At 49.5% G+C, this 288,358-nt stretch overlaps 1 protein-coding gene across 2 annotated transcripts; it reads left to right on the top strand.

The window, feature by feature from the left end:
- Positions 1-50,536: 50,536 nt before the first annotated feature.
- Positions 50,537-287,736, top strand: RXRB (retinoid X receptor beta). 2 transcript variants are annotated; one of them, XM_085619929.1, is made up of 10 exons: positions 50,537-50,767; positions 114,983-115,221; positions 115,525-115,678; positions 135,073-135,252; positions 139,497-139,660; positions 224,164-224,293; positions 224,909-225,041; positions 235,292-235,383; positions 237,134-237,239; positions 283,092-287,736. In XM_085619929.1, exons 1-10 carry the CDS (start codon positions 50,752-50,754, stop codon positions 283,237-283,239), a joined length of 1,362 nt encoding a protein of 453 aa, XP_085476055.1. In that variant the 5' UTR covers positions 50,537-50,751; the 3' UTR covers positions 283,240-287,736. The 2 variants fall into 2 exon arrangements, with proteins under 2 accessions (XP_085476055.1, XP_085475979.1); XM_085619853.1 differs by having other exon boundaries at positions 50,566-50,767; positions 114,983-115,206.
- Positions 287,737-288,358: the final 622 nt, after the last annotated feature.

The following is a 288,358-nucleotide window of genomic DNA, read 5'->3' as shown; positions in this document are numbered from 1 at the left end:
CCCAGCACCACTACCATCCCCACTCATAGGGGGCTGGATGCCAAGCGCTACCAGTACCCCCAGTTATAGGGGGCTGGATGCCCAGCACCACCAGCATTCACAGACATAGGGTGACTAAGCAAACCCCGCCCCTACCATCTTGCCAATATTGTATGTTTGTGTGTGCAAAATGCCCACAACATAAATTCTGACAGTGAACATACAATGTGACTCCCATCACATGTGTGCCCAAAAGGTGATTGTGGTGTCCTAAAATCCAGCATTTTAGGATCATTGTGGGAATGGGGTGTAAACCCCCCATCACTACAGTGACCAAAAGGTGAATGTGGACATAACAATAGCAGCACCACCAGACCAGCATTTGTGAGTACTGGTCCCAACACCACAAGCAATGTAGTGGCAATGTGGTGGTTGTGTCACATACAAACATAGTTTTGGGAGACTAAGATTGCTGTGTATCACAAGAACTCCCTCTGCCATGTGCAGACAAGCATTGGCCATGATCCCTGACAATGCCACCAGTGTACAATTAGACTATGTGAAAAGTGTGCATCATGATGCATACACACATATCTACGAACAGACACACAAACTGAGGAATCCTGTGGAGACTGTTGATGTTAGGTGACCAAGTGCCATATCATGGCAGCAATGGGACATACCAAACATGATCAATGTGCAGGAGGATGAGCAACAAGACGCATGGACACTAGGGAAAAAGCAACAAACAACATCCACCCAATGGAACGCAAAAGCCATACCAATGCAGAGGTGCAGATGCACAAACACAGACAGGCAGCCCCACACTGCATATCATGCACAACACGTGTGTGTGTCTCAGTGTCCTCAGGCTACTACACAAAACATGACGGTGGGCTGAACTCCAATCACACAGATGTGTACACAGTGCCATACAATAGTAACTCATGAACTGTGCACCCCTTTGTGGGCAAGCAGTCATTGCCAGATGAGTGGGATCCCAACGGATTCATGTGACACAAGCTGGGTGGAACAGCAACCAACTCAGCAAGAGACAGACCTAACACAGCACTACCCTCTGGGACCCTAATTTGGGGTGACAGTAGCCTGTACGCCAATCCCACTGTGATGACAAAGATCAGTTTTGACCATACTGTGGAGCACAGTCAGCTGTGCGTACTGGGTCATGTGTCCTCAACAACAAACTCCCATCACACCTCCATAAACACAAATCACTGGCCATGGCCTGAAATCAATGGGCAAAATGTAGGCAGGGGCCTAGACATGAAACAACCCCCATTTGGCCACCGTCAACACCACACACCTTGATCTGCATCAATTTGCATCAGCTAGGACTGGTGACATTGCCCATGCACCCATGACAATCCCAGGGGTGGTGGGGGGATCTAAGGTACCAATAAATCCTCACACATGGCCTGTAAACAACCCCTGTGAATGACTGCCACACTGCACAGTACGCGGTACTTGGGCATTACGTGAAAAATACCAGATCCATTGGGAAACCTGCCACACACCCACACCAATGAGGAATCAAAGGAGAGCCACAAGAAACACATCAACACCTTCCAACATAGCAGCAATGTCCCTGATGAGTGGGAGTAGTCACACACACATACAAATGGGCCACTCACTGACAGACCCCACATAGGGAAAACAACATGATGTTGCTAACATAAGTTCCAATGGGAATCCAGAATGTGTCCCACGTGCGTTTGACAACATCCCCGTAAGCCACAACTAAGACAGCCAGGGATGACACCCTAATGATCAGTAGTTTGCCATGCACCTACATTCCAAAAAACCCAGGGCAAAGATGTTTGATGAACACAGGACAAATCTGCAAACGCAACAAACAGGAACATCTGTATGGTACACAGGCTGTGTTGAAAAAATGGAAGGGAACACACACAGACATGCCCACACAACACACACCATGTGCCCAGGCAATGTCATGGAATGACAGAATGCCATGAGGGGTCTCCACTCTTGGGGAAGGTCAGCTGTGCCAAACTTTGTCTGTGCAGGCTTCTGTCATGCCAGCACGACACTTGCACAGTGAGCCAACAATTACAACACAATGAAAGCTCTGTTCACAGCAGCCTGTGTTTCGTGAGTGTCCCTTCATTTATCTGCACATACATAATACACATGTAGAGCTAGTTGCACTGATGCCACAGATGACTTGTGTGCCATAGATGCACAAACCTGCCTGTCCAATGGAGATGGGCCCAGTCAGGGAATCTTACTATGTGCCCAAATGTAAGCACAACATATGTGCAACAGTGTATGCCAAAGATGTGAAGTACCAAACCCAACGTGAAAATCACGGGCAGAACATTTTGCAATCATTACACCATGAAATTGCTGCAAAGGATGTCATGGATACATAGCAGAAAAGTACACATATCACATGGCCCACATGGAGTCCATCACATCAACAAATCATTCTGTTGTACCTTTAAAACACCAGTACAACAGCAGGTCCATGACACTCATCATCAACATCATGTACATTAGATGCAACAACACAGGATGACAACAAGTGGCTTTATTAAACACATACATCCAAGGAACTGGCAATTTAAGTCCACAATATCAAAAGGCCAATGGCCAGTCCTTTTTAACATTCAATCAGGGTGACATGTGGCAAGTGGTCACCCATTGTTTGCCTGCACTGCTACGGCCAGGGGACATCTCCCCTTGGAGGGGCATACATAGGGTCAGGCCAGGCACCACAGGGACAGGATCAAAACACAGCAGAATTGGGCAGGGGAGAGGTGGTGGGTGCAGGAGTGTCACTGGCAACTGCAGTGGAGGTGTCTGACACAGTGGGTGCCGTCACCACTGCAGGGCTCAAGTCAGACATGGTGGTTGAGGGCACCACTGCAGTGGGCAGGTCAGTAGGTGTGGACGGGGTCTCCACTGCAGTGCCCAAGTCAGACGGGGTGGATGTGCTCTCCACTGCAGTGCCAACCTCAAAAGGAGCGTCATGGGGTTCAGGTGAGGTGGGCAGGACGGGGGGGACACAGTCTCCACACCAGTGGCAGGAACAGGTTGAGTGTGTGAGGTGGGGGTGGATGTGCATGTGGCAGGGGGGGCCTAAGCATTTTGGGGATGCGGTATCGGTGTGTGGGGGAACCAGGTGCAGGGTGTGGTGGGGGAGCTGTGGACTGGTGGCCTGGGTGCTGCAGGACAGAGACTGTGTGGTGGAGCTGCAGGAATGTGGTGGGGTCTTGCTCTTCCTGGTCTAGGGTGACTTGCTGATGGGGGTCTCAGTGTCCGTGCGCCTGGGGGAGGGTGTCCGTGTGGCAGGGGAACTCCCCCCCCCTGTGTGTGGTGACTTCCTCTTCCCCTTGTGAGTTGGAGCAGATGGATCGGTGGGGAAGAGGCCAAGGTCACGGTGGAAGAGCTGCTGGGAAGAGGGGGTTGCAGGTGAGGCAACGGAAGGGGTTTTGGAGGGAGAGGCGTCTGAGGACTGCGGAGTGCTCGTAGATGTTTGTTTGTGCATCTGTGACTCATCCCCTGTGTGTGTGCCATCAGTCCCCGGAGTGTGCATGCCTGTGGCTCTGGATTTTGTCTTGCGTGGCTGTGTGCTGCTTGTGTCTGTTGTGGTGCGTGCCGGTGCCGGTGTGTGTGTGCGTTGGACAGGTAGGGTAGTGGGTATTGTCGATATGGCAGAGGTAGGAGGGGTGAGGGACTGTTGGAGGAGGGACACTGCTGATGTCTGTGTGGAGGCCATGAACTGAATGGTCCGATGTAGGGCAGAAATGTTAGATGAGATGCCCTCCATGAAGGACACCAGTTGTGTCAACAGAGTGGTGTGGAAATGGGGGACATTCAGCATCGCTGTCTGCCCTACATGGAGCTGCTTCAGTAAGTCCACAGACTCCACAGTCAGGGCAGCAGGGGAGACTAGGGGCAGGGGGTGTGGTGCCTGGACCAAAGGAGACATGCTCCCTTACACGAATGCTCCACGGACATCCGGGATGGGAGCTGATGGGAGGGTGGAGATGGTGGTGGTGGCGGGGACAGACTCGCTAGGTGTTGTCTGGGGTCTGCTGACACCTGCCTCCACAAGGGAGTCCTCACTCGAGATGCTGTGTTCCTCAGCCGAGGTGGTCGCAGCTGAGCCCCCCTCAGTGTGGCTCCCCTCACCCTATGTGCCACTGGGTCCCTCCAGCTCCTCTGCAGCGGACCCAGTCTGGCTCTGCGGCTTCTCTTGGTCCGTGGAGCTGTCTCCTCCAGTAGCCGTAGATGTATCTGCAAACAATCAGGATAAACAGATCCACATCAGTCACCTGTTTCGCCTGACGCATCACAGTCAGTACAGCGCATTACAGAGCACGCCTTTGCATCATTAGCAAAACATTGCAAAAAGTGCTGACACATTTTGAAAAAGACACTTGTCAGTCTGCCAGTCAACCATGCATCATACCCTTCCCCTCCATGGACTCATCTGTCTGGAGCATGTAGTATGCCACTACTTATATGTGCACACATGCACCACATAGACAAATCTCAGAACTGCAGGAATTGTGATTGAAATGTGTCAGTACACACATATCCCAGCTCCTGCCACTGACTCAGTACATGTGTCACGATAAGGGATGGCCAAACTCATTGTCAGTAAAATGAATATGCTTCCTTCACCAGACACCATGATGTGCCCATGTATTGATGGTCAATGCCACAATTGAGTGTATGCTGGGCAACTGACAATACTGCAGGAAACACATTAGCAAGTGGTATACCATGCAACAGGCCAGGATGGATAATTAATCATCACTGGCTTCAGTCACAGGGGCAGTGCATCCCAAAACAAACAGTGTGACCTATGTCACAATCATTTTCATTTTGTGTAATGTAAGCCCTGCAGCTGTCAAGTGCACATGTCCCCCCACTGCTACAGACATCTTAAGGCATCTGATGATGCCATGTAATACAAATGCGACAGTTGAGTGACTGCACGCACCAATCGGTAAACATGATCACATCACAGTGTTATGCGAACTGATTGAGGCTGCCTGCACTTTAATGTAGAATACACCATTAGGCACCGTCAAGTGATTACACACCTATGTTTTACCCCATTGTGATGATCCAACAGCACATCTCGGCTAGCTGCCCAACCCCAAATGCTCAACACCCCAGGAGTCTAAAAAGCTAGGCCACTACACAATGGCGCCGAGGCAGACACCATATTGCATATTTCACAATGCACTAAATGTAGGCTGACACACAGGCGTAGAAGAACAGAGTGTACTACATGTCCGGAGTAGGCATACCTGTCCAGGTCCATGTGCAACATGGGATTACCCTGAACACTAGGCATGTGTTCATGCATGTGTGACACACATGATGTACATTCTTCTGAGGCCCCAACATTGACACACCTGCTGCATGGCTGTGTGGTAAATACCCCATACACATATGGTGACACAAAGCATCAATTGGAACACATATCAATTGCCCACACAGAGTACATGTCTGATTTCTGGCAAGGTACAGCCACATGGCAATCAATTGCCACACTCATGTAGACAAAACAATGCACCAGTAGCAGATGCTGATTACAACCTTTAGCTTGGACAACAGCAGGGACACACAACCCAAGTGACACAAGTCACAGACTGAAAGGGCCACACCTGTGTTTCAGGTGAGGATGTGCCAGGACCAAATTTAGGAACATGACTCATGTTCAAGCAGACAGGAGATCTGTGGAAGTGTAACCAGGTTGAAGGAATGCAAAGAGCATGTGAGACACACTACACAGAAAAGGCATGCACTTACCCCCTCCTTGCTGCTGTCTGGCCTTTACTGCCCATCCAGGTCAGGGAAGACCACTGCCAGAATCCGGAGCATGTGGGGGGTCAGTGTTCATCGTCCGCCCCTTCTGCGAGGAGGCGACAGCTTCAGCTGGACTCCTGCGATCCTCCAGGTCTAGCCACGAAGGTCCTGCCACCTCTTCTGGCAGTTGCGGATGCGGCGCCTGTAGACCCCCACAGATCTAACAGCCCGGACAATGGTCAGCCCGATCTCCTGCTTCTGATGTGCATCAACCTGTGAAGATGACAAGGATAAAAGTCCAGTACCACGCATGCAACATGTTTGTGCATCACACAGTTGTATATACATGTCGTTAACACAAGGGCATATGATGTACACAGGTAGTGCAACTATGGTTATTGACAGTTGTCCTGCATGTACAATATGGTAACATTGCCTGAGTATCAAAACCGTGTTAAAATGCAGTTTTCCTGCACACTACCTGTCCTCTATAGGTACCTACACACCTTGGGGGTGACAACTACTCAGTGAGCATGTCAACCACTGGTGAACACAATGCCATTAGTGCCAGTCAGACAACATGCACAATGAAAAAGGATGTGGACTGCACACTCACCTGCTCCCCTGGTCTCCCATACAGTTTGCTGTACTGTGGAAGGAGGCTGTCCAGCAGGGCCTTGTTTTCCTCCTCTGTGAAGGCTGGTGCCCTCTCCACAGTACGTGCCATTCTTGGAGCCAGAGGATGCAGAGACAGCAGCAGTGGTAGCAGTGAATGCAATCTGGGGCATGTGGTGCAGGCAAGTGAGCCCTCAGGGGAACAGACATCCTTATATCTGTGCTGCAGAGGCAGATTCTGTCCCATGCGTCCAAAGCGATAGGTCTGACACGTTTGCATCCAATGAATCTAGCCAATCCATTGCATTGCACGCCTCATACACGCCTTCCGCATCGTTCGAAAAATTTAAAACCATGACAGCAACGAGTTTGATACATTGCTGTACTGAGCCAACAGATCTTTCAGCACACGAATCGTACAAGGGTCAAATCCGCGTCTGTCCCCATTGTAGTCAATGTGCAAGGCGTGTGTGCAAGGTGTGCGCTCGCCTCGTTCCCTAGGTGTACGATGTGTCTTTTGAATTGGTCAACTGCATCAGTCCCCATTGTAGTCAATGTGCAAGGCGTGTGTGCAAGGCGTGCGCTCGCCTCGTTCCCTATGTGTACGACGTGTCTTTTGAATTGGTCACCCGCGTGAGTCCCCATTGTAGTCAATGTCCAAGGCGTGTGTGCAAGGCGTGCGCTCGCCTCGTTCCCTAGGTGTACGACGCGTCTTTTGAATTGGTCACCCGCGTCAGTACCCATTGTAGTCAATGTGCAAGGAGTGTGTGCAAGGCGTGCGCTCGCCTCGTTCCCTAGGTGTACGACGCGTCTTTTGAATTGGTCACCTGCGTCAGTCCCCATTGTAGTCAATGTGCAAGGCGTGTGTTCGCCTCGTTCCCTAGGTATACGACACGTCTTTTGAATTGGTCACCCACGTCAGTCCCCATTGTAGTCAATGTGCAAGGCGTGTGTGCAAGGTGTGTGCTCGCCTCATTCCCTAGGTGTATGACGCGTCCTTTGAATTGGTCACCCGCGTCAGTCCCCATTGTATTCAATGTGTAAAGGATGCAGCCACGATAGCTTGCCAGGTAACCATGGGCCCACCAACAACAATACAGCCTGCGACACAGTATATCAAAGGGCATATCAGGCTGCATTATCTGTGTGTGTATGTGGGTCAACATGTGATTTGGTATGTGGCACTTAGTACTTAGTAGCACCCACTCCCAGGCAGGGCAAGGTGTCATGGGGACTGATGCATTTGTGTGTTGTACACATAACCACTGTGATTGACAATTGTACAGTTCAGAGCATGAGGCATATACACAGTTCCCGGCCTACATTGTGTATGACATGTGACATACACCCTGACTCTTAGGTGGAATGGTATGTGTGTCACAGGGTGTCCCAGTGCCACAAATGTGATGTTCATCCACAGTATGTGTGCATTTTGCTATGGAGATGACTCTGATTTCATGTGCTCAATGTCAAATGGTCACCACATCCATGTGTTTTGTCTATGTGAGTTGATGTTGCGTCTGTGTGTCACAGACATCCATGTATGAGCTGCAGAAAATTTAGGTGGCACTTCATGTGTGTGTCATGCGTGCATTGTGTTGTGCACATGAGACGCTGCCTCATGATGGTGTCCTTGTGGTGAGACAAGGTCCCTGTGTGTGTCTGTCAAAAACCTGTGATGTGGGGTAGACATCTGTACTCACTAGTCACTGTGGTGTGTGTCTGGTATGTGACACTCGTACTGATGTACTGTAACAGAGCCCATAGTTGGTCACAACACAACATGGACCTTGTTGTGTTGCCCTGTAGAGCTGAGATATCCGATGATGGGCATGTATCTGACATGTGTGCCCATACCCAACAGCACACACATCATGTCCTTGTGTCCTGTCATGTTGTTTAATGTGCTATTTGGCATGTACACTGGCTCATAGATAGGGGAACTGACAAACTGTCTTTGCTCATCTATGTGCTGCAGGAGACCAGCTGTCCACAGACCGTTCCCTGACCTTGCGACCATGGTTGAACGTAACTTCATGCGACGGTACCGCTTCACTAGGCCACTGATTGAAGAATTGGCGGAACAGTTGGCCCCACACTTGCAACCTGGCCGAACATACCCTAAAGCGCTGACCCCCAACGTGAAGGTGATGGCAACCCTACACTTTTTTGCCACCAGTACTTTCCAACACACTGTTGCTACTGCTGGTGGGATGTCACAGACCATGTTTAGCCGTGTGCTTCGAGATGTGTTGGAGGCGATGTTGCATTTCTTCAACCAGTACATCCATTTCCCAAAACCACAACGACTCGCTGACATCAAGGGTGACTTCTATGCCCTGGGAAGGAGGCCACATGTCATTGGCTCCATTGATGGGACACATGTGGCTTTGGTACCACCACAGGCACATGAGCAGACATACCGGAACAGGAAACATTTCCACTCAATAAATGCTCTGGTGGTATGTTTGGTGGACATGACCATTTCACATGTGTGTGCACGTTTCCCGGGTTCAGTTCACAACGCTTCATAATGAGGAGTAGTCTCATCCCAATGATGATGTCACAGATGCAGTACCAGCATTCCTGGCCTATCGGTGTGTACTGACTGTTTACCATTGTGTGTGTTTGCTAAAGTTGATTAGCACCCTCTTGTCAGACTCATCTAATGTGCAATTGTCTTTATGTAGGTGACTCCGGATACCCCAACATGACGTGGTTGCTGACACCCCTCAGGAACCCTGTGACACCGGCGGAGATGCGCTACAATGAGGCACATGGTCGGACCAGGAGAGTGATCGAGCGGACATTTGGACTCCTGAAAAGCAGATTCCGCTGCCTGGACAAGACAGGATGGGCCCTCCCATACGCACCTGTGAAGGTGTGCAGAATAATCATAGTGTGCTGCATGCTACACAACCTGGCAGTTAGGAAGAGTTGCCTCTCATCCAAGATGACGATGACCAACCTCCACCAGCCGTGGAGGATCCTGCCCTGGGGCATGAGGCCAGTGATAATGAGGGTGATGGTGATGTTCGGAGGCAGTTGATCCACAACTTCTTCACATGAATGTAAGTATACAGTGATGTGTTGTCAAAGTATTGTGTTTGCCTGATATATGTTGGTGGTGCACTGGTGCTGCTTGAGTGTGGCTGTGTGCTACTTGTCAGGATGCTGGCTGTGATGTGTCCTTCCAGGTAGTCTGTACTTCCAAACAGTGTTTACCTGATTGATAGGTTGTGTGCACTTAGTTTTTGTTTTGCTTTGGGCATGTATATTGGAGTTGTATGCTGTAAATCTGTGTTTTTGATTGTGTTTTCTGTCTGTCCTACACAGGGTACTTTGGCTGCTGTATGGTGAGATCGGAATGCCAACACCCAGATCCTTGTTCCAGAATGCAAGTAGTCGTTGTCCCAACCAATGGCGTTCCACACACCCCTGGACTTTCATTGATTCCCACTTAGTTAATTTTGGATCACTGTCTCGTGAGGTTACCTTGCATCAGTTGTTGGATTTTCACGTTGTGAATCTTTAATAAACCTGTGCTTCCCTTTGAGATGTACTCCGCCTGTATCCACACATCTGACAGTCATTAGCATCCTGTACTAGTGAGCTGCTTGCCCCTGACACAGGATGGGTGTGGTGTATGTACATTCCACTGTATTTCCTGTTAACATCAGTGTAGGTGATGATTTAGATGGACATGGTGAGTTTTGTGTTGTGTTGCACTAGTGGTGTGTCTCACTCACATGTGTAACATTACCATGACTCACATAACGGTGCTCACATTGCTGTAGTAGTTTGCATGCACAGTGTCCCTAGCAGATCATCATTGCCATGACACAAACCAAGTATGAATCACGACAGAGGCAAGTATTGTGTGATTGTGATTTTATTTACAGACATGTGTAAGGATGGTGAACGGACTTGGTGTACAGTGTGATGGTAATCCAAAGTTCACAGGTGAGTTGGTAGTCTTGGTAGTTGAAATGTCCAGAGTAGAATCCACAGTCATTTGATCCATTGTCATAACTTTGACCCTCCATGTCAAGTGGGTGTTTCGGATGTCAGTCGACAAGGTTAAATGGTTTGCACACAAAGGCCGATATCAAGAACAGGTGTGTAGTTCCTGGGGGATATGCATGGCCATCAGCGTCTCACTTGCCCTTCTTCGGACGACCCCTCTTCTTTCGGGGGGGACCTTTATAATGTGCAGGCTGCTGCGGTGCCGAGGACTCTCCGCCAGAGTCCTCCTCCCTCCCTGCGGCAGTTGCGGATGTTGTGGCAACAGATGTCATGGGCGCACAGGGAGGTGTGGTCAGGTTGGCGCTGATCTGGCAGAGTCATGTCAGTATGTCCCTATGCACCACTGTTAGATCATCCAATTTGTCCCATTTGGACTCCATGCAGGACATGTGTGTCTCCACCCGAGACATGTGGGAGTCCAAGCTCCCCTCCTACCGCCCCTACCCACATGGGTAGGACCAGCCGTGGCAGCCACAGGCAACATTGGGCCCCCTTGAGTGTTGGCGCTGGTGGTGTTGTCCGTTGCTTGCAGGGTGTGCCGTCGGTGGTCTGTGGCCTAGGTCTGTCCTAGTCGGCAGGGGTACTCTGTCTGTTGTCAGATGTGGCAGGAGTGGTTGCAGGGGGTGCTGATGTTCCTACTGCTGGGGCTGCACGATGACTTACACCGGAGGTGCCAGGTTGTTCGTTGTCGTCGTCCGAAGAGGACAGAGACTGATCCACACCGGGGAGCTCAGGGTCCGCCAGAGTCTGGGACTGGGACTCCTCTTCATGTCCTGCTGTGTCCCTAGCATCCCCTGTGGTTGTAGGAGACACACAATGTATGTTATGTTTCTACCGACATCACGTTTCACACACATGACAGTTGCCACTGTACATCATTATGAGAGTCTGTACATTGCATTATCCTAAGTTGTGACAGACAGAGGTTGATATTTTTGAAGCACTTTGTAATGGCAACGTGAATCACTTAGATGTGCACGTCAAGCTCTGTGCATGACCAGCTCGTGTATTGATCAATTGTCTGTACGTGGTCATTGCTACTCAAGTTCCATCACATGCCTGACACAGCTGTATCATCCCTGTCCACATTTGTGCTTTGACAATGACATACGTACAATTACACTTAGGGTATGTTGCAAGCTTGGGGCATGTGTGGTGGCAGTTTTTGGTTGACTTTGTGTGTCACATTGGTGTGTCTGGAAAACATGGTCATAGTCCGGTATGCCTGAGATCTAATGGGAGATGATATTTGGTTGTCTGTGTTCCTAGTTCACATCTCATTTCATACAAGTCATGGTGTAACGGTAGCTAATTATGTTGGTGCTGAGGTTTTGTCAGTGCTGACATAATTTATCTTGTCAATTTCCTCCATGGTGCGAGGGATTGAGCACAGCAGCTCTCTTGCTTTTCCATGCTCATGACAGTGATGGCCAGAGGTGTGTGTGTTGCAGTTCTGCTGCTGTGAGTTGCACGCCTCCTCAGATGCAGTCCAGGTTAGTCATTGTGTTTGGAGTGTCTGTGACAGTAAGTGATGTGTTATGTGAATGATGCATACAACGCAACGATGTGGTATTGAAATGCTGCTCGCAACTGCACCTTTTGGGAATTACACCATGCTACAGTGTCAGCTATATGGATGTGTCCATTCTAGTCACTGTCAGGTGTCCCCTGTCAATAATGTATAGGTGACATTGTGTGTGCTTAGTGCTATGTACTATGTCTATATCTACCCAATTGTCATCTACGAGACACACCTTCACAGCCAGGTCAGGGGACACCCCAGTGCCACTGCTTCCACAGACAGTGAGAGAATAGCTACAGTTCCAATGGCTGTGAGTGTAAATGTGTTTGAGTTGTCCAGTGCGTAGGTGTGACTTGCAGCCAATTCATACATCAGGACCATGTGTCAGCCATCTTGCCAAGGTATTTACTTTCGGAGTGACTGGTCCCAAGGGTGCTATCTTTTCTGGCTGAGAAGGTGTGTTTTGAGCCGGCCTTGATAGCATTTGGAGTCATTGCAGGACCTCCGTCACCCACAGAGGCCAGGTAATCCCCAATGTGGCATGATTCCATTGCAGGGAGTCACAGTTTACGTTCAGGCTGTCAGGCATTGGTGTCCTGATGTTTGTTTGAGCACAAGTCTTAGCAGGGCCTTGTGCTCACCACAGCAGGGCCTAGTGTCAGCCATCTTGTCAGTACTTTGGCACTCCCTGTGAGGCGAGAATGGTTCAGTGTGGGCTTGCTGGACCATGTGGGTGGGAGACTGAGGGCTGTGACTGCAACTCGTATTATGCTTTTGGCTACACCCCCTTCCCACAATACCTGACCTTCCTTCCTTTTGACTCTGCTTCCCTGTGAGTGAGTGAGACGGCAATGGCAAAATAACTGACAGTGGTGTCCTGTTGTTTGTTTGAGCACAATTGCCAGCAGGGCCTTATGCTCCCCACAGCAGAGCCCATTGTCAGAGATCTTGGAAGCGGCTTTTCACTTACTCTCTTGTGGAGCATGATAGCAGGTGTGTATTTTGGTGTTGGTGGGAGGGGTGTGTGTGACAGAGGCTGCTGGTAGATGTAGTCAGAGCTGACAGTACTCCTTCCCACTAGGCTAGATATCCCACCATGAGACATGCTTCCATTGCAGGGAGTGCAAGTTACCTTTCAGTCTGTCAGGCATTGGTGTCCAGTTGTTTGTTTGAGCACAGGTCCCAGCAGGGCTTTGTGTTCCCCACAGCAGGGCCTAGTGTCAGCCATCTTGTCAGTACTTTAGCACTCCCTGTGAGGTGCGCATGGTTCAGTGTGGGCTTGTGGGACCATGTGTGAGGGGGGCTGTTGGCTGTGACTGCAACTCCCATCATGTTTTCCACTACATGCACATTCCCAGCAGACCAACCTTCCTTCATGTTGACTCAGCTTTCCTGTGAGGTGGTGTAACAGTGGTGTTGGTGGCAAAATGTATGACAGCGTTTGTTGGTGATTTATGGTAATATCTTGCAGTATTTGTTGTTACGTTTGTTACGTTTGTACATGTTATGACGTAGTTACATATTACTGTGGGATGGCAGGGATTGTGTTTGTGTAACTGGCATACACGTCACAGGTTACTTGCCTTTCTGTTGCTATGGCTTTGCTGACAGTACTTGGTTTCACAGTCCCCTTGACAGTGATATATGTGTATTGCCGCACGATATTGAGTATATTGTGTAGGAAGGTGGAATCTGACTATATGGTTGCCCCCACTTTTTTCCTGGTGTTTGAGTGGTTTTTGACTAGTCTGGCTGGGATCCTGCTATTCAGGACCCCAGCCTATCTGCTTACTCCCTAAAATGATTGGTGTGCATATTAGATGCACTAGTGATTGGATACTGTGGTACCTTTTGAGCCCCTAGTATATGGTACCTTAGGTACCTAGGGCATTGGTACTTCACAGGCCTACCAGGGGCTGCAGCATGTATTATGCCACCCCTGGGAAGCATTCTCAATCTGACACCACAGGCCTGCTACAGCAGCCTGTGTGAGGTAGTGTTAGCACTCCTCACTGAGGTATAGGTTTCTATATCTCACCATACACACACATATGAACCTATCAGTCACCCCTATGGTAGGCCCTATCAATCCCAAGGGCAGGGTGCGTGGTTTATTATGTGAGGGGGTGCTTCTGCCTGAGCAGGACCCCTCTGCAGCTGGCAGAGTCTATTCTCTGCTGCTGTTTGTGGATGCGGTTAAACCATATACTCTTAAGTGCATTATAACCTCCCGGTTAATGCTAACTTTGGAATGACTGCATCAAAACATGTCGTGTTTGGTGTCAAACGTTTTGGAATCATACCCCCACACCAGTAACTGGTGTGGGAGTATGATCCCACCCTACTAGAGGGGACGACATGTACCCACTGTACCAAACGGTAGAAATCCTCTAGAGCCCTGGCATCACAAAATGGATGCCACCAGCACGGACACCGGGCTGCCCTCCTGCTGCTGACCGAAACTCGCAGTGGAGGGAGCTCAACAAAGGGTTTCCTGTCACAGGGAGGTGTCACCACCTTCCAGACAGGATTTAGTGTATTGGAGCTGGGTGGGTGCACTCTTAGAGTGCCTTTGAAGTCCTGCACTGGGGGAGCAGTAGGCTCCTCTGTGCATATGCCAGCTCAAACCGGTTCAGGGGCCTCTGCCCCTGTCCTGGCGCGAAACTGGACAAAGGGAAGTGGGTGTAACCACCCCCTACCCTGGCCCTCCTAGAGGAGTGGCCATAGAGCTAGTCCCTCCCATCTTTACAGTATAAGATACCAAATATTGCCAATGCAATTCAGATTACACCTGGACGACACTCTACGAAGAAGAATCCGGTCCCTTCAACGTTCTACTACCTTTAGAAGACCGAAGGATCTCCCTTGGAGCCAAGGAGTGGCTCCCCTGCTTTGCAGGCACCTTAAGGACTGAACAACGGTTGCAAACTTTACCGCTCCCGCCGGAGCCCGAAGTCCCTGCATCCCCTGAAGTCAATTTCCTGACCTCTCTACGGCCATTTTGAGTCCCCAGCGCAGCTGTGGCGTCTGGACCCCACGAGTGACGAGGAACGACAATACCAGGGAACCGTGCACTGATTTCGAGTGCAAGCCCTGAACGATGAACTACAAACCTGTGCTTTGGACCACTTAATCTCCAAGTCCCGAGCAAGTACTGAACCAAAGATCAGCGGCCTACCTCGTCCCGAGTAACCGTGGGCTGTTGCTGAAGTTTTCCTGCAAAGGCGTCTTCGCGGTTGCTTGCCCGTTGGCTAGTAGCCCTCCTGAAGACATCCTTGACTATTCCAAGGGCTGGCCTGGTTGCTCTGGGCCTACCCTCACTTACCCTCGCTGGGTAAGTCCCTCGGACCTTGCTGGTCTGAGCCATCCACCATCTTCATTCTACCCGAGACTTGCAGTTGCCAAGGGTTGTTGGCTCCAATCCGAGTGCCGGCACCGCCAACAGCTGCAGACGTCGTGGGACCCTCCAACTCCAGCTGCTGATCGTCATCGATCCCTCCTGGACGACGTGGGCGAAGAGACAAAACACCATCAGCGACGAAAGCGACGCGACAGTTGTGGTCATCTATCCTGAAGGCCACCGGTCACTGGCAAGTGACTCTGAACTCTGTCCCCTCAATTTCCAGGTCGCCTGCAACTCCAATCCATCGTTGGAACCGAACGGACACCTCTCTCGACGACACAAGCAGCAAGAACACCTCGATTCCCATTGAGATCAGCATCGCCACCCGACACCAAAGGACACCTGTGCACCCGGACTCCCTGGGTGAGGTAACTCTGGCATTACGGTGCCCAAGTGTGCATTGGCTATCGAAATACTTACCCTGTAAGTTGTGTGCTTGTTGTCCACTCAGAAGTGCCCTAGAACTTTAAAATACAAATCGCGACATTTTTGCATTGAAGTCTATGAGAAACTCGCGTGCGTGTTTAGACACTGCACGCGCCTCCTGTGGGCTGATTACTTACCTGAAAACACTACAGCAGTGAAGCCCCAGCGATTCCCAAGGCCCTAGGCCTCTTCATTTTGCTGGTCGAATTTGTTATACCATTTACTTAGTATATGGTCTGGTACGCCCCTAGGGCTACAGTGATTTATGTGCTTAATTTATTGAGAAATGTTGACCTTTTGAATGTTTACCTGGGACTAATCTCATAAAGAGATTAGTAGAGTATATTTAGTAATAAATACATATATATTTCATATATATACCTGTGTGGTGTCTTTTCATTTGGTAATTCAAGAGATTATAAGGTAAAACAAGCTGCTTTACATTCCTCAGAGACTTAGCCTGAAGGCTGCTCTCCACAGCTACCACTAGGATAGCTTTCTTTTAAAAGGTTGTCTTTAAACCTATCTGCCAAGAGTCGAATTGGACTGGTGCAAGGTGGCCACTAGAACTAGTGACCAGCATATGCCAGGCCAACTTCTCACATTGGTGGGCAGCGTGTGGGATTACAGCTTGCCATTGTTTTACCAGAAAATCTCAATTTGAATTACTAACTGAAAACCACTTAAGGTACTCAAGGTACATATAAAGTCAAGCTAGTATCAATAAGTTCTACTGAACTTAGAGCTGTGTGTAAAGGGATAAGCACACCCTTGCTACAGCTCAAGCTAGGTTTAGTAGGCCACAACTAGTGTAGGTAGTACAACACTGCACAACACTAGTATGCCTCACCAGGATGGAGCCAGTGGGTCCATCCCAGCTCAGTACAAAGACCTGGCCTACACTGACCTGAAGGCCTTATGCTTTGAAAGAGGACTGAGGGTGGGCAGGAGTCCCTCATCACAGCACCTGATAGATCTGCTAGTAGCAGATGACCTGAAACAAGCTCTAGGAGCAAGTGGGTCTGGATCAGGGGGTGGGTCAAACATAGTCTCTGGGTCTGATGATGAAAATCAAGATGACCTGGAGTCTGTGATTGAAGGGCCAGACTCAGAAGAGTCTGAAAGGAACAGAGGAATTCTCTCTAAGAGAACTGACAGAGTGGGAGAGAGGCCTAGGTCCCTCTCAAGGGAATCTGACCATTCATACCACTCTGGAAGAGAATCTGTCCCACAGAAGAACTCCAACTTTCCCAGGGAGACCTCTTCTGAGAGAAGGTACAAGTTGCTACAGTATGAGGAAGCTAGGCTTGCTCTCAGAGCCAAGCAACTGGCCTTAGATAGGGAAGCCTTCGAGCTCCAAAGAGCTTCAAAGAAGGAGGGGTTAGATGCCCCTGGTGGCAGCAACAGTGTCCCTAGAAACAGAGATTATACTCCTGACCATAGGAACCTGTCCAAGGTTGTTCCTCCCTACCAGAGTGGGGATGATATCCACAAATGGATAACTGCTATGGAGAGGGCCTGTAAAGTTCAACAGGTCCCCCAGAAACAGTGGGCAGCAATCTTGTGGCTCTCCTTTTCAGATAAAGGTAGAGACAAGCTCCTCACTGTTAGAGAAGAGGATGCTAATGACTATGAATCCCTGAAGAGTGCTTTGATAGATGGGTTTGGCTTAACCACTGAACAGTACAGGTTGAAGTTCAGGGATACCCAGAAAGCACAGACTCAGGATTGGGTGGACTTTGTAGATTGTGCTACCAAGGCTCTGGAGGGTTGGATTGTTGGCAGTAGAGTCACTGACTTTAAGGGATTGTATAATTTGATTATGAGAGAGCAGATCCTTAATAATTGTCAAAACCAACTCTTACACCAGTACCTGGTGGACTCTGATCTGACCTCTCCCCAAGAATTGGGAAAGAAGGCAGACAAATGGGTCCGAACCAGGGTTAGGCCCAAGAACCAAGGTGGTGACCAGAAGAAAGATTCCACTAAGCCCAAAGAGAAAGGTGGGGATGACAAAACAGAAAAGTCCTCTGAAGGGCCCCAAAAACCAAATTCTGGGGGTGGGTCCCAAAATCCTTCCTCTTCCAATAAGAAACCATATTGCCATGTGTGCAAGCAACCTGGACACTGGAAAACTGACTCCAGCTGTCCAAAGAATGGCAATAAAGAGAATGTTCCTCACAAAGCAGCTCCAACACCTCCTGTTACTACCAGTAGTAATCCCCGAGGTGGTGGGAGTGCACCCAAAAACTTAGTTGGGTTTTCTTGGAGAACACAGGTGGACTCTGGCCTAACCAGGTCCCCTACACAAGCAACTCTAGTCTGTGATGGTGGCATGGGGTTTGCCAACTTTACCATGAGTCCCAATATCTTGGGCAGGTACAGACAAGAGCCTATGATCAATGGTCAGAAGGCTGTGGCCTACAGGGACACAGGGGCTAGTGTCACCATGGTGACAAGGAGACTAGTGCCCCTGGAACAGCTTTTACCTGAGTTTAGCTACCAGGTGACCAACATTGATGGAATTAGGACAGACCATCCCACGGCAGTAGTAAATCTCAGCTGGGGAGGGGTCACTGGCCCCAAGAGAGTGGCAGTGTCCCCAACCTTGCCTGTAGATTGTTTACTGGGGAATGATCTAGAGATCTCAGCCTGGGCTGAGGTAGACCGCCTTGCCCATTTAAGAATGTTAGGCATCCCTGAGAGAGTGGATGAGACCCTGAGGGCCTCACCTCCACCCCAGGAGAAAGTAAGGGGAGTGAAGCCTGAAACTATGGATCACTCTACCCAAACAGAGAGCATAGGGGGAGAGGAACAGTCCTCCCCCCACCAGACCAAGGGTGAGGGTCAAGTTTCTAAGGGAACTGATCCTGCCCCTTGTGAAGTAACTGCCCCAGAAGGGGACAGGACAGGCCTGGCCTGGTCACCTCTCTGATGGCAGGGGATCCTTCCAAGGTGGTACCCAGTCTGGAGCAGGTATCCTGCCCCTCTCTACCCTGCCTCAGTCAGCCCAGGGCTGCAGAGGTCAGGGAGGTCAGTGGACCCTTAATGGGCCCCTGTCCAGAGGAACCCCCTCATCAGCAGATTAGGGACACCCAGCAGAGTAGTTCTAGCCAGGTGAAAATTCCTCTACAACCTGAGGGATCCCCCTTACCCCTAGGTATAGGCACCCCTCAAATGGATGTTGTTGAACACAGGGAAACCTGGGGCCTAGTTGCCCCAAACCTTCCAGTGCCCTCCACTATTCCAACCAAAGGGATCCAACCCCCAGCTGTAGGCAGCCAGAGGTTGACCCTTAGGGCCAGATATGACACAGTCATGGGCAGAAAGGCTTCCATAGTGGCCAGTGATCTGAGGAGGTTGAGGCCAACCCAAATAGGGCCTCACTTCCAGACTCAGACACCCCACCAGCCCACCTCTGACCCAAAAACCAATACAGGTAATTTTCCTAGACTTTGGAGAAACTCTAGAACCCCTTGGGGTAGAATTTCCCAAGTGGACCATGAGACAGGGAGCAACCATGCTAGTGCAGGTTCTTCCTTATATGGCCACTCAGGAAATAAAGGCTTATCTGGACAAGGTTAGCCTTATCTCCTTTCGTTTGGGGGGGGGGGGGGTTATGTAGGAAGGTGGAATCTGACTATATGGTTGCCCCCACTTTTTTCCTGGTGTTTGAGTGGTTTTTGACTAGTCTGGCTGGGATCCTGCTATTCAGGACCCCAGCCTATCTGCTTACTCCCTAAAATGATTGGTGTGCATATTAGATGCACTAGTGATTGGATACTGTGGTACCTTGTGAGCCCCTAGTATATGGTACCTTAGGTACCTAGGGCATTGGTACTTCACATGCCTACCAGGGGCAGCAGCATGTATTATGCCACCCCTGGGAAGCATTCTCAATCTGACACCACAGGCCTGCTACAGCAGCCTGTGTGAGGTAGTGTTAGCACTCCTCACTGAGGTATAGGTTTCTATATCTCACCATACACACACATATGTACCTATCAGTCACCCCTATGGTAGGCCCTATCAATCCCAAGGGCAGGGTGCGTGGTTTATTATGTGAGAGGGTGCTTCTGCCTGAGCAGGACCCCTCTGCAGCTGGCAGAGTCTATTCTCTGCTGCTGTTTGTGGATGCGGTTAAACCATATACTCTTAAGTGCATTATAACCTCCCGGTTAATGCTAACTTTGGAATGACTGCATCAAAACATGTCGTGTTTGGTGTCAAACGTTTTGGAATCATATCCCCACACCAGTAACTGGTGTGGGAGTATGATCCCACCCTACTAGAGGGGACGACATGTACCCACTGTACCAAACGGTAGAAATCTTCTAGAGCCCTGGCATCACAAAATGGATGCCACCAGCACAGACACCGGGCTGCCCTCCTGCTGCTGACCGAAATTCGCAGTGGAGGGAGCTCAACAAAGGGTTTCCTGTCACAGGGAGGTGTCACCACCTTCCAGACAGGATTTAGTGTATTGGAGCTGGGTGGGTGCACTCTTAGAGTGCATTTGAAGTCCTGCTCTGGGGGAGCAGTAGGCTCCTCTGTGCATATGCCAGCTCAAACCGGTTCAGGGGCCTCTGCCCCTGTCCTGGCGCGAAACTGGACAAAGGGAAGTGGGTGTAACCACCCCCTACCCTGGCCCTCCTAGAGGAGTGGCCATAGAGCTAGTCCCTCCCATCTTTACAGTATAAGATACCAAATATTGCCAATGCAATTCAGATTACACCTGGACGACGCTCTACGAAGAAGAATCTGGTCCCTTCAACGTTCTACTACCTTTAGAAGACCGAAGGATCTCCCTTGGAGCCAAGGAGTGGCTCCCCTGCTTTGCAGGCACCTTAAGGACTGAACAACGGTTGCAAACTTTACCGCTCCCGCCGGAGCCCGAAGTCCCTGCATCCCCTGAAGTCAATTTCCTGACTTCTCTACGGCCATTTTGAGTCCCCAGCGAAGCTGTGGCGTCTGGATCCCACGAGTGACGAGGAACGACAATACCAGGGAACCGTGCACTGATTTCGAGTGCAAGCCCTGAACGACGAACTACAAACCTGTGCTTTGGACCACTTAATGTCCAAGTCCCGAGCAGATACTGAACCAAAGATCAGCAGCCTACCTCATCCCGAGTGACCGTGGGCTGTTGCTGAAGTTTTCCTGCAAAGGCGTCTTCGCGATTGCTTGCCCGTTGGCTAGTAGCCCGGCTGAAGACATCCTTGACTATTCCAAGGGCTGGCCTGGTTGCTCTGGGCCTACCCTCACTTACCCTCGCTGGGTAAGTCCCTCGGACCTTGCTGGTCTGAGCCATCCACCATCTTCATTCTACCCGAGACTTGCAGTTGCCAAGGGTTGTTGGCTCCAATCCGAGTGCCGACACCGCCAACAGCTGCAGACGTAGTGGGACCCTCCAACTCCAGCTGCTGATTGTCATCGATCCCTCCTGGACGACGTGGGCGAAGAGACAAAACACCATCAGCGACGAAAGCGACGCGACAGTTGTGGTCATCTATCCTGAAGGCCACCGGTCACTGGCAAGTGACTCTGAACTCTGTCCCCTCAATTTCCAGGTCGCCTGCAACTCCAATCCATCGTTGGAACCGAACGGACACCTCTCTCGACGACACAAGCAGCAAGAACACCTCGATTCCCATTGAGATCAGCATCGCCACCCGACACCAAAGGACACCTGTGCACCCGGACTCCCTGGGTGAGGTAACTCTGGAATTACGGTGCCCAAGTGTGCATTGGCTATCGAAATACTTACCCTGTAAGTTGTGTGCTTGTTGTCCACTCAGAAGTGCCCTAGAACTTTAAAATACAAATCGCGACATTTTTGCATTGAAGTCTATGAGAAACTCGCGTGCGTGTTTAGACACTGCACGCCCCTCCTGTGGGCTGATTACTTACCTGAAAACACTACAGCAGTGAAGCCCCAGCGATTCCCAAGGCCCTAGGCCTCTTCATTTTGCTGGTCGAATTTGTTATACCATTTACTTAGTATATGGTCTGGTACGCCCCTAGGGCTACAGTGATTTATGTGCTTAATTTATTGAGAAATGTTGACCTTTTGAATGTTTACCTGGGACTAATCTCATAAAGAGGTTAGTAGAGTATATTTAGTAATAAATACATATATATTTCATATATACCTGTGTGGTGTCTTTTCATTTGGTAATTCAAGTGATTATAAGGTAAAACAAGCTGCTTTACATTCCTCAGAGACTTAGCCTGAAGGCTGCTCTCCACAGCTACCACTAGGATAGCTTTCTTTTAAAAGGTTGTCTTTAAACCTATCTGCAAGAGTCGAATTGGACTGGTGCAAGGTGGCCACTAGAACTAGTGACCAGCATATGCCAGGCCAACTTCTCACATATTGGTTGTGTACTCACCAGGCTCTGGTATTCCCGTTAGTCCATGGATGCTCTCTGGTGGTAGGGTGGCCCGCACCTTCTCCTCCCAGGACCTGAAGTTTGTTGGTTTTGCAGGAGGGCCGCCGCCAGTCTGCCTGCTCAAGGTATGCTCCTTGTCGATGAGCGTCTTGACCCTCCTGCGCACATCATAGTACATGTTCTGTATATTGTCCTTTGTGCGCAAAGAAGGTGCTTGTGCGTTAACCTTGTCGACCATCCTCTCCCACATTTTGGTTTTCTGTGACATGGGGGTCTGTTGGACCAATGTGCCAAACAACTTTGGCTCTACTCTGAGTATTTGTCAATCATGACTTCCAACTCACTATCTGTGAACTTTAGATTCTTCTTGGGGGGCATGGTGCTGGGTGGTTGTGGGGATTGATGTGTGTGTGAGGGTGTAAGTGAGTGTGGTGGGTGTGAGTTTGTCAGTGAATATTTGATTTAGCTTTTGGGTGGTGAAAATGGTGTAGTTGTTGTGTGGTGTGTGAGTTGTGGTGTGTCTCTGCAGTGTGGTGGTGTTGTATGCTGTCCTATGTCTGTAGTTTGCAAAGGATCATGGTAGGGATTTCAGGCCTTTATGTAGGTGGAGTTGTGGGTGTGTCTTTGTTCCTTTTTTTGTCTTTATTTATTGGCTTTGTCGTTGCATTTTTTGGTCCTTTTTTGTATTATTTCCTTTGGTTTTGTTTGGCATGATGGAGACGTTCGTTTGACCGGGTCAGAGGCAGCCAGTGGCTTGCGCGGGGTAACCCGAGTCTGTCACACTGACATTCTGCTGTGTTTCTACGTTGGCTTACGCGTCGGACGCTAAGGGGTCTATTGTTTGCTAGTCACAGGTTTCTGTACGTCTCGTGCTCCCTGATCGTGCTCTGTGCGAGTCGGTCTCGTTTTACACGTATTGCGTCATACTAAGCGGGTCGTGCATCGCAGGTACGTTTTGGTCGGGTCCATTCCTGATGCGTGTCGGTCAGTATGATTCCCGGTAAGTTTACGGGGGAATCAATGATTAACGTACAGTTCGGTCGTGCGGCTTGTGTTCCGTACGGGTGGGTGGTAATTCACACACGTTGCATAGTACTGCGCGGGTCGTACTGCGCCGGTCCGTGTCGGTCGGTCTCCATTCACGGACCTTGTCGGTCGGTACGTTTTGCGACCGGAATCGGAATCGGCCCCTCTATCTTATTTTATTTTGAATTCATCCAAGTATACCAAACAGCTCTGCCAAGTGCCAAGCATGGCGCGCTATACCAGCGCCTTTAAAATAAGGCCTCTGCATTGCCACAATGCTCACGAAGGTCATGCAATGAATGGCACTTGGCTTGGCTGTCACAGCATATGAATTAAAGCTGAGCGTCGAGCGCTGCCTCGAATAAGTAGGTGCTCTGCGGGGAACAGTTCGAGGGGTCTGCATGAATGATAAGTGCTCACTGACCAAGACTCACTCAGCTCATCCTCACAGCATGATGCCTTTGAGCTGACTGGCAGCTCCCATACTCCCTTCTAGGAAGGGTTCAGAGTAGCAGAACCGGCGTCATCCTACACTGCTCTCAGCACCAGCGTTGAAAGAGGAGTTCTTGCTCTTGTTCCGAGTTACTGAGGACTGGCCATCAGACAGCAGAGGAGTTACAGACAAGTCAATCCCTCTGGAGACTGAGCCACAGGGTCAGTTTGAGACCTCTCGGCTGTGGGCTTCCTAGCCAGACCTTTACCAGTGGTCTACTTGGCGTCCTGCACCTCTGCACTGAGCATGCCCTAGTTTCAGGACATGAAGGTTCCTATTTTTGTAAAACATTTCATTTCAGTTATACCCCTTCTCTCCCCAAACCAAGACCAGAAGGTTTATGACTCAAGGACAGAAGTCAACGGTTTAAATTTCAGGGCTTATATTGTGATGCACTTTCAATCCCCAAACACGCATTAGAGTTATGAGATTGTTGGACATGGAAAAGCCAGACGGATGTTTCTTTATCGAAACCTGGCTGCACTCATCAGCCCTCCCCGACATTTCACTGACCTCTCCCTCTGACTTTAAATTAATCAGCCAGGACAGAAAAAAAGGAGGAGGGGGTATTGCAATTGCCTTTCGCTATCGGATAAAAGTCACCTTATTGGAGTCGCTTATCACTGAATGGGCAGATACCTGTATTTTAGATTGGAAACACCAGGGAAAGGAACATGGATAGGGGCACTTATTTATAGGCCCCTGGGGATAAGTGACTTTAACAATAAATTGATGGAATGCCTAGCCCCCCACATTCTTACCTCGGATAACTTCTTACTGGTGGGGGGTTTTAACCACCACACTGAACTAACCACAGACCCTGACACCAGCTGTCTACTTATGGATCTAGAATCCTTAGGCTTGTATCAAAAGGTAATAGGACCTTACAAATATAGAAGGACACACTCCGGGCCTACTGTTCACTAACATACCAAACTTTTGGGTCGACTCTCCCTCCCCATTGGTCTGGTCGGATCACTAGGCTCCCAATTTCCACTTCCAAGTAGAATTGCCTCCCGAATCACGACCACGGCCCCTAAGTTAATCAGGCCATGGAAAAAAGTTGACCTAGCCACTTTCACCTCATATTTTCTCCCCCCCCACCTTTTTATGGACCACACCAATTTGGCCTTAGTAGCTTTAGAGAGTGCCATCTTTCGAACATTAGATAAGGTGGCTCCTGTTAGAATGAGAAAACCTATGAATAAGACCACGTTGGCGCCATGGTTCACAGGCTCCTTGAAGAATGAAAAGACTGCATGTAGGAAACTGGAACGCAAATGGAGGTCTTAAAAAAACCTGAAGACAGGTGCTATCTTGACAATTTTCAAAGCTGCCAAAAAAAGCACATATCTTAGATAGAATCGATAATGCAGCCAATTCACATAAAGAACTGTATACGGTTCTTAAAGAATTTACCAATCCCACTTCTTTTAAAGAACCTATTCCAGCCTCACAGGCCTTCGTAGAAAATCTTGCCAATTTTTTTACAACAAAAATAACCAAAATGTACAATACTTTTGCAAATGAGAACACACATAAAGTGAAAACGGAGTACATTGTGGAGGGACCAGTCTGCCCAGTGCTCCTGGAACAGTTTACCAGGGTGATGCAAGATGAAGTCAACGCCCTGATAAATCCAGCTACGTCTGGATCTCCAGAAGACTTTGCAGCTCCCTATATTATGTCCACTCTGGCCCCTGCTCTTCTTCATGGTCTTACTCACTTGTTGAATCTCTCGTTGAGCCTGGAATCAGTCCCAGCTAAGTGGAAGTGCAGGAAACTTCTGTACCGTCAGAAATGGGGCCAGATCTTTTTCGTATCGGAAGAACTGGGATACTTTAGACCCATTTCCTTACTTCCTTTTCTGGGGAAAGTTATGGAGACATTAGTGAACATGCAACTGATGGCATTCTTAGAAAGCTGGCAACTGCTCGACCATCCCAGTCAGGCTTCCATGCCTTGTATAGCACAGAGTCGGCACTGGTAGAGGTCTTAGAAAATATAATACTTTCCCTGGCTGACGGACATGCATTAATGCCTGTTTTATTGGACCTATCAGTAGCATTCACAACCATGTCTCATGCAGTCCTAATTAAAAGACTGGAAGAGATTGGTGTTGGCGGGAAAGCCTTGGGGAAAGCCTTGACCGCACTCACACGTTGCAGTTAGATTCCTTTGTTTCCTGAACCATATCCTTGGACAGGGGAGTGCAACATGGATCTGCATTAAGTCCCATTCTTTTTTAAATCTACATGGCACCACCGGCACAAGTGATAAAATCATATGGGTTTGAGGTCATCTCTTATGCCGAATACACTCAGCTTGTCACCCGGAGTCTCCAAAAGTAAGATTCAGAGACTGCATGGATAATATTGCCACGTGGATGCAGCATAATTGTCTGCAACTTAATGCAAGCAATACAGAGGTTCTACTGTTTAGCAAGGCGCACTCGATATGGTCAGATGACTGGTGGCCCCCTAGCTTAGGCATAGCCCCAACTTCTATGGTAGTGGTGAGAAACCTGGGAATCATGGTGGATGAGAACCTGTCCATGAAGGTACATGTGAACTACATTATGGGCTCGTGTTTTGGAATTATGCATTTTTTAAGAAAATTATTTCAGTGATTACCATGCCAATCAAGAAAATCCCCAGTCCAGGCCACTATAATTAGTCGCCTGGACTATGGGAATGTGCTAAGGGCATCTATGAATGAAGGACTGTTCTCAAAACTTCAGGTGGTCAAAAAAATTATAGCGGCACGTCCAGTTTGTCACCTTCCATCCCTGTTGCCCTCAGAACCCATTCTTAAAAACCTCAACTGGCTGCCTATAAATAAGCGATCACAGTTTAAACTTCTTTGTTTGGTCCACAAATCCCTCTATGAAAATGGAGTGTAGTATTTACAGAAAAAAACTCAATTGGTATGCCCTCACTAAGTGTCTTAGGTCCTGCTGGAAACTTGTGTTACACCCTCGCCACATCTGTACCGCCAGAAATAGGGGCAGATCGTTTTTCATTCCTAGTCCCTCAATACTGGAACGAGCTTCCAATACATTTTCGTGTCAACACTAACCACAGACAGTTTAAAAAAGCTCTTAAAACATGGATGTTTTAGGCACGCTATCAGTTCATAACTTAGAATACCCTAGTCTGTAGCTCAAACCCTTGGATATGTAGCAGCGCCTAGAGACCCTGTCAGGGTGATTTATTGCACTTAATAAGTAACAATACCATAACATGCCCCTGCAGTGTTATTCCACCCCTAGGTAAACTGGCTCGTGCCCATGGTCACCTGAGTAAATAAGTATTGTACTTGTGCTTGCTGTGTGGGGGTTAAAAAAGGATGTGATTTGGTTTCCTAAAAGCTTTCATAATATATTTTAAAATATGAAGCTGTCAAGCCCATGGTTTTCAGAAAGTTCCCTTCACCTTGCTATCTCTGGGCACATTACAGAAGCAGTGTGTAAGTGAGAAACCAAACCGGAGTTCTGGACTGTACACCTAAAATGAGGAAAGAGGTCAGGTACAAACATGAAGACCCCTGCTCACTCGCAAATGCTTGCACAAGTCAAAGCACCTGTATTTCAGCCAACACCTGGAAGTACACAGATGTACCCTGTCAATGAGCACAGCGTTCAGACTTCCAGTCTTCAAGCCGCCTGCCATCCATCTCACTTTTTTGTACTGTGGAATCGAGGGTCACAGTAATCCAGGCCACCCCCATGCCCACAGTGCCTTTCCTCTCCAAACTTAGTGCTCCCCCGGCTCAGATGGCTCTCAACACTTTCAGGGTTTCAAACTCTCTTAGCTGCTCTTGGACTCTGTGTCGATCCCTCGTGTCTAACTACTATTCCAACTCCAGCCTACGTAACAGTAGGGAAGGTGTTGGAATAGAAAATCACAGTATTCCTTAGTCTAAAGCGCCATCCAGCGCAAGTCATTGTAACGACTTGCGTTGTAAAAAGAGCGATGTAAGTGTATTGCGGTGTTTTGACCGCGTTGTAAAGGTCGTTTTCCATCGAATGGCCGTGCTTAAGGAGGCCCCCCGGGACGTGCTAAAGCGCTTCTGTGCCTCCTTACTGGGGAAATGTGTAGAATGCTTGTCTCCCACTCAGCATGCCTCTGCAACCCTCACCCCACATCCCAGCCTGTGCGTCCGGAATCATCAGCACCACCTGTCCTGCTGATAACCTCCAAATGGGCAGTACATCAACACAGAGGAGATGATGTGTCAGCAAATCAGAAGGTGATCCTGGCTGGTTGCAGAAGCACCATGGTTCCAGCTTACCATTAGGAGCTCTAAAAATAGAATGTGGACTACTTTGATTGTCACAGCTGACAGGCGGCTTGGTCATGTTCCACACCTTAGCATTGCTTATTATCCAGCATTGTTTTATTGATAGGGGATTTCATCTCAACCTGAAAAAGTGAAACTACGAGTCTTAGAACACATAATACAGGTCAAAAAGCGAGGGGGCACTAGTAAAGGGACACCTTGCTTTTTTCTGATAGGAATTGTTAGCAACTGAACCTTATATAATAAAGAGCTGTTCACACTGCAAGTGGCAGGGGCACTAAATATGAATATGATTTACAGGAGTAGGGAAAATGTAGGAGAGAGACAGAGGCAAAGAAGGTAAGTCGTGCAAGTAACAGAGATAAGAGTAGAAGTAATGTAAAAGGCGAAAGAGAGAGGGTGAGACAAGGACGGGAAGCAGAGAAAGAGAAAGGCAAAGGGTGGTGGAAGAGGGCTGAGAGGGGAAGAGAGAGAAAGAAAAGTTGGTAGCGGTAGAATAGAAAGGGAAGAACTAGAGGGAAGGAAGAGGGACAAACATAGCTAAAAAAGCAGAGAAAGAGGAAGGTGGGAAGACTGAAAAAGAAATCCCAGAGAAGAGTGAAGAGTGCAGAGGGGAAAGATGTAGAAGAGGAAGGTTAGTAAGTGGGGAGGAAGCGGAAGTAAGTGAGCAGCTGAAAGATGGAAAAAGGAAGAAAGACTTAGGATGCTAGAAGTTTCCTGGTGTATAACAAGGGAAGCACTGATTCTGCCTCCCACAGACTACCTCATTTTCTCTGTGGTCCAGCTTGATTTAGAAGGAGGCAGTAAGGCAGAATTCCCTCATTTTTGGAGGAAAATGCTAAATGTCAAGGAGAATCCACAAGTGGGTTTCCTTCACCATAGGGATAATGCCAATGATGTGTCCTCTCAGTGTCAAGCTGGAAATCTATTCGCTGACTCTCCTGTCAAGTCTATCTGCCCTAGGCTGGCTCTGTGTGGTTTGTCTTTGGCTGCTTTATAACAGTTCGATGCAGCCAGAGAGTCTTCTGCTTTCAGCTTATGCGTACCTTACGGATCAGAGGATCAGGCCTGATAGGCCAATGTATTCATAGACTGTGTTTAACTGTTGCACATCTTTTAAGGGCCATTTTAGACCATCACATTTTAGAAAAGCGTACAGTTTCTGGATCTAATATTTACAAGAGCACAACAGCCTTATTCCGCTCACAAAAAGTGTCACTCCAAGTGTCACACATAAGGCATTGAAAAGTCACGCATAAACACAATGCATATATGGGAATGTCACACATACACGAACCAACAAGCATTGAAAATGCAATAGGTCTCGCCTTTGTTCAAGCCATTTGCTTTGCTAATGGTATTGTATAGCTAATGGTCTTGTAACGTAGGCGGCACCACTTCCATATACACCAGCGCCAAGACGCCACGGCATTCGAGCGCTTTACAAACACATATCCTATCCTATAGCAAAGCAAATGGCTTTAACTTAGTGAAAGGCGAGACATATTGCATTTTAACAAACCTATAGCTTTTCTGGATCACCCATGGGTTTCACACTGGTTTCTACCTCAAACTGGAAGTAGGTTGACAGCAGGAAAAAAGTGCTGCTACTTTGACAGGTGCCAAAACTGTGGTAAAGAAATAGTTTTTGTTAAATTCAGCTCTGCGTGTTCCTGAAAGCTGTGAATGTGGTGACTTTAGCCCAGCAGTAAAGGGGTTAAACTTGAGCTTCATGTCTGATGCTGTTTCAGAATGTGATCTTTAGAGCAGTATTCTGACAGTGTTTGACATTCGTTTAAGTCCAGTGAAGGACACACTTGTACATGGGTTTTTTGTTGTGTGAGTGGCCCATGCGCCTGTGTGTGAGTTCACCCACAGCTCGGTGGTTACTGAACCTGTGGATTTCCGGGGCTTGATGGTGGCAATGCAGGTGGAAAGTTTCATCTGTGCCGAACACATAATGAACATAGCTATGCTCCTCTGAGGGTTTCTGTGAGAAGTTGGCCTGGTATATGATGTTCACTAGTTAAAGTGACCACCTTGTACCATGCCAAGCAACCCTTATGGTGTGGTTGTAAGTCAACCTTTTCGGACTAGCTGCCCTAGTGGTAGCGTAGGCTAAGCAGTCTTTGAGGCTAAACTCGTTAAAGCGTGTTAAGCAGGCTGTTTTACCAAATGTAACCCCCCTTTATACCAATAAAAGGACACCACACAGATATATATTCAAAATATATATGTATTTATTACTCAAAGTATCCCCTAGACTCTTTATGAGCACAGGAGTACAAATCGTTAAACAAGACAACGTTATAATATACAGAAGTTGCACTTTATATGGATGGGCCCTGGTGGCCACTCAAACCATATACTAAAATAGTGGTATAAGTACCACGAACATGAAAGGGAAAAGGCCTAGGGCCTCTAGAATCGCTGGGCCTACAAGGAGCTAACTTCAGTTAGTGACCAGGAGGTCCACGGGTCGCGTGTGCAGTGAGGAAAGTTACACGCGGGCTCCCATAGGTTTTCAATGGGTGCGTAAAAGTTTAAAAGTTACTGCAGAAAGGGTCTTCTGGATGGACTACGATCTTAAGATTCAAAACACAGACACTAGAGATGTTTCTCTACACTTGGGCACCGGAGTGCCAGCTTTACCTCACCCACAGGAAGCGGGTGCATAGGTCTTGAAGTGCGTCGGGTTTCTTCTATCGATTCAATGGAGCCTGATGACAAAGATGCTGCAGGCGGTCGCCAGAAGAGATGCGTTGGATCCAAGGGTGGATCGGAGTTGTAGAAGACCTGAAAGCAGAGGGGACAGTGTTCACAGTCACTAGCCAGTGACCGGCGTGGCACCAGGTAGGTACCAGGCGATGTCGGGTGCAAACAGGTGGTTAGGTGTAGATTGTCTCCGCAGCCACGTGGTCCCTGAAGGTCAACGACGTCCAGGAGTCGAGTCACGAGCTGTCCCACGCAGGCTCTCGCTGTCGGCGGTGTCGGCGACTCGAAAGAAGCAAACAAGCCTTGGCAAAGGCAGGAGTCATGGAAATGCAAGAAAGCTGATTGTTCTGACCAGCAAGGTCAGAGGGGCTGCTCTTTTGGGGAGCAGCCGGGGCCAGTCTGGAGCAACCAGACCAGCATCATTGATTTCAAAATAGGTCGCCAAAATGGCCACTAGCCAACGGGCCAGGGACCGGGCAGGCGCGTCGAGATGCAAAGTGCAGAGGGGCCCCACGCAGATCGTGGAGATGCTGGAGGGCTCACCCTTGGTGCAGATGCTGCTCGGGTGTTGGGCTTCTCAGGACCCAAAGCACAACTTGGAGGGAGCCTCTGTCGTTGCGCTTGCAGCTTGTCGTCGGTCTTCCAAGATGGCTGGCTCCACGTGTCTCGGTGCCTCCACGGGTTCCTTCTTTTCAGGGACTGTGGATCGGGCGGTGAGAGGTCTGGAGGTCCAGGTCTTGTCGGGCTCTGGGCTCGGGCTCCGGCGGGAGGCGGCGGCAAAGCAGACGTCAAATAGCTGGTTGGTGCTTGCGTTAGCAAGATGGTCACTCCCTGACCATAGGGGAGATTTCCTTCAGTCCTCTGTGCAGCAGAGCGTCGAAGTTCCCGTCTTCTTCTTTGTAGTAAGTTGATTCCAGGATGTCTGAAGTCTTAGGACACAGCTCCTACCTTTAAGCGGATTCTAGGGGCCGGACTACCTGCTAGGTCCCTCCTTAAGGGTGGGACCAGGAAGGGGGGTGGTTACACCCCCAATCCTTTGTCCAGCTCGCCCCAGGTCCGGGGCTGGTGTGCCCCAGGACCGGTTTGAACTGACATATGCACCGAGGCTCCTTGTGAGCCTCAGGCATGTCTGATTCCTTTCAAGCCCTACCTGACCAATACACAAAATCCTGTCTGGGGTGGTGCACGCACCTCCCCTGGCAGGAAACCCTTTGTCCACGTCTCCCAAGCTGGAAGGACTCCCAGCAGCAGGAGGGCAGACTTGTGTCTGTGGTGGCAGCATCCATTTTGTGGAGCTGAGGCTATGTCTGATTTTACCCGGGTTTCAGGTACTGTACATGTCGTGTCCCTCTAGAAGGGTGGAATGCTAACCCCGTCGCCAGAATTGGCGAGGGGTTAGTATTCCAATTCGTATGACACCTTACTCGACATGTTTTGATAAAGCCAAACCAAAGATAGCATTTAACCGCGAGGTTCATAATGCACTTAAGAGTATATGGTATGACGATATCTGGAAACGGTAGAAGGAAGTTGTTCCGACCACTGCAGACAGGCTCAGCTCATGCCAGAGCACCATCTCACATGGAACCAAGCACTCTGCCTTCAGGATTGTCAAGGCCTGCCCTAGGAGTGACTTATAGGTTAACATGTGTCCCATTTAAGGTTAGGTATAGGTATAATACACCTAAGTAAGAGGTGGTTACACCAACTTACCCCAGCTGAGTGATCAGCCAGTTGTGTCAAATTTGTTAGGCCAGGCCAGGGGTGTCATAATTCATGCTTCAGCCCCTGGTAGGCCTTAGATACACCAATGCCCTGGGTACCTAGTGTACACTGGTACAGGGGCTCACAGGGTGATCCAATTCCAATTGGTTATGCACCTAGGGTGCATAGTGTCAATTTAGTTAGAGAGAACAGCAGGCTGGGGGTCTGATAAGCAGGCCCACAGCCTCAATATGTCAAAAACCAGTGAAGCAAAAAGCAAAAATTTGGGGTGACCATAGGATAGCAGACCCTACTCTCCTACACAACCCCCCCCCCCCCAAACGCAGGGACATTAAACTAGCGTTGACCAGTCTCGTCTTCATGTCCTAAGTGGAAGTACCTGGAGAGACCATCTGCATTCCCATGGTCTGTACCTGGCCGGTGCTCCACTGTAAAGTCCATCCCCTGTAGGGAAATGGACCACCTAAGCAGTTTGGGGTTTTCACCCTTCATCTGATTTAGCCACAAGAGGGGCTTATGGTCGGTCTGAATCTTGAAGTGAGTGCCAAACAAGTATGGCCTCAGCTTCTTCAGGGCCCACACCACAGCAAAGGCCTCCCTCTCAATAGCTGACCAATTCTTCTCTCTGGGGGTCAACCTTCTGCTAATAAAAGCAATGGTTGGTCTTGACCATCTACATTAAGTTGTGACAGCACAGCTCCCACACCCAACTCAGAAGCATCTGTTTGGACAATAAACTCTTTGGAGTAGTCAGGACTTTTCAGGATAGGTGCAGAGCACATGGCCTTCTTCAGGTCATCAAATGCCTTTTGACAGCTTACTGTCCACTGAACCTTTTTGGGCATCTTCATGGATGTCAGATCATTAAGAGGAGTCACAATGGACCCATAGTTCTTAACAAACTTCCTGTAGTACCCAGTCAAGCCCAAGAAAGCTCGAACTTGAGTCTGGGTGGTTGGAGGAGACCAGTCCTTGATGGATTGTATCTTACTCTCCAGCGGTTGAACTTGGCCTCCACCTACAAGGTGGCCCAAATACACAACCTTACTCTGCCCTATCTGGCACTTAGTAGCCTTGATAGTGAGGCCTGCCTTTTGCAGAGCCTCAAGTACCTTCTTCAGGTGGATCAGGTGATCCTCCCAGGTGGAGCTAAAGACAGCAATGTCATCAAGATATGCTGCACAAAAGTCATCCAACCCAGTAAGGACTTGATTCACCAACCTTTGGAAGGTGGCAGGTGCATTCTTCAGACCAAAGGGCATCACCAAAAATTGATAATGCCCACCTGGGGTTGAGAATGCTGTTTTGGCCTTAGACTCCTCAGCTAATCTGATTTGCCAATAGCCAGCTGTCAAGTCAAATGTGCTCAAAAACTTAGCAGAAGCCAGTTTATCTATGAGCTCATCTGCCCTTGGAATAGGATGTGCATCTGCCCTAGTGACAGCATTGAGTCCTCTGTAATCCACATAGAACCTCATCTCTCTCTTGCCATCTTTGGTGTGAGGTTTGGGGACCAGAACCACTGGGCTAGCCCAGGGGCTCTCTGAGGGTTCAATGACACCCAATTCCAGCATTTTGTGTACCTCAGCCTTTATACAGTCCCTGACGTGGTCAGGTTGTCTGTAAAGTTTGTTCTTCACAGGCAGACTGTCACCAGTGTCCACCACATGGGTACACCAGTCAGTTTGACTAGGTATCAATGAAAACATATGCTGAAATGACTGTAGAACCTGTCTACATTCAATCTGCTGATGATCAGTGAGGTTGCCTCCAAGGGTCACTCCTTCAACTGAGCCATCCTCAGGGTTCTGAGACAACAGGTCTGGGAGAGGGTCACTCTCTTCCTCCTGTCCCCCATCTGTAGCCATGAGCAAGCCCATGTCTGCCCTGTCAACATATGCTTTTAACCTGTTAACATGGAGTACCCTGTGGGGACTCCTGGGAGTTCCTAGGTCCACCAAGTAGGTAACCTCTCCCTTCTTTTCCAGGATTGTATGGGGTCCAGACCATTTGTCTTGGAGTGCTGCTGGGGCCACTGGCTCCAACACCTATACCTTCTGTCCTGGCTGAAACTCAACCAAGACAGCCTTTTGGTCATGCCAAGCTTTCTGTAAGGCCTGGCTTGCCTCAAAGTATTTGGATGCCTTCTCCATATACTCAGCCATACTGGAGCAGAGACCAAGTACATAGTCCACTATGTCTTGTTTAGGCTTTTTGAGAGGTAACTCCCATCCTTCCTTCACTAAACACAGTGGGCCTCTTACAGGGTGCCCAAACAACAATTCAAAGGGGCTGTAGCCAACTCCTTTTTGTGGGACCTCTCTGTAAGCAAACAGAAGGCAGGGTAGAAGGATGTCCCATCTTCGCCTGAGCTTTTCAGGTAATCCTTTGATCATACCCTTTAGGGTCTTGTTGAATCTCTCAACAAGCCCATTGCATTGTGGGCGATAAGGAGTGGTGAACTTGTAGTTGACACCACATTCCTTCCACATAGCTGTCAAGTATCCTGACATGAAGTTGGTACCTCTGTCAGAAACCACCTCCTTAGGAAACCCCACTCTGGAGAATACTCCTAGCACGGCCCTGGCCACAACAGGAGCTGTAGTGGTCCTAAGGGGAATTGCCTCTGGATACCTGGTGGCATGCTCCACTACCACCAGTATAAATCTGTGCCCAGATGCAGTGGGAGGATCCATGGGACCCACTATATCTATTCCCACTCTTTCAAAGGGGACCCCCACCACAGGTAGTGGTATTAGGGGGGCCTTTGTTGTGCCACCTGATTTGCCACTGGCTTGGCAGGTCACACAGGAGCGACAAAACTCCTTGGTATCTTCATTCATGTGAGGCCAGTGAAAGTGAGGGACAAGCCTGTCCCAAGTCTTGTTCTGTCCTAAGTGTCCTGCTAGAGGAATATCATGGGCCAAGGTAAGAAGGAAGCCCCTAAATTGCAGAGGTATAACCAACCTCCTGGTTGCACCAGGTTTTGGGTCTCTAGCCTCTGAATAAAGGAGCCCATCATCCCAATACACATTATGGGTACCTTGAGCATTCCCAGCAGCCTCAGCAGCAGCCGGCTGTCTGAGGGGTTCAAGAGATGGACAGGATAACTGAGCCTGCCCCAAGTCAGCCCTGGAAGGTCCCCCTGTCCCCAGAAACTCAACCTGGTTAGGTTCAAGCTCTTCAGGGACAGTTCCTTCAGGGTTCTCTAGATCATCTTCCTGGGAAGGCTGATCATCACTTGGAGGCAGGGGGAAGGCACAGCCTTAACCCTCCTGTTCTTCTTCTTGGTAGGTGCTTGGTCCATTGTTCCAGGATCCAAGACCTGTGGTTCAGTAAGGCACTTTTTGGCCTGAGTCCTGGTCACAGCAAGGACATGTGGTGATATACCTAACATCTCTGCATGTGTCCTGTTCTCCACTTCTGACCATAGAGAACTCTCTAGGTCATTGCCCAACAAACATTCTACTGGGAGGTCTGCACTAACCACAACCCTTTTGAGGCCAGTTACCCCTCCCCATGAGAAGTTAACAACTGCCACACTATGTGAAGTAGTGGCATTGCTGGCATTGGTCACCAGGTAGTTCTCACCTGGTATATACTGTCCAGGGTCCACAAAGCCTGGTGTCACAATAGTGACACTGGCACATGTGTCCCTGTAGGCTTGAGCCACTTTTTCATTTATTACAGGAGTCTGTCTGTACTTGCCCAGGTTACTGGGGCTCACAGTCAGGGACAAATCCATGTCCCCATCACAGATCAAGACTGCCTGTGTCAGGGTTCTGTCTAAGTCAGAATCTCCTTCAGTTCCCATAGTGATTCCCACTACACCCTTTGTCTGGGGACCAACACTGCTAACAGTAGTACTGGGAGCAGGTGCCTTAGGGGCAACAGTGTTGGGGGCTCCACCCTTCTTACAATCACTAGTCCAGTGAGTTGTATTCTTGCAAGATTTGCACCAGGGTTTCTTTGGACCTTCTTTCTTCTTCCCTTTAGGCTGGGACCCACCCTCGTTAGTACTAGTTTGGGGCCCTGTTGAAGACTTCTGGTCTTTAGATTTCTGATCTCCACCCTTTTGGTCTGTTTTCTTCTGATCACCCCCTTGGCCCTGGTTCTGGTTCTTTTGCTTAACCCTGGTTCTGACCCATTTGTCTGCCTTCTTTCCCAATTCTTGGGGAGAGGTCAGATCTGAGTCAACCAAGTGTTGATGCAGTTGCTGGTTCTGACAGTTATTTAAAATCTGTTCTCTCATCATCAAATTGTACAATCCTGTATAATCAGATACCTTACTTCCCAGCAACCAACCCTCCAAAGCCTTAGTGGCACATTCAATGTATTCAGACCAGTCCTGAGTCTGTGTCTTCTGGGTGTCTCTGAACATTAACCTGTACTGTTCAGTGGTTAAGCCTAACCCATCAACTAGGACACTCTTCAGGGCTCTGTAGTTTCTGACATCCTCCTCCCTAACAGTGAGGAGTCTATCTCTGCCTCTTCCTTCAAAGGAGAGCCATAAGATTGCTGCCCACTGGTCTTCAGGAACCTGCTGCACTTTGCAGGCTCTCTCAAGAGCAGTCATCCATTTGTGGATGTCATCCCCACTTTTGTAGGGGGGCACAACCTTAGACAGGTTCCTATTGTCAAAGACCCTATCTTTGTCTTTAGGGACAATGCTGCCACCAGTGGGTATAGACCCACTCTCTCTAGGTTGCCTAGCCTTACTCAGTTTATCTTCCATCAGGGCTACCTCTAGCTCCTGCTTCCTGATCCTCAGCTGGGCTTCCTGCATTCTGGCCTCATGCTCCCTCCTCTGAGGGGTGGTCATCCTTCTCCTGGAGTGACCTTGAGAGCCTCTAGAGGCATGAGAAGCATTAGACTCACCTGAGTGATTCCTTTGCCTCCCAAGCCCCTGGTTAAGTCCACTAGGGAAATCCAATGGGATGATCCCATTGTCAGTCCCCAATAGCCTTAGGTTAGCTGGGCCACGTAGAACACTTGGCACTGGGCTAGTTCTCCCTTCATCCCCACTAACATCTGTATCCCTATCACTTTCATCCTCTGTAGTATGATTCTCATCTAAGGGGTGACTATCGGAAGGGGGTACCTCAGTAGCATCTTCAGAAGGGGGGCCTCCTGTTCCAGTCCCTAAGGGGCCTAACTGGGAGGCTTTCTTGAGAGCTTTCTGATCTTCATCAGCTTGTAAAAGCTCTCTGAGTTCAGCAGAGGTAGGGTTCTTGGGCTGTTTAAGGCCCCTGATATTTGCCAACTGCCTGAGCTCATTTTGATTTAGGGTAGCAAAGAAAGTTGATGCTCTCTGGGGGTCACTCTCGACAGAGATGGGTACCTTGGACCCCTCTGCCCCCTCCATTGCTCTTAAGTGTGGGTGGATGTGTTGCAATCTACCTACACTTGGGTTTTCCTACTAAACCTATCTAGTAGTTGTAGTCAGGGTGTGCTACTCCCTTTGCTCTACAACAACTAAGTTCGGTAGAACTTAAGTATATCTATCTTGTTTTATATGTACCTACAGGTACCTATGTGATCTTTCAATTGGTAACCAAGATATTACAATGGTAAAACACAGCAAGCTCAAATCCAACCGCTGCTCACCAATGTGAGAAGTTGGCCTGGTATATGATGTTCACTAGTTAAAGTGACCACCTTGTACCATGCCAAGCAACCCTTATGGTGTGGTTGTAAGTCAACCTTTTCGGACTAGTTGCCCTAGTGGTAGCGTAGGCTAAGCAGTCTTTGAGGCTAAACTCGTTAAAGCGTGTTAAGCAGGCTGTTTTACCAAATGTAACCCCCCTTTATACCAATGAAAGGACACCACACAGATATATATTCAAAATATATATGTATTTATTACTCATAGTATCCCCTAGACTCTTTATGAGCACAGGAGTACAAATCGTTAAACAAGACAACGTTATAATATACAGAAGTTGCACTTTATATGGATGGGCCCTGGTAGCCACTCAAACCATATACTAAAATAGTTGTATAAGTACCACGAACAGGAAAGGGAAAAGGCCTAGGGCCTCTAGAATCGCTGGGCCTACAAGGAGCTAACTTCAGTTAGTGACCAGGAGGTCCACGGGTCGCGTGTGCAGTGAGGAAAGTTACACGCGGGCTCCCATAGGTTTTCAATGGGTGCGTAAAAGTTTAAAAGTTACTGCAGAAAGGGTCTTCTGGATGGACTACGATCTTAAGATTCAAAACACAGACACTAGAGATGTTTCTCTACACTTGGGCACCGGAGTGCCAGCTTTACCCCACCCACAGGAAGCGGGTGCATAGGTCTCGAAGTGCGTCGGGTTTCTTCTATCGATTCAATGGAGCCTGATGACAAAGATGCTGCAGGCGGTCTGTCCAGAAGAGATGCGTTGGATCCAAGGGTGGATCGGAGTTGTAGAAGACCTGAAAGCAGAGGGGACAGTGTTCACAGTCACTAGCCAGTGACCGGCGTGGCACCAGGTATGTACCAGGCGATGTCGGGTGCAAACAGGTGGTTAGGTGTAGCTTGTCTCCACAGCCACGTGGTCCCTGAAGGTCAACGATGTCCAGGAGTCGAGTCACGAGCTGTCCCACGCAGGCTCTCGCTGTCGGCGGTGTCGGCGACTCGAAAGAAGCAAACAAGCCTTGGCAAAGGCAGGAGTCGTGGAAATGCAAGAAAGCTGATTGTTCTGACCAGCAAGGTCAGAGGGGCTGCTCTTTTGGGGAGCAGCCGGGGCCAGTCTGGAGCAACCAGACCAGCATCGTTGATTTCAAAATAGATCGCCAAAATGGCCACTAGCCAACGGGCCAGGGACCGGGCAGGCGCGTCGAGATGCAAAGTGCAGAGGGGCCCCACGCAGATCGTGGAGATGCTGGAGGGCTCACCTTTGGTGCAGATGCTGCTCGGGTGTTGGGCTTCTCAGGACCCAAAGCACAACTTGGAGGGAGCCTCTGTCGTTGCGCTTGCAGCTTGTCGTCGGTCTTCCAAGATGGCTGGCTCCACGTGTCTCGGTGCCTCCACGGGTTCCTTCTTTTCAGGGACTGTGGATCGGGCGGTGAGAGGTCTGGAGGTCCAGGTCTTGTCGGGCTCTGGGCTCGGGCTCCGGCGGAAGGCGGTGGCAAAGCAGACGTCAAATAGCTGGTTGGTGCTTGCGTTAGCAAGATGGTCACTCCCTGACCATAGGGGAGATTTCTTTCAGTCCTCTGTGCAGCAGAGCATCGAAGTTCCCGTCTTCTTCTTTGTAGTAAGTTGATTCCAGGATGTCTGAAGTCTTAGGACACAGCTCCTACCTTTAAGCGGATTCTAGGGGCCGGACTACCTGCTAGGTCCCTCCCTAAGGGTGGGACCAGGAAGGGGGGTGGTTACACCCCCAATCCTTTGTCCAGCTCGCCCCAGGTCCGGGGCTGGTGTGCCCCAGGACCGGTTTGAACTGGCATATGCACCGAGGCTCCTTGTGAGCCTCAGGCATGTCTGATTCCTTTCAAGCCCTACCTGACCAATACACAAAATCCTGTCTGGGGTGGTGCACGCACCTCCCCTGGCAGGAAACCCTTTGTCCACGTCTCCCAAGCTGGAAGGACTCCCAGCAGCAGGAGGGCAGACTTGTGTCTGTGGTGGCAGCATCCATTTTGTGGAGCTGAGGCTATGTCTGATTATACCCGGGTTTCAGGTACTGTACATGTCGTGTCCCTCTAGAAGGGTGGAATGCTAACCCCGTCGCCAGAATTGGCGAGGGGTTAGTATTCCAATTCGTATGACACCTTACTCGACATGTTTTGATAAAGCCAAACCAAAGATAGCATTTAACCGCGAGGTTCATAATGCACTTAAGAGTATATGGTATGACGATATCTGGAAACGGTAGAAGGAAGTTGTTCCGACCACTGCAGACAGGCTCAGCTCATGCCAGAGCACCATCTCACATGGAACCAAGCACTCTGCCTTCAGGATTGTCAAGGCCTGCCCTAGGAGTGACTTATAGGTTAACATGTGTCCCATTTAAGGTTAGGTATAGGTATACTACACCTAAGTAAGAGGTGGTTACACCAACTTACCCCAGCTGAGTGATCAGCCAGTTGTGTCAAATTTGTTAGGCCAGGCCAGGGGTGTCATAATACATGCTTCAGCCCCTGGTAGGCCTTAGATACACCAATGCCCTGGGTACCTAGTGTACACTGGTACAGGGGCTCACAGGGTGATCCAATTCCAATTGGTTATGCACCTAGGGTGCATAGTGTCAATTTAGTTAGAGAGAACAGCAGGCTGGGGGTCTGATTAGCAGGCCCACAGCCTCAATATATCAAAAACCAGTGAAGCAAAAAGCAAAAATTTGGGGTGACCATAGGATAGCAGACCCTACTCTCCTACAGTTTCTTAATATGTAAAAGTATAACACCACGTCAGAATAGTGCTCAAATGAAGTCGACAACCTGGGAACTAGATTAATGATAATGCACTAGTAATATGTTTGAAAGAACAGGCACTTGAAGGCACACAGCCCTGAATGTTACACACTGCTTTGTCTGAATGCGGGGCCACAGCTCAGTACGTGCGTTGAATCCACTTGTACCTGCACGGGTGTGCATTGAGAACGTTGTACAGAATGAAGAACGGAGCACGGAAGGCGGCTCGGGATGGGGAGGACTCCGACTCGCCACGGGATAACTGTTGAGTTGTTCCCCACAATCACCTATGGGTACTTAGAGTATCGAGAAAGGATTTTAATTGACGCTTGTACAGGACGCCACTGAGATGCTGGTGGTACTTCGAGACAAGCCCCCAACTCCCCGAGCCCTAGATCACTTACATTCTAGGGGACCGAACAGAATTCCATTACCGTGCAAACCAAGTTCTGGAAAGAACGAGAAAACAGATGAAAAAACATTCCCGTAAACTGCAACTGTATTTTGATTGTAGTATCTTACTTTGCAGGGCAATTACTGGCATCCCCGGATGTTGCTATGCCCTACTTGTTCGTGGCAAACCTACATTTGACTGCCCTGTTTTGGTGTTCCAGTCCAATTACTGAGTGTTGCTGAATGTAGGTCTTATACTTACTACCATCCCTAGCTAGCAGTAACCCTACCCTGGCTGGTGTACCAGAACCAGGGCCTCCCAGGCCCCACGTTGTGTAAAATAACGCTCATTCCCAGAGCCCCGCGATGCACCCTGCATAAAGTGTACTGTGGAAGGTGGTCCGAGAGCAGGGAAGGGGTGATGGTCGGGTGGGGCTAAGGTGAAGGAGGGCTGTGGACCCGTTCATCCTGGTCCCTTGTGTCTATTGGCGAAGGTGTTCTATTTTTAGGGATGTCACCCTCCTCTTTAAATAATCCTGAACTTATTTCACAACGTGTTGTCCACTATTTCTCTTGTTTCTGAGCCCTTTTCTGTATCCTCTCGACTTCCCGTTGAGCCTCAGACCCTCGCGGTCTCATCGAGACTGGTTTGTCGCGGTTCAGTTCCCATTTTGCACTTTACAAACAACGGATGGTAAATAAACATTCAGGCCTCCCTGTCAGGCCCGATTCTTCACACCCTTCAGTGCCTGAATCTGACTTCATGCGCCCCTCAATGCTACTAGAAACGGCTGTGTTTGTATTAGGCGCGTGGCCCTTACGCCGTCTCATAGGTCATGTGTTTCTGTTACTGGCATGATTGGTGGCGCTCTTCACATCTGAGATGTCTGTCTCGGATGGAGAGTGTTCTCGCTGACCTCAGCCTTGGTAACGTTTCAAAACCTCTGCTGCTTATCTCGGTTCAGAGTCCCCAATCTCCTTGGGATGCACAATAGCACCATGTGCTGCCGGCTGTCCTCATGCGACGTACACTGTTTGAGGGAAGCAGGTCCGGCCCGGCTAGCGATGTTCTTTACTGTTGGCTCTGTTATAAAAAAATATAGTGCTCGCGGTCCCGAAAATGAAAGCTTGAAGGAGGCCGTGTCCCTCTGCAAGTAAACGATCCAATCCTGGTGGGCGGGTCCAAAAGGGGACAGGGTGGCAACCCTCAGTGTAATGATTGCCTCCGGTGCAATCATTACACTGTGTTTTGCATAATCTATGATGCAAAACGTCGCGCATGAAACAAAATTGCAGGTGGAGCAGCGACACAACTTCTGGAACCGTATCAATTCCAAGAAGCCCTTGCATGGCGATGGCAGCGCATGCGCACAGCTAACGCCAGGTGAGACCTAAAAACTTGGCAGCTATGCATAAGCAAACTGACAACTTGGCAGCTATGTGCAGCCTGCCCTCTGTTGAGAATTGCAGTCACGCAGTCTGTCTCCAGTTAGTGATCTTCTATTTCAGGTACTTTGCAGCAGTGTAGAGATCTTCTTAGAGTTTCTCGCTGCTCAAATGGGTGTTTTCACTGAGATTTATGTTTTCCTCGTCTTCATTGCTTGATTCTATGGCAGGACTGGAGGCGAGGATTATGCATTTCTTTCTTTACTCTTTATTGACAGCAAATTTAAAGAAACATTAAAAAAAAAACACAAAACTACAACTCTCATGAACACCGGGAGTAACCATGGTCACCAACAGTCCAATCAAGGCACATTCCGACAGCCCATATATTGTAACCAGCAGCGTATCATTCCTCTTTCTTCACTGCTGCCTCATGGACAAGTTGCTTTCTCCGGCCATTGCGCAGGCTTTGGCCCCCTTGCAGGACAGCGTTGACAGGTTGTCTGCCCATGTCTTCAAGGGCACGGGGATACTGGGAGACGGGGGGTCTGGGACTAGTGGGGTGACTCCAGCACGCCCACGAAAGGCTTCTAAGCGTGACGCGGGGCACCTTGAGGGCTTCACCCGGCTGACTGAAGTCTTTCTCAAGGGTGCGCGAACGCTTGAAGAAGCACCCTACCGGGAGGAGGAGATACCCGCGATTGCCAGCGACGAGGTCGCCATGGTTTTTGACCCCAACGAGGGGTTCCCCGACATGGGGAGGGCGAGTTTGAGGATGATGGGGGCTCCTTGGAGGAGATGCAGGATTCGGGCCAGTTTTGGCGCCCACAATCCTCCTACTCCGAGGCCGGGGACGCAGAGGGTGCCCCTTCTGACATGTTTGACTCTACGGGGATCTTCAGGCGATGCTCCACAGAATGGGTCCTGGACAAGAAGGTGGCAAAATACGTTTGTAATAAGATCAGACAACCTCTTTCTCAAGAGGGGAGGGCCCGCCTCAGATCAGAATGCCCTCATCCTTCTCTGCCTGACAAAGTCACAGCTACGCCAGAGATAGACCCGAAGTTGTGCACCTTTTTTAGTAAGTATATAAGGGATCCCAAGAAGGGGATAGATAGGTCATGGAGGGCCTGTCAAGACAAGCTCCTTGATGTGGTCGGTCCGCTGACTATGATTATAGAGCTGGCAGAGCGGTCCAGGGAGTCAGGTCAGCCCCTTCCCACGGACGACGTGGCGGGATAGGCGCAGAGAGCGATGTGTCTTTTGGGCAACGCTAACTGCGCCCTCTCAGTGGAGCGTCGCCGCTCTCTTCTTCTGAAGATAGACCCTAAGTTAGGGGAGCTCTCTTCTTCGGAGGCTGGTCTGGTGGCCCAAGACACACTTTCGGCGATCCCTTTGTTAAGGAGCTGGGGAGGTTTGTGTCGACATTCTCAGCTCTCGACAAGGCGCAGGCGTCGATGAAGAACATTTTTCCTGGCAAGGTTTTTGGAGGGGCCGGAAGAGGCAGGGGTCACTCTTCCGGCCGCCTGTCCCACCAAGGCCCTAACAGAGCCCAGGCGAGAAGACTAACGGCTGGCAGGATGGCAGACAAGGAACATTCTACCCCTCCCATGGTGGCAAGGTCAAGAACAACCGGGGACGCGGAGGGGCCAACATCAACTCTGGTGGATATGGTGGTAAGTCCCAGTCTGTTATCTCCTCGTTGATTAGCGGGGAGATTAAGCATGTTTTCTCACAGATGGGCAGAGATTTCCTCAGACCCTTGGGTTCTGGAGACGGTAAAGGGGTTTCACATTGAATTTTACGGAACCCCGATCCAAACAGTCAGACCTCGTCCTCAATCAGTCATCAATCTCAGGTCTTTCAACAAGTGGCTAGTTTATCGCCACTTCAAGATGGAGGGGATTCACCCCCTGCGGGACATTCTACTGAAGAACGACTGGTTGGCGCATCTAGTTCTCAAGGACGCTTATCTTTCAGTCCCCATCTTTCCTCCTGACTGCAGGCTTCTCCAATTCGAGTGGAGGGGTCAGATCTTCGAGTTCCAGACCTTGTCGTTCGGCCTTTCGTCAGCACCTTGGTGCTTTACCAAGCTCCTCAAGCCGGTAGTGGAACACCTGTGCACCATGGGCATAAGATTGATCATCTACTTAGACAACATCTTACTGATGGATCAGTCTCGAGAACGATTGAACTCCCACCTGAATACCACCATCTCTCTGCTCCAGAGTTTGGGGTTCACCATCAATCAGAAGAAGTCAGAGTTGGTTCCCCAGCAAAGCATGGTTTTCCTGGGCTTCAGGATCGACACGAACACGGCGACCTTGAATTTTCCAGATCAGAAAATCGCCAAGATCAAGAAGAAGCTACGGAAGGTTCCCAGACGGGACAGGATCTCACTTCGGCAGCTGGCCAGGATTGTTGGATTGTTGTCATCTTCGATACAGGCCATCTTTCCAGGTCTGTTGCACTACAGAGCGCTGCAGAGGTTGAAAGCGTCCCATCTACGGAGAGGTCTCACTTACTCAGAACTGGTGATTCTGACACAGGAGGCCAGGACGGAGCTTCAGTCGATCTTTGGGTCTCAGCCAGACCTAGTGATCGAATCGGATGCCAGCCGCCTGGGCTGGGGTGCCAGGTGTGGGCCGATCATGATGGGAGGAAGATGGACAGAGGAGGAACTGTCTCTCCATATCAACTGTCTGGAGCTGCTTGTGGGCTCCTTTGCTATTCGGTCCCTGACAAGGGACAAGGTTTCATGCTGTGTGCTCCTTCGGATGGACAACACGATGGCGGTACAATACATCGACCGACTGGGGGGTACCCACTCCAGAGCTCTAGCGGAGCTGGCCAAAGACTTCTGGCACTATTGCCTCCACCGTCAGATATCTGTGACAGCGGAGTATCTTCCCGGGTCGCAGAATGCGGTGGCGGACTGGAACTCCAGACATTTCAAGGATGCCAGCAACTGGAGACTCGATCCGGCGGTTTTCCAAGCGCTGACAGCGCTTTGGGATTTGTGTCAAGTGGATTTGTTTGCATCCAGATGGAACCCCCAGTTGCCCCGCTATTTCAGCTGGAGACCGGATCCGGGGGTGGAAGCAGTCCATCTTCCATCAGGATTGGTCGATGATTCTGGCGTAGGCCTTTCCTCCCTTTCTCTTCATACAGAGGGTGGTGGCGCAGGCTCGGCGGCAGAAAGCTTTGATCGTCTTGATCACTCCAACCTGGCCGTCTCAACCATGGTTTCCCTCTCTCCTAGAGCTAGCTTGGGACGCCCCGGTACGTCTTCAATCCTATGATCGAATCCTTGTGGCCCACTCATCTACAGACCCCCCGGACTCAGTTCAGCGACTCCATCGCCGACCTCGCCAGCACCCACGCACTCGCCTCCATGGACTACATCCTCCTCGGGGACCTGAATTTCCACCTCGAGAACAACAGCGACGCCAACTCCGCCACTCTGATCGAAAACCTCACCAACCTCGGCCTCAGACAACTCGTCACCGCACACACCCATGCCGCAGGCCACACGCTGGACGCCGTCTTCTCCACAAGCACCCACGTCGCCTTCAACCACACCTCCGAACCCCACTGGACCGACCACCGCTGCATCCACTTCACCTTCAAAAAACCAACCACGTACCATCGCACCCAACAGCTGCCTCGCCGCTGCTGGAACAAAGTCATCGAAGACCAGCTGACCACCACCCTCGCCCAGAACCCACCTATCAACCCCACCTGCCCTGACGCCGCAGCCCGCAACCTCAGACAGTGGCTCGACGACTGCGCCAACACCCTCGCCCCACTCAAGAGACCCTCCAACAGCCACGCCAGCAAGAGAGCCACCTGGTACACCGACGAGCTCCTGACCTCCAAACGCGCTTGCCGTAAGCTGGAGAAGAAATGGCTCCACAAACGAATGCCAGAAAACCACGCAGCCCACAAGGACGCCACCCACAGACATCACCACCTCATCAGACTAGCCAAGAGATCCTCCTTCAAAGACCGCCTGGATAACAACTCACACGACAGCAAAGAGCTCTTCCGCATCGTAAAAGAACTCTCCAATCCCAACGCCAGCGCTAACGACATCCCGCCCTCACAAGAACTGTGCGACTCACTGGCCATCTTCTTCCACCGCAAGATCGCTGACATCCACGACAGCTTCAACACCACGACTGCACCGACGATGCACGACTCCACCCCCCCCCCCCGCGATCACCAACAGCGCCAACAGCCTGACCTCCTGGGCCAACACCAACGACGACGAGACACGCAAGATCATGAACTCCATCCACTCAGGATCTCTGTCAGACCCATGCCCACACCATGTACCACGTATTCAACAAAGCAGACGCGGCCATCGCACCCTAACTACGGAAGGTCATCAACATCTCCTTCGAAACAGCGACATTTTTGGAAACCTGGAAGCACGCCGATATCAACGCCCTCCTCAAAAAGCCCAAGGTGGACCCCAAGGACCTCAGGAACTTCCGACCCATCTCCCTGCTCCCGTTCCCGGCGAAGGTCATCGAGAAAATCGTCAACATTCAACTGGCCCGCCACCTCGAAGACAACAATATCCTGGACCCGTCCCAATCCGGATTCAGACGAAACCACAGCACCGAGACAGCCCTCATCGCTGCCACAGACGACATCAGACGCCAACTGGACAACGGCGAAACATCAGCCCTCATCCTCCTGGACATGTCAGCCGCATTCGACACGGTATGCCACCGCACCCTAAAGACACGCCTCCAAGAAGCCGGAATCCAAGAGAAGGCCCTTGACTGGACCACGTCCTTCCTCTCCGGCAGAACCCAGAGCGTCCGCCTCCCACCTTTCCGGTCAGAAGCCACCGACATCATCTGTGGCGTCCCCCAGGGCTCATCCCTCAGCCCGACGCTGTTCAACATCTACATGGCCCCCCTCGCACAAGTGGCCCACCACCACAACCTCAAAATCATCTCCTACGCTGACGACACCCAGCTCATCCTCTCCCTCACCAAGGACCCTCACACCGCCAAAACCAACATCCACGAGGGTATGAAGGCAATCGCCGACTGGATGAGGAGCAGCCGTCTGAAACTGAACTCGGACAAGACGGAGGTCCTCATCCTCGGACCCACCCCCTCAGCCTGGGACGACTCCTGGTGGCCGACCGCTCTGGGGACAGCACCGACACCCACCGACCACGCACACAACCTAGGATTCATCCTCGACTCCTCCCTCTTCATTTCCAAGCAGGTCAACGCCGTCTCCTCCTCCTGCTACAACACCCTACGCATGCTCCGCCGGATCTACAAGTGGATTCCGACCGAAACAAGAAGAACCGTGACTCAGGCCCTCGTCAGCAGCAGACTGGACTACGGCAACGCACTCTACGCAGGAATCTCAGCCAAACACCAACGGCGGCTACAACGCATCCAAAACGCCTCCGCCCGACTGATCGTCAACGCCCCCCGCCGCAGCCACATCACCCCCCTCCTGAGAGACCTGCACTGGCTCCCCATCGACAAGAGGATCACCTTCAAGCTCCTCACCCACGCACACAAAGCACTCCACAACGCCGGACCAGCCTACCTGAACAGCAGACTCAGCTTCTACACCCCCACCCGCCAGCCTCGCCCTCGCAGCTGTCCCCCGCATCCAACATACGACCGCCGGTGGCAGATCCTTCTCCTACCTCGCCGCCAAGACCTGGAACACCCACCCAACCCACCTACGACAGACCCAAGACCTACTCGCCTTCAGAAGACTCCGCAAGACCTGGCTCTTCGAGCAGTAGCGGCACCTCCACCCCCCCCCCCCCCCCCCCCCCCCTCAGCGCCTTGAGACCCTCACGGGTAAGTACCCTGATTGATTGATTGACCCTATAGGCCAACCTCACCCTTTGGTTCTTCAGGGTCATCTTCGTCTCATGGCGTGGAGAGTTTCAGGCAATGCTGGCAGGACGTCAGACTTTCGCAGGAGGCTGAATTCCTTATCCAGCAAGCCTGGGCCCCAGGGACCATTAAGAGGTACAGATCGGCTTGGAGGAGATGGGTGCGTTGATGTGTGGAGAGACACCTGGATCCCGTGGTTGCCGGAGTTACAGATATAGTGAACTTCCTGGCGGAACCTTTTCAAGAAGGTTTATCCTATTGTACTATCAATTCTTTTAGATCGGCTATTTCGGCAGGCCATGCGCCGGTGGATAACAGTCCTGTGGGGGAACACCCCTGGGTGTGTAAGTTACTCAAGGGCGTCAGGATTTCTCGCCCTCCAGAACCCCGTTACGCCAGCCTGTGGGACGTCAATCTGGTCCTACGCCTGCTGTTATCATGGCAAGACAACCAGTATTTGTCCAGGAAGGAGATTTCAGCAAAGCTTGCCATGCTTCTCTTCCTCATCTCCTGTAAGAGATTGTCGGACGTGAGGGCCTTGGACCTCTCGGCTAGGGTCTTTACCCCAGAAGAGGTTACATTCAACATCTCACGGAGGACAAAAACGAGTATCAGGTCGGTATCATATCCAGCTTTTCCTGAGTCCCCAAAATTGTGTGTGGTCAGATGCCTCAAGGCCTATGAGGACATGACTTTGGAGGTGCAGCCTCCGGGAGAACGGCAACTTCTGATTGCCCTTAAGAAGCCATTCAAAGCTGTGTCATCCCCTACCATTGCTAGATGGGTTAGATGGATTATGACAGAGGCCGGCATTGATACTAGCGAGTTTGGGGCTCACTCTGCCAGAGGGGCTATGGCCTCCAAGGCTGTCCAGGTGGGGGGCAGATTGGAAGATATCATGAATGCGGCGGATTGGTGTTCTCATTCCACTTTTAAAAAGTTTTATTTCAAGCCAATCCATGGGGCCGCTGCTCTGGTGGTAAGTAAGCTTTAAAAATGCAATAATCCTCACCTCCTGCCATAAAATGAAAAATTTCCTAGTTTACATGAAGGAAAGTTTCAATTCTATTAAGGACGCGGAGGCGAGGATTATCCCCCCCCGGGCATACTCTTCAGTTGCCTCCCGCCCTTGGGGGATTTTAGACTCTGAACATTGATAAAATTATAGAGGTCGTATCGAGTTTTTCTGCTTATCAGGGAGTAATGTACTTATTTTCTGCTACAGTTATTCTTCTGTGCTTTGCATTAATAATGTACTGATACTACTGATGACATCTGTTTCCGGTATGGTTTTCATATTCTTGAAATGTATTTCAGTATGCTGATATTTTTTTATATTCATTATAACCAGTGTTTAAGTGCATATACAATTCCTCAGGTATTGAATGTTTTGGCCTTTCGCTGAGATCCGTTTAGGGGAAAGGTAGTAACATTTTACACTTTCATCCTAGTTTCGGACTCCTAAGCAGATTAATTACCAACGGGCTTAACTGCCTTCAGCGCAGAAAGAGGAAGGAGTATGCTGCGGGTAATAATATATGGACTGTCAATGTGCCTTGATTGGACTGTTGGTGACCATGGTTATTCCCGGTGTTCATGGGAGTTGTAGCTTTGTGATGTTATTTTTTACGTTTCTTTAAATTTGCTGTCAATAAAGAGTGAAGAAAGAAATGCTTAATCCTCGCCTCTGCGTCTTCCTTCGTGTAAACTAGGAAATTTTTCATTTTGCTCGGGAGAAAGTGTTACTCATAATAGTTGAAATGTCACTCATAATTACACTGAAATTATGAAAATGTAACACTTAGGAACCTGAAATATTGGCCGCTATGGATACAGTATTAAACGTACGTGTAGGCCCTCGAATTGACCTCACTGTACAACATGTATCACGTGTCCCGTACAGAAACATTCTAACCAGCCTTTTCAAAGATGGCGCCTGCTTCCACAGGCCACGCAGAGCCCCGCTCCTTTTTCTATGTTTATGCCGGCTGCTACTATGATAATCATAGAGGCAAGCAGGAAGTGACAGGAGGTGTCCCCGCCGCGCGTTGGTCGATGGGATCGTTGGAGGTCCTCCCTCCGGCCGTGCGCGGTGCAGGCTGGGAACGCGGTGGCGGCTGCGGGGCCCGGCTGACGGAGCCCTGGGAGATAAGCGGCGGGAAAGGAGTGCGGACGACCCGGCGGCAGCCCGCAAGGAGCGGCTCACACCGGGGAGGGGGGCACCCGGCACCAGCGAGCGACCCCGCCCCCCCGGGATGGGAGACAGCCGGGGTGAGCTGGGGTCGCGCGCGGGGCACTGTGGGAGCTCGGGGGGAGGGGTGACAGAGCGCCAGAGTTAGCACCCACCCCCCTCACTCAACATAATAGTCTCATGCATTGCGCCCCCCCCAGCACCATTAGAGTATAGCAGGGTGTAAACTCCAGACAACCCCCCCACACCCAGCCAGGGAGCATGCCTCCCCCTTTGTAGGCACCCGGGGAGGGGGAAGGGGTCTTATGACACCCCTTGATTATTGTACCTTCCAGAGATTGCACCCTCCAGAAATTGTCACCACCGTAGGTTTGATTTTGTCCATCCAGTCATTCCACTGCCATTATGTGCCCCCGCCACCTCAGATATTTTCCCACGAAGTCTCCTCCGTGATCAAGTAGGACATATGATCTCCCGCACAGATACTGCGCCCTTCACCCAACAGTTGCTCCCAGTCAATGTTATTGCCGAGCAGTGCCCCATGCAGGGCCTTTCCACCCACCACAGGCTCTGCACTTTCCATCCAGAGCCTATTTTGGTTCTAAACATAGCCCTCTGACCCCGAGCCCCTCCGTTTGGGGGGTGGGGATTGTGCAGTTCTCTTATGATCAAAGTGACTCTGTGGGGCCTGTCCCAGGTACTCTAAATTAATTGCATCCCTCCCATCAGACAATTCTGCCCATGTTTATGTTCAGGGTTGGTTCTTTGGAAGAAAGAAGTTGCACCTACTCTAGTCACAGCACAGACATTGAACCTTTAAACCTACACTTGCTTGGGTGCCTCAACCGTTTTCTGCTGCTATTAAGTGTGCACATTACAAACTGCGGTATCTGAAGCAGTCTAGTGCTAGCACTTCCGCAGCATTGTAAGCGTTATTGAGCAATCTTAGACTTTCCACTTACTTTCTGGTTTCACAACTCTAAGGCCTTCGGTCATAGCATGGACAGTTACCTAAACCTTAATTGCACAAATATCTGTTTCACATTCTTTAAAATCCTGACTGCCGAACAGCTCATTTCTATCGTTGTTTAAAGTGCAAGACTGAGAATCTAAATGTTTTATTCTAAATGTTTTGAGTTAGGATCCTCTAATGTTCTACAGGCATAGTACAACTGACACCTGCACAGCTGCGTAGGGTTCGGAAGAGGGGGGCCGGAGGTTGACTTTAAAAGTGCATATTTAGATGTCTCCAGTGGTCTTGTCTTACTGTGGTGGTTTTAAGTGCAAACTCCAGACATCAAGGTTTTTCTTTCCTATTCATTGTTCTTTCACCGGTAGGTTGTCCGTGTGGCGGGTCTTGTTAATTTAACCCCATACAAACTCTTGTATAAGTGCCTTGATGTATGTTCTTTTAAGCAACACTTTAGGTCCTGTCTATTACTCTTCTATCCATGCCCATCTAGAATAACCACTTTGGAGTGTGAAATGGCTTCACTCCTCCTTGGTGGCCAGTGGCCTGCTATTATTCAGTACTGTTGGCACTTAAGAAGTAATGCTGTAGTTTTTAAGTGCCTTGGTTCATGCTATTATCAACAAAAGCAAAGTTTTAACGTATGTACATGAAAATGCTCTAAAAGTGTGGTGAGGGGTAAGATAGTAATCCCTTGGTTTCATGGTGTGTGTTTGGTGACTGCCCATCGCCTCTAGGTTTTCAGAACACAGATTGATGTCCAGGGTCGTAATGAAGGTCCATGTGGCGCACGAGACCCCCTTTGAACCTAAGGCCCCATAACATTATGTGAGACTTGGGATATGCTGTAGGAGGCCCTATCGATTTATGTCACTGGTAACCCCTACCAGGAAATACCTGTACATTTACTCCTGCCACCTCTGAAATAATCTATCATCACTACCTCCGAACTATATCGTCAATTTCTACATCACCTATTGTATATTATTGTAAAGGCTGCTGTGCAAACTCTGTAAAGCTGCTCTCTGATACCTTAGGGCCAAGTTCGCTCTGTATAAAACTCGAAAGATTAATAACAGTTGTCACAGCACAAAACAAGCTGCGACTTCCATAGAGGTGGTATCTCTTTCCCGGAGGATACACAAACAGGAGCTCATGAGATGCAGATTTCCCCATGTTTGAAACGTCTTCACCCCTCAGTATTGATTACCACCCCCTTCAGGACCCCCCCACACTTCTGATCTAGACTTTGTCCCATGCAGTGTTCAGTCCCACATCAAAAAAACCCCATATCTTATTAAACTTCAAGCCCTGAACGGCATCTCTTTGTCTCCATTGTTTGAAACTATACTATTCTACAACCAAACGTGGCAAGATCTCGGTGCACTGAATGTTTCCTGAAAATGGAGTTGCCCTCTTAGGGCACGCTTTCCCTCCCTAGCCCCCCTCTATCCAAGTCCAGCACTGCACACCCTTAGTTGGCATGGGTGTTTGGCAATGACCCCAAAACTACATTCTGCACCTCTCAACTCCTCCCTGTCCCACTGACACCACTGGTAAACGTCTGGATGCAGTATGGAGCACTGTTACAAGTGACTACGTTCTTATCCGCTGAACTGTCCCGGCCACAACATTATTAGCGGTGCAGAAAGGGCATGGTTCATTTTTCCAAGGGAACGTCGCTGTCCAAAGGATGTTTCATCGCACAGGCTGCTCTCATTTCCCTAATGCACATTAACATAGGATATGTAGGTAAGGCATTTGAGTGTTGTATTCTCTCAAAGGGCGCGTTTGTTAATGTCCTGTGAGGTCATTAACATAATAAAGGTGCTTTATCTCTAAAAGCACCTTAAATGTCCGAGTTTCTGCCTTCGAATCTGAACCTTGATGTTACTGACAAATCTGGTTCCTTGTTGATGCATTTATTCTCACCTGCATATTCTTGGAGAGAATGCAATATATACGCTACCTGTGTACTACCAAAGCTGCTACATTCTAATTGGCCTGTTCTGGATAGAAAATTGAATTTATTTGCCATCACTAAGTGAATAAACAGTACACCGGCAACTGCATTGAGTTGTTTGCTTCCTTCTCTTAAGTGTCTTTGGTGCCCTTTGTCATATTAGGCAGAAGAGATACTGTGCTTTTACAGTGTGCAGTGTTTTCACAAGCTATCTACTTTGCAAGTATACAGTTGTGGTTTTGGATTCATGCATTGTCCATGCTAGAAATATTTTATTGTCGGTAAAACGCAACACGCAAGGAATCTCAGCCTAGTAACACGCCTGCTTTCACTAGGAGGGAAGATCCTTTGGGAGTTTGGTGAAAATAGCATTTGTAATCTGAGAGGTTCTTTAAACAGCGCTGCTGAGTTAGTTTAGAAATCTTGGCAATCTCTTTGAATCCCGGTTGCAGACATATAATCCGATCTTGAAGTTGTTGGCAACGTGTCTGTTTTTAACTCCACCCTGCTGCAACTGCACAAGTCCAATCTCATAAATTCTCCAGGCTCTTTAGAATACTTTCTCCTGATGGAGCTGGGGCTTCAGCCAGGTTGCTCCTCCTAGTATGGGATCCGGTGGTATGTTCTCATCGCACATCAGTAGCCCAAGTTCCCTTTCCAGGCTCCATAGCTAGCTCCCATGCTGAATCTCATGACTGCTCTGTGTATGCAAGTAGTTTTGGCTTCTATTCTAGACCACATAGCTACTGCTCATACGTGAGTAGTTTTAGCATGTGCTTATTGTATGTGAATGGCACCATGTCGCAGTCTGGATCCCATAACTGAGCTCATTGTATGTGAGTAGTGCTAGCTTCTACTCTTTATTCGGTTTTGTGCTCATAGTAGCACTTTAATAGTGTCAGCTTTTATTCAAGACCCTTCTTCTTGTGCTTCTTCATAGCGTCTATTCCTCTGCTCATTGTGCCAGCTTACATTCCTGAAACCATGTCTCGTATCTGAGCTGCGCTAGCTTTTGTTGATCTTCCCATAGTACCTTAGTACTGCCAGCTGCCATTCCATAACCTGTGTCTTGTGCTCATACATGAGCACATTGGCCCATATGCATCCATGGCTATGCTCACCATACGTGAGCTGCTCTTCAGATGTGATCCGCATTGGCTTCTATTCAGCCATGGCTTATGGTTACCGTAGATGAGCACTGCTAGCCTCCTCCCTGTATTCTGCTATACTGCTCATCATACATGAGCAGCTCATCGCACATGAGAAGCATTGGCTCAGATTCATCCATGGCTTTTGCTTATCGTACATGAACAGCTCTTCTAATGTGAAGAGCATAGATTCCTGTTCTTCCTCACATGACTTGACATCACTGCACATAAGCACCTCCTGACGCGAGGAGTGTTGGCTCCAATTCAGCCATGGCTTGTGATTACTGTACATGAGTCTTCATTCGTGAGCAGCGTTGGCTCCTATTCATCCATGGCTTGTGATTAGCGTACATGAACCTCCTGACGTGAGTAGTGTTGGCTCCTATGCAGCCATGGCTTGTGATTACCATACATGATAGTCTTCATACGTGAGCAGTGTTTGCTCCTATTCTTCCTTCATGGCTTGTAGTTACCGTCCTTGAGCACTACTAGCTTCCACTCGTAGTGCTAGCCTGCTCACCATAGAGTAGCAGCACATCACACATGAGCAGAGTTGCATCTTGTTCAGTCCTGGCTTGTGGTTAGTGTTTCCTAGTCAGTCATGGCATGTGGTTACTGTACACGAGCACCTCCTCAGATGTAAGCAGCGTTGGCTCCTATTTATCCATGGCTTGTGGGTAGCGTACATGGGTACCTCAAGTGTGAGCAGCGTTGGCTCCAATCAATCAGGGAATTGTATGCGTGCTACTCGCCTGTGAGGGCCTCAAGGTGCTGAGGTGGGGTGGGGAGTCGCAGATCCGTTCAGCCAAAGAGCCAGGTCTTGAGAGTTTTCCTGAAGGTGTTCAGGGAGGGGGCGCGTTTGATGTCTGCCGGTAGCTTGTTCCAGGTCTGCAATGTGAGAGAACAATCTTCCGTCTACTCTAGCTTTGGGGATGCACGGGGTTTCAGCTAGTGCGAGATTGGCAGATCGTAGGTTTCTTTTGGGTATGTGGAAGCTTATGCTGTCATTTAGATATTTGGGTTCGTTGTTGTGTAGGCGTGAGAGGTGATTTTGAAGGTGACTCTTTTTCATGGGGAGCCAGTGGAGTCTCTGCAGGTGTTGGCTGATGTGTTCGTGCCAAGGATGAGTCTGGCCGCGGTGTTCTGTATTGTCTGGAGTTTGCGGAGTAGGTACTTGTTGATGCTGGCGTAGAGAGCGTTTCCATAGTCCAGTCTGGTGATGAGTGTGTGGGTGACTGTCTTCCTTGACTCCGGGGTGGATCCATTTGAAGGTCGTTCGGAGGATGCGGAGGGTGTTGAAGCAGCTGGAGGTGACTGTGTTGACCTATCAGTTCATGACGAGTTATGAATCTAGTACGATGCCAAGGTTTTGGGGGTGGTCTGAGTGGGTAGGTGGGCTTCCAAGGGCGGTGGGCCACCAGGGGTTGTCTCGTGCTGAAGGGGTGGTTCCAAGGACGAGGACTTCTGTCTTCTCGACGTTGCATTTTAGGCAGCTGTTGGTCATCCAGACTACGCCGTCTTATATTCCTCTCTGGATGTTGACTCTTGCTGTGGCGGGGTCTTTGGCAAGGGAGAGGATGAGCTGGGTGTCGTCAGCGTAGGATATGATGTTGAGGTCGTGTTGTCGGACGATGGCTGAGAGGGGGGCCATGTAGATGTTGAAGAGGGTCGGGCTCAGTGATGACCCCTGTGGGACTACGCAGGTGATTTTCGTGGAGAGGAAGGGTAGGTAGTCTGATCCTTGTAGAGAGCGTACATGGGTACCTCCTCACATGTGAGCAGCCTTGGCTCCTATTCATCCATGGATTGTGGGTAGCGTACATGGGTACCTCCTTACGCGTGAGCAGCCTTGGCTCCTATTCATCCATGGCTTGTAGTAGCGTACATGGGACCTCCTCACGTGTGAGCAGCCTTGGCTCCTATTCATCCATGGATTGTGGGTAGCGTACATGGGTACCTCCTCACGTGTGAGCAGCCTTGGCTCCTATTCATCCATGGATTGTGGGTAGCGTACATGGGACATCCTCACGTGTGAGCAGCCTTGGCTCCTATTCATCCTTTGCTTGTAAATAGCGTACATGGGACCTCCTCACGTGTAAGCAGCATTGGCTCCTATTCATCCATAGCTTGTAAATAGCGTACATGGGTACCTCCTCACGTGTGAGCAGCGTTGGCTCCTATTCATCCATGGTTTGTAGATTGGGTACCTCCTCACGTGTGAGCAGCCTTGGCTCCTATTCATCCATGGCTTGTAAATAGCATACATGTGTACCTCCTCACGAGAGTGCAGCGTTGGTTCCTATTTGTTCATGGCTTTTGGGTAGTGTACAGGGGTACCTCCTCACGTCTGAGCAGCCTTGGTTCCTATTTGTTCATGGCTTTTGGGTAGTGTTCATGAGCACTTTCTGACGTGTGAGCAGTTTTGGTCGTAGTCATCCGTAACTTGTGGGTAGTGTATATGAGCAATGCCTAGTGAGCAGCGTTGGCTCCTTTCTATCCATGGCTTGTGGATAGCGTACATGAGTAGCGCCTCATGTGAGCAGCATTGGCCTTTATTCGTCCATGGCTTGTGGATAGCGTACATAAGCACCTCCTCACATGTGAGCATTGTTGGCTCCTGTTCATCAATGGCTTGCGGTTAGCTCTTTAGACGGGGTCAGTGTCGGTTGTTCTTCATCCCATGGCTTGTGGTCCATTTCCAGATACTCTGCCTCCCTCGAACACATGAGCACCTCTAGACCCCATTTTAGATCCTATGACTCATTGCACCTAAATAGTAGTAGCTTGGATTCTAAATCCCATGGCTGTACTCGTTTGCAAGTCGCACTAGAGCCTTAATTGCAGCTAGTGGAGAGGTTCTGGGTACCACCTTCCAAATCCTTGAGATCCCAAAAATGTGTATGCTCACACAGGCTGAGTTTACGAGGCAGCAGATTAGACCCAGGCTCCCTCACATTCTAAAAATAAGTCTATAGACCCATAAAGAAATGCTGCCTACATTTCATTCTCCTATTGACTTTGGTTTATTTACTGCTGCCTTTCAAATCATGTGTAGCTGTTTAAGTCTTTTTGGATCTTGTGGAATTATAGCAACTTTTCTTCTGAACCATTGACAAGAAATCTTGATGTTGGAAGGGAGCGGGAGATTCTAGCTCTGGTTTTCTTTTATATATTTAAATGTGCATAACTCTGTCTCCTAATTTCTCACATGCAAAGACATAAATGTGGCTGTGGTACTAATGTAATTCGCGTGCCATATTTTGTGGTAGCTTGGTGGACTTGGGTCATAAATACTAAATATACATGACAGTATACACACTCCTACTGTGCTGTAAGTTGTAATGGTGTGACTTCAGGTCACTAGGATGTCGTCCCCGGAGATTCTACTACTAAACCACAGTCACCATGGTCTTTTGGAATTTGTTGAGTTTGGACTTCAGATGCTCTCATTACTTCAATATGTGCAGATTGGATATGAAAGTTAAGGAAGGTTGTCTCACTGATAGTCATGTGACTTGTGTGTTTTTTTTTTTTTAGGTCAAAGGTTGCATCCTGCTATTGCACATGGGCTTCTAGAAATAGACCACAGGCAGGTGCACTTGGTTCCAGACATACTCCTCCATTGACTGCTTTAGTTCTAAACCCATGATGAAGGGATGGACTTGTGCTAAAGAAGCACAGCGTTTGCCCTTGATAGATTGTCCTGAAGCTACGCTTCATGTCAATTTTATGGTGAAGCATTTCGCTTTGTCCCAATAGTCTGCTGTAATTTTTAATTTGTTTGCGTGAAGGGACGCCACTGTCATCGGTGTACGGAGCACACTGCCCTCAGTCCATGGCACCGTAGCTACATGGAGAACGTACCTAGACACGCCCTCATCCCTCAAAGCTATTCTGGGTTTCTAGCCGTGGAAGAGATGTTTGGTCTTTAGTCAGCTGGCTCCCTAGGGTGGGGCCAGTTCCTGGGTACTCTACGGAGAGATGCATCTGATGCCCTTGCTTTATTTTACAGTACCATTAGCAACACACGTTAACTTAAATTATTACGCAAAAGTTATTCAGCTGCAGCCAGTGTTAAAAATAGCTTTGGTTATTGTACAAAAACAAGATGTGAAAATCCTCAGTGAGTGCAAGTAGGGCATCCCAAGTCTTGCATGTAAGGTATGTATCATGTCACTTCTCCAATGGGACTTTGCGGTGAGTCAATATTGAGATGACCGTCTGAAACAACCTCTGTACTTGTATGGTGCATTTGCCAGTCAATGCTGCTTCTGCCCAACAAATCTGTGGTATCTTTTGTGATCTCACAAATGTGATAGGCTTTAGTAAGTCATAATTTGTTGGACGTTTTTGAATTTTCTGATTCCAATTTTGGGGCTTTGGCAGCATTCTTCTCATTCCTGACATGACCTGGTAACTCTTTTTGAGATCAAGAATCTGTATTGTCATCTAGTTTGAAAGCATTTAACATGTATGTATTTTGTACATCATTAAATCAAAGTGTTCGATGTTCAATTGATTTTATTTCAGCAAACACTCTCCCTTCCCCTTAAAATGCTGCACCATTTTGTAACTTTAAAACACAAAGCCATAAATGAGTGATGTTGGGTCCCTGGCATTGTCACACTCTGTACTCAGCATTTCTTTGTCCTATTTGTCGTGGTTGACACGGCCCCAGAAACCTTACCCAGCCTCGTTAGGAAGTTGGGTACAGTGCTTTAGAGAAGCAAGTGTGTGTCTCAGAGTAACTCCCAAGGGGGCTCGCCAACTTGTTTGCAGGCTGGTGTTATCTGCTGCCAACCCTCTGGACAACTTTATGGCTGTTCTTTGCTTCTATAAGGGCCAAGTGGCCCAACTTCAGAATTGGCAGAAACTCCATGCAGGCTTCATGTAGCTAACTGCTTGATGCCCCTTCTTTTTTAATCTCTACTCTCTCTTTGGTCCACTTAGTCCCCTGAGGACACCTGAGGTACATTTTTAGACAAAAAGGAGAAACCCTGATCCCGTCAGCAAGAGGATTGTATTTGAGTGAGGAAAAAAAGTCACCACCTCGTCTTACCAGCAGCATGTTGAAATGGTGAAAAAAAAAAAAAGGTTTGAAATTGTCAAAAAGCATCCATCTGTCAGTCCACATTCAGTATTGATAATGAAAGGGAATTGTAGATTGAGAAAAGGAGGCATTTTCTCTTTGGTCCTCAGCAGTGATCGCTTGCTAATTATGAAATCATGAGCCGAGGGCCGCCTGCTAGCTGTCGGCTTATGGGATGTGGGTCTTGATAGCTTACTTGATGTTTTTGAGGTCCTAGGACTTGATCGCTTACTTTGCTGCTTGTGAGGTCCTGGAAGGTGATCACTTACTTGCTGCTGTTTTAGATTTTAGAGTGGGGGGTCGCTTGCTGCTTGTGAGGTTCTGAGGCATGGATCATGATCACTTACTTGTTGTTTGTGAGGTCATTGGGCATGCATGCTTGGTCCTCTTGAGATTCTGGAGCTGGGATTGATTGCTGTCTGTGAGGTTATGAGGTGGGGGATCACTTGCTGCTTCTGGGACATGGATCATGATCACTTGTTGTTGGATGTGAGTGCTTGGTCCCTTTTAAGATTCTGGAGCTGGGATTGCTTGCTGCTTGTGAGGTTCTGGGACATGGATCATGATCACTTACTTGTTGTTGGATGTGAGTGCTTGGTTCTGTTAAGATTCTGGAGCTGGGATTGCTTGCTGCTTGTAAGGTTATGAGGTGGGGGTTTGCTTGCTGCTTTTGAGTTCCTGTGGAAGTGATTACTTACTTTATACTTGTAAGTTCCTGGAATGGGGATTGCTCGCTGCCTGTTTGATTCTCGCTACTGCCTGTGTGATTCTCGCTGAGTGATCGCTTGCTCCTTGGGAAGTAATTGGCTGGGAATTGTGTGGAGTCCTCGAGCTGTGAGCATGGATTTGCAGCTTGTAGAAGTATGGGTGGGCAATAGCCTGTTGCAGGTGGGGTCATGGAGTGATGACACTTTTGATGGAGCCATGCCATACTTATGCCCTACAACATCCCTTCGGTCATATACTCAATTTGAGCCTACAGAGGGCAAGAGATCTCGCCCTTGACCTGTGTAGCCACTGTCTAGTGAGCATGGCATACTGATTCAGATCTCAGCTGGCACACAAGTCTGTGTTTGGGGTACTTTTACCCCATAATCGAGCACAGAGGCTTTGCATTGCCGTCCTTTTTTCATTTTCGGTCGACTATCTAAGCTTACAGTAAATCGTGCTTTTCTGTTCCTGTGTTTGAGAGTGCAATGGTGTTAGCTCAACATTAGAATGGTCTTTAAAGTGTTGATGTTGGAAGTGAAGGCTTCGTGTCACATGCATACACTGCTGTTTGTGGTGATTGCTCAGCAGAGGGTTGCATGGTGCATGTAGGCTGTCTGAACTGATGTCTCCTCTCTGTTGACTGAGTGACTAAATAATTGCTGCGTCGGATGCTGAACATTCCCATCTTTTCCATTTTTTAACTTGTGGGTGTTCTGTCATAGAAGAATTCACCCCCTCCCACGCCACCCAAAGCCAGTCTATTTCAACACTTCAATCCCTGTTTGGCTTCCAGCCTAATTCTGTTCGCCGTTGGGCCCGCTTCATTACCCCTTAGACACCATTGCCCATTCTAGTTTTGCCCTAGTCCGGGTAGCTTTATAGCTTCTGTATGTACCTACCTAGGATCTGCTGCTCTGTTATCAACACCTCCGTTGCTTCCCTTCTCATCTGCCCACCATACCATCTCAGGTGCCCTCCCCATGCGCCTACTTGTTAGTCTTCCCTCTGGTTTCTATCTTCACTCTCATCACTGCGCACACTTTTGTCTCTTCACCTCCCCACTGTTTGTGCCATGGGAGTGAGGTGCTGCCAGCCTTCACTCATACCACAGTCATGTTGCGCCCTTGCTGCCTACTAACACTTCTACGTGGTTCTTGACCTGATCTGAAGTAGTTGCTACTTCTCATGCACCTGGCTTAGGCCAGCTCTCTTGTCTGATGCTACCTTCTGGCCTCGCCTGCCAGGCACTGGCTCTTTTGTCTAGTCTCTCCTTTTACACATGGCCACCCTGTCAGGGCTTTGTTGGATTGTTGTTGGCCCTTGATTAGCTCCCCTCACTTCTCTCTGCTTATACCCATACCTTCTTGGGACGGGTCTTACCATCATCTTGCACCTAGCATCTGTGTGGGTTGTTGCAGTGCCCTTGTACCTGCCTGAAACAGGTTCCCCAGGTCTTGTTGCTTTGCCATTGTCACTGCCTGGTAATGGTTCACCTGGCTGAGAGTTGTAATGTCTTTGTGGTTGTATTACACCGCACATCCTGCCTAAGGGTTGTTGCTTTGCCATTGTCCCTGACTGGCCAGGTTCACCTGGCTGAGTTGTTGCATTGCCTTGCCCTTTGGTTGGCTACCCTGTCTACTCTCTGCTTGGACCCACGCCTGGCTTGGACTGGCTACCCTGTCTGCACCCCACACCTGCCCTGTATTAGGGTTCTTGCGGTGCCTTTGTTCCTGCATGGAATCGCCCACCCCCCCACCCGAGCTGAAGGTTGCAGTGCTCTTTTCCATCCCCCCCCCCCCCCCCCGAACCACCACCACACACCTGAAGGTTATTGCAGTGCCATTGTACCTGCTTGCTTGACATAGAAGAGGGCTATCTGAGGATTGTTGCACTGCCCATGTCCCTGTCTGACCCAATCACCTAAGGGTTGTAGCAGTGTCTTGGCCCTGCCTGCCCTCCAGTTTAAGGGTTGTTGCAGTGCCCTTGACTTGGTCCGACCCCTTGTCCCTCCCTCCCCCCAACTCCCCCGCCCCCCCCACAGTGACGGGTGTTGCAGGGCTCCTGCCTGACTCTCTGATGGTTGTTGCAGTGCCCTGGGGTGGCTGGTGGCTGTGCAGCTATTTCCTGATTCCAGTTCACATTTCTGGTCGGACCAGTGTGTGTTTTGTTGATCTTTGGAACCACAGGTCGAACAGGTTGTTTAAGCCCTGCCCGGTCCTGGCATTCTTGCGTGGAGCTGCGGGGGGCCTGGAGGGGGCAGGGAAGTCTGGTGCTGGAGCGGTCTGTGGACCGGTTGGGCGATAGTGCTGCTTCTCTGATGGCAGGGTGAGGGAAGCTCTGCATGAGGCCTTGTGCACTTGGCATTCACAACCATCGTGTGCCAGTGCCTGCATGTCCAAGGTTCAGGTGGCGTCTCTGCTATGCTGAGGCCTGTCTGTAATGTGGGAGAGGGACCAGGCGTGAAAGAATGCATCAATTAAAGATGAGCATGTGTTAGTAAAATATTATGAAAACATGTTTACATTCTCCTCCGTTATTTGCTGCGTATGTGATTGGAAAATATTTTTTTGTCCCCACAGTATTCTTTTTTTTATTATGCATGGTCCCTGGCTCATTATGAGTGAAAATGATTATGCGCTCTTCTTTATAAAGCGCTCTGTTGTTGACGCAGTCTGCACTATATAGAACTCTTGAAATAAAGAATTTGACAACTGTGGGTAAAGCACTCTTAGCTGTTTTATCTAGAAATCTTTTCACTGGTGGATTAAGGACTCTTAGCTGGGTGTGTATGGACCTATTCCTGCAGTGGATAAGGCACTCTGGTACGTATGCGTAGACCAATTTTACTGGTGTATAAGCTACACTTACTCCATATCTGTAGGTCCTTTACTCTAGTGGATAAAGTACTTTTAGTTGTGTGTGTGTGGCTCCATTACACTGGTGGGTAAGGCACTGTGAGGTGTGTGTGTGTGTGTGGGTCCCTTAGGCTGGCACATAAAGTAATCTTAGCTGTGTATCTGGGGGTCCTTACTCTGGTCGGTAAGCACTCTCCTAAAGCACCCAGCTGTGTATCTGTGAAGCCTTTCATTTGCGGATATAGTCTTGGCTGTAGATCTGTGACTCCATTTCACTGGTGGATAAGGTAGCCTTAGCTGTGTATCTGTGGACTTCTTACACTGGCGGATAATATACTCTTGGCTGCGTATCTGTGCCCCATTTCACTAGTGAATAAAATGCTTTTAGCCGGCTTTCTGTTTCCCATTTTGCTGGCAGATACACTACTCTTAGCTGCGTATGTGTGCCCCATTTCGCCGGTGAATAGGGTACCCTTACCTGTGTATCAGTAGACATCTTACATTGGTGGACAAAACACTCTTAGCTGAGTGTCTGTAGCGCGCTTGCGTAAAAAGTACTCTTGGCTGAAATTCTGGGGACCCATTACACTGAAGGATAAAGTTAGTGTAGCTTTGTCTCTTTGGATCTTTATCCACGTCTATATGTCATGCTTAACAATATCCGTCTGGTGGGTAAAGATTATAGATCTGTTGAGAACGGGCACTGGACATGTGACTAGCTGCATATTTGTCCTCAACAGCAGTTGGTAAAGTGTGCCTATTTGTGTATCTATAGCTCCATCACACTGGTGGTAAAGCACTTCAGTCAGTTACTGTAGATCAGCCCCTTGCATCACTGAGGTACCGTATGTCTAGCTGTCTGTAGACTTGTCTTTTGCACCACTGGGGCGCAATATGTTTAGCTGTGTCTGTAGTACTGTTTCTTGCACCACTAGGGTACCATATGTCTAGTTGTGTCTGTAGACCTGTCTCTTCCACCACTGGTGTACAGTACGTCTTGCTGTGTCTGTAGTTCTGTCTATTGGTCCATTGTGGTACAGTATGTCTGGTTGTGTCTGTAGACTTGTCTCTTGCAGTACTGGGGTACAGTATTTCTGGTCACCTGTAGACCTGTCCCTTACACCACTGGGGAACAGTAAGTCTGTCTAGCTGTGTCTGTAGATCTCTTGCACCACTGGAGTACAGTAGGTCTAGTTGTGTCTTTAGACCTGTCTGAGGTACAGTAAACCAAGTTGTGTCCATAGATATGGGTTTTGCACTGGTGTGTACAATACTCGTAGGTCTATTGGTCCACTTGGGTACAAAACGCCTAGCTGTGACTGTACGTCTATTGGCCCACTGGGATACAGTACGTCTAGCTGTGTCTGTGCATATATTAGTCCACGGGGGTACAGTATGTCTAGCTGTGTCTAGGTCTGTTGGTCCACTGTGCTACAGTACGTTCATCTGTGTCTGTATACCGGTCTATTGGTCCACCGGAGTACAGTAAGTGTGTGTGTGTGTAGATTGGTCCACTGGAGTACAGTATGTCTGTTGATTGGTACTGCTCTTTTGGGTACAGCACCCTTGCATTGGTGCTTTCAGCCTTTGTATGCCTCTTACTTCTTGGTATTACTGGTGGATTAATTACCAGTAAATATGCGTGCCTTTGAATCTGTCTTCCCATGGAACCAATGCGTTCCACACGTAAGGTATAGGTATGGGTCTCTATACTATCTGAATCTGTTAATGGTATTTTTTTTAATTGGGTATGGTGCATGTTTCTCAGCAAATAGTATGTGATCTGTACATGGCGCTGGGGGTTCTCAACAGGTAAGTCGGGTGTCTGGAGTTGTCTGTGGAATCATTGGTTCGATATTGATACCTAGCTCGGTCCTTGGCACTGGTTTCTGTATGGGTAGGTGTGGTGCCTGTATTTGATAGCACTTGGTGTCTGCATCTATTGATAGTACTTTTTTGGTAGATAAATATAGTGTCTAGATATGTCCATGGCACAGAGGGTTCTGGATGGATTGTTATGGTGCCTAGATTTCTCCATGGCACTCTGGGTCATGTATGGGTAGCTACAGTTCATAGAACTCTCCATGGCATAGTGAGTTCTGTACGGATAGCTACGGTGCCTAGATTTCTTCATGGCATCGTGGGTGTTGCACTGGTAGGTACGGCGTCTTGAGCTCTCCAGGGCACCATGAGTGGTACAGATTGGTACGATGCCGATCTCTCCATGAAACTGTGGGTTCTGGACAGCTAGGTACAGTGCCTAGATCTCTCCATGACACCGCGTTCTATGCTGATAGCTATGGTGCCTAGATCTCTCCATGGAACTGTGGGTTCTGGGCGGATAGTTAAGGTGCCTATATCTCTCCATGACATCATGGGCTCGGTATTGATGGCTACGGTGCCTAGATTTCTCCATGGGTTCTGTACAAATAGATATGGTGTCTAGATCTCTCCATGGCACGGTGGGTTCTGGACGGGTAGGTACAGCGCCTAGATCTCTCCATGGCACTATGGGTTCTTCATTGATGGGTATGGTCCTAGATCTGACCATGGCAATGTGGATTGATCTGTCTGGCGCCTAGATCTCTCCAGGGCACCATGTGTTCTAGATGGATAGGTGTGGTGCCTATATCCCTCCTTGGCACCATGGGTTCTGGACAGATAAGGTTTGGTCCTAGATCTCTCCATGGCACCGTGTGTTCTTTATGGATAGGTACGGTGCTTAGATCTGTCCATGGCACCATGAGTTCACTACAGATGGCTGTGTTGCTTAGATCTCTCCATGGCACCTTGGGTTCTAGACGAATAGGTATGGTGCCTAGATCTCCCCATGGCACTGTTGGTTCTGGATGAATAGGTACAGTACCTAGAATTCTCAGTGGCTCTTGCCCCAGTGGGGCAGTGTCGAGAGGCCTGTGGTTCTTGCCCCAGCGGGGCAGTGTCAGGGGGTGGGGGGGATTTGTGGCTCTTGCACCAGTCCAGCAGGGCAGTTACGGGGCGAAGGAGGCCTATGGCTTGCTCTTGCACCAGTCCGGCGGGGCAGTGTTGAGGGGTCCGTGGCTGTCTCTTGCACCAGTCCGGCAGGGCAGTGTTGAGGGGTCCGTGGCTGTCTCTTCCACCAGTCCGGCGGGGCAGTGTTGAGCAGCATGTGGCTGTCTCTTGCACCAGTCCAGCGGGGCAGTGTCGAGGGGTCTGTGGCTGGCTCTTGCACCAGTCCAGCGGGGCAGTGTCGAGGGGTCTGTGGCTGGCTCTTGCACCAGTCCAGCGGGACAGTGTCGAGGGGTCTGTGGCTGGCTCTTGCACTAGTCCAGCGGGGCAGTGTCGAGGGGGTCTGTGGCTGGCTCTTGCACTAGTCCAGCGGGGCAGTGTCGAGGGGGTCTGTGGCTGGCTCTTGCACTAGTCCAGCGGGGCAGTGTCGAGGGGTCTGTGGCTGGCTCTTGCACCAGTCCAGCGGGGCAGTGTCGAGGGGTCTGTGGCTGGCTCTTGCACCAGTCCAGCGGGGCAGTGTCGAGGGGGTCTGTGGCTGGCTCTTGCACTAGTCCAGCGGGGCAGTGTCGAGGGGGTCTGTGGCTGGCTCTTGCACTAGTCCAGCGGGGCAGTGTCGAGGGGTCTGTGGCTGGCTCTTGCACCAGTCCAGCGGGGCAGTGTCGAGGGGTCTGTGGCTGGCTCTTGCACCAGTCCAGCGGGGCAGTGTCGAGGGGTCTGTGGCTGGCTCTTGCACCAGTCCAGCGGGACAGTGTCGAGGGGTCTGTGGCTGGCTCTTGCACTAGTCCAGCGGGGCAGTGTCGAGGAGGTCTGTGGCTGGCTCTTGCACTAGTCCAGCGGGGCAGTGTCGAGGGGGTCTGTGGCTGGCTCTTGCACTAGTCCAGCGGGGCAGTGTCGAGGGGTCTGTGGCTGGCTCTTGCACTAGTCCAGCGGGGCAGTGTCGAGGGGGTCTGTGGCTGGCTCTTGCACTAGTCCAGCGGGGCAGTGTCGAGGGGGTCTGTGGCTGGCTCTTGCACATGGCTGTGTTGTGTCTCCAGCTCGGGCACGACGACTCTGGTGACCTCATAGTTTCTTCACAGGAAGTTTAAATTCTTGCCAGTCTGATTACAAATTGCTGCTGAGAAGCAAACTTCGTCAAAACAAGTTTATTTAGGGTGCGTTGTGCAACTGCCAGGGAAAAGGGCGTCGTAGGACAAAGAGCGCCGTCTGTACCTCGGGGCTGGAATGCGATCCCAGCTGTGCCAGTGTGCCCCAGCTCTGTCCCAGTACCCTCCAGTACAGAGCTGTGGCAGTTCACCTTAGCCCTACCCCAGTACCCTGCAGTACATGGAATGCACAGGGCTGTCTGTGCACCGTAGCCCTGTCCCAGTACCCTCCAGTACAGGGCCGTGGCAGTTCACCTCAGCTCTGCCCCAGTACCCTGCAGTGCAGGGATGCACAGGGCTGTCAGTGTGCCCCAGCTCTGTCCCAGTACCCTCCAGTACAGGGCTGTGGCAGTTCACCATAGCCCTGCCCCAGTACCCTGCAGTACATGGAATGCACAGGGCTGTCTGTGCACCGTAGCCCTGCTCCAGTACAGGGATGTGCAAGGCTCTGTCGGTGCACCTTAGCCCTGCCGCAGTACCCTCCAGTACAGGGCTGTGGCAGGTCACCTCAGCCCTGCCCCAGTACCCTACAGTACAGAGATGCACAGGGCTGTCAGTGCACCGTAGCCTTGCTCCAGTAAAGGGATGTGCAAGGCTCTGTCGGTGCACCTTAGCCCTGCCGCAGTACCCCGTGTTACTGCAGTACTATGACACAGCTCTGCCAGTGCACCTCACCCTGACTCAGTACCCTCCTGTTAAGGGCTATGCTGGTGCACCGTAGCCCTGCCCCAGTACCGGGATGTGCAAGACTCTGTTGGTGCACTTTAGCCCTGCCGCAGAACCCTCCAGTAGAGGGCTGTGGCAGGTCACCTCAGCCCTGCCCCAGTACCCTGCAGTACAGAGATGCACAGGGCTGTCAGTGCACCGTAGCCCTGACGCAGTACCCTCCAGTACAGAGATGTGCAAGGCTCTGTCGGTGCACCTCACCCTGACGCAGTACCCTCCTGTACAGGGATGTACAGGGCTCTGCTGGTGCACTGTAGCCCTGCCCCAGTACATGGATGTACAGGGCTCTGCTGGTGCACCGTAGCCCTGCCGCAGTACTCTCCATTACAGAGATGTGCAAGGCTCTGTCGGTGCACCTCACCCTGACGCAGTACCCTCCTGTACAGGGATCTACAGGGCTCTGCTGGTGCACCGTAGCCCTGCCCCAGTACCCTCCTGTACAGGGATGTACAGGGCTCTGCTGGTGCACCGTAGCCCTGCCCCAGTACCCTCCAGTACAGAGATGTGCAAAGCTCTGTCGGTGCACCTCACCCTGACGCAGTACCCTCCTGTACAGGGATGTACAGGGCTCTGCTGGTGCACTGTAGCCCTGCCCCAGTACCCTCCTGTACAGGGATGTACAGGGCTCTGCTGGTGCACCGTAGCCCTGCCCCAGTACCCTCCTGTACAGGGATGTACAGGGCTCTGCTGCTGCACCGTAGCCCTGCCCCAGTACCCTCCTGTACAGGGATGTACAGGGCTCTGCTGGTGCACCATGCCCTGCCGCAGTACCCTCCAGTACAGGGATGTGCAAGGCTCTGTCGGTGCACTTCACCCTGACGCAGTACCCTCCAGTACAGGGACGTGCAAGGCTCTGTCGGTGCACCTTAGCCCCGCCGCAGTACCCTCGAGTACAGGACTCTGCCAGTGCACCTCACCCTAACGCAGTACCCTCCTGTACAGGGCTGTACAGGGCCCTGTTGGTGCACCGTAGCCCTGCCCTAGTACCCTCCTGTACAGGGATGTGCAAGGCTCTGTCGGTGCACCTCAGCCCTGCCGTAATACCCGGTTATAGCAGTACTATGATGCACAACTCTGCGAGTACACCTCGTCCCTGACCTCAGTACTTTGTGTTATTACAGTACTTGTGCACACAGCTCTGCTCTTCCTTCCTCCGTATCCTGTTATCCCGGTAGTGGAACACTCAACTCTGCCAATATACTTGCACCCTGCCCTCCGTATCCTTTAGGGTTCTCAGCGCCGCATCCTGACACATGCTTGCAAGTGCACCCCAGTACTGTGTACCACAGGCATCTGCCAGTGTGCTGGCCTGCATCCCACGCTGGTATCCCTGTACTGGGACACGTGTACTCAGCACCATCGGTACTGCCATGTGGCACCCCCAACTACTCCAGTCCCTACTGGCCCCCCAGGCAGTTAGTGCAGGCCAGCAGCCTCGGTAATGGGATACCAAGGGTAGATGGGAGTGCAGTGGTACTGGAGCAGCAGGTGGTTGACAGCCCTAGCCACATCCGGTGTGCACCGCAGGCCTGGCTCCATGAATAGACCATAGTCCTGATGGGGAGTCCATTACTGAAAGCTTAGATGGGGGACTCCAGCCAGAACATCACTGGGGCCCACATGCTGCGCTGCTGATGCTCCTCACCCCAAGGCTTAGATGAGGGACTCCAGCTAGAACATCACTGGGGCCCACATGCTGCGCTGCTGATGCTCCTCACCCCAAGGCTTAGATGAGGGACTCCAGCTAGAACATCACTGGGGCCCACATGCTGCGCTGCTGATGCTCCTCACCCCAAGGCTTAGATGAGGGACTCCAGCCATGTCCCTCCCAGAGCAACACTAGGCCCTACATGCTGCTCTGCTGATGCTCCTCACCCCAAGGCTCAGATGAGGGACTCCAGCCAGAGTATCACTGGGGCCTACATGCTGCTCTGCATCACTGGGGCCCACATGCTGCGCTGCTGATGCTCCTCACCCCAAACCTCTGATGAGGGACTCCAGCCATGTCCCTGCCAGAGCATCACTGGGGCCCACATGCTGCGCTGCTGATGCTCCTCACCCCAAGGCTTGGATGAGGGACTCCAGCCAGAGTATCACTGGGGCCCACATGCTGCGCTGCTGATGCTCCTCACCCCAAGTCTTAGATGAGGGACTCCAGCCAGAGTATCACTGGGGCCCACATGCTGCGCTGCTGATGCTCCTCACCCGAAGGCTTGGATGAGGGACTCCAGCCAGAGTATCACTGGGGCCCACATGCTGCGCTGCTGATGCTCCTCACCCCAAGTCTTAGATGAGGGACTCCAGCCAGAGTATCACTGGGGCCCACATGCTGCGCTGCTGATGCTCCTCACCCGAAGGCTTGGATGAGGGACTCCAGCCAGAGTATCACTGGGGCCCACATGCTGCGCTGCTGATGCTCCTCACCCCAAGGCTTGGATGAGGGACTCCAGCCAGAGTATCACTGGGGCCCACATGCTGCGCTGCTGATGCTCCTCACCCCAAGGCTCGGATGAGGGACTCCAGCCAGAGTATCACTGGGCCCTACATGCTGCGCTGCTGATGCTCCTCACCCCAAGTCTTAGATGAGGGACTCCAGCCAGAGTATCACTGGGGCCCACATGCTGCGCTGCTGATGCTCCTCACCCCAAGGCTTAGATGAGGGACTCCAGCCATGTCCCTCCCAGAGCAACACTAGGCCCTACATGCTGCTCTGCTGATGCTCCTCACCCCAAGGCTCAGATGAGGGACTCCAGCCATGTCCCTGCCAGAGCATCACTGGGGCCCACATGCTGCGCTGCTGATGCTCCTCACCCCAAACCTCTGATGAGGGACTCCAGCCATGTCCCTGCCAGAGCATCACTGGGGCCCACATGCTGCTCTGCATCACTGGGGCCCACATGCTGCGCTGCTGATGCTCCTCACCCCAAACCTCTGATGAGGGACTCCAGCCATGTCCCTGCCAGAGCATCACTGGGGCCCACATGCTGCTCTGCATCACTGGGGCCCACATGCTGCGCTGCTGATGCTCCTCACCCCAAACCTCTGATGAGGGACTCCAGCCATGTCCCTGCCAGAGCATCACTGGGGCCCACATGCTGCGCTGCTGATGCTCCTCACCCCAAGGCTTGGATGAGGGACTCCAGCCAGAGTATCACTGGGCCCTACATGCTGCGCTGCTGATGCTCCTCACCCCAAGTCTTAGATGAGGGACTCCAGCCAGAGTATCACTGGGGCCCACATGCTGCGCTGCTGATGCTCCTCACCCGAAGGCTTGGATGAGGGACTCCAGCCAGAGTATCACTGGGGCCCACATGCTGCGCTGCTGATGCTCCTCACCCCAAGTCTTAGATGAGGGACTCCAGCCAGAGTATCACTGGGGCCCACATGCTGCGCTGCTGATGCTCCTCACCCGAAGGCTTGGATGAGGGACTCCAGCCAGAGTATCACTGGGGCCCACATGCTGCGCTGCTGATGCTACTCACCCCAAGGCTTGGATGAGGGACTCCAGCCAGAGCATCACTGGGGCCCACATGCTGCGCTGCTGATGCTCCTCACCCCAAGGCTTGGATGAGGGACTCCAGCCAGAGTATCACTGGGCCCTACATGCTGCGCTGCTGATGCTCCTCACCCCAAGTCTTAGATGAGGGACTCCAGCCAGAGTATCACTGGGGCCCACATGCTGCGCTGCTGATGCTCCTCACCCGAAGGCTTGGATGAGGGACTCCAGCCAGAGTATCACTGGGGCCCACATGCTGCGCTGCTGATGCTCCTCACCCCAAGGCTTGGATGAGGGACTCCAGCCAGAGTATCACTGGGGCCCACATGCTGCGCTGCTGATGCTCCTCACCCCAAGGTTCGGATGAGGGACTCCAGCCAGAGTATCACTGGGGCCTACATGCTGCTCTGCATCACTGGGGCCCACATGCTGCGCTGCTGATGCTCCTCACCCCAAACCTCTGATGAGGGACTCCAGCCATGTCCCTGCCAGAGCATCACTGGGGCCCACATGCTGCGCTGCTGATGCTCCTCACCCCAAGGCTTGGATGAGGGACTCCAGCCAGAGTATCACTGGGCCCTACATGCTGCGCTGCTGATGCTCCTCACCCCAAGTCTTAGATGAGGGACTCCAGCCAGAGTATCACTGGGGCCCACATGCTGCGCTGCTGATGCTCCTCACCCCAAGGCTTAGATGAGGGACTCCAGCCATGTCCCTCCCAGAGCAACACTAGGCCCTACATGCTGCTCTGCTGATGCTCCTCACCCCAAGGCTCAGATGAGGGACTCCAGCCAGAGTATCACTGGGGCCTACATGCTGCTCTGCATCACTGGGGCCCACATGCTGCGCTGCTGATGCTCCTCACCCCAAACCTCTGATGAGGGACTCCAGCCATGTCCCTGCCAGAGCATCACTGGGGCCCACATGCTGCGCTGCTGATGCTCCTCACCCCAAGGCTTGGATGAGGGACTCCAGCCAGAGTATCACTGGGCCCTACATGCTGCGCTGCTGATGCTCCTCACCCCAAGTCTTAGATGAGGGACTCCAGCCAGAGTATCACTGGGGCCCACATGCTGCGCTGCTGATGCTCCTCACCCGAAGGCTTGGATGAGGGACTCCAGCCAGAGTATCACTGGGGCCCACATGCTGCTGATGCTCCTCACCCCAAGGCTTGGATGAGGGACTCCAGCCAGAGTATCACTGGGGCCCACATGCTGCGCTGCTGATGCTCCTCACCCCAAGGCTCGGATGAGGGACTCCAGCCAGAGTATCACTGGGGCCTACATGCTGCTCTGCATCACTGGGGCCCACATGCTGCGCTGCTGATGCTCCTCACCCCAAACCTCTGATGAGGGACTCCAGCCATGTCCCTGCCAGAGCATCACTGGGGCCCACATGCTGCGCTGCTGATGCTCCTCACCCCAAGGCTTGGATGAGGGACTCCAGCCAGAGTATCACTGGGGCCCACATGCTGCGCTGCTGATGCTCCTCACCCCAAACCTCTGATGAGGGACTCCAGCCATGTCCCTGCCAGAGCATCACTGGGGCCCACATGCTGCGCTGCTGATGCTCCTCACCCCAAGGCTTGGATGAGGGACTCCAGCCAGAGTATCACTGGGCCCTACATGCTGCGCTGCTGATGCTCCTCACCCCAAGTCTTAGATGAGGGACTCCAGCCAGAGTATCACTGGGGCCCACATGCTGCGCTGCTGATGCTCCTCACCCCAAGGCTTAGATGAGGGACTCCAGCCATGTCCCTCCCAGAGCAACACTAGGCCCTACATGCTGCTCTGCTGATGCTCCTCACCCCAAGGCTCAGATGAGGGACTCCAGCCAGAGTATCACTGGGGCCTACATGCTGCTCTGCATCACTGGGGCCCACATGCTGCGCTGCTGATGCTCCTCACCCCAAACCTCTGATGAGGGACTCCAGCCATGTCCCTGCCAGAGCATCACTGGGGCCCACATGCTGCGCTGCTGATGCTCCTCACCCCAAGGCTTGGATGAGGGACTCCAGCCAGAGTATCACTGGGCCCTACATGCTGCGCTGCTGATGCTCCTCACCCCAAGTCTTAGATGAGGGACTCCAGCCAGAGTATCACTGGGGCCCACATGCTGCGCTGCTGATGCTCCTCACCCGAAGGCTTGGATGAGGGACTCCAGCCAGAGTATCACTGGGGCCCACATGCTGCGCTGCTGATGCTCCTCACCCCAAGGCTTGGATGAGGGACTCCAGCCAGAGTATCACTGGGGCCCACATGCTGCGCTGCTGATGCTCCTCACCCCAAGGCTCGGATGAGGGACTCCAGCCAGAGTATCACTGGGGCCTACATGCTGCTCTGCATCACTGGGGCCCACATGCTGCGCTGCTGATGCTCCTCACCCCAAACCTCTGATGAGGGACTCCAGCCATGTCCCTGCCAGAGCATCACTGGGGCCCACATGCTGCGCTGCTGATGCTCCTCACCCCAAGGCTTGGATGAGGGACTCCAGCCAGAGTATCACTGGGCCCTACATGCTGCGCTGCTGATGCTCCTCACCCCAAGTCTTAGATGAGGGACTCCAGCCAGAGTATCACTGGGGCCCACATGCTGCGCTGCTGATGCTCCTCACCCGAAGGCTTGGATGAGGGACTCCAGCCAGAGTATCACTGGGGCCCACATGCTGCGCTGCTGATGCTCCTCACCCCAAGGCTTGGATGAGGGACTCCAGCCAGAGCATCACTGGGGCCTACATGCTGCGCTGCTGATGCTCCTCACCCCAAGGCTTGGATGAGGGACTCCAGCCAGAGTATCACTGGGGCCCACATGCTGCGCTGCTGATGCTCCTCACCCCAAGGCTTAGATGAGGGACTCCAGCCAGAGCATCACTGGGGCCTACATGCTGCGCTGCTGATGCTCCTCACCCCAAACCTCAGATGAGGGACTCCAGCCATGTCCCTGCCAGAGCATCCTTGGGCCCACATGCTGCGCTGCTGATGCTCCTCACCCCAAGGCTTAGATGAGGGACTCCAGCCATGTCCCTGCCAGAGCATCACTGGGGCCCACATGCTGCTCTGCATCACTGGGGCCCACATGCTGCGCTGCTGATGCTCCTCACCCCAAGGCTTGGATGAGGGACTCCAGCCAGAGTATCACTGGGGCCCACATGCTGCGCTCCTGATGCTCCTCACCCCAAGGCTTAGATGAGGGACTCCAGCCAGAGCATCACTGGGGCCTACATGCTGCGCTGCTGATGCTCCTCACCCCAAACCTCAGATGAGGGACTCCAGCCATGTCCCTGCTAGAGCATCACTGGGCCCTACGTGCTGCTCATATCAGAGACTCCGACTATGTCCCTGCCAGAGCATCACTGGGGCCCACATGCTGCTCTGCTGATGCTCCTCACCCCCAACCTCAGATGAGGGACTCCAGCCATGTCCCTGCCAGAGCATCACTGGGGCCTACATGCTGCTCTGCTGATGCTCCTCACCCCAAGGCTTAGATGAGGGACTCCAGCCAGAGCATCACTGGGGCCTACATGCTGCGCTGCTGATGCTCCTCACCCCCAACCTCAGATGAGGGACTCCAGCCATGTCCCTGCCAGAGCATCACTGGGGCCCACATGCTGCGCTGCTGATGCTCCTCACCCCAAAGCTCCGATGAGGGACTCAGGCCATGTCCCTGCTAGAGCATTACTGGTGCCTACATTATTATTATTATTTAGAGTTTGTAGAGCGCGTAGTCACCGCGAGGGTATCCCAGCGCTAGAACCTTGTTGCTCAGGAGGGGGAGCGGCTAGGTAAGAGACCGGATTAGGGGAAGAGGAGAGTTTTGAGGGTTTTTCTGAACCGAAGTAAATCGGGCTCTGTTCTGACGTTCAGAGGGAGTGCGTTCCACTTGAGTCCGGTGTTTACAGAGAAGCGGCGGCCCCCTATCCGGGCCTTTTTCACCATGGGGATCGTGATAAGGTTTCCGTGCTCTGAGCGAAGCGCTCTCGTGGGTCTGTAGGGGGTGATCCAGTTGTTTAGTATGGGGGGGCCGGTGTTATGGAGAGCCTTATGGGCCAGGCAGAGGGCCTTGAAAGTGACCCTTTCTTTGATCGGGAGCCAGTGTAGCTTCCTAAGAGCGAGTTTGGCCGATGATCTGGCCGGGGTGCTAGTTAGGAGTCTGGCGGCGGCGTTCTGAGCCTTTTGCAGAGTTTGGAAAGTGGATTCCGGGGCGCCCAGGTAGATGGCGTTGCTATAATCCAACCTGGATAGGATTAAGCCCCGGATCAGCATAAGGCGCGACTGGAAGGGAAGGAGAGGGATTACTTTCCTGCAGGATTTAAGTAACCCGTAGCAGGTTCCGGCCGTCTTTCTGGCCTGGGTCCGGAAGGTAAGGTCGGTCTCCAGCCACACGCCAAGGCTCTTGACCTCCTTTTTGGGAGTGGGAGGATCGCCCATGCAGGCGGGCCAGAAGTTGGAAGGGATGTTAGTGGTTTTTTGTCCGAGGACCAGGATCTCTGTCTTGGAGCCATTAAGCTTCAAGGCGGAGTCGCTCATCCACTGGTATACGCTGGTAAGGCAGTCGTGGAGGTTGGAGGGCTCGAGTTTGGGGTGGGAAAGAGTGACCACCAGTTGCGTGTCGTCGGCGTAACTGACGATGGTGACTCCGAAGGGTGAGACAAGTTCCTCCAGTGGGGCCATATAAACGTTGAATAATGTAGGGCTCAGGGAAGAGCCCCGTGGCACACCGCACTGGAGGGGGATGGAAGAGGAGCGGCTTTCGCCTTCCCATACTTGATAGGAGCGTCGGGAGAGAAAGGACGAGAGCCACTTCAGGGCTTTGCCCTTAACTCCAACAGTCCCGAGGCGGTGGATTAGAACCTGGTGGCTGACCGTATCAAAGGCCGCACTTAGGTCTAGGAGGACCACTGCCACTGATCCTCCTGAGTCGATGATTTCCCTGGTTCTTTCCACTGCCACAAGGAGTGCAGTGTCTGTGCCTTGGCCAGGTCTGAAGCCAGTCTGCGAGTTGTTGAGAAGATGGTTTGACTCGAGATATTGCGACAACTTTTTGTTAACTAATTTTTCAGCGACTTTGCCTATCCAGGGGAGAAGTGAAATGGGTCTGTAGTTGGAGAGGTTAGTGGGGTCAAGCGACGGTTTCTTGAGAAGCGCTTTGACTACGGCTTCCTTCCAGGTGGAAGGGACCACTCCGTGTTCCAGTGAGATATTGATCAGGGCAGTCAGTTGAGGGACTATGGTCTGCATGATAATTTTAGCGAAACGTATGGGGACCGGGTCGCTAGGGGCTCCGCTCTTGGTTGAGGCCAATGTGGCTCTTACTTCTTTTTCCGAGACCGGGCCGAGCGACTCTAGAAGGGGTTTGTCTACGGGAGGCGTCTGCTCCTTAGCTCTTTCTGAGATGTTGGAGTTGGCAGGTGGGAGGGAAGAGAGTATTTTTTTTATTTTTTCATCAAAGAAGGAGGCCAACATGGCGCATTTTTCCTCGGCTTCTTTGGGGTCCAGGGGTTTCTGGGGGGGGGCAGGGGCACGGAGGAGTTCTTTAAAAATGGAGAAGGTCTCCTTGGATGAGCAGGCAGAGTTTTTTATCTTTTCCTCGAAATAAGTCCTTTTAGCGTCATGAAGGGCTTGTTTGTAAGCTTTCATGGAGCAGAGGTAGACGCTTTTCTCTTCAGCTGTTTTGTGTTTTCTCCATAGGCGTTCTGTCTTTTTACAATGCTTTTTGAGAGAGGCAAGGGCGGGTGTGTACCAGGGGGAGGGACTAATTCTTTTCATGTGTTTTAGCGAGCTCGTCAATGGAATGGAGCTGTCTAGAGGTTGGACTAGCCAATCCATGAGTTCTCTGTCCGCGGTATTAGGGTCCGTGGACAAAGGGGAGATGGTATTGCGTAGTTTGGCTTCCCATTCCTCTGGAACTAATTTATGCCATCGTCTGGTTTGTACCCTAGTTTTATAAGAAGGCCCTGGAGATGTGTCGAGTGGCCAGTGCATGGGAATCAGCATGTGGTCTGTCCAGGGCAGGGGGGTGGGGTCCTGGGCGTACAGGTTCGCAATGTTAGAGAAGATGGGGTCTAGGAGTTGGCCCTTCTCGTGGGTGGCTTTAGGATTTTGCAGGAGGAGGTCAGCTGTGGTGAGATCAGCAAGCAGGTTTGCTGCGGTGTTATTCGTGGGGTCCAGGAAATGAATATTAAAGTCCCCTAAGAGGAGGAAATTGGAGACCGAGATGGACTTGAGTAGGATATGGTCAATCAGAGTGCTAGTAAATTCCCCTAGGGATCCTGGGGGTCGGTACACAAGTATTCCGGAAAGGGAGGTGGAAGGAGAGATCTGGATTGTGAAGTAGCAGTTCTCACAGTCTTTAACAGATCCGGTCTCGATTCTGCATTTGAGGTGATCTTTGAAGAGTATGGCTAGACCTCCGCCTCTACCGATTGGCCTATTTAGGCAACATATTTGGTAGCCGGGGGGAGTTGCATTGGCCACATCGAAGTCGTTGTGCGGGGTTAGCCAAGTTTCTGTCAAAAATAGCAGATCTAGCCGCGAGTCCTGGACAAGGATGTTGATTTCATGGGCATGCTTTACCAGGGATCTGCAGTTCAGAAGACCGAGCCGGAGACCTGGGTGGCATTCCGTTTCCTCGAGGTTATTACAGAGGGTGCATCCTACATAGGGTGTGTCCTCCTTGTGAATGTATTTGCACTGGGGGTGTTTTCCACGGTTCCAGGCAAGCAGTGAGTCTCTGGGGTATGAGATGCCATTTTGCCGATTGGGCATGGTGGCTAGGCCTAAGGCCGTCTTGGCCCGGACGGGCCCAGACGGGCTTGCCTTTGGCGCGCCTTCGGCGCGCTGACGGCGCGCCCGCTGCGCCCGTCCGCTGCGCGTCCGGTAGTTGCACATCTTAAATGTTGCAGAAAAAGGGGCGGGTGGGCGTGGCCTAAGTGGGCGTGGCCTCTCTCCCTCGCCGAGAATGGCGGCAGGGAAGTTTGTTAGATGCCTTAACGTTGCAGCGAGGGGGTCGCTGTTCTAGTGACTGAGAGCCCGCTTCAGGAGGAAAACGGGTGAGTGAGGTTCAGTTAAAAGTACAAAGTATTTCGGCGAAATTAGTGACACAAATGCAATTTTTTTAAAAAATGAAGGTTTCTCTCCCGGCTTCCGCCTCAGGAGCTGTCAGGATTCTAAGCAAGTTGCGCTGAAGGCAGCGTTTAAGTACTGATGGCGGCGGGTGGGCGTGGCCTAAGTGGGCGTGGCCTCTCTCCCTCGCCGAGAATGGCGGCAGGGAAGTTTGTTAGATGCCTTAACGTTGCAGCGAGGGGGTCGCTGTTCTAGTGACTGAGAGCCCGCTTCAGGAGGAAAACGGGTGAGTGAGGTTCAGTTAAAAGTACAAAGTAATTCGGCGAAATTAGTGACATGCTGCGCTGCTGATGCTCCTCACCCCAAAGCTCAGATGAGGGACTCCAGCCATGTCCCTACTAGAGCATTACTGGGGCCTACACGCTGCGCTGCTGATGCTCCTCACCCCAAAGCTCAGATGAGGGACTCGGGCCATGTCCCTGCTTAATGCTGTGCACCATCTCCTGCAATTCTAGTACTGGGACAAATACAGTGCAGATTATCCTAGTGTTTACCTAGTTTAACTACTAACATACAGCACTGTTAGCTATGTTCGTAGTGGGACCCAGGCGCACCCCAGGTTGCACACCCCAGTACTAACATCCAGGTGACAGTACTAGTGTGCACTGGTCGCAGCGCGTGCAGTAGTGGGCTTTGTGAGTGAACACCAGTCTGTCTTCTAGCATGCCTCATCCAGGGCCGAAAGAAATGTTCTCATCACCGAATTGCTGATGGTACTCTGAGAAAATGAGGTGTAATATATGGTGTGGTTGTGTGACTGACTTCACCGTGTAATACTGTATCAACCTGTTAAGAACCAGTCGGGTTGTGTTTGTTTCACCTTAGCTAAACCCTGGGTAGCTATGGCCCTGAGCAGTCGGGCGTACACAAAGGAACAAGTGTAAAGTATTTAGCAGCACCAAAACAACTGAAGTAGAAAAACTCAACATTCCCAAAAATCCAACACCATTTTGTAAGAACAGAATACAATGTTATGAATTTATGGACACCAAAACGAAAGGGATCCACCGGATGGTTCCAGAGATGAGAATTTAGAGGAACTCTGAACTTTTCACTTCACCGTGAATAAGCATTGGCAAATTCAATGAATTTGACACTTGGAGACTTTGTCAAGAAAAACTTTAAGATGAAATTAGGTTTCTTAGAGTTACTTTGGCGAACAAACTCTGGCAGGAAGCCAGTAAAGGGGACCAGCTAGGTTGAAAGAAACCGTTGCCTCCTCAAGGAAAGCAGTCTTCAGTCCTGTTCCAACCCCAGTGGTCCCTTGCCATTGACTTTTATGGAGTGGTCCTGATGCAAGGGATAGAGGATGCAGAAGAATGATAAAGATGCTGTGCAGTCGACTAGGGTCTTCCTGGGGCTACTCCTCGATCCTGGTGAGGTGATCCTGGGGACAGGGGTCGATGTCCTTCAAAGTCTTCTCGAGTATATACTGGTTGGTTGAGGATAGTGAGTGGTCTGGATCCCCATAACTTTGCTGGCTGCAGTGGTTGCGAGCGAGGGTCTGGCTGCAGTGGTTGCGAGCGAGGGTCTGGTTGCAGGGCTCTGTGGGTGAGTTCCGGGCTTTGTGGGGGCAGGCGTGCGCCAGGCTGTTTTAGTATGCCACGGTTTGTGGTATCAGTGCTGTCTGCTGAAGACAGTCTGTGGTCTGGATTTGCTGTCTGAAGTGGAATTTCCTGAAACCTTTGTTCCAGTTACATGGCAGGAGTGGCGGTGGAGGCACGGAGGAAGTGAAGTTTGTGGGTAAGGGTAGGAGTGTTGCCTGTGAGGCTCTTTCTGAAGAGAGGGTAAGAGTTTTTACCAATAAGTCTGTCCCAGCCTGGGACTTCTGATCAGCTGGTGCTGACTCACTCACTGATGAAATACGGAAGTAGTAAGCTCATGCCCCGCCCGTGCTTGTCTTCAGCACTCTAATACGTACAGGATACATGCCAATAAAATGGAACATTATAGGAGGGCCTCCTGTGACTGCATCCATCTGTTCTGAAAATCCCATAGATGCTCCTCACAGAGGTAGATAACTAGTCGCTGCCTTTGAGTACAGTTGAGCACTCACCTCTGTAGGCGGAAATGAGGCTTATGGAAAGCTTTCAAGACACTACATTCGGATACACGTTTGAACAAGCCTTTGCAAAGCAAATAACTGGCGCCTTTTTAGGTCTCTCCTGCATGGATATTCTGTAGCGAATGCAAGCCAAATTGTGTTGAACAAGTGGCTTGGAGCCCAACCATTGCTTACCATTTGTGGGCTTCATTGTCACTGTCATTTGCTGTTCTCTATTTGGTAAAAGTAAGTGGAAAGTTGTCTACAAGGGATTTTATTTCTAAACTTAGTTCAAAGATATATGTATCGAAAGATTTATTATTCAACTCTAATTAGTGGTGAACATATGATTTAATCAAACGTCAAGGAGGGAGAGAAGTAATTTTTTATGGGCGAACATTTGTCTTTAAACCATGAATTGGGTAACACGAGGCAAACTTTTCTTCAAAAAAATATATTTAATACATACACAAATAAGAACAAGGGAAATACATTTAGGATCAACCAAACATAGCTCTAGAGGTGTCACAAATTGGCCTACAAAGAAACTATGTATACATCTATTCCATAAATTCGCAAAGGGAACGATTTGACAAAACAAAAAACTCAACTCTCTATAGTGAATTCAATATTTTCTGACTTTATAAATGGCATGGGTTATTTTCAAATGCTTTCCACTTGGGGAAACAATAAGGAAAATGTTATGCTTGAAGGTCTAATTTACTTTCTCCATGGCTTTTAACTTTAACCATCATCCACCTTCGACCTCTTTTTCAGTCCTACTAAATAAATCTTGCGGGGCAGATGCCCATAGACTGCCGCTGGCCCCTTCCTCAGTGCCATAAAAGATTGTAGGTGCCAAGGTGATCGCTTTTGTGAAGTATGTTGAATGAAGGCAGTAGAACAATAACAACCCTCTAAAAGCTACCTGTAAGTGAGACCTACAAATTGAAGTGCAAGGACTGTCTGCTGGGCAGTAACAGTACAGCTGGTTCCATGATAGCTATGGAAAGATCTCTGAGAACATTGGAAGGACAGGACTAACGCAGTACTGCTCTTGTACTAGCAGTGACGTGCCTGGACAGGCCTTCCAGGGTTTTGGTAAAGGAAGAAACGTCTAGTCTGATTCTAAAGTCCTTGGAAGAGAAGCTGAGCTGCATTCAGAACATTTAGGAGGAGCTCCTGACCACAGTATACCAGCCCCCTCTTTGGTACATCCATTGGTATTGTTTAACTGCGCAGGCACAAAGACATTGAGTGTGATTCGGAGCTATGAGAATGGCGATAGCAGACTAGTAGGGAAGGGGCAGGCTCAGTAACCAGTCATGGTAAAGGAAATGGTCAGAGGTGGCAGCTGGTGGCTAGAGACGTAGGCAGATGCTGTAATGGGGAGGGATGAGGGAGCAACTCAAGGAAGAGCAAGGGCAGTGAAAGCATACTGATAGGTAGCATATGGTGATTCCCCAGAAAGGACGTTGGCAATGAACTAGAGGTGGACATTTGTCAAATGCTTTGCTGAAATTTCTACACATGGAAGAAAGCTATAGGACATAGCGTGGTGGCAGGTGGCAAGAGAAGGTGTAGTAGAAAAGGTGATAAAGGTCCTCTCTTCCGCCCAGTAACTTAAACTAGTTACTCTGGTACTGGGGGCTTAACCCATACCCAACTGCTGGTTGCAGATTAGTTCTACATTTGAATCTGACAAGGCCAAGTAACCCTCAAACAAGCTCTGAACACCACACTAAGATGACCAAATAATGCCACATCATCCCTAATGAGATTGGCAATCGTGTGAAGCCCTTTGGATGTACTCCTGTTTTTAGGATTTAAGACGCCCTAAGTGCAGCCCTCTCTTGTTGGAGTGGCAAGGTCTCTTTTTACATACTGTATGGACACAGTGGTGACAGTGTAGATTTTAGCCAGGGGCATAGTCGTTATTGACTGTTCCACTGTGGGCTGCCAGGCACTGCCTAGTGCTCCTTCTCCATGGTTTGGTTTATAGTCTGCGCAGTCTTCCATGGTTTTAGACATGTATAGATGGTACTAGTGCACACCTGTACCAGAGCTCCATCGAACCCCATGTATGTTTACGCTGCATAAGACCATCACCTGTTTGGGGCTGTCAATCTCCTGAATATCCGAACTTGCATGTAAATCTGTCTGCCTCCTTGAAATGTGGTTAGGTAGCCAGATCTTTTTGATGTATCCACAGCTCCCTTGGCTGAGTAAAGCTTGCCCTTCCCTGTTGCATATTCATGCTTGCCTCTCTTAAAATAGTGGTCTTGTCAGAAGCCATGTCACATCAATGTGAAAAAGCCGCAACCATTGTTGGGTCAAACAGCCAGGATTCCGTACGCACTCTCCATGGATATCAAACCAGAAGCATGCATCCCTAAAATTGGAGAAACACTTAATCAATCGGGGATTTGTGAAGTGTGCTACTCACCCTTGAGGGTCTCAAAGTACTGGGGGTGGGTGGGGCTTGCAGCTCCGAATCAGCCAAAAAGTCAGGTCTTGAAGCTGTTCCTGAAGGTGTGCGGAGTGGGGGATTGTCTGATGTAGAGCGAGAGCTTGTTCCAGGTCTTTGCCGTGATGTAGGAGTAGGCTCTTCAAAATGCTTTGCCGATGCTTGGGGTTTCGGTGAGGTTGGCGGAGTTGAGGTCTCTCTTGGGTATGTGGAAGCAGACTTTGGAGTGGAGGTCTCTCTTGGGTATGTCGAAGCAGACTTTAGTAGTGGGGTCTGGTGTTGTTGAAGGATTTGTAGGTGTGAGTGAGTAGCTTGAAGGTTACTCTTCTCGACCTGGAACCGGTGGAGGTCTCGAATGTGTTGGGTGATGTGTTCATGTCGTGGGATGCCGAGGACAAGTCTGGCAGCGGTTTTTGGATGGTCTGGAGTTTGCAGGGCAGGGATTTGTGGATTATGGTGTAGCGGGCATTTCTGTAGTCCAGTCTGTTACAAGTGCCTGGGTGACGGTCTTTCTGGCTTCTGGAGCGATCTATTTGAAGGTCTTGCAAACAATGCCGAGGGTGTTGAAGCACGCGGAGGAGACGGCGTTGATCTGTCGGGTCATGGTGAGGGAGGAGTAGAGTATGATCTTGAGGTTCCGGAGTGGTCTGTTGGATTGGGGTGGGGGGGGGGGGATTGCTGAGGGAGGTGGACCACCAGGTGTTGTCCCAGGTTGAGGGGGTAGGTCCTAGGACGAGGATTTCTGTCTTCTCCGAGATGAGCTTCAGACGTCTGCTGCTCATCCAAGATGCAACGTCTTTCATTCCTTCCTGGAAGCTGAGTCTGGTGGTGTCCGGTTCCTTTGTGAGGGAGAGGATGAGCTGGGTGTCGAAGGTGTAGGATACTATGCTGAGTCCATGGTGTCTGCCGATGGCAGCGAGGGGGGGCCCTGTAGATGTTGAAGAGCGTGGGGCTGAGCGATGATCCTTTGGGTATTCTGCAATTGAGCTCTGTGGGTTCGCAGAGGAAAGACTGGAGTCTTGATTCTTTGGGTTCGCCTGGTGAGGAAAGAGCGGATCCAGTCGGGCGGTTCCCTGTATGCTGGCGTCGTGGAGTCTGGTGCTGAGAGTGCGGTAGGAGACTGTGTTAAAGGCTACAGAGAGGTCTAGAAGGATGAGGGTTGCGGTGTGGCCAAGGTCGAGGAGAATGCAGATAATGTCTCTGGTGGCGAGGAGGGCGGTCTCGGTGTTGTGGTTGCTGTGGAATCCGGATTGGGAAGAGTCGAGGATGGAGTTGTCTTCGATGAAGTTAGTTAGCTGGATGTTGGCCATCTGCTCGGTGACTTTAGCCGCGAAGGGGAGGAGAGAGATGGGTCTGTAGCTTTTGAGGTCCGTCCGGTCTTCTGAGGGCTTCTTGAGGAGGGGCTTGACTTCTGCGCGTTTCCAGTCGTCGGGGAATGTGCCAGATTCGAAGGTGGCGTAGATTGTGCTTCGTTGCTCGGGTGCTATGGCGGCGACGGCTCTTTGGAAGATGTGCAGCGGGCAGGGGTCCGTGGGGACTCCTGAGTGAATGCTCTTCATGGTCGTGGCTTTGTCTTCTGTGGTGACTGAGGTCCAGGCAGAGATGGTAGGCTGGCTGGCGTTGCTGGAGGTAGGTGTGGTTTCGGCGTCTGGTGTCTAAGTTGTCGTAGAGGGACTTGATTTTGAGATGAAGTAGGAGCCGAGTTTGCTGCAGAGGTCCTGGGAAGGTGTGACGTCCAAGGCTTCACTGGGGGGGATAGGGTGATGAATTCCTGAATGATGCTGAAGAGTTCCTTCAAGTTGCTGGAGTTGGTGAGGATTTTGTTCTGGGTGAAGGTCCTTTTGTTGGATCTGATGTGTTGGTGGTGTTTTGTCATGGCATTCTTGTAGGTGGTTTGATCTTCCTGGGTGTTGCTGTTTCTCCATGATTTCTCGAGACATCTGTAGGTGCATCTGGATTCTTGGAGGTCAGTGGTGGACCTGGTGGCTTCCATGGGGCGCTGTCTGTCGGAGTTACGGAGGGGGTCGAGCTTGTCTGCACAGCTCTTGATCCATCTGTGTAGTTTGGTGGCTGCAGAGTTGATGTCGGTCGTGGTGGGAGGGGGATTGTGGTTGAGGTACTCCTCTGTGATCTTGCTCTAGTTCCTTCACGGAGGGCGTGGTGTAGGTTTGTGAGCGGTGGCTTTATTGAAGTGTATGCAGAGGTGGTACGTCCAGGGAGGGTTGCGAGGTGTGGCTGAAGTAGATGTTGTACCCTCCTGCGAAGATGGGGGTCGAGTGTGTGTCCTGCCTTGTGGGTAGGGGTGGTGAAGAGCTGTTTCAGCCCGGTGTTGGCAAGGTTGTCCAGGAGGGCGGTGGGGTTGGGGTCGCTGAGGTTGTCGATTTGGAAGTTAAGGTCTCCGAGCAGTATGTAGTCCATTGAGGCGATGGCGTGGGGTGCGATGAGGTCGGTGATGGTTGTGGTGAACATGGTTCGAGGTCCATGATGTCTGTAGGCGAGGGTGCCGCGTAGGGTCGTTCTGTGGCTGGTCTGGATCTGGAGGTGTTCCGGAGGGGGAGGGGGGGGGGGTAGGACGAGGAGTGGTTGGTGTTGGAAGTGGTGAGTAGGAGGGAGTTCTTGTGCGCTCCTTGATCTGCGTGGCTTTGCTGCGGAGGAAGTAAGTGCAGGACTTTTCAGCCAATACTTAGTGCAGCATTTGTCTCCCCACTGAGGCTGTCCTGTGTACCACAGTAGCATAGACAACACTGAACTAGAAGTGAAACCCTGTTTTGTTGGTACTCTTTCTCCAGACTGACAGATGTCTGTAAAGAGTGTGGAGCCACTTTTCTTCTGGAGCTGTGCGAAGAGAAAAGTTTTCTGCTTGCACTGCTGTTTGTTTTTAACTTTGCAGCTACCCCAGAGGAAGGGCTGTATTGTACCCCGAAATGCATTGGGTAATTTTAAACGAGGCTGCCTGGGACCGTGCATCCCACATGCTAAGGAAAAGGCCTGGATAGACATTTCCTCCGTATCCGAGAAACCAGGGATGTATGCAGTCTTTATATGAAAAATGAACTAAGATGCGATGAACTTGTGGAATAAATCATGGTTGAAATAAGGATAAAATAAATGGAATATTGAAGAAAATTGGATTCTACTGTCCTTGCTGTGCGACGTGCCTGGAATGTAATGAACGCTCCATTTGTAAAGGAACCATTTGAAACATGCTGCTGTGGCATAGGATGGGCTAGTCTGCACGCAAAAACCTGCCAAAAGAGCACACATTAAAGCAATTGTTTAGGGTTGATATAGGAGTGCATTCTACTATTTTCATGGAGCTTCGCATGTGCCAGGCACACACATCTAAGGTCTAGGGTGCGGTCATATGTAGTAGCTTCACGTATGCCAGGCCACACAACGATGGTATAGACTGCAGTCATACATAGGACCCTTGCATGTTCCAGGTCCACACATTGAAGATTAAGACTGCGGTAATGTGTAGGAGCGCCGCATATACGAGGCCCACACATACAAGATTTAGACTGCGGTTATGTGTAAGAGCTTCGCATGTGCCAGGCGACACACATCAAAGGTCTAGGGTGCGGTCATGTGTAGGGGCTTTGCATGTTCCAGGCCCACACATCGAAGATTTAGACTGCGGTCATGTGTCGAAACCTCTCATGTGCCAGGCCCACACGTCGAAGGTCTAGGGTGCAGTCATGTGTAGGAGCTTTACATGTGGTAGTCTCACACATTGAAGGTCTAGACTGCGGTCATGTGTAGCAGCTTCACATGTAGTAGGCCTAGCTCTTGACACCCTGCTTGAATTTTTGCCAGTATGCAGTTCAATGGCCTTTTATTTGGTGAGTAATAAGTACATGGTTCATTTGTTTTAATAGCTTTTGCTCATACCATTATGTCAATTTCCTTTGTAACCTTTCCACACTTCTCTGATGAATCTGTGTGCTGTTAAAACTGGCGATAATGGAGCTCTATAATAATCCTGTTATTTTAAACCAAGAATGACACATGCTTGAAATTCTTTGAATGTAAATTAGGTGGTAGAATGCAAATTCTTAAGGAGATGTTAAGACCGCCAGGGCCAAAGTGGCTGAGTGTCCTTAAGGATGTACCCTAGGTTATCATATTCAGTACATTCTCTCCAACTCCTAGGGGCAGTGAATTCCAAAAGATTGATTCCCATGTCAATAAAAAGGAATGGCATGCTTTTCCAGAGTGCGATGGAATTCATTTTTACCCTCTTGTGCCCAGTTAAACAACTGACCTCGCTGCTAAGAAAGCTGAACTCCTCTCCTCCAGAGCAGCATCTCCACCTGTCCTCTTTGAAAAGCTCAACTCTACCCCCTTGACCCCTAAGAACAATGCGGCCTGTGACACCTTTACCCCGCTCAGTGAACAAGACGACAAAAAGATTCTCCGGAATATCAACCCGTCCAACCACTACCCGTTACCCCCATCCATTTTCAAGGAAATCAAGAATGCACTCATCCCTACCTGGACAAGGATTGTAAATGCGTCTGTCACAAGGCACAATCCCTGATTTGCTTAAAAGCAGCTCAAGTATCCCCTATACTAAAAAAAAACCTAACGCTGATAGGTCGGAAATTATTGAGGTCTGTCCTATCTCCAACATACCCACCCTTGCGAAACTCCTTGAAAAATGTGTTCAGGCCCAACTCTGTGCCCACATCGAGAACTACCAGCTCTTGGACCAACATCAATCCGGCTTTCGGTCGGGGCACAGCACTAAATCGGCCCTCATTCATGTATTGGATGACATTCTAAAGATTCTCGATCAAAATGAATCCTGCCTCCTGATCCTCCTTGACCTTTCCTCTGCCTTTGATACGGTCAATCATGACAACGTCTTATCCATTCTGCAAAACAGGATGGGTTTTGGTGATCAGGTGCTACAGTGGTTCTCGTCCTTCCTCCATCACAGATCGCAAAGAGTCAAGGCAAATCAGTCTCTCTCAAAGCCTTCGCCCGTTCTCATGGGAGTCCCCCAAGGATCTGCTTTATCTCCTATCTTCTTCAACCTCTGCTTGGAACCATTGGCTAACGCTCTTAACTCCATGGATATTCATTTCCACATGTATGCCGATGACACGCAACTCTACTTGAAAATCTCATCCCCAGGAAACCTCATATCACTCAACACCATCCTAACTTATACTCAAAACTGGTTAACTGAGAACCATCTCCTGCTCAACACCTCAAAAACAGAATTCTTGCTTGTCTCCCCTCAGAATTACACCCCCAATCTTGACCTCTGGATGAGCCACCTCACTGCTTTCAACCGCACTCCGCTCATCGTAAACTCAGCCAAATCTCTAGGATTCGCCATGGATAATAACCTGAATATGAAAAATCATATCAGCAATACATGTAAAGGAGCAAACCACTTGATTAGGACACTCACACATCAAACCTTTCCTTCCACTGAAGGATTACAAGCAGGTGGTTCAAGTGCTGGTCCTACCGAGGATAGATTACGGCAGTGCTACCCTCTGTGGCCTGCCCAAATACACCCTGGCTCCGCTAAGGGCTTCGCTGAATGCTGCTGCTAGATTGGTTACAGGTTCCAAACGCAATGAGCGCATATCGCCAGTCCTAAACTCTAAATTGGCTCCCCTATGAAGCACGAATCTAGCTAAAAATTGCCACGATGACGCACAAAGCAATCCACCTCAAGACGCGCAAAAACTTGAGCTATCTGGTGGTGCAAGAGTCTCTAGAAGTGCTACTACCGTACTCTTGAAACCACCTATCTTTAACAAAAAGAGAACCTCTCACAGAGCTTTCTCTGGTGCGGCTCCAAGGATATGGAACGCTCTTCCTCCAGAAATACGCAAAATCACCAGAACAACGGTGTTCAAACTGGAAGGCAAAAGATTCCTGATGAACAAACTCCTTCAGTAATTGGACTACTTACCTTGGCCCATTGACATTGTTCCTTCCTCCATTGTGTCAACATTTATTACTATACTTTTTTTTTATTTTTTTATTTTTTTTTTACATTCTTTGTTCTGCTGTCCTTACACTGTACTTTGTTTAACTTAACTTCAATGTGAACTTTTGTGCACTTTATGGTTCATTTGTGGTTTTTTTTTTTTCCTGTGGTTGTTTCCTGTTCTAGTTTGACTGTAAAGCGCTCCGATATCCCCTGGGATCTTGTTTGCGCTATATAAAATTTTATAAATAGTTAGTGAAACAATTGTTCAGTCCTTAGTCTGAGGTGTCATGCATTCCTCTGTAGGAGTTTAGTTACACTGCTAGTAAACAATAGCTGTAGAACCCTAGCATCCTTAGGGTTATACACCCATTTCTGCCCTTTCATGCTACAGTTTAGGACAGCACAAATCTGTAACTTAACTGCTATTTCAGATGGGCACAGTACAGGTACAGATTTGTGCTTCCAGTGGTGAGCAACTAGCCTTTGCTTCTGTCAGTGCGCCTATTCTATCCCTGCTTGCGTTTGTGAGCAGCTTCTATCCCTGCTTGCGTTTGTGAGCAGCTTCTATCCCTGCTTGCGTTTGTGAGCAGCATCTATCCCTGCTTGCGTTTGTGAGCAGCTTCTATCCCTGCTTGCGTTTGTGAGCAGCTTCTATCCCTGCTTGCGTTTGTGAGCAGCTTCTATCCCTGCTTGCGTTTGTGAGCAGCTTCTATCCCGGCTTGCGTTTGTGAGCAGCTTCTATCCCGGCTTGCGTTTGTGAGCAGCTAATATCCCTGCTTGCGTTTGTGAGCAGCTAATATCCCTGCTTGCGTTTGTGAGCAGCTAATATCCCTGCTTGCGTTTGTGAGCAGCTAATATCCCTGCTTGCGTTTGTGAGCAGCTAATATCCCTGCTTGCGTTTGTGAGCAGCTAATATCCCTGCGTGCGTTTCTGAGCAGCTTCTATCCCTGCGTGCGTTTCTGAGCAGCTTCTATCCCTGCGTGCGTTTCTGAGCAGCTAATATCTGTGCTTGTTAGGACGCAGATACTATTCCCATTTATATTCGTGTGCAGCTACTGTCGGTGCAGGTACTATTCCTGTTTGTGTGCAGCTACTGTCGGTGCTTCTGTTAGTACACCAGTACTATCCTACTATTCGTTTGTAGCTACTATCTGTGTTTACATTTCTGCACCGCTGCTATACCTGCTCTTACCTTGATAGAGAGTTACTATCTCTGCTTATGTTTGTATTCAGCCACTGTCTGTGCTTTGGTTACTACGCAGGTGCTATTACTGCTCATGTTTCTATGCAGCTAGTACCCCTGCTTCTGTTTGCACATAGTGATGGATAGATGAATCTTCTGTCGCTGAGGGGTATTATCAGTTTTCTGCTGTTTAATGGACTGGAGTGTGAGGGCTTCCCAAGGAACCTGTGGTCTAAAATGGAGTTTGGTGGTCCTCAACCCGAATGTGAGTGTATGTGTCCTTAGTAAAGAACTTGGGCATCCTCTTGAATGCTGATCCAAACACAGATAGTCGAGAGCAATATCAAGTACTCTATCTTCTATAGCTACACCAACCGTTCATGCTCAGCCCCTGCAAAAAGGTGACAGTTCTGGTGAAGGCTCTGGTGATCGTTCATTCTTTGGAGCCATTTTAATATGTTAATGCAGCAGATTACCAGTTTCTCACCCAAGGAAGTAGGAATCCGTGTGTCCTCCTTTAAAATCTCTGCATTGGTCTCCTGTCCAATGTTGGCCCGTCTGTTCCGATGTACCCATGACCTCCCTCCTGTTTACTTTGGTGTAAAGTTACTTCTTATTGTACATCTGGACCTTTGTGCTTCTGCTCAGCTCATGGAAGTGTCACCATTATGATGCTGTTTTACATTCTACTCTAAGAATTGTGGCTCAGTGTTTTGCATCTCTCACTTAACCTACCACTGAATTCAAGAGACTTACTCTTAGTGATTCATTAGCAGTTGTTGTGACAGGCTCTGTTGGCAGCTGCAGCATATAGAATCAGGTAATGTTAAAGAAAATATCATTAGAAGGACCAAGAAAAACATTGTGCATCACTAAGAGACTTGTTTATCCTTTTTTCTAGTTCTCACTAGAAGTATGTGTCGGTTATCAGATTTTGTACAGGGCCTCCTGCAGGGTAATTGTAGCTTGTGACAGTCTATTGCAATTACCCGTGTTTGACTGGAGATGCATTGTATGAGAACCTAGGTGCCGGGCAGTTCTCCTGTATCGTCTGCCTGCGATTGGCTTGCTGGGTGAGCTCTGCTTCCATAGTTGGAAGTGCTCTTTAAATCATGGCGATTACTAGAGTAATAGTCACTAGGGAACAGCCCCTCTGCAGAATGGTGGCAGTGTCCTGACGATGCTCTATGATCTTTTCTCCAAGCTTGAGATTTCACATAGTGTAGATGCATTGCCCATGTTTCTTCCACTTGAACATCTTTTGGGAGATCAGGACCTCATTGAAGAAGAAAAACCATACGAAGGGCAGGCAGTTATCCTTTAAGAGCCTCTCTCTTGTCCCTGTTGAGGTACCACCTATTCTCTGGTATCTTGCGCATCTGTGATACTATTCTGCGTATCTGGTCCATTCCCTGTTTGAACCAAGTCTACATTAGTCTTCGCTATAGGTTATAATCATTTATTAGACAGCAGTGGCGTTAGTGCAGATCTCAGTAGGGTGCTGCTGAGTATCTCGTGTTTGAGGCGGCCCATCAAATTCTAACCTCAAAGCTTATGTTTGATGAGAAGCATTCATTGCAGCTGTGGGCTGCTCTGGCCACTCCATCCACTCTTAGATGTTTATGGAGAGTTTGGTGATTACACATAAGGACTCGTGCAGGTCTATTGGAGTCTGCTGAAGGCCCCCAGGGTTCCATGGTTGATAATTCCTGTGGGACACTTAAAGGGTCCACAGTAAATTTGTACGCTTTGTAATTCTGATGGACAGTAACTGATATTAACAAAAACCTGTATTCAGCCCCATGGTTTGCAGTGAATGAAATGATTTATTTTTTACTTTATTCGATTCTTGTATAGTGTAGCTCTACCAGGGAAGGATGAGGTACTGCATAATATCAGGTTACAGTCAAAGGCGAAATATTCAGAGATCTAGGTGACACGATAAATCAAGAGACAATGGCCATGGTTGTAGCTGGAGAGAGGTATCTGTAAACCGTGTGGGCCAAAATGAGGTGCCACGAAGAGGATTGAGTCTAGTAGGTATCTGTTCAATGTTTCTAAAGTTTCTTCAGTTTAGATTTTAACAGTTGAATGGTGAATATTTTAATTTTCTGAGTTGGGGGTGACAGGTTGCTTGTCCTGTTAGTTTATTTGTTCTGTCTGAGAGAGTTAGTTTGGGGACTAAGTGACACTGAGATTATTGAACGTGATGCAGGCAGTCTTGAAGGTGCTTCGTGCCTCTAATAGGGGTCATTTGATTTCCGCAAGTGACTGATCTGACAAAATGTCCTGTTTCCAGCCATGAGTGCTGCCCCACAGTGAAGGATCGCTTTCAGAGGCACCATTAAAGGTGATGTTGTATTCAATCCTAGGTGTGACCGGTACTTGAACCAGGTGTTTTAGATCCGATGTGTGATGGAAAGTGTCTGTTACTTATACTGCAGTGTTAGGCACATTTATCAGTACCTTTGATGTATATATCAAGGCTATGCTTGGAGTCCAGAATGACTCTTGAGAATTAGGTATGACCTGTCAATGTAGACCGTTGGGAACGCTGTTTGTGGCAAAGTGCAGCATACTGTACTGGAACTAGTTGAGCAGTTTACATCATCCTTGGTTCCCAGCTGCCTGCTTCACGAAGGGGATGGGATCAGGTCCCTGTCGGCCAACAATGGGCCAATTCCTCTCTGCACCAGGGGCTGATAAGTGAGACCCAGTTCGCAGTAATGTGAACTACCAATATGAATGAAGCCTCCTTTATTGCAGTGAGGGTGTCTTCGTGGGTGTCTGCCTATTCTTTGGGTTTTTGTGAAGTGCTGCTCGAAGCAGTCTCTAAGGAAGCAGAACAAAGGGTGGTTTGCCCTTTTCAGTGTTCAATATATTCTCCCAGAAATGCTGAGATAGGACTCGTCTAAGGCTTTTGGCCAGCAGAATGACACAATATGAAAAGTCAACAATTGAGCAAGTTTGAAACTGAGTTTTAGGAAGGGGACACATGGACCTATCTTTTAATAATACCCAGAGTGAAAGGGGCAATTCTGCTGTGATCTATGAAGATAGACACCTGGAGCCAGGAGGTATTAAGTCTTCTTTATTCAATCTCCAGTACAGGTCACATCTGTCTTGACCCCAGCCAGCCTAGTGTGGTACCAGCCCCACCAGGAGCAGCCTGCCTAGCTGCTCAGCCCATCTCCAACTGCCAACACTCATCCACTCAGACACCCAGGGATTCCATGCATCACAGGCACACCAACATTCCATGACCATCTCACGCTCTGGCTGAGCAGCTAGAGGCAGCAGGGCTGGAGTACATGTTATACAATTAAGTAGGGTATAACATTATCCCTTTTTCTTCCAAGAAAACGAAACGTGCAAGTGATATAACATCAAGCAAGAACTATCAACAAGGAAAATGAATAATGGTACAAGTCTCACGGATGCAGAAATAAAGACAACACATCGCAGGAGAAAGAACCAATAAAGCAAGAAAGAATGGATAAGATGCATACATTTGAACGGCAATATCTCCCACCCTTCCCTAAAAAGAGATTATAAAACCAGAAATACATTTGTAGCATTTTGTAACATACACTGTGACGTAATGTACTATAACGCAACGGGTAAAAGACCCCACAAAACCAATGCCCAAATAACCTAGAGTAGCGCTAAAGGTAGCATACCCTGCAACTACAACCCCAAGAGAAAGGGAAACAAACATGAATATGGGTCGTCACCCATAAAAACGCCCGTGAAGGGATGTACATTAGTACTGCGCGCAACTATTAATGGACTAAGCCAAATCCCAACCTAGTGTAAGGGTTAACCTAGGTACTGTGTATGTATGGGAACTGAACCCATATCCCAACCTCCTTGTGGAGATTACGTACCCCCATGTAGGAGTAACAAAACAAAACTGATAAGAGCTCCTGACCCCCTAGTGGAGGTTACATGCCCCCATGTAGGAGTAACTAAACAAAGGGCTGTTACCCACAATCTTCCCTCGTGTGTGAAAACAATGTGATGACACACCACAGGACAACATTGAAGAACCATCCCTAGTCAAACTAAAGCCTGTGGCATCACAACATTTGAAACTTAAACACGCATATACTAATGCAATTGCATTATCAGTAGAGCACTGGCGCATGTGCCCCACGCCGGTGAGCGATCACAGAACCATAAGATGTACACTTTAAAGTAAACATAGCAAGCACTGAAATAACCATAAAATAACAAAGTCTGCTCACACAAACACAGAATAAAGAGTCTACCCAATGGTTAATCTTTCAATACTTTACCTCGAAGAAGTGAGACCAAAGCATAGCAAAATAAAATGCTAGCTGGGAACAACACCATATCCAATAAGTGTTCGGTGTCAACAGTGGGAGGATGCAGGCATGTAACTCAGTACCGCCAAATACAGCAACTATCCGGCGTGATGAACACTGAAGGAAGAAAAATTACTAGTAGCCGGAATACAAAAGACAAGTCATCGCATGGATCGCGGTTGCGACAAGTAGCTGGCTTGTACACTACTGTGGGAAGAATTACCCATGTACCATACCTCCGACGTCCATGAAACGAAGATTCTCAAGAAACGACTATTCCAGAAGAAGTTACAGTCATAAGCACTCACGTTGATTTTCACAAACAAAAGCTTTATTGAATTCAGCACGAACACCGTGGTTGGCTAGAAAACCAGAGAGCAGCACAGAACGTTATATGATTATGTGCAACCACCAACCCTAAGATGGCGGCACGTTTTTTTACGTTGCGCCGGGTGGCTCCCGGCACGTAAATGCTCCATAAGCGTCCTGTGTGACACTTGACCGTCATAGAGGATCCACGAAGATGAGCACGTCATGCAGGATCCCTCGAGGAAACATCAGGTAAATTTGCGCGTGCTGTTTGTGACTCGCGCCCAGTTTGAATTTCAAACGAACGAACAGTTAAACTAACCGTTAAGCGCTGCCAGACACAGAAAATAAATGAAAGGCTCACCTCAAAAAGACGCCAAAAAGTGTGCCATTGGGCAGTTTCCTTTGTATTTTACCGCAAAACAAGTTGAAAAAAAACTGTAGAAAGATACGATACACCAACTCGGCACTGACAATGCCAAATGTAGCGCAGCATTGCGTGTCACCCGCAGAGCAGTGTGCACACTCCATGTCCTCCCACAACTGTGCGGCAACTTCAACACGCTGCCCATACTGCGCCTGCAAACTTCAGTGCAAGTCCCGATCCGAGTGGATCTCCGCTCCAATGAAAACAGGAACCAAAATCAACACGACCCAGAGTGCCCCAAGAGTAGACATCCAAAGGTTGGCAAAGTCGGGGCAAGTCCGTTGTTCCTTTTAACATACTGTTGCATCGTAGCACTTGGTTTAAAATCCTTGTCAGGAATCACACATTGTCCATCTGTGCTACAACTGCACGCAGATCATTTATGACACTCCCATTGCTTGTGAGAGCTTAATTGAGCATACCACACGTCCTCTATGCCCAAATCTTGTGATACCACACCGTAACTGTGTGGTGCATGCAGGTACAAACGTTACTTTAGATCCCAAAATGCTGCACCTGTCCCAATACACCACAACTCTATATCTGCGCACTAACTCTGTTTTTTCTGACCTCTAATTGACGAGGAATCACATTGTGCCTTTAACTTAAAAACTGTAGACTGTTGCTGGAACACCAACAACTGGCGGTAGAGAAGCTACCCATCCAACTCTCCATACCTTTTTGAAGGTAACAACGTGGCTGGAAGATGTGGCTGTAGTGCAACTACTCCACCAACTCACTGTAATCCTTTATGTGGCAAACGTTGTGGCTGGAACACCAAATGCGGCTGTAGCTTAGCTACTCCTCCAACTCACTGTGGTCTTTTAGGTGGCTGTATTCCCAGGCTGTAGTGTCCTTTGGTGATGACACTTCTCTGGGGCTGTCCGTTGGCGAGGACACTGGTGGGGCTGGCGCTGGCTTGCCTGGAAATACTTTCTTTGTAGATGTAGTTGCTTGTAGGATCTCTTGGTTTCTCTTGTAGTTTCTTTGTAGTTCCTTTGTTTCTGTGCTTTACCAAGAGTCTCAAGGGTCCAAGTCCGCTTGTCTCCAGAATTATGCTGTGATCTATGAAGATAGACACCTGAAGCCAGGAGTTATTATTAAGTCTTCTTTATTCAATCTCCAGTACAGGTCACATCTGTCTTGACCCCAGCCAGCCTAGTGTGGTACCAGCCCCACCAGGAGCAGCCTGCCTAGCTGCTCAGCCCATCTCTAACTGCCAACACTCATCCACTCAGACACCCAGGCATTCCATGCATCACAGGCACACCAACATTCCATGACCATCTCACGCTCTGGCTGAGCAGCTAGAGGCAGCAGGGCTGGAGTACATGTTATACAATTAAGTAGGGTATAACATTAATTCCTCCATGCACTGTCAGAGTGGAGCAGTCTTGCTCAAATGTGAGGTGTTCAACTGCAAGGCACACCCAGCAGATATTCTGTTCTAGGGCACGAGAATGGCATGTGAGCTCTGGGCTGTTGAGCTCTGGGCTGTTGAGCTCTGATAACTGACTGCTTGGTAGGTCTGACAGCCTTGGATAGGTAGTCATGGATACGGCTGACTGGTAGGGCTGGAGATGCTTGGTCGGCCAGCCTGTGTACTGCAGTGAAGGGCTTTGTGAACTCCGCATGGAGACCGGACTTGTGCTGCTTGACTAGTGTAAATTTTTCAAGGCTGGTCTGATGTGCTCTTATGGGCTTGTATTTAAAAAAACTACTACTCTTGGCCATAAAATAACCAATCCGTATATGCACTATTTATACAAACGATCACAAAGCGCTGGATTTTTTCATAATGGGCGATTCGTCAATTACCGTAGCATGAACAAATTCTTATGTCTGAAATTTTTATCTCTTTGGTTTTCTAAAAATGTTTTTTAATATTTTGTATCCTTGTTTGATACATTATCAATTTTTATTATTGAAAATTATGCGATGTACATTCTGAGGAGGTTTTAATTAAAGTGTGTGTGTGTAGATATATATTGTGTGTATATATACATACACACACATTCCTGTTTTTTTTCCTTTTCTAGACTTGTGAAATATCAGTGTGATTGTTTGTATAAATAGTGCATATACGGATTGGTTATTTTATCGCCAAGAGTAGTTTTTTTATTTTTTTTAATGTTGACTATAGTACCCTAGCTCTTGGCAGTGAAGGAGGCACTCTCGTATTTTTACACTCTTATAGGCTTAGACAGGTCTCGAAAAATCATTAAAATATTATCACACCTCCAGTTCTAGTGAATTGAATTCTCTACCCAACCTAACTGTAATGCTCTTGACCCCTACACTGGTCTCAAATTGTGCGATCCTAGGCAAAAATCTTATTTCACCGTCGCCCTTTCCTTTACTATTGCTTATGGGAGCACCATCGGATGCGAATTCAGCTTTGTCTGCTGTACAGAAAACGATTTTGTTTGATTCTAATAGGCTTAACTTTTGCTTCCTGTGTAATATGAATCTCTTAAGTTTGAAATCGTGTTCCCCCTCAGGGGGAGACGCCCCCTAAATGCAGAGTTGGATTCCCTCTGAGGAAATTGATGTGTTAATCATGATTCCAGAAATTAATCTGCCTCCAATTGATTCTAGTTATCTTTTATTGATAAAGCTCTTTATTTGTTTAAATGATCCAAAATGAAATTGCAACATTCCATATTCTACTTAGTCAATAACTCCATTCATTGAGCAGCTCCTGTGATTTTGATCTCAATGCATTTTGGACAGAGATTGCCCTTCATCAGATGAGAACAATTCTAAAAGGAAAAGTTACTAAGTGGAAAAAAAGCTTTTTATGAGGTAAAAATGTGCCCATCACTCAGTGATTCTGACTATATGTCAAAAACATAACACAATGTGATAAAGGAGTCTCCAGTGAGTTGATCGTGCTCCACCGTGGATGCCTCTATGTCTTCAGGCCTAGTCCCGAAATTTTTCAAATCGGCCATAGTTTTCCCCATTTTAAAGAAACCTGGGTTAGACCCCTCCCTTCCGTCTAATTTTCGACCCATTTCGCTTCTTCCATACCTAGGGAAGATCTTGGCGAGTCACATCACTTCTTGTCTCTCCACTTTCATTGAGGACAACCATCGTTTGGCCTCCCACCAAGCGGGATTCCGCCCGGCCCACTCTACTGAGTCAGTGGTCCTGTCCGGCCTAGATGAGCTAAAGAGTAAAGCCGATTCCAACCTTCCCCAAGCCTTGGTGCTCCTTGACTTGTCCGCTGCGTTTGACACGGTCGATCACTCCATCCTTCTTGGCCGTGTCAGCGCAGCGGGCGTTCGGGGCACTGCCCTCTCTTGACTCGCCTCCTTTCTTAAAGAACGGAGTCAGGCGGTCCATCTCTCTGGCTTTTCTGCCCCCACCCGCTTGGTTTCATGCGGGGTCCCCCAGGGTTCCTCCCTATCCCCTCTTCTTTTTAATCTTTACATTTATCCCCTTATTCTTTCTTTTCTTGACATGGGGGTCTCCGTATATAATTATGCGGATGACCTCCAGTTGGTCTTTGATCTTTCCTCTCCCTTGGACTCCCTGCCTAAATTCCACTCCACCCTAGTTTTCATCTCCGAGTGGATGAACACCAACAAACTTAAACTTAATCTGGACAAGACGGAGTTAGTCCTGGCTGGCCCGACCATTTCCCCTTGGTCTGCCGCCTTTTGGCCTCCCACCTTCGGCCCCTCGCCAGTATCGGCGGCCTCTGCAAAGACCCTGGGCAAGTCAGGCGGGAACTCTCCATGCATGCCCAGATTAGCTCAGTTGTTTCCTCTTTTTTTCTTTCCCTCCGGATTATTCTGAAAGTGTCCCGTTTTTTTCCCCCCGATGCTCTCAAACGTATTATTTTGGCAATGATTCTCTCCCGTCTCGATTACGGGAATAGCCTCTATGCGGGCATTCCGGCCTACGAACTACGCCGTCTTCAGTCTGTTCAGAATCAGGCCGCCTGACTTATTTATCACCTTCCCAAGTCCCACCACATCACCCCTGTCCTGAAGTCCCTTCACTGGCTCCCCATTTGCCAGAGATCCCTTTTCAAGCTGGGATGTCTGGCTTTCATGGCCCGTGCCTGCACTGCTCCGGCTTTCATTAACTCTCTAACTCCTACACTCCCAGTCGTGCCCTCCGCTTCTCCAATCAGGCTCTTCTCACTGTCCCTCGCTTCCGCAGATCTAAGACCGGCGGGACTATATTCTCTGTATTAGCCCCCCGCTTTTGGAACAGTCTTCCACTGTCCATTAGATCTACTCCAGAATACTTACACTTCCGCAAGGCCCTTAAGACCTTCCTGTTTTCCCAAGCGTACTCCTACTGATTCTCTTATCGGCAGACTTCTATGCTCCTCAGTCCTCTACTCTAGCGCCAGGAAGCCGCTTGGTCACAGTGCGCTCTACCAAGTACTTTTTAACTAACTAACTATCAAGGGCACTATGTGTTATACGAGGATGATCACAAATAACTAAACTCAGTGGTCATTCATTTTGTCAGGCATGAGTGTGTCAAATATTTTGATCCAGTACATCTCCCTCTGTAGAAGATATTTGCGATTATCTCTGCCTTCCCTGACATCAATAGACTCTAGTATCATAAACCGTAGTTTACAGATGTTGTGATTGAGTCAAGAAGTCACGGATTTCAGATTTTTGGTCCTTATGTTACTCTTATGTTCAGTTAATCTGATTTTGATTCCCAGTGTATGCCAGGCCACACTGGCATTTCAACAGTTATAATAAATTTTTCGTGTCATAGGTGGCGGTAGTTTGAAGTCTGATTTTTGTGCTCTTACGTGGATGAGTGATAAAATTGCCTTTGATATTAATGCAGTTGTTACAGTTCAAACCTGGGACAGTTCTTTTTCTGATCAGGTCTTTCTTCATGAATTTTATTAGTTGATAGCAATTCCTTGATTTTTTTACCCTGCTCGTACGCAAATAGGAAAGGATCTGAGAAAGTAACTCTGAAGTCTGGTTCACTTTGTACCATCGGCCAATGTTTCAAAATTATTTTTTTGAATTAGACACTATTTGTAGAATATCTGGATATCATGACCGTTCGGTTGGTTTTATCCTGTTTGCTTGTGGTGGTGAACAGTTGTTTCTGGGTTTCAGTTAGTGCACATTCTAATGCTTTATCCTTCCAACACTTCAGGCGGATAACCTCTGTTTCTGAACTTTTCAACCATATCCGATGTACACGTTTCCGGTATATAAGGTTTTGATACAATTATTTTGACTCTCAAACGCTGCAAATGGTTTTTAAGTGAATTTTGGTGAAAGCTGTTGAAAGTCAATACATTGTGATCAGTTTACTTCCTGCATATATCTGTTTCAAGCTTGTTGACCTTAGAGATTATTACATCCCCAAAAATTATTTTGTCTTCACTAATGTTAAATGTAAATTGTATCCTATTGTTGATGAAATGTAACTCTTTGATGGTTGTCAACAATATGTGCTTCGATCTTTTTCATAAGGTAAAGATGTTGTTAATGTACCTAACAAATATAACCAAATAGTTTTTCTGGATGTCATTGGTAAGGATGTGATCGATTTCAATCAATCATGGCATTTGTAAAGCACACTACATACCAGTGAGGGTCTCGAGGCGCTGGGGCGGGGGGGGGAGCTGCTACTGTTCGAAGAGCCAGGTCTTGAGGTCTTCTGAAGGTCAGAAGGTCTTCGGTCTGCTGTAGGCGGATGGGGAGGGGGTGTTCCATGTCTTGGCGGCGAGGTGGGAGAATGATCTGCCCGCGGTCACTCTTCGGATGCGGGGGACGGTGGCGAGGGCGCTGTCTGCGGAGCTGGCGGGTGGGGTGTAGAGGCTGAGTCTGCTGTTGAGGTACGTTGGTCCGGTGTTGTGGAGTGCCTTGTGTGCTTGGGTGAGGAGTTTGAAGGTTATCCTCTTGTTGACAGGGAGCCAGTGCAGGTCTCTCAGGTGAGGTGTGATGTGGCTGCGGCGAGGGATGTCGAGGATCAGGCGTGCGGAGGCGTTCTGGATGCGTTGAAGCAGTTTCAGGAGTTTGGCCGGGGCTCCTGCGTAGAGTGCGTTTCTGTAGTCCAGTCTACTGCTGACGAGGGCCTGGGTGACAGTCCTTGTTTCGGTGGGGATCCACTTGAAGATCCTGTGAAGCATGCGGAGGGTTTTGAAGCAGGAGGAGGAGATGGCGTTGACCTGCTTCGTCATGGAGTGGGTAGAGTCGAGGATGACCCCTAGGTTGCGTGCGTGTTCGGTGGGTGTTGGGGGTGTTCCTAGTGCAGTCGGCCACCAGGAGTTGTCCCATGCCAAGGGGGTGGATCAGAGGATGAGGACCTCCATCTTGTCAGAGTTCAGCTTCAGTCGGCTGTTCCTCATCCAGTCGGCGACGGCCTTCATTCCTTTGTGGAGGTTGGTTTTTGCAGTGTGGGGGTCCTTGGTGAGGGAGAAGATCAGCTGGGTGTCGTCGGCATAGGAGATGATGTTTAGGTTGTTCTGCCATGCGATGTGGGCGAGTGGTGCCATGTAGACGTTGAACAACGGTGGGCTGAGGGATGAACCTTGGGGTACGCCGCAGATGATCTCTGTGGCTTCGGAAGGGGAGGGAGGCGGGCGCTCTGTGTTCTGCCGGAGAGAAAGGAGGAGGTCCAGTCTAGGGCCTTCTCTTGGATTCCGGCGTCGTACAGGCGTGTTCGTAGTGTGTGGTGGCAGACTTTGTCGAAGGCGGCTGACCGGTCCAGGAGGATGAGGGCCGCGGTTTCTCCGTTGTCTAGCAGAGTCCTGATGTCATCGGTGGCGGCGATGAGGGCAGTTTCGGTGCTAGGATTGCTGCGGAACCCGGACTGGGACGGGTCCAGGATGCTGTTCTCCTCGAGGAAGCCGGTCAGTTGTTTGTTGGCGGCCTTTTCGATGATATTCGCCGGGAGCAGGGAAATGGGTCGAGAGTTCTTGAGGCCCTTGGGGTCCGCCTTGGGTTTCTTGAGTAAGGCGTTGATCTCTGCGTGCTTCCAGCTCTCCGGGAAGGTTGCTGCCTCGAAGGAGATGTTGATGGTTTTCCGGAGATGGGGTGTGATGGTGCTGCTGGCTTTATTGAAGAAACGTAAGCATGTAGAGGTTTGCATAACGTGGGACGGCACAATTACCGATAGAGGTGCCAGTAAGTTGTAAGATTAATTAATTCACCCAATGGAAATAACTGTTTAATAAATTGTAGTGTGTAAGTTCCATTAGGAATACTTTCAAATCTGCATCCAGGTCCATATTAGTAAAAAAAAATATATACTCCACCGCTTCCATCCCAATTTCATGAGGAAGAGAACATTATTATCCAGATGCTGGTCAATGGCTTTTTTTTTTTTTTTTTTTTTTTTAATTCAGTGGTGTCTTTTATGTAGGTGGTCATGTTCTGTACTCTGGGTTGTAAATACTGGTTAAAATACTTGCCTACAGGTTTGTGAACAGATCCCCGTGTAGATAACAGTAGGCCTAAACTGAGGTGTACTAGAATTTGTGAATTTTGGGTAGCATGTAAATGCTGAGGCTTCTTGGGTGATCTTGTTAGGGAATGCCTTTTTTCTTCAGTGATGGTGCCATTGTTTACTGCTGTATCCCAAATGTTTTTCAATATTTTGATGAACTCTATAGTAGGATTGTGATCAAGATTTTGATAGGTCTGAGATGTCTAGAACATGTTCGTTTACATTTGGTTTGTAAAAGGAAGTGTCCATGATCACCATGCGCTCCCCCTTTGTCAGCCTTGTAACCAATAATGTTGGTATTCTTAGCAGCTCGGTCAATAGTTGCTTGTTCTTTGTTAGTGAGGTTCGAATGTTTGGTCTTCTAACGTTTTGTATAGATTTTGAATTTTCTGCTTTACGATAACCTCAAATGAACCCAATATTTTAAAGCCGACTGGAGGCATGAACGTTCTTTTGTGCTTTAGACCTTTTAGAGTGCCTTCTTTTCTGGAAGGTTGATCACCTACTATATTTTCACAGCAATTCCCGAGGCGAAGGGTTCGCATAAATTTAAAGAAACTTATTTCAAGTTCCCATGGATTAGAATGGTAAGTAGGAATCAACGATGTACCCTTCTGTAGGATTTTGATTTCCACCTGATTGAATTAATGAGTAGATATGTTAATCACAAGGTCTGTCATGTAGGGTATATGCCTCCTGGTCACTCTTTTGGTCGCCGTTAAATCGGTTTCTCTATGTTCGTCGTTTGCTAGTGGGCCTCTAAAAGATAATAATGTAGCCCACCTAAGCAGTACACATGACCCTTAATTTCCTTCTTGGCTCTCTAATATCATTGTCGGCAGGGCAAGAATGTTTCTCGGTTCATGTTTAAAAGCTCTCACATGTAATAAATTACTAAAGCATGAGGTGGTAACGTGCTGTCATTTACCAACTGCACATTTTCCATTGAAATGCCCACTGGCATGCAGTTTTACTGATCTAACTACACAGCGTGCAACCAATGTGTGGAAATAGGGTTTCAGCAAATATTTATTATTTTGCATATCACCTAGTAGTCTACTGATTTTTGTTTATCACCACACTTGAAATACAAAAACATTGATTTTGTCACTGCGGAGATGTTTCGAAATATTTGGCCAGTTCATCTACAGGCTTTGTGAATGGTCTGTTAGAAAACCTGCTCTGCTTCCACAGCTTTCATTTCACACTCCCAGCATGACTGTCGGACAGTTCACTTTACAAAATCCTAGTCCTGCTTAGATTTCTTGTGATTTTTCTTCAACTTACCCATACAACTTTGGTCGAGATGGAGACAGACTTCTGAAACGACTCTGGCAACTTCTGGATCTTGAACTGGACCGCGCTTTCGACTTGAGCCAGTATGGTTGGAGAGACTGCCGGTGCTTGGCAATGTAGCATTTTGCCTTGTGGTCTAGTATGGCCTTTAGGTTCATCTATTTGCAGTCACTGCAGACCGTAGAGTTGTGACTTGACCCTAGGCAAATCTGATGAGAATCTGTCACATTTGTTTACAATAGTCCTTACAGGGCTTAACACTTGGTCTTTTGGGAGATGACGTTTCCCTTGCACCCTGAAAATAAACATTTTTTAATGGTGGTAATGGTCTCAAAGAAATGAGAAGTAACTCTGTATCTGAGTCTGGTGGCACAGAAAGAAAGAAACTGACGTCACCATGGGGAGGCGCTGCTGAAAAGTTCACAGATCAGTCGGACACCTGGGTAAGTTTCAAAAGGTGGGAAGTCTGCAGCTAGATAGCGCCTCTACCATTCAGAGTGTTACGGAATGTAAGTAACTTGTTCTTTAAAGACATCTTTATTGTTCAGTCACTTTCTGAATTAATAGAACACCTGTTCTTTGCCAGCTGGATTTCTCTCTCCAGAACGTGGCATCAAGATTTCTTTGAAGAAGGTGCAAGAGTAGACCTGCTGGGAACGACTGGTTATTTGAAAGAATTGAATCAAGCCGCTTAGCTTGTTGCTCCTTAATGTTGAAAACCTCACTATTGGTCATGGAGAATTTAGAAGGTCTCCACTTGTAATGTTCTCTTTCCTCCGTGATCGCCTTTGGGAACATTTTAATTTACAGAGTGGGCGGTGGTAGGCTGTATCTTTAGTACCCTTCAGAAGTGGGCTGAGTACTGTGCCTAAGTGCGTCTTTCAGTAACATTTTATTTTTTTTACCTTTTTTGTTTGTCTTCCTTGTGTTTGAAACTGTTTTCAGTTTACAGTAATTTTATAGCTGATCTTGTCTTTTCCTTACGCCAATTAGAATGTTTTGTGTGATGTACATCAAACCTCAAATGTTTCTATTTTAAATGTGCTTTCTTTCTAGATAGCACACCCACACTTTTAGTAATACTATATATGTAATGGTTGTGTTTATTTTTAATTTACAGTTTTCATTTCACGTATACGGCAGTGACATTTAGGTTGCAACAATTTTTCTTAACATTTCTTTATTTTTGTGGCATGTTTGCTATAAAAAATGTTTAAAAAAATACTCTTTGCTTCTATCTACCAGGGTCAGGCCTATTTCCTTTGGCAATCCCTGTGTTACATGTTTGTGTCACCCTAGAGAGAGAGAGCTACACCCTTCAGACTTTGTTTCAAAGGTGGTATTTGAGTTTAGCTGGTCTTTGTTTCCATCCCCTCCGCTTTTATCACTTATGGTAGGTGATTTCATGAATGAATATAGAGAGGTTGGTCCTGGGTCTGATCTTATGGTACTGAGGAAAGTCCTTTACCTTTTCTAAGGAGGCACAGTCGAGAATTCTAACTTCAACAGTCATCATGCACCCTTTACCCCTTTAGGACAGTAGCAGATGAGCTTAAATTACCTTGAATAGGGTTTTTAAGTGGTAATCTTGTTAATTTGATTAAGGGGCGTAAAGTTTCTGCTATGGTATCAAGATAGATGCAGGCACTCGTTCAAGGCAAGTAATAAAATTGGTTAAATGACAGGCATTTTAACGGGCAATGCACTTGGTAGCATTCCTGTCAGTGGTGACTGCAGTTCTTGGACACACAATGATGAATTCTGGGCAAGAGTTTTACTTTGGTCCCCCAGTTTTATTTTTGTCTCTCTGAAAAGACTACAAAATGGATTGTGCGAGTATACCACCCATGGAAGTAGAAGGAATTTTACTTCTCTGTGGATATTGGATGGGAATCTTGTTTCCAGAGCTTCAGGTCATGATTGAGGGTTTTGATAGAGGTGATTTTTTTCTTTTCGTGTTTTCTCTGACAGATGTAGCACCTCATTTAGAGAAGTTACGCTGGCACAAGAGACTACAACTAGGTGTTTGGAAGACCACTCAAACGCTTTGACCATGTACAAGGGCACCTTATCTTTTCTGGCATCTTGCTTCGGTGTCTGTACCGTATTCAGAAAAAATACTTCTCCGTTTATATCTTTTTAAACTCCCAAACTATAGGCAAATGTTGGTCTGTATATGGTATCTCTATAGCACAAACTTGTTCAAAAGTCAGTGGGTGCTGTTTATTTATTTCGGATATTTATTTGGCGCCTGCTCACCAAAGATATTGGTTCGCTTTACACGTTAAAAATAAAGTTGATGCTGTGTGTTACATAAAAACTAGAATTTGCATACGAGGAGGAGTGCAAAGAGGAGGGGTGAAGACACTAGAAATGAGGTGAGTGGACAAAGAGGCTTAATGCAGGTAGGGGACATTTGGTGGAATGGGGAAAGTTATAGTGGGGAGTTGAAGGATATGGGACTGGGTGAGTCAGAGGTGGGATTGAACTTGGGGAGAAAAGGGAGGAATGATAAGTGAAGAGCAGAGGACAGGAATGGGAAGATTGAAGGAAGATGAGCGAATCTGGAATGTATACTGAACAACTCTGACCGTGAAAAAAGAGTGTAGTTATCGGTTAAAATACTGTCAAAACAGGTGTGCTTATAACGGACAATGGAAGGAGAGCAGAGTTTATGCAGTTCTGATTTCAATAGGGTGTTCCACAGGGTCGAGGCCACTCCAGAGAGACTGTGCCAGTCGCTCTGTGAGTGTGGGAGAGTTTGTGATAAGAGTGCTCCGTGTTTTCATGAAGGATGAGATGTTGATTGACTCGTAGGAAAGAGGTTGATGGAGAACACATTATGAAAGCTCCCAAGCTGTTGGATCACTCGGGTGACTCTGAGCCTCAGCGGGACCTTCCTCAGTGCTGAGATGCTACTTATTAAGTTCCATTTGGTGTCTCAGGCATTGCAGTTTGAAATACATCACTGATGACCACGCTTGCCACCTTCTCATCAGCTATTTTCTCTAAATTAGAAGACAGAAGTAAATAGAGGAGTTTGGATTCTGCAGTTTGTGCATCTTGGAGTTGACTTTGAACTTAATATTTGAAATATCTGATAGACTACTAGCCGCAGCTCCTTAACGTAGAATTATCCCCATGCGTGAGACTGGACCCGAAAAACTTTCTTTGCCCCCGCATCTGTGCGCGCCGGGGGGTGGTACCACTCGACTCCGCCCTGACGTCCGATGGGCGTGATGTCAGCGAGGTCACATAAGCCCCACCCTGGCGCGCTGACGTCAGTTTCCTTCTTTTCTGTGTGCCACGCGGATCCGGATCGTGTCCCTGGCCTGTTTTCAGGCCGCCTTTCCACGCTTTGCGTTGTCTTTTGAGAACAGTGTGCGAATGCCTTCTGGATTCAAGACGTGCTCATCTTGCGCTCGCCAGATGTCGGCGACGGACCCTCACCCAATTTGTATGTGGTGTTTGGGTGAGCACCATGACTCCACGGACTGCCAGGCTTGTCAGCAGATGAAGCTGAAGTCCCGGCGGGAGCGCCGGATGAAACTCCTTTCGGCCCGTATGTCCAGGTCGGCGTCATCACCGCGTCCGTCCCCCGTGGAAGGGTTCAAGAACCGTCACTTCCGACATCGTCCCTCTCCGAGGCCGCATGGGCGTCGCTCGCCCGTTGGTAAGTGTCGCAGCTTGTCCCCGAGGCCCGGTCCCCGCCCTGTGGGGAACGCGGGTTGTGCGGCCTCGTGCGTTACCACCCTACCCACCGCTTCCCGGCGTGGGGGCAACAAGAGTCCAAATGGAGGCCTATGCTGCGGCCCTGCAGGCCTCCTTGGCTCCTCCTCCTCTTCCTGGGACATCCGCGGATCCCTTGCTATGTGCAGGGCCTTCTGCGGAGTCGTCGGCGGCTCTGGCGCCAACGGGTTCGGCTTCAGGTCTTGGAGGTGTGGTGTCATCGGGGTGCGGCCCTACAGGGTTCCCTCCTTCGGGCCATGGCGCCTCTGCCTCGCCGCAAACCCCCGTGGGGGTCCCTGTGGTGTCGCGGGAGGTTGCCGGGACTTGTGGCTCGTCCCAGAGTCCCCCTCGGTCCTTTGGGCAGGTGCCGGCGGCTGTAGACCCTAGCACCGCCGCAGGGGCTGGTTAGGGGCCGGGGTATGTCCCCGGGGCCCCCTCATCTCTCCACGCAGGCGACTGCCTCGTCGGAGGTCGAGTCGGCGCCGTTCTATAGCCGCACTGGCTCCGACCCCACCCCGTTCTCCTGCTGCGCAGGGGGGTGGTGGAGGTAGTCTCTGCGTCCCCATCGGCGCTGGTCGACGTTGTGCTGACGTCCGTGGCGGACTCCGGCGCCGTGCCAGCATCGGGTCATCGATTCGTCTAAGGAGGCCCCCTCTTCTCCAGATGTTTGGCAACTTTTTGTCTCTTCTTCCCCGGAGACAGGACGCCGTGTCGTGGCTTTTTCCCCAGCATCTTCCAAGGAGGGCTCTTCGCCGTCCCCACGCCCACAGTCTTCCCCAGAGGCGCCTCGGGTTCCCCACTTGTCTGACAACCTTCCCCCATTCCGAGCTTGGCCTTTTCTTCCTCCGGTTGGGCTGGAGAATGGCCGGCTTAGCTTACAGCAGTCGCCCACAGAGGAATTGCTCTCCCCACCGCGTTGCCCTACGGAGGCGAGTGCTGCCTTCGCCTGGGCTGGCTCCACGGCCGCCGGGGATTTTGCCTATTTACCCGCGTATCATTTGCTTGAGGTTCTCCATCAGGGCTCTGGTGGACGGGAGCTGCTTTTTCTCTTCGAAGCCTCGCTCCATAATTCTCTCTTGGGGGCGTCCTGCAACGGGGCACCCGGTGCCCCAGTCGCTCCTGCACCGCCACCGCCCTGCTCTGCATGATCCTGTCTGCCTTTCCTTCCACCCGGTGCCCTCTTCTGCAGACTGCCTTTCCCTCCTTGCCATCGGTGTTGTCTCCTCCGTCACGGGAGGCCCGGTGGTTAGATTCATGGGGGATTAAAATCTTCGCTTCCTCCAGTGCTGCCTTGCGGGCGCTCAGCATGCTTTGTGTGTTGGCCAGAGCCACTTCCAGCTTGTGGGATTCTGCGGAGTCCACTCTGTCTTGTGCTTCTCAGGAGGGTGCCTGCGCTGATCTGCAGCACCATGTGTTGGATGGCTGGGAGCTGGATGCGTTTATTCTTCGCTCTGCTCTATATGTCTCTGAGGCTCTTGGTCGCACTATGGCTTCTTCGGTAGCCCTCCGTCGCCATGCTTGGCTGCGGGATAGTGTTTTCCCTGAGAATGTTAGGGAGCGTCTGGTTGACCTCCCTTTCGATGGCGCTCTTTTGTTTCACACCCCCTGCGGATTCTGCCATTCAGCGATTCCTTGCGGGGCTTCGTCGTCGTCGTCGTCGTCGTCCTCCCCCTCCGTAAACCTGGATGTCGGACCTCTGCTGTGTTCTGGGAGGTGTTCTCCCATTGTTTTCTGGGGTCTGGTGTTCCGAACCCCCGGTTGTGTGTTCTGTGTGGCTGGTGTGCCTTCAGGGTCCTTCGGTTGGCCCTTTGGTGCTGTTGGCTGCTGGTTCAGCCCCCTTTTTGTGATGTGGGTTTTGGCTGTTGGTAAGGCCGTGTAGGTCCTGAGATTGGGCCTTCTGTGCCTTCTTTATTGGCTGCTTGGAAGCTGTCTGCGGTTCTACCCGAAGGCTTTTCTGTTTGTCCACTGCTGCGGAATATTTTCCTAAGAGGTGTTCCCATGTTTTCTTGGGCCATAGCATACCCTATGTGGGGTACTTGTAGCTATTGCATAGCGCTGTCATGTGCTGGCGAGGTGTGGTCAACCTTTTCGGGTTCCTTGCTCTCCTTGGTGTCACGGTATATCGCAGGTGCGGTCTCTGACAATTGTCTTGGCGCAGATTGCGCTGTGCCCAAGTCTGTCCTTCTCCATGTTTGCTACGTCGCTTGACGAGTCTGGCCTGCTGTCTGTGGCATCGTGTTGTGGTGATTCCGCCCTTCTGTCTAGCGTTTCGGCCTGGTCCTCTGTCTGGTGTTCCAGAGGGACTGGCTTTCTGTGTTCGGGTTGACGGCTTGGGCCCGTCCTCCGTCTTTCTCTTCTGCCTGGTCCCACTTCTTTCGTGGGTCAGTGTGAGTTTCTGGACCGGCCCCTCCTTTGGGGTGTGTCCTGGCCCTCCCCGGCCTCTGCCTTCTGCTTGCGCCTGGCTTGTTCTGGTGCACTGCTCCATGGTGTTGCCTGCTGCTGTCTGCGCATGCCTGCTTGTTCTGGTCCACTGTCGTGGCCTTTGATGTGTTCCCTTGTGCCCCTGGTTCCGCTGGGTCCTTGTGCACCTATGCCTTTCTTGTTACGCCTGCGCTATTGACGGTGGGGGCCGTTCCTGCCTTGTCCGCTGCTTGCGGCCGGGCTGTGTTCGGCTCTTTCCTATCACTGTGTGTGCTTTTTACGGTGGGCCCTGCCTCCAGTTCTACCTCTTCTCCCTGGGGTTCAAGGTGGTTCTTTTGTTCCTTGAGGCCCTTCGGACGCTGTCTGCCCCTACGGGTGTTAGGACGGTTCTCCCTTAATTGGGCTTGGGATCGCCTGGCCTTCCCTTCTTGTTCCTGTGACATGTCCCCTTCTGGGGCCCTGTCTCCCTCCTGCTGGGGAGGCTCTCTCTTCTGGGTATGGCTAGGGTATCTATTCTATGTTAAGGAATCAGCGGCTAGTAGTCGCTATCCGATGTAAAGGTTACTTACCTCCTGTAACGATGCATCTGGTAGAGACGATTCTAGCTGCAGATTCCTTCACGACCTGCCCTTCCTCCCTGTTCTGCGAGGACCCTCAGCTTGGTTTTCTGCACTTGCCTTCCTCTGGGTGGCTTGTCTTCTGTGGGTGTTCTCTTCGCTTTCTTCCGGTCAGGCTGTCCGGTTCTGCTTGTTTGTTCCATTTCCCCTTTTCTCTTTTGATACGGGGAGGGTTGGTTTCTGCGCACCTTTGCTTCCCTCCAGCTGGTTTCTCTCCAGTGTAGGGGCCTCCTTTTGCCCCCCATGTTTGTATATCGTTTCTGATCCCCTTGCAGTCTTTTGCGTTGGGGATTCTTTTGCCTGTCCTTTGCCTCCTGCTTCTTTCAGGGGATAGGGCCCTCCTTGACCGTGTAGTCTGGGGGTGGATTGCTGTTGCTCCTCTGTTCCGGGCTTGTGGCTCTTAACTGTGTGGTTTGTGGTCTCTGTGTCTCTCGCTCTGTCTCTCGCTCTGTCTCTCGCTCTGTCTCTCGCTCTGTCTCTCGCTCTGTCTCTCGCTCTGTCTCTCGCTCTGTCTCTCGCTCTGTCTCTCGCTCTGTCTCTCGCTCTGTCTCTCGCTCTGTCTCTCGCTCTGTCTCTCGCTCTGTCTCTCGCTCTGTCTCTCGCTCTGTCTCTCGCTCTGTCTCTCGCTCTGTCTCTCGCTCTGTCTCTCGCTCTGTCTCTCGCTCTGTCTCTCGCTCTGTCTCTCGCTCTGTCTCTCGCTCTGTCTCTCGCTCTGTCTCTCGCTCTGTCTCTCGCTCTGTCTCTCGCTCTGTCTCTCGCTCTGTCTCTCGCTCTGTCTCTCGCTCTGTCTCTCGCTCTGTCTCTCGCTCTGTCTCTCGCTCTGTCTCTCGCTCTGTCTCTCGCTCTGTCTCTCGCTCTGTCTCTCGCTCTGTCTCTCGCTCTGTCTCTCGCTCTCTCCAACTGTTGCCTCGGCCTGCACAGTTGTTCCTCGGAGTGGTGCCCTGCTCTTTACCTGCTATTGCTTTGCTGCTATGGCCTTCGGGTACCTTGGTGCCAACTGGTGCTGTTCCTCACCCTTTGTTTCTCTCTGTTTTGTTTCTCTGATTTTTTTTTTACGCACTGTTCCCATGCTCTCCTCAGTTTTGTTGTGATGGCTCTGAATTGTGGCGCGGAAAAGTTCTCTGAAGCAAACTAACGTCAGCGCGCCTGATTGGGGCTTATGTGACCTCGCTCATGTCACGCCCGTGGACGATGTCAGGGCGGAGTCGTTTGGTACTGCCCCCCCCCCCCCCGGCGCGCAGAGATGCTGGGGCAAACAAAGTTTTCCGGGTACAGTCTCACGGCTGCGAATAATTCTACGTTAAGGAATCTGCAGCTAGAATCGCCTCTACCAGATACATCGTTACCGGAGGTAAGTAACTTGTACATCAGTGCCTTTCCAGTGTTGTAGTTATTTCCATTTTGTTCTGGTGGGAATCTCTTTAAGGGTGCAGCAGATTGTATTTAGATCCCACCAGACTGGAGTGTGTGAGTGATCTGAATGTGTTTGTTGAACAGGGCGAGTCCTCTCTTGGTCAGGGAAGGGTTTTGCCCACAATGAAACATTTATACTTCTCTGAAGCGCCATCAAGGTCTGCAATATTTTGTGGTCTGTTGACCTATGGATCCTAAACGCGATAGCTTTGAGATTGCAGGAAAAGTGGCAAGTGGACTGCAGTGTACATAGATATTTAACAAAAGTGGCAATTGTCAGGAAAAATGTACCTTCTATTTTGCATCTCTTGAGATGTAGTTGTTCAGGGAGAGCTCGGAGTGAAAGTTGTTTTCATAATCCTAAATAACCAGGACTATTTCCTGCGAAGAGTAGTTGATTCCGTCATAAGACTCCCCATAGCTGCAGCTGGAGAGTGGCTGGTTGAGTTTTGGTGGATTGGTTGTGCTTGTCTACAGACTGTATTAAGGATACAGTTAGGGCAAGGTTTACTCTGCACAACAAATTTAGGCCATTGCAAAGCTCAAAAGTACTCAATGGCTTCCACAGAGTAGTTAAGAGGAGAGAGCTTGCAAGCAGTCAACACGTGTGGTGGGTATTGCTCCCACAGGCCCCAATGTCGTCTTAAAGACTTCATAGGTGGTGGGAGATGGCAAAAATGCACAAAGTTCAGAAAGCTCCCCTATCACTCTCCCTTCTACCCCTTCTACCCCAGAGACTTCTTGCACACATGCACATTCATGGGACTGTGCCACCAGCTTTATGGGAGCCCCCGAGAGACTGGAGAATACAGTCTGACTACTGAGAGGATCTGTATGTTCTCCTTACAGTTGTCACGTGAGCCTCGGTTACCCTGTTACTTGCCTTTATGGTTACAGAATCTCGGGGCTCAGAGCAAGGCAGTATATTGGGGTGGTCGGCCTCTGAGCTCTCCTGAACTGATTGCTGGCGTGCTGCATTGATACCCATGTTATTTAGGGCACATGCAGTAATGCTTTATCCTCAAAGACCAATTACTGTAACTAACCAGCCATTGAAAGAATAAAAATACCACTTCCCAGTATAAAAAGGAAGGGGTGTCAATGTGTATTCAAAATAGTTCACAGGTTAATAATTGTGTGCTCCACAGCTTAGCGTAGAGTAATAATTGGCAGGCAAGAACAGGAGTAGGGGCAATAAAGCAAAGACCGAAGAACTGGATTTTTCAGTTCTTTTTATTGTAATGCCATTGTTACAAAGTGGGGCGGGTGGGTGGTCTACCAAATTCTCAATGAGTGTTGGTGGTTTGTTGTGCAATCCCTTTACAAGCTGTCCATAAAGTCACTAAAGTACAATGAAAGTTACAAATTTCTTACGTTTCCAGGCCTTGTGCTGGCTGACCCTATTAGTTGTGATCAAGATGTTCTGTGGCTGTCAATCACCTCTGAGCCCATGGAAGCACACACATGGGTAGGAAGAGACCCCCCCACAAACCTATCTTTGGATGAGTGGGCCGTCCTTTCTTTCCTTTTGGTGGTTGACACTCTAGGGACACAGCTGCAGCACAATGTATGTCACACGCCTGGTTTCTATCCATTCTCTCTGCAGCTAATTTGGAGCTAAGTGACAGGCATATATTTGATGAGGTTGCATGGAGCCTTTGTCTTCACATCCAATATCTTAGGCTGCTGTTGTAAAGAAGCTGTTGGTCCAACTCCCTCCCTGAGGGTGGAAGCTAATCCATGTTGTGGCAGTCTCAACATAAAGAAATGTGAATTGGGGTTTTAATGCGTTAAGTGCCTAAAGGCGAACACAGTGCTGCGATCCAAACTGAAAGACTAGGACCTAAATACTTATGGAGAGTCCAGTTTAAAAAAAAATTCCAAAACCACTAGTGAGTGGGGTTGTGATCTACGCCTAGCAGGGGGGAGAGTTTGGCAAATCCTACAGAGAAACACCTCCTCATCCAACATGAGGAACCGTAACCATGTCGAATACTGCGTATGCGGCAGAGACGATAACATCCTGACTTTGCTTAGAGACCGATCCTCATATATTGCATGGGTCGATGGTCAAAGAAGCACGTTGGTAATCTCATAGGGATCCACTTCTGGACATTGGAGAAGCCAAAGGCGGAGATACTCAATAACCTTGAAGGTCCTAGATTCTTTCTAGCACATCTCATGTATGAAACTAATTTCACATTACACATTTAACTTTATTTCCCCTCTCTCTAAAATTGATTTATTTCCTACGATGCCCACTAATACATTTCAAGATTGTTTCATGGTTTGTAAAGTGCACTCACTTCTCCATGGTTCTTAGTCTGAAACGCACACTACGCCCTTCCTGTGTAGAACAATGCTATGTAAAATAAATGTTTATAAACTATAATTAGCAAAGCATTACTTTATACTAATCCGTTCTCTCTTGCTTTCTTTTCACAGACTGCAGGAGTCCAGACAGTTCGTCCCTCAGTTCTTCTCCGCACCCTCGTCCATTCTGCCATTCTCCCCCTTCTCCGACTCCTCTACATCCCTCCATGATCGGCTCAGCGATGACCTCCTCTGTTAACTCGCCCATGGGGAGCCTGGGATCCCCATTTTCAGTCATCAGCTCATCTCTGGGCTCCCCTGGCATGCCCTCCACCCCCTCCATAGGATATGGACCTGTGAGTAGCCCTCAGGTAATTGAAGTAAAAGGGGTGTAGTTGAGATGATTGGGCAAGGGCTGGGAGGGTAGGATGACAGTATTTCAATGTCTGGTGACGGCCACAGCTTGGTTGAGGACTAGTCTCGGTGGTGGAGGTGGTGCATTGATGACTGATGGAGCAAAGTCTGAGGGGTAGCAGCACTATGAGTATGGCCACTTGCGGATGAACAGTACACAAGAAAGCTTCTAATTGGAGTTGATTCTATTTAAGATTACCCTTGCTCCTTTCCATTTTAACTACTCTTCCAAGTTTCTAACTTTTTTTTTTCCCTTGAAGATTAATTCCACGGTAAACCTTTCCGGCCACCATACAGTGAGTAGCTCTGATGATGTGAAGCCACCACTTGGAATGAGGGGGCTTCCTTCCCACCCTCATGGAGGCATGCTGTCTAGCAAGAGGCTCTGTGCGATCTGTGGTGACCGGTCTTCAGGTGAGGTGCTGTTATGAACAGACAAGGGAAAGAGGGACTTGTGCTTTGTGAGTTATTCTCCTACTAGCAAGAGAAAACTAAACTGTAGTGCTGGTTCTTCAGGTGCGGGAGGGGGCGGAGATGTCCCATGGTTGACATGTATAGTGGTTTGGGCCATTAGTTGCAGGGGTGGAAGATGAGCTTTTATCATGTAGAGTAGATTGGGATCCTCGGGTGCAGGGGTGGAATGTGCCATAGTTCACATGTAGAGTGGATTGGGGTCTTCAGGTGCAGGGGTGGAAGATGTGCCATGGTTCATATGTAGTGGATTGGGACCCTTGGGTACAGGGTTGGAAGATGTGCCATGGTTCACATGTAGAGTGGATTGGGACCCTCAGTGTAGAAGAGTAGGATCTGCCTCTTATGGTTAGCCTCCACGTTTTGCTGATGTATCACTGTTCACTGGGGTCCTGAATAGCAGGATCCCAGTCAGACTATCTGCTTTCTCCTGTAAATTGATTGCATGTACTTTAGGTACACTCCAGAGTGGATTCTGGGGTACCCTTATAAGTCCATAGTATATGGTACACCATGTACCCAGGGCATAGGTACCCCAGAGGCCTCCCAGGGGCTGAAGCATGTATTGTGCCACCCCTGAGAGACCATTCAAACTGACATTACAGGTCTGCTACTGCAGCCTGTGTAAGGTGGTGCATGCACCCCTTACTTAGATCTAGGTTACCTATATCTATTCTAAATCAGTGCACATATAAACCTATCAATCACCCCTATGGCAGGCCTTATCAATCCTGAAGGCAGGGTTGGGGGTTTTGTGTGAGAGTGCCCCTGCATGAGTAGGGCCCCTCTGCAGCCTTCGGAATCCATTCTCCGGGGTTGTCTGTGAGGCAGCCAACCATATATATTTAAAGTGCATTATAACCTCGCGGTAAATGATAACTTTAAAACGGCTGCTTAGAAACATGATGTATTTGGTGTCAAACACCTTGGAATCATACCTCCACACCAGTAACTGGTGTGGGACGTATGATTCCTCCCTTCTAGAACCACTAGTGTGGGTCACCGGTCTACCCGGAACCAGCTTTCTCGATCTGGGCAGCACAAGATGGGTACTGCCAGCCACAGACACGAGTCTGCCCTCCTGCTGCTGAGCCAAGCTCGAGCAGAGGAAGGCCAGACAGTAGGTTTCCTGTCACAGGGAGGTGTGACCACCTCCCAGATAGGCTTTAGTGTATTGGGGCTGGGTGGGTGCACTCTGAGACTGCCAGAAAGTCTGCACTGGGGGCACATTTGGTGTCCCTGTGCGCATAGTCCAGCTCAAACCAGTTGCAGGAGCCATTTGCTCCTGCTCTGGTGTGAAACTGGACAAAGGACATGGGTGTAGCCACCCCTCTGTCCTGGCCTTCCCCTAGGAGGGTCCCCAGAGTTAGTCCAACCCCTTCCCTGCGTATAAAGTGGGAAACCTGACTACAGGACTTTGGATTTTACCTGGACTAAACTCTGCAAGAAGAAACCAAGTGCTTTGACGGTCTACACTTCGCTGGACGACAGAAGCATCTCCCTTGGAGTAAAGGAGTTACTCCCCTGCAGCAGCAGGCACCTAAACTCATCTGACCGGTTTGCATCTCCTGAGCGCCTGAGGACTCCAATGATTTCTGCAACACAGGTGGTGGGTTCCCGAGTGTCCCTGAGGTCGATCTGCACTCTCAGCAATCCTGAGACCAGTATCCCTCGTGGGGACAGTGCAACCCGAACCCCTGTGCACCGTGCACTTTTGCAGCAGCATATGCTTTTTTGGCGATTCCCTGAGACTGTGCTTATACTACTTGTAGTCCCGACACCAAGCAGCATTTCCGCCGAAGATCTCCAGCCTCCACTCCACGAGTGCTCTGTGGCATGGTGCTTTGTGATTCCGCTCGAGGTCCCTTCGCGATCCCTGGTCTGTTGGCCTGTGGGTCCTGGCGAGGGTCACTTTGATTTTTCTTGGGCATCCCTGGTTGCTACAGACGTTCCCTGACTCCCCATAGCTTGGAGAGTCTTCTGGACCTTGCTGGTCCATACCGTAACCTGTTTCCTCTGCCCGCGTGGGTTGCCTTGGCCAAGGCTTGTTGGTGTTCAATCCGAACACTGACCTCTCAGCACTTGACATCCTTCGTGGGACAGCTCACCTCTGGACTTTGGTCGTCCCCGACGTCTTCTGATCCCTGTGGCTGCAGAGTCAAGCATCTTATCTTCACACCTGAAGCACGCGATATCGGTGGACATTAGTCTATCGAGCCCCTGGTCACTCTGAAGTGACCCAGACTCTGTGCCCTCTGTTTTCAGGTTCTTCTCACCTTGGATACAGGCTTGGATTCCACCGGGCACTTCATCTTCCCAGCAGCAGCACTTCGCATCTCGCCATTGAAAACGACAAGGGTTTCCGACACCACTTGACCCCTATGCACCTGGCTCCTCTGGGATGGGTAACACGGATACCATGGTACTCACAAGGGTGCTGCCTTAGAACCTTATATGTTCCAAAAGGTTTGCTTGAAGTCCTCTCCGAAGTGTCCTTAAACTGTCATTTTCCAACCGCGACTTTCCCATAGAGTTGTACGGAGCTCGCGTCTGTTTCCACACTTCACGCGTCCACTGTGGGCTCCCTGTGTCACTCCTTTGGGTGGTTCCGTGGGGTCCCAGCGATTCTACGTGCTCTGGCTCTGTCTATTGAAGTCGTTGTTGTTATAAAAAAATTTTAGTATGTGGATCAGTCTCCCCCCTGGAGCCCGCTGTGTATTGTGCTATTTACTGTCGTTATAGTGATTAAGTATTGTGTGCTTTATGTTCTAATCTCATATAGAGATTAGTAGAGTGTGTTTAGTAATAAATGCATATTTTTTATATAACACTTGTGTGGTTCTCCTTTCATTTTATTTCTCAGAAGGTTCTGATCTGGTAAAACAAGCTGCTTTACAGTCCTTCAAGACTCAGCTTGAAGGCTGCTCTCCATAGCTACCGCTAGGATAGCTTTCAATAAAGGTTATCTTTGACCTAATCATCAATAAGGGTCGTTTGGACTGGTGCAAGGTGCCCACTTTAATTAGTGGACCGCATATACCAGGCCAACTTCTCACACTCTGGTGCAGGGGTGGAAGATGTGCCATGGTTCACATGTAGAGTGGATTGGGATCCTCAGGAGCAGGGGTGGAAGATGTGCCATGGTTCACATGTAGAGTGGATTGGGATCCTCAGGAGCAGGGGTGGAAGATGTGCCATGGTTCACATGTAGAGTGGATTGGGACCTTTGGGTGCAGGGGTGGAAGATGTGCCATGGTTCACATGTAGAGTGGATTGGGGTCTTCAGGTGCAGGGGTGGAAGATGGGCCATGGTTCACATGTAGAGTGGATTGGGGTCTTCAGGATCAGGGGTGGAAGATGGGCCATCGTTCACATGTAGAGTGGATTGGGATCCTCCGGTGTAGGGGTGGAAGATGGGGCCATGGTTCACATGGGGAGTGGATTGGAATCCTCAGGAGCAGGGGTGGAAGATGGGCCATGGTTCACATGTAGAGTGGATTGGGGTCTTCAGGTTCAGGGGGGTAAGATGGGCCATGGTTCACCTGTAGAGTGGATTGGGACCCTGGGGTGCAGGGGTGGAAGATATGCTATGCTTCACATGTAGAGTGGATTGGGATCCTCGGGTGCAGGGGTGGAAGATGTGCCATGTAGTGTATTGGACCCTCAGGTCCAGGGATGAAAGATGTCCCTTGGTTCACCTGTAGAGTAGATTGGGATCCTCTGGTACAGGGGTGGAAGATGAGCCATCGTTCACATGTAGAGTGGATTAGGGTCTTCAAGTGCAGGGGTGGAAGAGGTGCCATGGTTCGCATGTAGAGTGGATTGGGATCCTCGGTGCCGGGGTGGAAGATGTGCCATGGTTCACATGTAGAGTGGAAAGGGGGTTTCAGGTGCAGGGTGTTTAAGATGAGGCATTGTTAACATGTTGAGTGGAATAGGCCTTTAGGTGTGTGTGGAGGGGGTGGAAGATGTGCAATTGATAACCTGTAGAATGGAATTGAATCTAAAGGTGCAGGGGTGGAAGACGTGCTAGTAGCACATAGTGTAGAATGCCATCTTCAGGTGCTGACATGGGGGGGGGGGGGGGGGAGAGCGTGTGCTCTGTAAAGGAAAATTCTCAGGCCTATGTGTAGAGGAACTCTGTACGCCACGACTTCTGCTGTTTATGTGCTGGAGAACGCTGTAGGTGTGATGTTGTCTTGAATTAATTTTCTTTTTCCATGGCTTGGTCATCCTTACTTGCATTGTTTGTCCTGTTTACTTGATGTTTAACTTTTAATTTGCTATGTTTGTGCATTTTCGTCGTAACTTTTCTTGTTTTTTCGACTGTGCAATGTTGTATTTGTCTGTCTTAGTTCTGTGCTTTGTCTTTGATATACATTCCTCTTACGTGGTTTTGTTTACACGTGGTAAAGGCATGTTTGTAGTAAAGAATGCCGGGTATTGATCATGGGCCATGTTGTACATCCCAGGGTGCGGGGTAGTGAGTGGGCTAGGGAAAGGGTTTAGAACTTGGGCGTGAGGTGGGCTATGGGGAAGAGTTTAGGGGAAGTGTTTAGGTACTCAGGGAGGGGGGGCTAGGGGAACGGTTTGGAAACTCTGGGGGGGGATGGGGGCTAGGTTAAGGCTTTTGGAACTCTGTCAGGCAGGGGACTACGGCAAGGGGCAGTCTTGGGTCACAGGGCCAAGAAATGGGGCAGACTTAGGGTTCAGTTTTAGGGAAATCACAGGTTCCCTCTTGCTACTGTTATATATGTTATAAACAGAAATTTCTAAATTTTATATGCACAGTGTTCATCTCACCTCTGCCCCAGAGGACCCTTCATGCTCTTGTTTAGTCCAGCGGACTTGGAGTTCAAGGCTGGGTAGGGTTCCGGTTCTGGCCTCTGTCGCGTAACTAGATGGATGTCCATACAGTGTCTATTTAGCTCTGAGAGGATAACGTGGGGAGAAATACTGTAAAACTAGAACGCTCATCCCAGAGCGCCCCAACTGCACGCATGCTATTACCAAGCTGATGCCTTTACCACACAGGCCAAATTTTTAGCACATATATGCCCTTACCAAGCATGCCATTACGACGGTATTATTGTGGTAAAGGCTTGCATGGTAAAGGCATATACACAATTTTTTTTCGTACAAAATGCATACGTGGTAATTGCTTGCTTCGTTCCGTCATACAACCTGCTGTGCAACTCTAGTTGTAGAGTTTCCAGCCCATGTACTCTCCATGGCTTCCCTGGTACTTACAATATCTAAGAATGTACTTAGATATTGTAGGGAAACATCTGCTCTTGCAGATATTCCCTCACCTGTGGTATAGTGCACCCTGCCGTAGGGCTGGAAGGCCTGCTAGAGGGGGTGACTTACCTATGCTTTAGGCAGTTCTAGTTGGCATGGCACACAAGCAGTGTGCTATGTCGACTTTGTCATTTTGTCTTTACCAGGTCAAGCATGCTGCAGTGACAGTGTGTTCTGCCTAAGTGAGGGTTCCCTAGGGGACCTTCTTCAGTCTTAATGCCCTAGGTACCCTGGTACCATTTACTAGGGACTTAAAGGGAGCCTGGAGGGCCAATTGTGGAATAGTTGTAGGGCAGCACTGGCACAGGGGACCTGGTTGGCAGGGACCATGTGCACTACAATCGAAACCACATCAATTTCCAGGCAAAACATGGGGGCTAACTGTTCATCAGGGGTTTATGTAGTGCAACTACTCGCCCAAGGCGCTGTGGGGGAGGTTGGCTGCTGATCCGTTTGGGTATGGAGGTTCAGTCGAAGAGCCAGGTCTTGAGGTCATTCCTGAATTAGGTCAACGATGTGGCGGGGCAGGGCGTTCCAGCTCTTGGTGGCGAGGTAGAAGGATCTTCTCCAGTTCTGGTGTCGTGTGGCAGAGGCCAGTTAGTTGGGCAGGGTGCAGTTGTCTGGTGGGTGTGTGGAATGCAAGGCGGTGGGTCAGACATTCTGGTCTTGTATCGTGGAGAGCTTTGTAGACGTGAGGAGCTTGAAGGTGATTCTCTTGTCGATTGGGAGCCCGTGGAGTTGTCGGAGGTGTTGCGTTAAGTGGCTGCGGCGGGGGATGTCGTGGACCAGTCTAGCTGCAGCATTTTTAACGTTCTGTAGTTTCCTGAGCTGTTTCTGGGTGATGCCGACGTAGAGTGCGTTGCCATAGCAAGTCTGCTGGTGATGAGTGTGTGGGTGACTGTCTTTCTAGATTCTTTGGAGATCCATCCGTAGGTCTTTCGAAGCAGGAGAAACGAGTGGAAGGATGAGGAATCTGCGTTTATTTGGTGGTTAATTGGGAGCTAGGAGTTCAGTATGATGCTGAGGTTGCCCTTGTGGTCTTTAGGGGTGGGAGGGGTTAAGTGCTGTGGGCCACCAGGAGTCGTCCCAGGCTGAGGGGGTAGGTACCAGGATGAGTACTTTGGTCTTGTCAGAGTTGAGCTTGAGGCAGCGGTCTTTCATCCAGGTAGCAACAGCCTTAATGCCGCTGTGAAAGTTGATTCTGGCGGCTGTGGGTTCGTTGGTGAGGATCAGCTCGGTGTCGGTGTAGGAGACTAAGTTAAGTCTGTGGATTCTGATAATGGCTGCCTTTGGGGCATGTAGACGTTGAAGAGGGTGGGCTCACGGAGGAGCCCTGGGGCACTCAGCAGCTGAGCTCTGTAGGTTCTGAGAGGAACTGGGGTAGTCTGACTCGCTGTGCTCGGCTGGTCAGGGAGGAGTGGATCCAGAACAGTGCCTTGTCGCGGATGCTGGCGTTGTGGAGTCTCATGATTAGGGTGTGGTGGGTGACAGTGTCAAAGGTCCAGTAGGATGAGGCTTATGGTTTCACCCTGGTTGAGGCGGGAGAGGATGTCGGTGGTGGTGGTGAGAAGTGCGGTCTCGGTGCTGTGGTTGCTTCAGAAGCCGGATTGGGACGTTTCCAGGACATGGTTCTCTTAGTTTAACTCCAAGAGTTGGGCGGTGATAGCCTTCTCAATGACCTCCGCTAGGAAGGGGAGCAGGGAGATGGTCCTTGAGGTCTGTCAAGTCGGCGTACAGCTTCTTAAGCAAGGGGTTGATCTCTGCTTGTTTCCAGTGGTCTGGAAAGGTAGTGGTTTCGATGGAGCAGTTGATGGTTGGGCAAAGCTGAGAGGGGTCGGCGGGGGGCAGGCGGCTTTATTATGGATGATGTGGTTCGGGCAAGGATCCAATGGGGTTCCTGAGTGGGAGCTCTTAATGGTCTTGAGTGCGTCGTCTGTGGTGAGTAGAGTTCTGTTGAGCACGATCTGCCGGTGGTGGCGGGCGTAGTGGCAGGGTCATGGGTGTCGAAGCTGTCGTAGATCTGCTTGATCATGTGGTGGAAGAAGGCACAGAGTTTCTTTAAGAGGTCTTGGGAGGGTGGGATGACCTTGGTTGAGCTATTGGGCCTGGCGAAACTCCCTGATAATGGCGAAGAGTTCTTTGCTGTTGTGTGCGGTGGCGTAGATTCTGTCTTGGAAGGCTGTTTTCTTTGTGGTTTTAAGGAGAAGGTGGTGTTTATTGACGGATTTGAAGGTTGCGTGGGTTTCCTGGGTTTTAGTGTTCCTCCATCTCTTCTCGACTCGTCTGTAGGTGCTTCTGGACTCGTCTGTAGGTGCTTCTGGACTCGTCTGTAGGTGCTTCTGGACTCGTCTGTAGGTGCTTCTGGACTCGTCTGTAGGTGCTTCTGGACTCGTCTGTAGGTGCTTCTGGACTCACCTGTAGGTGCTTCTGGACTCGTGGAGGACGGGAGTGAACAAGCTGGCTTGCCTGAGTGGTGCCAGAGTGTCAGCGCAGTTTGAGATCCATTGGTGAAGGTTGCGTGTTGCTGTGTTTGTGTCTGTTGGTGGAGTGGTCATGCTGAGGAAGTAGACGCAAAGTTGTTCGGTGGCTTGTTCTAGTTGCGGCGGATGGGGCGATGAGGATGATGGTGTACAACGGGGTTGGCGTAGACAAAATGCATGCAGTGGTGGCCGGTCCGGAGTAGCTTGGTGGTGTGGCTGTAGGCAATGTTTCCTCTAGCGGAAAAAACTGGGTTGAGCATGTGCCCGGCTGTGTGGGTTGGTGCAGTGACTAGCTGCTTGGGTCTGATGTTGGTGAGGTTCTCCAGTGGGAGACTGTGTCCTGGTCACTGAGGTTGTCCAGGTAGAAGTTGAGGACTCGGAGTAGGATGTAATCGGTGGATGCAAGAGTCTGGGGTGGGATGAGGTCTACGATGGTGTCGGTGAAGGGTGGGCAGGGGCCGGCGGACCTGTAGACTAGGGTGCCGCGGAGGATGTTTTGGTTGGTCTGGTCTGAAAGTGGAGGTGGACGAACCATGCAACTCGTTCATGTACAGTCGGAGGGTGTTCTTGTGGATGGTAGCGAAGCCACTTCCTGGTTGGTCGACGCGGTCCTTGCGGGAGATTTTGTAGCAGTCTGGGATGGCGTTTTCCCATCCAGAACAGTGGTTGGTCAATGTTTCTGTGAAGGTGAAGTGGGAGAGGCGCCGTCCAGTAGGTCCCGGATTTTTGTGGTGTTTGTGGAGGGATTGCATGTTTAGGAGTATCCGGTTGAGCTGGTCGGGTGGGCTGTTGTCAAGATGGGTGGCGAGAGGATTTGGTATGTCGGTGAAGGTGTGGCTGCAGTTCCAGCAGCCGAAGGGTCCATGGATCTCTGGCAAAGCGAGGTGGCAGGAGGTATGGCGTCATGAGGAGTGTGCTGGTGTTGTATCGGTGGAAAGTCCGAGAACCAGGGTCCCTGCCGCTGGGTGCGGTCCAGATGCGGACGGGTTTGCCTTTGGCGCGGCCGCATAGCGGGCATCATGAAGTAGTGTTGGAGGGGAGGGGCTGGACAGCTGGGAAGCGCGGGAGAAGAAAGGGTCACTGGGGGGGGAAGGGGATTGCAGGGGCTAGAACAGCAAAAAAGGAAAAAGGTGGAAGCAGGGGAAAAAAGTTGAATAAAGGCAGAACGGGGCAGCAGAGCAGTGACGCTCTCCCGCTAGACCACCAGGGATGAGGCGCAGGCAGGAGCCTGCGGGTGGAGGAGGGCCTCGACCTCCTGACCAATTGTCAGCAGCCGCAGCAGGGGCAACAGCAGCTACCAGTCAGAGCTGTGCCATGAAGGGAGCAAGTCCACTAAAAGAACAGTGGATGTCAAAGAAGCACTTTCTCACTAGTGGATTAGGGTTGTTCCGCCACAGTTAAATACAGCACTTTTCCCACCTCCCTTCGTGAAAGGTTGTGAAGCATTTTGAACCCTATTGGCAAGAAGATATTTGCCTCGGGTAGCTTGGCAGTGAAGCCAATTAATGCCTCTGCCCTTTTGGCTCTCTATCCTTGCCCTTTGAGGAAAATGGCAAACTTTCCTGTCCAGCACCTGCCTGAGACAATGCTCTATTATTCCTTGTATGTTATGTAGCCGTGGCATGGAGGTTACAAAAGCTGCTCTGCTAATGGGCGTTGCTTGTACACTTTTGGGTGTCGTTTTGCTTTGAAAATTCTACATGGGACCCACAGGGGGACATGTACACCCTATTAAACGTGCCATTTTGCTGCCAACTACTCTCTAAAGCAAAAGCTGAGCCAGGTAGCCACTTCTGCATTGTGATTGTTGCCACCGATGAAGTGGTTTCTTTATCGCTTCCATAAGTGAACAGAGCAGAGGCTGTGGAAAACAAACTCTGCAAAAGCAGTCTTTGTTCTCTTACCAAGGCAGAGGCTCAAGCAAAAACAGTTTGCTCAGCCTTCCTCCTCTTATTGACTCACAACCAACAGAAATATTTGACCTTTTTTTTTTTTTTCCAAGTTCGAAGAACATCTTCTTGGATCAATTGCTCTTCAGCTAATTAATTTTGGTTTTGCTCTTCTATTTGTGAAAAAATCCCATATTGTTTCACCTCAAATCTCCTGCTCTTTCTCGCATACAAACGCCTTCTTAGACGAGGCCATGTCTCTTTTGACCAGCAGAGCACTAGAGCTTTGTCATTCACAGAACGCCACGTTGTGCCATTTTTGCTATTTTACTGTCTCCAAGAGAGGATGCAGGCAAAGGCAGATTCATTCTAAACCTCTGTTTTCTGAACAAGTTCTTAGGAAAGGAGACCTTAAAGGCAGATACCTTTTTCTCAGCTTAGCTGCTCTTCAGCCCCATGAGAAGTCGTTATTTTAGGAAGCTGGCCCTGTATTTACTATACCAAAGTAAAGTATAGTGTGCACAGAGTCCACTGGATTCCTCAAGGCTTTACAGAGGCTAAAATAGATCATACCTTACTCTCTTTTGTGGTAGTGTGGTTGAGCATTCAGGCTTATCTGAGGGCTATGTTAAGCATTTGTTGTGCACACTCAGGCAAGAAATGATTACACACTCCAAGACTGAATTAAAGACCAATTGTTTTGTATAAAGAAATATTACTTTGTTACTTTTATTTTAGAGAAACTCAGTTGCAGGCAAGTACCAGTTTAAAATAGCAAATGCTTTTCAGGTACAGTAGAATGTGCTTGCAAAATCAAAAAGAATACTTTACAGTGATACTCAAAATACTTTGTGGTGTCAATGAACAGTAGCAGTAACTTAGCAATGTAAAAGATATGCAATGTAATCCTATGGGAGGAAAGCAGTTATGTACATTTACAGATAAGTACTCAATTTACACATCCTGTCTTCGGGTGTTTAGACCAACACTGGGCAAGGGTAAGATCAAGGTAGGTACTGCGCCACCAGCGGCATTGGTGCAGCCATGTGCAGAGGTCACATGGCCCATTGTTGGTCAACGGAGACTGGGGGTACCCAGAGAGGTGCAGGTTGCAGGTAAGTACCTCCAGTTTCAAGGCACAGGCCTGGGGGTTTTGACAAACACGGGGGGCCAAAAGCTAGCATCAAAGCTACACCACCAGTGGCACATGAATGGCAGGGTGCAGATCAGTGGCGGGCGCTCGATGCAAGACCATGAGGAATCTCGGTCGCACAAAGAGGCTGCAGGCTTGGCGAAGATGATCAATGACTGGGCAGGTACGTTGGGATGTTGTTGGACACAGTTGATAGGGCTACCAAATTCGGGGAGCTGACGACGCAGGAGTGCCTTTAGGCACCAGATAATCTTTACTGGAGCCGGTCGTGGTCCGGCAGGACCCTTAGTGAAGAGGGTGCAGTCTTCTTCTTGGAGTCCAGGAGAGGTCCGCCACCAAGGGTTTTGAGGTCAGGATCGCTGGGGAGACCTCAATAGACAGGTGAGCCACTCAGGCTGTGAGCGTCTGGTGCAAAGTAGGTAGGATGTTGTGGTTCCAGCTGGATCCGTAGTCCTTAGAGTTGGTTTCTTATGGACCGGGCCGCTGTCCTCTGGAGATCTGGTCTTTGTTGAAGAGCGGGCAGTCTTCCTAGGGTTCCTAGACGTCGCTGGCTGCAGGACAGCCGTCCTCTTCTTTGCACGGTCTTTAAGTGGGAGGGCTGGTGCCGAATCAGTAGTAGACTTTGGGCTTGGCTAAGAGGGGACACCCCTTCTTCTTATTAATTTTCCTGCCGACCTTGCTGCCAAAAGTGGGGATTTTGCCAGGGGAGCGGGCATCTCCACAAGCTGCAGAGGCCCTGACTAGCATAACCAAGGGCAGGAAGCCTTAAAGGCTCACCGCTCTGAATACTATTCCTGCTGGTGGGTAGGTGAGAAGCACATCTTCCCCAAGCAGGCTTTGTTCCTGACCCACAAGAGCACAAGGGCTCCCACCTCTAGGAGTCAGAAACATGTCTGTGTGTGGCAGGCTGGTGCAGACCAGTAAGCTGCACACCTGAGAGTTGGTAGTTTTTTAAGGGTGCATCTCTAGGATGCCCTCTGAGTGCATTTTACAATAAATCCAACACTGGCATTATTGGGGGCTTTATTGTGCTGAGATGTTTGATACCAAACTTCTTGGCTTACAGTCAAGCCATCATGGAGCTGTGGAGTTCGTAATAACAAACGCCCAGCCCATGTACTAAATATCTAAAAATGTACTTGGACTCTGTAGGGGGCATATTGCTAATGCTGCTATGTCCTCACCTGTGGCAGAGTTCACCCTGCTTTAGGGCTGTAAGGCCTGCGACAGTGGTGACTTACCAATGGCGCGGGCAGTGTTTTTGGGCATGGCACACAGGGAGGTGTGCCATGTCAATTCTTGAGGTTTGTCTCAACCTAAACACAGTCTGCAAAGGAAGTTTATATGTATTAGGTGAGGGATCTCTGAGGGTGGCACAATACTCTGGTCACAAGGCCCTTGTTACCAGTGGTACCTTTTACAAGAGACTTGTATGTGGTCCAGAGGAGTGCCAATTGTGGAAACAAAGGTGCAGTTTTAGAAATTAACCCAGGCACTCGGAACCTTATTGGCAACGACCCAGTACACACTCTGTCAAAGTGCATCAGATATCGGGCAAAAGGTGGAGGGTAACCTTGCAAAAAGGGGCACTTAACAGTTCTCTCTCGATTTGTGGAGTGCCTATATTCACATTCCAGTATGACCACACCGCAGACCATATCTATGATTTGTAATTTGGGCTCTTCACTTCAAGGTCAAGGTCTTACTGTTCGGCCATACATCTTTCCCGGTAGTTTTCACCAAATAGCAGTGGTTGCAGCTTTCTTTCATTGTCAGCTGCCCATCTATATCCTTGCCTCAGCAATTGGCTGCTAGAGAAGTGTTCTTCGACAAAGTCAGTTGACCTAGAAATTACAACCGCTCTCTTACACAATCTAAAATTTTCTTTCAATCAAGAGAAATCCAACTCATTTGACTGGTGTTCAGTACTTTCCAGATTAAAGTACTGCTTCCTCCTGGTTCATATAAAAGATATTACAGCTAGGCTTGGATTGGCAATATTGGACAGCGACATTCACCCTGGATCTGATTGCTTCTTCAATTTTTCTGGTTCTTCAAGCACAACCTCAAATTCAACATCACCAGTGGGTGTTTGTCACAGTAGAACCAATATTTTGGCCTCCAAGGACAAAAATGTTCTGGGCTCACCAACTCTTCGCTCGTTGGTCTGGACATACAGGCGAAATCCTGTGAATGGAGAATCATTCCATGCTTATTGGCCTCAGGTTACCTAGGTGCCAGATGCTTCTCTCTAGGTTTAGGGTTCGCTTCTAGGAACATTGCACTTCAATGCTCTTGTCTCCGAAGATGTCTGCGCTTAATTTAAATTAATTGGAGCTTAGTATGATTAAGGTGGTACTAAAGGTCCGCAACAAGCATGTTCAAATCCTGATGGACAACACTTACTACTTGTTCTATCTCAAGAGGAGGGAGCTCTGGGTTCTCTTTTTCTGAGCCTCAAAGCCAGAGTTGTGGATGTGTCATTGAAAAAAAGGAATTTGTCTGTTGTCCGTAAACCAGGAATAGGAACCTGCCAATGAATTGGTGTATCTAATCTTTTCCAAATAGGATCCACTCAGATGAACCTCTTTGCCAATATAAAGAATGAGACATTTTCTCAGTTTTGTTTGACAACTTTCCCTCATGGCTCTTTAGGGACGCTTTCGGCAATCCATGAGAGTTTGAGCTCCATGGCTTGCTTCCCAAAGTTCCTCTCATGCAGTGTGTGCTGCAGAAAATGACACTGCAGAGCAGAGTTTAGTTACTGCACTGGACTGGGCAAAGAGCGTGTAAGCTGGCTGTGTAATCTCCCCGGGGACACCTGTTATGGGAGGATTTGTTTTGTCAGTGCAACAAGTTTATATTTCATCTTCATGCCTGACGTTTGAACAACCTTTATCAACTAAGTTTGGCTTCTCTACTGATGTTCTTAGCATTTGTGGCTACAGATAAACATGCTCTACATACTCCTGCCATTTAGTGTTGGGCTCGAACGTTTTTCCTTGAAGACCTTTTCGAGACGCAAGATATCCTATGACTCCTAGCTTAGTGGGGAATGCGCATGGGCACGGACTCCATTGTTACTTTTCTTTTTCTGCCATTGGTTCTGGAAGTGTACCGACAAGGCTCCCTGATGTGATGCACAATCTTTGGTCTCCTGCAATTATGACTTGGATATCCATGGATGAGAAAGTTTTGATTGCCAGCTTCTTCCAGAGTATTCAGAACAACTCTGGGGCATTGACCTTCAGTCCCCTGACGTTTGGGGCACTAACGCCCCATCTGAGCCTCAGTTTCTGTGGCTCCCATCGAGTCCGAAGAATGAGAACTATGAAGGGTGATGGAACAGATGGTTTTTAAAAGATGCTACCCAGTGTCCTGCTAACTTTGGACTAATATCCACAAAGTCTGTAATCTTTCACTGGAGCACAGGGACACAGAGTGTGCCTCTTGTTTGACTTTTCACTGCAAAAAGATCCTCTGACAGCGAAGAGATAATTGCCTAGTACACCTCATATGCAACATCAATCCGCTGACTCCAGGTCAGATGTCTTTGGTGAGGTAGAACCCCTTGGCACCGAGGAGGAGAATCGAGGCACCTGGCCTGCCTGCAAACCAAGCCCAGCCCACAGACCATTTCATCCAAAGAATCTAATCTTGAGGAACTAGTTGAATAACGGCTCCCCTCCACTTCTATGGGACCTTCAAGAAAATCTACAACATGGCTTGTATCGATCGGCATATACACAAAAAGCAACAAGTGCAGACTGAGGTGGAATACCACCCCTCCAGCTGACAGGCATACAGCTAATCTCATAAATATCTACCATTTCTAGGACCTCTCTAGCCTTCTGGCCCTGTTCGGCCCGAGACAAGGCATAGGACCCAAAGAGGAACGCAAAGGCCTCGATCCCCATGAGTCCTCCGGATCCAACAAATCCAAACAGCCATCCTAAATCTAAAGAATCTTCAGTTCAGATACCCACATCGGATGCGAAAAAGCTTTATCTGCAAAGTCGACTTTCAAGTCCCTTTCTGCAGAAAACACCATCTGCTCCAATGACACAATCCATTGCGGGTTCCAAGGGAGTCCAAAAAAACGATCCTCGAGAGACTGCAGTACGTTATTGGTGAGAGGCACTGCCACATCACCATTCACCCATACACAGAAGATCTGGTAAGGTCCTTAAAGACTCCGAGCCAACCTCCAATGAAGAGAAGGCTTGCTTTTCAGAAAGAGCCAGTGGACTTTGCTTTGGACACTGTTAGAAATGGAGTTTCTGGTTGGCTAGGGTGTGCACCTAAGACAGCAAAACCTATCACTTGTCAGATCAAGATAGTTACATGCTGAAGATAACCCCTGCTCGCCCCCTTGGTAGCTTGGCAGAGCGGTCAGGCTTATCCCAGAGGCAATGTGCAAAGCGTCTGCGCAACATACTCCCACAGCAAGGACACACTAGGCACACCACAGAAGAAAGTTACAAAAGATCAATGCGGCTGACCAAGGTTCAGCACTTCAATTCCAAAGTAAAGAAAGTCCTTTATCTGTGCACGCCCGTCCAGAGCTTGCCGCACTTCTGCTCCACTGAGAATCAGACAAAATCATGAGGGTGATGACGGTGCACCAGAAACTAAGTCAAGGGAAACCTCAAGTTCATTCAAAATGTCCTTTATTCTATAAATTAGTTTTTAAATTTTCCACCACAGCCAACGCGTTTCGTTCCATAGAAACTTCGTCGGGGCTGGAAGAACACAAAAATATAAACATACTAAACACGTGGACGCAACAAACACTCATATAGATACACATATAGTGGTTATATTTGCCCCTTTTTCTCTTTTTGAAATGCACTAAGTAGTGTTACTTTTGTGTACTTTATATTTGGTTATATATGTCTTCTGTTTTCGTTTGTGTCTTAATTTGTGATTTTATATACGTAATATGTTTATCTATATTAGTCTGTTTGTTGCGTCCACGTATTTAGTATGTTTATATTTTTGTGATCTTCCAGCCCTGACGAAGTTCCTATGGAACGAAACGCGTTGGCTGTGGTGGAAATTTTAAAAACTAATTTATAGAATAAAGGACATTTTGAATGAACTTGAGGTTTTTCCTTTGACTTCGTTTCTGGTGCACCGTCCTCACCCTCCCACCACAGAAGAAACTCTACACAAGGTTATATCAAAATAGCCTTTGTATTATCCATAAAAAAACATTAGAACATAATCGCATATATTGCACTGTGCCACCAGCCATGACTTCCCATGGATTTACAAAAAAAATCACTAGGCCAATCGGGCCACTGTCATAAGCACATAACAGTTAGGGTTATTTGTAGCATGAAAACACTAGACCGAACCAACATCAGCAGTGCACTAAAGTACCCATTTATAGAGTGCACACATTACAAAAATAGCATATAAGCTGGGTGCCTAGACACCTTCCCTGAACATAATCAGCAGTGCACCATAGTACAACACTTGCAGAGGGCATACATTAGGAACAAGAACATCACCGCTGTATGGTCCTGAATCCTGAACACCTGACAACTGGTTATAAGTAACACACCTAAAGGTAAGTCCGCGGCCGCTGCCTGCGACCATAGCTAAAGCCAAGTGTGCCCTCTTTGGCGGAGAGAACTCACTTGGTGCCCCGCATCCGCAAATGAAACAAAGCGCAGCTGGCCGTGAACACACAAGGCAGCTGCTGATGGCCGGGATGTTGCCTTACCAGATCTCCAGAGCCAAGGCACAAAGCCGGCAGCTATCCACGCGGGCTACCATGCACCAGCCTCGCTTCTCTTCGCCTGCCCCCAGGGAACTGGCTAGTTTTCCTCCGGGGGCGGGGGCTCCCTCCGATCCTTTGTTGTCCTCAGCACCCAGGGCTATGCCTGTCTTTCCCCTCTCGAGGGAAGGCGGAGACCTGTCAGGGGGATTCCAGGCAGCCGATGTCACTGATACCAGGAGACTGGCAATAATGTGGGGCGTCACCCGTCCCCCTGATGGTGCAGGTCGCAGCCCTTTTCACCAAATGGGGGCCGTACTAGGAAATTCAGCCGATGCCTGCCTGGTCTCGTAGCGTCCCCTAGGTGCTCTCTTCCCTCAAGCACAGCGCTCCTCTCGGGAGGATACGCAGTGCCAGGGTACACAAAGGCACCTCCCCTGCGCTTGCCGGTCAGTTAGGAGTGCTCCCCCAATTAGGGAGCACTCTCCCCACACCTGGGCTCTAGTAATGCGCTACACATGCGCTTAATTCTTTGCAAAAGGTGGGGGGGGGCAACTAAAGGGGGAAGCGCTCTTCACTCACTGCTCAGCAGTAGGAGCCTACACTTGGGCAACAGACTTGGGAGCGCAGAATCCCAAGCGCTCACAACACGTTGTGATAAATCACCCAGGTCAAGCAACACCGTCCTGGTGGGGGGGGGGGGGGGAGGGTGTGACTGGGCTTCCGAGCAGGGAGCAGGATCAGGCCAGCACACCGACAGAGTCCAGATGGCGGTTCCCTGGAAGCACAGCAATCCTCCTGGTCCCACGCAGCCTCTTCCAGTTCGAGTACAAGAAGTTCCAACTAAGCTCAACGTTTCATGGGGTCACAGCCCCAGTACTTTTACTACTAACAGTCTTTGTTCTGCCCCCTGGCACAGGGCTCTGAGCCCAGTCCAAACCAGCTCCGGGGGCCACTTTGTAAGTGAACCACAACCTTCATTGTTTGTGTGAACCTTGGCCCCAGACACACCACAGGGGGGCGGAGCCCACATTGTGGAAGGCAGGCACAGCCCTATTCAGGTGCAGGTGAGAAGTCTCCCACCACTCCAAATGCAGACCAGGTCTATTGAGCCTAGCACTCACTTATACATTGAGAAACTGACTTATCCAGACTCTCTGGAGCCACTGCACATCCCCTCTTCCCCTGTCAGTCAAAACCAGACGGTCAATACTCAACTGTCAGGCACAAAGACACATAGCACACAGAAATTCCCTCTTCTAAAGTGGCATTTTTGAAATAGTAATAATAAATCCGCTTTCACCAGTAAGCAGCATTTATCACCTCTATTCTGAACATACCAAACTTGATCACGCTACCCCTCTCAGATCAGGAATTACCACTGAAGCACATATGGGGGAATCCCCAATGCATTCCTATGAGAGGGCAGCCTTACAGCAGTGAGAAACCAAATAGGCTGTTTGTCACTACCAGGACATGCCACACAGTTAAGGGACATGTCCTACCTTTTACCTACACCTCACCCTGCCCACAGGGCTAGCTAGGGCCTACCTTAGGGGTGATTAATATGTAGTAAAAGGGAGTCATAGATGTGGCAACCTCTTTATGTGCCACATCACAGCAGCAGTAAACTGCGCGCACAGGCCCTGCAGTGGCAGAGGCCTGAGACAGGTTTGAAAGGCTACTTTTCTGGGGGGGGGGCGTAATCAGCGCTGCAAGCCCACCGGTAGCATTTTAATGTACTGGCCCTGGGTATATGAGATACCACTGTACAAGGGACTGACAAGTATATTAAATATGCCAAACAGGTGTAGACCAATCTTACCAAGTTTACCATAGAGAGCACATTCACTTTAGCACTGAGGTAGGTGCAAGCTCCTCTCCGCCACCATTGACTTTTTCTGAAGATTATGTTATCTGAGGGTAAAGTGGCTCCGGAAAAGGAATATCTGCATGACCTTGATCCACAAGAGCTTTGATCCATTTTAATCCTAGATCGTAAGCATTTAGATTAGAGGACAACTTCTGGTGGATTTTGCAGCTTGTCAGTGGCGTGAGACAGCTCAAACAATATCCAGGTGGATCTCTGGTTGACCCATCGTTTTATAATCTCACGAGCATTGTGGTTGCTGGTGCTCTCCTGAGAGGGGTGCTGAAGTGGCCTATTTGTAATGCTGTTGCTTGGTCCACTGTACACTCCTTCGCCTAGCATTGGTCTGTGGTTTCCAGTGAGTGACAACAATCGCAATGTACGGTCATTAGAAGAACAAGTTAGTTGCGTTTGCTATTGTTCTTTTGAAAGCCTACAGAAGCTCTTGCAGATGGCTTGCAAGCATTCTTCATTGTCTCTTTCATAGTCACTCATTAAGCTGAGGTTTCTCCTTTGATTTTTCTTTTTGTTCTGACCTATGCCTATGTAGGGACCTAGCAAGTTGGCTGGTACTGATGTAACTAGTGCTTATGTCCCTTCCAGCTTCGTTGTGCAGTGCTTGCTAGTGCTTTGACTGGCTCCACCTAGTGTTTGTGACGAATGAAAGTTTCCAGATCAATTCAATTCAGATGCCTGGTGCTATAGTTCACGTAAGGAATTTGCAGGAGCTACTTTCGCGATCAGAAAGCATCTTACTAAAGTATGAAGCTTTTTTCTGTTTTGTCCCAGCTGTCTGCAGTCTTTAACTTCTAGAGTTTGCTTGCATCCCTGACCTGGTCTTTTGTATTTTTTATGTATTTGTGTGGTTCCTCAGGTATGTGTGGTCTGCTTTTCAAGTTTGGAAATTGTTACTTTCTAGGCAAACATTATGGCGTGTACAGCTGTGAGGGCTGCAAGGGGTTCTTCAAGCGAACCATTCGAAAGGACCTTACTTACACCTGCCGGGATAACAAAGACTGCATCGTGGACAAGCGCCAAAGGAATCGTTGCCAGTACTGTCGGTACCAGAAATGTCTTGCCACAGGCATGAAGAGAGAAGGTAAGAGGGGTGAGAGCGGACTGCCACTGATACTGACCATCTACTAACACATAGTCCATTGTTTGGATTTTCTGGAATTAATTTTTCCTCGGTTTCAATTCCTTGCTGGTAAAGGAAGACTTGCATGCCCTGGTGTGAGAAAGTGCAATTTTTCTTGCATGGTATGCCCCCACTTTTTGCTAAATTGCTGAATGTACTTTGAGTGTACCCTGGGTTCCTGCCAATCAGGTGCCCAGGGCCTATGTCCCTTCCCTAAACCACACAAACTCCAAATTGGCAAACCCTAGCCACATGTCAGCCCCTGGTAAATGGTACCCTAGGTACCCAGGGCCTTGTGGCCAGGGAAGGCCTCTAAGGGCTGCAGCACTCATTGTGCCACCCTCAGAGGCCCTGTACCCTTACACACACACACACTGCCTTGCAGGCTGAGTGTCTGGGTGCAGGACAAAACAAAGAGTCGACATGGCACACATCTCTGTGTGCCATGCCCATCACCTACACTGCCAAGGCATATGTCAGTCACCCCTCTGGCTGGGTGCCTTACGCCTATGGTGTGGGCACAGGAGCAGGAGCCCTGTGCCCCTACAGTACCCGGGTCCATTCCTGGGCACTGTAAGTGCAGTGCTGCCATTTAAGAGTACATGGTGCTGAGAGCTCGTAAAAACACGAGCTCCACAGCACCATAATGGCAACATTGAAGACTGGGAAGTTTGGTATCAAACTTCTCAGCACATTAAACCCACACTGATGCCAGTGTGGGATTTAATGTACTAAGCACCCCAGAGGGCATCTTAGAGATGCCCCCTCACAGCTAACCTACAATCCACGTCTGCTCTGAGGCTGCCCAGGCTGCCACACAGCAGACACGTTGCTGGACCCCTGGGTGGGAGAGCCCCTGCTCTCCCGGGCCTGCAACAATGCACATCCTGGGTGAGGTGAGAAATCTCCTCCCCCAGGATGAGCTAAGGGAAGCTTCAAAGGCATACCGCCATTTGGAGTTTCCCCAGGCCACTGCAACCCCCCACTCTGGCGGGAAGCTTGGCCGGAAACCCCATACAAGGACAGGGGATGTGCCAGCCTGCCCACCCCACCCCTCAGGTGGGGGAGACGAGGTGAAACACATCTCCGGGCTCTCGCCATCTTGAAGATGGGAGGCCCTACCCTATCAGGATTAGGCTACTGCCCCCCTCCCACAGGAGAGAGGCAGGATAGGGGGTGTACCCACCCCAGGACAGAGACCCATTGGTCCCTGGCCTTCACCTACCTGTAACGCCCCTAAATTTAGTATTTAGGGGCACCCTGAACCTTCCTCCCGTAGATTCCAGATAGAAAACTACAAGAAGAGCAAGAAGACCAAGGACCTGCCCTGCAGCTGCTAAAAAGAGAAGAAGACACCAACTGCTTTGGCCCCAGCCCTACCGGCCTGTCGACTCTCGAACCTGCACCAGCGCGGCATCTCCCGTGGCCAGCAACCTCACCAATCCCGGAGGACCTGGCTGCCTTTTGGCTCTAAGCCCCTGGGACTCCCATGAGTAGAGGCTCTACTCGAGAAACCTATCCCTAACTCCTGGCAGCAGCCCGGAACCGCGGACCCAACACTCTGCACCAGCCAAGCCTGGCCAGTGCCGGAGTGGACAAAGACCCTGAGGACGACCCCACGGCGACTGTGACCCCGAGTCCGGCACCCAAGGACCCCCCTCGACATCCCGGAGGAAGCCTGCAGCCTCAGAACCAAGTGCCACCCCAACCGCGATCAACCAGAGGGTAAGATTCCCGACGTCAAAAGGCACCCCTGCACCCGGCGCCCTGCGGCCCCCTGTGCCCAATCCCGGGGTACCCACCTAACCTACAACTACCCAACTTACCTCTCGAAGTGGTGGTGGCACCTGAAACATCCCCGAGCCTGCAGCCTTTTTCCAAACCGGAACATTCCCATTGATTTCCATTGAGCGCCCGAAGGCTCAAGAGCACCCTGCACCCAGCCGCCCGAGTGGCCCTGGCAGTGCCCTCTCTACACTAACCTACTTCCCCACTTGCCCTGAGTAAGTGACCAGGAGCCCAGCTCCCACAGCCGCGTGGCTTGCCAGACAGCAGCCACCAACCAAGGCCCCCCTATCCCTCATAGGATAACATTGGGCCTAACTCTCTCTGCACCCGGCCGTCCTGAAACCGCTGAGGGTGAACCAACTATACCTACCTGACCCTGGGGGACCCCTGAGTCCATGCCCGGAATTTCAACTCTGCCAGTCGAGTACTTACCCTTAAACCGCTAACTTCATTTTCCTCCTAGGGTAACATTGACTGGCTTTTTCTTCAAAAATCTTCTAAGTGTGAACTTTTCAAAACTGCAAAAATTCACCAAAAATCAGCCAAGTGACAAAAACGAATTTACTCACCCGCTCCTAGGTGAGCTCCCAGTGCTGGATCTTGGTGCCCAGCCCTGACCCTGAAAAGTGTTCACAACTATACTTACCTCTAACTCATTTTTCTCCCATAGGAAACCATTGTCTGCTTTTCTGTGAAATTTCTTCTAAGTGTCTATTTTTGCAAATTTGAAATATTCTTTTAAAATCGTACCATTTCTGCAAACGAAATTACTTACCTGCTTTTGATAAGGACCCCAGTCCTGGGCCTAGGCACCCAGTCCTGGATTACTAAAGTAACGATAAAGTACTCTACCTGCAATGTGAATTTCTTGCCATAGAGATCCATTGAATGTTTTCTTTGAAATATTTTCTAAGTGCTAACTTTTGAAATGGCTAAATATTATTTAAAAATAATTAGTTAAGTCGACTTTCATCACTTGATTCTGAATACTGACCCAAGGCTGGTTCTAGGAGCCAGACCTGGAATTCCAAAAGTAATTTGAAAAGTAATTTATTACAAATAACCTGAATTTACCATTGAGCTCAATGCATTGTTATGTTTAGGAAATAGGATTGTTTATGCAACCAATTGTGACTGTTTACACAAATTTATTGCTTAAGACAAAAGTATTTATATTCAACCTCTCATTCTGAGAAAGTTTATTTTTACCCCCTTTGTGGTTCTAAAAATAAAACAAGCATATATTTTATATATATATAAACCATTGGCCTAGAGTTCAGTTATTGAGTGTGTGAAACCATTTGCTGACTGAGTGTGTACAATAAATGCTTTACACTGTCCTCTGGTACTGCCTTACTGCTCGACCAAGCTACCACTTTTGAGAGTAAGGTCATACCTAACTTTGACCTCTATCAGCCTCTGGGGGACTGTGGACTCGGTACACCCTGTACCTATTAGGGAACAGTATATACAGAGCCACTTTCTCACACCTGGTATCTGAACTTGCTACAGATGCTTATTCCAGTGTTGATCCTTTTTGGTTCTCAATGGTGTGGTGGCATCTTGTCTTCTGTTTGTTCAGTTGGCAGTCTTTTCTACTGGATTGTAAAATATAGGTTCGACTGGCTGAGACACGTGTGGGTATTCCTACTATCTACTTTTCTTCCAGTGAGTGCAGTAGACTGTTGTGGGGCTTTTGGCATTACATAGCCCTTTCCAATGATGTTATCCTAGTCTTTGGACTGAAGTTCTTGCTCATTTTTATGCCCGGTCTCATTTTTATGTAAGGCGGAGTGTCATGTCTGTTAGGATTCTATGTGGCTCAGTGATGATTTCACTATTCATCCTTTCTAGATCGTTGTATATTCTCATTAACCTTCATCCCCACTTCTATCCCACATTCTGAAATACTCCACCCCTCTGTCCTCCTATGATTGACGTGTGAGCAATTATCCTCATGAATGTTACTCTGGGTCTTTCACTCTTGAAGTGTCAGCTGGTTGAATTTAGTCTATTCTCGTATTCCTTCGTATTTGGAATTTGTAAGTTAATGGGGTATCTAGCACGGATTTAACTTGCTGTTTTCCTTAATCTATAAACAATGACATCTGTTAAATGGACCAATGGGATTCTTGGTCCATGTATTGTTTATTAAAAAATAAATAAATACTGCGACCTAGAACAAGTCGAATTCCCTGGTGGAATATTCTCTTAGCTACTGAGTAGAGGTGGTTGGGGACCAGCGTGAGATTTACCTCAATGACACCGCCACCGCCCATCCCTCTCCCTCCCATTGGTTTTACGTGCTCTGCTCGGGGTGCTACCCCTATGTATTTTTCGAGTTCGATCTGTTTGGGGAAAAGAAAAGTTTGAACTTGATATTTCTCTTCCGCCTCACCAAATTTCTCATCTCTCAGCTGTACAGGAGGAGCGGCAGCGGGGCCGAGAACGGGATGGGGACATGGAGTACAGCAGTGGTGTGAACGAGGAAATGCCCGTGGACAAGATACTGGAAGCTGAGTTGGCGGTGGAGCAGAAATCTGATCAGGGCGTTGATGGGTCTGGGACCGGTGGCAATTCTGTGAGTGGATTCACACAGATTGGGGGAAGTGACTTCTCACTAGGTGGTGGGATTAAGGGAGGGACTTGGAAAAAGATTATATTTCAAAGTCTTTTATAGTGCTTCTGTAGTTATAGTTAAGTTTCACATACAATTGAAAAGACATGTTCGAGGCATATGAGCTGCAGATTATACACTGTGCATAGATCGCCATCTGGTGTTGGGCCCGGATGTTTGCAGTTTGTTTTTCCTCTTGGAAAGTCTTTGGAAGTCACAAGTTCGGTGACTCCTCCTCTGGTTGGTATTGCGCATGTACTTCGGCTCCATCCTCAGATTGTTTTTTTCCGCCATCGGGCTCGGATGTAAAACTTCGCGCTCCGGTTCCGAACTTCCCAGTTCACCGATTGACGCACAAATCCTCGCTCATCGAGTTTCTTCAAAAGACATAAATCATCTTATTCATCTTCTCTTCGGCACTTCTTCGATTCCGGTGGTCGACGGCGGCCTTCGGGCCTATTCCGGCTCCGGTCTCGGCTGATGGAAAGAACTCCCTTCAAGAAGTGCCCTTGATGTGGGTCCAAGTTTCCCACACCGATCTCCATGAGGTGTGCAACCTCTGCCTCTCCCCAGAACACGAGGCCCGAGACTGTTCCGCCTGCAAGTCTTTTCGCTCAAAAAAGACCATTCGAGATCGACGGGCTAGACGCAACATGGCGCACTCCTCGACCTCCGCTCCAGTCGACGTCTTCGGAGACGACGTCGAAGCTCCGGGACAGCAGGACATCGAACAGGAGGACGACTACCTCGTCACCGCTTCCGAGGCCGACGACTCAGATGTGGAGGACATCACCCCGGCGCAGCGGGTCGTGAGTACAATTCCCCCCCCCCCCCCCCGATCCCGAAAAAGGCTTCGGTCACACCTTCGCCTCCGGGCCTAGGCAAGACCAAGGACACGGCTTCTCACACCCCACCTTCGGGCCTGGTAAAGAAGCCTTCTAAGCCTTCCGACAGCTCGGGCTCGAGCCAGCCGGCCACCGGTGCCGACAAACACACTTCGGCACCGAAGAAAAAATCGGCCTCCACCTCCACATCGAACCCGGCACCAAAGCCTTCGGTGCCGAAACCTGCTCCGGTGCCGACCAAACATCACAAGACCCTCGGCACCGACACTCCCGTGCCGAAATCCCCTTCGGCACCGACCACAAAACCGGAGGTTCCCAGGAAGCACGGCTCCGACAAGCCTAAGAAGCAGTCGGCCCCAAAACAGTCGGCGCCGACCGATCAACCTGTGTCACATGAGCTTTTCACACCGGATCCCTTGCAGAAAACCCTCACCAAGGATCCAAAGACCGGACACTTGACATTGTCTTCGAAAAAGAGACATTTAGACAAGCCGGCTCCACCTCCCACTCCAAAGAGAAAGGACATTGCTACCTCCTCTTTCAGGGTGCCCTCCCCACCTCCTTTACCACCTCCACCCCCCCCACCCCCTCCACCTCCACCCCCACCCCCTCCACCTCCACCCCCTCCACCTCCACCCCCTCCACCTCAACCCCCTCCACCTCAACCCCCTCCACCTCAACCCCCTCCACCTCAACCCCCTCCACCTCCCCCTCCACCCCCTCCACCTCATCGTTCCTCCACCTCATCGTTCCTCCACCTTGTCCCCTGTCCCAGACGATTTGGGGGACCCTTACTATGATCCAGCAGATGTGCCACAAGATCCCACTCCTACTGGATCCCCAGACCCATGGGATGATTATAACAATCCGGACATCCCAGATGTCACACAGGATGACCTTTACCCATCTAGGCCATCCCCTCCTGAAGATTCCTTGGGTTTTCACCACTTGTTACAACGGGCGGCACACTACCACGGGGTGGAGCTACACACCGACCCAGTGGAGGAGGACTTCCTCCTAGACACCTTCGATGATACATATAGGTCGACTGCCATTCTACCTATGTTAAAGGCCGTAATTAAACTTGCCCCTGAGGTTTTCAAAGACCCAGTCAGGGCCAGGGTCCTCAACCCTCGAATAGAAAAGAAGTACAAAGCCGCCCCTACAGAACCTTCTTACATCAAGGGCCCTGCACCATTAGATTCCCTAGTGGTATCTACAGCCAGGAAGCGCTCAAATTCTCAGACTTCAGGCGAAGCGCCCCCACCCGACAAAGAGTCCAAGCTCCTAGATGCGTCAGGGAAGCGCACTGCGTCACAAGCGGCCAATATATGGCGTATTGCCAATACGCAAGCACTCTTGGCCCGGTACGACAGGGCACACTATGATGAGCTAGAATCCATCATGCACCATCTCCCTGAAAAGTACAAGACTAGGGCTAATGAACTTATTCAAGAGGGGAAAACAATAACCAATACCTCTATACGATGTGCCCTAGATGCGGCAGATACGGCCCCCAGGGCCATAAACACCAGTGTCCTTCTCCGTCGCCATGCCTGGCACAGGGTTTCAGGGTTTAAACCAGAGGTTCAAGCCTCTATACTAAATCACCCGTTCGACCAAGATCATCTATTTGGCCCTAAAGTAGATGAAGCCCTGGAAAAAATGAAGAAGGATACAGACACTGCGAAATCTATGAGAGCCCTACTAACACAGACTCCCAGACGCTCCTTTCGCCGCTCTTCCTTTCGGGGCACGGGTAGAGGCTACTCGGGTAGAGGCTACTCATCAGACAGTGCATCCATATCCTATAAATCCCCCCCTCAGTCTACCTTCAATAAAGGTTATCAAAGAGGCGGATACAGAGGCAATAATAATAAGGGCAGAGGCAAAACAAATACCGCCCGCTCTGCCACACCTCCCGCCCAATGACTTTCCCCCGCTCCCTCCAGACCATTCCACTCCGGTCGGAGGCAGACTACAGCTTTTCCTTCACATCTGGGAGACCATCACCTCAGACAAATGGGTGACGCAAATTATTCAGTCAGGGTATTGCCTGGAATTAACACCCCCCAACATTCCACCCAGGCACCGCCCTATGTCGCAAGAACATACGGTGCTACTAACACAAGAGGTAATCTCCCTCCTGCAAAAAGGAGCAATAGAGCAGGTCCCCATAAATCAACAAAATGTAGGGGTCTACTCCCTGTACTTTCTGATTCCAAAGACAGACGAGACCCTAAGACCTATCTTAGATCTCAGACCTCTAAACACTTACATTCATTCGGACCATTTTTACATGGTAAACCTCCAACAGTTTCTTCCACTTCTCTCCCAGAAAGATTTTCTCACCACTCTAGACTTGAAAGACGTGTACTTTCACATCCCAGTACACCACTCTCACAGAAAGTACCTCGGGTTTGTGGTAGACGGGACAACACTACCAGTTCAAGGTGCTCCCGTTCGGGGTAACAGCACCAAGGGTGTTCACCAAGTGCCTCGCAGTATTGGCTGCACACCTCAGAAGACAGCACATTCACGTCTTCCCTTATCTAGTCGATTGGCTGATAAAAGCCACGTCCTACCAGCAATGTGTGCAACATACCGCCGCTACGGTACAACTTCTTCACCAGCTAGGTTTCACGGTGAACCATCAAAAATCCCACCTGGTACCCTCACACACAAAACAGTATCTCGGTGCCACCATAGACACCTCCAAAGCCATAGTCTATCCCAATCCTGCCAGGATTGCAAAAATACAGGCGCTGCGTCAAAAATTCCTATCTCAACACTCTCTCCCAGCAAGAGTGTTTATGCAGCTCATAGGGATGATGGCCTCTTGCATCTTTATAGTGCCGCATGCAAGACTCCAAATGCGTCCACTCCAAGAGTGCTTAGCGCACCAATGGAACCAGGCCCAGGGAAAACTAACAGATCTGGTGTTGGTAGACGGTCGCACCCATCGCTCTCTGCAGTGGTGGAACACCACAAACCTTTCCAGAGGTCGACCGTTCCTGGACCCGGTCCCACAAATAATCCTAACAGCAGATGCATCGCTCTCCGGCTGGGGAGCTCATCTGTTACATCTCACAGCACAGGGCACATAGACGCCGCAACAGAAGTTACTCCACATCAACTATCTGGAGTTACTGGCGATCTTCCTCGCCCTGAAATCTTTCCAGGCGCAGATCTCAGGCAAGGCAGTCCTCATTCGCACAGACAACATGACTGCCATGTACTACATTCAAAAACAGGGGGGCACACACTCTCCACAGCTCTCTGTTAGCACAGAGCATATGGAGATGGGCAATTCCGCAAAATATTTTCCTCCTAGCCCAACACGTCCCAGGAGTACAAAACACCGTGGCAGATCTGCTGAGCAGGCAGACACAGCAGATCCACGAGTGGGAACTTCACCCACAAGTTCTTCACCCGTTCTTTCAGAAGTGGGGGCATCCACACATAGACCTATTTGCCACCCACGAAAACAAAAAATGCCCAAGCTTCGCCGCCAGATATCCACACCCATTGTCCGAAGGCAATGCGATATGGATGAACTGGTCAAACAAATTTGCATATGCTTTTCCACCTCCCCAATAATTCCATTAGTGGTGCGAAAGCTACAGCAGCATTCCCTAACTCTGATCCTGGTAGCTCCAACATGGGCCAGACAACCGTGGTACACCACACTGCTGGAACTCTCAGTAGTACCACACCAAAAGCTACGCCTCTCGCCATGCCTCCTAACCCAGAACCATGGAGAGATCAGGCACCTGGACCCAGCTCAACTCAACCTTGCGATCTGGCTCCTGAGGTCCTAGAATTTGGATATCTTAACCTTCCCCCTGATTGCATGGACATTATCAGGGAAGCTAGGCGCCCTACTACTAGGGCGTGCTACGCAGCAAAGTGGAAAAGATTAGTTGTTTACTGCCACAACAACACAATCAATCCTTTAAATGTATCCATACAACACATTATATGTTATTTACTCCATTTGCAAAGGTGTAACCTAGCATATAGTTCCATTCGGTTACACCTCGCGGCAATTGCGGCCTATTTACAAAATAGGCAGCACCTCTCACTTTTCAAAGTACCTGCCATCAAGGCCTTTATGGAAGGCCTCAAGAGAGTGATTCCACCCAGAGTGCCACCCTCACCTGTTTGGAACTTAAATGTAGTTCTCACACAGTTAATGGGACCCCCTTTCGAACCATTACATAAGTCTGAGCTGCAATTTCTCACATGGAAAACAGCTTTTCTAGTGGCTATCACTTCCCTCAGAAGAGTTAGTGAAATACAAGCACTCACTATACAAGAACCTTTTCTTCAGATGCATCACAACAAGGTTGTACTCCGCACCAATCCCAAATTTCTACCCAAGGTGATTTCTCCATTCCATTTAAACCAGTCGGTAGAATTACCAGTCTTTTTCTCGCAACCCCAAACAGTTGCAAAAGAGCCTTACACACACTCCACGTTAAAAGGGCTTTACTTTATTACATCCAGAGAACACAACCTTTCAGGAAAACCAAACGGCTATTTGTTTCCTTCTCCCCACCACATAAAGGCAACCCTATTTCTAAATCAGGGATAGCTAGGTGGATTGTAAAATGCATACAGATTTGCTACCACAAAGCAAAACTAACACTATCTGTTCCCCCTAAAGCCCACTCTACAAGAAAGATAGGGGCTTCTATGGCTTTCCTAGGAAACATACCACTAGATGACATCTGCAAGGCAGCGACATGGTCAACACTGCACACCTTCACAAAACATTATTGTGTAGATGTGCAAACCAAGCAACAAGCTAGTGTGGGCCAAGCTGTACTAAAAACACTGTTTCAAACCACTGCAACGGATACCGGTGGTCGCTGCTAGGGTTGGGTACTGCTATGTAATCTATGCACAGTATATAATCTGCAGCTCATAGGCCTCGAACGGAATATGCTACTTACCAGTATGCATCTGTTCTTGGCATGTAGAGCTGCAGATCTATATACGCCCACCCGCCTCCCCGGCTACCTGTATCCGTTCCAGACTCATCTTATTTAGATACAATACACATGGGTTTCTTTACTGTTATCACTACGCTCCATCTTTCCCTGCTGGCGAAAAACAATCGGAGGATGGAGCCGAAGCCCATGCGCAATACCAACCAGAGGAGGAGTCACCGAACTCGTGACTTCCAAAGACTTTCCAAGAGGAAAAACAAACTGCAAACATCCGGGCCCAACACCAGATGGTGATCTATGCACAGTGTATAGATCTGCAGCTCTACATGCCAAGAACAGATGCCTACTGGTAAGTAGCGTATTCCTTTTTCTTTTTATGATAGCAGTGGGAATGTTTGAATAACGTGTGAAATGAACACATTTTTTGGTGTCAGTTCTTGTGCACATCCATCCAGTGGAAAATTCTTTATAAGAGTATGTGCCCTCTGGTGAATGGAATTGCACCAAACTTTGCACGAATCTTAAGCTCTTCTCAGAATCGCCATTTTTTGTGGCTTGTAAATTCGATGGGATGTGATTTTTGTATTACAAGAAGCTGTTGGATTACATTTGAAGGGTTAAACTAATAGATATCTAACATGCAAATGTTTTGATTAGGTTGTAGTTTATTACGAGAATGTTTTTTTAAATTTTATTCTACATTTGGCATATTCCTTACCTTCAAATTATACCAAGGCTTCAGACTGGATCTGGAAATAGTTTGTGAGCCGTACGTACCCTTGTGCGCCAGTAGGTGACATCTCTTGGCTCAGCGAAACATCGTCTGCTCTGGAAGTGATTTGCATGGTGGCTATATATGCACTACCCCAGCACACTGACGTCTGTTTCTTTTCATGACCTCTTTTGGAGAGTTTTCTCCATGCCAGGAGAAAAGAGCAACATAGAACACGGTGCATTGGTATGGCAAACCAAGGCCCTAAAAGGAGAAAAACAGTCTCTAAAAATCTGTTTGCAGACTGGGGAGGATGGGTGGCTAGATAGTCACTACCAGGTAAGGTGCTCTAGAAGGTAAGTGTTCGAGGCATGTGGGCTGCTGAATTCATATCTGTGCATAGATCGCCGCCTAGTGTTGGGTCCGGATGTTTGCACGTTGTTGTCCTGGAAGAGTCTTCAAAGTATCCTGAGATAGGTGACTCCTCCCCTGGACCACAGTGCGCATGGGCATCCTCTCCATCCTCAGATTGTTTTTTTCCGCCATTGGGTTCGGATGTGCTTATCTTGACTCAAGTTAGGGAAAACTTTTTTCAGGCCAAAAGGCCTTTAGTTCGCGTCGGTACTGTTCCCGATCGGTATCGACAGTTACTTGTTAGTTTACTGACTTCAAAAACAACTTTTTCGCATCAGACCATCGACCCACATCGACGATGGAATCGAGGACACCATTCAAGCGGTGTCCTGTTTGCAATGCGAAATATCCCCATGTCGACGTCCACCCGGTGTGCAACAAATGCCTTTCACCGGATCACGACGAATCCACATGTATGGCCTGTGCCCGATTCCGATCCAAAAGGACTCTCCAGAATCGACGAGCAGCGAGACTTGAAGCGCAGCAAGCGGCACCGGCCCCGACCAACATCTTCAGCGCCGAGGACGAAGATGTGGAAGGCGTGGAGAACCTACCCTCCAGCCCCGCTTCCGAACACGATTCCGGATCGGAAGACATCGAAGAACAACTCTTTCACAGGGATGAAGCCGACACCGAGGTAGGAAACTACGATGAGGCCTTAGGGGCCGAAGAAAGTAGCTCCGGTGACGAGCAAGGCCTACCCGTACAGACGGAGGATATCCCAGTGCGTCAGTCTATGGCTCCGGTCGAGGGATCGCCTTCGGGCCTTACCCAAGACCTATCCCGCAGTTCTTCGGCCCCGGCCTCGGACATTCAGCGACAGCCATTAGTACCCAAAACGACTGGTTTCCCTTCCTCGAAACCGAAAGTCGTATCGGTTCCACAGAAACCGAAACTGAAAGTGACACTGGTCGGATCGAAGCCCACTACACCTTCGACGCCAGCCAAACCCATCGGCACCGACCGCACCAAACGGGACTTCGGTGCCGAACTCGCAGCAGCCGACGTCGGCGCCGACACACGGAAAAAGGCCATCGGTACCGACAAACCGCCTCGGCCCCCGGCACCGAAACAATCTGCTCCGGCCACAAAGGTCAAAATGGCCGCTGCGTCGCACACCACTTCGAAAGCCGCACCGAAGGCCCAATCATCGACGCCTTCGACAGCTACTATCTCTCCTCGTCTCGATGACCTCGTGGCCCCAAAGAAGTCCACGCCTGCCTCTACAGAACCGCTCGGCGCCAAAGAACCGTCTGCGTTCCAGGTGCGACAAGTTGCAGCGTCCTTGCAACGCATCAAAGAAAAGGCAGCCCTCCAGGACACGTCAGGCTCCGAGCCGAAAAAAGCTCAAAAAGCTTCTCCAGCACCACTCCACATCACTTTTGGCCTGCCGCCATCCACGGCGCCCAAACTGTTTGAAATAAGAACACGTGTCACCCAAACTAGGATCACACCTGCCGAACGCTCTCCTACGGAGACGTCACCGTCCCACATCATCGATGCCGACACCGGCAGAATTATGCTCCACAAGCGGAGAATATCTTCCGAACAAGCTTTGGACTCCTACCGGATCCCGCTAAAGAAAAAGCTGCCAGCGGATTCGGAACCAGTTCTTTACGAACATCTCCATACCGCTTACCCACATCCACAGTCCTTCTCTCCGACACCCTCCGAAACCGACGTTTTGAAGGACTACATGGGTGACGACGTCCCCTACCCCAGAGAGATGGACCCTGAAGGCCAACAGGACCCTGACCAGGCTTGGGATGACCCTGTAGACCCAGGTGCACCTATGGATACACAGGACACGCAGCTATATGGCGCGAAAACGTCCCCCACAGAGGACACTGCCGCATTCAACGCCCTCATTGAACGTGCTGCGGCCAATCATGGTGTGCAACTCCACTCTGACACAATCGAGGACGATTTTCTCATGGATACTTTCGCATCCTCAGAAAGGAATATCAAAACTCTACCCATGTTGAAAGGTGTCCTCAAACCAGCAAAGGACATTTTCAAAGAACCCACCAGGGCAAGAGTAATAAACCCCAGGATCGACAAGAAATATAGGTCGGCGCCTGGGGACCCTACGTACATTAAAGGCCACTTGCCTCTGGACTCCATCGTAGTCGCTAATGCTCGCAAACGGGCGCACTCGTAGACAACTGGGGATGCTCCTCCCCCGGACAAAGAGTCCAAGGTGCTAGAGACCTCCGGCAAACGGGTTGCAGCCCAGGCAGCTAACATATGGCGTATTGCCAATACCCAGGCGCTCCTAGCTCGCTACGATCGCGCACACTATGACACATTAGAAACCCTACTCCAACATCTCCCTGACCAATACAAAGCGGGAGCAGAAATCCTCCTCAGGGAGGGACAACTCCTCACAAACGCATCCATTAAGTGTGCACTGGATGCCGCAGATACAGCTGCCAGAGCAATAAACACCAGCGTCATGTTACGACGACACGCCTGGTTACGAATCTCCGGATTCAAACCTGAGGTTCAAAATAACATTCTCAATCAACCGGTCAACCCCGACTACTTATTCGGACCGGAGGTTGACACCACCCTAGAAAAAATAAAAAAGGACACAGACACTGCAAAGTCCATGGGGGCTCTCCAAACGCAGACCTTTCGGAGTGGCTCCTTTCGTCGCCCCGGAAATAGAGGAGCAGGTAGAGGACAGGTGTCACAGCAAACCTACAACAAGGGCAACACACAAAGTACCTACGATGAAAACACCCGGGGTGGATATCGTGGCTCCAGCACAAAAGGCAGAGGACGCGGATACGGCAATACCAGGTCCTCCCCCAAGAACAAACAGTGACGCCCTCTCCCTTCCTCCCGACCACATAACACCTGTCGGGGGAAGGCTACAAAGGTTCCTGTCCACGTGGAACACCATCACCACGGACAGGTGGGTCAAAGATATTATCAAACACGGTTACTGCCTAGAATTAACCTCCACTCCACCCACAATACCGCCAAAACACCGTCCTATGTCCTCAGAGCACTTAGCGCTATTACAGCAGGAAGTGCTAAGTATGCTGAAAAAAGGCGCAATAGAGGTCGTACCCGTCCACGAGCAAGGTACGGGGGTGTACTCCCTGTACTTCTTAATACCAAAAAAGGACGGGTCGCTCAGACCAATACTAGACCTGAGACCCCTCAACCGCTACATTCTCTCAGAGCATTTCCACATGCTCACCCTACAACAAGTCCTCCCGCTTCTCAAACAGGGAGACTTCCTGGCCACGCTAGACCTCAAAGATGCGTATTTCCACATACCCATTCACCCCTCGCACAGAAAATATCTCAGGTTCACTATTCAGGGGCAGCACTACCAATTCAAGGTTCTTCCCTTCGGCGTGACAACAGCACCCAGGGTTTTCACAAAGTGCCTAGCTACTGTGGCTGCACATCTACGGAGGCAACACATTCACGTCTACCCTTACCTGGACGACTGGCTTGTTCAGGCAAAGTCAGCCCAGCAATGTGCCAGCCACATGTCCCGCACCATTCACCTTCTTCACAGTCTAGGGTTCTCACTAAATTACCCGAAATCACATCTCCAACCCGCACACGTACAACAGTACCTAGGTGCGACCATAGACACTCTGGCAGCCACAGCTCAGCCAAATTTAGTGAGGATCAACAGCATGCAAATGCTGATTTCCAAGTTCAAACCCCAACACTCCTTCCCGCGCGAGTGTTCATGCAGTCGATAGGCATGATGGCCTCCTGCATTTTCATAGTCCCACACGCGAGACTACATATGCGCCCGCTTCAGGAGTGCTTAGCACGTCAGTGGAATCAGGCTCAAGGACAGTTGAAAGACCTAGTGTTGGTGAGCGGTCGGGCATACAACTCTCTGCATTGGTGGAATCCTCAAAACCTTTGCAAGGGCCGACCGTTCCAAGAGCCTGTTCCACAAATAATACTGACAGCGGACGCGTCTCTCCAGGGATGGGGAGCTCATGTACTCAATTACACAGTGCAAGGACTATGGACAATACAACAAAAGAAGATGCACATCAACCTTCTAGAACTGATGGCAATCTTCCTGGCAATGAAAGCATTCAAAGTACACTTGTGCAACAAAGTCGTGTTGATCCGGACGGACAACATGACTGCCATGTACTACATACAGAAGCAGGGAGGAACACACTCTCCACAGTTGTCTCATCTGGCTCAGAGCATGTGGAAGTGGGCCATTCAGAGGAACATGTTCCTCATGGCGGAACACCTCCCCGGCAAGGACAACCAGATGGCGGATCTACTCAGCAGACACAGCCACCAGATGCACGAGTGGGAGTTACACCCATCAGTACTCCAACCGTACTTCCAGCAGTGGGGTCATCCAGAGATAGACCTATTCGCCACAAGCGAAAACGCAAAATGCCAAAGCTTTGCCGCCAGGTTCCCACATCCGCAGTCGCAGGGCAATGCGATATGGATGAACTGGTCCGGCAGATATGCGTACGCTTTTCCCCCAGCACCATTGATACCGCTGGTGGCACGCAAACTCAGACAACACTCACTAACACTCGTCCTGGTGGCTCCAACATGGGCATGCCAACCATGGTACACCACCTTTCTCGAACTTTCCGTGGTGCCGCATCAAAGGCTGCGGATCAAACCCGCGCATTTGACGCAGAACCATGGAGGGATTCAGCACCCAGATCCGCAACAGCTGAACCTGGCAATCTGGCTCCTGAAGTCCTAGAGTTTGGCTACCTAAACCTGCCACCTGACTGTATGGACATCATTAAGGAAGCTAGAAGACCCACTACCAGAGCTTGCTATGCAGCCAAATGGAAAAGGTTCGTCATTTATTGCAATAACAATGACATTAACCCGCTAGACGCATCCATCCAAAACATAATTTGTTACCTCTTACACCTATACCGATGCAATCTGGCATACACCTCAATACGTGTCCATTTGACCGCAATATCAGCCTATCTCCAGAACAGGCAGCACCTCTTTATTCAGAGTGCCTACCATCAAAGCATTCTTGGAAGGACTCAAACGTGTAATTCCTCCAAGCCACCCACCAGCTCCAATGTGGAACCTCAACTTGGTCCTCACACGCCTGATGGGTCCACCCTTCGAACCTCTACACTCATGCGAGATTTAATTCCTCACCTGGAAAGTAGCTTTCCTAGTAGCGATCACTTCTTTGAGGAGAGTTAGTGAACTCCAGGCACTAACCGTTCAAGAGCCATTCATACAGGTTCACGCCAACAGGGTCGTACTACGTACCAACCCCAAATTCATGCCCAAGGTGATATCGCAGTTCCACATGAATCAAACTATTGAACTGCCTGTTTACTTTCAAAACCCACAAACTGTCGCAGAAAGAGCACTCCATACACTGGATGTAAAGAGAGCCCTCATGTACTATATAGACAGGACTAAAGTCTTTAGGAAAACAAAACAACTTTTCGTTGCCTTTGCCCCACACCACAAAGGTAACGCTATCTCCAAAGCAGGTATAGCCAGATGGATCGTTAAATGTATTCAAATTTGCTATCAAAAAGCTAAACGCACATTAACGATTCCCCCACGAGCCCACTCAACACGTAAGTTGGGGGCCTCCATGGCTTTCCTGGGAAACATTCCTTTGCATGATATATGTAGAGCAGCCACCTGGTCCACTACACATACATTTACCAAACACTATTGTGTAGATGTGCAATCAAAACAGCAGGCAGCTGTAGGACAGGCTGTTCTCAAAACTCTTTTTCAGACCGCTGCAGCTGGCACTGGTAGCCGCCGCTAATAGAGGGTACTGCTATATATTCTATGCACAGATATGAATTCAGCAGCCCACATGCCTCGAACTGAATATGCTACTTACCAGTATGCATCTGTTCTTAGCATGTAGGGCTGCTGACATTCATATCGCCCACCCTCCTCCCCGGCGCCTGTAGCAGCTGCAGCTCTCAGAATTACTGTAAGCATGGTCATCACTTTCTGTATCTACTCCATCACTGCCACAATGGCGAAAAACAATCTGAGGATGGAGAGGATGCCCATGCGCACTGTAGTCCAGGGGAGGAGTCACCTATCTCAGGATACTTCGAAGACTCTTCCAGGACAACAACGTGCAAACATCCGGACCCAACACTAGGTGGCGATCTATGCACAGATATGAATGTCAGCAGCCCTACATGCCAAGAACAGATGCATACTGGTACGTAGCATATTCAAACTTGTTCATCTGATAGACTTCTAGCTGCAGATTCCTTATCTTGGATACCCAAGTAGTATTTCCCCGGAGGTGGGGGTCTGAAACAGTTTCACACTAAAAAAGACCTGCAGGACTGAACAAGCAAAGTGCCTATCCCGACGGACTTGACTGTCCAGGCAATAATGCTTTGTGTAGAGAAGCCCATGTTGCTGACTGGCAGATGTCCAGGACTGGAACTCCGTGTGCTAACAGTGGTCACAGCCTTCGCTCTGGTAGAGTGAGCACGCAAGCTATCTGGGGGGTTGTTTCTTGGCCATTGAGTAGCAGATCTTAATGCAGAGCACGATCCATCTTGGAGATGGTCGGTTTCTACACGGCGTTCCCCTTATTCATTCTGATGTACCCCACGAAGAGTTGGCCGCCCACACAGAGCTCTTTTGTGCGATCAAGGAAGACCGGCAATGCTCTTTTTTGGGTACAGTCGGTGGAGCCGCTCCTCTTATCCAGTATTAGGGTACCTTTCATAGATTCACATGCCTGAATCATTCCCCGTCGTCTGAATGGGAGTCCCCGGTACGTAATGTCTCAGTAGACATATCGAGTAATAGGCCAAAGGCCTCACCTTAGTAACATAGCCACATCCTTTTGTAAAAAAGGACCAAACTTTGGAGAGTAGATAATCAGCTATCACCACCCTGTAGAACCTTCCTGGAAGGAGCTCTAGTCCCTCAGATTTTCTACCGCACGTCGTGCTAAGGGAGTCTCCACTGAACTCTGCTCAGCATTACTTGTTTCTGGATTACCAGTGTTTCTAGCTTCAACTTTCCATCTTCTGGGTGAAGTTCTTCAGTTCCTCATGGCAGATACTCCGAAGAAGGGCCTTTTTAGGTCTTGTGCTTCCTGTGGTAAAAAGAGACTTCATGTGGACGATCAACACAAAGACTGTCTCTACTGCCTTTATCCGAACCACTCTTCAAGGGATTGTAAGGTATGTTGTACCTTTTCCTCCAAGACCCTTAAAGATCGTGAGGGGCGCCTCTTAATTTGGCTGCAGAGGCTTAAAGACAAAGACTCAGTATTGTCTTCTGAGGAAAGTGAGGACTCGTCCATCTCTTCACAGTCCTCTCAGAAAAGACCAAGGGTGGCTTCTCCAGGCCCTTCGTCGCAGCCACCTCAAAAGAAGGCCCATTAAAAAGTCTTTAGAGGTCCTTCCTAAGACTCTTCCAGCGAAAGTTTCTCCTCAGGAAGTTCTTCATGCCTTCAAAGAGCCTTCTTCCACCCCGTCGACGACTGCCTCGTCGACGGGAAAATCTCCATTGACTGCATTGAATGTGACTGTCGACTAAGACAGTTTCCACTTCTGTCGCGTCTCATTCCCTATCAACATCGACGACAAATCCATAGACGGTAGGTCTGTCTCGTCGACGCTGAAAATCAGACATCGACGTCCAAACTGCCGTCGACGCTGCGATCGCCGACGACACAGTCGACGAAGATTGTCCCGTCTGCATCTACATCATCGTCGACGACGGCTCTGACGGCGGGACCTCAATCTACTATGGTACCCGTCCACACTTCACCGTCGACGACTATACCATCGACGGGACCGTCGACAACCGCAGATTCTGACATACAAAGTATGTACGTGCACCTAAAAATCACGAAACTTACACTGACACCGGCCCTGACCTCCCCTAGTAGAGTCCAGCTCTTGCTTCCAGCACATCTTTTGGAGGAAGAAGACTCTGATGATGGCAGTATGTTCAGAACGGCGACAAGTCCATCGCAACTGCACGTTAAATACCAAGACAATTCGGATTATGATGATCAAGGGCAGGAAGATCAGGCGGTTTCTCCTGGGGAATTCCATCCGCCTCCACCTCCCATGGTTTGTTTGCCTGCATCCCTGGCCTCTGACCTACATTCGGACTACAAGCAGAGGTTTCCAACGTCTGCACCATCTCCGCTTCTGGTTGTGCCTCCAAGACCACGACCTCCTCCGTTGAGCTTACAGTCTGAGCCTGTCACATCACCACCTCCACTTTCTAGAGACGATAAGGAGGAGGAAGAACATGAAGAAGGGGAACTTCAAGATTCCCAATCTAATCGTGACGAGTGGGATGATTACATACTTCTGTAGTAGGGGATCTCTGTGTATAGTCATAATCTAGTGAATAGTCCCGCCCATGTGCGTGGACCCCGGAGCAATAAAAAATAATCTCTAAAGGTGACAAATCATGCAGACCTGCATACACCTTTAAGAGAGAATTTAATTTAAAGACAGATAATGCAGCCTATACCCACAGGCTACACTGTCCAGTACTTCAACTAGAATTCCACCAACATCCACAAACAGCACTGCCTGTCCAGCTTTTCTCCACATAGGAAAAAACCCTGCCTCTACCAGCAAAAGCCTCTGGAATGATAGAGAGGAAGGAGTGGACAGACAAGCCCCATAGGCTGCCATTATGTGGCTTAGAACAGGATACTGTGCCTTTAAGAAAACTTTCCAGATTTCCAGAACTTTCCCCAGTATCCCAGAATGCCCAGCAGGTCCCTTTTACTTTCAGTTCTTTTTTCCGGCTCCTGCTAGCAGGACCCTGGAGCATTGAGCTCTCCCCTTTCCAAGGGTTTATTGTAGTTTTTTTGTCAATTTTTGTCACTTTTTCAAGTGCTTAGTGACTGGTACTGTCAACATGCCTGGCTTGTTCGACAAGTGCCCGGAGTGTGGTAGAAAAAAGGCTAAAACAGATCCACACGAGGTGTGTATAGGTTGCCTTCCCCAGTCCCACGTGCCTGAAGACTGTGAAATCTGCCACTCGTTCTCAGCCAGGACCCTGAGGGACAGACTGAAGATCAGGCTTCAAGTCCTGGAGGAGAGAAGGCTGAAGGCACCAGGTGGGTCTGGAGGGGCTGATTTGGCCCATACTGAGGCCTCTGGGGGGCTCCCCAGGGGCAGGAAGACCAGTAAGCGTCCCCACTCCCCGTCGACGGCGTCGACTGCGGCGTCTAGGGGGATGACTACCATCTGTTCGCCGTCTCCCCAGGGCTCTGGGGAGAAGCGGCGTCGACGTCGAAGGACCTGAACAGGCCGCCGTAGACGACATTGGCATCTTCTGCGACGACGTCGCCGTCCAGCAGTCGGCGTCGAGATCGGACCCGGCGTCGGCGCTTGCCGTCGAGGGGAGATCGCCGCTCGCCGTCGGTGAAGAGGAGACGGTCGACGTCGCCGTCGAAGAGAGGTTCGACGTTGAGACGATCGCCGTCGAGGCAAAGGTCGCCGTCGAGGCAAAGGTCGCCGTCGGAAGAGAGTCATCGGGATCGGTGTACTCTGTGGTGTATACGCCTCCTCGGACGCCTCCGCCTCCACCACCACCGCCAACACCACCGCCACCACCGCCTCCGCAGCCAGCGCCACGCACTCCGTTGGGGCCGCCGGCAGTTCCTCCGCGGTCGGTTTCCCTTCCGCGGTACCCGTCTCCGCCGCAGGGGACTCCGAGGCCGCGACGTCCACGGTCGCCGGGACTGGCTAGACCAGCGGGCAGACCGAAGCCGAAGAGGTCGCGCTCCCGCTCTCTCAGGAGGAGAAGATCGCGGAGCCATGGACGGTCATCGTCGGACTCAAGACGACGCCGTAGGAGGCACAGGTCCAGGTCGCACATGCGGTCCTCGACCAGAGACTCGCCGGGGACTAGGGTGTCTCCGGTGGACTATTTGGTCTCGTTCCAAGAGGTGCTGTTGAGAGGGGCAGCAAAGTTGGGTATCACGGTGATGGTTCCAACCCACGACGTCCGTGATATTCGAGACACTTCATAAGAAACATCTGTCTCGCCCTCTACTGCCTCTTGTACCAGGACTGGTGGAGCCCGCGTTGGAGCTGTTCCTCACTCCCGCGGTGACGAAACCCGCCCCCTCCAGGCTCATGAAAAAGTATAGGGCCCCGGAGTCGGACCCTACCTTTTTGAGGGTGGACCCGAAGCCGGATTCGGTCATCGTGACGGCGGCGAGGAAACAACATGCGACCGCTCCTTCGACGGTCCCGCCTGACAAAAAGCCGCTGGCTGGATTCTGCGGGCAGGAAGGTGTGTGGGACCGCCGCCACCACCATGAAGGCGGCGAGTGCAGGGGCTTTGTTGGGGCGTTACGACCGGGCCCTGTGGGAGTCCCTGCAGCAGTATGCGGACCTGCTGCCCCGGGACAGGAAGGAGGACTTCTTGGAAACAGTGCGTGAGGGCAATAGAAAATGAGAAATGGGGGTGCACGAATAAGAAAGTCCAAAAAGTTCTTTAAACTAAGTGTCCACTTTAATTTTCATTTAAATTTTGTAGGTAAAAAGATTGGTCAGCCAACGCGTTTCATTCCCTCAAGGGGAACTTCATCAGGGCTGTAACATGATAAAACAACATAAATATTACCAATAAATCATAAGACACAGGACTTACAACATGAACAAATGACCATATAGTATGAAAATCATTCAGACAAGACAGATTTTCAACAACATTAAAAAGTGCCCATGGAATTGCACCAATCGACATTGGACACATTTACATCACGATAAAAACATTTATACAAACAAAGTTTTTTGGGGGAAACGAGAATTAATTGTTTTTTTTTTAGGCTATTAGAGAATTATCAGCCTGTTAGGTTTTCCTAAACACCAAATAATTGAACCTCATCAGGTTTTATGAGCATCAAAAAAAGGAAGTCAGAAAGTATGTATGAATACTGACAAACATTTTTTTAAAATATAGAATGAAAACAGAGAAATGAAAGATAAAAGATAAATACAAAGTATTGTGAGTGTTTGGAAAAAGAAGAAAAAGAGCAGTCCAATCCAAAAATGTGAGCATACCTTAAATCAGTATGCATTTTCCTGTGAGAGGACAAGTCTTATAATTTCCACGAAGTCAAGTACTTCAAGTTTCTGTAAAGAAGCATAATGACCCAATTTTTGATAACTGGTGGTCCATAACAAAGTGAAAATGCTAATGTAACTATAATTTAACTACATATAATCCCTCTAAATTATCTACATAAAATCTCTCTAAGTACATTCACTATATGGTGTCTGTATAACAACGTAAAAGTATGTCAAACAGTAATTACATAGCATATGAACCGGTTAAAAGCGGAAAAATGTATAAAGTGCGCACAACAGCGCTGAGAACAATTCAATCCAGTAGGCGCAAGAGTAAACGGGGCTCGCCCCAAACAACCAGTTGCACACTCAAAAAACATGTGAGGCGCCCTCATTGCTGATCATCACCAATACTATGTCTGAGTCAATTTTCGCCGTGTTGTACACAGACAGCCCATTGCCACAAAAAATAACACTACAAATATATGCATGAATACATATTCCAAGTATGAGCTCCAGAATCGGCCCCATGAAGGCAATCGCTTCGGAACCGAAACTCTAAAGGCAGGACAAACACTAACCAACAGCTACGAGTGCAAGCTGTAGTCCGTTCCCACAGGCATTATAATGTTCATGAACGTATAAACTAACCAGCAATAGCCAGGACAGAGTAACCAGTACGACGGCGAGTTCCTCGTTTTAGAGAGAACAGCCCGCCAGGGTTGATAGAAATACGTAACTCCGCCCCCTCACCTGAAAACAGCCAATAACCATACAATAACCAACTGCTACGAATACAAGCTGTAGTCCGTTCCCACAGGCATAACAACATTCCTGCACGTGTAAACTCACCGGCAATAACCTAGACAGAGTAATCAATACGACTGCGTCTTCCTCGTTGCAGAGTGAACAGCCCGCCATTGTAGATAAATATACGTGACTCCGCCCCCTCAGTAGAATTCAGCCAATCCAAGTGAATGTAAGTCAGGGTAGTGGTCCATTGGATCCAAACCTAAGTCGGCGTCCATTATTAAGGAGTTAAGAACATACCAGCAGAATAGTATTAACAATATTTTAATCTAACAAGAATGTATGAGCGACATAATAAATTTAAAAATATTTATCTTCTAAAATTTAAGGGGTATATGAATAGCTGTGAAAGCGTGCGGTATTAACGGTATGTAACTCTATTTCATCAAAATCGAAAAGACAATAGTGCAAAAATAATGTCACATTAGTCGTGAATCATTTTAAGATTACGAAAAAAGAAGAAGAGAGCAAGACTGTACGTGTGCATATACAGAAAAACGAAGCACCATTTTGGAATGGGCAGTATGTTCCGAACGTATAAAACTGTGTAAGTAATTGTAAACAAACACGATACTGGCGGTATGTCATTCTATTTAATCAAACACGAAAACAGAAAATTGATTGAAAAATAATATCAAATGAGTTGTGGTTCATTTAAACAAACCGGAGAGATGAACAAAGATGTTCATTTGCATATATAAAAAGCGCGAAGGCGCCATTTTAGAATGGGCAATATGTTCCAAACTAAAGTGCCACCTAAGCTGGATACTACTCTATGCATTAAGATAGCACAAATGTCTCTAGTAGAGTCGTGGTGAATTTCAATGAATAAACAGGCATTAGGCAATAAATGTACAGAATCATAAAGATCTGACTGCAATATTGCAAAACGGATATCTAAGATTAAAATATCATATTCAACAAGATAATTAACCAGACCGATCATTTATAATGAGTAGCAATAAGAGGGGAAGAGAGCATGTAACGTGGGAGAGCAAGCCATATTCACGTGGCAGGTGTTACTAGTGACCATGAGGGGGGTTCAGATGTGTAGGCGCATGGATAGTTAGTCATATCCCATCAAGCATGAGTGATGGGAATGTTGTTTCACAACTACTATTCACATGTGAAATCAACAAAAAATGATGAATTAAGAGTAAAAGTAGATCTAAACGTATAAACAAAATAAGGAATCCAGACCTATGTCACACACGATGGATCCAGACAAAGTGTGAGAGTGCTGAGGGTATGAGTTAAGAACAAATGTTAAAATATGTATCCCATGTTTCATAGTCCATCACCACGTGTTCATAAGGAAACAGAGATAGAAAGTATGATGGAAAACAAAAGGAAAATAAATCACAGGGGATGGTTATAGCCACCAATTTGGTCACATCCATTCTATAGTTGTGCCAATATCTGATAAACAAATATTCCATTTTACACCATTCCTGAAAATTGCAAAAAATTCCTAACCATTCATTTTTGCAGCGTGAATCTTTCTGGATTCACTATGCTGTGCATCATTCCGCGATCTTGTGGTTGGGTCCGGATTCGTAGTCTTTTCTTTGTTTTTTTTTTTTTTTTTTTTGTAGCCCAGGTGGGCGTCGACGTCCACCATTTGGTGCACCTCCCGTGACGTCGTCGTGCTTCCTGCGGAAGTCCCACCTTTGGGGCGCCATCTTCAGATTCTTTTTTCCGCCGTTGGGTCTGGATCGTCATCGGGAAGCTCCAGAAATTCACTCGGAGGAAGAAGGAAGAAAAGCGAGTTTCATCGATAGAATCAAGAGAAGACATCAGGAATAGAACAGATTTCATCAGGGGCGCGAAGAAAGAGGACCAGCGAACCTTTTTTCTTCGACAGCCTTGGAGAATGCACGCTCAGAGACCCTGAGCGAAATGGACAAGACGCCATTCAAGTTCTGCCCAAACTGCCACCACAAGTTCGCGCAGAAAGACCAGCATCCGGTTTGCAACCTCTGCATACCGGTGGATCACCGGAGTATCGACTGCAACGCCTGCTCAGCCTTCGCGCCGAAGACACTCAGAGTGAGAGAGAGGCAGAGAAGAGCCAACGCCAACATGGATGGCAAAGGGAAACCCCCGACACTCTACGAGCTGGGCCTCGACACGGACGACGAGGACAACGTCGCCGAGACAGCCGAAAACTTCACGGTCGTAGAGACCGACAAGAAAAAAGAAGACGAGGTAAGAGAATCGTCGAGCGCAAATCAAAAGACACCTCGAAAACACGAGGGTGACTCGAGAAAAACTGAGTCAAGGTCCACGAAGGGAGCCCCGGCGCCGAAAACTTCGACGTCCAAAGGGGGAACTTCGGACAAAAGGCCAAGCGGATCCTTACAAAAGGACTCCCTGGGGCAGAAAGACGCCGAAAGGCAAGGGTCGTCGAAATCGTCCCATGAAACTGGCCGATCGACGCAGAAAGAACGTTCGACGTCGACGCAAGTTTCATCGAAGAGACCCGCGGTCGACGCCGAAAGCATCTCCGAAATGGAGAAAAGGAAGAGGCGGCTCGAGGCCGAAATGGAGAACATCCTTCAAAGGAAGAAGGAGTTCGACGCCAGGATGAAGGAATTCAAGATTCCAACGGTTTCATCGGCGGACGTCGTCGAGGTCGAAGGCGAGTTCGACGCCGAAGGGCTGACAAGGGATCTCGAGGAAGAAGAGGAGCCCTATTATGAGGAAGAAGCCGAGGAAGAAGACCAACAGTCGTTCTACGAATCGGCGGCATCTACCAGCAACGACGTCGAATGGCACGATCTCGACACCGAAAACCCGGAGGAGGCCGTGGACACGTACCCCTCGAGGCCTTCGCCACCCGACGACATCGGGGTATACAATATGGTGGTGAAGAGCGCAGCAATGGCCTTCGGCGTCAAACTCGACGAGGAGAGGCCGAAAGCCGATTTTCTCGTCGAAACACTGCTCCCCATCCAGACTAGGAGTCAGTTCCTCCCCATGCTACAAAGCGTGATGAACCAGGGGAGGGAAGCCTTCAAGAAGCCTGCCACCTGCCGGTCGATCACGCCCAGGACAGAGAAGAAATATAAGCACTCCTCCCTGGACCCACCTTACATCAAGGGTAGCGTCACCGCAGACTCCATCATAGCCTCCACGGCCAGGAGAAGGGCCAACGTTCCAGCAACTTCGGGGCCACCTCCGGATAAGGAGAGCAGGAGGATCGACCTCACAGGCAGAAAGGTCGAGAGGAACGCCGCAATGCACTGGCGCATGGCGAATTCGAATGCACTCCTCAATAGACACCAATACCAACACTGGGATGAGATGGGGGAGCTAGTAAAGCACCTCCCCGAAGAATACCGCCAGAGAGCCTCTCACCTGGTGGATGAAGGCAAGAACATCGCCAACTCCTGTATAAAGACGGCGTTGGATGGGGCAGAGACTTCAGCAAGACTCATGGCCATAGGGGTCACAGAGAGGAGGCATGCATGGCTAAGAATCTCGGGATTCAAACCGGAAGTGCAGAACAACATCCTTGGCACCCCCTTCAACGGAGAGACACTGTTCGGAGCAACGGTGGACGAAAAGCTCACCCAGCTCAAGAAGGAAAACGAGACAGCGAGGTCCATGGGGGCCCTACAGCTGAGGGGAATGAGACGAGGAAATCCCTCGAGGAGACCCTACGGTAGGGGTGGAAGCCAACAGGGGACGTCGCACCAGGCGTTCCAGCAAGGTCAGCAGGGCGAAGGTCACGGACAAAGTCAGCAGAAGCAAAACTGGCAATATCAACCTCGGGGCCAGTCCTTTCGCGGGGAGAGGGAACGGACGTGGCCAAAGGAGGAGAGGGGGCGATCAGCCCTCCTCGAAGTGACTCAGCACGCAAGAAGACGCCTACCCTCGTAAGGTCCCCAAGGGTGAGGCGCAAAAAAGTGTCATCAGGGGGAAGAGAAAATTCAAGAGCCTACGAGCATACGTCACCAGTAGGCGGAAGGCCGAGGTTCTACCTTCAGGAGTGGCGGCGTATAACCACAGACAAGTGGATACGGAACATCGTGCAGTACGGATACTGCGTAGACTTGGAGAAAAGACCTCCAAACAGGAAGCCGAAGGGAAGGCAGAGATCGGCCCAAGAACTGGCAATACTCAGAGAAGAAACGCGGAAACTCCTACAAAAGGGAGCCATAGAGACGGTGCCGTTCAGGGAACGCAACAAAGGGGTCTACTCAAACTACTTCGTGGTGCCGAAGGTAGACGGAGACCTCAGACCCATACTGGACCTCCGTTACCTAAACAAGTTCATCAGAACGCAAAGGTTCAAAATGACTTCACTGCAGGAGGTACTGCCACAGATAAGAGAAGGGGACTTCATGGTCACCGTGGACCTCAAGGATGCCTACCTTCACATCCCAATAAACAGAAGGCACAAGGGCCTTCTAAGATTCAGCATCGAACAGGAACACTACCAGTTCACAACCCTGGCCTTCGGATTAAAATCTGCGCCAAGGGTCTTTACGAAATGCCTGTCGGCGGTAGCGGCACACCTACGAAAGCAGGGAATACACGTATACCCCTACTTGGACGACTGGCTGGTCAAGGCAAGCTCACGCGAGAAGTGCGAGAGGCACGCAAAACGCGTAACAGACACCCTCACAAATCTGGGATTTTCCATCCACTGGGGAAAATCATCGCTGGAACCGGAACAGGTAAAGATTTTCCTGGGGGCAAAGATCAACTCCCTCAACAGTACAGTAGTGCCCAGCGACAGGAGGACAGATGCTCTACTGAAGGAGACGCAGCTCTACCAGAAGGGGCGAGCTCTGACAGTGAGGGCGGTGAGCAAGATGATGGGGATGATGGCGTCCTGTATCCAGCTGGTGCCGAATGTACGCCTGCACATGAGACCATTCCAGGAATGGCTGCAACAGCAATGGTCACAAGCAAACGGAAGTTGGGAGGATCTAGTGGTTGTTACGCACGCAGTGCAGGAGGAGATAACTTGGTGGAACAGAGACAACATAACAACGGGGAGAAGCCTGACACCACCAAGCCCAACAATGACCATTACCACGGACGCATCGCAGAAGGGATGGGGAGCGCACATGGACAACCTCAGAGTGAGGGGTCTATGGGCCCCAGAAGACGCGGTCCGCCACATCAACTACCTCGAGTTGAAAACGATACTGTTAGCCCTGAAGGCATTCCAGAGACACCTGTTCGGCCAGAGGGTGTTGGTACAGACAGACAACACCACGGCGATGTTCTACATCAACAAACAAGGGGGGACACAGTCGTTTCCCCTCTCATCCCTAGCTCAGGAAATTTGGAGATGGGCCATACCTCTCAAAATAGATCTACTGGCAATTCACCTACCAGGGAAGGACAATGTGGAGGCAGACTGGCTAAGCAGACAGACCTCAGCATCACACGAGTGGGAGCTCAATGGCCAGGAAACGGAGAAAATCTTCCAGAGATGGGGGACTCCCACAATAGACCTATTTGCAACACGCCACAATGCAAAATGCCGAAGCTTCGCGTCCAGGCAACCAGATCAGCAATCCAAGGGAAATGCCCTATGGATAAGCTGGTGGAGGACATTTGCCTACGCCTTTCCACCGATACCCCTGTTGCACAGAGTGCTCGACAAGTGCAGAACCAGCAACATGACTCTGATCCTGGTGGCTCCACAGTGGGCGAGGCAGACATGGTTCTCACAGATTCAAGAAATGGCGCAAGGCAAACCGTACAGGTTCGAGAGGAGAAAAGACCTGCTCTCAATGCAAAACGGGGAGGTCCTGCACCCAGAGCCAGAGACACTCAACCTAGCAGCATGGCTCCTGAAGACCTAGAGTTCGCACACCTAAGGTTACCTCAGAGCACTATGCGAGTGCTACGGGAGGCAAGGAAACCTACTACAAGAAAGTGCTACAGCACAAAGTGGAAGAGATTCACGGTGTGGTGCAGGAAAAAGGGCCTGCAAAACAGAATGACAAGAGACTCAACTGTGCTGAGGTACCTCACACACCTTCTAAAGAGTAACCTCTGCTCGAGCTCCCTAAGGGTACACCTAGCAGCGATCGTTGCCTACACCAGAGGTGAGAAGGGTGGAAGCTTCTTCACCTCGCAGGTGGTGAAGAGATTCATGGAGGGAGCCAAAAGAATGGCACCCCCGAAAAGGTTGCCGCCGCCGGCATGGAATTTAAACGTGGTTCTGACGGAGCTCATGAAGGCGCCGTTTGAACCCATTCACAAGGCCACTCTACAAATGTTGACGATGAAAACTGCCTTTCTAGTGGCCATAACCTCACTACGCAGGGTGAGTGAGCTTCAAGCACTAACGCTGCAGGAGCCCTACATTCATATTCACAAAGACAGGGTAGTCCTGAGGACGGACCCACACTTCATGCCCAAGGTAGTGTCGGCGTTCCACATGAATCAGAGTATCCAGATACCGAGTTTCTTCCAAAACCCGACTACAAACGCAGAAAAGGCCCTGCACACCCTCGATGCCAGAAGAGCGGTGATGCACTACATTGAAAGAACCAAGGAACTCAGGAAGTCGAAGCAGCTGTTTGTGTCCTTTGCTACTAGCTTCATGGGTAGACCAGTCACCAAGGGCACCATCGCTAGGTGGATTGCCCTCACTATTCAATTCTGTCACAAACAGGCTGGACAGGAGCTAACGGAGGGGCCCCAAGCTCACTCCACAAGGAAGAAGGGGGCCACAGTTGCCTTCCTGGCAAACACGCCCATCCAAGACATTTGTCTCGCAGCAACTTGGGCATCTGTGCACACGTTCACAAAGCACTACTGCGTGGACATTCAAATGAATAAGGAAGCACAGGTCGGACAGAAGGTGCTACAACACATTTTCAACGACCAGCGATCATCTTCCACCCAGCCACCACAAAAGTAGGAAAACCGCTACAAAATCTATGCACAGCATAGTGAATCCAGAAAGATTCACGCTGCAAAACGAAAAGTTTCTTACCTGTCGGTGTAGTTTTGCAGCTTGAAGATCTTTCTGGATTCACTAGCGAACCCACCCACCTCCGCCAGGAAGATGAGGCTGGAGGAAGAGGGGGTGAAATGGATAGGATCAAAGAAGTGGAAACGTACAGAAATATGGACAAAAGGGATTAATCAATCGCCTAGGGTTAAAAAAAAAAAAAAAAAAAAAGGGAAAAAAGAACCCGAAGATGGCGCCCCAAAGGTGGGACTTCCGCAGGAAGCACGACGACGTCACGGGAGGTGCACCAAATGCTGGACGTCGACGCCCACCTGGGCTACAAAAAAAAAAAAAAAAAACAAAGAAAAGACTACGAATCCGGACCCAACCACAAGATCGCGGAATGATGCACGGCATAGTGAATCCAGAAAGATCTTCAAGCTGCAAAACTACACCGACAGGTAAGAAACTTTTCGTTCTGTGCTTCAATCATTTTCAAGAAAATAGTGCATTTCATTATCACTGTTAAATCCTTGGATAGCACTACGTAATCTACAAATCCATTTTGCCTCACATTGCCTTAGCTGCAGTTCACGATCACCTCCTCTTTCTGCACTTTTCACATGTTCAATAGCATGGAACCAGAAATTGGCAAGACCCTCATGTTTATTAACAAAATGTTCCATCATAGGATATCTGGAGTCACGTTTGAGTATAGCCCTCCTATGTTCTTGAATTCTGATTTTTAAGCTACGTTTGGTGCTGCCTACGTAAATGGTTCCACAAGGGCATCCAATCACGTAGACAACGAACATAGTATTACAATTAATGAAATTGTAGATGTTATAGTTTCGGGAGCCATTGTATGAAAAGTTCTTAATTCTATTGATCCCCAGTTCACAGATGTTACACATTGTACAGGTAAAGAAACCTTCTGGTTTAGGTGGTAACCATGTTGATTGATTGTTACTACCTTTTCTGATGTAACTCGGGCATAACTCATTCCTTAGTGTTTTCCCGCGCCTATATGTGATTGATGGATTTATGTGAACCACTTTCTGTAGACCGGGTATCTCACATAGGAGATTCCAATGCCTCTTCAGCAGCTTAAAAATTGCACTGCTATGTGAGGTATACTGGGTCACGAACCTGATGTTATTGTCACTATTCTTGTTTGTACTCCTGTTCTGTTTTTTTGTGGATATTAAGGTGGTCTCTCTAGTTAGTATACGTGCTCTTTTTTTCTGCCTTTTCCACAATCTCTTTTTTGTATCCCCTGGACAGAAATCTTTTCTTGACTTGTTGGAGATTTATGTCAAAATTAGATTCCTCACTGCAATTACGTCTGACACGTACCATCTCCCCATAAGGAATATTTTTAATAGTAGAGCTAGCATGTGCACTTTCTGGATGTAAAACTGCATTACACGCGGTGTCTTTGCGATATAAAGTGCTATGGATGTGCCCATCTTGTATATAGAATTGTAAATCCAAAAAATTGATTTTCTCATTACTGAATTCCATTGTGAGTTTAACATTAAATGGATTAGAATTAAGGTATTCAAAATAGTCCTGAAGTTGTAAAACAGAACCCGACCAGAGGCAGATGATATCATCGATGTACCTCCCCCAGAACACGATGAATTTGGTCCAGGGGGAGGCACATCTTCCCCACGCATGCCCCCTCTCATACCATCCCATGAAAAGACAGGCATAAGAGGGGGCAAACCTGGACCCCATGGCCGTACCTCTCCTCTGATGGTACCAGACGTCGTCGTATAGGAAATAGTTCCTATTCAGGACTAACTTCAACATTTCCATGATCATTTGATTTTGGTCAAACTGATCTGCATTCTCCCTGTCCAAGTAGAATTCAACAGCCTTGAGGCCATACTCATGTTGGATGCAAGTATATAAACTGGTGACATCAAAGGTGACAAATAGGAGTTCATCGGACCACTCAAAATCTTGGAATTTATTTAAAATATCCTTGCTGTCCTGAACATAAGACGGGAGATCTAGGACATGTTTGTTAATTCTGAGGTCAATGAATTCAGACATCTTCTCGGTGACAGACCCAATACCTGAAATGATCGGTCTCCCTGGAGGGAAGTTCCCCTTTTTGTGCACTTTGGGAAGGATGTAAATACAGGGGAATCTGGGATTCTCTGTTTTAAGGTATCTGTATTCCTGTTCACTGATCAGACCCATATCTCTCCATTCCCTTAGCTTCGAGCTGATTTCTATGATCAGTTCCCTTGTGGGATTGTGGTCCAATCTACCATAACATTCGTTGTCCCCAAGTTGTCGTTCTATTTCACCTTTGTAGTCTTTTATATCCATGACCACAACGTTACCACCTTTATCAGATTCCCTAATGACGATGTTATTATCATTCTTCAACCTTTTTAGTGCTAGTCTCTCTCCAGGTGTGAGGTTGTGTTGCTGATTGTTTGTACACCTACTTTGTTTTTCCAATTGGTATAAACCCTCACTGACCCGCTCAGTAAAGATGTCAATATTTCCATGATCTGTCATTGGGGTAAACTTGGACCTGGGACGTAACCCACTTTCTTTCGTGATGTTCTCCCTAATGTCAAGATCATCTAGAATCGTATGCATTTCCACCTCCTCCCCATCACTTAGTGACCGTAAGCATTGAATATTTTTAACCTCCGCTACTGTGAGGTCTGTTTGTCTTATCTCATCAGAGAGTTTATTCGGAGGCAGTTTATCGTTGAAAAAATCTTTTAATTTTAACATTCTGCTAAATTTGAAAAGATCTACATGTACATTTGTGAAGTCACCACCCTGTGTGGGGCAAAATCCCAGCCCTCTACATAACAAATTTGTCTTATCAGTATCCAATATCTTACTGGACAGGTTAACCACTCTTAGATCGGAGTACTCCCCATCCCCCTCATTCGTTGTCACTCCAAGTTTTTCTACTTTTGTTTGACTTTTCCCCTCTCTGACCTTCTTAGTAAGTCTTCTGCCACACCATCCTTGCCCCCTTCTGCCCCCTCTCCTTGTCTTTTTTGCTGTTGTCTTTTTTGCTTGATTGCAACTTATCTTGAGTCTGGCCATTTCTTTTTGGAAGGTTGTGGCTTCCACCCCTAAAGGGTGTGCATTGGGATTAGTATTCGATGATGTGCTCCCAACAGATGACAGGGAAGTGCTGCTTACTGATCTTATATCTTCACTAGCCTCCCTGGATCGTTTTTTATCATCCGCCACCAAAGTTGTGTCATATTTTTTGGCAAATGTGTAGATCCTCCCCTCCCTGTAATCTTTGTCGTCCCGACTGATCTTACGTAATTTCTTCTCTTTTAGATAGTTTTGATGACCCTCAATCACTTTTTGGAGAATATCATAGTTTTTATCAATTAATTCCTTGTTGCCACAACCTTCTATTTCCTTTTCTATAGATTCAATCTCTGATAAGAGTTTCGCCCCTTTCTCTATGGCATGTCTGATCAAAATCTGCATCATTATCAAAGAGGCACCTTCTAAGTTAGCCTCCCATTCATTTAGCAATTCCTCACTAAGGTCCTCAAACGTGGGAAAAATAAGGATACGTAACCCTCTTGGTACTTTCTTATTATCTATGTACTGCTGGAGGGTCACCCCATCCCACCACCTTGATAGCTCCTGTTTTTTTAGGCGTTCCAATTTCACAAATAGAGCACGTGGTCCCAATGTATTCTGTGTAGTGGGTCCTGTTTGTGGTAGGTTAGTATTCCTTCCAAATAAGTCCTGTGCCATCTCCTCTCTATTGTCATCAAACCGTGGCATTTTTGGTTCCAGATGATGTTGAGTGCTTGCTGGCCCAGAAGAACAATATTCCAACTGAAACAACGGCGGGCCCTTCTTGCCGCACCTCACACCAGTTCCTGAGATCAATGTAATGGTTGTCGTGCAATCTACCCCAAACGCCAGCCGCTGAATGGCGCTACTGTGCTCCAGATCAAACGTCAATAGAAAATGAGAAATGGGGGTGCACGAATAAGAAAGTCCGAAAAGTTCTTTAAACTAAGTGTCCACTTTAATTTTCATTTAAATTTTGTAGGTAAAAAGATTGGTCAGCCAACGCGTTTCATTCCCTCAAGGGGAACTTCATCAGGGCTGTAACATAAAACAACATAAATATTACCAATAAATCATAAGACACAGGACTTACAACATGAACAAATGACCATATAGTATGAAAATCATACAGACAAGACAGATTTTCAACAACATTAAAAAGTGCCCATGGAATTGCACCAATCGACATTGGACACATTTACATCACGATAAAAACATTTATACAAACAAAGTTTTTTGGGGGAAACGAGAATTAATTGTTTTTTTTTTAGGCTATTAGAGAATTATCAGCCTGTTAGGTTTTCCTAAACACCAAATAATTGAACCTCATCAGGTTTTATGAGCATCAAAAAAACAAAGTCAGAAAGTATTTATGAATACTGACAAACATTTTTTTAAAATATAGAATGAAAACAGAGAAATGAAAGAAAAAAGATAAAAGATAAATACAAAGTATTGTGAGTGTTTGGAAAAAGAAGAAAAAGAGCGTGAGGGCATGCTGGTTTCGAATCAGGTGATCGGCGCGGCGGCGGATGTCTCCTTGTTGGCCGCCCACGCCTACTGTCATGGCGTCCACCAGAGGCGGCATTCGTGGCTGCGCCTGACGTCCCTCAAACCAGAGGCGCAGCACAGAGTGGCCAACCTGCCCTTCTCGGGGGAAACCCTGTTTGGAAAACATGCGGATGATGAGATGGCCCGCATGAAGGCGGAGGCGGAAACCCTGACGGCCGTCGGGTTGGAGAAGGCCGAGAAGAAGAAGCGCCCGTTCCAGAGGCGGTTCGGGTCTACGGGCAGAGGGCGTGGGCAGGGTTCGGGACAGCAGTAGCACCAACAGCAGCAGTTCCGGAAGCCCTTCCAGAAACGCCAGAGGGGTAGAGGAGGCCAGCAGGCGGCTACCACTACCAAGGGCCCGGCCGGGTCTCGGCCCTGAGCGACTACTTCCCCCTCAACCGTTACCCACTCCAGTGGGGGGAAGCATTCAACTTTTTCTGGCAGAGTGGAGAAAAATTACTCCGGACAAGTGGGTGCTGAATATTGTTTGCAATGGATACAGTCTTCGGTTTATCAGCCCGCCTCCAGCGATCCCGCCGGTAAGCTCTCAGTTTCAGCTGGGAGAGCTCCAGGCGGAGGCAGACATCTTGTTGAGAAAGAAGGCGGTAGAAGAGGTACCTCTGTCTCAAAGGGGAAGAGGTCTGTACTCTCGGTTCTTCCTCGTTCGCAAGAAGGACAAGAACGAGTTCAGGCCCATTCTGGATTTGCGACAGGCAAACAAATGGATTCGCAGAGAGAAGTTTTGCATGCTATCGTTGCATCAGATTTACCCTCAGCTGCAACGGGTAGACTGGCTCTGTGCCATAGATCTACAGGATGCGTACTTCCATGTGCCCATAGCACGGAAGCACAGGAAGTTCCTGCGATTCCAAGTCGGCGCCAATCACTATCAATACACAGTACTGCCATTCGGGCTAAAGTCTGCGCCCAGGACCTTCTCGAAGTGCATGGCGGTGGTGGCGGCACATCTGCGAAGGAACAAGGTGTTTGTCTACCCGTATCTGGACGATTGGCTGATCAAGGCATCATCCTACTCGGAAGCGCAAGAACACTTCCGGTGGACGTGCGCTCTCTTGCACAAGCTGGGGTTACACGTCAACCTGTCCAAATCGGTCCCGACTCCGGTCCAGTGCATACAGTACCTGGGAGCCTCCATCGATACGCGGTCAGCAAGCGTGTCTCCTTCGGAGGAGAGACGGTTATCACTCCTTCGGAAGGCTCAGGACCTCAGGACTGCTCCATCGACGACAGTGAGGAAGGTGTCTTCGCTACTGGGATCGATGGCCTCCTGTATCTTCCTCACGCACGGCTACACATGAGACCACTGCAGGAGTGCTTGGAGGATCAGTGGGATCAGAGGACATGTTCTTGGGACGACAAGATACGACTGTCTCTACATGCTCTTCAGTCTCTGAAGTGGTGGTGTTCGGCGGAAAACCTCCTCAAGGGGGTTCCCTTCCACAAGGACATTCCCACGAAGAGTGTCGTGACGGATGCGTCTCTCCAAGGCTGGGGAGCGCATTCCGGGGACTTGCAGATTCAAGGAAAGTGGTCTCCTTTGGAATCGACGTACCACATCAATTTCCTGGAACTCAGATCTGTCTTCCTGGCACTGAAGGCCTTCCTTCCGTCCTTCCAGACCAACTCGCTGCTGATACAGACGGACAATACAACCACGATGTATTACCTCAACAAGCAGGGGGGGGTCGAGATCGCGCACTCTGTCGCAGGAGGCGCAGGCGATCTGGCACTGGCTTCTGGCCCGAGGACTGACGATTACGGCCACGCATCTGCCAGGGGTACAGAATGCTCAGGCGGACGCCTTGAGCAGGCTGATTCAGGAAAACCACGAATGGGTCATAAACGACGAAGTACTAGGAGAAGTCTTCGCAAGGTGGGGAACTCCAGACGTAGATCTGTTCGCCACCGCCGAAAACAGCAAATGCCGAGACTTCGCATCCAGGTACTACCAGCGGTGGGACGCTGGGGAATGCGTTATGGATCGACTGGTCGAACAGCTTTCTGTACGCTTTTCCACCCATTCCCCTGATTCCGGCAGTGCTCATCAAGCTGTCCCAGTCCAGGGCGTGGATGATCCTGATCGCCCCGGAATGGCCCAGGCAGTGGTGGTTCACGGACCTACTTCACCGGTCTCTCCTTCCTCACATACGGTTGCCGTGCAGGCCGGACCTTCTCACGAAGTTCGGGGGGCGGATGGTGCACCCCAACCTCTTGTCTTTGAGTTTGGCGGCATGGCTCCTGAAATAGTGCAATATGGCCATCTGAATCTACCAGACGATTGTATGGACATACTGAAGGAGTCTAAACGACCTTCCACTAGGACATCCTATGCCTACAAGTGGAAGAGGTTCTGTATCTGGTGTAAGTCCAAGAACTTTGATCCGACGACATGTAAGGAAGATGTCATCCTTCCGTACCTTTTACATCTAGCGCAGTCTGGCCTTAATTTCCATTCCATTAAGGTTCATCTGGCTGCTTTGACTGCTTACAGGAAATGCCCTTCACAGACTTCCTTCTTTCAGATCCCTGTGGTCAAGGATTTTTTGGAAGGCTTGAAGAAAGTGTTTCCTCCCGTCAGACTTCCCTCGCCTTCCTGGGACTTGAATGTGGTGCTGTCCAGACTGATAAAGGAGCCTTTTGAACCCATTCACAAGGCTTCATTGCAGCCCAGAGAGTTCCAGGGCCTAGACATCCCTCTGGACTGTAGAGAAGTTCTGGCTTGGGCTCGAGCAGATAGTACTACCAAAACATACTCCTTAAAATGGAAGAGGTTCTGTATCTGGTGCAAGTCAAACAAAATACACCCTCTTTCATCCTCACCAGAGCAAATACTGCCTTCCCTTCATCTAGCAAAATCTGGTCTCGCTCATGCCTCCATTAAAGTCCACCTGGCAGCAATATCACGTTTCAGGAGATCCTCTGCAGGTCCTTCTCTGTGGTCTCATCGGTTGATTAAACAATTCCTTAAAGGCCTGTTTAGAACATTCCCTCAGGTAAAAACTTTACCTCCTGCTTGGCAACTCAACATGGTTCTGGCTCCACTTATGAAACACCCTTTTGAGCCAATGCACAGAGCGTATCTCAAGTATCTCTCCTGGAAAACAGCGCTCCTTCTAGCCCTTCCCTCAGCAAGGCGAGTGAGTGAACTTAATGCTTTCTCAATCCACGACCCTTTCCTTCAATTCAAACACGACAGGGTCATACTTCGTACAAATCCGAAGTTTATCCCTCAAGTTCCCTCAAACTTCCATCTCAATGACCCTATTGTGTTACGGTCCTTCTTTCCAAATCCTCAAACAGTGGCAGAAAAAACTCTGCATTCTTTAGACCTTAAACGCTGCCTGAAATTCTACATTGACAGAACAAAGACATTTCGCAAATCCAGCCAACTCATTGTGGCTTACAGTCGACCTAGGAAAGGTCTCCCACTCACTAAACAAAGTATCTCTTGCTGCATCTCCGCAGCCATTACTTTTTGACACTAGCAAGCGGGGCAGCCCCTGTTCTCCACAGTTCGAGCCCATTCCACGAGGGCAATCTCTACTTCAGTGGCACTTTTTGCAGGCGTGCCATTGTGGACATTTGCAGAGCGGCTACATGGAAGACGTCGCATACATTTACCAAGCATTTCTGCCTGGATACTGAACTCATGAAAGACGCTGCAGTGGGTCAAACGGTGCTCTGTCATCTATTTCATTAGAGGTGAGCCCTTCCTTTCATCCCACCATCCTTTTCTCTATACGCACATTTCTCTATTGTGTTTTATGCCTGTATGTCATTGGTTTTTGGTACTTTCTATTTTCACATTGAGATGTTATCTGTGAGTTTATATATACTGTACCTTTTGAAATATGCTTATCATTGCTTACTATTCTAATTCAGGCATGTGAATCTATGAAAGATACCCTAATACTGGATAAGGAACACGATACTTACCTTTAACTGCGGTTATCCAGTATTGGTATCTTTCATAGATTCACATGCAACCCACCCACCTCCCCTGGAAGGACTCCCTTAGGTCTCTCAGTGTACAACTACTTAGCACTGTGCTTACGAAAATCTGAGTGACTCGAGCTCCTTACAGGAAGGTTCGCGAGGGTGGCTACTCTCCAAAGTTTGATCCTTTTTAACAAAAGGACGTGGATATGTTACTAAGGTGAGGCCTTTGGCCTATTACTCTATATGTCTACTGAGACATTACTTTATTAATGTACCGGGGACTCCCATCCCGACAACGGGGAATGATTCAGGCATGTGAATCTGTGAAAGATACCAATACTGGATAACCGCAGTTACAGGTAAGTAACGCGTTCCTTCCTTAGATGGATGTGGCGGATCGGAAAATGTAGGCAGGCGCATGGACTGGTCTACATTAAAAGGGAGTGACCACTTTCAGCAGGCAGGAAGCTCTAGTGCAAAGAACTAGCTTGTCTCGGAAGATATTCAGGTACCGAGGCTTAGATGACAAAGTGTAAAACTTACTGATCCATCCGGTAGTTATTATTGCCACGAAGACGGCAGTCTTCATGGTAAGGCGCCTGAGAGGACAGTTGTACAGTGGCTCAAAAGGAGCGCACATTAGAAAATTGAGTACTAGATTAAGGTTCCACTGAGGCATGATTAACCGTGAAGGTAGAAATGTGTTGCAGACCTTTCAAAAACCTATTTACAACAGGAGATTTAAGCAGGGATGGCTCATCTGGCAACTGCAGAAAGGCTGAGATGGCAGGAAGTTAGCCCTTTAAAGTTCCCAAAGCAGAGCCCTGCTGTGCAAGAGAAAAAATAAAGAGAAGGATTTGAAGGGTGGGGAGCAGAAAGAGGGTCAACTTGCTCCAAGAGGCACCCTATCAGAGGACTGATGACCGTGCTCAGCAGCTCGGGATATCCTACTCTTCAAGCCCAGTTCGGAGCCACAAGGATGACTTGGGCCTGGGTGTTCCTGATCTTCTTGAGAACTTTGGGCAGGAGTGGTATGGGTGGAAAGCCGTAGAGGAGGCTTCATCTCCACTTGAGACGAAAAACCTCTCTGAGCCGGAGCCACCTTGGAAACTCCAGCATGCAGAACTGCTGACATTGTGCATTCTCGGTGGTGGTGAACAGATCTAACCAATGCTGTCCCCACTGCTGAAAGAGACCTTCACCCCTTCCGGATGGAGACTCCATTCGTGATCCACTAGGCATCTATGTCTACATTCGTCTGCCCTGGTGTTCAGAAAGCCTGCCTGGTGTTAAACCACCAGGGACCTGTGTTCAGGCCATGCCTAGAGACACAGGGCCTCTTGAGAGAACACCTCTCTAAATTTGCCTCTCCACCTTGGCAAATGATGCACATGCATACCCCCTCCCCCGTGTCCTAGAAGGGCATCCGGCCACATCCTTACCTGCCCAGCCACCACGGTACGCTAAGTCCCCAGCCTCAGTGTGGCTGAGAACGTGGTACTTCCAGACCTTGTGAGTTGGCCAGCCAAAGATCGTGCCAGTCCCCCGCCCCTCCTGGCACCCTCCAAACCTCTTTAGTTCACCATCCAACCATCATTCCAAACAGTGGGAGGCCGAATACGCCATCAAGAAAAGGCGTTACTGAAGGTAAATAAGCTGTTCCTAAAGCACATTCACTATTTTGAAATAATTACATTTTTGTATTGCGGATTTCTAAAAATAGAGAATCTATCATTACATGACTAATTGCACATTTAGTAGTATATGAAAAGGGACAAAGTCCTTTACTAGTTTTGACCTTGATATGCAACTCTGGTGTGCTGTAGATTGGGCTATATCCTAGACTTCAGTTTAGCACTTTGGAGCACAAATTTGGATCTGGTAGATGCGCATATGGGTACTCATTGTTATCTGACGTTTTGAAAGTAAATAACACACTGTTTTAATGCTAGATCTTTTCGCTTTTTCAAGAGAAATTATTAATGGTCTTTAATATTGATCTATCGTAACTTCTTAGTACTTTAAGAAAACCATTCTAGCAGAGGAATTACATTTTGTTGTCTATTGTTTACTTGGAATGTATTAATAAAACGTAGCATACGTATACCTGCCTGCTCGAGCCATAATTTGAAATTAAGTGTAGTGAGCAAAAAATGTAGCTTGAGTGGTGAAAGTTGAGACTGTTTATTCTAGGGCACCCATCCATGGCAGAATACAATAAGCATTAGAAAGCTTAGTAGGCCTCCCCTTTGAAACCTGTTGGCTTTGCCAGTGGTTTTTGCCATGCTTTATAGCATCCCTTCTGTTGTGCAACATGGCTTTTAGAAAAGAAAAAAAAACCTACGCGTCCACTGTCATTTTGACTTTTAGGCATGCATCCTTGAGTTTCCATGAATTCGAGCGGCTGTTGCTTGGCACCTAGGCGCGCAATTTACTGAAACCTTTACTTTTATTCTGTTAAAGTGTGCACAAATCGTACATGATCCCGACGATCCTTAGACTAGTACTTCCCTTACTGCCTGTATTTCATTGCAGGTGTGATGCCTCTACTCCTCTATAATAGTTGCCCCACTACTAGTCTAATTTACTTCAGTGCCTGAAAATATATTGCCGCCTGCTACAGGTGCACTGGATAGCAGTACTCAGCAGGATCCACTTCTGTGAGTGAGTGCTTGTATCACACATTCGAGCCTTTCTCGGCGCTCTCCTCAGTCTTTACCATGCTCACTGACCCATCACTAACAAAGGGCCTGTTCAAGCTCTTTCTGGCAGCCATGGTCTTTTCCGAGGTTTTAATAATTGAAGGATTTCGAAAATCGGCATATATGAACGAGTTTCTATTCTGGCCTATAAGCCACTCATTTCTGGCATAGAACTTTGAGAAAATCACCTGGATTTTAACTCTGCGTCATTTGGTCTCTTGTCCTTTACTTATCCTGCCAGTCTTCAGTAAGCAGCAGGGAACCTTTTCATGAACCGGCACAGAACAAAGGAGAAATAAACAGCACTCTTTTTTTTTTCTTTTTTTTTTTTCTTTTTTTATCTCCGTACAGTTTCCCTTTTATAACCGCTGATAAAGTAGGATGCGATGGGGGTGTTTTTCTGTATGGTGTAGAAAGCAGCTGTGTTGGTCTAGCATCAACATGCTGTAAGTGTAGCTGAATAAGGCTGGGACTGGCGTTTTCACTATGGCACTGATACCATAGCCTCCAGTATTGCTTACCTAGTTCTGGTTTTCCCCTTGTCTGTGCTTGGTATTTTATCAATAGTCTTGAACTGTGGCCCCCTTTTGGGGATTATTGTTTTGAGTATCTTAAAATGTGTCGCTGGGTTGCTTGTTGCATTCGCAATGGCGTTGACGTAGTGCACTGTACATAACATGCCACTAGATGGATGGATGGATTCCTTTTGCCTTCAAGGGTGACCGAGGTGCCATTTACTTTGTCATTTTGTAAAGCTTTAAAGACTGAAGATCCAACCAGTTGACAAGGAAATGTTTAACCAAAGTGAACATTTATGGTTTGCCGTAGTTTTTAATGAAGTTCATTGCTGGTATTTATAGAACATGAATTTAGCTTTGAAGGTCAGCAAAACGCTTTACTTAGCGAGGAGTATTTACGAGCCTTGCGGTGCCTGGTTACAGAAAGCAGACTAGGTTGGCTGCATGCCAGGTAGGTAGGATTGTGGTTTGGAGGACTCCAAGACATGGCAAGAGTTAGTAGTTAGCTAGTGTAAGAAAAATACTACATGAAAAGTTTGATTTTGCTTTTGAACTGCTGGTGAATGGTAGGGCAAGTATTAACTGCACTATAGAGGAGCTTGTGCAGGGCATAATTGTGGTGGTGTGTGTGCTTAAATGTTTAGTCTGGCTCAGATAGTGCACAGTGTGGCCAGAATTTGCCTCCTGCTAACTTAAGTGATTTTATATTGTTGACCGCCTTGAAGGTGATGCACCTAGTCCTGTATAGTGCATAGTATGGGAGCTGGGAGGACCGACAATTCTGGTCCCTTTATGATTTACGTTGTGATCATATGTTTTTGGGGTCTAGGTCAGGCAGGTGGTTGTGTTGAAGATGACCTTCATTACGGTCTTGTTGTATTTTAATATCGAGGTGCAGTTTGTAAGGATAATCAGTGGATTGCAGCTGTTGATATTCAGTATTAGAAGTGCTTGTACTGTCAGTGCAAAAATTGGTGGCAATTTAGTTTGATATTTCAACAGAGTTGGATCCAGCCTGCTGGAAATTTCTTGCTCATTTTTTAATGATAAATTGGAGTCTGCACAGAAGTCAAGCAACTTCATGCAAATTTCTGTATTCTGTTTCAGAATTTGTATAGTGCTTCATATTCCTGATAAGGCCACAACCCGCTCTGATTTGCATTGGGGTTGTAGATGCCCTCATGCAGTGTGTAGTTGAAAGGAAGTTGGAATTATGTTGCACATGGGAGGTGTTTAGTGAGGTTCATGCTTTTAAACATGGTGCTGCGTACATCGCGGCACATAACAATGAGATGTGTATAGTGTGTAAATACGAATTCGTACGTACATACTTTCCATAGTTGGGCTGCTCCATTTTGTGATTGTGAACTTCATGCTGTTCAAAATTCCAGGTGATTGCAGATTGTTCGATTCGTGCATGGATAAAGTTCAAAAGCTTATTGATTGTAAAGAGACAGACTTTAAGTGTTCTCCAGAATTCAAGGTAATTATCAAGTCTTTTGTGCAGAGATTGAGCTACATCTGCCAGTTGTGGCTTTTTTGATGGTAGGATTGTTTAAATGAACTGCCAATTTGGAGTGCCCTGGTTGTCTTTAGTCAATAGGTGAGGTGTTTCTGCGAAAAGAAAATGTGTTGGTTCCCTTGGACGCGCGAATGAGGTACATTTCTCTGAAATTTGTTTCTAACCACTGTCAGCCTGTATAAGGGTACAATGACTGGTGTGAAGTGAGTCTGAAGAGGTAGGGTGAGAATCTGTCTGTCAGCTGGATTCTGGATTCTCTGTATGAGCAGAAGTATTTTCAGCAGTGCTTCAAGGACTGTAGTAGTGAAGTAGTAAGGTGCATAGTGAAGTAGTAAGGTACGAAAGCAATGTTAGCCTAGAGCTTTTGAGGGAACCCAAACTATGGAATGGTTTGCCAAATGCATCTCATCATAGAGAAGCTTTGGCTTCTAGTTTACTTGAGGTATGAGTGGACAGGCTGGAGTCTGTGATCACCACTAAAGCCCTCGCGATGGCACAGTGGGCGGTGGTGCTAGGCCAGATTGTTGAAGAACAATATTAGTCCCATTAGCCTCATGCTGCTGTCTTGTTGTTTATCATTGTTGAGATAAAGCATTCACTGTCACTTGGTTGTAGCCATTATCTACTGGTCAAGATCCAGTGGATGTTCGCGCCTCAGTATGGGTTGTCTCATTGATATATTGGTAGCAGCTGAGGATAAATTGGTCAATGAGCGCCACTAGACTTCAAAAGTGAATATTGGCTAAAAAGGGGACAATGGTTAAACCTTGGGGTACACCAGCTGTGGGTTTGGATGGTGTCATGGTGATAGGTGGAAGAAGTGAGATGAGAGCTCTCTCCGTGAGGTGAGAGTTCATCCATTTTATGCTTATTCTTCGAACTCCTCCGTCCTCCAGTCTTCTCCACGAGTGGAGGGTGATGAACCATATCGGAAACAGATAGAAGGTCAAGCTGGAGTGCCGCCACTCATCCGTTTGCGCCTGCAGTAGCTTTTGATGTCATTATTGGTGCCACTTCTGTACCATGCGTAGGCCTGAATCCAGTTGGAATTCTGGCTGTTCTCCAACGAATTCAGAGATTTGTTCCTATCTCTACAGGAATGTTTGATGACTTTGTTCAGATTGGCTTCACAGTTTTTGAGGAGGATATCCTTTTAGCATATGAACTGAAAAGAGGCCTCAGGGTTTTATGGTATTGTTGTTTTCAGTGGTTTATGGGTTGAAGTACTGTACCTTCAAAGTGTAACTTGATTAGTGCATTACAGATGTGATTCTAGAATTTTTGCTCGCTTTGTCTGCTTTTCTACTCGCTTTCTGCCTGCTTTTCTGCCCTCCACTTTTGCCTCTTATTATGCCTTTTTCTGCTAGTTTCTGGCCTGGCTCTTCAACAGATGTCACTTCCACAGTGGCCAGATACCCCTAGGGTTGTCAGTGCCGCGCTATAAAAATGCTGGTTGATTGAAAGTCTAAGGTAGAGCTTATGAGCTATTATAGTCGTGTCCATGGTTAAAGTCAGAAGTGGTGTGTTTGAAAGAATGTTAAGTGTGCATTGTGTAGGACTCTTGAATGGGTGGTGGTGGTTGTTGTGTTAATGTGTCTTAAGTTTTTTTTAATGATGTAGTTATACCACTGGGGTAGTATATTGGCCTTGTGGTGTGGGAAGTTGGGTAGGCTTTCCTTAAAGACAGCCTTGTTCTTGTAGGATGCCTTGGTTGTGTTGGTGAGGCAGTATTCTGATTTAGCTTAATTGATGTTTGCATGTCATGTGGACTCTTTTGACTTGTAAAATGTACAGGGCATTTGTGCCAATTTAAGTTTAGTAAATTCTCTTTTGTTGGTTTCTAGCTGTTGGTTGCATATGATGGTATAGAAAGTCTTGGTTATGAGTTTTTTTTTTTCTGATTAATACATCTAACTGTAGATTCCTCACCTTGCGATTTTGCCCCGGCGCCAGACTGAGCTGATGAACTCAATCGGTGCTCCTGCACACCAGTAGATGGCGACAGGTGACTCCACATCATGGCAATTTTGCTCAGGAAGTGCAGAATGGAACCATATAAGAGCCACTCGTGCACAATGACGTCGGTTCTTTTCTGTCTGATCCTTCACATGTGGATCTGGAGCTCCACTACTTTCTTTCTTCAATCTGTCTAGAACTTTTCATCCTAAAAGTTTCCAGTGTGCAAGGGATGTAGCCACCTAAAATGCCAAATTTTAAGCCCTTTATAGACTGTTGTAAGAAATTGTCTGTACCAAATTCCACAAGGTGTGCTTCTAGTGTATGGGTTTGTCATAAGTCCAATCCTTCCTGTGACTGCACCGAGATGAACCCTAAAACCATCCGAGAACGTGAGGCGCAGCTCTGCATGGAGATATATGGGAATGCTCTGCACCGGTCGCTCTCCCAGTTGAAGTTGAAAGCGAAGACCCACTCCAGAGATAGTTTCTGATGCTGCTCGTGCGTTCGAAGTCCTATGATTAATCAAAGAAAAGACCTAAGAACTCCAGTTGAGAATCTGGTACTTGACGCCAGTCTTCTTCAGGCATCATTGTGCATCTAGGTCTCACTTCTGTTCCACCAAGGAGCCATCTCCATCCCTGGTTCCGATGTACCCAGAATTTCCGGGTCCTTTGGCGATGTTGGTGAGACCATGTAGCACAACTTTTGCATGCTTTTGGGCGCTCTCTGGGGCTCCAACGATCTGCAGCTACTCCCATTCGAGTTATCACCAACTGGTAACCTGGGTTCGAGGCATATGAGCTGCAGATTACACACTTTTGCATAGATCGCCATCTGGTGTTGGGCCCGGATGTTTGCAGTTTGTTTTTCCTCTTGGAAAGTCTTTGGAAGTCACGAGGTCGGTGACTCTTCCCTTGGATGGTATTGCGCATGGGCTTCGGCTCCATCCTCAGATTGTTTTTTTCCGCCATCGGGCTCGGATGTAATACTTCGCGCTCCGGTTCCGAACATTTCCAGTTAGACGATCGAAGCGGAATCCTTGCTCATCACGGTATTGTTCAGATCTCCTCAATCACCTTCTCTTCGACACATCTTCGATTCCAGTCGTCGACGCCGGCCTTCAGGCCTACCCAAGCTCCGGTCCTGGCTGATGGAAAGAACTCCTTTCAAGAAGTGCCCTCGATGTGGGTCCAAATTCCCCCACACGGATCTTCATGAGGTGTGCAACCTCTGCCTCTCCCCTGAACACGAGGCTCGAGACTGTCCGGCCTGCAAGTCTTTCAGATCGAAAAAGACTATTCGAGATCGAAGGGCCAGACGAAACATGGCGCACTCCTTGACCTCCGTTCCAGTCGACCTCTTCGGGGACGACGTCGAAGATCCAGGACAGCAGCACACCGAAGAGGACCTCGTCAGTGCTTCCGAAGCCGGCGACTCAGACGTGGAGGACATCACCCCGGCTCAGAGGGTCGTGAGTACTATACCCCCTCCCGCACCCGTGCCGACACCCAAAAAGGCTTCGTCACGCCTTCGTCTCCGGGCCTAGGCAAGACCAGAGATGCTGCTTCAAACACCCCACCTTCGGGCCCGGTGAAGAAGCCAATTAAGCCTTCCGGTGGCTCAGGCTCGAGCCAGCCTTCCAGCGGTGCAGAGAGAAACACTTCGGCACCGAAAAAGAGACCGGCCTCTACCTCGACACTGAGCTCCGCACCGAAGTCCTCTGTGTCGAAACCCAGCCTTTCGGTACCGACCAAACCCCATAAGGCCCTCAGCACCAACACTTCTACGCCGAAGCCCACCTCGGCGCCGACCAAAAAATCGGCCCCGAAACCTTCGGCGCTGATGGAACAAACATTGTCACAGGAACTGTTTACACCGGATCCCTTGCAAAAGACTCTTACCAAGGATCCAAAAACTGGACATTTGGCACTCTTCTAAAAAGAGACATTTGGACAAACCAGCTCCGCCTCCACCTCCAAAGAGGAAGGACTCTGCTACCTCCCCTTTCAGAATGTCTTCCCCACCTCCTCCACCTCCTCCACTCTCTCCACCTCCGCCCCCTCAGCCTCCTCCACCCTCTCCACCTCCGCTCCCTCAGCCTTCTCCACCCCCACCTCATCGCTTCCCGACCCCGTCTCCAGACGATGATGATCAGGGGGACCCATATTACGATCAAGGGGATGTGCGTGCCCCAAGACCCCACCCCTACAGGATCCCCAGACCCATGGGACAACTATAATAATCCAGACATTCCAGACGTCCCACAAGATGACCTTTACCCTTCCAGGCCATCTCCACCAGAAGACTCATTAGGTTTCCACCACCTACTTCAGAGGGCGGCACATTATCACGGGGTAGAGCTACACACTTGACCCAGTAGAGGAGGATTTCCTCCTCGACACCTTTGATACCGCACATAGGTCCACTTCCATACTACCTATGCTCAAGGGGGTGATAAAACATGCGCCAGAGGTTCTTAAGGACCCAGTCAGGGCTAGGGTCATTAACCCACGCATAGAGAGTACAAAGTTGCCCCCACAGATCCTGCCTATATCAAAGGGCCAGCGCCACTGGATTCCCTAGTGGTTTCCACTGCACGGAAGAGGTCAAACTCCCAGGCGTCAGGTGAAGCACCCCCACTTGACAGAGTCAAAGCTACTGGACGCGTCAGGAAAGCGCACTGCGTCACAGGCAGCCAATATATGGCGTATCGCCAACACTCGAGCGCTATTTATCAGATACGATAGAGCGCATTATGATGAATTAGAAACCATCATGCACCATCTCCCAGAAAAATACAAAAATAGGGCCAATGAATTAATTCAAGAGGGTAAGACTATAACTAACACCTCCATACGCTGTGCCTTAGACGCAGCAGACACAGCCTCCAGGGCCATTAACACTAGCGTCCTCCTCCTTCGCCATGCTTGGCTGAGAGTATCAGGCTTCAATCCTGAGGTACAGGCCTCCATCCTAAATCATCCCTTTGACCAAGAACACCTATTTGGCCCAAAGGTAGATGAGGCCCTCGAGAAAATGAAGGACACGGATACGGCGAAATCTATGGGAGCCCTACAGTCACACCCTCCTAGGCGCTCCTTTCGCCGCTCTTCCTTTCGGGGTACGGATAGAGGCTACTCCTCAGATAGCGCGTCCACTTCCTACAAATCCCCTGCTCAATCCACCTTCACAAGGGGTTATCAAAGAGGTGGCTATAGGGGCAATAACAATAAAGGCAGAGGCAAAACAAATACCGCCCGCTCTGCCACACCTCCTACCCAATGACTCGCCCCCCCCCCCCCCTGCTCCCTCCAGACCATCCCACTCCAGTCGGGGCAGGCTACAAACTTTCCTTCAGGTCTGGGAGACCATCACCTCAGACAGATGGGTGACCCAAATTATTCGCTCAGGGTACTGCCTAGAATTGACATCTACCCCCCCCCCCCCCAAACATTCCACCCAGGCAACGCCCAATGTCACAAGAACATTCCACATTACTGAATCAGGAGGTAATCTCCCTCCTACAAAAACATGCAGTAGAACAAGTTCCCGACAGTCAGCAAAATTTAGGGGTCTATTCCCTATATTTTCTGATACCAAAAAGAGACGAGACTCTACGACCTATTCTAGATCTCCGGCCTCTAAACACATACATACATTCGGACCATTTTCACATGGTAACACTCCAGCAGATACTTCCGCTCCTCTCCCAGAACGACTTTCTCACCACACTGGACTTGAAAGACGCATATTTTCACATTCCGGTACACCATGCTCACAGAAAGTACCTCAGATTTGTAGTGGACGGGCAACACTATCAGTTCAAGGTTCTCCCATTCGGGGTCACAACAGCACCAAGGGTATTCACCAAGTGCCTAGTGGTAGTGGCGGAACACCTCAGAAGACAGCACATTCACGTCTTCCCATATTTGGACGACTGGCTAATAAAAGCCACGTCCTACAACCAATGTGTACACCACACCGCCACTACAATCCAACTACTTCACCAGCTAGGCTTCACGGTGAACCACCAAAAGTCCCAGCTAACACCATCCCACATAAAGCAATACCTCGGTGCCACCATAGACACCTCAAAAGCCATAGCCTACCCCAATCCGGCCAGGATTGCAAGCATTCAGGCTTTGCGTCAAAGATTCATACCTCCACACTCTCTCCCAGCAAGAGTGTTTATGCAACTGATAGGGATGATGGCCTCTTGCATTTTCATAGTGCCTCACGCAAGACTCCAGATGCGTCCCCTCCAAGAGTGCTTAGCGCGCCAATGGAACCAGGCCCAGGGGCAACTGACAGATCTGGTGTTGGTAGACGGTCGCACCCATCGCTCTCTGCAGTGGTGGAACACCACAAATCTTTCCAGAGGTCGACCGTTCCTGGACCCGGTTCCACAAATAATACTAACAGACGCATCGCTCTCTGGCTGGGGAGCTCATCTATTACACCTCACAGTGCAGGGCACATGGATGCCGCAACAAAAGTTACTCCATATCAACCATCTGGAGTTACTGGCAATCTTTCTAGCCCTAAAATACTTTCAAACACAGATTTTAGGCAAGGCAGTCCTCATTCGCACAGACAACATGATGGCCATGTACTACATTCAAAAACAAGGCGGCGCTCACACTCCACAGCTCTCAACTAGCACAGAGCATATGGAGATGGGCAATTCCACACAAAATCTTTCTCCTAGCCCAACATGTCCCAGGAGTCCAAAACACCATGGCGGATCTGCTCAGCAGACAGACGCAGCAGATCCACGAGTGGGAACTTCACCCACAGGTTCTTCACCCGTTCTTTCAGATGTGGGGGCATCCACAGATAGACCTCTTCGCCACCCACGAAAACAAAAAATGCCCAAGCTTCGCCGCCAGATACCCACACCCATTGTCCAAAGGCAATGCGATATGGATGAACTGGTCAGGCAAATTTGCGTACGCCTTTCCACTTCTCCCACTAATTCCATTAGTGGTGCGAAAGCTACAACAGCATTCCCTCACACTTATCCTAGTAGCTCCAACGTGGGCCATACAACCGTGGTACACCACGCTGAAGAAACTCAGTAGTACCACACCAAAAGCTACACATCTCACCATGCCTCCTAACCCAGAACCATGGAGAGATCAGACACCTGGACCCAGCTCAGCTCAACCTTGCGATCTGGCTCCTGAGATCCTAGAATTCGGATACCTTAACCTCCCCCCAAACCCCCACCCCCGACTGTATGAACGTCATTAGAGAAGCTAGACGCCCTACCACTAGAGCCTGCTACGCTGCCAAGTGGAAAAGATTTGTTGTTTATTGCCATAACAACACAATCCTCTAGACGCATCTATACAGCACATCATATGCTACTTGCTCCATCTACAAAGGTGTAACCTAGCATATACATCCATTCGGCTACACCTCGCAGCAATTGCCGCTTACCTACAGAACAGACAGCACCTGTCACTTTTCAGAGTGCCTGCCATTAAAGCCTTCATGGAAGGCCTCAAACGAATAATTCCCCCCAGAGTACCACCCTCACCTGTATGGAACTTAAATATAGTTCTCACAAGGCTAATGGGACCGCCCTTCGAACCTTTGCATAAATGCAATTTCTCACATGGAAAACAGCTTTTCTTGTAGACATCACTTCCCTTAGAAGGGTCAGTGAGATACAATCACTTACTATACAGGAACCTTTTCTCCAAATGCACCAGAACAAGGTTGTTCTCCGTACCAACCCAAAATTCCTACCCAAAGTCATTTCCTCCTTTCATTTAAACCAATCGGTAGAATTACTGGTATTTTTCTTGCAACCTCAAACGGTTGCAGAAAGGGCTCTACACACGCTAGATGTTAAACGGGCCTTACTTTACTATATCCAGAGAACACAACCTTTCAGAAAGATGAAACAACTATTTGTCTCTTTCTCTCCACCACATAAAGGCAACCCCCTCTCTAAATCAGGGATAGCTAGGTGGATTGTAAAATGCATACAGATTTGCCACCAGAAAGCAAAACTAACGCTATCTGTTCCCCCTAAAGCCCACTCTACACGAAAGATAGGGGCTTTGGCTTTTCTGGGGAACATCCCATTAGATGATATCTGCAAAGCAGCTACATGGTCAACACCGCACACCTTCACTAAACATTACTGTGTAGATGTGCAAACCAAGCAACAAGCTAGTGTGGGCCAGGCTGTACTAAAAACACTATTTGTAACCACTGCAACAGATACTGGTGGTCGCTGCTAAGGTTGGGAACTGCTATATAGTCTACGCAAAAGTGTGTAATCTGCAGCTCATATGCCTCGAACGGAATATGCTACTTACCAGTATGCATCTGTTATTGGCATGTAGAGCTGCAGATCTACACACGCCCACCCGCCTACCTGTATCTGTTCCAGTCTATCTTACTTCGATACAACACACATGGGTTTCTTCACTGTTATTACTACGCTCCATCTTTCCCTGTTGGCGAAAAACAATCTGAGGATGGAGCCGAAGCCCATGCGCAATACCATCCAAGGGAGGAGTCACCGACCTCGTGACTTCCAAAGACTTTCCAAGGGGAAAAACAAACTGCAAACATCCGGGCCCAACACCAGATGGCGATCTATGCAAAAGTGTGTAGATCTGCAGCTCTACATGCCAAGAACAGATGAATACTGGTAAGTAGCATATGCCTTACCAGCCTGGTTGACCTTCAGTACCATGTAGGTCCCTTGAACCTGCTTCGGGTTCCATATCCGCGTCTGGACCAATGCTGAAATCCATACCTGCGCCGTCACCAATGCCTACGGGGTGCTGGAGGAAGACCCCCAACACATCATGGTGTGTGTCTCCGAGCCCTTGTCATCTCAACTGAGGCCACATCCAGATTATGATGTCCCACAGCCTCTACTAAATCCATCTGACTCATACTTAATGCTGCTGCCACGCAGCCATGAACAGACATTATACCAACTTTTTGACTCTGACCAGAACCAGCTTTATGACTACGACAATGGTGGGGATGCGGTAAAGTTTGTCACTCACGTTATGATGAGAACTGATGCAAGAGCCCCCAGGATACCAGTGGACTGGACACCTGACGCTATGCTAGGTTGGTTTGTCCCTCCCCCCCTTTCCACCCCACCCCCTTGGCTAGCAACAGAGAAGCACTTCTAGTGAAGAGGGCTGCTGAGGTCGTCCTCCTCTCCATCATGGAGGTGAAGTCAAATTAATTGACCTAGATCCTACAGCCGGACCAGACACAGACCAAATTGTTTTTTTTTTGCCCTTAACCGAAGCCCTCACTGACGCATTGATTGTCTCTTGGAGAAAAAGCCATGTTCTAGCCCCCCCCGTCAACAACCGGTCGCCCACCGTCATACACCTGCCCCAGGAGACCCGTATTTCTTAACGCTGCTTACAGTCCAAAAGTTAGCCTGGTGGTGTGAGTACACCAAAAGAGTGAATCCTAATGCTGCCCATCCACCCCAGCCTTAAAGGATTCAGAATGGGGAGATACTGTTGGCCTTGCCTTGACGTAGGTTAAATCAAGCTTTTTATTAGGTCACTACACCCATGCACTGTGGGACATGATGGTAGCGATCTTACCTGCGGTCTCAGAATACTTGTGTTTCTTTAGCCCAAACCATTCAAGATGGGATGTGGCCAAATTTGTTAACCACTCTGGGCTAGACACTAAGCATTCCCTAGGTGGAGCTATGGGCATCGGCGTAGTGCTTTTGATACCTTTGGATGAAATCACTCGATCAGCATTTGTCAAGTGCAACACTGTCACTGCTAGGGGTGTCTGGGTGATTTCTTTCTTGTGTTGGTTGGGCTCCATCTGAAGATTCTGCGGAGCATGCAAAGTGTGTGGAAGCAGAAGGAAGCAACTGTGTTAACTTGTCGTTTCATAGTCAGTTGACTGTTGAGGATGATGCAGAGGTTGCCTGCGTGGTCGGTCAATGTGGAGTTCTGCAGTCCACCAGCTAGTGTCCTATGCAGAGGTGTTTTTCCCCAAAGTTCAGTACTTCAGTTTTGTTGAAGTTGAGCTGGAGGCAGTTGTCTCATCCATTTGGCTAAATTGGTCATGGTGTTGGAGAAGTTGGTTTTGGTGTTGGAAGGGTCCTTGAAGAGCGAGTGCATCAGTTAAGTGTCATCTGCATAGGAGATTTTGTTGAGTCCATGGGATCTGATGATGTGTGTGGGGGAGGGGGGAGAGGGTCATGTAGATGTTGAACATGGTGAGGCTGAGGGATGATCCTTGTGGTATGCCATGTATGTAGTCTTTGGGTGTTGAGGTGAAGGGACGCTGTTGAATGCTCTGTGTGCGCCCTGTAAGGTAGGCAGCATTCTACTTGAGGGTGTCTTGCTGTATGCCTGTGTTGGGTAGTCTGTTAAGGAGTATGTTGTGGGAGACTGTCAAACGCCGCAGAGGGGTCGAGGAGGATCAGAACCTCAGTTTCTCCATGGTCTAGGAGTGTTCTGATGTAGTCTGTGGCTGCCATGAGCGCAGTCTCAGTGCTGTGGTTGGCACGGAATCCTGATTGAGAGACGTCCAGTAGGTGGTTTTGTTCAAAGAATTCGGTCAGTTGATGGTTATCTGAAGAACTTTGGCCGAGTACGGAACCTGGGAGATGGGATGATCATTTTTTAGATCGTTTGGGTCAGCGGAGGCTTTCTTTAGGAGTGTTCTGACATCTGTGTGCTTCCATCTATATGCGAAAGTTGCTGTGGAGATAAAGGTGTTGGGGATGCTGGTGAGTTGCATGCTGATTCGGTTACTTGCGAGGTTGTAGAGGTGGTGGGGGCTGGGGTTGGTGGGCCCCCAGGTGTGGATGGAAGACCTAATGGCTGAGGTGGTCAGGGTGGTGACCAGGTGGAGATGGTTTGGCTGCATTTCTCTGGTTGGTTGAGGTCGTGGGGGTAGAGGGTATCGCAAAGTTCTTGGGAGGGGTGGATGGCGTTCTATGTGGCTGTTGGGTTGGAGAACTCTTTCACTATTTAGAAGAGTTCCTTTGTGTGGTTGGCTGCCGGGTCACTGCTGGTGGGGATAGCTGCTTTCTTGGCTTCTTTGATGTGCTGTTGATAGTTGCTGGGGGCTGCTTTGAGTGTAGGAAGGTGGAATCTGACTATATGGTTGCCCCCACTATTTTCCTGGTGTTTGAATGGTTTTTGACTAGTCTGGCTGGGATCCTGCTATCCAGGACCCCAGCCTATCTGCTTACTCCCTTAAATGATTGGTGTGCATATTAGATGCACTAGTGATTGGATACTGTGGTGCCTTATGAGCCCCTAGTATATGGTACCTTGGGTACCTAGGGCATTGGTACGTCACAGGCCTACCAGGGGCTGCAGCATGTATTATGCCACCCCTGGGAAGCATTCTCAATCTGACACCACAGGCCTGCTACTGCAGCCTGTGTGAGGTAGTGTTAGCACTCCTCACTGAGGTATAGGTTCCTATATCTCACCATACACACACATATAAACCTATCAGTCACCCCTATGGTAGGCCCTATCAATCCCAAGGGCAGGGTGCTTGGTTTACTATGTGAGGGGGTGCTTCTGCCTGAGCAGGACCCCTCTGCAGCTGGCAGTCTATTCTCTGCTGCTGTTTGTGGATGCGGTTAAACCATATTCTCTTAAGTGCATTATAACCTCGCGGTAAATGCTAACTTTGGAATGACTGCATCAAAACATGTCTTGTTTGGTGTCAAACAACTTGGAATCCTACCCCCACACCAGTAACTGGTGTGGGAGTAGGATCCCACCCTTCTAGAGGGGACGACATGTACACACTGTACTACACGGTAGAAATCATCTAGAGCCCTGGCATCACAAAATGGATGCCACCAGCACAGACACCGGGCTGCCCTCCTGCTGCTGACCGAAACTCGCAGTGGAGGGAGCCCAACAAAGGGTTTCCTGTCACAGGGAGGTGTCCCAGACAGGATTTAGTGTATTGGAGCTGGGTGGGTGCACTCTTAGAGTGCTTTGAAGTCCTGCACTGGGGGAGCAGTAGGCTCCTCTGTGCACATGCCAGCTCAAACCGGTTCAGGGGCTACCTGCTCTGGTGCAAAACTGGACAAAGGGAAGTGGGTGTAACCACCCACTACCCTGACCCTCCTAGAGGAGTGGTCATAGAGCTAGTCCCTCCCATCTTTTCACTATAAGATACCACACATTGCCAATGCAATTTAGATTACACCTGGACGACGCTCTACAAAGAAGAATCCTGGACCTTCGACGTTCCACTTTTTGCAGCGTGAATCTTTCTGGATTCACTATGCTGTGCATTATTCCGCGATCTTGTGGTTGGGTCCGGATTCGTAGTCTTTCCTTTGTTTTTTTTTTTGTTTTTTTGTAGCCCAGGTGGGCGTCGACGTCCACCATTTGGTGCACCTCCCGTGACGTCGTCGTGCTTCCTGCGGAAGTCCCACCTTTGGGGCGCCATCTTCAGATTCTTTTTTCCGCCGTTGGGTCTGGATCGTCATCGGGAAGCTCCAGAAGTTCACTCGGAGGAAGAAGGAAGAAAAGCGAGTTTCATCGATAGAATCAAGAGAAGACATCAGGAAAGAACAGATTTCGACAGGAACGCGAAGAAAGAAGACCAGCGAGCCTTTTTCTTCGACGACCTTGGAGAATGCACGCTCAGAGACCCTGAGCGAAATGGACAAGACGCCATTCAAGTTCGGCCCAAACTGCCACCACAAGTTCGCGCAGAAAGACCTGCATCCGGTCTGCAACCTCTGCCTACCGGTGGATCATCAGAGTATCGACTGCAACGCCTGCTCAGTCTTCGCGCCGAAGACACTCAGGGTGAGAGAGAGGCAGAGGAGAGCCAACGCCAACATGGAGGGCCAAGGAAAACCCCCGACACTCTACGCGCTGGGCCTCGACACGGACGACGAGGACAACGTCGCCGAGACAGCCGAAAACTTCACGGTCGTAGAGACCGACAAGAAAAAATAAGACGAGGTAAGAGAATCGTCGAGCGCAAATCAAAAAACACCTCAAACACGAGGGTGACTCGAGAAAAACTGAGTCAAGGTCCACGAAGGGAGCCCCGGCGCCGAAAACTTCGACGTCCAAAGGGGGAACTTCGGACAAAAGGCCCAGCGGATCCTTACAAAAGGACTCCCTGGCGCAGAAAGACGCCGAAAGGCAAGGGTCGTCGAAATCATCCCATGAAACGGGCCGATCGACGCAGAAAGAACGTTCGACGTCGACGCAAGTTTCATCGAAAAGACCCGCGGTCGACGCCGAAAGCATCTCCGAAATGGAGAAAAAGAAGAGGCGGCTCGAGGCCGAAATGGAGAACATCCTTCAAAGGAAGAAGGAGTTCGACGCCAGGATGAAGGAATTCAAGATTCCAACGGTTTCATCGGCGGACGTCGTCGAAGTCGAGGATGAGTTCGTCGCCGAAGGGCTGACAAGGGACCTCGAAGAGGAAGAGGAGCCCTATTATGAGGAAGAAGCCGAGGAAGAAGACCAACAATCGTTCTTCGAATCGGCGACATCTACCGGCAACGACGTCGAATGGCAAGATCTCGACACCGAAAACCCGGAGGAGGCCGTGGACACGTACCCCTCGAGGCCTTCGCCACCCGACGACATCGGGGTGTACAATATGGTGGTGAAGAGCGCAGCAATGGCCTTCGGCGTCAAGCTCGACGAGGAGAGGCCGAAAGCAGATTTTCTCGTCGAAACACTGCTCCCCATCCAGACTAGGAGCCAGTTCCTCCCCATGTTACAAAGCGTGATGAACCAGGGGAGAGAAGCCTTCAAGGAGCCTGCCACCTGTCGGTCGATCACGCCCAGGACAGAGAAAAAGTATAAACACTCCTCCCTGGACCCACCTTACATCAAGGGTAGCGTCACCGCAGACTCCATCATTGCCTCCACGGCCAGGAGAAGGGCCAACGTGCCAGCAACCTCGGGCCCACCTCCAGATAAAGAGAGCAGGAGAATCGACCTCACAGGCAGAAAGGTCGAGAGGAACGCCGCAATGCACTGGCGCATGGCGAATTCAAATGCACTCCTAAATAGACACCAGTACCAACACTGGGATGAAATGGGGGAGCTAGTAAAGCACCTCCCCGAAGAATACCGCCAGAGAGCCTCTCACCTGGTAGACGAAGGCAAAAACATCGCCAACTCCTGTATAAAGACGGCGTTGGATGGGGCAGAGACTTCAAGCAAGACTCATGGCCATAGGGGTCACAGAAAGGAGGCATGCATGGCTAAGAATCTCGGGATTCAAACCGGAAGTGCAGAACAACATCCTTGGCACCCCCTTCAACGGAGAGACACTGTTCGGAGCAACGGTGGACGAGAAGCTCACCCAGCTCAAGAAGGAGAACGAGACAGCGAGGTCCATGGGGGCCCTGCAGCTGAGGGGAATGAGACGAGGAAATCCCTCGAGGAGACCCTACGGTAGGGGTGGAAGCCAACAGGGGACGTCGCACCAGGCGTTCCAACAAGGTCAGCAGAGCGAAGGTCACGGACAAAGTCAGCAGAAGCAAAGCTGGCAATATCAACCTCGGGGCCAGTCCTTTCGAGGGAGAGGGAACGGACGTGGCCAAAGGAGGAGAGGGGGCGATCAGCCCTCCTCGAAGTGACTCAGCACGCAAGAAGACGCCCACCCTCGTCAGGCCCCCAAGGGTGAGGCGCAAAAAGGTGTCATCAGGGGGAAGAGAAGATTCAAGAGCCTACGAGCATACGTCACCGGTAGGCGGAAGGCTGAGGTTCTACCTTCAGGAGTGGCGGCGCATAACCACAGACAAGTGGATACGGAACATCGTGCAGTACGGATACTGCGTAGACTTGGAGAAAAGACCTCCAAACAGAAAGCCGAAGGGAAGACAGAGATCGGCCCAAGAACTGGCAATACTCAGAGAAGAAACACGGAAACTCCTGCAAAAGGGAGCCATAGAGACAGTGCCGTTCAGGGAACGCAACAAAGGGGTCTACTCAAACTACTTCGTGGTTCCGAAGGTAGACGGAGACCTCAGACCCATACTGGACCTCCGGTACCTAAACAAGTTCGTCAAAACACAAAGGTTCAAAATGACTTCACTGCAGGAGGTACTGCCACAGATAAGAGAAGGGGACTTCATGGTCACCGTGGACCTCAAAGATGCCTACCTTCACATCCCAATAAACAGAAGGCACAAGGGCCTTCTAAGATTCAACATCGAACAGGAACAATACCAGTTCACAACCCTGGCCTTCGGATTAAAATCAGCACCAAGGGTCTTTACAAAATGCCTGTCGGCGGTAGCGGCACACCTACGAAAGCAGGGAATACACGTATACCCCTACTTGGACGACTGGCTGGTCAAGGCAAACTCACGCGAGAAGTGCGAGAGGCACGCAAAACGTGTAACAGACACCCTCACAAATCTGGGGTTTTCCATCCACTGGGGAAAATCGTCGCTGGAACCGGAGCAGGTAAAGATTTTCCTGGGGGCAAAGATCAACTCCCTACACAATACGGTAGTGCCCAGCGACAGGAGGACAGATGCTCTACTGAAGGAGACGCAGCTCTACCAGAAGGGGCGAGCTCTGACAGTGAGGGCGGTGAGCAAGATGATGGGAATGATGGCGTCCTGTATCCAGCTGGTGCCGAATGTACGCCTGCACATGAGACCATTCCAGGAATGGCTGCAACAGCAATGGTCACAAGCAAACGGAAGTTGGGAGGATCTAGTGGTTGTTACGCACGCAGTGCAGGAGGAGATAACTTGGTGGAACAGAGACAACATAACAACGGGGAGAAGCCTGACACCACCAAGCCCAACAGTGACCATTACCACGGACGCATCACAGAAGGGATGGGGAGCGCACATGGACAACCTCAGGGTGAGGGGTCTATGGGCTCCAGCGGACGCGGTCCGCCACATCAACTACCTCGAGTTGAAAACGATACTGCTAGCCCTGAAGGCATTCCAGAAACACCTGTTCGGCCAGAGAGTGTTGATACAGACAGACAACACCACGGCGATGTTCTACATCAACAAACAAGGGGGGACACAGTCGTTCCCCCTCTCATCCCTAGCTCAGGAGATTTGGAGATGGGCCATACCTCTCAAGATAGATCTACTGGCAATTCACCTGCCAGGAAAGGACAATGTGGAGGCAGACTGGCTGAGCAGGCAGACCTCAGCATCGCACGAGTGGGAGCTCAATGGCCAGGAAACGGAGAAAATCTTCCAGAAATGGGGGACTCCCACAATAGACCTGTTTGCAACACGCCACAATGCAAAATGCCGAAGCTTCGCGTCCAGGCAACCAGATCAGCAATCCAGGGGAAATGCCCTATGGATAAGCTGGTGGAAGACATTTGCCTACGCCTTTCCACCGATACCCCTGTTGCACAGAGTGCTAGAGAAGTGCAGAACCAGCAACATGACTCTGATCCTGGTGGCCCCACAGTGGGCGAGGCAGACATGGTTCTCACAGATTCAAGAAATGGCGCAAGGCAATCCGTACAGGTTCGAGAGGAAAAAGGACCTGCTCTCAATGCAAAACGGAGAGGTACTGCACCCAGAGCCAGAGAGCCTCAACCTGGCAGCATGGCTCCTGAAGACCTAGAGTTCGCACACCTAAAGTTGCCTCAGAGCACCATGCGAGTGCTACGGGAGGCAAGGAAACCTACTACAAGAAAGTGCTACAGCGCAAAGTGGAAGAGATTCACGGTGTGGTGCAGGAAAAAGGGACTGCAAAACAGGATGACAAGAGACTCAACTGTGCTGAGGTACCTCACACACCTTCTAAAGAGTAACCTCTGCTCGAGCTCCCTAAGGGTACACCTAGCAGCGATCGTTGCCTACACCAGAGGTGAGAAAGGTGGAAGTTTCTTCACCTCGCAGGTGGAGAAGAGATTCATGGAGGGAGCCAAAAGAATGGCACCCCCGAAAAGGTTGCCGCCGCCGGCATGGAATTTAAACGTGGTTCTGACGGAGCTCATGAAGGCGCCGTTTGAACCCATTCACAAAGCCACTCTACAAATGTTGACGATGAAAACTGCCTTTCTAGTGGCCATTACCTCACTACGCAGGGTGAGCGAGCTTCAAGCACTAACGCTACAGGAGCCCTACATTCAAATTCACAAAGACAGGGTGGTCCTCAGGACGGACCCCCACTTCATGCCCAAGGTAGTGTCGGCGTTCCACATGAACCAGACTATCCAGATACCGAGTTTCTTCCAGAACCCGACTACAAACGCAGAGAAGGCCCTGCACACCCTCGACGCCAGAAGAGCGGTGATGCACTACATTGAAAGAACCAAGGAACTCAGGAAGTCGAAGCAGCTGTTTGTCCTTTGCTACCAGCTTCATGGGTAGACCAGTGACCAAGGGCACCATCGCTAGGTGGATTGCCCTCACTATTCAATTCAGTCACAAACAGGCTGGACAGGAGCTAACGGAGGGGGCCCAAGCCCACTCCACAAGGAAGAAGGGGGCCACAGTTGCCTTCCTGGCAAACACGCCCATCCAAGACATTTGTCTCGCAGCAACTTGGGCATCCGTGCACACGTTCACGAAGCACTACTGCGTGGACATTCAAATGAATAAGGAAGCACAGGTCGGACAGAAGGTGCTACAACACATTTTCAACGACCAGCGATCATCTTCCACCCAGCCACCACAGAAATAGGAAAACCGCTACAAAATCTATGCACAGCATAGTGAATCCAGAAAGATTCACGCTGCAAAACGGAAAGTTTCTTACCTGTCGGTGTAGTTTTGCAGCTTGAAGATCTTTCTGGATTCACTAGCGAACCCACCCACCTCCGCCAGGAAGATGAGGCTGGAGGAAGAGGGGGTGAAATGGATAGGATCAAAGAAGTGGAAACGTACAGAAATATGGACAAAAGGATTAATCAATCGCCTAGGGTAAAAAAAAAAAAAAAAAAAAAGGAAAAAACAGGGAAAAAAGAACCCGAAGATGGCGCCCCAAAGGTGGGACTTCCGCAGGAAGCACGACGACGTCACGGGAGGTGCACCAAATGGTGGACGTCGACGCCCACCTGGGCTACAAAAAAAAAAAAAAAAAAACAAAGGAAAGACTACGAATCCGGACCCAACCACAAGATCGCGGAATAATGCACAGCATAGTGAATCCAGAAAGATCTTCAAGCTGCAAAACTACACCGACAGGTAAGAAACTTTCCGATCTCTGGAAGACTGAAGAATCTCCCTTGGAGTCAAGGAGTGACTCCCCTGCTTGGCAGGCACCAAAACTCTCTACAACGGTTGCAAACTTTACCGCTCCCGCCGGAGCCCGAAGTCCCTGCGTCCCCTGAAGCGGATTTCCTGACCTCTCGACGGCCATTTTGAGTCCCCAGCGAAGCTGTGGCATCTGGACCCCACGAGTGACGAGGAACAGCAATACCAGGGAACCGTGCACTGATTTCAAGTGCAAGCCCTAAACTACGTCCAACGAAGTTGTGCTTTGGACCACTTGTTGTCCAAGTCCCTAGCAGGTCTAGTACCGAATTTCAGCGGCCTACCCTGTCCCGAGTGACCGTGGGCTGTTGTTAAACTTTTCCTGCAAAGGCGTCTTCGCGGTTGCTTGGCCGTTGGCTAGTAACTCACCTGAAGACCTCCACATCGATTTCAAGGGCTCGCCTGGTTGCTCTGGGCCTGCCCTCACTTATTCTCGCTGGGTAAGTCCATCAGACCTTGCTGGTCTGCACCATTGCCAATCTTCACTCTACACAAGACTTGCGGCTGCCAAGGCTTGTTGGCTCCAATCCGGGTGCTGTCACCGTCGACAGCTGCAGACGTCGTGGGACCTCCCGAATCCAGCTGCTGGTCATCGTCGAGCCTTCCTGGACCTCGTGAGCGAAGAGACAAAACACCATCGACCTGAAGAGACGCGATAGCTGTGGTCATCCATCTCGCTGGCCACTGGTCACTGGCAAGTGACTCTGAACTCTGTCCCCTCAATTTCTAGGTCTTCTTCAACTCCAATCCATCGTCTGATTCGAACGGACACCTCTCCAGTCGTCACAAGCAGCAAGTATCCAGTGATCTCTATTGGAAACAGCATCGCGACCCGACGCCAAAGGACACCTCTGCACCCGGCTTCCCTGGGTGAGGTAACTCGTGCACTCCGGTGCCCAAGTGTGTGTTGGCTCTCGAAATACTTACCCTGTAAGTTTCTTGCTTGTTGACTTTTGCGAAGTGCCCTAGAACTGTAAAATACAAACCGCGACATTTGCCATTGAAACGCATTGAAAACCCGCGTGTGAGTTTAGACACTGCACGCGTCTTCTGTGGGCTGATTACTTGCCTGCTAACACTGCAGAAGTGAAGCCCCAGCGATTCCCAAGGCCCTAGGCCTCTTACTTTTGCAAGTCGAGTTTGTTAACCCACTATTTTAGTATATGGTCTGGTACGCCCCTAGGGCTACAGCCATATTTGTGCTTAATTTATTGAGAACTGTTGATCTTTTGAATGTTTACCTGGCTCTAATCTCATAAAGAGATTAGTAGAGTATATTTAGAAATAAATACATATATATTTGATATATATACCTGTGTGGTGTCTTTTCATTTGGTAATTCAAGAGATTATAAGGTAAAACAAGCTGCTTTACATTCCTCAGAGACTTAGCCTGAAGGCTGCTCTCCACAGCTACCACTAGGATAGCTTTCTTTAAAAGGTTGTCTTTAAACCTATCTACCAAGAGTCGAATTAGACTGGTGCAAGGTGGCCACTATAACTAGTGACCAGCATATGCCAGGCCAACTTCTCACAGAGAGCTGCTCTGTTGGCGGGGTTCTCGGTAGCGCCATTGTTTCTCAAGTTTGTGGCAGTTGGGCTTGGTTTTTACTGTTTCACTGTAAAACCCTCCGTTATTCTTTTATGGAGAAAGAGACCACCTGGGGAGCTTCAGTTCCCAAACACCTGCAAACTCCAGACATGCGCCAAAGTACACTGTAAGTGGTGTAAAAAGAACCATTCTGCAAAGTCCAAAGCAATATCTGTAACTGCTTATGAGTGATCCAGAAATGTAATATTCTTGACTCAGCCTAGAACCACAGCCCGGCCTGGTGTGACCCTGCCAGGCTGGATTAATTACCTTCCTCCCCAAGCTGTAGCATCAGAGGCGTAGCCCTTCACTGCAAGCATTCCAAGGGCTAAGGTCTTCTCTCCAAGAGGGAGAGATGGGGTGAAGATGCAGGGCATCAATCAGCAGGCACCAGGTCTGGCCCAGGCCATGAAGTCAGCCAGTGGGGGAAGGGGGCTTTTCAGAGACCATGTGGCATGAGACCCTTGGACGACGCCATCTTGAAGTATCCCATAGGTCAGTGCAGGAAGGAGGAATCGGGGGCAGAATAGGGCAGAGGGTGTGCTCTGGCATGCCCCATCTAATTTCTCTTAAAAGGTCTGCACAGGAAAAGGAGCTCTGTGGTGTGTGTTCCGGCTGAGGAAGACTGGTGCTGGAGAGTGGCACCATGAATAGTTGGAAGGAGGAACCCCCTGACCGACCCAGGACTCTGGACTGCGCCTTTGAGGGATTCCAGGGCCGGTGAGAGAGAGCCTGGGCTTCTGCACAAGGAGAGCAGAGGCCCAGAAGGAGTGCCTGGTGAAAGGCTGGTTCAGGGAGTCAGTAAAGACCGCTCCTTGCTGAGTTCGCCGCCTTAGGGGCCAGGAGGGCAGCGGAAAGTGCTGTTGCACTCCTGTGAGGCCCCGATCCGCCCGGCAGCAGAGTTTAGGGTAGACCAGAATGAAAGGCCAGCCGCCGCTGCAGCAAGGGTGCTGGCGAGGTGCTGGGGGTTGAGGCTGCCAATGAAGGCAGTGCAGCTCTCCCCGGAGTAGTGGGAAAGCCGCTGTTCACATATCCATGTGCTTGAGGAAGAGCACCCCATAATGCCTTCCAGGGCCTGGATAGGCTGCAGGGAAAACCTGCTTGTTTTCAGTGTGTGGTGGCCCCAGGAAGATGGGGTCCCCACCATATGAATGCTAATGTGCAGGAGCAACGTAGACTCCCCCAGAACAAAAGTAGCAAGTCCCCATCCTAAGTCTACCTAATGCTGGAACTTTCGTTCTTCAGCTGGGAGCTGGTGTTAAGGGCTACCCCGTGGTGTGAGAGGCTGAACCTGGTTTTTTTTTTTAAACCTCTTTTTTATTAAATTCTGCTCAGCACATCCTTCATACAAAAGTATTACTTTAGATTCCAACACATTAATTTAAGCTGCCAACCTAACATTGTTTGTATTTGCACCCCCCAGTATCTCCTGATGCTACTACACACCTGTACAATAACTTTATTCCCTTTACATGTACATTTTACTCCCGCTTTGATTTCTCCTTTAATATTCTTTTAAATTCCTCTGTAAGCATCCCACCGTCCCCATATTTTGTCCCATTTTCACGGGCAACCTCTGGCTGCTTATGTTACTTTTTTTGCCCCTGAGCACCAATCTAAATCTTCCTCCCATTCTAGGAGGTCTGGCGGTCTGGATGCCCCCCACCCCCTGGCAATATTCCTTTTTGAGGTTGAAACTGGATTGTCTTTGTGTAGACATCCAATAGGTGTGCAACGGTGTAATTGCACAGGAGTTGCATTTGAGTAATGTTAGTTTGGGGACTGAAGGTCACATGCCATATGTGAAGTACTAAGTAAGTTGGAAATATGTGGCCAGGCATCCTAGCCAGGGTGCCTGGTTGTAATTGCAGAAGCCATGGGATTATAAATGTGATGCCTTTTTGGGGCAGTGATTAACTTGCATTATACATGTTACCGAATATGACAAGTACCCCTCATTCCAAGGTATGCCTAGACCTGTATTCTTGCTACTGCATTAGTTGAATAACCAGACTGTCCGCCACTGTGATTAACGTGTATATGCTGTATGGTCCGTATGAGATGCTCTCAGTCAGGGTGATGTCACTATTGCAGGTGTTCCCATTATAAATGCTCGTTGAAATAATGGGGTGGGCCGCCACTGGGGTGGTGCCAGTGGGACTGGCTCTCACTCCAGGTTATGGTCAACCTGTTGCATTTGGGGGCAAGATGATGATAATCTGAGTGGTGGTACTCCCTGCGGGAGGGGTGGGAATGTTACGCAATGTCGAAGTATTTCCAGCAGCCTATGTGAATTGATGCATAGTATTGAGGGGGGGGGAGTGGAGAGGGGGGGTGTAATAAATGTACTCTTCCCTTTTATAAAGATAAGTACAGACTGTACAATCAATTGAGTGTAACTTCTGCGTACCTGTAAATGGTGATTACTAGCCCACACCACCACCCTTGAGTAAGCCTTAGACTGCTCTGCAACACAACCCTCCGAGTCCAGCGCTACACTGGGGTGTTTGGTTCCCAGTGAATGACAAATGTAGACCCATTATTTGTGCAGGCCTCACAACTAATGCCTTGTTTTCCAACAACGCGGTCTCGGTGTATCATCTTGTAGCCTTCGGGAGCAATGGTGGTGATATCTGGGTTTGGAGAGGGGTTGAGCCACGTTTCATTGATGGCACTGTGGAGAGGGTGGTGATGGTGTCCCAGATTTCTGTGGTGTTTGCCGAATGAGAGGGCATTGTGCAGGATACAATGGAGCAGTTGCAGGGTGTTCCTTTTCTTGTGGGCATGAGTGATGTGGGATCTTTCGTAGGTTGTGTCACAAGAGAAGTTGCAGTGTCTGCAGGTGAAGGGTACTTTGGTGGATTGTAGATGATTTGGCGTCTGGGGGTCTAGGTCCAGGAGTTCCTTGGCGGTGTACCATCAGGTGGCGAGAGGGCATGGGGCACTGGTGCGAGCCCTTGCCATCTTGCTGAGACGCACCCAATTCATGCATCCGGTGCGTGGTAGTTTGGTGGTCTCCATTAGTGGTCCTGGTGGGTGACCCAATTGCAGGCAGCGCGGTCACAGTAGGCAGCGCGGTCGCAGCACTCAGCACGGACGCAGCACTCAGCACGGACGCAGCACTCAGCGCGGGTACAGTGCCTAAAGCCAGGTGACAGGTGAAACGGGTGGCCCAGCCTCCTCTGGCCTCTTGTGGGTGCATACGGGCCCGCCTTTGATCCTGGCTCCGCGATGCAGGAGCCGTAGGCGATCTATATCCTGCGCCTGGAGGGGCGAAAAAGTGAACTACCAGCTGGTCCCGCCTCCTGGCCTACTGTGAATTGTAGTCCGGTCAATTCTGGCTGGCAGAAGGTCCACTGCTCCAATTCGAAGACCAACCCACAAACCGGGTGAACTAGTCCTCTAGAAATTCCAAGAGCAGCTTGATGCCTAACAAACAGGTTGTCGTTTACCCTCAAACGGGCTGCACTCTCACACAGCCCCCAGTGCTGGATTATAGGCCTTCCAAGAGACAGTTCGGGTTAGAAGAAGCTCTGGAGCCCCCTCCTCTTCCAAAGCAGAAAGAAAAGATAAAGCCACTAGTCCTCTTCTGGAGACCAGACCGACTCCATCCTCTTATATTCCACCCAGACTCCCATCATCACCTTCCCTTCCACCTCTTTACCTGGCACGCTATCCTACACTTCAGAGGTCTTTACACTCTCACACAGAGGGACAACCTGGAGGGGGCCACACATGATATAGTCCCATAGGGAGAGCTTTGGGACTCATGAAGTAGACCCGCCTGCGGATACTGAACCCCAACTCTACCCTGCTTGACATGCTCTACCAGATGAGGCCTCCTTGTACCTTAAGTTTCTTTGTAGGGCTGCTGTTTATTGAAACATATATGTATAAGGAGCCGTTAAGGAGGACAAACTCTTTGAGATGCTGTTGTGTGCTCATCACTTCATGCAGTATCTGCCTATGCTAAAGGGGATACTCAAGCCAAACCCTGATATCTTCAAGCAGCCGGTTAAAACCCAAGTCATTACCCCACGGGTTGATAAAAAATGCAAGTTTTACCCTTCAGGCCCTCTATATGTTAGGAGTGGGCTCCCACCAAATTCCCTAGTGGTTTATTCTGCTCATAAGAAGGCGAATGCTCAGGGCTCCGATGATGCTCCTCCGCTGTACAAAGAGTAAGAGAATAGAGGTGACTGGTAAACTAGTTGCGGCACAGTCTGCCAACCAATACCATGGGTATACTTTAGATATGACCATATCCACAGGGATGAAATGGAGAATGCCCTCCCAACACCTCCTGAAGGAAAACCCTAAAAGGGTCCAGGGAGTTGGTCACAGATGACGAACTGATTTCTAAATCCACCATCAGATGCGCCCTAAATGCTGCTGATGCTTCTGCTCTGGGGATTAAATTAAACCCTTCCTCTGCAGGCATGCCTGGCTCTGTCTCAGGCTTCAAGCTGCACATTCAACAGCATCTCCTTAACCTGTCCTTCGGTGAAGAACATCTCTTTGGGCCTCAGGTTGACTAGATGCTGGAGAAAATAAAAGATGCAGAAACAGCAAAAGTCATGGGCGCCTTACAGACGCCTTCACCTTTACACTCCTTCCTTTCAGCACCAGCCTGCCCAAACAACTTCCACCAGGGGTAACTTCAGAGGTGTCCATTTTGGAACTAGTGCCAAAGGTAGGGGCAAAGGTAGCTCCACAAAGGGAGCCACCCCAGCTAAGCAATAACTTGCCTCTTTCCCCCTCGATCACACAACACGTGTCAGGGGACAGCTGCTGACGTTCTTTGCTGACGTTCTTTCCTGCTTGGCAAAGCGTCTACCTCAGGCCAGTGGGTATTGGACATCATGGGCAATGCACTATGGATGAACTGTTAAGGGAATTTATCCTGTGCTTTTCCACCTCCCTCCCATATTCCATTCCTGATTCGAAAGCCTAGGCAGACCTCCCTCACCCTCATTTTAGCCAGACAACCATTATTCACCACTTTCCTTGAGCCTTCAGTGGTTCCGCATGAGAGAATCCCCAGCAGGCCGGACCTACTCACGCAGAACCATAGAGAAATCAGACTCCCCCCTCCCCCGAGTCATAACCTAACTATTTGGCTCTTGAGGTCTTAGAATCTGACTCGCAACCTACCCCCAGAATTCATGAACTTGCTTAAAGAAGCGTGCAGCCCAACAACAACTATGTTGCCGAATGGAAGAGTTTTGTCTGTTGCTGTCTCTCAAATAATATTGAGCTCCCCCCCCCCCCCCCCCCCCCCCCCCCCCACCCTCCGGACGGCCACAGTTCAGAACATCCTTTATTACCTTCTTAGCTTCCAAAACTGTGGTCCAGCTTTAAACTCCATTTGGCTACACCTGACAGCTGTGGCTCATCAGCAGCAGACTCTACTACTGCAACAGCAGACTCTACTACTGCAACGCACTCTACGCCAGCACCGCCCAGAAACTCCAGAAAAAGAAACTGTAGACAGTCCAGAACACCTCCGCCAGACTCATCCTGAAAACTCCACCACACTGCATCCACGTCTGGCAACCTTAGACCTTCTCTGGCTACCTGTCGGCAAGAGAATCGCCTTCATGCTTCTCTCACACACCTAGAAAGCCCTCCACACCGCTGGATCTACATACCTCAACCACCACCTCTCCTTCTACACTCCCATCAGACATGTCCGCCCCTCCCAACTGGCCCTGTCTCCCACCCCACAGATCTGCAAGACCAAAGCTGGAAGATCGTTCTCCTACCTCAAGACCTGGCTCTTCGATTGAACTGCAGACTCCCCACCCCCTCCCAGCGCCTTTAGACCCTCACGGATGAATAGTCATACTTTATAAGAATACAGATCGGCTGTTCAGTAAAAAAGCAGTCTCCTCCCTGTAAAGACTGACTAACAGCCAGGCTACAGAACATTCGCAGAAACCTATCTCACTGGCCAAACATTTCCACACAGTGCCATTGTTTATGGGGGCAACCCTTAGAACGGTGACTGCTGTCCGAACCAATCCGGACCCCACAACAGTTCTTAAGAACAATTTTTTTTTGTGAGAAGTGGACCAAAGAGATGCCAGCAGCAGCCCCAGTTTCTCCTATTTTTCACTGGGTTTGCTGCCTGAAAACATCCTTCAGTCTTCTTTCCTCCTCCTCTCCCCTCCACCAGGTTCCTGTAGCGGTGGATCCCCAAAATCACCAGTCATAACCGTGGATTGCTGGGTGTTCCAGCTTTATCCCTAGGGTATCTGCCCTTTCCTTTGTTTTTTCAAGGTTATTCTCGCTTCCATATCTTCTCTTATTAGAGGACTGTGAGTGGGATAGTCATGTCAAAGTGACTGACTAGAGGATCTCCACCTTGCGATGTATTTGTGTTGGAACTCTTCCCAACAGCCCTGTAGAGCAAGCGTCCACTATTCTTTGCGCTGCACTTTTCTGTGAATGGTTCCATATAGGACACCTTCAGGTTCAGCTGCTCAAAAGGTCTTCTCTGTGCTTTCCAACACTCCTGCTCCTTTAGTAGGTCCTGCCAAAGGTGTGAAGATTGAGCACAAGTAATTTTCAGCACCCCATGTTGAGCTGGGAGAATTTGCCATTTTGACCCCACTTTCCCCTTCACACTTAATAGATCTGCTTACTCAGCAGAAGGGTACATTTTCCACTTCAGACATCGGATGCTTCGTCTGCATGCCTGAAGATTGAGCAGTTGACCTTCTGCTTGCCTCCAGAAGTAGCAGTTGCCATCTTGGCTGCCAGAAAAAGATGCTACCAAGTCAGTTTAGGCATGCTACCTGTCTAAATCCTGTCCATGGTGCAAGTCTGCGCTCTTGAACCCCTTTCTGAGGTTCTGCACTTTGAGTGTTCCCTTGCAGTGACCATCACTAGCTGGCATTTGTGCACACTTTACAAGGTTAAGTCAGCTTCTATTGCACTTATCAAATGTGTTCCTGTGACTCATATTTGGTATTCAGCAATTTGGTGTTCGCTGCATACGTTGTTTTGTAAATATGTAGTTCGAGGCATATGAGCTGCAGATTATGCACTGTGCATAGATCGCCGTCTGGTGTTGGGCCCGGATGTTTGCAGTTTGTTTTTCCTTTTGGAAAGTCTTTGGAAGTCACGAGGTTGGTGACTCCTCCTTTGGTTCGTATTCCGCATGGGCTTCAGCTCCATCCTCAGATTGTTTTTTTCTGCCATCGGGCTCGGATGTAATACTTCGCGCTCCGGTTCCGAACTTTTCCACTTCAACGATCGACGCAAAAATCCTCGCTCATCCAGATCCTTCAGATAATAAATCCTCTTAATCACCTTCTCTTCGGCACTTCTTCGATTCCGGTCGTCGACGACGGCCTTCGGGCCTATTCCGGCTCCAGTCTTGGCTGATGGAAAGAACTCCCTTCAAGAAGTGCCCTCGATGTGGGTCCTAGTTTCCCCACACCGATCTTCATGAGGTGTGCAACCTCTGTCTCTCCCCTGAACACGAAGCTCGAGACTGTCCCGCCTGCAAGTCTTTTCGATCTAAAAAGACTATTCGAGATCAAAGGGCCAGACGCAACATGGCGCACTCCTCGACCTCCGCTCCCGATCGACATCTTCGGGGATGACGTCGAAGCTCCAGGACAGCAGAACATCGAAGAAGAGGACGACGACCTCGTCAGTGCTTCCGAGGCCGATGACTCAGATGTGGAGGACATCACCCCGGCGCAGAGGGTCGTGAGTATCATACCCCCTCCCACACCCACGCCGATACCCAAAAAGGCTTCGGTCACACCTTCGAGCCTAGGTAAGACCAAGGATACTGCTTCTCACACCCCACCTTCGGGCCCGGTAAAGAAGCCTATTAAGCCTTCCGGCAGCTCGGGCTCGAGCCAGCCTACCAGCGGTACCGAAAGACACCCTTTGGCACCGAAGAAAAAATCGGCCTCCACCTCCACACCGAGCCCAGCACCAAAGCCCTCGGTGTCGAAACCTGCCCTCTCCGTGCCGACCAAACATCATAAGGCCCTTGGCACCGACACTCCCATGCCGAAGCCTCTCTCGGCACCGAACAAAAAATCGGAGGTCCCGAAGAAGCACGGCTCAGACAAGCCTAAAAAACCGTCGGCCCTGAAACCCTCGGCGCCGACCGAACAACCAGTGTCGCAAGAACTTTTCACACCGGATCCTCTGCAAAAGACACTTACCAAGGATCCAAAAACTGGACACTTGACACAGTCTTCAAAAAACAGACACTTGGACAAACCAGCTCCACCTTCAAAGCGGAAGGACACTGCTACCTCCCCTTTGAGAGTGCCTTCCCCACCTCCTCCACCCTCCCCACCTCCACCTTCTCCATCCCCGCCTCATCGCTCTCCAACCCTGTCTCCAGACCACGATGATCTAGGGGACCCTTACTATGATCCAGCAGTTGTGCCACAAGACCCCACCCCTACTGGATCTCCAGACCCATGGAATGATTATAACAATCCGGACATCCCAGATGTCCCACAGGAAGACCTTTACCCATCTAGGCCATCACCACCAGAAGATTCGTTAGGCTTTCACCACCTACTACAGAGGGCGGTACATTATCACGGGGTGGAGTTACATACTGACCCAGTGGAGGAAGATTTTCTCCTAGACACCTTCGATAATGCACATAGGTCTACTGCCATTCTAGCTATGTTAAAAGGGGTAATCAAACATGCACCAGAGGTTTATAAAGACCCAGTCAGGGCTAGGGTCCTAAACCCCCGTATAGAGAAAAAATACAAAGCCGCCCCCACAGATCCTTCATACATTAAAGGCCCTGCCCCACTGGATTCTTTAGTGGTATCTACAGCTAGGAAGCGCTCAAATTCTCAGGCGTCAGGTGAAGCACCACCACCTGACAAAGAGTCCAAGCTCCTAGACGCGTCAGGGAAGCGCACTGCGTCACAAGCCGCCAATATATGGCGTATCGCCAACACGCAAGCGCTATTGGCCAGATACGACAGGGCGCATTATGATGAGTTAGAGGCCATCATGCACCATCTCCCTGAAAAATACAAGAATAGGGCTAATGAATTGATCCAAGAGGGGAAAATTATAACTAATACCTCTATACGCTGTGCCCTAGATGCGGCAGATACAGCCTCCAGGGCCATAAACACCAGTGTCCTTCTCCGTCGCCACGCCTGGCTAAGAGTTTCAGGTTTTAAACCTGAGGTACAAGCCTCCATACAGAATCACCCATTCGACCAACAACATTTATTTTGCCCAAAAGTTGATGAAGTCCTCAAAGATAAAAAAAGATACTGATACGGCGAAATCCATGGGAGCCCTAGTCACACACTCATAGGCGCTCTTTTCGCCGCTCTTCCTTTCGGGGCACGGGCAGAGGCTACTCCTCGGATAGTGCATCCACGTCCTACAAATCCCCTCCTCAGTCTACCTTCACAAAGGGTTGTCAAAGAGGCGGATAGAGAGGCAATAATGATAAAGGCAGAGGCAAGACAAATACTGCCCGCTCTGCCACACCGCCTACCCAATGACTTTCCCCCGCTCCCTCCAGACCATTCCACTCCGGTCGGGGGCAGAATACAACATTTCCTTCACGTCTGGGAGACAATCACCCCAGACAGATGGGTGACCCAAATTATTCATTCAGGGTATTGCCTAGAATTAACATCTACCCCCCCAAACATTCCACCCAGGCAACGCCCAATGTCTCAAGAACATGCCACGTTACTAAAACAGGAGGTAATCTCCCTCCTGCAAAAAGAAGCCATAGAGCAGGTCCCCATCAATCAACAAAATTTAGGGGTCTACTCCCTGTACTTTCTGATTCCAAAGAGAGACGAGACTCTACGACCTATCCTAGATCTCGGACCTCTAAATACTTGCATACATTCAGACCATTTTCACATGGTAACCCTTCAACAGGTTCTTACACTCCTCTCCCAGAACGACTTTCTCACCACTCTGGACTTGAAAGACGCATACTTTCACATCCCAGTACACCATGCTCACAGAAAGCACCTCCGATTTGTAGTGGACGGGCAACACTACCAGTTCAAGGTGCTCCCGTTCGGGGTAACAGCACCAAGGGTATTCACCAAGTGCCTAGCAGTAGTGGCGGCACACCTCAGAAGACCGCACATTCACGTCTTCCCATATTTGGACGACTGGCTAATAAAAGCCACGTCCTACGAACAATGTGTGCAACACACCGCCGCTACAATCCAACTACTTCACCAGCTAGGCTTCACAGTGAACCACCAAAAGTCCCACCTGGTACCATCACACACAAAACAATACTTCGGTGCTACCATAGACACCTCAAAAGCCATAGCCTATCCCAATCCTGCCAGGATTGTAAACATACAGGCTCTGCGTCAGAAATTCATATTTCAACACACTCTCGCAGCAAGAGTGTTTATGCAACTGATAGGGATGATGGCCTCTTGCATTTTCATAGTGCCCCATGCAAGACTCCAGATGAGTCCACTCCAAGAGTGTTTAGCACGCCAGTGGAACCAGGCCCAGGGGCAACTGACAGATCTGGTGTTGGTAGACGGTCGCACCCATCGCTCTCTGCAGTGGTGGAACACCACAAACCTTTCCAGAGGTCAACCGTTCCTGGACCCGGTTCCACAAATAATTCTAACAGACGCGTCGCTCTCTGGCTGGGGAGGTCATCTGTTACATCTCACAGTACAGGGCACATGGACGCCGCAACAGAAGTTACTCCACATCAACCATTTGGAGTTACTGGCAATCTTCCTAGCCCTAAAATCCTTCCAGACGCAGATTTCAGGCAAGGCAGTCCTCATTCGCACAGACAACATGACTGCCATGTACTACATTCAAAAACAGGGGGGCACACACTCTCCACAGCTCTCTCAATTAGCACAGAGCATATGGAGATGGGCTAGTCCACAAAAAATCTTTCTCCTGGCCCAACACGTCCCAGGAGTCCAAAACACCGTGGCATATCTGCTCAGCAGATAAACGCAACAGATTCACGAATGGGAACTTCACCCACAGGTTCTTCACCCGTTCTTTCAGAAGTGGGGGCATCCACACATAGACCTATTCGCCACCCACGAAAACCAAAAATGCCCAAGCTTCGCCTCCAGATATCCACACCCATTGTCCAAAGGCAATGCGATATGGATGAACTGGTCAAACAAATTTGCATACGCTTTTCCACCTCTCCCACTAATTCCATTAGTGGTGCGAAAGCTACAACAGCACTCCCTCACACTGATCCTAGTAGCTCCAACATGGGCCAGACAACCGTGGTACACCACACTGCTGGAACTCTTAGTAGTACCACACCAAAAGCTACACCTCTCACCATGCCTCCTAACCCAGAACCATGGAGAGATCAGGCACCCGGACCCAGCTCAGCTCAACCTTGCGATCTGGCTCCTGTGGTCCTAGAATTCGGATACCTTAACCTTCCCCCTGATTGCATGAATATTATCAGGGAAGCTATACCCCCAAAGTGGAAGAGATTTGTTGTTTACTGCCAGAACAACACAATCAACCCTCTAAATGCGTCCATACAGCACATCATATGTTACTTGCTCCATCTACAAAGGTGTAACCTAGCATATACATCCATTTGGTTACACCTCGCAGCAATTGCTGCTTACTTACAGAACAGGCAGCACCTATCACTTTTCAGGGTGCCTGCCATAAAGGCCTTTATGGAAGGCCTCAAAAGAGTAATTCCACCTAGAGTATCACCCTCACCTGTCTGGAACTTGAAAATAGTTCTCACAAGGCTAATGGGACCCCCTTTCGAACCACTACACAAATGTGAGCTGCATTTTCTCACATGGAAAACAGCATTCCTAGTGGCCATCACTTCCCTTAGAAGGGTTAGTGAAATACAAGCACTCGCCATACAGGAACCTTTTCTTCAAATGCATCAGAACAAGGTTGTACTCCGCACCAACCCAAACTTTCTACCCAAAGTCATTTCTCCCTTCCATCTAAACCAGTCGGTAGAATTACCAGTCTTTTTCTCACAACCTCACACCGTTGCGGAAAGGGCTTTACACACACTGGATGTTAAAAGGGCCTTACTTTACTACATCCAAAGAACACAACCTTTCAGAAAAACCAAACCGCTATTTGTCTCTCTCTCCACCACATAAAGGCAACCCTATTTCTAAATCCGGGATAGCTAGGTGGATTGTAAAATGCATACAGATTTGCTACCACAAAGCAAAACGAACACTATCTGTTCCCCCTAAAGCCCACTCTACAAGGAAGATAGGGGCTTCTATGGCTTTTCTAGGAAACATACCACTAGATGACATCTGCAAAGCAGCGACATGGTCAACACCGCACACCTTCACTAAACATTACTTTGTAGATGTGCAAACCAAGCAACAAGCTAGTGTGGGCCAGGCTGTACTAAAACCACTGTTCCAAACAACTGCAACGGATGCCGGTGGTCGCCGCTAGGGTTGGGTACTGCTATATAGTCTATAATCTGCAGCTCATATGCCTCGAACGGAATATGCTACTTACCAGTGTGCATCTGTTCTTGGCATGTAGAGCTGCAGATCTATACACGCCCACCCGCCTCCCCCGGCTACCTGTATCCGTTCCAGTTTATCTTATTTAGATACAACACACATGGGTTTCTTTACTGTTATTACTACGCTCCATCTTTCCCTGCTGGTGATAAACAATCTGAGGATGGAGCCGAAGCACATGCGCAATACGAACCAAAGGAGGAGTCACCAACCTCGTGACTTCCAAAGACTTTCCAAGAGGAAAAACAAACTGCATACATCCGGGCCCAACACCAGATGGTGATCTATGCACAGTGTATAGATCTGCAGCTCTACATGCCAAGAACAGATTCATACTGGTAAGTAGCATATTCCTTCTCTTGCGATTAAGGGTCCTCGTAATGGATGCTTTGCCACAGCAGCCTTGCATGGCTTAGTGTCTATTAACCATTTATCAGTCCCACCTCCCAGAATTCACTGAAGTTGTGGATTCTGCAGGGAAAAGTATCCATCAGAAGAAAGGGTTACTTGCATCAATTTCAATTTTTCTGATGAAGTGTTTTTCCTGCAGATTTCTCACTGCCTTCCCTCCTTGTTGTGAGAGGGTGCAGTTCTTACTTGGATCATAAGTAGGGCTCCCGGTTTTATGGTATTTATTTTTTTGCCATTTCTGTCTGTATTTATCCATATTTATTTTTTGGGCATTTTTTCTGTATTTATCCACATTTATTTTTGCCACAAACAAAAGCCAACGCTACAGCTAGTATTTTTCCACATTTATTTAAATTGACAATGCACACAGGGCCAGCTCTAGGGCGGTGCGACTGGTGCCACCGCACTGGGTGCTGCCTTCCTGGGGGCACCGTGTTTGCAAGTTTAGTATGTTTTTCAAGCACCTGCTGCAGCATTTCTTTCTTCTGGTAATTACCAGGCCTCACAAAAATGTCAAGAAAACTCGTGTGATTAATTATCTTCCTGGAGAGAGATCAGTGTTTTGTATAGTTGAGGTTTTAACTTATGTTAAGTTAGTGCAGAGGGTTAACATGCCTGCTGCAAAGAACGTGTACCAAGTAGATTACAGAGTGCATATAATGTAAACAGATCAGCAGGTTACTGCTTTCAAAAAAGACATCCTTTTGTTACTTGCAATTTATAACTTAAAGTCCTAATATTCAACAGTGAGCTATTAACTTTCATAGGACTGCATGCCCACTGCAAAGTATACATTAGAACATTGATTAATGTTGTATAAAGGGTTAATTTGGCTAGAATTCGATTATTGTTATTGAAAAAAACCTCCCAACTATGCTGTTTCTTTTTCGACTCTGAGTTTGTGCTTCTCCAGACCAAGCACTCTTAAACTATACTGCCTACCAGTATGCATGACATGTACCTACATTTTTAGTCCTTTGGCTTATGTAACATTTCCTATACACTGATTTACACATGTATGATTGATAGTCTCTATGTAATGTGTGTGTTTGATGCAAAGTGCTCTGGCACCCTACACTTGTATGAGGGAGAGCCAGGTACCTATACCCACAACCCAACATGCGGAGGCTGACACACACAAAGTACAAACAGGATTGAACTCAGTCTCACCCTATGCAAAAACAATCAGACAGTGCACACTCGGGCACGTAGAGAGGAACAGGGAGATACACCGACAGAAAGGACGATGTATAAATGCAGGTTTCATGTCCACCTAATATTTAATCATTTGATGATGAACTTGGGCGGGCACAGAAGATCCTGGGCAGAGAGGGGGGAAGTGCCGATGCTGACAGGCACACACACACAGACAGTCTTTGAGCTGCCAGCCGCACCCGAGTACTTCACAGGTCTTTAAAAGACCATTCACTTGTTAACGAGGCTGGGTGGGGGTGGGGGGGGGAAGGGTGTCAGGCGTGGGCTTAACTGGGAGTTTTATATAGCGCTAGCGGAAAGATGGGCTGAGCGTCGATGTTTCAGTCTGACTTGCTGAGCATCCACGAGACCATCTTCAGTGTTGTGTTGTTTATATGAAGATGATGGACCCCCCATACTACAAGCATTAAAAGGGAACAGAACTGTACTACAAACACCGCATTGGTTTGTAACGTTAAGCATACACCTGCAATGAACTGAGCAACGGAGCCAAGGGTGCTGCTCATAGGTATGTGAGGATAGAAACCATCACAATATTTAAAAACACCAAAACTGGTATATCACCTTTAAAGAGTTCCCTCGAGATGGTTGTGCCTAACATACAAAATAAATGGAAAAGAGTTAAAATATCATTCATAGGACATCTGTTTGCAAGGTTAGTTCTAACGATATTGCAAACTGAGAAGTGAGTTAAAAAACATAGCCAAGGGTGTGCTATGAGGACTGTAATTTAGGATGTGCATTGTTACGTAACGTTCATCATAGAAAGAATACAGCTGCGCTTACTTTGAGGGCCTGGGGCAGTGAAGTAATTGCCCCCGCAAGAGTTGTGCACTGGCCTGGCAGGTTGCTGGCAGTGCGTACCTCCCCCCCCCCCCCCCCCCCCCCCCACGTTTGTGGCAGCCCGGGCTGAAACAGCTTACACACAGCCGCCCCCGAGCACTTCACAGGTCTTTAAAAGACCATTCGCTTGTTAATGGGGCTTTGTTGGTGGTTCACCCCTTCTAGAGCCCCCGCATCGCCACTGCTGGAAGAATTAGCACCTTACACAATACTGCCCTGTCAGCTGAAACCCAGAGGCATCGGGTTTTTGCTTGCAGGAATCGGGAGGCGGGAGACTAGCGCGGCAACATTTACTCGTATTTTACGGTTTATAAATATAAATACAGACAAAGGAAATATCGATTTCCGTCTGTATTTATATGTATAAATCCGTAAATACGGAAAACCGGGAGCCCTAATCATAAGGCATACAATTATCTCACTTATGTTATCACTATGTTCTTGTGGGTCCTCTCCTTGCCATATATAATCTAAAGTAATCCAGCCTGTGGTGGTCCGGCTGCAGGGTGCTGTCTGGCAGGACTGGAGATGTATTGATTCAATCTGGAGACTGCTTGCTATTCATAAGGTGAGCAATCTGTGGGAGCTATTGGGTTTCTCCCTACAAGAACAGAGAGGGAGGCTCCTTACAGGGATGGTCAGTTATAGACCCCCCAAGTTCCAACACTCCGTATCAGGCGCTCATGGATGTCATTGCGGCCCAGTCACTGACCCACTCAAGAATGCTGCTTCTGGGCGATTTTAATATGTGGGAGAATGGTACTCAAGATGGCCACTTAAGAGACCTTACGGAAACTTGTGAGAGTCTTAGCCTGCATCAATTGGTCCAGCAACCTACCCATCAAGGTGGACACATCTTGGATCTTCTGTTTGCTGACTATAAAGAAACTGAGGTGGTTAACATTCTACCTCAGACCTGGACCGATCACTCGCTGATCCAGTTTCGGATTTGTATACCTGGCGGAAAAATAAGTAGACTGCCTCCTGCTATATATCGTATTGGGAGAGACTGGGCAAAACTCATGAGGAGCAGGGGTGAGCCACTTTTTCGAAATTTGCCTCCTTTTGATCCTCATGAGTCAGTGGACCTGAACTACCGTCTGTACCAGAACTACATTTGTGAGGTACTAGATCAGCTTATACCTTTGAAACGCTTGAAGGCCAGAATAAAACATTCCGCACCGTGGTACACTGAAGAGCTGAGTATCATACGCAGAGCCTCTCGGCAGGCAGAGAGGAAATGGCGCAGGCACTATGCTGAGCATGATAAAGTGGCCTTTAAAAAGGTACAAGCTCAGTATAAAGAATTGTTGGCTAAGGCCAAGGTGGACTTTTTCCTCAATTCTATTTTGTCAGCACCAAATAGCGCCAGAGCTCTTTTTAAGATCATTAGAGACCTCTCTAATCCCACTAGTGTGGGAAATAAGGTGGTCGCGTCACAGACGCTATGCGATAAAATCGCCTCCCATTTTGAGGAGAAAATCGCTAATATTGTATGTGCGACCCCTCTCCTCTAAATGTTAATGGACAATCGCCCCTGGAAGAACTAGGGGTTGTAACCTCACTGGAGCACTTCACACCACTCACTAATGAGCTGTTTAACAATTTTGCACAGAATGTGAGGTCAGGGTCTCCATTAGACCCCATACCTAACAAGATCTGGAAAGAGCATGCTTCGGCACTGCTCCCTCGGCTATGGCAGATATGCTGCCAATCCTCGGAGGAAGGGGTGGTGCCCGAAACGTGGAAGCTGGCTGTGGTTACTACACTACTAAAAAAATCATCTCTGGACCCAGGAGATCCTACTAGTTTTAGACCCATTTCCTTGCTGCCTTTTCCTATAAAAATCCATGAAAAGGTAGTGAGTAGATCTCTCTCTGGGTATCTGTAGGAGTTCCATCTCCTGGATAAGAGCCAGTTTGGCTTTAGGCCAGGTCATGGTACGGAGATCGCTCTGGTCACGGTGCTGGATAACCTCCGGATGCGGGCTGACAGAGGCCTTTCATCGGTAATGGTCCTCTTAGACATGTCAGCGGCATTCGATATGGTAAACCACCGAATTTTGTTGAACAGACTGGAGCATTTGGGAGTTAAGGGATGTGCCTTGAGATGGATACAATCCTATCTCACAGGGAGACAACAGATGGTTTCCTTGCCCCCTTTCACCTCCAGTAGGACCTTGGTGGAACATGGGGTCCCCCAGGGATCGGCCATCAGCCCCATCCTTTTCAATATTTATTTGCAGCCATTAATCCCTATCATCAAGGCGCATGGGATTGACCTATGCGGACGATACCCAATTAGTGTTTTCACTAGAGGGAAAGGATGCCCCGACTATGGACAAATTCCAGAAATGTATGAGTCAGACTTTAGACTGGCTCAGGGCTAACTCCCTGCAATTTAACGGAGGCAAGACTGAGGTGATCTACTGCTCCCCAACGAGAGTAAGGGATATGCCTTTTGACCTTAGACTGGCCCCAGAAATGGAACCCATTGTCCCTGTGACAACGGTGCGGAATCTGGGGGTCATGTTCGATAATGATCTTCAAATGGCTTCTCAAGCTAAAAAAAAACGTGGGGGTGTGCTTTGCCCTCATGAAAGCTCTACGACAGATTCTACCTCTCCTGCCGGTGGAGAAAAGACCTTTGGTAGTTCGCAGTATCATCCTGAGTAGGCTGGACTACTGCAATTCTCTGTATTTAGGAGCTCCTCTTTACATCTTTCAGAGATTGCAGAGGGTCCAGTCTATGGCAGCCAAACTGGCGCTGAATAGGAAACGTGGTTCTTCAACCACGCTGGCGCTTCAAGAGCTTCACTGGCTTCCTATGAGGGAAAGGGTCAAATTTAAATCCCTGTGCATTGTCTATAAGGCGGCACATGGCTTTGGCCCATTTTCCCTGCAGGAGAAAATTTCCTGGTACAAACCTCAAAGGACTCTCCGTTCTTCGAACACCTTCTTGCTAAACACTGGCAGGATCAAGAAGGCCAGGATGGGAGGTAGGGCCTTCAGTACTGTGGCCCCGCGATACTGGAATGAACTCCCTCTGAACATTAGACAGGCTAATCTGAAAACCTGGCTCTTTCCTAGGGAGGGGCATATGGCCTCTTAATTCCCTAGTCCTGTCTGGCCTCTGCTCCTCTATCTCTATCTCTCCTCTTCTTTCTGTCTCTGCTGATGCACATTCTGTTGGTTTAAAAGTTTTGCTCCATCACAGTCCTAGCGCCAAGATACCCGTTGGGTGATAGCTGCGCGTTATAAATACAAAATACAAATACATACAAATACAAAAATATCCGTACAGGAAGTAACTGTTCGAGGCATATAAGCTGCAGATCACACACTTAGGATAGTAGATCGCCATCTGATGTTGGGTTCGGATGCTTGCAGGTTGTTGTTGTCTTCAGAAGAAGTCTTTGTGGTCACGAGATAGGTGACTCCTCCCTTGGACGACGATGCCCATGCGCACTAACTCCATCGTTAGATTGTTTTTTTCTGCCATTGGGTTTGGATGCAACTTTTCCGCTCCGGTTGGAAATATCAATTCCAAGCTTTTCGAAGCGCAAAACTTCAATCAAAACATCAAAGCACCTTCATTCTTGACATCGATTTTCATCGGCTCGATTCCGGACGTCGACGCGGGCCGCTGGGCCTATTCACGCCGTGAGGCCTACGGCTCAAGGAAAGGACGCCTTTCAAAAAAATGCCCCCAGTGTGGAGCAAAATTTCTGCACAGTGACCACCACAAAGTCTGCAACCTGTGCCTATCACCTGAACACAAGTCCAGCTGTCCAGCCTGCGCAATTTTTCGATCCAAAAAGACCATTCGAGATCGAAGGGCTCGAAGACACATCATGGCACAGAGAACAGCTCCGGAACCAGAGGTCATCTTTGATGAAGGCCCCGATGTCCCAGAAGAAGATTCCGAAGATCTACAAATCCATCTCCGAAGCAGATGACTCAGACGACCCCATCACACCTGGACAATGTGTGAGTACTACTGCCCCTGCCCCAACCCCTCCAAAACCAAAGGCTTTGGTCAAGATTTCGCCTGCTGGCCCCAGTCGAGACCGAAAACATCCTTCAGAAGCCCCGCCTCCAGGCTTGGCTCCGAAAAAATATAAGGCTTCCGGTAGCTCGGGACCGAGCAAACTGCCTGTCATTGTCCAACCGGCACCGAAGACAAAAGACCACTCAGCACCTAAATTGGCCCCAATGCATTCTTCCCCGAAAACATGAAGGCCAATAGATAAACCGACACCGAATGTTCCCAAGCCTACAGACACAACTTCGGCTCCGAAACCATCATCGGCTCCGAAACCATCATCGGCTCCGAAACCATCATCGGCTCCGAACTCTCATACACCTCCTAAAGCCAAACACTCAACCGATCAACCAAAACCTCGATCGGAACCGAAAAATCGGCACCAAAGACTGTTCCTGAGGAACAAGAACTTTTTCTTCCAGATCCCCATCGACCCAAGGCAGAAAAAGATTTATATTAATCCAAAGACTGGCCATGTCCCCCGCGGTGCCATGTAGAAAACGGAAACTGGACACACCACCTGCCCCAGTTCTTATAAACAGGAAGGACTCTGCAACATCGCCTATGCCCCCTTCCTCTCCTATACTGCCTTCTCACCCACCCCCTCTGCCTACACCACCCTTACCTATACCCTCTCCATCACATACACCAGCTCCACAGGATGATTATGATGACCTAGGGGGTGGGGGTGACCCTAATGATCCGTTCACGGATCCAAATACCTCACCACTAGATGACTGGGCATTCCCTCTACCAGACATGTCTGACCCTCAGCCCATATCACTCCAAACCATCGCCTCCAGACGATCACCTGGGGTTTGGCCAATTATTAAATAGAGCGGCACTCTATCACGGTGTCACAATGCACTCCGACGCACCAGAGGAACACTTCCTATTAGACACTTTTAAACAATCTCAAGTCTGTACAGATTCTACCCATGATTAAAGGAGTCATAAAACACGCCCCCAAAGTATTTAATGACCCCGTCCGTGCCAGGGTTCTTAACCCAAGGATAGAAAAGAAATATAGGCCTGCCCCTGAAGATCCTAATTACATCAAAGGGCAGCTCCCTTTGAATTCTTTGGTCGTTTCCAATGCTAGGAAACGCGCCAACTCCCAAACCACAGGAGATAAACCACCCCCAGACAAAGAATCCAAACTGTTGGAAGCCTCTGGCAAAAGAGTAGCAGCACAAGCCGCTAATCATTGGCGTATTGCCAACACCCAAGTCCTACTAGCGCGCTATGACAGGGCCCACTACAACCAATTAGACTCTATTACAATATCTGCCAGAGCAAAATAAAACCCAGGCAAATGACCTTCTCCAGGAGGGAAAACTTATTTCAAATGCGGCAATTAAATGTGCGCTTAACGCCGCAGACGCCGCCTCTAGAGCAATTAACACGAGTGTGCTCCTTCTACAACATGCCTGGCTATGCATTTCAGGCTTTAAGCCAGAGGTACAAACTACCATACTTAGTCAGCCATTCAACCAGGAACAGCTCTTTGGGCCAGCAGTAGACACTGCCCTTGAAAAAATGAAGGACACAGAGACGGCTAAGTCCATGGGAGCATTACAATCTCCACAACCAGGTGGCTTCTTTCGGCGCTCCTTCTACAGAGGAGCCTCCCAAAATATGGGAGCGGGCACCTCCTCTACATTCAAAACCACTACACAAACATCCCCCAGTAGAGGATATTTTAGAGGCGGATACAGAGGAAACAACAACAAGGGGCGAGGTCGAGGTAATTACAACACTCGTACCTCCCCTGCCGCAAAACGGGGACTTTCCTCCACTCCCCCCAGACCATTCCACTCCAGTCGGGTGAAGACTAAAACAGTTCCTACCTGTCTGGAACTCCATCACAACATAGAAGTGGGTAATACAAATTATCCAGTATGATTACTGCCTGGAGCTCACAACTACCCCCCCGCACATACCACCCAAACAGCGTTCCATGTCACCAGACCACCTTACGCTCCCCAAACAAGAGGTTCTCTCATTGCTTCAAAAACACGCAATAGAACCAGTTCCCTAGAACATCAGGGTACAGGGGTATATTCACTCTACTTCCTTATCCCCAAGAAGGACGGGACTCTAAGACATATACTCGACCTCAGACCCCTAAATCTGTACATAAACTCAGATCATTTCCATATGATCACTCTTCAACAAGTGCTCCCACTACTGCAACAAGGCGATTTCCTTGCCACACTAGATCTCAAGGACGTCTACTTCCACATTCCCATACATCCAGCCCACAGGAAGTATCTAAGGTTTGTGGTGGACGGACAACACTACCAGTTTACAGTCCTTCCATTCGGGGTAACAACCGCACCCAGAGTATTCACCAAATGTCTGGCAGTAGTAGCAGCACATCTCAGAAGACAACAAATTCATGTCTTCCCGTATCTAGACGACTGGCTAATAAAAGCCAAGTCATTCAACAAATGTGTTCTACACACTAGCCAAACCATCCAAATCTTACACAACTTGGGATTCACAATAAACTATCCCAAATCTCATCTCCAACCCTCTCACATACATCAGTATCTAGGAGCCACCATAAACACCTCCACAGCCTTAGCATATCCCAGCTTAGCCAGAATAGCCAATATACAAGCTCTTATCACAACATTTCAAATCCATCGCTCTCTTCCAGCAAGAGTGTTCATGCAACTCATAGGCATGATGGTGTCATGCATCTTCATTGTGCCTTATGCAAGACTTCAAATGCGTCCCTTGCAAGAATGTCTAGCACGTCAGTGGAACCAGGCTCACGGACAACTTACAGATCTGGTGTTGGTGGACGGCCGTACACATCGCTCTCTGAAATGGTGGAACATAAACCTGTCCAAAGGGCGGCCGTTCCTAGAGCCTCTTCCACAAATAGTGCTGACAACGGACGCATCACTCACAGGATGGGGAGCCCATCTCCTCGGGGACACCACTCAGGGCAAATGGACCACTCAACAGAAAGTGCTCCATATCAATTACCTGGAACTGCTAGCAGTGTTCCTAGCACTGAAATCATTCCAACTACATCTCCAGAACAAAACTGTCCTCATCTGGACAGACAACATGACAGCCATGTATTACATACAAAGACAAGGAGGCACACATTCTCTCCAGCTGTTGCAGCTTGCACAGAACATTTGAAGATGGGCCATTCCCCAGCACATATACCTACTTGCAGAACACCTTCCAGGGGTTCACAATCAAATTGCCGATCTGTTAAGTCGACAAACTCAACAGATCCACGAATGGGAACTACATCCCCAAGTCCTACTGCCCTTTTTCCAACAATGGGGCCAGCCAGACATAGATCTGTTCGTCCCACACGAAAATGCCCAACCTTCGCCGCCAGGTTTCCCCACCCAGAGTCAAAGGGCAATGCGATATGGATGAACTGGTCAGGCAGATTTGCGTACGCTTTTCCGCCTCTCTCTCTCATTCCATTAGTGGTACGCAAGGTCAGGCAACAGTCTCTCAAACTGATACTAGTAGCTCCCACATGGGCACGCCAGCCGTGGTTCCCAACACTACTGGAACTCTCGCTTGTTCCACACCAAAAACTGCATCTCTCCCCGTCCTTATTAACCCAGAACCATGGAGAAATCAGACACCCAGATCCCGGTCAACTGAATCTGGCGATCTGGCGCCTGAAGTCCTAGAGTTCGGTTACCTCAACCTGCCACCAGACTGCATGAATATTATTAAGGAGACCAGAAGACCTACCACTAGAGCTTGCTATGCTGCAAAATGGAAAAGATTTGCCATTTACTGCACTAACAATCATATAAACCCACTGGATGCATCCATCCAGGACATCATCTGCTACTTACTGCAGTTGCAAAGATGTAATTTGGCATACTCATCCATACGTCTCCACCTAGCAGCATTAGCAGCCTACTTACAAAATCGACAACATTTGTCACTATTTAGAGTCCCTGCGATCAAAGCCTTCATGGAAGGACTTAAAAGGATTATTCCTCCCAGATTACCACCCTCTGTGTGGAATCTAAACATTGTTCTTACCCGGCTCATGGGACCCCGATTTGAACCTCTGCATAAATGTGAACTACAGTTCCTCACATGGAAAGTAGCTTTCCTTATCGCTATCACATCCCTCAGAAGGGTAAGTGAAATCCAGGCTTTAACCATACAAGAACCATTCTTACAATTACACCGTAACAAAGTGGTTCTTAGAACAAATCCGAAATTCCTTCCAAAAGCCATATCTCCGTTCCATCTTTACCAATCAGTAGAGTTACCAGTGTTCTTCCCAAATCCAGACTCGGTAGCTGAAAGAGCTCTTCATACCTTAGACGTTAAAAGAGCCCTTCTTTACTACATTGACCGAACCAAATCATTCCGCAAAACAATTGTTTGTAGCTTTCTCTCCACCACATAAAGGCAACCCCATTTCCAAGTCTGGGATAGCTAGGTGGATAGTTAAATGTATCCAAATATGCTACCACAAGTCTAAACGCACACTAACGGTTCCCCCTAGAGCGCATTCCACACGCAAAATAGGGGCTTCCATGGCAGTCTTAGGAAACATTCCCTTAGAAGATATTTGTAAGGCAGCCACATGGTCTACAACACACACTTTCACTAAACACTATTGTGTTGATGTGCAAGCAAAGCAACAAGCTTCTGTGGGTCAGGCTGTCCTTAAAACTTTATTTCAAACTGCTGCAACCGATACAGGTGACCACCCGTAGGGGAGTTACTGCTATATAGTCTAGCCTAAGTGTGTGATCTGCAGCTCATATGCCTCGAACGGGATATGCTACTTACCAGTATGCATCTGTTCTTGGCATGTAGAGCTGCAGAGCCACACACACCCACCCACCTCCCCGGGACCTGTATCTGTTCCAGCATTGTCTTACTTAGACATCACACATGGACATCTTTCTCTTTTCTACAAACTCCATAATTTCCCATCATGGCGGAAAAACAATCTAACGATGGAGTTGATGCCCATGCGCACTGTGGTCCAAGGGAGGAGTCCCCTATCTCGTGACCACAAAGACTTCTTCCGAAGACGACAACCACCTGCAAGCATCCGAGCCCAACACCAGATGGCGATCTACTATCCGAAGTGTGTGGCTCTGCAGCTCTACATGCCAAGAACAGATGCATACTGGTAAGTAGCATATTCCTTTTCTTTTTAGGGATAGGAACGTGAGACATGCGGAGAATTAAGTCATCAAAGGCATATGGTAGAGAGTAGCTTTGTGGGAGTGAACAGAGGTTAACTGTCACCTCAAATATGCTTGGAGGGGGAGCGGAGGGCTGTCTTGATCTAGCGTACACCAAGCTTTCATCTGCGCTCCACATTTATCGCCGGGCGATACATTGTTCCCCCCCCCCTCCCCCCTTACTTGGCAAACGAGTCTAGTGGAAGAAGGTGTGCTTGAGGTGTCAACTGGTACTGACTTGGGTTAACGTATCCAGCATGGCCATATCATCGCACGTTTTCAGGAAAAGCATGTAATCTAAATTTAGACTTAACAACAATGGGCCTGTGCACATGTCAACAGTGTATGTAGAGCAATTTCTCTATCAAAAGCTTCTGACCGGTTGGTGATATGGTGTTACTCAATATATTACAAATGACTTCTTCGGTCTTATAGGCAAATGAAAATCATGGTGGGTCTCTGCCAGTTGTATTCCATCCCGGCTGGCGTAGGTAAGTAGGAGATAAAAACGTGTCAGGTCCGGAAGTGAGGACCATTTGGTGGAGCCGAGAGTTGAGGCTCCACTTCGTGTGGTGTGCCATCTTAGGCGGCAGCGTGCCCCGTAGTATAGCCCGGTTCAGATTCGGGCAGGAGGAGCCAATGACGATATCTCTACCTATAGAGCAGCAGGTACGCTGTACATTTTCGACCGCCACAGTGTCTTAGACCGGAAGACATTAATTTGCCTATAAGCCCTGAAGAAGTCTTTGGGTACTTCACCAGACGAAACATGTTGGCTGGGCAACCGAAAAGAAGAACAAATAATACTCCAGATTGTTCTTATTCATTTGTAATATATTGTGTAACACAATATCACCAACCTCTCAGAAGCTTTTGATAAAGAGAAATTGCTCTGCATACACTGTTGACGTGTGCACAGGCCCATTGTTGTTGTATTGACCATGTGTCTGTATTCAGGGATTCAGGGTTAACCCCTACCTGTGGCACCATCCTATGCACACTGTAGCTACACACTAAAGCACACCTGTTGCAGGCGCCATTTCCCTACCACGTTGGAACCCTGTCCGTTCTAGCTAAATTTTGGCTTACTGAATCTAAATGGATCTAATTTTTATAGTCTGCGGTTATCCTTAAACCTGGCATTAATCAGCTCTCCTGGGCATACGTTACTCATACCCACTGTTGACTAATCTCGAGGTGTGTTAGTGGGGGTAAAGCTGGGGTTAACATGTTACCACAAGTGCGAAGGGGTTGAAGCAACATGTTGAGAGCTGCCCATGTAACTGCCTCATTGGGACTTCATGCTGAGGGGGGGTGGGAGAGGGCTGTTCCTGTGTGTAATGTTTGGCATCTGACCTTGTTTCCGTCTCTGTCCTCAGCCCAATGACCCGGTGACTAACATCTGCCAGGCAGCTGACAAGCAGCTCTTCACCCTGGTGGAGTGGGCCAAGCGCATCCCTCATTTCTCTGAGCTTCCCCTAGACGACCAGGTCATCTTGTTGCGAGCTGGTAAGCATCTCTCCATTCAAGCCTCTCTTCATGTGCTACTATTCCTTGGCAGCCTATCTGTGGAAGTGTGTGCCTCCTTTAGACCTCCTTTGCTGGCAGTCTGTGTTCCTCTGAGAACCACGCCAGGGACATTGTGTGCCTCACTCCTATCTCCTAATACGTATTGGAGGCTGTCTGTGACCCCCTCAAACTACTGATGCTGACACTCATCCCACAGAGTCCATCTAGTGGCAGCATTTGAGCCCTCCAGCCCACAATTGGTGTTAGTCTTTGTTTCTTTCAGTCCTCACTTTTGGCAGTCTGTTCTTCTGTGGGATCTCCTTGGTAACACAGTTCTCCAATCATTCCACATCTGTAACAGTGATCAGGCGTTCCCTCGTGTGTAATACTGTGCTACCCTGTTTTCCATTTGTAACACTGAGATTACTTTGGTAGACTGTGCTCTTTTGGACACTCCTAACTCAATCTATCCTGTGCGTCCAAGAATGAGTCTTCCCTCTCATCTATGTTGCTCTCCTGTATCTTTGTAGGTAGTCTCTTAACAGTCTGCTTCTGTTTTGTGGCTCTTTCCCTTTTGTCCTGGATATGTTGACCCCCACGCTTCCATATCTGCAGGTTGGAATGAGCTACTCATTGCCTCGTTCTCACATCGTTCCATCGCTGTGAAGGACGGGATCCTGCTGGCGACTGGCCTCCATGTCCACCGCAACAGTGCACACAGCGCAGGGGTGGGTGCCATCTTCGACAGGTAAGGGCTCTGCAGTTTGGTTGTCTTCATCCCAGATGCATGTTTGGTATCTTTTCTCTGTATTTACGTTCCTTTAGTTTAATGCGACTCTGGCGCTAATGCATTTGGCCACTTTGAAAGGTTGGCCTATTCCTTCCATCTCCTTTTACTGATTCTTTATTGCAGGAGTGCCCCTTTTTTTGTAAAGACTCTGCTTTGCCTTCATCGGTAGTTCTTAAGAATCTACTTTTGTTGTTTAAGGATGGAAATTTTAACACCACTCCCTTGTCTGTTCTTGACCACTCTCTTTTAACACAACAAGCTTAAGGGAGGTCATCGGGGCTCTCTGGATTGCAGGGATGTTTCCCCAATTGGCAGTTCTTTTTAAAGTTAATCTGTCTTAGGAAGTCAGTCGTGTTACCAGAAAAAAACATCCTATTTGGGCTGGTTTGAGTTGTGGCGGTAAGGGTGATTGCCTAGACTCTCCGTATTTATCAGGTAAGCGGCTCACTGTGTCGACGAATTTCACTGATACTGTTACACACTCACACCCAAACTCAGCCTCAAATCATCATAATGTAGGGCTGGCTCTGTTATTAATCAAGGCAGTGAATTGAATACTTTATGCTTATGGGTGGTTGTGTTGACAAATTAGTTTGTTTTGAAACTGTCAATCCTGAGACTAGTTCAGTTTTGAAAAGAAAAGGTAAAACTGCACTCTGCCAGCTTAGCCATGAGCATCAGCACATCAAGCCTTTACTAAGATTTTGTACAAACCGTTGCATAAGAGAACGAGCAGGTCATTGAAATGATGATGATGTGATGGAGACATCTCGCCACAGATTCCTCACCTTTTGAATACTTCCCTAGATGTCAGACTGGATCCGGAAACTTTTTAGCAGTACCTCTGCATGCTGTAAGGTGGTGCCTTGTGACTCCGCACGCAGTTCTGTGCCGGAAATGAAAAGCAGAGCCTCTTGAGGTGCCACTCTAAACGCACCGACGTCAGTTCCTTTATTTCTGCGACAACAGACGTGGATCTGGAGTTCCCATCGTCTGACGCTTTACTTTTAACCCGTTGTGTGCGCGCGTCGGCCAAGGCCGTCTCGAGCACTACCTCAGTAGTGCTGCACATGTCTGTTGGCTGCGGCCCCGCCCACTCAATAAAACTCCTGCTGCACCGCGCTTAAGGAGTTAAAAAAATGTCAGTGTGCAAGGGAGGACACCCCCTCAAAATCTAATGTTTCTAATCAGTGTAGGAATTGTTGCAAACCAATGTCTGTGACGGATCCCCCACCAATTCTGCTTGTGGTGCCTGCGGTCAAGCCCTGACTCAAAGGCTTTCACTAACTGTGCGTGGATGGCCATCAGGGAAAATGAGGTGAAGCTCTACATTACCAAGCACAAAAAAACTAGTTAGGGCCACGCAAAAGTCGCGGTCTGCATCCAAGGTTCATTCCTGGCCTTGTTCCCAGAGTCATCCGAATAGCTCGAGTGGTTGATCTTCGTTGCACTCCAAGTCGTCAGGCAAATCTAAAAAGAAACACAAGAAATGGAGGCGGGACTCTGCTCCCTTGTCCCACTCGCATTCACCTGAGCAGGTGAGGGGGCGGCGTCACCCCTCGCATTCTTGCTCCTGAAGTCAGCCACCTTTGGCACAATCCAACTTTCGGGGCCGAATGCCTTGCAGCTTCAGATGAAAGAGTTGTGCAGCCATTCATCAGCTCTTCTGATACCTTCCGACTCCATCTGTTGCGCCTTCAGACCTCAAGGAGCCGAGAGGCCCTCCATCTGGCCTACTGCTGGTGAGTTCACCCTCTGTGCCAGTTGGACCCTCTGAGCCCATCTCCCTCAGGCTCCACTTACGACCCCGCTTCCGTCCCTCGAACTGAGCCGGCCCCAAGTGTGTTGACACTGGAAAAGGAGAACCTGATCGTTCTCTCGAATGTCGAGCTGGCGACTTTCTGACCTCGACTAAAGTGGAGCCCAATTCCACTTAAGGCACCTCTTCACCGTTGGATATACAAGCCCCTCAAGGGAGGCAGCCCACAATTCATTCCCTCTTTGGCATGGATTCTGATAATGACTATAAGCAGTGTATTGAGTTCTCTCAACCATACAGCCATAACAATTAGTGTAAGGACTTGCAGGAGGCTAGTCACTTCGATATCTTTCGGGAGACTTTTTTTCTTTTCTCCCCTCGGAACAACCACAGGGACTCAGCCTCTCACACTATGGTTCTGTGTAGGGCAGACTGTTTTTACTGTGTTCCTGTAACTAGGACAGATTTCTGCTGAGCCCCTCCATCCATTCAACGAGGTGCTATCGGGGCTCTGGGCCAAACCTGCCTCCCCGCTGTCAACTGACAGATTGCCAGGCGCAGTTGCCCTGCTCCGGGTAATACTGCTGTCCTTTCACAGCACTCTTCACCCGACAAGCTTTTGGTACAAGTCTCTACTAGTTGGTTTAATCAGCTCCGAACATGTTCCCTACCTCCATATCGAAGTAAATGGAAATGTTCACCAAGCTGGTTGTTTTTCTCAACCAGGCTGGCCCTCTAATATATCAAGGCTAGCTGCTTGTTGGGGCGCTACTCCTGCAACCTTTGGATTTTGGTGGCACAAGTCCCCCCAGGTGTGCCTGGCGACTTTCACCCTGTCCTGGCTCAAGCAGTTCAGGATGGTCATGATGCAGCCAAGTTCATGATTCGTTCTGGCTTTGACACCACCCATTCCATTGGATGAACCATTGGTATCCGCTTAGTCATTCGCCCCCATGCCAGGCTGCGATCGGCTGGGTTCTCCAGCAATGTCCAGTTCTCCCTGATGGGCATGCCCTGTGATGGGACACGCCTTTTTAGGAACAAGGCTGATTCTGCTCTCAAGCAATTTAAAAAGAGTAGGGCTTCTGCTCGCTCTCTGGGCTTGTTTTCCCCCCGGGAAAAAGTCAAGGACATTCAGACTGTGGACCCGATCCTTCAGTCTGTCTTGGGTTTCTGTGAGGACAACTCTGAGCCTGCTGCGACTGAGTTTCTCCTGCTTCCCGTTTGTCGAGCATGCACGTTTGTCTTCTCATTCTCCCCATTTATGCTTGGAGATTGAGCAGCAATAGCTGAACACCTACGACCTTCCTCTGGAGGTGGATGACATCCTCTTGGCACCAGCTGGCCCTGAATGGAAACACCGGTCATATAGACATATATTTGGATTTGTGCAGCACACACTAGATTGACCCCCTTCAGTCCAAGTTATCCAACGTTCTGTTTGTTCTAGCTCTTGCCTTGCAAGGCTTTACTTTGGGCACAGTTAAGGGTTACGTTCAGCCTTTTCGGCCTTCTTAGGGGAGCTGGATCAGTCCTCACTGTTTAAATCACCAGTTGAGATGCCATTTTTCAAAGGGCTGTAACATATATGTTCGAGGCATATGAGCTGCAGATTACACCCTTTTGCATAGATCGCCATCTGGTGTTGGGCCCAGATATTTGCAGTTTGTTTTTCCTCTTGGAAAGTCTTTGGAAGTCACGAGGTCGGTGACTCTTCCCTTGGATGGTATTGCGCATGGGCTTCGGCTCCATCCTCAGATTGTTTTTTTCCGCCATCGGGCTCGGATGTAATACTTCGCGCTCCGGTTCCGAACATTTCCAGTTCGACGATCGAAGCGGAATCCTCGCTCATCGCTGTATTGTTCAGATCCAGATCTCCTCAATCACCTTCTCTTCGACACATCTTAGATTCCAGTCGTCGACGGCGGCCTTCGGGCCTACCCAAGCTCCGGTCCCGGCTGATGGAAAGAACTCCTTTCAAGAAGTGCCCTCGATGTGGGTCCCAATTTCCCCACACCAATCTTCATGAGGTGTGCAACCTCTGCCTCTCCCCTGAACACTAGGCTTGAGACTGTCCGGCCTGCAAGTCTTTCAGATCGAAAAAGACTATTCGAGATCGAAGGGCCCGACGAAACATGGCCCACTCCTCGACCTCCGTTCCAGTCGACATCTTTGGGGACGACGTCGAAGATCCGGGACAGCAGCACACCGAAGAGGACCTCGTCAGTGCTTCAGAAGCCGGTGACTCAGACGTGGAGGACATCACCCCGGCGCAGAGGGTCGTGAGTACTATACCCCCTCCCGCACCCGCGCCGACACCCAAAAAGGCTTCGGTCACGCCTTCGCAACCGGGTCTAGGCAAGACCAGAGACATTGCTTCAAACACCCCACCTTCGGGCACGGTGAAGAAGCCAATTAAGCCTTCCGGCAACTCGGGCTCGAGCCAGCCTTCGGCACCGAAAAAGAGACCGGCCTCTACCTCGACACCGAGCTCTGCACCGAAGTCCTCGGTGTCGAAACCCAGCCTTTCGGTACCGACCAAACCCCATAAGGCCCTCGGCACCGACACTTCTACGCCGAAGCCCACCTCTGCGCCGACCAAAAAATCGGAGGTTCCCAAGCCCAGTGCTAAGCACGGCACGAACAAGCCTAAAAAGTCATCGGCCCCGAAACCTTCGGCGCTGACGGAACAAACATTGTCACAGGAACTGTTTACACCGGATCCCTTGCAAAAGACTCTTATCAAGGATCCAAAAACTGGACATTTGGCACTCTCTTCTAAAAAGAGACATTTGGACAAACCAGCTCCGCCTCCACCTCCAAAGAGGAAGGACTCTGCTACCTCCCCTTTCAGAATGCCTTCCCCACCTCCTCCGCCCCCACCTCATCGCTACGCGACCCTGTCTCCAGACGATGATGATCAGGGGGACCCATATTACGATCCAGGGGATGTGCCCCAAGACCCCACCCCTACAGGATCCCCAGACCCATGGGACAACTATAATAATCCAGACATTCCAGACATCCCACAAGATGACCTTTACCCTTCCAGGCCATCTCCACCAGAAGACTCATTAGGTTTCCACCACCTACTTCAGAGGGCGGCACATTATCACGGGGTAGAGCTACACACTTGACCCAGTAGAGGAGGATTTCCTCCTCGACACCTTTGATACCACACATAGGTCTACTTCCATACTACCTATGCTCAAGGGGGTGATAAAACATGCGCCAGAGGTTTTTAAGGACCCAGTCAGGCCTAGGGTCATTAACCCACGCATAGAGAAAAAGTACAAAGCTGCCCCCACAGATCCTGCCTATATCAAAGGGCCAGCGCCACTGGATTCCCTAGTGGTTTCCACTGCACGGAAGAGGTCAAACTCCCAGGCGTCGGGCGAAGCACCCCCACCTGACAAAGAGTCAAAGCTACTGGACGCGTCAGCAAAGCGCACTGCGTCACAGGCAGCCAATATATGGCGTATCGCCAACACTCAAGCGCTATTGGCCAGATACGATGGAGCGCATTATGATTAATTAGTAACCATCATGCACCATCTCCCAGAAAAATATAAAAATGGGGCCAATGAATTAATTCAAGAGGGTAAGACTATAACTAACACCTCCATACGCTGTGCCTTAGACGCAGCAGACACAGCCTCCAGGGCCATTAACACTAGCGTCCTCCTCCGTCGCCATGCTTGGCTGAGAGTATCAGGCTTCAAACCTGAGGTACAGGCCTCCATCCTAAATCATCCCTTTGACCAAGAACACCTATTCGGCCCAAAGGTAGATGAGGCCCTCGAGAAAATGAAGGACACGGATACGGCGAAATCTATGGGAGCCCTACAGTCACACCCTCCTAGGCGCTCCTTTCGCCGCTCTTCCTTTCGGGGTACGGCTAGAGGCTACTCAGCGCGTCCACTTCCTACAAATCCCCTGCTCAATCCACCTTCACAAGGGGTTATCAAAGAGGCGGCTATAGGGGCAATAACAATAAAGGCAGAGGCAAAACAAATACCGCCCGCTCTGCCACACCTCCTACCCAATGACTTCCCCCCCGCTCCCTCCAGGCCATACCACTCCAGGGCAGGCTACAAACTTTACTTCAGGTCTGGGAGACCACACCTCAGACAGATGGGTGACCCAAATTATTCGCTCAGGGTACTGCCTAGAATAGACATCTACCCCCCCCCCCCCCCCCCAAACATTCCACCCAGGCAACGCCCAATGTCACAAGAACATTCCACATTACTGAAACAGGAGGTAATCTCCCTCCTACAAAAACATGCAATAGAACAAGTTCCCGCCAATCAGCAAAATTTAGGGGTCTATTCCCTATATTTTCTGGTACCAAAAAGAAACGAGACTCTATGACCTATTCTAGATCTCCGGCCTCTAAACACATACATACATTTGGACCATTTTCACATGGTAACACTCCAGCAGGTACTTCCGCACATCTCCCAGAACGACTTTCTCACCACACTGGACTTGAAAGACGCATACTTTCACATTCTGGTACACCATGCTCACAAAGTACCTCAGATTTGTAGTGGACGGGCAACACTACCAGTTCAAGGTGCTCTCATTCGGGGTCACAACAGCACCAAGGGTATTCACCAAGTGCCTAGTGGTAGTGGCGGCACACCTCAGAAGACAGCACATTCACGTCTTCCCATATTTGGACGACTGGCTAATAAAAGCCACGTCCTACAACCAATGTGTTCACCACACCGCCACTACAATCCAACTACTTCACCAGCTAGGCTTCACGGTGAACCACCAAAAGTCCCAGCTAACACCATCCCACATAAAGCAATACCTCGGTGCCACCATAGACACCTCAAAAGTCATAGCCTACCCCAATCCTGCCAGGATTGCAAGCATTCAAGCTTTGCGTCAAAGATTCATACCTCAACACTCTCTCCCAGCAAGAGTGTTTATGCAACTGATAGGGATGATGGCCTCTTGCATTTTCATAGTGCCTCACGCAAGACTCCAGATGCGTCCGCGCCAATGGAACCAGGCCCAGGGGCAACTGACAGATCTGGTGTTGGTAGACGGTCGCACCCAAACACCACAAATCTTTCCAGAGGTCGACCGTTCCTGGACCTGGTTCCACAAATAATACTAACGGACGCATCGCTCTCCGGCTGGGACGCATCGCTCTCCGGCTGGGGAGCTCATCTATTACACCTCACAGTGCAGGGCACATGGACGCCGCAACAAAAGTTACTCTATATCAACCATCTGGAGTTACTGGCAATCTTTCTAGCCCTAAAATCCTTTCAAACACAGATTTTAGGCAAGGCAGTCCTCATTCGCACAGACATGACGGCCATGTACTACATTCAAAAACAAGGCGGCACACACTCTCCACAGCTCTCTCACCTAGCATATGGAGATGGGCAATTCCACACAAAATCTTTCTCCTAGCCCAACATGTCCCAGGAGTCAAACATCATGGCAGATCTGCTCAGCAGACAAACGCAGCAGATCCACGAGTGGGAACTTCACCCACAGGTTCTTCACCCGTTCTTTCAGATGTGGGGGCATCCACAGATAGACCTCTTCGCCACCCACGAAAACAAAAAATGCCCAAGCTTCGCCGCCAGATACCCACACCCGTTGTCCAAAGGCAATGCGATATGGATGAACTGGTCAGGCAAATTTGCGTACGCTTTTCCACCTCTCCCACTAATTCCATTAGTGGTGCGAAAGCTACAACAGCATTCCCTCACACTGATCCTAGTAGCTCCAACGTGGGCCAGACAACCGTGGTACACCACGCTGCTGGAACTCTCGGTAGTACCACACCAAAAGCCAAACTTCTCACCATGCCTCCTAACCCAGAACCATGGAGTGATCAGACACCCGGACCCAGCTCAGCTCAACCTTGCGATCTGGCTCCTGAGATCCTAGAATTCGGATACCTTAACCTTCCCCCCGACTGAACGTCATTAGAGAAGCTAGACGCCCTACCACTAGAGCCTGCTACGCTGCCAAGTGGAAAAGATTTGTTGTTTATTGCCATAACACAATCAATCCTCTAGACGCATCTATACAGCACATCATATGCTACTTGCTCCATCTACAAAGGCGTAACCTAGCATGTACATCCATTCGGCTACACCTCGCAGCAATTGCTGCTTACCTACAGAACAGACAGCACCTGTCACTTTTCAGAGTGCCTGCCATTAAAGCCTTCATGGAAGGCCTCAAACTAATAATTCCCCCCAGAGTACCACCCTCACCTGTATGGAACTTAAATATAGTTCTCACAAAGCTAATGGGACCGCCTTTCGAACCTTTGCATAAATGCAAACTGCAATTTCTCACATGGAAAACAGCTTTTCGTGTAGCCATCACTTCCCTTGGAAGGGTCAGTGAGATACAAACACTTACTATACAGGAACCTTTTCTCCAAATGCACCAGATTGTTCTCCGTACCAACCCAAAATTCCTACCCAAAGTCCTTTCCCCCTTTCATTTAAACCAACCGGTATTTTTCTCGCAACCTCAAACTGTTGCAGAAAGGGCTCTACACACGCTAGATGTTAAACGGGCTTACTTTACTATATCCAGAGAACACAACCTTTCAGAAAGACAACACAACTATTTGTCTCTTTCTCTCCACCACATAAAGCCAACCCCATCTAGGTGGATTGTAAAATGCATACAGATTTGGTACCACAAAGCAAAACGAACGCTATCTGTTCCCCCTAAAGCCTACTCTACACGAAAGATAGGGGCTTCTATGGCTTTTCTAGGGAACATCCCATTAGATGATATCTGCAAAGCTGCTACATAGTCAACACCGCACACCTTCACTAAACATTACTGTGTAGATGTGCAAAACCAAGCAACAAGCTAGTGTGGGCCAGGCTGTACTAAAAACACTATTTCAAACCACTGCAACAGATACTAGTGGTCGCCGCTAAGGTTGGGAACTGCTATATAGTCTATGCAAAAGTGTGTAATCTGCAGCTCATATGCCTCGAACGGAATATGCTACTTACCAGTATGCATCTGTTCTTGGCATGTAGAGCTGCAGATCTACACACGTCCACCCACCTCCCCGGCTACCTGTATCTGTTCCAGTCTATCTTACTTAGATACAACACACATGGGTTTCTTCACTGTTATTACTACGCTCCATCTTTCCCTGTTGGCGAAAAACAATCTGAGGATGGAGCCGAAGCCCATGCGCAATACAATCCAAGGGAGGAGTCACCGACCTCGTGACTTCCAAAGACTTTCCAAGAGGAAAAACAAACTGCAAACATCTGGGCCCAACACCAGATGGCGATCTATGCAAAAGTGTGTAGATCTGCAGCTCTACATGCCAAGAACAGATGCATACTGGTAAGTAGCATATTCCTTCCCCCTACTCCCTTTGTGATGCCCCAATGGGACCATAATCTAGTCCTCACTTATCTGCTTTGCACTCCATTTGAGCCACTTCACAGCTGTCAAGACTGTGTTCCCAGTCCTTCAAACAGTCACTCTGCTAGCGATATATGCTCTTCCTCACCCCTCTAAGGAGGCAGAAAGACTCCATTGTTTGGATCCCAAGAGAGCGCTGTGCGTCTCTATATACGTCGGCATAAGGCCACCAGGTGGATGTTCAGCTCTTTCTGGGTTGTGCTCTGAATTAAGACATGCTAAGAGTTGGCTAAAAACACAAGCTCACAAAGGACTGTGTGCTCATTCGACCAGGGCCAAGGCTGCTACCACCGCATAAGCACGCGGAGTCCCTGACGTAGGCATATGCTGGGGCATCTAAATGTGCATCCCTCCATAGGTTCACAAAGTACTATTGCCTGGACAGTCATGTTCACGAGAGGGTCATTTTGCCCACTCTGTCCTGCAGGACTTTCTGGTTGGGGTCTTCTCACAGACCCACCTCCAAATAGATGCTGCTTTGGTATCTATTCAAAAGGTGAAGAATCTGTGACTAGACGTCTTTGTCAGAACAAGTTATTTAACTTTGGTAACAGAGACTCTAGCCACTGATTTCTCACAAACCCTCCCATCCTCTCGTTCTGTGATTGGATTCTATCCATTATTAAGATCCCAAGTCTAGGAATCTGCACACTGTCTACCAATTTGCTTTTGGAGTTCTGCTTCTGGGGGTGCGGACTTATTTGAAGCAAAAAGCAACTGATGTCCATGTGCAGGAGTGTTGCCTATATAGACTCCACATGTCATTTCCAGAGAACAGTGACAGTGTGGAGCCCCTAGGTGCCACCTTTACACACACAGAGGAACTGTTGCAAAGTTTCTGGATCCAGTGACTTGTGGGAAATATTCAGAAGGTGAGGAATCTGCAGCCTGATAGTCTGTACCAGAGAGAGAATTACTGAAAGTAAGTGTAGATGCAAACAAGGAGGGGATTGAATGAGTGTTCTGTGATATTGTCACCCTAAAGGCAGTCTTCTCTACACAGGGTTTTGACTGAGCTAGTCTCAAAAATGAGGGACATGCGAATGGACAAGACCGAGCTTGGCTGCCTACGAGCCATCATCCTCTTCAACCCAGGTATACAATGTTTCCCTTTACGCATTGACGGCAAAGACCTTACCCGACTAGACTGGTGCTGCTAATGCTTTGTGGTCTAAACCATTACTTACTCTGGTCCCCTTGCCGGCCTCCCTTCCTCCCTGTGCGGTTCCCTTCCTCCCTGTGCGGTCCCCTTGCCGGCCTCCCTCCCTCCCTGTGCGGTCCCCTTGCCGGCCTCCCTCCCTCCCTGTGCGGTCCCCTTGCCGGCCTCCCTCCCTCCCTGTGCGGTCCCCTTGCCGGCCTCCCTCCCTCCCTGTGCGGTCCCCTTGCCGGCCTCCCTCCCTCCCTGTGCGGTCCCCTTGCCGGCCTCCCTCCCTCCCTGTGCGGTCCCCTTGCCGGCCTCCCTCCCTCCCTGTGCGGTCCCCTTGCCGGCCTCCCTCCCTCCCTGTGCGGTCCCCTTGCCGGCCTCCCTCCCTCCCTGTGCGGTCCCCTTGCCTCCCTCCCTCCCTCCCTGTGCGGTCCCCTTGCCGGCCTCCCTCCCTCCCTGTGCGGTCCCCTTGCCGGCCTCCCTCCCTCCCTGTGCGGTCCCCTTGCCGGCCTCCCTCCCTCCCTGTGCGGTCCCCTTGCCGGCCTCCCTCCCTCCCTGTGCGGTCCCCTTGCCGGCCTCCCTCCCTCCCTGTGCGGTCCCCTTGCCGGCCTCCCTCCCTCCCTGTGCGGTCCCCTTGCCGGCCTCCCTCCCTCCCTGTGCGGTCCCCTTGCCGGCCTTCCTCCCTCCCTGTGCAGTCCCCTTGCCGGCCTCCCTCCCTGTGCGGTCCCCTTGCTGGCCTCCCTCCCTCCCTGTGCGGTCCCCTTGCCGGCCTCCCTCCCTCCCTGTGCGGTCCCCTTGCCGGCCTCCCTCCCTCCCTGTGCGGTCCCCTTGCCGGCCTCCCTCCCTCCCTGTGCGGTCCCCTTGCCGTCCGTCCTCCCTCCCTGTGCGGTCCCCTTGCCGTCCGTCCTCCCTCCCTGTGCGGTCCCCTTGCCGGCTGACCTCCCTCCCCTGTGCGGTCCCCTTGCCGGCTGACCTCCCTCCCTCCCCTGTGCGGTCCCCTTGCCGGCTGACCTCCCTCCCTCCCCTGTGCGGTCCCCTTGCCGGCTGACCTCCCTCCCTCCCCTGTGCGGTCCCCTTGCCGGCTGACCTCCCTCCCTCCCCTGTGCGGTCCCCTTGCCGGCTGACCTCCCTCCCTCCCCTGTGCGGTCCCCTTGCCGGCTGACCTCCCTCCCTCCCCTGTGCGGTCCCCTTGCCGGCTGACCTCCCTCCCTCCCCTGTGCGGTCCCCTTGCCGGCTGACCTCCCTCCCTCCCCTGTGCGGTCCCCGTGCCGGCTGACCTCCCTCCCTCCCCTGTGCGGTCCCCGTGCCGGCTGACCTCCCTCCCTCCCCTGTGCGGTCCCCGTGCCGGCTGACCTCCCTCCCTCCCCTGTGCGGTCCCCGTGCCGGCTGACCTCCCTCCCTCCCCTGTGCGGTCCCCGTGCCGGCCGACCTCCCTCCCTCCCCTGTGCGGTCCCCTTGCTGGCCTCCCTCTGCGTCCCCCCGTCCCCCCCGTCCCCTCCTGCCCCCCACGTCCCCTCCTGCCCCCCACCCCAGCTGGCCTACTTCTGCTCACCCCGGCCTGTTAATGGGCCCTTCTGAGCTCACTGCTTAACTTTTTTATCAAAGCTTTGTGGCTTTGGCAGTCTTTGAAAGTGACTAATGTTAAAGGGACATTGAGTGAAATGGACAGTAACCTTATTCTCTGATTCTTCCTCATCTCAGATGCCAAGGGGCTCTCGAATCCTGGAGAAGTGGAGCTGTTACGAGAAAAAGTATATGCATCACTGGAGTCTTACTGCAAGCAGAAGTACCCGGATCAACAGGGCAGGTGTGTTGGAACATGAGTGTCTGTACAGAGCGGTAGGGGAGGTACAGAGGACGCTGCATGCTTCACTGATCAACAAGGCAGGGGTGTGGTAGCTTGTAGATGTGTCTGGGCCATACAAGCAGGTGTGTAGAAGCCTGTTTTGTCCAGATCAGCAGTGTGGGTAGGAAGCGGTTTACCTGGATCAGTAGGGAGGATAAGTGGACACTAATGCATCTGCCCTGATCAACAAGGCACATCTAGAATAGGCTCTGCCTGTATCCTATTCAGCAGGGTGTGTTGAAAGCTGCATGCATGCAGACCAGCTGGACATATTTGTAGAAAGCTGTATTGGCATGAGTCAGTTTAATGCAGACATTCGTCTGTAGCAGCCAGCTAGAGGTGGATTGTTCCAAATGTGGTACTGTCCTGAAACCCCAGCAGCATAGATAAAGGAGCTTATAGCTTGACAAGGCAAAGCAAGAAATGGTCCGCTTGTGGACGCTGACTGATGAGGCGCATGCTCTGCTAATGTAGGTGTAAGTGAAGTAGGTTTTAGCGTAACACAATAATTAAATTGTGGCTAAATGAAGGATTGTTCAGACAAGCCTGTCTGTTGTATATGCTGTACATTATTCTGTGTCGAGCAATGTTGCCCAGCAAGCTTTTTAGCATTTAGAATACCTCCTTGTGTGATTCTGGTGACCTGGTCGATACCCGATTCACATGACTTTCCTCCGTGATCTGGAGGTTTAGTGGTGGGAAGGAAGGATATCCAAATGATGACACTGTCCATATTTGGTAATTGATGGAAATCCTTCTTGGTGGCAAATGTCTTTGCTTTTTGCGCTCAGGGTTTTCTTATGCTTGTTTTGGTAACTTAGTCATATCCCCTGCATGTAGACCACCAGACTCAATTTGTTAAAAAAAAAAACTACATTTAAACCCAGCCCCACAAGGTTTATGAAAAACAGTGCTTTACAACATGATACGGACAGAAAAACAGCTTCTATAACTGGGCTTTTCAGAGGAGAAGAAGATAGATGAAATTGATGGAGGAGAAGAACCTTTGTGAAAGCAACTTACAGGTTTGACAGCCATAGACTTGGCTGTAGTGGAAATTGTACTTAAGACATTAATTCAGTTCTGATCAATCCCAAACCTGCAATTCATCAGGAGGGTAGCTCAATGAAACTGACTATATCTGACTGAAAGACCATCAAAAGTCCCTTGGCGTGGCAGTCGAAGTAAGCGCACAAATTATTGAACCCTCTCTGTTGCAAAAAGTAGAGCCTAGGGCGGACATACCTAAACTCCCTGACATTGCTCTGAAAAGATGGAAATCAGAGAAAGGCCAAGGTAAGGATTCTCTCTCCATGCTAAGAAAGGGGATATCCCACCGGTCAGTGTAGAGGCAGTAGAAAAGTACTCCATGCCAAAAAAAAAATGGGCGACTTGAAACAGTGTTCATATAAAAGAAAAAGATCAGTTAAGTATCTTTTAAAAGCAGGAGAATAGATCTAATTTATACCTCATGAACATCAGGAGGTTCATGAAAAGCAGAAACGTAGAATATGAAGATAATTCACTTAAGTCTTGTGGACTAGGAAAGGCCAGTCATCACCTCCTGATGACTCCTCTATGCTCCATGCTCTGATTGTGTTGTCGAGGTGGTACAGGAGGAGTTGTTTCTTAGCAGGAACACTTAACTCTTTGTAAATAAAGACCCATCCCTTTTCAGTGTTACTAAGTGTACCATAGCAAGACAGAGAAGCTTTCAAAGTCTTGTTTAATCCGAAGATCTAACCCCAAGGGTAGAATTAATTAAAGGCCTCCCCTAGGTCTCTCCTTACTTAAAATATAATATCCCAGCAGATTCGTTTGTAGGGCATACAGCTTGCAGACTGCTAATGCACCAGCATCAACTGGTCTTCCAAGAGGGAAAGGCAGTAAAAAACAATTGGATTCTGTAGGCAAAGAAATGGAAGGTGACCAGCTGCACAATGGAACATAGCAAACTCCAAAGCTCTAGGGAGTAGCTAAGGACACGAACAATGAGAAAATAGAGAAATAAAATACATGAGAACAAAAAGCACTTCCATTCGTCTTTAAATGCAGTTGATAAAGACTGTAGACAGTTGGTTATGAATATCTCGGTTTTATGAGGTGCAAGCAAACCTCAGTAAGACACTGTTCTTGGGAGACAACTTGCTGAATAGTAATGTGGATGTATCTTTGGGTCAGAACAAAATACCAACCCTACTCCAAAATCTACTGGACCTCTACAGGCCCGAGGAATGTTCAATAGGACGAAAGGAACACCATCCTTTTTTCACAACAGCATTCTTACTCTAGAGAAGTTCAACAGCCAACATACAGGGGCAATAATCTAGTCACTTTAGAAAGCCATTTCATTGGAAAAGAAGGGAAAGGGGCTGTCAAACCTCTCCCTCTCTGAAGGTCTGCTCAGTCAAACAAGTGATTAATTCCATTGTCCCCCAGAACAACAAAACACCTGAAGGGGCCTGAATAAAGGGGTTCACCAACAGCAGCAGGAACTTGCCTTAGATAAATATGAACATAATAAAGCATTGATACTGCATAGAATTGGACAGCAAACCACCAATAACACCTCCAAATGTACTAAGATCACTGGGCGTTGTTACAATCAGAAGTAAATGGAAATAGTACCAAAGAAGGAGTGGAATGAGAGACTGTGTTCAGTCTGCTTCCTCGTGCTCAAGCAAGACTTCACCTTGGGACTCATTTTGGACTGAAGGGTTTTAATTGTTTTGCAAAGACTCCAAGGTTTCACGGCTCCATTGAAGTAGGTGATACCTGTGTTGGAAGAGGGGCACCCCTAGTGAGAATAGATCTCAAGGATACCTAGTACCCCAGTGAATATCGAACGTAAGTAGCTCTGGTTTGAGATGGAGGATAGCCACCAATTTATTACTGTCATTTGGAAAAGTCGGCATAAATAGTGTGTGCAAAATGTCTTGCAAAGATTGCAACACATCTGAGGTTTCCATCTTTTCTTGTATATCCCAACCTAGATGATTAGGTGATAAAGGGAACTTATTTCAACAATATCTGTGGACATAGGTCATGCAACAAGCATTGTATTTCAGATTGAGCTTCATAAGTCAATATGAAAAAACTCATCCTGTTGAAAAAGAAAAGTATCTTAGAAGAACGTTCTGGGAGCAGAACAAGAAACCGTAAAAGCAAACATAGTGCTCATACAGAAAACAAATTGCCATTTCGGGGTTATATTCACATTTACTGAACAGCAGTCTCATCGTGAAGATGGTGAAAATGTTGAGTGATGGTATACAACAGTGGATTGGGTAGATCCTTTGCTTATCAGGAACAAAGTGCAGGGGGAGTTAAAATGGTGAACTCCGGGTAAGATGATGAATGGGTACAGTAGTCATCACCACAGGTGAATCGTGTGCGGCTGAGGTTGGAACATAGAAAACTTTCAGATGGACACGAGAGGAGCTGGTAAAACTTATACCCATGTTAGGATTCTAGTCTGTCTAGCTGGCAGTAAAAGCATTACAGAAGCACATTACTGGGAGAGTAGTACAAATTCAGGCAAACCACACCATTGCAGTCTTTTACATAAACAACAAAGGGGAAAGTCTGATGCAATGTCAAACCTATATTATAATAAAAACAGGAGATGCCTATTAACCATAAAGGAGCATTTAACATAAAAACAATGACTTCATTTTGGAATCCCAAGGTGCAACGTACAGAGAAACAAATACAATTCTCACAGACATCTCGCAGCTCTCCACTAATGTAGACTCTCTTTTGGCATCCTAGTGGACCCCTTTTCTCAGTGTCCCTTGGCTCCCGCCTAAATTTTGTGTGACACTGACTTGACTGGTCCATTCCTCTGGCAAGTTTTTCAGGTTCCTTTAAGATTGTCCCTCTGGGGCCTGTACCTGTTTTTGGAAGCGGTTTTATTCCAGGCTACCTTCTTGTGTGCAAAGTTTATTATATTGATTTCTTAGTGGTTGTTTGCCAGCCAAAGTGCTGAGACTCTGCAGACTTGATAGTCCTTCCTGACAGTGAGCTAAGGAAATTGTTTTGACTTCTGTGTGGATTGCTGCAAAATATTCTGTTGGTAGGGGCTACCTGTTCCTCTATAAATAACTGTACCCATGGTCATAGCTTTGGGTTCCCTTGTCTATGAAAACATACAGTGGACCGGCAGTTCACTTACAAGAACAAACTACAGAACCACACACTCAGCAGACATGTAGGTATATCACACAAATGTGAGCTGGATCAGGAGGCAGTAGTTGTAATCTTTTAGACATTGGGCAAACCAGCAGAAAACCTTTTACCACAGCAGACAAAGCACATATGCTCTGCTTTCCAGTATCCCCAGACCGTGCCTCAGAAGAATGAACAGTTGATCTTGGTTTGTGCCATTTGTATATGGGCTTCCACTAATACCACTGATACCTCTAGTCATCAACCAGTACAAACACTTACGTGACGCTAATATTAGTGGTACCTCAATGGCCACACCAGTCATGGTATATTCAAGCATGAATATTAGAGCAAGACTGGGATAAAAATGCAAAACCGTATTCCTAATCTAGCTGGCTAGCCCCTGAAGTAATACAATTTGAACATTTAAACGTAACCGCCAAATGTTTGGAAGTTTGAGCACAGTGGGAAGACCAACCAGTTTGAGTGTTATGCTCCTAAGTGGGTGAGATAGGTTAAGTGTGTGAGAGAGTGCCATCTTTCTTGCATGGTATGCCCACACTTTTTGCTCTCTACGGGCTGCAGCACACATTGTGCCACCCTTAGAGGCCCTGCACCCTTACACACACACACACACACACACTGCCCTTGCAGGCTGAGTGTCTGGGTACAAGACAAAACAAAGAGTCGACATGGCACACATCCCTGTGTGCCATGCCAGCCACCTACACTGCCATGGCATACATCAGTCACCCCTCTAGCTGGGTGCCCTATGCCAATGGTGTGGGCACAGGAGCAGGAGCCCTGTGCCCCTACAGTACCCAGGTCCATTCCTGGGCACTGTAAGTGCAGTGCTGCCATTTAAGAGTATATGGTGCTGGGAGCTAGTCAAACGCGAACTTCACAGCACCATAATGGCAACACTGAAGACTGAAGTTTGGTATCAAACTTTTCAGCACATTAAACCCACACTGATGCCATTGTGGGATTTAATGTACCAAGCTCCCTAGTGGGCATCTTAGAGATGCCCCCTGAAACCTAACCTACAATCCCAGTCTGTTCTGAGGCTGCCTAGGCTGCCACACAGCAGACCTGTTGCTGGACCCCTGGGTAGGAGAGCCCCTCCTCTCCTGGGTCTGCAACAATGCACATCCTGGGCAAGGTGCTAAATCTCCTCCCCCAGGATGGGCAGGGGGAAGCTTCAAAGGCATGCCACCTCTGTGAGCTTCCCCAGGCCACTGCAACCCTACACTCTGGCGGGAAGCTTGGCCCGAAACCCCAAATAAGGACAGGGGATGTGCCAGCCTGCCAACCCCACCCCTCAGGTGTGGGGAGGCGAGGTGAAGCACATCTCTGGCCTCTCGCCATCTTGAAGATGGGAAGCCCTGCCCGATCAGGACTAGGCTACTGCCCCCCTCCCACAGGAGAGACAGGATAGGGGGTGTACCCACCCCAGGACAGGGACCCATTGGTCCCTGCCCTTCACCTACCTGTAATGTCCCTAAATCTAGTATTTAGGGGCACCCTGAACCTTCCTTCCCCAGATTCCATATTCCAAAATCTGAAGAAGAGCTAGAAGAAAGGAGACTTGCCCTGCAGCTGCTAAGAAGAGGAAGACACCAACTGCTTTGGCCCTAGCCCTACCAGCCTGTCGACCCTCGAACCTGCTCCTGCTCCAACCCGGCATCTCTTGTGGCCAGCAACCTCACAAACCCCGGAGTACCTGGCTACCTTTTTACTCTAAGCCCCCTGGGACTCCCATGAGTAGAGGCTCTACTCAAAAACTACTTCTTATCCCTGGCAGCAGCCCGGAACCACGAACCCAGCACACACTGCACCCGCCAAGCCTGGCCTTTGCCGGAGTGAACAAAGACCACGAGGACGACCCCCACGGCGACTGAGACCCTGAGTCCGGCACCCAAGGATCTCCCTCGACACTCCTGAAGAAGCCTGCAGCCTCAGAACCAGGTGCCCCCCCCCCCCCAACCGCGATCAACAGAGGGTAAGATTTCCCGACACCAAAAGGCGCACCCCTTCACCCGGCGCCCCGCGGCCCACTGTGCCCAATCCCGGGGTACCTACCTATCCTCCAACTACCCAACTTACCTCTCGAAGTGTTGGTGGCACCTGAAGAATCTTCGTCCCCGAGCTTGCAGTCTCTCTAAACCGGAGATTTCCCATTGAAATCAATTGAGCGCCCGAAGGCTCAAAAGCACCCTGCACCCAGCCGCCTGAGTGGCCCTGGCAGTGCAACCTCTGCACCTATCTACTTCCCCACTTGCCCTGAGTAAGTGACCAGGAGCCCAGCTCCCACAGCCTCGTGGCCTGCTAGTCAGCAGCCACCAAGGCCCCCCTACCTCTCATAGGATAACACTGTGTTCGAGGCATGTGGGCTGCTGAATTCATATCTGTGCATAGATCGCCGCCTAGTGTTGGGTCCGGATGTTTGCACGTTGTTGTCCTGGAAGAGTCTTCGAAGTATCCTTGGATAGGTGACTCCTCCCCTGGACTACAGTGCGCATGGGCATCCTCTCCATCCTCAGATTGTTTTTTTCCGCCATTGGGTTCGGATGTGCTATCTTAACTCCAGTTAGGAAAAAGTTAGTCGAGGCCAAAAGGCCTTTAGTTCGCGTCGGTACTGTTCACTCGATCGGTTTCGACCCTACCTGTTAGCTTACTAACTTCGGAAACAACTTTTCGCTTTTTACCTGACCATCGACGACACCGACGATGGAGTCGAGGACACCATTCAAGAGGTGCCCGGTATGCAATGCGAAATATCCCCATATCGACGTCCACCCGGTGTGCAACAAATGCTTGTCGCCGGACCACGACGAATCGACATGCATGGCCTGTGCCCGGTTCCGTTCCAAGAAGACTCTACGGAATCGTCGAGCGGCGAGACTCGAAGCGCAGCACGCGGCACCGGCCCCGGCAGACATCTTCAACGCCGAAGATGTCGAGGAGTTGGAAATCCTACCCTCCAATCCCGGTTCCGGACATGACTCCGGTTCTGACGACGTCGACGAATCACTCTTTCGCAGAGATGAAGACAACGCCGAGGTAGGAGACGACGATGAGGCCTTAGGGGCCGAAGAGAGTAGCTCCAATGACGAGCAAGGCCTACCCGTTCAGACTGACAAGGGCCCAGTGCCACAGTCTATGGCTCCGGTCGAGGGTTCGCCTTCGGGCCTTACCCGAGACCTATCCCGCGGTTCTTCGGCCCCGCCCTCGGGCCCGGCCTCGGACGTTCAGCGGCAGCCATTATTACCTACACCGGCTGGTTTCCCTTCTACCAAACCGAAACCGAAAGCTGCACCGGTACAAATGAAACCGAAAGTGGCGCTAGTCGGATCGAGGCCTTCCACACCTTCGACGCCAGCGACACGCATCGGCACCGAGCGCACCAAGCGAGACTTCGGTGCCGAACTTGAAGCGGCCGACGCCGGAGTCGGCATTCGGAAAAAGGCCCTCGGTGCCATCAAACCTGCTCGGCTCTCGGCGCCGACGCCATCGACTCCTAAACCAAAGGTCATACCACCTGCTGCGTCTCACGTCGCTTCCACGGCAACACCGAAGCCTCCTGCATCGAAGACGTCGACGGCCATTTCCGCCCCTCGACCCGATGACCCACCGGCGCCGAAAAAGTCCACGGCCGCCTCTACAAACCTGGTGGGCGCTAAGGCCTCAAGCGCTTCACGCGCGAACCGTTGCAGCACAAAGCAGCAAAACCCAAGCGGTCCTCCAGGACACATCGGGCTCCGGCCCACTAAAAGCTCAAACAGCCTCTTCGGCGCCAGCCAACATAACTTTTGGCCTGCCGCCATCCACGATCCCGAAAATGTTCCAACTCAGAACACGGGTCACCCACATCACGGTTACACCTGCTGAGACGTCTCCGTCACGTTACATCGACGCCAACACTGGCAGGATGGTTATCCATGACCGGAGGATAACTTCAGAGCCACCCTTGGACCCTTTCAGGATCCCACTAAAGAGAAAGCTGCCTGTGGACTCAGAACCTGTGCTTTGCGAATCTTTCGACTCGCCCTACCAAGACCCACTATCATTCTCTCCCACACACTCCGACACGGATGCGTTGGCAGACTATATGGATGACCAAGTCCCTTACCACGGAGACATGGACCCTGATGACCAACAGGACCCTGATCAAACTTGGGGCGACCCTGCAGACCCCAGTGCACCTCTAGATGCACAGGACCCTCAACTCTATGGAGCGAAAACATCTCCGACAGAGGACACTGCAGCGTTCAACGCTCTTATTGAACGTGCTGCAAATAATCATGACGTGCAGCTTCACTCTGACACCGTGGAAGACGACTTCCTTATGGACACTTTCGCTTCCTCGGAAAGGCATGTAAAGACTCTGCCCATGCTGAAAGGAGTCCTCAAACCAGCCAAGGACATCTTCAAGGAACCCACCAGGGCACGGGTGATAAACCCCAGGATCGACAAAAAGTACAGATCAGCACCTGGGAAACCCTACTTACATCAGAGGCCAATTACCTCTCGACTCCATTGTCGTTGCGAATGCTCGCAAGAGGGCACACTCGCAATCAACAGGTGACGCTCCTCCCCCGGACAAAGAGTCCAAGGTTTTAGAGACCTCTGGCAAGCGAGTTGCCGCACAGGCTGCCAACATATGGCGCATAGCCAACACTCAAGCGCTCCTCGCTCGCTACAATAGAGCGCACTATGATACAATGGAGCAACTACTCCAACATCTCCCTGACCAGTTCAAAGAAGGTGCAGAAATTCTTATCAGAGAGGGACAGCTACTCACAAATGCTTCCATCAAGTGTGCACTAGATGCCGCAGACACGGCGGCCAGGGCCATAAACACAAGCGTCCTGCTGCGACGACATGCCTGGTTGCGAATCTCCGGGTTCAAACCTGAGGTGCAAAATTATATACTGAACCAACCTGTAAACCCCGACTATTTATTCGGGCCGGAGGTTGACACGGCCCTTGAGAAAATAAAGAAGGACACAGACACTGCAAAGTCCATGGGGGCTCTCCAGACTCAGTCCTTTCGGAGCAGCTCCTTTCGTCGCCCCGGAAATAGGGGAGCAGGTAGAGGGCAGGGGTCACAGCAGACATACAACAAAGGCAATACCCAAACCACCTACGATAAAAACACCCGGGGTGGATATCGTGGCTCCAGTACAAAGGGCAGAGGACGCGGCTACGGCAACACCAGGTCCTCCCCCAAGAACAAGCAGTGACGCCCTCTCCCTTCCTCCCGACCACATAACACCTGTCGGGGGAAGGCTACAAAGGTTCCTGTCCACGTGGAACTCCATCACCACGGACAGGTGGGTCAAAGATATTGTCAAATACGGTTACTGTCTAGAACTAACCTCCACTCCACCCACAATACCTCCAAAAAACCGTCCTATGTCCTCAGAGCACTTAACGCTCTTACAGCAGGAGGTGCACAGTATGCTTCTAAAAGGCGCAATAGAGGTCGTACCCGTCCAAGAGCAAGGTACGGGGGTGTACTCCCTGTACTTTTTAATACCGAAAAAGGACGGGTCACTCAGACCTATATTAGACCTGAGACCCCTAAACAGATACATTCTTTCCGAGCATTTTCACATGCTCACTCTACAGCAAGTCCTCCCGCTGCTCAAGCAGGGAGACTTTCTGGCCACACTGGACCTCAAGGATGCGTATTTCCACATACCCATTCACCCATCACACAAAAAATACCTCAGTTTCACTGTTCAAGGGCAGCACTACCAGTTCAGAGTCCTTCCCTTCGGCGTGACAACGGCACCAAGGGTGTTTACAAAGTGCCTAGCTACTGTGGCGGCACATCTACGGAGGCAGCACATACACGTCTACCCTTACCTGGACGACTGGCTCGTTCAAGCAAAGTCAGCCCAGCAATGTGCCAGCCACATGTCCCGCACCATTCACCTCCTTCACAGTCTGGGGTTCTCACTAAATTACCCAAAATCCCATCTACAACCCGCACACGTACAACAGTACCTAGGTGCGACTATAGACACTCTGGCGGCCACAGCTCAGCCGAATTTGGTGAGAATCAACAGCATGCAAATGCTGATTTCAAACATCAAACCTCAACACTCCCTTCCGGCGCGAGTGTTCATGCAGTTGATAGGCATGATGGCCTCCTGCATCTTCATAGTCCCACACGCGAGACTACATATGCGCCCGCTTCAGGAGTGCTTGGCACGTCAGTGGAATCAGGCTCAAGGACAATTGAAAGACCTAGTGTTGGTGAGCGGTCGGGCATACAACTCTCTGCATTGGTGGAATCCACAAAACCTTTGCAAGGGTCGACCGTTCCAGGAGCCTGTTCCACAAATAGTACTGACAGCAGACGCGTCTCTCCAGGGATGGGGAGCTCATGTACTCCACTACACAGTGCAGGGACTATGGACGACACAACAGAAGAAAATGCACATCAACCTTCTGGAACTGATGGCAATCTTCCTAGCCATGAAGGCATTCAAAGTACATCTGTGCAACAAGGTCGTGTTGATCCGGACGGACAACATGAGCGCAATGTACTACATACAGAAGCAGGGAGGGACGCACTCTCCACTCTCATCTGGCTCAGAGCATGTGGAAGTGGGCCATTCAGAGGAACATGTTCCTCATGGCGGAACACCTCCCCGGCAAGGACAACCAAATGGCGGATCTGCTCAGCAGACACAACCACCAGATGCACGAGGGGGAGTTACACCCATCAGTACTCCAGCCGTACTTCCAGCAGTGGGGTCATCCAGAGATAGACCTGTTCGCCACAAGCGAAAACGCAAAATGCCAAAGCTTTGCCGCCAGGTTCCCACATCCGCAGTCGCAGGGCAATGCGATATGGATGAACTGGTCCGGCAGATTTGCGTACGCTTTTCCCCCAGCACCATTGATACCGCTGGTGGCTCGCAAACTCAGACAACACTCCCTGACACTCGTCCTAGTTGCTCCTACGTGGGCACGCCAGCCATGGTACACCACCTTCCTCGAACTTTCCGTGGTGCCGCATCAAAGGCTGCGGATCAAACCCGCGCATTTGACGCAGAACCATGGAGAGATTCAGCACCCAGATCCGCAACAGCTGAACCTGGCGATCTGGCTCCTGAAGTCCTAGAGTTTGGCTACCTCAACCTGCCACCTGACTGTATGGACATCATCAAGGAGGCCAGAAGACCCACTACAAGAGCTTGCTATGCAGCCAAATGGAAAAGGTTTGTTATTTACTGTGGTAATAATGACATTAACCCGCTGGACGCATCCATCCAAAACCTCATTTGTTACCTCCTACACCTATACCGATGCAATCTAGCGTACACCTCTATACGTGTCCATTTGACCGCAATATCAGCCTATCTACAAACCAGGCAGCACCTCTCTCTATTCAGAGTGCCTGCCATCAAAGCATTCTTGGAAGGACTCAAACGAGTTATTCCACCAAGCCACCCACCAGCTCCAATGTGGAACCTCCACCTGGTCCTCACACGCCTGATGGGTCCACCCTTTGAACCTCTCCACTCATGCGAGATTCAATTCCTCACCTGGAAAGTAGCCTTCCTGGTAGCGATCACTTCTTTAAGAAGAGTTAGTGAACTCCAGGCACTAACAGTTCAAGAGCCATTTATACAGGTTCATGCCAACAGGGTCGTACTACGTACCAACCCCAAATTCATGCCCAAGGTAATATCGCAGTTCCACATGAATCAAACTATTGAACTGCCCGTTTTCTTCCAAAACCCACAAACTGTCGCGGAAAGGGCACTCCATACACTAGACGTAAGGAGGGCCCTCATGTACTACATCGACAGGACCAAACCCTTTAGGAAGACAAAACAACTGTTCGTTGCCTTTGCCCCACACCACAAAGGTAACACCATCTCCAAAGCCGGGATAGCCAGATGGATAGTTAAGTGTATCCAAATTTGTTATCAAAAGGCAAAACGCACATTAACTATTCCCCCACGAGCCCACTCAACACGTAAGTTAGGGGCCTCCATGGCTTTTCTAGGAAATATTCCCCTGCATGATATATGTAGAGCAGCCACCTGGTCCACTACACACACGTTTACCAAACACTATTGTGTAGATGAGCAATCAAAACAGCAGGCAGCTGTAGGACAGGCTGTTCTCCAAACCCTTTTTCAGACCGCTGCAGCTGGCACTGGTAGCCGCCGCTAATAGAGGGCACTGCTATACATTCTATGCACAGATATGAATTCAGCAGCCCACATGCCTCGAACTGAATATGTTACTCACCAGTATGCATCTGTTCTTGGCATGTAGGGCTGCTGACATTCATATCGCCCTCCCTCCTCCCCGGCGCCTGTAGCAGCTGCAGCTCTCAGAATTACTGTAAGCATGGTCATCACTTTCTGTATCTACTCCATCACTGCCACAATGGCGAAAAACAATCTGAGGATGGAGAGGATGCCCATGCGCACTGTAGTCCAGGGGAGGAGTCACCTATCCAAGGATACTTCGAAGACTCTTCCAGGACAACAACGTGCAAACATCCGGACCCAACACTAGGCGGCGATCTATGCACAGATATGAATGTCAGCAGCCTTACATGCCAAGAACAGATGCATACTGGTAAGTAGCATATTCACCTCTGATACTGCCTTACTGCTCGACCAAGCTACCACTTTAGAGTAAGGTTATATCTAACTTTATCCTCTGCCAAACCTCTGGGGACTGTGGACTCTGTACACCCTGTACCTATTTGGGAACAGTATATACAGAGCCACTTTCTCACAAAGTGGTATTCATTTCAAGACATGCAACAGTGAACCAATCAGACCAGCATTGTTGAGCATGTACTTACTGGATAAAGACATTGTCCTTCATGTGACTAGGAGTACAGTTATCAGCAGTACTGGCCTACAAAAGGTACAGAAAAGAAATGTTCGAGGCATGTGGGCTGCTGAATTCATATCTGTGCATAGATCGCCGCCTAGTGTTGGGTCCGGATGTTTGCACGTTGTTGTCCTGGAAGAGTCTTCGAGGTATCCTGGGATAGGTGACTCCTCCCCTGGACTACAGTGCGCATGGGCATCCTCTCCATCCTCAGATTGTTTTTTTCCGCCATTGGGTTCGGATGTGCTATCTTAGCTCAAGTTAGGAAAAACTTTATCGAGGCCAAAAGGCCTTTAGTTCGCGTCGGTACTGTTTTCTCGATCGGTTTCGATACTCCTTTGTTAGTTTAACAACTTTCAGCACCGACTTTTCGCCTCTTACCTGCCCATCGACGACATCGACGATGGAATAGAGGACACCGTTCAAGAGATGTCCGGTATGCAATGCGAAATATCCCCACATCGACGTCCATCCGGTGTGCAACAAATGCCTTTCGCCGGATCACGACGAATCGACATGCATGGCCTGTGCCCGGTTCCGTTCCAAGAAGACTCTACGGAATCGACGAGCGGCAAGACTCGAAGCGCAGCACGCGGCACCAGCCCCGGCAGACATCTTCAACGCCGAGACCGAAGATGTCGAAGAATTGGAGATCCTACCCTCCAGTCCCGTTTCCGAACATGACTCCGGATCGAACGACGTCGACGAATCACTCTTTCGCAGAGATGAAGACACCGAGGTAGGAGACTACGATGAGGCCTTAGGGGCCGAAGAGAGTAGCTCCAATGACGAGCAAGGCCTACCCGTTCAGACTGAAGAGAGCCCAGTGCCACAGTCTATGGCTCCGTTCGAGGGATCGCCTTCGGGCCTTACCCGAGACCTATCCCGCAGTTCTTCGGCCCCGCCCTCGGGCCCGGCCTCGGACGTTCAGCGGCAGCCATTATTACCTAAACCGGCTGGTTTCCCTTCTTCCAAACCGAAACCGAAAGCTGCACTGGTTCAATCGAAACCGAAACCAAAAGTGGCGCTGGTCGGATCGAGGCCTTCCACACCTTCGACGCCAGTGAAGCGCGTCGGCACCGAGCGCACCAAGCCAGACTTCGGTGCCGAACTTGAAGCGGCCGACGTCGGAGTCGGCATACGGAAAAAGGCCTTCGGTGCCAACAAACCTGATCGGTTCCCGGCGTCGACGCCACCGACTCCGACACCAAAGGTCACACTGCCGGCTGCGTCTCACATCGCTTCCACGGCAACACCGAAGCCTCATGCATCGAAGACGTCGACGGCCATTCCCGCCCCTCGACTCGATGACCCGCCGGCGCCGAAAAAGTCGACGACCGCCTCTACAGACCTGGTCGGCGCGAAAGCCTCAAAGGCGCTCCAAGTGCGACCTGGTGCAGCACAAAGCAGCAAAACCAAAACGGTCCTCCAGGACACGTCGGGCTCCGGCCCAATAAAAGCTCCAGCAGCCTCTTCGGCGCCAGCCAACATTACTTTTGGCCTACCTCCGTCCACGATCCCAAAAATATTCTAACTCAGGACACGGGTCACCCACTCCACAACTACACCTGCTGAGGCGTCTCCGTCACATGTCATCGACGCCAACACCGGCAGGATGGTTATCCACGAACGGAGGATAACTTCGGAGCCACCTTTGGACCCTTTCCGGATCCCACTAAAAAGGAAGCTGCCTGTGGACTCAGAACCTCTCCTAAGCGAATCTTACCACTCGCCCTACCAGGATCCACAATCATTCTCTCCCACACACTCCGACACGGATGTGTTGGAGGACTACATGGGTGACCAAGTCCCCTACCACGGAGACATAGACCCTGATTACCAACAGGACCCTGATCAAACTTGGGGCGACCCTGTAGATCCAGGTGCACCTCTAGATGCACAGGACCCACAACTCTATGGGGCGAAAACATCTCCCACAGAGGACACTGCAGCATTCAACGCTCTTATCGAACGTGCCGCAAATAATCATGGAGTGCAGCTTCACTCTGACACCATCGAGGACGACTTTCTTATGGACACCTTCGCATCCTCAGAAAGACATGTAAAAACTCTGCCCATGTTGAAAGGGGTCCTCAAACCAGCCAAGGACATCTTCAAAGAACCCACCAGGGCACGAGTGATAAACCCCAGGATCGATAAGAAATACAGATCGGCGCCTGGGGACCCTACTTACATCAGAGGCCAATTACCACTAGACTCCATTGTCGTAGCGAATGCTCGCAAGAGGGCACACTCGCAGATGACAGGTGACGCTCCTCCCCCGGACAAAGAGTCCAAGGTGCTAGAGACCTCTGGCAAGCGAGTTGCCGCCCAGGCTGCCAACATATGGCGCATAGCCAACACTCAAGCGCTCCTCGCTCGCTACGATAGAGCGCACTATGACACATTGGAACAACTACTCCAACATCTCCCTGACCAGTACAAAGAAGGTGCAGAAATTCTTATCAGAGAGGGACAGCTACTCTCAAATGCTTCCATCAAGTGTGCACTAGATGCCGCAGACACGGCTGCCAGGGCCATTAACACAAGCGTCATGCTGCGACGACATGCCTGGTTGCGAATCTCCGGATTCAAACCGGAGGTGCAAAATAATATACTCAACCAGCCTGTCAACCCCGACTATTTATTCGGACCGGAGGTTGACACCACCCTTGAGAAAATAAAAAAGGACACGGACACCGCAAAGTCCATGGGGGCTCTCCAGACTCAGTCTTTTCGGAGCAGCTCCTTTCGTCGCCCCGGAAATAAAGGAGCAGGTAGAGGACAGGGGTCACAGCAGACATACAACAAGGGCAATACACAAACCACCTACGATAAAAACACCCGGGGTGGATATCGTGGCTCCAGTACAAAGGGAAGAGGACGCGGCTACGGCAACACCAGGTCCTCCCCCAAGAACAAGCAGTGACGCCCTCTCCCTTCCTCCCGACCACATAACACCTGTCGGGGGAAGGCTACAAAGGTTCCTGTCCACGTGGAACTCCATCACCACGGACAGGTGGGTCAAAGATATTGTCAAATACGGTTACGGTCTAGAGCTAACCTCCACTCCACCCACAATTCCTCCAAGAAACCGTCCTATGTCCTCAGAGCACTTAACACTCTTACAGCAGGAGGTGCAAAGCATGCTTCTAAAAGGCGCAATAGAGGTCGTACCCGTCCACGAGCAAGGTACGGGGGTGTACTCCCTGTACTTTTTAATACCGAAGAAGGACGGGTCACTCAGACCTATATTAGACCTGAGACCCCTAAACAGATACATTCTTTCCGAGCATTTTCACATGCTCACTCTCCAGCAAGTCCTCCCGCTGCTCAAGCAGGGAGACTTTCTGGCCACACTGGACCTCAAGGATGCGTATTTCCACATACCCATTCACCCATCACACAAAAAATACCTCAGTTTCACTGTTCAAGGGCAGCACTACCAGTTCAGAGTCCTTCCCTTCGGCGTGACAACGGCACCAAGGGTGTTTACAAAGTGCCTAGCTACTGTGGCGGCACATCTACGGAGGCAGCACATACACGTCTACCCTTACCTGGACGACTGGCTCGTTCAAGCAAAGTCAGCCCAGCAATGTGCCAGCCACATGTCCCGCACCATTCACCTCCTTCACAGTCTGGGGTTCTCACTAAATTACCCAAAATCCCATCTACAACCCGCACACGTACAACAGTACCTAGGTGCGACTATAGACACTCTGGCGGCCACAGCTCAGCCGAATTTGGTGAGAATCAACAGCATGCAAATGCTGATTTCAAACATCAAACCTCAACACTCCCTTCCGGCGCGAGTGTTCATGCAGTTGATAGGCATGATGGCCTCCTGCATTTTCATAGTCCCACACGCGAGATTACATATGCGCCCGCTTCAGGAGTGCTTAGCACGTCCGTGGAATCAGGCTCAAGGACTGTTGAAAGACCTAGTGTTGGTGAGCGGTCGGGCATACAACTCTCTGCATTGGTGGAATCCTCAAAACCTTTGCAAGGGCCGACCGTTCCAAGAGCCTGTTCCACAAATAGTACTGACAGCGGACGCGTCTCTCCAGGGATGGGGAGCTCATGTACTCCACTACACAGTGCAGGGACTATGGACGACACAACAGAAGAAGATGCACATCAACCTTCTGGAACTGATGGCAATCTTCCTGGCCATGAAGGCATTCAAAGTACATCTGTGCAACAAAGTCGTGTTGATCCGGACGGACAACATGACTGCCATGTACTACATACAGAAGCAGGGAGGAACACACTCTCCACAGTTGTCTCATCTGGCTCAGAGCATGTGGAAGTGGGCCATTCAGAGGAACATGTTCCTCATGGCAGAGCACCTCCCGGGCAAGGACAACCAGATGGCGGATCTGCTCAGCAGACACAGCCACCAGATGCACGAGTGGGAGTTACACCCATCAGTACTCCAACCGTACTTCCAGCAGTGGGGTCATCCAGAGATAGACCTCTTCGCCACAAGCGAAAACGCAAAATGCCAAAGCTTTGCCGCCAGGTTCCCACATCCGCAGTCGCAGGGCAATGCGATATGGATGAACTGGTCCGGCAGATTTGCGTACGCTTTTCCCCCAGCGCCGTTGATACCGCTGGTGGCTCGCAAACTCAGACAACACTCCCTGACACTCGTCCTAGTTGCTCCTACGTGGGCACGCCAGCCATGGTACACCACCTTCCTCGAACTTTCCGTGGTGCCGCATCAAAGGCTGCGGATCAAACCCGCGCATTTGACGCAGAACCATGGAGAGATTCAGCACCCAGATCCGCAACGGCTGAACCTGGCAATCTGGCTCCTGAAGTCCTAGAGTTTGGCTACCTCAACCTGCCACCTGACTGTATGGACATCATCAAGGAGGCCAGGAGACCCACTACAAGAGCTTGCTATGCAGCCAAATGGAAAAGGTTCGTCATTTATTGCAGTAATAATGACATTAACCCGCTGGACGCATCCATCCAAAACATCATTTGTTACCTCTTACACCTATACCGATGCAATCTGGCGTACACCTCTATACGTGTCCATTTGACGGCAATATCAGCCTATCTGCAAACCAGGCAGCACCTCTCACTATTCAGAGTGCCTGCCATCAAAGCATTCTTGGAAGGACTCAAACGAGTCATTCCACCAAGCCACCCACCGGCTCCAATGTGGAACCTCAACCTGGTCCTCACACGCCTGATGGGTCCACCCTTTGAACCTCTACACTCATGCGAGATTCAATTCCTCACCTGGAAAGTAGCTTTCCTAGTCGCAATCACTTCGTTAAGAAGAGTTAGTGAACTCCAGGCACTAACCATTCAAGAGCCATTCATACAGGTTCACGCAAACAGGGTCGTACTGCGTACCAACCCCAAATTCCTGCCTAAAGTAATATCGCAGTTCCACATGAATCAAACTATTGAACTGCCTGTTTTCTTTCAGAATCCACAAAATGTCGCTGAAAGAATGCTCCATACACTAGATGTAAAGAGGGCCCTCATGTACTATATTGACAGAACTAAACACTTTAGAAAGACAAAACAACTTTTCGTTGCCTTTTCTCCACAACACAAAGGCAACGCCATTTCCAAAGCAGGTATAGCCAGATGGATCGTTAAATGTATTCAAATTTGCTATCAAAAGGCTAAACGCACATTAACGATTCCCCCACGAGCCCACTCAACACGTAAGTTAGGGGCATCCATGGCTTTCCTGGGAAACATTCCTTTACAGGAAATATGTAGAGCAGCCACATGGTCCACTATACATACATTTACCAAACACTACTGTGTAGATGTACACTCAAAACAGCAGGCAGCTGTAGGACAGGCTGTTCTCAAAACTCTCTTTCAGACTGCTGCAGCTGGCACTGGTAGCCGCCGCTAATAGGAGGTACTGCTATGTATTCTATGCACAGATATGAATTCAGCAGCCCACATGCCTCGAACTGAATATGCTACTTACCAGTATGCATCTGTTCTTGGCATGTAGGGCTGCTGACATTCATATCGCCCACCCTCCTCCCCGGCGCCTGTAGCGGCTGCAGCACTCAGAATTACTTATAAGCATGCTCATCACTTTCTGTATCTACTCCATCACTGCCACAATGGCGAAAAACAATCTAAGGATGGAGAGGATGCCCATGCGCACTGTAGTCCAGGGGAGGAGCCACCTATCTCAGGATACTTCGAAGACTCTTCCAGGACAACAATGTGCAATCATCCGGACCCAACACTAGGCGGCGATCTATGCACAGATATGAATGTCAGCAGCCCTACATGCCAAGAACAGATGCATACTGGTAAGTAGCATATTCAACCAACTGTCCTCCCCATGCTCCCAAGGCCCTTGCGACACCAGCCCCCATTTGGGAGCCCCCGGACTTGCCTACAAGTCCCTCTGTGAAGCCTGTCTTTGGAGGTCCCCCTTCGCCCTTAGCGTGCTAGTTACCAACACCCGGCTTCTGGCGGAATTTGGGATGCACCCAACTAACTGTTGGTAAAACATTCATTGGGCCTTGGCTTCGTGCTACTCCAAACCCGGAACGTGAACCCCTGAAACTGTCTATGCTGTGTGCTTTACCTACATGCTTTTTCCTCCCATAGGATTCAGTGCTTATGACTATTGATGAGGATCCCCTGGAAGAGAAGGGTAAGTTACTTACCTGTAATTCTAGTTCTCTTCCAGGGGTATCCTCATCAAAGTCATAAGCACTGAATATTCCCGCCCATGTGCGGGGACCCCGGAAATAATAAAATTATATATGTAAAAAACATACATATATACAGCTCTGTATATGTATAAACATATATCATTTTTTCCAAGCAAATGCAGCTCCCATAAAAGGCTAGGCAATGTAAAAATATATACATCCAATAACACACATATATCTATATATATGTATAAAGGTATAACAATACACCCAAATCTCTTTTTTTTTTTTTTTTTTTAATGAGGTAAACACTCATGAGAAAGCAAAAAATAAAGAGAACAAACTGTGGAAAAACACAGATGTATAACACATTGCCAGCCTGCAGGCTGCATTGCAATACAATACCATAGAGACTAAAAAGCCCTGTACAGGTAAAAACTGGCACCGTGCCTTTAAGGCAGCCCTGACTTCCATATCCCATCATGCCTCAGGGGTGACAGTTAGGTCAGTTGTTCTTTGCGGGACCGTAGTCCTAAACACAAAGATATACCTTTTCCATAATGAATAATACACCTCTTCTCATTTGCCTGGGGAGGTGGGTGGGTTGCTTATGACTTTGATGAGGATACCCCTGGAAGAGAACTAGAATTACAGGTAAGTAACTTACCCTTCTCTTCCAGGGGATCCTCATCAATAGTCATAAGCACTGAATAGAGTAGCAAGCTCCCCTTCCACCAGCAGGCAAATGAAACTAAGGTTGTATCACCCATGGAGAAAAAGAATCATGAAAATGATTATGTTTGGAACAGATTCCTCAAGGAGGCTTGTCCTACTTGAGTGTCTGCCCTGGTGTCCGAATCCAGACAATAATGCCTGGTAAAAGTGTGGACAGATCTCCAAGTGGCTGCCTTGCAGATCTCGGAGAGTGGGACATTATTGAGAAAAGCCGCGGTAGCCGCTTTTCCTCTTGTCGAATGCGCTTTAGGGCGCGCCCCCAATGGTTTCTGAGCCAGTTGGTAGGCCAAAGTAATACTAGAAACAATCCACCTAGCAATGGAACGTTTGGATGCAGCAAAGCCCATACGGACAATCCCATAGTTCACAAACAATTGGTCAGATTTCCTGATATTCTTAGTCCTATCTAGGTAGAATTTTAGGACCCTTCTGACATCCAGAGAATGCAACGCCCTCTCTGCCGGAGAGGAGGGGTTGGGAAAAAAGGTTGGTAAGGAGATGGCTTGGTTTACATGAAACTCCGATACCACCTTGGGTAGGAACGAAGGGTGAGTTCTCATCACCACCCTATTTAGATGAAAAACAGTGTAGGGTTCTTTAGAACAGAGGGCCTGTATCTCACTGACCCTCCGTGCTGAAGTGATGGCTATTAAAAATGCTGTCTTCCATGTGAGGTGCTGTAGGGTAGCCTTATGAATAGGCTCAAAAGGTGAACCCATGAGCTTCGACAGAACCAAGTTTAGCTCCCAGGAAGGAGAGGGAGGTCTAACAGGGGGATAGACTTTCTTGAGTCCTTGCAAGAAATCCTTCACTACCTGCACTTTAAAAAATGACTGCTGTGAAGGCGAACGCCTGTATGCTGTTATGGCTGCTAGGTGAACCTTTATGGAAGAAAATTTCAACCCTGCCCTTGCTAAATGTAGAAGATAGGGCAAAATTACATCCTCCTGGCATTTAGTGGGATCATAATGATGCTGAGCACACCATATATAAAATCTTTTCCACTTACAGAAGTAGGAGTGTCTTGTCGAAGGCCTCCTGGCTTCCTTCAGTATGGACATACACTCTTGAGGGAGGTTCAGATGGCCATACTGGAGGACTTCAGGAGCCATGCTGTTAAGCTCAGCGAGGGAAGGCTGGGATGGTAAATCTTCCCCTGCATCTTGGATAACAAGTCCGGCCTGCACGGCAGCCGCTTGTGGGGGCGGATCGACATGTGTAGGAGATCCGTGTACCACCACTGCCTCGGCCAGTCCGGTGCTATGAGTATCATCTTGGCAGATGAATTCTGTAGCTTGGTCACCACCTTGGGAATTAGTGGGAGAGGCGGAAAAGCGTACACAAATGTCATTGACCAATTGATCAAAAGGGCATTCCCTAGGGATCCTGGTCGATGGTATCTTGAGGCGAAGCCTCGGCATTTTGTGTTTTGCTCGTCCGCGAAGAGGTCCACTTGCGGGCGCCCCCATTCCCCGAAGATGTCTTCTAACACTTCGTCGTTGATTACCCAGTCCTCTGGCTCTTGAAAATGCCGACTGAGCAAGTCTGCTTGCACGTTGAGTTCTCCTGGTAGGTGCACCGCTTTCAATGAGATGTTCCTTGCTAGGATCCAGTGCCACAGGGACTGAGCTTCCAGCGAGAGCGTTCTGGATCGAGTACCCCCCTGCTTGTTCAGGTAGTACATTGTGGTGGTATTGTCCGTCTGTACTAGAATGGTACTCGTCGTTATCGCAGGTAGGAACGCTTTGAGGGCTAGGTGGACCGCCCTGAGCTCCAGCATGTTGATGTGGTACAACTGCTCGCTGCTGGACCACCGTCCTTGAGTTTGCAGAGTCCCAAAATGCGCACCCCATCCCTGAAGGGATGCGTCGGTGATTAAGGTCTGAGTTGGGGGCTCTTGATGGAAAAGAATCCCCACTTGCAGATTCCTTGGCTTCAGCCACCACTTGATTGACTGTTTGGCTGCAGAGGAGAGGCAAACCTTTTCTTCCCACAGAGAGTTCCTTTGATCCCATTTGTCCTCGAGATCTTGCTGGAGAGGACGCATCCTTAGCCTGGCATTGGGCACTAGGAAGATGCAGGATGCCATGGCCCCTAGCAGAGATGAGATTTGCCTTGCCGACGACAGATTGCTGGTCATAATCTGTCTGCCTTTTAGCATAATGGATGACTGTCTTTCCTCCGAAGGAAACACTTTTCCTACTACGGAGTCTATAGTTGCACCCAGGTAGTGTATTCTCTGCGTTGGTGAAAAATTGGACTTTTTGACATTCACTCTGAGACCCAACCTGCGACATAAGTTCAGGCATAGCGACAGCTGTGTCCGCACATTCTGTGGCGATGAGCCCTTTATTAGCCAGTCGTCTAGGTAGGGATAGACGAAGACTCCTGCGCGCCTCAGAGCAGCCGCTACTACTGCCACGCATTTTGTGAATACTCGAGGAGCTGACTTCAGGCCAAATGGGAGGACTTTGAACTGATAGTGAGCGTTGCCTACCACAAACCTGAGAAATTTTCGATGATTCCTTAGGATGGGAATATGGAAATATGCATCCTGAAGGTCCAGTGAACACATCCAATCGCCCATCCGGAGAAGAGGATATATTTGGTGGAGCGCCAGCATGCGAAATTTTTCCTTTCTTATGTGCTTGTTCAGTATCCGTAGGTCTAAAATGGGTCTGAACTCCGCCTTCACACTCCTCTTTTGGATGAGAAAATATCTGGAGTAAACTCCCTTTCCTCTCTGGTTTATGGGCACTTTCTCTATTGCAGATTTGAGTAGTAGCGTCGCTACCTCTTCTCTGAGCTGCTTTAGATGCTGGGATGACTTGACAGGAGGAATCGATGGGGGGTGACTTCTGAAACGAAGCGAGTACCCATGACGCAGTATATTGAGTACCCACTTGTCCTTTGTGATTGTCTGCCACTCTGGAAGATGATGCGCAACACTTCCTCCCACCGGAGCGGTGGACAGCATCGGAGGAAGCGGTTTCTCATTGCTTCCCCGGTGCTTTGTTTCCAGCATTAGACTGCCTGTTGTTACCTCGTCCCCTGGATGGCTTGCGGGACTGGTATTGCTGTTTCTTTTGACCTTGCTGGTCCTGGTTCTTTTGCCAATGAGGGGTTTGAACCCTCTGTTGGTAATTGCGCCTGTCATTTCCCTTGCGGCGTCGAAACTCTTTCCTCTTTTCAAGCCCGACTGCTTTCATGGTCTCCAGCTCTGCTTTCATTCGGGCCATTTCCTCGTCTGCATGGGACCCAAAAAGAGAACTACCGGAGAAAGGCAGATTTAAAATTCTTGCCTGCGCTTCCGGTTTCAGGGCCGTCAATCTAAGCCAGGATGATCTTCTGGCTGTGACTCCATGTGCATATTCATGCGCTGCCAGTGTTGCCCCATCCGCCGCTGCACTTATGATCTGGTTAGAGACTAGACTCCCCTCATGCAAAATCTCTTCAAAGTCCCGTCTGTCCTCTGATGGAACTTTTTCAACGAACCTCTGAAGAGAGTCCCATAGTGACCTATCATAGCGCCCCAGAAGAGCCGAGGCACTTGCCACCTTCAAGCTTGAGGATGCTGAGCCGCAAACTTTCCTCCCCCAGGAGTCTTGCGTTTTACTGTCCTTATCTGGTGGCACCGTTGAAGAGCCAGCTACTGCATGCGTCTTTCTGGCAGCGGCGGTGATGACAGAGTCCGGTGGAGGATCTGTTTTAAGGAATAGCGGATCCTCCGGAGCTGGACGGTACTTTTTTAGAATTCTCGCCGGCGCCGTTTTGGTGGTTGCTGGCGTGAGAAAGATATCCATTACCGGTTGTAGCAAACCGGGGACTAATGGCAACAACGGGCGTGTCACTGTGCGCTCATGAAGAGTTTCAAAAATTATGGATGTGGTGGTCTCCTGAACCGGCATAGGGATACTTAATTTTGTAGCTCCTCTACACAACACTTCTTGAAATGTAGAAATGTCATCTACCGGAGATACCCGAGAGGGTGGCGTCTCCGAGAGTGTCGGTGAATAATCCCTTTTGGATGATCTGGAAGAAGGGGAGGTAGAAGGGGTCCTACGGCGCCTTCTCTCTGATCTGGTCGACTCTCTTCTGAGGGAGGCAGACCTGGATCGCCTTCTTGGTGCTCGAGAGTGACTTCGGGATTCTCTTTCTCGAGATCTTGGTCTGATCGGTGTCGCTGGGAATACCACGCCCCTTATTCTTGTTAGCGATGCCTTTATTGTGTCTGTCATAGCAGGGTCCTGAGGCATCTCCCTTACGGGACTTTGAGGCACAGCATTGTCCTCCTCCTGCGAACTTTCTCTTGCAGGAACTGGAGATTGATGTACAAGCTCTGGTGATGCTGACCTTGAACCTGAGCCCTCTGATCCTGAAGGCGAGATAGAAATGATACGCGGTGACTCCGGAGCTGTATATATCAGTCTATGAGGAGATTTTCGCCTTGAGACTGGTCGAATTGTGAGGCGAATATGTGAAACCTCCTGCGTACCCTCAACAGAGGGCTGCCTCGACGGTGATAAGCCTATCACCGGAGATCTTTGACTCGAATCTTCGAGGCTCCGAGCTTCCTGTCTCGACGTCGAGATTACCTTCGACGGAGGCTTCATGTACCTCACCAAAGCTTTGGAGACCTGTGAGGACGGAGGCACCTGCCTCAACGTCGACTCCGACGGAGGCCTCTGCCTCGACGTCGACTCCGACGGAGGCCTCTGCCTCGACGTCGACTCCGACGGAGGCTCCTGCCTCGACGTCGACTCCGACGGAGGCTCCTGCCTCGACGTCGGCCCTGACGGAGGCGTCTGCCTCGACGTCACTCCTGACGGAGACTTCTGTCTCGACGTCGAAAGCTCCGACGACGTCGAAAGCCTCCTCGCCGTCGAACGATGTTTCCTCGACGGCGATCTTGATCTTGACGGCGATCTTGGTCTCGACGTCGACTGTGGAGATCGTCTACGTTCTTCTCGCGACGTCGAATGATGTCTCGCCGACCTCGACGTCGAACGATGTCTTTCTTTCGACGACGAACGATATCTCTGTGCAGACGTCGATCGATCTTCTCTCGACGTCGACAGATGCTTCTTCGACGTTGAACTATGGCGCCGAGTCCTCGACGCCGAGCTTTTAGACGCCGTCGACGTCGAACGCATCCTCTTCGACGCTGAATATAAAGTCGACGTCGATTTTCTCTTTGCAGCATGACTTCCCCTTGACTCCTCACCTCTCAGCGACGATCCCGCCGCTGGAGTCTTCGACGCCGAGCCCGACGTCGATGGAGAGCAAACAGGGACCAACTGCTTCGACGTCGACCGTTCTGCTAGGCCATACAGCCTAATCCTCTCCCTCTCCTTTAAAGTCCTTTTGGAAAGGTCTTCACAATGACGACATGTTGCTGGAGAGTGAGAGTCCGGCAGACAGATGATACACACCTCATGTGTGTCTGACGCAGCCTTCTTTTTTCCACAAGATGGGCATGGAACAAATAAAGAAGGCATTTTTCTGACAAAATGGTTGAAAAATCAGTCAGAAAAACACAGGATACTGACTTCCTCACAGAAATTGTAAGAAGAAGTCCAAAAAAAATCTTAAAGTTGTTATAATTTTTGACTAAAGAGTCAAAAAAGAAGAGAGCTGAATTCCAGGGTCCTGACTGAAGGAGCCGGAAAGAACAACTGACCTAACTGTCACCCCTGAGGCATGATGGGATATGGAAGTCAGGGCTGCCTTAAAGGCACGGTGCCAGTTTTTACCTGTACAGGGCTTTTTAGTCTCTATGGTATTGTATTGCAATGCAGCCTGCAGGCTGGCAATGTGTTATACATCTGTGTTTTTCCACAGTTTGTTCTCTTTATTTTTTGCTTTCTCATGAGTGTTTACCTCATTAAAAAAAAAAAAAAAAAAAAAAAGAGATTTGGGTGTATTGTTATACCTTTATACATATATATAGATATATGTGTGTTATTGGATGTATATATTTTTACATTGCCTAGCCTTTTATGGGAGCTGCATTTGCTTGGAAAAAATGATATATGTTTATACATATACAGAGCTGTATATATGTATGTTTTTTACATATATAATTTTATTATTTCCGGGGTCCCCGCACATGGGCGGGAATATTCAGTGCTTATGACTATTGATGAGGATCCCCTGGAAGAGAACTAGAATTACAGGTAAGTAACTTACCCTTTCTAGCCACACTGGACCTCAAGGATGCGTATTTCCACATACCCATTCACCCATCACACAAAAAATACCTCAGGTTCACTGTTCAAGGACAGCACTACCAATTCAGAGTCCTTCCCTTCGGCGTGACAACGGCACCAAGGGTGTTTACAAAGTGCCTAGCTACTGTGGCGGCACATCTACGGAGGCAGCACATACACGTCTACCCTTACCTGGACGACTGGCTCGTTCAAGCAAAGTCAGCCCAGCAATGTGCCAGCCACATGTCCCGCACCATTCACCTCCTTCAGTCTGGGGTTCTCACTAAATTACCCAAAATCCCATCTACAGCAAGCACACGTACAACAGTACCTAGGTGCGACTATAGACACTCTGGCGGCCACAGCTCAGCCGAATTTGGTGAGAATCAACAGCATGCAAATGCTGATTTCAAACATCAAACCTCAACACTCCCTTCCGGCGCGAGTGTTCATGCAGTTGATAGGCATGATGGCCTCCTGCATTTTCATAGTCCCACACGCGAGATTACATATGCGCCCGCTTCAGGAGTGCTTAGCACGTCCGTGGAATCAGGCTCAAGGACTGTTGAAAGACCTAGTGTTGGTGAGCGGTCGGGCATACAACTCTCTGCATTGGTGGAATCCTCAAAACCTTTGCAAGGGCCGACCGTTCCAAGAGCCTGTTCCACAAATAGTACTGACAGCGGACGCGTCTCTCCAGGGATGGGGAGCTCATGTACTCCACTACACAGTGCAGGGACTATGGACGACACAACAGAAGAAGATGCACATCAACCTTCTGGAACTGATGGCAATCTTCCTAGCCATGAAGGCATTCAAAGTACATCTGTGCAACAAAGTCGTGTTGATCCGGACGGACAACATGACTGCCATGTACTACATACAGAAGCAGGGAGGAACACACTCTCCACAGTTGTCTCATCTGGCTCAGAGCATGTGGAAGTGGGCCATTCAGAGGAACATGTTCCTCATGGCAGAGCACCTCCCGGGCAAGGACAACCAGATGGCGGATCTGCTCAGCAGACACAGCCACCAGATGCACGAGTGGGAGTTACACCCATCAGTACTCCAACCGTACTTCCAGCAGTGGGGTCATCCAGAGATAGACCTCTTCGCCACAAGCGAAAACGCAAAATGCCAAAGCTTTGCCGCCAGGTTCCCACATCCGCAGTCGCAGGGCAATGCGATATGGATGAACTGGTCCGGCAGATTTGCGTACGCTTTTCCCCCAGCGCCGTTGATACCGCTGGTGGCTCGCAAACTCAGACAACACTCCCTGACACTCGTCCTAGTTGCTCCTACGTGGGCACGCCAGCCATGGTACACCACCTTCCTCGAACTTTCCGTGGTGCCGCATCAAAGGCTGCGGATCAAACCCGCGCATTTGACGCAGAACCATGGAGAGATTCAGCACCCAGATCCGCAACGGCTGAACCTGGCAATCTGGCTCCTGAAGTCCTAGAGTTTGGCTACCTCAACCTGCCACCTGACTGTATGGACATCATCAAGGAGGCCAGGAGACCCACTACAAGAGCTTGCTATGCAGCCAAATGGAAAAGGTTCGTCATTTATTGCAGTAATAATGACATTAACCCGCTGGACGCATCCATCCAAAACATCATTTGTTACCTCTTACACCTATACCGATGCAATCTGGCGTACACCTCTATACGTGTCCATTTGACGGCAATATCAGCCTATCTGCAAACCAGGCAGCACCTCTCACTATTCAGAGTGCCTGCCATCAAAGCATTCTTGGAAGGACTCAAACGAGTCATTCCACCAAGCCACCCACCGGCTCCAATGTGGAACCTCAACCTGGTCCTCACACGCCTGATGGGTCCACCCTTTGAACCTCTACACTCATGCGAGATTCAATTCCTCACCTGGAAAGTAGCTTTCCTGGTAGCAATCACTTCTTTAAGAAGGGTTAGTGAACTCCAGGCACTAACAGTTCAAGAGACATTTATACAGGTTCACGCCAACCGGGTCGTACTACGTACCAACCCCAAATTCATGCCCAAGGTAATCTCGCAGTTCCACATGAATCAAACTATTGAACTGCCCGTTTTCTTCCAAAACCCACAAACTGTCGCGGAACGAGCACTCCATACACTAGACGTAAGGAGGGCCCTCATGTACTACATCGACAGGACTAAACCCTTTAGGAAGACAAAACAACTGTTCGTTGCCTTTGCCCCACACCACAAGGGTAACGCCATCTCCAAAGCAGGGATAGCCAGATGGATAGTTAAGTGTATTCAAATTTGTTATCAAAAGGCAAAACGCACATTAACTATTCCCCCACGAGCCCACTCAACACGTAAGTTAGGGGCCTCCATGGCTTTTCTAGGAAATATTCCCCTGCATGATATATGTAGAGCAGCCACCTGGTCCACCACACACACATTTACCAAACACTATTGTGTAGATGTGCAATCAAAACAGCAGGCAGCTGTAGGACAGGCTGTTCTCAAAACCCTTTTTCAGACCGCTGCAGCTGGCACTGGTAGCCGCTGCTAATAGAGGGCACTGCTATACATTCTATGCACAGATATGAATTCAGCAGCCCACATGCCTCGAACTGAATATGCTACTTACCAGTATGCATCTGTTCTTGGCATGTAGGGCTGCTGACATTCATATCGCCCTCCCTCCTCCCCGGCGCCTGTAGCAGCTGCAGCTCTCAGAATTACTGTAAGCATGGTCATCACTTTTCTGTATCTACTCCATCACTGCCACAATGGCGAAAAACAATCTGAGGATGGAGAGGATGCCCATGCGCACTGTAGTCCAGGCGAGGAGTCACCTATCCCAGGATACCTCGAAGACTCTTCCAGGACAACAACGTGCAAACATCCGGACCCAACACTAGGCGGCGATCTATGCACAGATATGAATGTCAGCAGCCCTACATGCCAAGAACAGATGCATACTGGTAAGTAGCATATTCAATATTCTACTTGGAAGTGATAAGATTCTTACAAGGAACATAGAGAATTTGTCATCCATGCCTATACTTCCCCTATTGAAGCTTGAATCCATTTTTATTACATCTTATGAAAACACCTTTAAAACCATTGTATATGCCCACAGTAAAGTGTTAGAGAACGTTGCACTTGCTACTACTTAAGTATGCAAATTGAGTAAATTATAGGCACTGACGATTCAAGGACCGTATTTACAAGTACACAAAGGAAATGTGATTGCAAGTACTGGCCCACACACAACATGGTACCATAATCGAAACCGGTTGGTAAAAGGTCTTAATTATTCTTAGAAACTGGTGGTATGCCTCCAGGTCCACAATAGAATCCAATCCTTGTAACTTCCATATAGGTTAACTGTGTAGCGCATCACGCCTAACCTCAAACTGGGTAAGGTTATTGCACAACCTGCTGAAAGACTGGGGTACGGACAGGGAGTGGAAAGTTATAGGATTAAGGACAAGGAATAAGATTAAAATATCCTTTTACACAGTAACCCCGACCCCATGCACAAAGCCCGAACTGCAACCATCTAAGCACTTTTGGCCAATAGCCTTCCCATCACTGTACCCACCGTTCGGCTCTTTCTGTCACACCAGGACAGTAGCACCCACATTGCCAATTGTGATCAGGTACCCTTGGTGGGGGGGGGGGGGGGGGGGGGGAAGAATAATGGAGAAATGTCACAGTAGGTAGTTCATGTTTGGGTAAGGGTGCGAGAAAGTGTATATGTAAGAAAACTTGGAGGTGTTGTTCACTACCCTTTTCCCGAAATACACGCCATTTTAATTCAAAGATTTATAAATACTGTGACATCTCCAGTAAAAAAATGACTGGCATGAGCTTTAATGCTGGTTGCCATCTTGTAACAATCCATTCTTATTACAATGATAATACATGAATTAAAGTGGTTAGACAAAGTGCAATACTATATATCCATAGATATCTATATCTCCCTTCACCTCTCCCCATTCCCCCCTACCCCGCCTCTCCCCCCCCTCCCCCGCCCCCCCCCCCTCCCCCCCCCTCCCCCTTCGGGGTCCTACAGCCATGCTGTTTATACTTTGTCAACATATATTTCCAAATGAGTGATGTTGGAAATCAGAGGGAGACCCCAAACCAGTGCATAGTCTGTGGGTCAATTGTGTATACATGCATTTCATTAAAGCAGTGCAACCCATACTGAACTCCCAGCTCCTGAAAAACCTTAAAATGGCCATGTACTTTACCTACTCTTTTTGTCCAGTGCAAGGCGCCTTTACTGCTTAACGCTGACCTGAGAACTGGTAAAGAAGATTCTGATGAATACTTCCACCTACAGATTCCTTGCCTTGTGAATATTGCACAGGCCTCTGATTGGTTCCAGAAACTTCAAAACAGTACTCTTGTGTGTCTGTAGGTGGTATTGTGTGACTGCGCTGATGTTGTTCTGCTCTGGAAGTCATGACAGTGCCCCAGACCAGAACTAACCATTCGTGCGGACATCAGTACCTTTCTTCCTTCAGATGCTGATCTAGAGCTACTCCTTGGTCTTTTCAATACTTTTTGTTGTTGTGAAACTCCACATTTTTCCCAGTCTGTTCTGGATCTTAGTGCAGATCACCCTGATGGTATTGCACCATCTGCCCCTGGATGCTTTTGATCTTCTCCCCGAGGTCTTTGATGCCATTTTGGTAGGCGTCCGTCAATTACTTTTGTGTACGCGTGGCACTGGGATGGATTTGTGGCTTGGTGTGGTACCTGCCACTTGGACCTGTTCAGGCCACGTTGTCTGTAGTGTTATTGTTTTTGTTGCTCTTCCATCGAGGACGTACTTTGGGCACTATTGTAGGCTATTTGTCAGCCCCCTCTGCTACTTTGCAATTCCCAAGCCAGCCTTTGTTTTTTTAATCACCTGTTGCAAATCTTTCAGAAATCTCATCGTAACATTTATGTTCGAGGCATATGAGCTGCAGATTGTACACTTAGCATAGATCGCCATCTGGTGTTGGGCCCGGATGTTTGCAGTTTGTTTTTGTTCTTTGGACAGTCTTTGGAAGTCACGAGTTCGGTGACTCCTCCTTCGGTCCGTACTGCGCATGGGCTTCGGCTCCATCCTCAGATTGTTTTTTTCCGCCATCGGGCTCGGATGTGATACTTCGGTCTCCGGCTTCGAACTTCTACGGTTCCAGCCTCGACAGTAAATCCTCGTTCTTCGAGTTTTCTTCATCCAATCTTCATCTCTCGAAGCGGCACTTTTCTCCATCCCGTACATCGGCACCGGCCTTCGGGCCCTCCTCGACTCCGGTCCCGGCCGATGGAAAGAACTCCGTTCAAAAAGTGCCCAAAATGTGGGTCTAAATTTCCCCACACCGACCTCCATCAGGTGTGTAACCTTTGCCTCTCTCCAGAACACGAGGCTAGAGACTGCCCCGCCTGCAAGTTTTTCGATCTAAAAAGACCATCCGGGATCGAAGAGCTCGACGCACCATGGCGCACTCCTCGACCGCGGCTCCACCGGACATCTTCGGAGACGACGCCGAAGCTTCGGGGCAACTACACACCGAGCAGGAGGACGACGTCATCAGCGCTTCCGAGGCCGACGACTCCGACGTCGAGGACATCACACCGGCGCAGCGGGTCGTAAGTACTGTACCCCCTCCCACCCCCGCACCCAAAACCAAAGAGACTCAGGTTACACCCTCGCCTGCCGGCCTGGGCAAAACCAAGCACACAGCTTCTATCACCCCACCTTCGGGCCCGGTGTCGAAGCCTCAGAAGTCTCACGGCAGCTCGGGCTCGAGCCAGCCGACGCCTGGTGCCGAAAAACACCATCCGGCACCGAAGAAAGTGATACCCAGCTCGACTCCGAAGCCACCGGTGCCGAAGCCTGGACTCTCGGTGCCGACCAAACACAAACACAAATCTGTCGGCACCGACGCTCCGGCGCCGAAAAAACCGGAGGCTCCAAAAAAGCATGGCGCACAGAAACCATCGAAGCCCTCTGCTCCGAAACCATCGGCGCCAGCGGACGATTCGGCGCCACTGGCTCTGTTTACACCAGACCCTTTGCAAAAGACTCTATCTAAAGATCCAAAGACTGGGCTATTGACTTTAATTATCAAGAAAAGACGCCTTGGCGCTCCGGCTCCTCCTCCACCACCCAAACGGAAGGAGTCTGCTACTTCTCCCCTCAGAGTGCCCTCCCCACTACCTCCTCCTCTGCCTCCTCCACCTCCTCCACCCCCTCCACCCCCTCCCAGGTCTCCGCCACCTTTACCTCATCACTCCCCGACCCCGTCCCCAGATCCGGATGACGGGGATCCGGATTATGACCCGGCGGACGCCCCCAATGGACCCCACTCCACTGGGGACCCCAGACCCATGGAAAGACTACCACAACCCTGACATACCTGATATGCCTCAGGACGACCTATACCCATCCAGGCCGTCTCCTCCAGAGGACTCCTTAGGGTTTCATCACTTAGTGCAGAGAGCAGCACACTACCATGGGGTGGACATGCACAGCGAACCAATGGAAGACGACTTCCTACTGGACACATTTGACATTCAGTACAAATCCACGTCTATTTTGCCCATGCTTAAAGGTGTCACCAAGCATGCTGCAGAGGTGTTCAGAGACCCTGTCAGGGCCAGGGTACTGAACCCTAGAATAGAAAAAAAGTACAAGGCGGCACCCACAGACCCTGCATACATTAAGGGCCCTGCTCCCTTATATTCCCTAGTTGTCTCCACAGCTAGAAAGCGGGCTAACTCCCAGTCCTCAGGAGAAGCCCCACCGCCAGACAAGGAATCGAAACTTTTAGACGCGTCTGGCAAACGCACCGCCTCCCAAGCTGCAAACATGTGGCGCATTGCAAATACACAAGCACTACTTGCGCGCTATGACAGAGCACACTACGACGAACTTGAGGCTCTTATGCAGCACCTCCCGGAAAAACACAAACGTAAAGCTCATGACCTGATACAGGAGGGGAAAGCTAATTACTAACACCTCTATTAAATGTGCCCTCGATGCAGCGGACACTGCTTCTAGAGCCATAAATACTAGTGTCCTGCTTCGTCGTCATGCCTGGCTCAGGATCTCAGGGTTCAAGCCAGAAGTCCAGGCATCCATACTAAATCACCCCTTTGACCAACAAAATCTCTTTGGGCCAAAGGTAGACTAAGCATTAGAAAAAATGAAAAAGGACACGAACACAGCAAAGTCTATGGGTGCATTACAATCACAGACCCCTAAACGCTCCTTTCGGCGTTCATCCTTTCGTAGGACAGGCAGAGGCTACTCCACCGATAGCGCCTCTACCTCCTACAAGTCCCCTCCTCAAAATACCTTCTCGAAGGGCTACCAAAGGGGTGGATACAGGGGCAACAACAATAAGGGCAGGGGCAAAACTAACACCACCCGTTCTGCCACCCCGCCCGCACAATGACTTCCCTCCGCTCCCCCCAGACCATCCCACTCCGGTCGGGGGCAGACTACAACACTTTATCCACGCCTGGGAATCCATAACATCGGACAAATGGGTGACCCAAATTATTCGGTCAGGGTACTGTCTCGAGCTAACATCTACCCCACCCAATATCCCACCAAGGCACCGTCCAATGTCTCAAGAACATTCCACACTGCTCAAACAGGAGGTGCTCTCCCTCCTCCAAAAACACGCTATAGAGCAGGTCCCCGTCAATCAGCAAAATCTAGGGTTCTACTCTCTGTATTTCCTGATACCAAAGAAAGACGGGACCCTGAGGCCCATTCTGGACCTCCGGCCTCTAAATGCATACATACATTCAGACCATTTCCACATGGTCACCCTACAGCAAGTCCTCCCGCTCCTCTGTCAAGGAGACTTTCTCACTACCTTGGATCTGAAAGACGCATACTTTCACATTCCAATACACCCTTCTCACAGGAAGTACCTCAGGTTTGTGGTGGACGGTCAACATTACCAATTCACAGTTCTCCCCTTCGGGGTCACCACCGCACCACGGGTGTTTACCAAATGCCTAGCAGTAGTAGCAGCACACCTCAGACGTCAACATATTCATGTCTTCCCTTACTTAGACGACTGGCTGATAAAAGCCGCGTCCTACAGCCAATGTGTGCAACATACAAACAGCACCATCCAACTGCTCCACCAGCTAGGCTTCACGGTGAACTACCAAAAGTCCCACCTTGTACCATCTCACACAAAGCAATATCTCTGGGCCACTATAGACACCTCCAAAGGTATTGCCTATCCAAACTCAGCCAGGATCGCAAGCATACAAGCCTTGCGCAAAACATTCCTTCCTCAACACTCTCTTCCAGCAAGTGTTTATGAAGCTCATAGGAATGATGGCGTCTTGCATTTTCATAGTGCCCCATGCAAGACTCCACATGCGTCCACTTCAAGAGTGCCTAGCACGACAGTGGAACCAGGCCCAGGGTCAGCTAACGGATCTGGTGTTGGTGGACGGCCGCACCCATCACTCTCTGCAGTGGTGAAACACCACAAACCTTTCCAAAGGGCGGCCGTTCCTGGACCCGGTTCCTCAGGTGATTCTAACAGCGGACGCATCGCTCTCCGGCTGGGGAGCGCACCTCCTACACCTCACAATGCAAGGTCTATGGACGCCACAGCAAAAATCGCTCCACATCAACCATCTGGAGCTCTTGGCGATCTTTCTAGCCCTAAATTCTTTCCAAAAACAGATTTCGGGCAAAGCAGTCCTCATTCGCACAGACAACATGACTGCAATGTATTATATCCAAAAACAGGGGGGGACACACTCTCCCCAGCTCTCCCGCTTAGCCCAGAGCATATGGAGATGGGCAATTCCCCAAAACATCTTTCTCCTGGCACAGCACGTTCCAGGCGTACAAAACACCATGGCAGATCTGCTCAGCAGACAAACGCAACAACTACACGAATGGGAACTGCATCCACAAGTTATTCGCCCATTCTTCCAACAGTGGGGGCATCTTCAGATAGACCTCTTCGCCACCCACGAAAACAAAAAATGCCCAAGCTTCGCCGCCAGATACCCACACCCGTTGTCCAAAGGCAATGCGATATGGATGAACTGGTCAGGCAAATTTGCATACGCCTTTCCACGTCTCCCGCTAATTCCATTAGTGGTCAGGAAGCTACAACAGCACTCCCTCATACTCATTCTGGTAGCCCCAACATGGGCCAGGCAGCCGTGGTACACCCCACTATTACAGCTATCGGTGGTACCACATCAAAAACTGCACCTGTCCCCATGCCTCCTAACTCAGAACCATGGAGAAATCAGGCACCCGGACCCAGCTCAGCTCAACCTTGCGATCTGGCTCCTGAAATCTTAGAATTTGGGTACCTTAACCTTCCCCCTGATTGCATGAACATTATCAAGGAAGCTAGACGTCCTACCACTCGAGCATGCTATGCCGCAAAGTGGAAGAGATTTGTTGTTTACTGCCGTAACAATACAATCAACCCTTTAGATGCATCCATACAGCACATCATATGCTATCTACTCCATCTTCAAAGGTGTAACCTGGCATATTCATCCATACGCCTACACCTAGCAGCGATTGCTGCTTACCTACAAAACAGACAGCATTAATCACTGTTCAGAGTGCCTGCTATTAAAGCCTTTATGGAAGGCCTTAAACGAGTAATTCCTCCCAGGGCACCACCTTCCCCTGTATGGAATCTAAATGTAGTTCTTACAAGGCTAATGGGTCCGCCCTTCGAACCAATGCATAAATGTGAGCTACAGTTCCTCACCTGGAAAACAGCTGTCCTCGTAGCTATCACTTCCCTTAGAAGGGTTAGTGAAATACAAGCGTTCACTATACAGGAACCCTTCTTACAAATACATCACAGCAAAGTGATACTTCGTACAAACCCAAAGTTTCTGCCCCAGGTCATTTCCCCCTTCCATCTCAATCAATCGGTGGAATTACCTGTTTTTTTCTCGCAACCTCAATCTGTTGCGGAAAGGGCTCTACATACACTTGATGTTAAGAGGGCTTTACTGTACTACATACAGAGAACACAACCTTTCAGGAAAACTAAACAATTGTTTGTTTCCTTCTCTCCACCGCGTAAAGGCAACCCATCTCTAAATCAGGGATAGCTAGGTGGATAGTAAAGTGCATACAAATTTGCTATCAAAAGGCAAAAAGAACATTATCTGTTCCACCTAAAGCCCACTCTACTAGAAAGTTAGGGGCTTCTATGGCTTTTCTAGGGAACATACCCTTAGATGACATCTGCAAAGCAGCCACATGGTCAACACCGTACACCTTCACAAAACATTACTGTGTAGACGTGCATTCCAAGCAACAAGCTAGTGTGGGCCAGGCTGTACTAAAGACACTATTTCAAACCGCTGCAACGGATACCGTTGGTCGCCGCTAAGGTTGGGTACTGCTATATAATCTATGCAAAGTGTACAATCTGCAGCTCATATGCCTCGAACGGAATATGCTACTTACCAGTATGCATCTGTTCTTGGCATGTAGAGCTGCAGAGTTGTACACGCCCACCCGCCTCCCCGGCTACCTGTATCCGTTCCAGTCCATCTTATTTAGATATAACACACATGGGTTTCTCACTGTTATTACTACGCTCCATCATTTCCCTGTTGGCGAAAAACAATCTGAGGATGGAGCCGAAGCCCATGCGCAGTATGGACCGAAGGAGGAGTCACCGAACTCGTGACTTCCAAAGACTGTCCAAAGAACAAAAACAAACTGCAAACATCCGGGCCCAACACCAGATGGCGATCTATGCTAAGTGTACAACTCTGCAGCTCTACATGCCAAGAACAGATGCATACTGGTAAGTAGCATATTCCTTCTCTAGCCGTGTCGCTGGGTGGCCTCTCTGGCCTCTGCCTCTAATTGTCTTCCATGCACTAGCAGCACCACTACAGGGTATGGGCGATATTCGCCACTGCCTGCCGTGCGAAAATCTCTGCACGCGGCCTTTCGGGTTTCCTGCTGCTCCCCACTCAGCGTCTCAGTCCCGACAATGGGAGGATGTGTTCGTATCGGTTCTGGGCCTGCTCTCGGTGGCCTTTGCCCTTAGGTGGCCATCTGCTCTCCCGTATGGGTATGCCTCCTTTCGATGAGCGGGTGGTGATTAAATGCGGCCACAAATATCCAGGGGACTTCGCTCCTAGGCAAAGAAGGAGCTTGCCTGCACTTTCTCTTCTGGGGCCAATCGCCACTTTTAATGCTTGTTATACTCAGTTTGTGTGGCCCAGCCGCCCGCGTTGTTACTGTGTGCTCCCGGGCGTTGCGTAGCTCAACCACCTCCCTCGGAGCACCGAGCACTTGATCCTTCCCCCACTGAGGCTTCTTCCTGCAGTCTGCCCCCGTGTCCTTTCTTGCCGTGCAGCCTGTTCCCGGGGGTATATCTGATCTCCACTTACCCCGTACTCACTGCGTCGGAGAGTCCCGTGTGACGCTGCAAATCCGTCACACGAGTCCGTCTCGTTGTCCATTGCCCACCCTTCAAGTATTTTTGCCCCCTCCGTTAGTTGATCGTCGGCCGGCCGGCGCTCCTCTCCCCCGCTTCCTGTTACTCCGTTGAGCCGCACTATGCGCTTCGCGGGTCTCGATTCACTTTAGGGCCCGGTCTGGGTGCCGCCTGTAGGCCGTAATTTTCCGTCCTACGACAGGTCGTGTGCACCGCACCTCCCGCGCACAGCAACAGCGCTTCACGTTCTGTATCCGTAGCGGATCTGCCCCTGATCGAAGATGGCCATGTCGGTACAGGAGAAATGATCGGATTTATGGGGAGAAACTCCCAGGGTCCCGGGGCTCTGTTAGGCTGCGGCCATCATGATCGGCTGCTAGCCACGCCCCATATAGGCGATTTTTGAGGAATATTTGTTTGTTTCAAAAATCGACACTTAGAAGAATTTCTGGTAAAAACCAGGCAATGTTATCCTATGGAGGAAAATCAAGTTAGCGGTAAGTACGGTTGTAATTACTTTTGAGGGTCAGTGCTGGGCACCAAGATCCAGCACTGGGATCTCTCCTGATAACAGGTGAGTAATTTCGTTTTCGTTATTCAGCTGATTTTAGGTGAATATTTTCGAGTTTCCAAACTCGAGAGAAGAATTTCCAAGTGAAACCAGTCAATGTTACCCTATGGAAGAAAAGTGAGTTATCTGCTTTTGGGTAAGTACTCGATTGGCAGAGTTAAGGTTCTGGGCATAGACTCGGGGGTCTCCCAGGGTGAGGTAGGTACAGTTGTTACACCCTCAGCGGCACCAGGGTAGGTGGGTGCAGAGAGAGTTGGGCTCAATGCTAGCCTATGGCGGGCATGGGGCCTCTGGTTGGTGGCTGCTAACAGGCAGGCCACGTGGTTGTCGGAGCTAGGCTCCTGGTCACTTGCTCAGGGCAAGTGGGGAAGGAAAATAGGACAGAGGTTGCACTCCCAGGGGCACTCTGGTGGCTGGGTGCAGGGTGCTTTTGAGCCGTCGGGCGCTCAATGGATTTCAATGGAGAAGCTCTAAGATGAACAAAGGCTGCAAGCTCGGGGACAAAGATTCTTCAGGTGCGACCACCACTTTGAGAGGTAAGTTGGGAAGCTGTAGGTTAGGTAGGTACCCAGGAGCTGGGCACAGGGGGCCGCAGGGCGCCGGGTTCAGGGGTGTCTTTTCGCGTCGGGAAATCGTACCCTCAGCTGGTCGTGGTTGGAGGGGTCCATGGTTCTGAGGCTGCAGGCGTCGTCAGGAGCGTCGAGGTGGGTCCTTTGGTGCTGGATTTGGGGTCACAGTCACCGGGGTGGATGTCCTCGTGGTCTTTGTCCACTCCGGCACAGGCCAGGCTTGGCAGGTGCAGAGTGTGCAGGAGTCGCGGTTCCTGGTTGGCACCAGGGGCTTGTTACTTGCTTTGAGCACAACCACTGCTCGTGGGAGTCCGTCTTTTTAGAGTCAGAAGGCAGTCGGGTCCTCCGGGGTTTTTGAGGTTGCTGACCACTGGAGACGCCGGGTTGTAGTAGGAGCAGGTTCGAGGGTCGACAGGCCTATAGGGCTGGGGCCAAGTCAGTTGGTGTCTTCCTCTTGTTAGCAGCTGCACGGCAGGTCTTCGTGTTTCTTGTTCTTGCTTGTTTCAGATTCGGAATCTGAGGAAGGAAGGTTCAGGGTGCCTCTAAGTACTACATTTAGGGCCGTTACAGGTAGGTAAAGGGCAGGGACCAATGGGTCCCTTCTCTGGGGTGGGTACACCCCCTATCCTGCCACTCTCCCGTGGGAGGGGGGCAGTAGCCTAGTCCTGATTGGGCAGGGCTCCCCATCTTCAAGATGGAGAGAGCCCGGAGATGTGCTTCACCTCGCCTCCCCCACCTGAGGGGTGGGGTTGGCAGAGGCTGGCACACCCCCTTTCCTCCCTTGGGGTTTCCCACCAGTCTTCCGCCAGAGTGGGGGGGGGGGGGGGGGTCAGAACCGGTGGTGGCCAGTTGCTGAGTACAGAAAGTGGCCTGGAGAAGCTCACAAAGGCGACATGCCTTTGAAGCTTCCCCTGCCCATCCTGGGAGGAGACCTTGCACCTCGCCCAGGATGTGCATTGTTGCAGGCCCAAGAGAGCGCATGGCTCTCTACCCAGAGGTCCAGCAACATGTCTGTTGTGTGGCAGCCTAGGCAGCCCCTCAGACAGGACGTGGATTATAGGTTAGGTTCAGGGGGCAACTCCAAGTTGCCCTCTGTCGTGCATCTTACATTAAACCCACACTGATGCCAGTGTGGGATATAATGTGCTGAGAAGTTTGATATCACACTTCTCAGTCTTCAGTGCAGCCATCATGGTGCTGTGGAGTTTGTGATGACCTCCCAGCACCATATACTCTTAATGGCAGCACTGCACTTACAGTGCCCAGGAATGAACCTGGGTGCTGTAAGGGTACAGGGCTCTTGCCCTTGTACCCACACCACTGGCATAGTGCACCCAGCTAAAGGGGTGACTGAGGTATGCCAGGGCAGTGTGTGTTGTGGGCATGCCACACTGAGATGTGTGCCATGTCGACTGTTTTGTTCTGCACCAAGACACTCAGCCTGGAAAGGCTGTTTGTGTGTGTCTGTGTGTGTCTGTGTGTGTCTGTGTGTGTCTGTGTGTGTCTGTGTGTGTCTGTGTGTGTCTGTGTGTGTCTGTGTGTGTCTGTGTGTGTCTGTGTGTGTCTGTGTGTGTCTGTGTGTGTCTGTGTGTGTCTGTGTGTGTCTGTGTGTGTCTGTGTGTGTCTGTGTGTGTCTGTGTGTGTCTGTGTGTGTCTGTGTGTGTCTGTGTGTGTCTGTGTGTGTCTGTGTGTGTCTGTGTGTGTCTGTGTGTGTCTGTGTGTGTCTGTGTGTGTCTGTGTGTGTCTGTGTGTGTCTGTGTGTGTCTGTGTGTGTCTGTGTGTGTGTCTGTGTGTGTGTCTGTGTGTGTGTCTGTGTGTGTGTCTGTGTGTGTGTCTGTGTGTGTGTCTGTGTGTGTGTCTGTGTGTGTGTCTGTGTGTGTGTCTGTGTGTGTGTCTGTGTGTGTGTGTCTGTGTGTGTGTCTGTGTGTGTGTCTGTGTGTGTGTCTGTGTGTGTGTCTGTGTGTGTCTGTGTGTGTGTCTGTGTGTGTGTCTGTGTGTGTCTGTGTGTGTCTGTGTGTGTCTGTGTGTGTCTGTGTGTGTCTGTGTGTCTGTGTGTCTGTGTGTGTGTCTGTGTGTCTGTGTGTCTGTGTCTGTGTGTGTGTGTCTGTGTGTCTGTGTGTGTGTGTCTGTGTGTGTGTGTCTGTGTCTGTGTCTGTGTGTGTGTCTCTCTGTGTCTGTGTGTGTGTGTCTGTGTGTGTGTCTCTCTGTGTGTGTGTGTCTGTGTGTGTGTCTCTGTGTGTGTGTGTCTCTCTGTGTGTGTGTGTCTGTGTGTGTGTCTGTCTGTGTGTGTGTCTGTCTGTGTGTGTGTCTGTCTGTGTGTGTGTCTGTCTGTGTGTGTGTCTGTCTGTGTGTGTTTCGCTGTGTCTGTGTGTGTCTCTGTGTGTGTCTGTCTGTCTGTGTCTGTGTGTCTGTCTGTCTGTGTGTGTGTCTGTCTGTGTGTGTGTGTGTCTGTCTGTGTGTGTTTCGCTGTGTGTGTGTGTGTCTGTGTGTCTGTGTGTGTGTGTGTCTCTGTGTGTGTGTGTGTCTGTGTGTGTCTGTGTGTGTGTCCCTCTGTGTCTGTGTGTGTGTCTCTCTGTGTCTGTGTCTGTGTGTGTGTCTCTCTGTGTCTGTGTCTGTGTGTGTGTCTCTCTGTGTCTGTGTGTGTGTCTCTCTGTGTCTGTGTCTGTGTGTGTGTCTCTCTGTGTCTGTGTCTGTGTGTGTGTCTCTCTGTGTCTGTGTCTGTGTGTGTGTCTCTCTGTCTCTGTGTCTGTGTGTGTGTCTCTCTGTCTCTGTGTCTGTGTGTGTGTCTCTCTGTGTCTGTGTCTGTGTGTGTGTCTCTCTGTGTCTGTGTCTGTGTGTGTGTCTCTCTGTGTCTGTGTGTGTGTCTCTCTGTGTCTGTGTCTCTGTGTGTGTCTCTCTGTGTCTGTGTCTCTGTGTGTGTCTGTGTGTGTCTGTGTGTGTCTCTGTGTGTGTCTGTGTGTGTCTCTGTGTGTGTCTCTCTGTGTCTGTGTCTCTGTGTGTCTCTGTGTGTGTCTCTCTGTGTCTGTGTCTCTGTGTGTCTCTGTGTCTCTGTGTGTCTCTGTGTGTGTCTCTCTGTGTCTGTGTCTGTGTCTGTGTCTGTCTGTCTGTCTGTGTGTGTCTGTCTGTGTGTCTGTCTGTGTCTGTCTGTGTGTGTCTGTCTGTGTGTGTCTGTCTGTGTGTGTCTGTCTGTGTGTGTCTGTCTGTGTGTGTCTGTCTGTGTGTGTCTGTCTGTGTGTGTCTGTCTGTGTGTGTGTGTGTCTGTCTGTGTCTGTGTGTGTGTCTCTCTGTGTCTGTGTCTGTCTGTGTGTGTCTGTGTGTGTCTGTGTGTGTCTGTGTGTGTCTGTGTGTGTCTGTGTGTGTCTGTGTGTGTCTGTGTGTGTCTGTGTGTGTCTGTGTGTGTCTGTGTGTGTCTGTGTGTGTTTCTCTGTGTCTGTGTGTGTTTCTCTGTGTCTGTGTGTGTTTCTCTGTGTCTGTGTGTGTTTCTCTGTGTCTGTGTGTGTTTCTCTGTGTCTGTGTGTGTTTCTCTGTGTCTGTGTGTGTTTCTCTGTGTCTGTGTGTGTTTCTCTGTGTCTGTGTGTTTCTCTGTGTCTGTGTGTTTCTCTGTGTCTGTGTGTGTTTCTCTGTGTCTGTTTCTCTGTTTCTCTGTTTCTCTGTTTCTCTGTTTCTCTGTGTCTGTGTGTCTCTGTGTCTGTGTGTCTGTGTGTCTGTGTGTCTCTGTGTCTGTGTGTCTCTGTGTCTCTGTGTCTCTGTGTCTCTGTGTCTCTGTGTCTCTGTGTCTCTGTGTCTCTGTGTGTCTGTGTGTCTGTGTGTCTGTGTGTCTGTGTGTCTGTGTGTCTGTGTGTCTGTGTGTGTCTCTGTGTGTCTCTGTGTGTCTCTGTGTGTCTCTGTGTGTCTCTGTGTGTCTCTGTGTGTCTCTGTGTGTCTCTGTGTGTGTGTGTGTGTGTGTGTGTGTGTGTGTGTCGGTGTCTCTGGGTCTCTGTCAGGGTACAGGACCTCTAAGGGTGACACAATATGTGCTGCAGCCCTTAGGGGCCTTCTCTGATCACAAGGCCCTGGGTACCTAGGGTACCATTTACCAGGGGCCGACATGTGGCCAGAGATGCCAATTGGGTTTTAGGCTTCATGCAGTTTTAGGGAAAAACACAGGCCCTGGGCACCTGATTGGCAGGAACCCAGGGCACACTCAGTCAAAGTGCATCAGCAATTCAGCAAAAGGTGGGGGCATACCATGCAAGAAAGATGGCACTTTCTCACAATCTGGAGCCCCCACGGGGCTCTGGGTAATTGGGGCCAAACTGCCCCCACGCATTGGAGCGGCCCGCTACGGCGGGCCCGTTCAGCAATGGACACTAACTGCATGCCTCTCCTGGAGCCACACGGGCTCTTTAAACAAATCATGCCCTACAACGGAGCACGGGCACCGACAATGTGCCCCGACGCGCACCCCCCTCCTCGTAGGAGCGGCCCTTTGTCATGCAGGGCTGCTTGGAGACTGACATGGGGTACTGGGACCAGCACTGGGCCCTCTAAGAAATAGGCCAACAATGTGGGAGTGGCCGCTCTCTGGCGGGACTGCTCAGGCACCAACACTGTGCCTTGGGAGGAGCAACACTGGGGGAAGGCACCGATAGCGTGCCTTGACATACACCCCCTCCCCACTAGCTCCACTCACCCCCTCCCCACTAGCTCCACTCACCCCCTCCCCACTAGCTCCACTCACCCCCTCCCCACTAGCTCCACTCACCCCCTCCCCACTAGCTCCACTCACCGGACTGCGGGCAGGACTCTGCGGGTCACCTCGGTGGGCAGCACGCGGATCTCACTCACTCACTCACTCACTCACTCACTCACTCACTCACTCACTCACTCACTCACTCACTCACTCACTCACTCACTCACTCCTCGCATCCTGCTGCACTCTGTAGCTGCCCCGTAGGCTGGGTGGGCTCCCACCTGCCTTCAACCTCTCCTCCTGGCGCCGGGGCTCCTAACAGGTCACGGGAGCCCCGCACACCATGCCGCATTCCTCGCTCTCCACCCCGGGGGCCTCCACTGACAGCACCACTGCCTCACCTCCGGCCCTGCCCACTTCCCAGACAAGGATGCCGGACTTCCGGCTTAGCGATCGGTGCCGCGGTGGTCATTTCGGTACTCCTTTTCTTCGTGGCGGCAATGAGGGGTAGGCTCCCTCTTAATGTAAAATATAAAGCAGAGTGGGCACCCGTAAAAGGCATAAAGCAGCGAGGTGGTCTCCGGCTGTCAAAAATGAGCAGAAGTGCAGAGGCTGCAAAACGTGGCCAAAATACACATAAAGCGGGGTGGGCACCCGCTCCCAAGACTTCACGGGGGAATCCCTATGGTGGGGATTCCCTCTCCAAAGGGCTGCAGCTCAGAGCTGCGCAGCCCCCGCTTTTCCTCTTCAGGGGAAATAAAAATAAAAGCGCTCACAAGGCGCTAGATGCAGCCATAAGTCCTGGAGGCTGAAAAGAAGCAAAATGGTCTCTGGGGGCATAGCTGGGCCCAGGGAGGCCAGCACACAGGGCCCTCCAGCAGGGAGGTAAACCCCCATGACGGTTCCTCCTAGGCCCCAGCAGCAGCAAGCCCCTCAGCAAGTCAGGAACAGCACAGGAACTGAACAACATCATGGGGTCTCAGCCCCTATATTTATATCAACAAAAGTCTTTGTTCTCAAAAGTCACAAGTCACTGAACCCAGCCAGAACCAGTTTGGTGATCGTCAGGTCCTCCTGGCTTGGAGTTCATTAACATTCCACCCTGGGGATAGCCCAGACAGGTACCAGAAGACCGAGGGGTAGAGCAGCCTGCCTTGTCATACACTGATGATGCAGTGAACATGCAGGAAATATGCCTCAGAATTGTGGGGACACCCAAGTTTCAGAAGTAGCATAGTCCCTGATTGGGGATAAGACTGTCCATCAGGCAATTGTTTTGTTCCAAAGTACTAATTTTCTGACCAGCCACACATCAGAATGGCCGAGTAAGCAGAGATCCAGGTGCAGAATACTGTAGGTGGCTTGCTATTATCCCTGCCTCACCCAGGAGCAAGGTCTGGACTTGAGAAGGGGTGTCTGTGATGGATTACCTATGAAAAGATTTTGCCAGTCTGATGGAAACTATTTCTTGTCTTACATTTTAACTATTTTCTTACTAAGTTCAAGGTTGAATGTTCAAATAATTTATGAATGTTAGCTTTCCTATTTGTGATCAGAAGCACTTTGTATAGCCTGGCCGTTAGCACAACTCAAGATATATTTGGAAATAAGTAAGAAATAGGTTGACAACAATACAGTGATCTTTATGTAACAATTGCATGACTTGATTTTGGTATCCCAGCATCATTTTGTTCTGGAAGGCTTATTGCCCCTTGTTACAGATGTTGTTTTCCACATTGTAGTTGGTGAATGTTCAGTCTGTACAGTTTGATTGTTGAACATGCCCTTGGAGGTCCTTGATGGAGGTGAGTGAATCCGGGATTGTTATTTAGGCAGTTCTTGGTTACTGATCAGGGTAGCTGCTTTTTCCATTATCTTGGTCACTGATCTCTTCTGTCTCTCTTGCTCTAGGTTTGCAAAGCTACTGCTCCGCCTTCCGGCTCTCCGCTCAATTGGCCTGAAGTGCCTGGAGCACCTGTTCTTCTTCAAGCTAATTGGAGACACCCCAATTGACACCTTCTTGATGGAAATGCTTGAGGCACCTCACCAGCTTTCCTGAAAATAGAAGGGTGGACTTTGCCACAGCAAGGAGTCGCGAACAGAAGATTCCTCCCATGTCCCCTGCCATGTCACCCCTTTTTGAAGAGGAAAGCCTTTTCTCTGCATGCAGTGCACACACTCCAGTTACCAAAATGGAAAATCTGTCTCAGTGATGCTCTGAGGGCCACGCAAAGGACCCATAGAAGTTCCTCAATAGTTGGGTTCCGCAGACTAAGACTTGTCTTACTGACAGGCAGGCGTGCATCACTGAGGCTTCAATACATACTACAGACTAAGCCCTTTCACCATTACTCTTGGAAATGGCAATCTCACGACATAGCGTACCACATCGTCGTGGGTGAAGGATCTGGCACTCTGGGTGACTAAACCGCTGAATTTGTTAACCTGATCGAAAGACATTCTTTAGCGATCTGAGTGGAGAGCCAAAACTAGCCTTGCCAAGATGATGACAAGGGTGCAAAATGGTGCATCTCAACTGTGCCACATTTATCTTTCTCTTTCCCTCCCTGTGCACCGTTTACGTGAGGACTAATGGCAGCAGGAGTTGCATCAGCAGAGAAGGTGGACCACGGCAGCTGGGCCTGTATCTACAGAAGATATGAGCTGATGGCTTAGATGATCCATACATAGACAATGGGGATTAATGGCTTCAGCTAGTCTATAGCTTGTGATATGAACTAATGGGTTTTGGGGTCCTAGGTAGTACATATGGATCGGCGACTGCAGAGACTTGGAAAAATTGATCCATCAGCCTAATAGCTACACATAATTCATGTATGTGCTTGTAAGGCTGTATGCAGCGCACCCATGGTTAGGCTTTATTTCTGCAGACCTTCATACATCCAAAGTAGGCTGACTTCTGCAGGAGTTGGGCTAGAGAGCCGCACAGAGGTCTTCGCAGAGTCCGCGCTTGGACTGATGGACAAGAAGCACCTTCTAAAGGCGTCCATACATGTTAGCCCTCTTCTGAGACATCGAGGGATGCATTAAAGATGATGCTCGATTGCAAGGTTATACGGGGACCTGCAAACTGTGCAGGAAGGTCTCAGAGGGAGGCTTCAGAGGGCAAAAGAATCAAGGGGTGAGTCATGGAAGGAATCTCCATGGAGGTCATGGAGCAAATAGAAGATCATAGTGGGATACTGTAAGGAGGTTTGAACAGAGGAAGAGCTTCGAGCCTCATGGCCAGATGTAACAGTGAGTGCAGACTCTAAATGAGTCCATTCTATCGCATTGTTTACACAGAGGAATTTAGGAGGCGTTGCTGACTGTGCCTCAGACAGCAAATCATAGAGGAGTTCTAGTCTGCTTTGAGTGGAGTGTTTAAAAGGAGCAATGGTTGTTTGATGGGACCCCCTTGTTTTTTTTCACCCTCCATTATATCTGCCCGTATCATCCTTGACGTCTGGGTCTTTTCTCGTCATCCACAGTAGCTGCCTTTAATCAGCCCTGCCATGTTTATCGGAACCCAGCCTTGCTTCTTCCTAGCATATGGCATCTCGTCACCCCAGCACTTGTCCTTGACCATAGCCCTATTTCATGTCCTCACACCACCTAATTGTATTGCACTTTTTCAGTTCATCGTGTGTTTCTTCGGCCTAATGCCCTGAATCTTACAATACTCTCCTGTCACCCTAGCTTGAACCTGTCATCTGTCCCATCTTCCTCTGAGCCATAACTTATCTTATTTTGTCAACCCCTTGTCACCCCTGTCACATTTTTCCAAATACTTATTTTTTTTTTTCCATTTACATCTTTTTTTTATCAGATTTAGATCGCATTTTAGTCTTGCCAACTCCATGAACACTTCTCTACCCGAGGGCCCAGTAACTTCCTCAGATCTTTTATCCTCCTTAATAACCTTCCCCACTCACCGATCCCATGGTTTGTGCTGTTTTGTCAGCACTTTTATACTGCTTATACCTGGTCCTCTTCCTTTTATATGGCGTCAGTATCCTTTCTGGAGATTCAGCTATCATCTGCTTTCTCTTAGACGGTGTTCGAGTCCTGCGGAGTAAGTGAAGCAGAGGATGTAAAAGACTCTCTCTCAAGTCCCATTGTAAACTGCTTCTCTATTTCCCTTGTGTGACCCTTTTTTATTTTCATAAAGGGTTCCCTGTCACAGACCAGGACTTCAGGGTTTGGATAGGCGTTGGTCTTCCTGAGAGCCTCAGTAACACCCAGATTGACCTGTAGAGGGCGGTGCTGGGAATATAACATCTTAATAGGGTTTTTATTTTAATTCAGAGTTTGCACTTTGATCAGGATTTTTTATTTGAAGCGTTTTCTCAGCAGTCCCTTGATAGCCAGTCTTGTTGGGGATGCTCTGGGATCAGAATGCAGTCTTTTCGTATCTAGGCCCCTTAAAATGCTGCTGATGGGTTAGCTTAGTGCCAGCTTTTTACTACTTTTAATCTTGACTCGAGGGGGGGGCCCTAATGAGAGAGTGTATGTGAAAGGTGGGTGTAGCTTCCCTGCGCTTTGTTTGCCAAAAGAGGTACCTGTGTAGGCCTACTATTCGAGTGCCCAAAGTTGGAAGTTGCTGGTTCCGTTTCAGGAGCAGAGGATGGCTGGGTGCTCTGGCTTTGAAGGTTGGGTTCTTCATTCTTTTGCTTGTGAAAGCGCTTTGACACTTAACTCCCTCACCCACCGTTATTCATAGATTTTTCTTTTCAGTCCTACAGGGAGCAGGTTTGATCAAAGGTGGGTGCTGCCATGGACTACATACCATCCTGCAAGCCCTGGGTGCTTTGCATAGTATTACATGGCTAGGTTGACGCTTGAACTGCAGAGACGTTAGATCACCAGCAGTTTGTTTGATGCTTGAGGGCTGAGCGGCTTGGGTACGATGGAGCCATTTTAAACTAAAAGGATTCACACGTTCAACCAACAGTTGATATTTACCTTCTACTGGTAGCGGGCAAACCTTTATTGTAGAATGGATGTCTATATTTCATACACCATGCCTGTGTGTGCACTCATTTGATGCTATGTAATGATACAACCCTGAAGCCTGGATCCCCAGCAAAGATCCCTATGGAAATAAATGCAGACTCCACATTGGTGAGATCACATTAACTGGGGAAGATTCAGTGCTCCATGGCCAGGGTGAACTTGAACTAATGGTTACAGGAATTACCTGTATTCTGGCTCTCCAGCATGGATTGTATAGAGCCTTACTGCATCTGCTGCTGGCTGGATCCCAGAGAGACTGAAGTTCTACTGTGAGATCAGTGGAAGGGAAGAAGAGAGGCCTCTGTTTAATTAAAAAGGATAATAACACTAATGAGATTGACACTTCACAGGTCTGTCACTCATTTCCCCCCGTAAAAAATGAAATAGGGGAACTATGCCTCTGCTCAATCATTGTTTTTTTAAAAAAAAAATCTGTTTTTTTTTTTAATTAGCCATCACTGCATAGGCCTTCCTTCTAGGCATTGAAGGTTTTCCAGTTATTGTAATAAATGATCTGTTTGGCACACAATGTCACTAGTCACTTTTAAAGATATGCCTTTTGTGAATCTATCCGGGCTATGAAGCAAGCAGACCCTTAGAGTGGTTTGCAAAAGCTGCCCATTGCTAATGCACACCGCCATTGTCTGTGCATCATGTCAGCATAGATTATGCTGCTAACAGGACGAGAGGGCAGGTGATGTGGCTACCTTCTTATCCCACAACCAAAATGGGTAAAAGCAAACAACTTTTTGAACAAAGTAAAGCAGTGTTGTCCACAAAAAAGGAGCTCATCTGCTCACCCCCCCCCCCATACTTATCCCCTTGACAGCCCGGCTGTGTGATTATACGTTTTGTATAGCATGATAGGTGGAGAAATAGAGTTGGTTCTGGGCTTGAATCATTGAATCAATAAAACAGCATCTGTATAGCACAGCACTGTCACCCCTAGGTGTATCTTGGCACTGTCTGTCAAAGAGCCAGGGCTTGAGCCTTTGTCTGCAAGGAGGCTGTATGGAGCTGGAGGGGAAGGTTGTTCCAGGTCTTGGCAGCGATGTAGGAGAAGGGGCGTCCCCGGCTGCAGAAATGTGAGCAAGGGTGAATGAAGAGGAGCGCAGGTGTCTTGCGGATCGGTGGAAGTTCTACAGAGTATTTTATGATGCATTGACATCACCGTTAAAACAAAAATCTTTCTATATTTTTAATTCTTTGCTGGGCAGGTGGTTGTGACTCTCTGGGATTTCCCTCTGGCTTCCATAAGAATTGAGGGAGGAGAGGAATATGGTAGGGAGGGCCTGTAGTCCTTAACTTTTCAATTCCAGAGTACCACTGTGGTGTATGTCCCACACCTTTTTAGGGATGTAACCATCTCCCCACATTCGCCTGCCTCAAGGTTTTACACATTGTATTTTGATTGTATGAAACAAACGATGATCTGGTTTTGATTTGTGCAATTCTGCTGCTGCTGCATGATTCCGTTTCTCTCTCTTGTTTTAACCCTTCGAGTTGCTTTCTGAACATTAAAGAGCGGATCTAGCACTGATACTGCCTCTTGGCATGACCTTTCATTACTGCTTCAGAATCCAATGCAAGCAGGAAGTATTGTACTCCATGTGAAGGTGATGTTTTAACTAAACCACTGTGAAGGCAGTTCTTTGTGCCCTGTGCCTGTCTGTGTTTCCTGCGTTCACACCCAGTCCTTCAATAGGAAAGAGTTGCCAGACAAAGAAATGCAATGCGTCAAAGATGCCTATGAATCGGCTTAGGTTTTTTGGAGGCCTGGTTGAAAGGTGAGACTTCTCTGACTTTGAACCTTTCTACTGGAGTTACCTACACAGTTCCTAAAAAAAATCTGCAAACATTTTAACCAAACTTGAACAAAGATCTGACAAAGTTCAAAATAGGATGTCAAAGATTAGTCCTTAACAGTACTTTTGTTGTCCCGTTTAACCTGGCTACCCAAAAATTGGTGCATCCTGAAAGATTGAGGGCAGTTGGGAACACAACTACTCCAGTGTTACCGCAGGAGAGATGTAGCAGACACCTGCAGCAAGTACCCAGGACTGCCCGTTTCCAGGAGCTCCATCTTGGAACGTGCTGTGTAAATGTTTGGTTGCTGAAAGCATCCACTGTATCCAAAGGTTTAGCAGTATGTGCTGCGGTAG

Source organism: Triturus cristatus, chromosome 1_1 (assembly GCF_964204655.1).
Source record: "Triturus cristatus chromosome 1_1, aTriCri1.1, whole genome shotgun sequence".
NCBI lineage: Eukaryota > Metazoa > Chordata > Amphibia > Caudata > Salamandridae > Triturus > Triturus cristatus.
The sequence above is the reverse complement of the archived record's forward strand: the minus strand, read 5'-3'. Positions and strand labels throughout refer to the sequence as shown.

What these genes read in the sequence shown, in the direction of transcription:
- RXRB (XM_085619929.1), top strand. An exon ending in GACCTGTGAGTAGCCCTCAG is followed by an intron (nt 115,222 to 115,524) that starts GTAATTGAAGTA and finishes TTTCCCTTGAAG; the next exon opens with ATTAATTCCACGGTAAACCT. An exon ending in GTGGGTGCCATCTTCGACAG is followed by an intron (nt 225,042 to 235,291) that starts GTAAGGGCTCTG and finishes TTCTCTACACAG; the next exon opens with GGTTTTGACTGAGCTAGTCT.